General features: G+C 37.4%; 11 protein-coding genes and 1 long non-coding RNA gene across 23 annotated transcripts; 5 read left to right on the top strand and 7 right to left on the bottom strand.

Moving 5' to 3' along the window:
* Positions 1–11941: 11941 nt before the first annotated feature.
* On the bottom strand, positions 11942–59115 carry slit1b (slit homolog 1b). 2 transcript variants are annotated; one of them, XM_084117871.1, is made up of 37 exons: positions 58789–59115; positions 52529–52600; positions 52158–52229; positions 51387–51458; positions 44649–44720; positions 44454–44525; positions 44258–44329; positions 43965–44128; positions 42354–42498; positions 40100–40171; positions 39801–39872; positions 36019–36090; positions 35666–35809; positions 35422–35585; positions 31984–32010; positions 31685–31829; positions 31266–31340; positions 31012–31155; positions 29666–29809; positions 29422–29588; positions 28321–28459; positions 28152–28220; positions 27049–27120; positions 26889–26960; positions 26672–26743; positions 25085–25248; positions 24886–25010; positions 23719–23813; positions 23503–23642; positions 23298–23394; positions 18291–18428; positions 16823–17051; positions 15807–15937; positions 15572–15726; positions 15191–15491; positions 13574–13773; positions 11942–12675 (listed from the first exon to the last, which is right to left on the bottom strand). In XM_084117871.1, exons 1-37 carry the CDS (start codon positions 58992–58994, stop codon positions 12431–12433), a joined length of 4617 nt encoding a protein of 1538 aa, XP_083973997.1. In that variant the 5' UTR covers positions 58995–59115; the 3' UTR covers positions 11942–12430. The 2 variants fall into 2 exon arrangements, with proteins under 2 accessions (XP_083973997.1, XP_083973998.1); XM_084117872.1 differs by having other exon boundaries at positions 31984–32007.
* Positions 59116–65439: 6324 nt separating this feature from the next.
* arhgap19 (Rho GTPase activating protein 19) lies at positions 65440–77746 on the bottom strand. The gene is made up of 11 exons (XM_084117349.1): positions 77651–77746; positions 74927–75201; positions 72975–73055; positions 71105–71314; positions 70801–71027; positions 70637–70723; positions 69536–69601; positions 69220–69396; positions 68179–68277; positions 67890–68001; positions 65440–67259 (listed from the first exon to the last, which is right to left on the bottom strand). Exons 1-10 carry the CDS (start codon positions 77692–77694, stop codon positions 67909–67911), a joined length of 1359 nt encoding a protein of 452 aa, XP_083973475.1. The 5' UTR covers positions 77695–77746; the 3' UTR covers positions 65440–67259; positions 67890–67908.
* Positions 77747–78088: 342 nt separating this feature from the next.
* kcnip2 (Kv channel interacting protein 2) lies at positions 78089–91276 on the bottom strand. Of its 5 annotated transcripts, none has more exons than XM_084118133.1 (9): positions 90855–91276; positions 82248–82346; positions 81989–82113; positions 80352–80421; positions 80149–80219; positions 79825–79932; positions 79616–79720; positions 79331–79393; positions 78089–79089 (listed from the first exon to the last, which is right to left on the bottom strand). In XM_084118133.1, exons 1-9 carry the CDS (start codon positions 90925–90927, stop codon positions 79042–79044), a joined length of 762 nt encoding a protein of 253 aa, XP_083974259.1. In that variant the 5' UTR covers positions 90928–91276; the 3' UTR covers positions 78089–79041. The 5 variants fall into 5 exon arrangements, with proteins under 5 accessions (XP_083974259.1, XP_083974263.1, XP_083974260.1 ...); XM_084118137.1 differs by having other exon boundaries at positions 78138–79089; positions 82248–82331; positions 90855–91248; XM_084118134.1 differs by having other exon boundaries at positions 78138–79089; positions 81989–82109; positions 82244–82346; positions 90855–91170.
* Positions 91277–96814: 5538 nt separating this feature from the next.
* On the bottom strand, positions 96815–117533 carry armh3 (armadillo like helical domain containing 3). Its single transcript, XM_084117507.1, has 26 exons — positions 117433–117533; positions 116851–116966; positions 115861–115917; positions 115631–115777; positions 113471–113578; positions 113299–113391; positions 112054–112128; positions 111876–111962; positions 111704–111760; positions 111578–111621; positions 111397–111457; positions 111180–111226; positions 109061–109136; positions 108839–108932; positions 105652–105753; positions 105015–105073; positions 104845–104910; positions 104423–104492; positions 104261–104321; positions 103815–103903; positions 102829–102911; positions 102587–102713; positions 102420–102495; positions 100608–100686; positions 97908–98024; positions 96815–97234 (listed from the first exon to the last, which is right to left on the bottom strand). The coding sequence occupies exons 2-26, from the start codon at positions 116950–116952 to the stop codon at positions 97142–97144; spliced, it is 2070 nt and encodes a 689-aa protein (XP_083973633.1). The 5' UTR covers positions 116953–116966; positions 117433–117533; the 3' UTR covers positions 96815–97141.
* A 1330-nt stretch (positions 117534–118863) lies between these two features.
* On the top strand, positions 118864–133124 carry LOC311085459 (EGF-containing fibulin-like extracellular matrix protein 1). Of its 2 annotated transcripts, none has more exons than XM_084117963.1 (9): positions 118864–119059; positions 119960–120052; positions 122307–122352; positions 122454–122729; positions 126077–126196; positions 126977–127096; positions 127177–127300; positions 127380–127572; positions 129952–133124. In XM_084117963.1, exons 2-9 carry the CDS (start codon positions 119966–119968, stop codon positions 130111–130113), a joined length of 1128 nt encoding a protein of 375 aa, XP_083974089.1. In that variant the 5' UTR covers positions 118864–119059; positions 119960–119965; the 3' UTR covers positions 130114–133124. The 2 variants fall into 2 exon arrangements, with proteins under 2 accessions (XP_083974089.1, XP_083974088.1); XM_084117962.1 differs by having other exon boundaries at positions 119056–119133.
* On the bottom strand, positions 127034–128032 carry LOC311085460. The gene is made up of 3 exons (XR_014606831.1): positions 127868–128032; positions 127359–127566; positions 127034–127166 (listed from the first exon to the last, which is right to left on the bottom strand). It is a non-coding gene; the product is annotated as an uncharacterized lncRNA (long non-coding RNA).
* Positions 133125–134571: 1447 nt separating the features above from the next.
* On the top strand, positions 134572–153041 carry srfa (serum response factor a). Of its 4 annotated transcripts, none has more exons than XM_084118102.1 (8): positions 134572–135378; positions 137372–137638; positions 142446–142710; positions 145049–145243; positions 147543–147644; positions 147734–147925; positions 149047–149123; positions 150562–153041. In XM_084118102.1, the coding sequence occupies exons 1-8, from the start codon at positions 134929–134931 to the stop codon at positions 150649–150651; spliced, it is 1638 nt and encodes a 545-aa protein (XP_083974228.1). In that variant the 5' UTR covers positions 134572–134928; the 3' UTR covers positions 150652–153041. The 4 variants fall into 4 exon arrangements, with proteins under 4 accessions (XP_083974228.1, XP_083974229.1, XP_083974230.1 ...); XM_084118103.1 differs by having other exon boundaries at positions 134610–135378; positions 149047–149139; XM_084118104.1 differs by lacking the exon at positions 145049–145243 and having other exon boundaries at positions 134610–135378.
* A 5093-nt stretch (positions 153042–158134) lies between these two features.
* On the top strand, positions 158135–188172 carry rnf13 (ring finger protein 13). Its single transcript, XM_084117312.1, has 10 exons — positions 158135–158316; positions 160302–160438; positions 160536–160616; positions 164502–164627; positions 170234–170321; positions 172719–172809; positions 173081–173186; positions 173265–173358; positions 185020–185100; positions 187206–188172. The coding sequence occupies exons 2-10, from the start codon at positions 160325–160327 to the stop codon at positions 187556–187558; spliced, it is 1134 nt and encodes a 377-aa protein (XP_083973438.1). The 5' UTR covers positions 158135–158316; positions 160302–160324; the 3' UTR covers positions 187559–188172.
* A 1144-nt stretch (positions 188173–189316) lies between these two features.
* pfn2b (profilin 2b) lies at positions 189317–198232 on the bottom strand. Of its 2 annotated transcripts, none has more exons than XM_084117311.1 (3): positions 197893–198232; positions 192745–192937; positions 189317–191118 (listed from the first exon to the last, which is right to left on the bottom strand). In XM_084117311.1, exons 1-3 carry the CDS (start codon positions 198022–198024, stop codon positions 191021–191023), a joined length of 423 nt encoding a protein of 140 aa, XP_083973437.1. In that variant the 5' UTR covers positions 198025–198232; the 3' UTR covers positions 189317–191020. The 2 variants fall into 2 exon arrangements, with proteins under 2 accessions (XP_083973437.1, XP_083973436.1); XM_084117310.1 differs by having other exon boundaries at positions 189317–190738.
* Positions 198233–206213: 7981 nt separating this feature from the next.
* tsc22d2 (TSC22 domain family 2) lies at positions 206214–237055 on the top strand. Its single transcript, XM_084117508.1, has 3 exons — positions 206214–208292; positions 235539–235590; positions 236578–237055. The coding sequence occupies exons 1-3, from the start codon at positions 206803–206805 to the stop codon at positions 236848–236850; spliced, it is 1815 nt and encodes a 604-aa protein (XP_083973634.1). The 5' UTR covers positions 206214–206802; the 3' UTR covers positions 236851–237055.
* A 7062-nt stretch (positions 237056–244117) lies between these two features.
* Positions 244118–269144, top strand: rubcn (rubicon autophagy regulator). 2 transcript variants are annotated; one of them, XM_084117966.1, is made up of 21 exons: positions 244118–244286; positions 247338–247491; positions 248260–248343; positions 248437–248596; positions 248680–248786; positions 253091–253268; positions 253485–253868; positions 255682–255777; positions 258186–258298; positions 258388–258586; positions 260946–261050; positions 261659–261733; positions 262868–262925; positions 263027–263159; positions 264643–264788; positions 264868–264932; positions 265013–265251; positions 265377–265438; positions 265516–265669; positions 265790–265883; positions 266918–269144. In XM_084117966.1, exons 1-21 carry the CDS (start codon positions 244249–244251, stop codon positions 267064–267066), a joined length of 2793 nt encoding a protein of 930 aa, XP_083974092.1. In that variant the 5' UTR covers positions 244118–244248; the 3' UTR covers positions 267067–269144. The 2 variants fall into 2 exon arrangements, with proteins under 2 accessions (XP_083974092.1, XP_083974093.1); XM_084117967.1 differs by lacking the exon at positions 261659–261733 and having other exon boundaries at positions 244124–244286.
* Positions 269145–269236: 92 nt separating this feature from the next.
* LOC311085464 (5-hydroxytryptamine receptor 3A-like) lies at positions 269237–282044 on the bottom strand. The gene is made up of 9 exons (XM_084117968.1): positions 281929–282044; positions 281045–281211; positions 280914–280958; positions 280717–280826; positions 280307–280476; positions 279601–279761; positions 271453–271663; positions 270480–270719; positions 269237–269472 (listed from the first exon to the last, which is right to left on the bottom strand). Exons 1-9 carry the CDS (start codon positions 281975–281977, stop codon positions 269246–269248), a joined length of 1380 nt encoding a protein of 459 aa, XP_083974094.1. The 5' UTR covers positions 281978–282044; the 3' UTR covers positions 269237–269245.
* Between the last annotated feature and the right edge of the window lie 6314 nt (positions 282045–288358).

The raw sequence follows: 288358 nt of genomic DNA, 5'->3' as shown, positions 1-288358 counted from the left end.
CATGTCTGTTTCTTAGTCCCAGGAACAAATGAACCGTTCATCATTCATCCGTGTGCTTGACAACGTTAGGCGGCGTTCACACTGACGGGACTCTGCAAGTCACTCGTGTTTTGACGAGAGTTGGCGATTTGAGGCATCATGATCAGACTGTTGATGATGCAACAAAGTTGAGCTATTCAACTTTATACAAATGCGTAGTGATGAGGTGACAACCAATGGGAGTCCGGGCTGTGATTCGTCACCTGATTCAGTTGGATACTGTGGTTGAGTAGAAACGTCTTCTTCTAGCAACCAACAGTACAGCAACCTCGTGACCTCCAGCGTTTTCATCATGACAGTGTGAATGCCATTTTAGGAAGGGTTTTAGGAAGTTTTTACGGCCCATTTCAGAGTAACAGTAATAATCAGACGTTTTTTGGTAAAGTACCATGTTTCTTGCAGATTTTGCTCTACACTGAAAAATAATTAGTTGTTTCAACTTAGAAAAAAAGAAAGGGTTTGTGCTGCCTTTAAATTTTAAGTTTAGTCAACATGAAATGTTAAGTTTGGGACAAAATGGATATTTGAGTTGACTAAACTTAAAATTTTAAGGTAGTGTAGTTCGTATTACGTAAGTTAAGTTTTGACTCCCAAGTGTGGCTAGCCAAAATCAGTCAGACTTTTTAAGTGATAAAGTGGGCTTTGTCTTCTTTTAGGGGTTGTCTGTTGAACATAAGCCATAGTTTACGCATTTGTCGGGCGTAATTTCATCATTCGTTTTCGTTATCAGCTAAACTGAATGTAGGGGGAAAAAATAATACAGAATTGAAACTCTTAACACATTAACTTTTTATGTACCTATACATACTTTAGGACAAGCTATATATTATTATATTAATGTGTTCTTAAATATATATATATATATATATATATACACTCAACAGTCACAGTGCATTGTATATAATGTTCTGTATAGTTATATACTTATCTTCTGGAAAGAGATGTAAATCTCTTCCTCATTTGATTCAGGGAACAAACATTTCAGTGCAGTATATTTAGACTCCAGTATACGGCATTTGTACAGTTCGTTTTCATTTGCTCACACGTTTCTTTTTTCGTAAACATACTGGAATGGTAGTTAGTCTTGAAGTGAGCTAAACAAAACATAAGTTATTGTAAGGCATCTTAACGCTGCAGTGGTGCAAACAGTTGTGTTTTTCCACAATACTGTACAAACAGAATATATATATATATTAAGAGGAAACGCAAACTTTTTAAGGTGGATGTGTATATAGTCTCGAACCAATTTCGCGATTCGATTTTTTTTTTTTTTTTTTCTGGTTGAAAAATTTTGAAGTATTTATTGTTACATCATTTGGTGATGTAAATTGATTTTCCCCGTGAAAAAAAATGGTTATAAGCCAAGTTTTACGGTATTGCTTGTTATTTTTGCTTGCTACGTGTAAATGGAATTTAAGTTTAGAAGTCGGATGGTCAAAATCATTTGTAAACACTGGATCTATCGGACGATGTCCTAAAATCATCCTCATTCGTGGCGATGAGGAAATGCGCCCTGGGTGTGCTTTGCTGCAACTACTTTTTCTTAACGATAACGATGTTTATTACTACTATAATTTCTCGTGCGAAGTGAAACGTCTCCGTGGCTGGTTCTGTATGAGTGTGTGGAATTGCTTGAGGTTTTATTTAATTTTTTTCGCTTTTTACTCACGCATTTTGAGAATAAACCATTTCTTATACACTTAAAATCATGCGATTTCTGAAAAGACAAGCCTGAAAAGACAAAAGTAGTTGTTTTCTTGATCATCTGTGAAAAAGATAGAAAAATACGTTCCTTAAAAGCATTTCTCTATTTATCTTAAATCCTATTATTAAGCCACAACTACGAATCCCTCAGGGACGAACGACACTGATTCAATCTATTCAGGTACTTTCTCTAGATTCTGCGGCCTAGCTGTTAAAATAGGACAAAAAAAAAAAAAAAAACGTACATATTTTTTGACAAATTGAGCAAAAGAAAACGGTCGCTCATGACAAGAGTCATTTTTAACCCGTTGTCACTTAATTTCTTTTTCCTCTGTCCTTTTTAGTTTTTGTATTCTTTGTATCCAGACTTAAGTACAATATACTAAATGAATGTCAAGCTGAAACTTCAGGTGAAGAGCAACACTCAGCCAGACAGTGCTTTTCATTACAATTTCCTCTGCACACACTGTGCCTCAAATGCCTGAAGACAATACAACACTATAGTGACAAACACCACATCAGACCCCTCAATGATAGTGGTTGACCGGTTTCAGCACGCCTATACAGACGTACCTCTAACAACGCCAGGCCTGATCTTTCACATTTGCGGTCAGTAATTGGTAGTTTCGGTCTCTGCTTTTAGCATGTAAGTATTTCAGCGAAGAAACTGCCTCTCAATATGTTTCATTTGAGCTTTTAGGTGCCTACTATTATTGTCAAAAAGGCTCAGATACTTCACGAAGGACGTGCGAACTGGCTGCTTTACTGATTAGAACGATTATTAGAAAGACGAGCACAGGAATCGTGTATGTTAAAGCCAGATCATTTTAGTGTGAAGAATAAGGGCAGCATTTACTCTTTAATTAGTCTCGGTGTTGAGTTTTTGTTGTTGTTCTCCTTCAGATTTGCAGTTCTTGAAAACATTCCTGTTGTTCATGTCGTCGTGTGTTTTAGATCATGATGCCTGATAATTGGCAGTGGTTTTGTTGTTTTCCACACGTGGGCTTCAAATGTTCAGGCCTGATATAAGGCAAAAAAAATGAAATACTTACATGTTAACTCTTTTAATATGAGACGGAACAGGTTTTTAAAACGCGCAGGTTTGCCGGTGTGGGAAAATGTGCTGCTTTTTCCGAATCTTCTCTGTTTTCGATATACCTCAGACCATCTAGATCGAAACGAGTGCTTTTTACGAAATGGCATCTTGTCCTGTAACACGCTGGTTCCTCCGAGTCAGTCCAATTGTTGGAAGACAGGCGCTCCAAAACTAGAATAGACCTCATTTCAATATATACTGTTTACTCTTTGACAAAAACATTGTATAGTTTAATATTTTCTTGTACTGTAGATTTATTTATGTATATTAATTTGTTCTTTTTTTGTACTGTGTGTTTGACTTTTATTCTAGACTATTATCGATGTCCGTGTTAGAGCACTTACGAGGATCACGATTATTTTTGTTTGATTGCACTATTTGTTTGTTTTGTTTTCCGTTTGAATGCAAATTCTTATTTTTGAGCTGGGCTAATGAATAATAAGCTGTCTCCTAATGTATGTGATTTTTAACAAAAAAAAAAAAAATGAAAAGAAAAAAAAATGATTAGATTTTCTGTGGTCTAATTTAAAAACAAACAAAAAAAAGTTTTCTCTTACTTTTAATTTGCATTGACCGTTAAGCAAAATGCTGATTAGATCCGTCTTTGTGCATGTGTGGAGTTTTACTGGTTATATTTTACCCATTAGGAAAAAAACGCCATTTTTCAACACATTTTAATTGTAACATTGTGCAAGTTAGTATTCACTGGATGCTAGAACCTTCTTATGAAAACCACTATTCTTCTAATAAATTTTTGTTGTGAAAACGACGTGTGGAGATGTTTTATTGTGCAGTTGCATGCTTCTACTGTTGTTTTTTTATGAAACATATACATTTTTAATCACATCATTTATAGTTTTATAGTTTAAGAAATCTGTTTTCTTGGGCCCAACCCTCAATTTTAGTTACAAGGGTTTTTCAATGAATGATTCACGAACAAAACATTATTTCAACCCTGTCACAGAAAGTAAGTTTATTTAATTTTTTATAGATTATGTTTCTTGTAATCAATCACAAATTTGATCTATAATTACATTACACTTCTCTTTTTGTACCAACCCTGTAGCATTCATTAAACTTCAGGGTTTAAGGTTGCAGAGTTGAAGATCAGCGCATATTGGTCAATATTTTTATATTATGATCACTGCATTTTTTTACATAACAGAGTTTAATTATACAGCCATATGAGGCAAATATAAGCATACGGTTATACTGTATACAGTCTTTCATTATGTCTGGCATAATACTGCCTACATAGTTCAACTCTGTAACAGGGAAAAAAACGTATTTTTAAGCTCCATAACGGAGTTGAAATATCATCTACTTGAATATCATGGAACGACGCCACATTATTTGCAGTCGTTACTGTAGTACTTACTGTAGTGCCAAAAAAAGTACCCCCCCCCCCCCCCCCCCATAACAGAGTTGACCTACAGTAGAGAGTTTGACAGTGTGAATGTTGTCATTATCTAAATCATTAATCTAAGATAATGTCAGTAAATGATGGAGTGCCACAAGGATCTGCGTTAGGACCTCTGCTATTTTCAATATATATGCTGACACTTGGTAATATTATAAGAAAACATGGAATTAATTTCCACTGTTATGCCGATGATACTCGGTTTTATATTTCATCATGACCAGATGAATTCTCTAAATTATATAAATTGACAGAGTGTGTTAAAGTGTGGTGACCTGTAATTTTCTTCTATTAAATTCAGCCAAGACTGAGGTACTACTTATTGGACCTAAAACCTGTACACAGAATCTCTTAGAATACAATTTGCATCTAGAAGGACGTACTGTAACTTCATCGTCTACAGTTAAAGACCTGGGTGTTATATTAGACAGCAACTTATCTTTCGAAAATCATATTTCATATGTTACCAAAACAGTCTTCTTCCATCTCAGAAACATTGCTAAGCTCCGGAACATGTTTTCTGTTTCTGATGCAGAAAAGTTATTTCATGACCTCTAGACTAGATTCCTGTAATGCATTACTAGCTGGTTGTCCTGCATCCTCAATAAACAAGCTACTATTAGTCCAAAATGCAGCTGATAAAGTTTTTACCATGTCAAGAAAGTATGATCATATAACACCAATTTTATCATCTCTACACTGGTTACCTATTAAGTTCTCTATCAATTGCAAAGTATTGCTACTGAAATATAAGGCCCTAAGTGGTTTAGCTCCTGTGTATTTTAACTAATCTTCTATCGCCTTACAATCCATCACGCTCTTTAAGATCACAAAACTCTGGGTTTCTGGTACCTAGAATATCTAAGTCCACTAAAGGAGGGAGAGCGCTTTCACATTTGGCTCCTAAACTCTGGAATAGCCTTCCTGATAATGTTCGGGGCTCAGACTCGCTCTTCCAGTTTAAATCTAGATTAAAGACGCATCTCTTTAGCCAAGCATTCACATAATGCATCTCCTAACCTAATACTCCAGTTATATCAGATCAAATGCACATGATTATTTTTGCTTAATGTTATGAACAGCAGCTACACTAATTATTTTCTATTTGCTTCTCTGTTTTATCTCGGGATGCCCATCCTGAGGAAACTAGAGAGTTTGTCAGCTCCAGTTTGGATCCAAGATGCCCAACACTGAGACGGTGCCAACCCTCACGAAGACTTCAGATGAAGCAAACTCTGCATCAACATGCACCAATGCTAAATATTTCTAAATGTCATAATCATTTGTTAACAAACAAGTATTCATTACTTAATGAGCTCATTGTTTCTGCCTTAAATTATTACATTGTTTAAATTAATAAATGTTTAGCTAACTGTGATTTTGTATAATGTACATTTCTGAAATGCATACCTTAGACAGTTTCCTCTGATAACAGATCACTCTAAACTGTAATGTGGACTCATGCATTTTCTGTAAAGCTGCTTTGAAATTATGTGTATTGTGAAAAGCGCTATACAAATAAATGTGAATTGAATTGAATTATACTGTCTTAAAGGGGTGGTATAATGCCCTTTTCACAAGATGTAAAATAAATCTCTGATGTCCCCAGAGTGTGTATGTGAAGTTTTAGCTCAAAATATCCAACAGATATTTTTATATAGCATGTTAAAATTGTCAGTTTTTGAGGGTGAGCAAAAACGCTTGTTTTGTGTCTGTCCCTTTAAATGCAAATGAGCTGCTGCTCCCGGCACAGAGGGCGGAGCTTCGATTACCTCACACAGATATGCACTGAAAATTGCAAAAACTTTTAGCCTTTTATGTTCAAAACGGAGTCAGACAATGATGGAGAGACTCAAGAATAAGTGACAACATGTAGAAGCAACAGGACATTTCTGAATGGTTAGTTGATGAATTTATGTAGCTTATGTGTAATTATCTTCTAGTCATTGATTAGCATATTCTGTCTTGATAATCTATAAATCGTGTTCCGGGGGCGGGGTTTATGTAAATTCTAGGGTTTGTGATGTCACTAACCCGGAAGGAAGCACGTGTAGTCCCAACCAGCCGTTTGTTGTAGTCCCAAAAAAGTGATTTCTTTAAAAGCAAATATCTTCCTTTGCTTTGAACTTTGAGCGTTGTAACTTTGCAGATGTTGATTATGCTCAAACAGCAACATTACACACTAACTAAAGTTAGAAAAGTGAAATCATAATCAACCACCCCTTTAATCTATATTATATTATATATGCTTATACTGGCCACATCAATCTCAATAGTTCAACTGTTGCGGAAACAACTCATCACTGTTATTTTTTCCTGAATTACAGTTGAACTACAACTGAAATATCATTGCACTTCAACACATTTATTATTGTACATTGTGCTAAAAAATGCTGTGACTGTTATCGTTATTGTTATCGTCTTAATCACTATTATATATGCTTATCCTGGCCATGTCAATCTCAATAGTTCAACTCTGTTATGCAAAATAAAAATAGTCCTTTGCCCATAACAGAGCTGAACTATTGAGCTTGATGAACTATTAAGTGCATCAAGATGGTGATGGTAAAAGACAGGTAGGTGAATGTGTTCTCCAAATTATTTGCCCTTATTTTCCAAAATCACTTGCATGTGCATGTCACTTTATGTCAGAGATCGAGGGTATATGCCTAATAATAACTTAATTTTGGCTGCTCTCTTTCCTTTTAGATTTCCAATTATGTTAATGTGCCATTTAGGTAATAACCAGTCAGCAACACCAAGATATATTAAATGGCTACACCATTTGAGATTAATCACAGAGTTGTGTACTGTGCACGGTGACCTTAAACACATTACATCAGTGAAATCATTTCACATCACCCATTTTTGATTGGACCATATTTTAACAATCCTACCACACTACACTTAGCCACTAAGGGTCTGCATTGTTTTAAATTGACATGTGTCAGTGAGTGGAAAGGTCAGGTCCATAATAAAAGAGCCTTTCCTACTGTGCACAGTTGCAAGCGCTCAGCAAGTGTCCCCATTACTGAATAACAACCGCAGAAAATGGATTCAATTAAGAAACTAAGGACAATTCACAAAGAATGTCTTTAGTCATAAAGATCATCACACTCTCACAGGCACGTTCAAGAAATAAATCTATTTCTGTCTTATTTAGTTGACCGTTTATATCCAAAATGGCGTTAAAAAGATTGAAAGTAAGATAGATCTGAAAGGTATTTGTTTTTAAATTTGATATATTAAGATGTATAAATACATTGCCAAGCATTGTAATAGTCCATGTTTTTGTTAAAGCACGTACATGAATTGTTTAAAAATTGTGAAAAGTTTCTTTTCCAGATGGATGAACTTATATTTTTAGGATATTAGGATATTTTTTTTTTTTTATCAGACTTTAAAATTGGATAAACCTTAGCGCAGATAGACTTGGAAAGTGATTCTAGCATACTAGTCTCTCGCTAACATGTGTAACTCTTAATTCTCTCATCATTGGAGACAACATTGGAGCTATTTGACTTACATTGTATGGATTTAAAAAAAAAATGACTCTCAAAATATCGTCTTTTGTTCCACAGAAGCAAAAAGCTTCAGTCTTTGAATTTCCAACATACAAAGATGTTCGCCTCCCTCAGTTGTGTAAGTCAAGGTTATTAAACTATGCTCAAAGCAACATAAATTAGACCAACAGGTCTGTAATCATTAAGACAGCTTGGATTAGAGGACTGTAGTGCAGAGGTTAGCGTGGCTAATTTGAAGCATTGTGAGTAGTTGAGGCTTGTTAAAAATAGCAGTGTGGAGTTCATATGGTGCACGGACAGGGATTCAAGCTTCTTGTTGTTTTAATTCATTTATTTATGCACAAATAAATGCTTTTATATTGTGTGAATATTGTAGGTTTTTGTTGTTTATACTGTTCGGAAAGTGTGTGTATAATACACTGGTTTTATTAGTGGTGAGGCAAACATCAGTATTACTATTATATGCTCATAGTCTGGGCTTGTGATTTGAACAAACCCCTAAAAGTATTAAACTTGGGTGTGTGGTTAGGTATATTCAAAGAGACAATTACAACTACAGTAGTTGCCAAAAGTGATTAGGAAAATGTACATCTTCACCCTTTATTTAAGTATTATCACAAATGTGTTTTGTACGCATATTGCATAGTTGCTTGGAGTCAATTGTTTCATTTGTGATAATGCAATAAAACAAGCCAAATTGTACTGACATAATTTTTGGCCAGGCTGTCATTCAAAGAAGTTATGAACACATGCAAAAAAGAAAGAAAGAACCAATGAAATGAATAACTTAGTATGTGTTGTGTGTTTTTCTGTAGTTTGCCCTTTTCATCAAATAATTTTGTCAGATAAATACCTTACCTTATAAATAATGTAGTGATTTGTTCTTCCTTTATATTTAAAATATTAAAAAATCTAAAATATTTCTCTCATATTTTGATAGTTTTATCGAACTTGTAGGCTCATAAAAAACAAAATCACTTTTGGTCACTAAATTGCGGTCACATTAATAACATTTTGCTGGGAAAAAATATTGTCTATTGTCAAAAGCGAAGCGATGTATGAAGCACAGCTCACACAGAATTCACTTTTAAAACAAAGCGACTTTATGTTGGTCAACATGGCAAATACAAGTGACCAACATGAACATGTTGCAAAATCTGTGAGTGAAAATATTACGCTTTTTATTTAAATGACTATTTTGACTGTAAATTTGCAGGACGGTATATGTGACCGCACCTTCACCAGTGTAACTGCTTTGGGAGAGGGAGAAAAGAAAGCAGTCCTCCTGGGAAGTCCATATTTATGAGTTGGGAAGTTGTAATTACGATATTACAGGAGGACTTGAACGCACCAAAAGAAAACCCCAAGTCTTTATTTAAAGCCGGGCTCAGAGTACAGGGGCCTCATGTATAAAACCTTCCGTAGATTTCATCCAAAAGCTAGATTTTGCGTAGGCACAAAAGTTGTCATATATATAAAACAATAAAAAGTGCTGCGCGCTTTCCTCTCAATAACAAAATAAACACACAATAAATCTTTAATAAAGCATTAGAAAAGCATCTGATCATCGATATGTTTGCACAAGCTCTGCAGTTTGGCACTCTGGTAAAGTCCTGATTAAATCACATTTATTTATATAGCACTTTATACAATAGATTGCTTAAAATCAAGCAGCTTTACCGTATTAAACATGAAAAACAGTTTTAGTGTCTCATCTCATCAGAGGTATAAATTCAACTATATAGAAGCTCTCCAGTGTGTTCATGTTTTCACTCGCGGACGTCTGACTTTGACGGACTGAACAGGAGAAATGAACCAGAAAAGATTTCCACGTAAAAGAAGGCGGAGCCTCAGAGCCACACCTAGCTATTATGTAATCGCCATTTTCATAATTTTCTGGTCCGAACATCGTAACCGACCGATGCCCTGGACGCGATTTTATTTCTTTTCTTCTCCGAATGTTGGGAGGGGTAAATCGGGCATAAATCCGCCTGAAACAAATCTTGAACCTCCTGATTTGTTCACAGACACATCGGGGCAGGGTTGGCAGGTTTGCGTAACAAAACCAGCCCAATCGCTATTCAAAACCCACCCAATCACAGCCAAAACTAGCCCAAACACTTCAATTTGGTTCGCGTAAACCCGCGGCAGCAGTGTAAAAAAGTAGCCCAATTCCAGCGGACCTGGCAGCACTTTATATTTAGCCTTAGGATTTTAAATCAGAATGATTATGACTATGATTACGTCAGTACTTTCACAATATCCAATGAGAGATGAATATACAAGGAGACGGCTGTGAATGAGAGAAGTTTTGAAACTTGAAACGGTGACCACGAAACAAGCTGCCGTACGGGTCCGTTGGACAGCGGTTTGAGGAAGTGTGGCAACAACACCAATAACCGTTGTGGTTATAATGTTCAGGAACAGTTTAAATGAACGTTTAACCACTCTAAGTTCATCAGCCTTAGGAAGGTCAAACAAATGAGTTTTGGAAACGGGGTGGAAAAAACAGCATCTCTTTGACATAGCAGCAGCTCAACCAGGCCTCACACCGTTTTTGCATATTCCATGGGCGGGGATTATTTAAATGAGTAACATTATGACTTCACAAAGCCCGGAAAAAACGTGATGTAGTCCAAACGAGTTGTTCATTGTAGTTCTTGGAAAGTGAATTAAAATAAAATATCTCCCTTTGGAGTGGACTTTGAGCTTTGTAACCTTGCAGATATGTTTTGTGCTCAAACAGCAACACTACAGACTAGCTAAAGTTGAAAAAGTGAAGAAAAAAAACATAACAGGACCCTTTTAAGACATTCTGGTGACATTCATGTGCATTCAACTCATAAATATGATCTTTCAACATGGCTTGATTGCAACATTCCACATGGCTAGTGTTGCAATAGTCTTTTCTTCCCTATTGCGCACAGATAAATCATTAATAATAAATACCACAATATTCCATAAATAAAAAAATAATACGAATTGTCCATTTTGATTTCATGGCGACTTTAAATAAATCTTTTATTTTTTTCAGAACTTCACATAACTTAATATTAATTCAAATATTATTGTTAAAACATACCCATAACACAAATCAGTATTCATGACGCAATCCATGCATGGTACAGTTTGTGTGCTGAGCCTGTTAAAGAAATTAAACTTCTTTAGAATGTCATAGTTTTCACGTTTAAGTGTAATTATTGAACAATTATGAAAAAAAAATAAAAAAAATAATGCGAGTGACACATGAAAGTTTAGATTTCAAATGGTTTTCAAAAGTGTATGTAGCTTGCTTGAAGCTACCTTACTCACCTGTCATTTCATTAAACACCTGTGTGTACAGGTCCATTAGGGTTTGGTGACAGATTTCCTGTAGTTCAGTAAAGAGTCGCCCTGTTGAGCCTTCTGTCGTCTTCTCACTTTTATTTTTAAATCGTAATATTTCTCTTCTCTGCCCTAGGAGTGTCCACACTTTGTTCCATTCGACCGTAAGTAGCCTTCAAAGTGGACTTCACAGGATACGCCATTTTAAGCGAGATTCCAATCTGAAGGAAGCGAACATGTTCAGCTCAAAGCGGACTACAAACGACACAGGGAATAAGTGTAGGCTACATCAATACACTTAACGTGACGTGGAGAGGGAAATTTACACACTGATCATTAGGCATCGTCACCACAAATAAGTCTGAATAAAATAAACGCGATGAAAAGGTGTTGACGCACGTTCCGACGTGTGGTTTGAATGCGATTGTTCGCGGGGTAGAAAAGGGCGCGAAATTCGACAGAACACAGTGCAAATGGAACTATCATGATTACGCGGGTTATTTTTATATTAAACATCCCAACATGGGATCCAAACATGAGAAATTATTTTAATTAAACCATATTCTATAAATTACCGTTTTATTAGTGTATTAGTTGTGGCCATTTACTGTAGGCTAGTATGCCATCACACCCCAACTCAGGTTTTGCCTTTGTGATGTTGTAGATTAGATGTATATAATAGACATATAAACTAGCCAATTATTTAAAACATAACCCAGTGCATTATTGCTAATATTAATATTTTTGAATGAAACACTCTAAATAAAAATTCATGCCTAATATTGAGTAATGAAATCACTTCAACAGTCCTAAGAAACAAAAAGGCTTGGTTTTACATGACTGTGTGTTTTAAAGAGGTTCAAAACTCTTTAATGAAATAAATAGAAAAACTTGCACACAAAAACACTGCATTAAATGAAAAGAAAAAGCAGCCTCAACTACTTTGTCAAACAATTGTGGGTAGAAAACAGACTAAAAGGTAAAAAATTGTACATCACCAATGTTGGTGTTCAACATACAAAAATACTATATGAAAATTAAAAACCGTATATATTACAATCAAAATTAATGTTAAACAAATATTTTACAATTATATTAAATACTATAAATCCTGTATAACATGCTGTTTGTTAAACTGTATTCTTAATCCAATTGTTAGATTTTTACTTTCAATAATTCTGACAGCACAAATACCCATAATTCATCATTCACATGCAAGAGTTATATTTTCTTAAACAGATGTTATGCTCCATGGTACACAGAGACAAATGCACGCTATTTTTTTTCCCCCAACGTCTTCCGTCTGTCTCTAATCTTTAATGACTACACACACTTTCCACAGCTGCATTCAACTGTCTTTTCCACATCCTGTGAGAAGGAACTGCCATCGTCGCACTGGAAACTGTAGCGTCTGCGTCGTACCCTGGATCCGCTACAGCAGAAGCCCGTATCCGACCCGCACCCGCCGCTACACTCCACCCAGGACAGCGGCTGCGTGCTCCGGCACTGGACCTCGCCGCGCTCAACCCGGTGGAAGTCCCGCACGGACTCGCCTTGGCAAGGAGCCACTGGAAGCAAAGGGTATATTCAAATAATGTCATTATCAGTGTTGGGGGTAACTCATCATTACAAGTAACTTGAGTTACGTAATCAGATTACTTTTTCAAGTAACTAGTAAAGTAATGCATTACTTTTAAAATTTACAACAAAATATCTGAGTTACTTTTTCAAATACCGGTAAGTAACCAGAGTTACTTTGTTTTCCCATTTATTGACTGACAGCTCTCCTATCCACAAATCGAAGTGCAGAGGTGTTGTGCGTAAACATGATGGGTATTGTAGTTCTAGACTAAATGTGAGCATTTACTCATCTCACTTGCACAAAAAAAAAAGATTCAATATTCCTCAAAATGAATAAAATCAGTGAAATGCATAATCAAAATACTATGCAAACCTCCAATAAAACAAACATTTTAATGCATTTAATCTCACTTTATTGACCAATGCACTTGTTTCTGACCTTCGATGATTCAGTTAAACCATAAGCAAAAATGACTATAGATTTTTTTTTTTTTATTGGTAAACTAAGTGTTAATCTTTCTTCTCCTGCATCCTATTCTTCCGTTATCCAGAACTGCAGCACATCTGGAAGGTTTGCTTGAGTTGCGCCCTCTACTGTAGACGCATGAATTTGCATTTCCTTCAACATGAAGCTTATTATTGCACTTTGTGTGTGAAAGGGTCTTTACATTTGCATCAAAATATAACTTTTTTGTTATAAAAAAACAAGCCCAGCCCAGGTGAAAAGTAGTAACGCAAAAAATTACTTTTCTAAAAAAGTAACTAACGCAATTAGTTACTTTTTAAGGGAGTAGCGCAATATCGTAATGCATTACTTTTCAAAGTAACTTTCCCCAACACTGATTATGATAATGGTTTGTTGTGTAAATGAGCAGCGTAACTTACCCATGTCACACAACTGGCCGCTGTAACCGCTGTCGCAAACGCACTGCGCCTGCCCCGTCTGTGACACCTCGCAGGAGCCGTGTTGGCATGAGAGCGCGGCGCACGCGTGCTGTTGACTGCACAGCGGGCCGAGGAAACCGTCCACACACTCGCAGCGATACGACTGCAGGTCCACCGGGACACAGGTGCCGTGAACACACCTAACAGGAGGGGAGAGAGGGAGTTAGCATGGTTACAAACTGCACACGAGGGAAAGAGGTACTACGGTGATTAATGTCATATTAATGGATTATTTTACCAAAGGTATTTGTTTACATTTCTGTAGCTCAAACTGTTTGAAAACACATATTTTTCTCTCCATTTTGGCCGTCTATCCACACCGAGACAGCGTTTTAAAAGGTCAATGAAAACTAAGCTTTTTGAAAACGCTTTCCGAAGTGGATAGCACACATACATCACGGAGATGTCTATTTGATGCACGCGTTTACATCTGGAAGACGGATTTCTTTTAGAGTGTTTGCTCATCTGCGATACGTCTATAGGACGTGTCCTGTCAGATGTCAAATAGACGTTTAGAAAATGTCTTTTAGGTGTTTATGATTTAGAATGTATGCAAAACTGACGTCTATCAGATGTTAGTAAACGGCAGATGCTTTCCAGATGAAGTGATCTTCAACAGACATCTTGCAGACGTACGTGTTCTATTTAAAGACGCATTTATCGCATTGTAGTGTGGACTGTGAAAATGGAGGTTTTCGAGAGTGTTGCCAAGTCGGCGGTTTTCCCGCAGAATTGGGCTTGATTTGTTGATTTTTACCCCTGTACGTACGATTTCAGTGCTCCAACAACCTCAAAACACCCCCCAGACAAACAAATTCAACGGAAAAGCATAATATTTAAAATAAATATATAACATTTTTATTTTATCTATAAAATATTTTTACCTAAATTTTCATTAAACATGTTTGATACTATATATAATCACTTTAATTATATTATATTATATTATATTATATTATATTATATTATATTATATTATATTATATTATATTATATTATATTATATTATATTATATTTAGTGCTGGGCAACGATTAATCGCATCCAAAATAAAAGTTTGTGTTTACATAATATATATGCGTGTACTGTGTATCATTATTTTGTATATATAAATACACATATATGCATGTATATATTTCAGATTTTTTATTTATTTATATATAAAATATTTATATATAATACAAATTATGTATATATATATATATATATATATATATATATATATATATATACAGTACATACATGTAAATATTTTTTAAATATATACATGCATGTGTGTGTATTTATATATACACAATAATTAATTAGCATATTTAAAGAATATATTTCTAGGCTAATAATATATAATTTATAATTTAATATATAATATTAGGCGAATATATAATTTAGGCTTTAACCTTGACCGCTAATTTGAAATGATTGTATAACATGATTTCCTCTGTTTAATGAAAATATATTTTATTTTAGGCTTTCACATTAAATTACCTTGACCGCTAATTTAAAAGGATTGTATAACATGATTAATGTGAAACGTGCACATGAAGGCACGAGTACTGACTTGTTCTTCTGGCAGGGGTTGGTGGCGGCCGCCAGCAGGGGCTGATCGCAGTGCGGGCCGCCCCATCCCGGCTGACAGTGGCACACGGGCCCGACGCCAGAGTCCGGCTCACACACGCCGTTCCCGCAGCGCAGATCCTGACAGGCCGCGCACCCCGGCACCACTCCGGGCTTCATCTGTGTGTGTGTGAAGTCCTGCAGCTCGTTGTTAATGTACAGGTTACGAATGCAGCCTTGAAAACTGGATCCGTTAAGAGGCGGCCACTGGTTAAAAGACAGAGACTGCGCATTTTCAGGCATACCTGATGGGAAAAAAAACATGCATTTAGAGATGATAGAGGGGAATAGGACCAGCATGCATGGGTATGGGTGAAGATCTTACCCCCTACGTATAGTGGGGCGTCTCTGGTGAGGGGTTGGACGTGTCCCAAGCTGTCCAGAGTAGTAGGAAGCCCTCCATCAACTGAAAGGTTGACCATCCGGTCATAAGTGACCAATTCAACGGTATGAAACTGTCCGTCATTCACTATTTCAGAGCTGTGGAAACAGGTCAGTGAGGCAGTGAGTTACACCAGAGATGTTTTTATATTAAAACATGAGCTTGGTCTTTATTGCACCTGTAAATGGTGCTGCCCGACTGACTTCCAGCATCATAGGTGACTTTGACATGTCCCTCATGTAACTGTACAGCGATGTGGTCATTGACGCCGTTGTAGAGAAGAATCCCATTGTCCTCAGCTGTGGAGACCTGAGAGAGAGAGAGTTTTATGAGTGTCGGCGCAATAAACACCAACGTTTGACACCAAATGCACCATTTTTGTTGCAGATATTCTAAGTACACTACTATTTAAAGGCTTACAGTTTCATATTTTGAAAAAGATGTTTTTAACAGACTGCATTTATTTGAAATGCAGTAAAAACAGTAATATTGTGAAATATTATTACAATTAAAAATAACTGTTTTCTATGTGAATATTTAGTAAAGTGTAATTTTTTTCCTGTGATCAAAGCTGAATTTTCAGCATAATTACTCCAGTCTTCAGTGTCACATGATCCTTCAGAAATCATTCGGATATGATGATTTTCTATTTGCATTGTTTATTTATTAATTTCATCTATTTTAAATATTTATTTATTTACATGTTGTTTATGTATTTGCAATGTTTATTCATTTACATATTGATTTGCATATTTATTTATTTGCATCTATTTTAAATATTTATTTATTTACATGTTTATTTATTGCATATATTAGCAATATTTATTTAGTTACATATTTATTTGCCATATTTATTTGCATATTTTTGCTATATTTATTTATTTACATATATATTATTAAATATAAATTTATTTGCATATATTTACAATATTTATTTATATATATTTGTTTATTTATAGACATGTCATGTCATTTACACAGTATGACAACTGCTGGAAACATATGACACGAGAATTGTTAATTCATGCACAGCCAACAGAATAGATGCTGCTGTCATGACAACAGCTAAGTTTAAGATGCAGGGCAAGAAAGGTGGTCTGAGATATTAATTTAGTCATTAATTCCTGCCACAAGAATAGCACATTCATTTATTTTCACAATGATCTCTGTTATGTAATGAACGGTTAGCTGTACCTGTAGAGTGATGTTGGTCTGAGGCCAGTTTTTGACGTCGCTGAGCAGCAGGTACGAATCTCTGTCGATGAAGTTAACGCTGAGGAGCTTCTCACAGCTCGGGCCCCCGAACCCAGAGAGACACTGACACACTGCAGTACCGTCACTCTCCACACAGGGGGCGCCGTTCTCACAGAGCAACAACTCACAGCCGGAGGGGGGAGAGAGAGACGCCTCGCATAGCCGACCACTGCAACCAAACACTCAGTTTGACCCCAGAGAACACACAGCCCAGAAATCACAGCTCCACTGACATGATGAAGACAGGGGAAAATCTCTCAAAACAAGAGTTTGCAAGTTCTTAGAAATTCACTTTATGTTCATACTGGTTTCATACAGTTTTGAAAACGTTTGTAGCATTTTGAGACAAGGTTTCATTTAAATACTCAAAAAATGTCATATGGTGCAACCGTCGAGTAAAAAATAATAACACATTTTACTGAATGCACGTATTAAAATGTAATAATTTATGTTGGAAAAGTTTTTGTATATATTTTTCAATGTTATGGACCAAATGCATGGGTGTATTTTGCCATTTTTGGAAGATGTTTTGCATGAAAAGCACTATCTTGTTAATATATCATGTTTTTGGTCTGCCCAGTTTTTAATCAGGACAGACTTTGAAGGACTTATTTTGTAAGATTGACCCAATTTTTATCACAAGTACATTTGAAAAATCTTGTATACAATAGAGTTATATATTCATCATTCTCTGTCTTTTTTCAGTTGAATTTGATCAAATGTTTGTATTTATTGTATTGTTTGTTGAATCAGTCTGTGAAGCTGTTATGGCAATTATACAACATGAATTCATCTTATTTGTCATAAAACGTCAAATTATCAGATATTTAATTTTTATTCCCTGCATGTTTCTGAATGTTGGTCATACTACATGACTTTGATTTTGTAGACACATTTTTTTTAATTTTATATATATATAATATTTTAACAAATTAGAAATAATATTAATAGATAACAAACTATTTAAGGTTTTCTTCAAGAATTTTGTTCTTTATTATGATATCAGGACAGTTACACCACCCTGATGTTTTTTGCTGACCAAAAAAAAAAAAATAATTATATATATATATATATATATATATATATATATATATATAAATCTATATAGAATCCTGCAGTAATGTGGATAAAATTGGTAGCATTATTTTATATTATAACTTTTTTATATTATTTTATAAAACACCTATTGAATATTTTTATATGAAATAGAAAAAAAATATATATTATAACATAATATTATATTTACATTTACATTTATATAAAAATATAAAACATTATGTTATCTATTAACGTTTTTATATTATATATTTTGTATTAGTCTTTCATATGAAGTAACCAGGGCAATAAAATTAAACTGGTTATATAAGATAATTTCCATCATTACACAGTATATCAGGTGTTGACTCACCTGTAACCTTGTGGACAGACGCATGTATATCCCGCCACATGATCCACACACCGCGCGCCGTTCTGGCAGTAATGCCCCTCGCATTCGTTAAAATCTATACTGCAGTCATCACCCACAAAACCAGGCGGACAGATGCATCTAAACACACAAACACACACTGTTTTCATTAAAGGTCATAAATGCCATTTATTTCATTATTTGAATGACCTTAAAATGATGCTTTTCAGCTGAAAGGACTATTCACACCAACAGCAAATATTTGCTAAACAGGATTTTGAATAGAAATGACACATTCCTATGGAGCTATTCAAATGGAGGAGGAAAATTAAAATTCATTGGGTGAAAGAAAGGGTTTTTTTCATAAACTGGCTTTTTTTCATCAAAATAATTTTCTCTTCACTATAAAAAGTTGATAAAAAAGCTATTTAGTTTGCTCTCCTAAATACTTGATTATATGTTTATATTCATACACTACCATTCAAAAGCTTGTGGTCAGTAAGTTTTTTTTTTTTTAATAAAAAAAAAATATATTTTTATTCATCAAGGATGCATTAAATGTATCAAAACTAACAGTAAAGACATTAATCATGTTACAAAAGATTTCTATTTCAAATAAATGTTGTTCTTTTAACCCTTAAATGCATAACTCTGGGCTTTAGTGACCCAGGACGTCATTCACTACCCTCCTCCTCAAGTTAGACATCAACCTTCTTAGTATTCCTCAATCAATTAATTATAAACAATATAACAAGAAAAAAATTATAAAAGAATGCCGGTTTTCCAATTCATTTTTTTGTAAAAAAAAAATCGTACAGGGTCACTGACGACCCGAGGTGTGTAACAGTGCAAGTATATTTTTTCTGCACAACAATTTAATCTTTGATGACTAAATTCATCTTTATTCCACAAGGTGGCAATGTGTGATACACAATGATGAATGTCTAGGTTACTAATGTAACCTGTTCCCTGAAGGAGTGAACAGAGACGATCTAAACTGATGAATGGGGATCTCACATTAGAGCCCAATCACCTTAGAGTGTAACAAAACAAGCTAATGGATATTGGCAAGCGAGATTTGCATCGCGAACCCCGCCCAGCAAAGGGAAGCGCAGTGCTCCCGCTCAGTTAAGTTTTGCGCTGAGGAGCCGAGACGGTGTGTCCCGGCCATTCAGCAGTGGCACAGAAACTGTGGCGATGGGAAGTAATGTCCTTCAGGAAATGGAGGTTACATTAGTAACATAGACGCAGAGAGACGCAAGACTTTAACGCAGAGAGATATCAATCACTAACGTTACTTCAGTGAGACCATTTGGATAACACTGGGAAAGCGTGTCTACTCCAAATGGGAAGGTTCGCTACGGAGACCACACCCTGCCCGTAAGGAGGTAACATGTGGGAATTACAAAAATGGTCTGACCATTATGGCAGTGCTATATATGGAAGGTCTCTGTGGTAGATCCAGCCTAGCTAGGGTGAAGTCAATACTGGCTTCAAGTCAAGTCAAGAGACGGCAGGGCAGGCTCTGCTGAGGGAAAGACATGGGCTCGCCAATAGGGAAGTCATAATGTGGAAGAATACACATGTGGGATTGCCCGTAGGGGAGGAACTCCAAGCAGGGTTCGCCAGGTGGGAAACTCACCTGTGGAGCAAATAGCACACCTATCCGATCCTAAGAGGTAAGTTGCACTGCAAGTGAGACACCGAGCAGGTCCTCAGTGTTACTGGTTACTTGTAGCAGGTACACGAGAGGACACAGGCTCTAGACAAAGATTGTTAAACCTTGCAAACGTGTTAGGTGTCGCCCAGCCCACAGCTCTACAAATGTCTGCCAGGGAGGTGCCAAAGCCAAAGCCCAGGAGGAGGCAACGCTCCAAATGGAGTGAGCTCTCACCCCAATGGGGGCATGGGTGGTCCTGATTCGCCAAGACTATGGCATCCACTAACCAGTGGGTTAACCTCTGCTTGGAGACAGCCTTACCCTTCTGCTGGCCAGCGTAACAGACAAAGAGCTGGTCTGAGGTACTGAAGCTCAGCGGGAGGTCCACATACAAGCTCATAGCGAAGATTGAGACAGAGCAGAGCCAGGGCTGGGTCTGCCTCCTCCGGGGGCAGCGCTTGCAGGCTCACCACCTGATCCCTGAAAGGGCTGGTGGGAACCTTGGGCACATATCCGGGCAGGGATCTCAGGATCACATGAGAGTTGGCTGACCTGAATTCCAAGCACGATTTGTTGACTGAAAATGCCTGCAGGTCCATTTCCCTCTTGACAGAAGAAAGCACAGTCAGGAGCGCTGTCTTGAGGGACAGGATCTCTAATGACTGCAGCAACTCGAAGGGCGCACCGCACAAGGCTAACAAGGCCAAGGAGAGGTCACAAGAGGGTACAAGGTGGGGGCGGGGAGGATTCAGCGAACCTGCTGATCAGGTTGTGCTTTCCCACAGACTTGCAATCTACTGCATTGTGATGTGTGGCAACATACCCTTTGAGGGTGGAGGGAGACAGCCTTCGCTCCAACCCTTCTTGCAGGAAGGAAAGCACTGATCTGATTGGGCACTTCTGGGGTCTTCTCGGTGAGAACACGACCACTCAATGAACAGGTTCCACTTCAGAGCGTAAGCGTGCCTTGTAGAGGGCGTTGGAGGTAGGTCACCTAAATTCTCCGAGTCCCGTCCGGAGGCCACACGTGGAGGATCCAGAGATCAGGACACAGGTGCCATAAGGAGGTCCTTCCTCAGAGGAATTCGCCAGGGAGGGGCTGTCCTGAGGAGCATCAGTTCTGGGAACCAGGTCCGGTTGGGCCAGTATGGTGCAACTAACAAGACCTGCTACTTGCCCTCCCTAACCTTGCACAGAGTCTGTGCAAGAAGGCTTACTGGGGGGCCAGCTGTGTGCCAGTGCATTCGTGCCATGGGTCCCCTCAGTCAGGGAGTAGAACAACTGGCAGTGGGACGTGTCCGAAGAGCTACCAAATCAGCTGGACCATCTGGGGGTGGAGTCTCCATTCTCCTGGGAGTGTGGGCTGTTGTGAAAGCTCGTCGGCTGCACGAATGAGCTCATCCGGGATATGAATGACTGTGGCTCTCAGTAAAAAATCTTTCCTGCCTCTGAACGAATTCAGGCAGTTCAGCACCAACTGAGCACATTCGTTTGTGCGACGTGCTGTCATGTTGACTGAATCCAACTCCATACTGAGAAAAAATATCCTCTGCATGGGGGAGAGTTTGCTCTTTTCCCAGTTGACCCGAAGCCCAAGATGGCCGAGGTGCCTTAGCACCAACTGCTGGGCAAAGTTCTTGACTGTGTCACTGAAGAGGCCGATCTAGGAGATAGTGGAGTAGAGAAAACAATATATGTCGGTTTTCCTCATATCTGCCAGGTTCAGCCAGAGATGATGTTCCTGGACCAGAAGAGTGGACACCTGCCCAAGGGATCGCGCAGTGACTTTCGTCGCACATAGGGTGAGGTCCATGGCTGTGCGCAGTTCATGCATCAAGTCAGGGTCAAAACTGCCCTTGTGCAGCTCTTTGAGTGCCTTGGCCCAATAGACTTACAGGAGGGCAATGGTGTGCAGCTCTGTGGCAGCCTGTCGAGCAGCTCTGTAAGCTTTGCCCGTAAGCAGAGACTCAAACTTACAGGCCTTGGATGGGAGACGTGGATTACCCTGCCAGGCGGCAGCGCTTTGTGGACAACTAAAGCGCCGTCACACCAACACTCTCTGGAGAGCTTCTTCCGGGTTTATAGATCACTCATACCAATGATTGCAGAGCAGAAACGATGAAACACTCGGCTCCGAAGCGAAAGCTCAACCCAGCAAGCGCTTATATAACCACTTTGCGATGCAAATCTCGCTTGCCAGTGTCTATTGGCTCGTTTTGTTAAACTCCAAGGTGACTGGGTTCTCAGGCAAGATCTCAGGCAAGATCTCAATTCATCAGTTCATGTCTGACGTAACGTTGAACGTGACTGAATGATAGGGAAGTGACATTTCACTCATAGTTACCGCAGGCAGAAAACAAAAGAAAAAGAATTATCATCAGCAAAACTTGAAATGGCTCAGCGATTTACTGCAGAGCAAGTCCTGAACGCAATAAAAAATTTGTGTCACTGTCACTTGATGGTGAATCAAAATACTGATTTTGAAGATGCTGAAAATGATAGTTTTGACAATATGTTTGAGATCGTGAATATGAGCCAGATGCTGAATGTACTGGGGAAATGAGCTCTGACGAGGACAGTGATGCTGGTATAAAACATCTGCTCAAACATCTGCTGAACCATTCCAAGCTCCAATTGTTCCTCTAATTTCAGGAAAGTTTTATATTATCGCGACAGGTAGAGATCCATCCGTGTTAGATATAGATCCGCGTTGCTGAAGACCTGAATATGTAATGATTGGTAAAACATTCATGCATTTAAGGGTTAAACGTTCTATTCATCAAAGAATCCTGAAAAAAATAAGAAATCACAGTTTCCACAAAAATGTGTAGCAGCACAACTGTTTTCAACATTGATAATAATCAGAAACGTTTCTTGAGCAGCAAATCAGCGTATCAGAATGATTTCTGAAGGATCATGTGACACTGAAGACTGGAGTGATGATGCTGAAAACTCAGCTTTACCATCACAGGAATAAATGACATTTCACAATATATTCACAAAGGAAACAGTAATTTTAAATTGTAAAATTATTTCGCAATATTACTATTTTTATGCAGCCTTGGTGAGCAAAAAATAATACAGATCCGGAAGTGCATGAATTTTTTATTATATAAATTATTAATTTATATATGGTTTTTATCATTTTTTTTTTATAATATGCATTTTTTATTTAGTTTTTCCCAGCTGTCTGCAACCACATCAGAATTGGGTCGCAACCCAGAATTGGGATGCAACCATTTTTGGGTTGCAACCCAAGGTGATAATGTGTAATATTGCACACCATATTTACAATAACAATAAGCTAATAATAACAATAAGCTAAACGCAGCAGCACAACTAGCACTTACTTCGGTCCTGTGACGGTCGGTATACAAGTAGAGCCGCGATGACAGGGATTCTGGCCAGGATAACACAGATCTTCCTCATACTCTTCACACTTTGGCCCTGTAATGCACATTCACACTTTCTTTACCAATCCAATCACATTCTATCTACAAGGACAATCTGTCCACATGAATCACTGGGTCAGTATAAATCAATATCAGTATGTACCTGAGAAGGGGTGCGGACAGACGCAGGTGTAGTTTCCCACTCCGTCCACACAGATGGTGCCATTTTCACACTTGTTATCCACACAATCATCAACATCCACCTCACAGAACTGGCCGTCGTATCCCAGGGGACACATGCAACTAGACAGACGTGCAAAAGTCAACTTCATGTTTCTTGTTTTAATCGTCAATGGAATAACAAGGTGTGTGTTCTCACCTGAAGCCTTTTCTAGCCTCTTCGCTATAACAGGTGCCTCCATTTACACATGGATTGCATTCACAAGCGCTGACAGAGACCTCACAGTTTTTACCCTATAAATACCAACATGCAGCAGACAGACTTTTCAAGGAATGTTCTTTTTAATGCTCTTTAACATCCAATGCAATAAAACACATATAGAATCTGTGGCATGTTGTAAGTTACTGCAGAAAATAATTCCTACTTTAAAAAGAAAATGTTTTTGCAATAATATGCTTTCAATGGAAGTCTATAGGGCACGACATTCATATGGGGCATTTTTGGTGCTTATATTCTATAGAAATGTGTGCTGTTTTAGATGTTTAATTGATTTGAGAAGTCTATGGCGGATGAACTTCTGGATATGTGTTTCAGTATTCCTGTGAGTAGGTTAACCGGCTTTATGTGGTCAAAACTGGATGTGTGTAGTTGTTAACTAAAATTGTAAAAAAAAAAATTAAAAAAAAATTATTTATTGAAATAAGGCTGAAATAAAATATAAATACTAGTTTACTTCTAACTTTTTGGATTTTTTCCCCCCATAAATTTAAATAAAACTGAAATAAAATAAATATAATAAAATATTAGAATTAAAACGTTAGAAAATTGACGCCTCACTATTGGCCGACACTGGTCACATGACACATGCGTGCGATGCTGACACAGCAGCCGACCAATAGTGAGGCGGCATTTCAGAACCAGGAAGTGCTGCACTGTTTACACTATGTCAGCAATGTAGGAGTTTGTTTGTGGCGCTCGGTGACTGGCGTCTGTCTAAAGGTCCGAAAATTGTCGTCCGAAATCTTCGCATGTTAAGAAAAAAATACGACCTCACGTTGTGTCAATCATGTTTACACACTGCCTCCGAAACTTTCGTCCGTCATAAAAAAATTCGGATTGGGTTTGATTTTCTGCGTTTTTTGCATTTGTAGCAAGCATTTTGAGAGGTGTTTTGACAATTCAGAGACACTGACTTCCGAAAACGAAAAAACGAAAACGAAAATTTCGGGACCTTTAAAGTTCGTGTGAATTTTATTTGGGGACCAGTTTAAATGATTGTGTTAATTGATAGTATATCAGGTATATTGTCAATGCATTGAACCTGGAATATTTTAGCAGCACTTCTCAGTAATGTATGATCAGGACCTTGTAACCCTGCGGACAGCTGCACTTGTACTGGTACACGGGGTCATCGTGGCACCGGCCTTGATTCTGGCAGGGGTTTGAAGAACACGGGCTGCATTTCCCAGACACAGACGGATCCACGGGACCTGAGGAAGATCAGACCTCTCAAGCGTCATCCTGAAGGGAAATGTTCTTTCTTTCTCTGATGTTTTTCACCCACCTGTGCATTGGAAGGTATTGCCTGGTGTTGTGAGCAGTAGTTTTCCCTCCATACCCCGCGGCCCGGCACAACGGGCGATGCCGGGTTCCTTGTACCCGCTTTTCACCCAATCAGAAAGCCAACGCAGCCGACAGTCACAGTACAGCGGGTTTGCCCCAATGGCCCTTGAGAAATTGAATCGCAGAAAACACATATGGATGTAAAGTGCAAAACAAATGAAGTGGCGGACATGGTGAGTATTTGTTTGACGGTAAATTCATGCATTTGCATCTTATCCAAAATGCAAATTTCGACATATTGGCAGTTGTAAAATGTCTATTTATTTATACTTTTCCATTTTATTAATTAAAAAACTATTTACATTTTTATTAAAATTTTTATTTTTTATTTAAAAAAAATTCCATTTAAAATTATGTCTAAAATGTCTTAAAATTTTATTTTTATACTTTTTTTTTTTTTTTTTTTTTGCTTTATTAAATTTAGGTAAACACTTAAAATTTCCAAATAAAACAATTACTTATGGAAACATTAAAAATTAAATAATAATATTTGGAAATTGAAAAAATATTAAAATATTAGATAAAAAAAAAAACATTTGCAACTAACTGAAAAGAATTACTAAAAATTACTAAAACTGAAATAAAAATTAATTTGAGCTATATAAAAAGAAGGAAAAAAAACTAATAAAACTGACAAATAATTTTAAACTTAATTTTAATGTGTCTATTTTTATTTTATTTTTACTTTATTACATTTATGTAAAGCACTTAGAATTTTTCGGTAACTGAAATAAAGCTAAAATAAATCAAATAAAAACGTAAACGTAAAAGGCAAAAAAGCATTGGCAACAAACTGAAATAAATTACTAAAAATTACAAGAAAAACTTAAATAAAAATTAATTAAATGACACAAAAAAAATTATTGAGCCATTTACTTCATTCCTGAATGAATCAGCTGTTTGAACGAATCGAACTAATGAATGACTCAATGACTTACTCATTAAGACATATACCGCCACCTACTGGCAGTTTCAGTTTCTTTTTTAGAGTGTCATTTCATTTCAAATTAATTTCAGCTGCAATAAACGGTCTGTTAATATATCTAAATACCAATTCAGATGCAGCTTCTGAAAAAGAATGTGTAATAAATTCTATGTTGAATCAAATAAAATATCTCTTTCTAAAGCTACGTTTTGTAAAGTCTATTTGATGCTTTTCTCATTTAACACAATAATGACTTTAAATGATCTTTTGGGGGTAATTTCTCAGCCACATATACAAATTAATTGGCACATCATGTAATTAATTAGATACAAAATTTGAATCACTTGACAGCCCTAATATGTTCGATGAAAATTTAAACTTAAAAAACTAATAAAAATGATAAGTAGTGCCTTGGCAACTAACTAAAATAAATAACTAAAGATTACTAAAACTGAAAGTTATATAAAAATTAATAGAAATGACAAAAGCACATAATAAATGATTAAACTTTGCCATATACCTTTAAGTGCGGACGAGAAGCACTCGTCTTTGCATGTGCATGTGTGAAAGTATCTGTACAGAGACAAAACAGGTGTGACTCACAGGTGTGATAGAGATGCAGCATCTCTGAAGATTTCTTGGTGTAATTCAGATATATTGTTGCCATGGAGAGATCTGCAAAAAAAATTGACAACAGCGAGGAGAAAATGTGTGGGTTGAGGGGAGGTCAAACGATTATGTCTGTTAAAGCACACTGCTTTCACAATCATAAAAACATGAATTTCTGTAAGACAACAGAAGTGTTTCCAGAGGAACTCACAGCAGTCGAAGAGAGGACAGTCCTTTAAACACAAGAGGAGGGATACAGCGCAGGGCGTTATAACTCAAGATGCTGTAAATCACCACAACACAAGCCAGATGATTATAGAAACAGTGGAAAAGTCAGTGGAAAAGTGTGTGTGTGTGTGTTTCAGGCTCACAGTGTGGTCAGCTGACTCATGTTGGAGAAAGACGAGTTCGACAAGGAACTGATTTTATTGTTGCTCAGGTCACTGAAATAAAGCACAAAGATATTTTACATGTACTGTCATTAACTGAAACATTATAAAAAAAATAATTTCCAGTGTTATTTATTGTTCTTATTATTGTTCTTATTATTAATGTTTTATTATTTATTCAATCCTTTTCTTATATTTGTATCAAGTGAAAAATTACACAATAATAACTACAATAGAATATTATTATTATTATTCATGTATATAATATTACATATTATTGCAATATTATATTATTAATTATATATATTACAATAGCAAGAATAATAATAATAATTACTATTATTTAAGTGTGCAATAATATTTTTATATTCTATTATTATTTATACAACAATATAAAAAAAATTCACTATTATTTTACACTTTATATTATTTTAATTAGAATTCATTTTATAATTTGTCATTATTTATACTATCATCAAGTGAAACATACAATTATAATATAATTATTATTGTTTTAGTTGTTGTTATTATTAATGTATATATATATATATATATATATATATATATATTGTAAAATTATATTATTAATGTATACAATATTATATATATCATTATATAATGTTATATATCACAACGATAACAATAATTATTGTTAGTAGTAGTAATAAATCAATGTATATAATATTATATAATACAGTAAGAGTATATGATAAATTATATAATAATAATAGTGTCCTATTTCAGAATGAATATATCTCAACAAGTGTATTATTATACAATAATAATAATATTGTTATTATCACTCATGATGTATATATTATTATATAATATAATGTTTAAAACTAATAGTTTTATAACAATATTACATTTACATATATACATGTGTGTGCATATATATATGTATATGTATATGTATACATATATGCACCATTTTTTTATTTAAATTACATAACTTTATCATTTGCTTAAATACTAAGTGCACAATGACAGTAAAGCTGAATCTGATCTTGATCTTGAACATAAACGCAGTCTGCCCCCAGTGGCTGAGCATGGCAGTGCAGGAGTGAACCGAGGTCAACACTCACACCAGCTGCAGGTGTTTGAACGCTGAGAGCTCTTTGGGAACCGCAGCAAACAGATTCCCATCCAGGTATCTATGGAGACAGAGAGAGTTCATGAGGCGTCCAAACACAGCCAGACAGGAATCCCGACAGCGTTTGCATAAGCCCTTGCGCCCACCCGAACATGACTCACAGTTCAGTGACATTGTGTGGGACGCCACGGGGTAAACCGAGCAAGTGTTTGTTGCTACAGCGCACCACCGACTCCAGACAAGTGCACTCCTCCGGGCACTGCGGCTTAGGGATGCAGCTCCTGTCGTCTTCAGTCATCGCTGGAAGAGTGTGTGGAACAGATATATTCAGAAATACAGTCATAAATAAAAATGATAGCATGGTATATTAAATTGAATAATTTCAAATGAAAAAAAGCATTCAACCTGCCAAATGATGAAGAGACAATGATAAACTCAAATATAAAAGACACAAAGGGCCCTATCATACACCCGGCGCAATGAGGCGCGACGTAAGTGTTTTTCACTAGTTTCAGCCCGACGCAATTATCATTTTCACGTCCTGCGCCACGTTGTTTAAATAGCAAAAGCATTTGCGCCCATTTGTGCACCCATCGACTGCTGGTCTGAAAACGAGGTGTGTTCAGGCGCATTGCTGGCGCGTTGCTATTTTGAGGCAACAGAAATAGACTGCGCTATCTACCAACTGAAACCTGGTCTAAAGTCAATGGCGCAATATTTTTATTGTTATTTAAAGAGCGCGTTAGTAATGTGCGCCAATAGGCGGGTCCACAACGCGCGTACACTCTGCTTATTACACACAAAGGGACGCACAGCTGCACACAAACATGCCAAATATTAAAAATAAAAGGATTACAATGTAAAAGATTATTATTGTCTACATTAAGATATGATCGAATCCGGCTTGTCCCGTAGATGGTCTGCTTGCACTTTAACCTCGTGCACGAGCAGATCCGTTTCCTCGTTAGAGAAGCGTTCAGTTTTTCCATTTGCAAATTCCACCATAGCGAAATCCGCAACTGGCTTTTAAAGAGAATGGGAGATGAGATTCTGATTGTTTTTTTGCACGTTACGCCCAAAACACACCCATTACTCATTAAGAGAATAGGGACAACCCTTTTAGACCATGCGCCGGGACCGCCGACCATTTTTCCAGTCGTTAAACTAGCAAGGGGATTCGGACATGCGCTAAGTGCGATTGCGCCGTGCGCTTTAGACCATGCTCTTAGATCCTTAAAATAGGGCCCAAAGAGTCGATTTACCCTTGTCACAGAGGAAGTCTGGCTTTGCCACATCCTGCAGTGGGATCTCTCTAAGAAACGCTGGGTTCTGGCAGCGAGGGTTTCCCGTCACGATCTGACGAGATCGTAGCCACTCTCCCAACCAGGACAGACGACAGTCGCAATTAAAAGGGTTTGCCAGCAGGTTTCTGGAAAAGATCATGGAGATTAACATAAAGCACATATTAAGCTCAGATATACATTCATAAAAAGCAGCGTCTTTTACAGGGTGGAGAGGTTTGGCAGCGTGTCAAAGGCTCCAGGCATGATCGTGGCGAGCTGGTTGTCGTAGAGCGAGAGCAGACGTACGTTCTGCAGGCCTGAGAAGCTGCTGTTGTGGATGCAACGGATGCGATTATTCCTGAGCATCCTAACAGAGACAGAAAGAAAAGAAGGATTCAGAGAGTAGCCTCAGGGTGACTGTGAGGAGCAATGAAAATAAATCCAGAACTAAGAACTGTGAAAATAATACTTTTAAATAAAGGACAGCTTAAATACAAACATATCAACATTCTATTACAGCTGAGGTATTCAATTAATTCTCAGTTATGAACAATAAAGAGGACTCATTTGGTTTTCTGTGATATATCTACATTGTTGTTGCTGATTCTGCTGATTTGACATGATATCTAGCTGTGGTTAGCATAGATGGAACATTGAGGTTTTGTTGAAAGTGCAAAATTTTCAATAGTTTTGAAAGTATCAGTAAGAATGTGTTGAAAACTACAAACTAAAAATTAATATTGCATTGTATATAATTGTTTTCCAGCAAAAGTGCATTCCAGCCAACCAACCAACCAACCAATCAATCAATCAACCAACCAACCGACCAACCAACCAACCAATCAATCAGCCATCCTACAAGTCAGTCAGTAAACCAATTAATCAGACAACCAACCAATCTATTGGAGCTGCACGATTCTGGATAAATTGATCGTTATTTTTGTTTTTTTGCGCACAAAAAGTATTCTTGTCGCTTGATAAACTTAAGGTTGAGCCACTGTAGTCACTTGGACTATTGTAACGATGTCTTTACTATCTTTTCTTGGCCGACAGATGCAATTACCTAGCAGCCTATGAAGGAGTGTGCCAGCTCTCAGATTTCATCAAAAATATCTTAATTTGTGTTCCGAAGATGAACAAAAGTCTTACTGGGTTGGAACAACATGAGGGTGAGTAATTACTGACAGAATTTTCATTTTTGGGTGAACTATCCCTTTAAGGAGAAAATACTCAGCAATGGTGTTGACTTATGATTTTGCACCTGGTTTGTCTGACTTAAAGCATATTAAAAACACCACACAGACATATAAACAACATTAAAAGCTTGATTTTGACTTGATGATTAGTCGTGCAGCTCATCAAATCATACTACCAATCGATCAGTCAACCAACCAATCTATTGATCAATCAATCAACCAATCAATCAATCAACCATTCAATCAATCAACCCCTCAACAAATAAATCAGTCAACCAACCAATCAACCAATCAATTCAATAAATTAGGGTTAGGGTTCTTCTCAGAGTGCTAGAAATGCTGTGGCAGAAATTATAGTGAAAAGGACACTTGCAGCATGCGTAATCCCTCCATTCCCCGGAGCATCCCTCCTCGTATGGACACCAGGTGGTTGGCGGTCAGGTGAAGTTCAACCACAGAAGACGCACCGTCAAAAGCTCCATCCTCAATCTCAGTGATTTTATTGTTGCTAAGGTTTCTGTGAGAGAAATGCACAGAAAACTAGTTTACTGTCCAGTTCAGTTAAGTAATTCAGTATATTTTGGCGTTACTTCATCATATTATGTAGTACACAAATGTCAATCTCACATTTTCTTGAGATGTGTGAGGGGCCGAAAGAGTCCTGTCGCCTCCAGGATAGAGAGGTCATTGTTATTGAGACGTCTGACAGAAAGAAAATGAAATAAACGTAGAGTTGGCAAAGCATGTTGCTAAGCTAACAATACGATACAGCCAGACCACTATTTTTTATCAGTCATTTTTGATACTTTAAGAATTATATTTAAAATCAACATTTCTGTTACTTCATCCACAATCTTGGATGGATTTTCTTTTTCACTGAGCTGCTTGTCGCAATGCATTCTGGGATCAACATTTTCACACAGGACAAATGGAGTTATCACAAAGAAGGCAGCACAGTTATACAGTCTACCTTAAACAGTCTTCGTATCAGGAGCAAGTCAAAACCATATTGTAATTGTTGTTTATTTGTTCAGTGTTTCTCTTACAGTTCAGTTGTAGAAAGTGGAAGGTGTTCTGGGAACTTGGTTAGCCGTAAATTTGAGCAGTCCACCACAGTAGCTTCACAGCGGCATTTGGGTGGACAGACAGGCTTGCTGTTGCAGTCCTTATTCAAACGTGTGTCCTCTGAGCCTGAGACAAATATAAAGATGCTTTCAGAGAAACACCATTCATCACAGGAGAGTAGAAATGGGCCATTATTCGGTTTGCTGCACATTTATTACTTTTAGTCACATTCAAAAACAGGGGTTTTTTTTGGTCTAAAGGAGATACAGAAACAACTTACCTGGGATGTGGTACTGTTCCTTGGCTGCTATGGCAACACATGCAAGAAAGCAGAAAATACAGCTGTTATAAAAACACAGAAAAACATGCAGACAGCACAGATCTAGACTTGAGACCTAAAGCTGGACAATTAAATGGATAGTTCACCCAAAAATTTAAATTAGCCCATGATTTACTCACCCCCAAGTCATTCTAGTTGTAAATGACATTCTTCTTTAAGACGAATACAATCGGAGTTATATAAAAAAAAAATCCTGGCTCTTCTAAGCTTTATAATGGCAGTGAATTGCTGTTTCTGTTTTGAAGTCCATAAAAGTGCACCTATCCATCATAAAAGTCCATCTATCCATCATAAAAATCCATCTATCCATCATAAAAATCCATCTATCCATCATAAAAATCCATCTATCCATCATAAAAGTGCATCTATCCATCATAAAAGTGCTCCACACTGCTCCGGGGGGTTAATAAAGGCCTTCTGAAGTGAAGCGATGAGTTAAAATATACATATTTAACACTAACAAAGGAAAATTCTAGCTTCCGGCCAAACGAACATACGCCTAAAGCGCAACTTATGCAACTTATGAAGTCAGAAGTAGCGTAGTGTGTCATGGCATATCGCAAATATCAGCAGTACGTCGCATTACTCGCATAAGTTGCGCTTAGACTTAAGTCGAATCCGTGTGTTCATTTGGCCGGAAGCTAGTTAATTAAGTTTTAAATATGAATATTTTTCTTACACAAACTCATCGCTTCGCTTCAGAAGGCCTTTATTAACCACCCGGAGCTGTGTGGAGCACTTTTATGATGATATAGATGGATGCACTTTTATAGACTTCAAAACAGAAACAGCAATTCACTGCCATTATAAAGCTCAGAAGCGTCAGGGTGTTTATTAAAATTACTCGTCTGATTGTATTCGTCTGAAAGAAGAAAGTCATATACACCTAGGATGACTTGAGGGTGAGTAAATCATGGGCTAATTTTCATTTTTGGACAAACTATCCCTTTAAAGATTGAAACCAAAGATCTTCTCTAATATACTGGCATTTACACTTGAGTCTGTTTGGTTGTGTGATGTTCAGTCACTCTTTCTGCAGTTACATCTTTACGCCAGTAGGTGGCAACAAGTGAATGACTATGACTGAGTCAATGAATCATTTATTCAACTGATTCATTCAAAAACATTCATTCAGGAACAAGTGACTGTCTTTATGAGAAAATCATTGAATCATTCACTCAATCGATTTGTTCAACAATACTAATTCATTCAGGAACGGAAGAGTGACTGTCTATATGTCTAAGTCATTGAATCTCTCATTCAACTGATTTGTTCTTAAACACTGATTAATTCAGAAATTAAATAAGTGACTGACTATATGTGTGATTCATTGAATGATTCATTTAAATTACACTTTACAATAAGGTTTCATTAGTTAACTACTTTAGTTAACATGAACTAAGAATGAACAATACTTCTACAGCCTTTATTAATCTTAGTTAATGTTAATTCAAGCATTTACAAATAGATTATTAAACTTAAAAGTTGTATTTGTTAACATTAGTTAATGCAGTGTGAACTAACATGAACAAACAATGAATGACTGTATTATTAACTAACTTTAACAAACATTAATAAATTCTGTAACAAATATATTGATCATAGTTAGCTCATGTTAGCTAATAATGTTAACAATTTAAACCTTATTGTAAAGTGTTACCAAAACACTGATTCATTCAGAAACAAAACCAGTGACCATCTATAAGAATGTGACATTGAATTATTCATTCAACTGATTTGTTAATAAAACATATTCATTCAGGAATAAAACAAGTGTCTGTCTTTATTAGCGAATTATTAAATCATTTACTCAACTAATCTGTTCAACAATGCTGATTCATTCAAGAACTAATCTGTGGCTGGCTATGACTCAGTCGATGAATCATTCATTCAACTGATTCATTCAAAAACATTTATTCAGGAACAAAACAAATGTCTGTCATTCAAAATCATTGAATTATTTACTCAAAAACACTGATTCATTCAGGAATGAAACCAGTGACTGTTTATATGAGTGAGTCAATGCATCATTCATTTAACTGACTTGTTCAAACACACTGATTAATTCAGAAACAAAACAAGTGACTGTCTATGATTAAGTCAGTGAATGATTTATTCAACTGATTCATTCAAAAACACTGATTCATTCAGGTACTAAACAAGTGACTGTCTACGATTGAGTCAGTGAATGATTTATTCAACTGATTCATTCAAAAACACTGATTCATTCAGGTACTAAACAAGTGACTGTCTACGATTGAGTCAGTGAATGATTTATTCAACTGATTCATTCAAAAACACTGATTCATTCAGGTACTAAACAAGTGACTGTCTATGACTGAGTCAGTGAATGATTTATTCAACTGATTCATTCAAAAACACTGATTCATTCAGGTACTAAACAAGTGACTGTCTATGACTGAGTCAGTGAATGATTTATTCAACTGATTCATTCAAAAACACTGATTCATTCAGGTACTAAACAAGTGACTGTCTATGACTGAGTCAGTGAATGATTTATTCAACTGATTCATTCAAAAACACTGATTCATTCAGGTACTAAACAAGTGACTGTCTATGACTGAGTCAGTGAATGATTTATTCAACTGATTCATTCAAAAACACTGATTCATTCAGGTACTAAACAAGTGACTGTCTATGACTGAGTCAGTGAATGATTTATTCAACTGATTCATTCAAAAACACTGATTCATTCAGGTACTAAACAAGTGACTGTCTATGATTGAGTCAGTGAATGATTTATTCAACTGATTCATTCAAAAACACTGATTCATTCAGGTACTAAACAAGTGACTGTCTATGATTGAGTCAGTGAATGATTTATTCAACTGATTCATTCAAAAACACTGATTCATTCAGGAAAAAATAAGTGACAATCTTTATGAGCAAATCATTCACTCAACCAATTTGTTCAACAACACTGATTCATTCAGGAACTACACAAGTGACTGCCTTTAAGAGCAAATCATTAAATCATTCACTCAACAGTGACTAGTTCAGAAATGAAACAACTGACTGTCTATATGAGTTATGTAAATCTTCAACATTCGCTCTTAAAGAAATCCAACTTTACTGATTAAAAAAACATGTGATGTTTCAGCCATTGTCAAGGCCTTCATCGGACGACCACCTTTTTCAAATTTACATGAATTTTAGATTTTTGGTTGCACTTCTTTTGTTGGTAAAGCATGTATTTTTTTAAAAAAAAAATTAAAAATTCACTCAACCTATTTGTGTGTTGTTTGAAGACACAAGTACTACACAATTACCCGAAAAATTACCCATAAATTGTTATAAATGAATGTAAATGTACAAAATAATTTATAAATAATTGCACAGTGTGTTTGTGTATTCTACCCGAACAGCGAAACTTCTTGCTCTTGATCTGACTGATGCGTTTGTTGGCGAGCCGTCGAGGACTGGAGCATCGCGCGCCGCTGGTCTCAATCGGATTGGACCGCAAAAAGTCCGCCAGCCATTTTAAACCACAGTCACAGACGAACGGGTTCTGAGCTAAGTGACTGAAAAGAAAGCGAACAATAAAACCTCTTAACTACACAGTATTTGCTTATTTCAATGTTCATTATATAATGTCTCTTACAGAGTCTGGATGGCTTTCAGAGGAGCAAATGTGCCTTTGGCTAGAGTCTGGATCTTATTGTCGTACAGGGACAATAGAGATAAGTTCTCAAGGTCCTGGAAAACGTTGACACGAACACAGTGGATTTTATTGGCATTTAACAGTCTGAAAGAAAGAAAGAAAGAAAGAAAGAAAGAAAGAAAGAAAGAGAGACACCTAAAACATTACACTGACTGTCTGGATGAAGGTGTTTCAGTGTGCTGCCTTATTCACGGCCCATTAAGCAGCGCCGTTATGACATTTTTCATGTGGGTGGTAATTTTGCATTGACATAAGCATCAGAGGTGATCTACATCACGCGTTTCAGTACTTACAGTAACTCTAATGCACTCAATCCGTCAAAAACTCCCCGAGGCAGATCTGTAATCTTATTTCCATAAAGAACCCTGAGAATCAAAACAAGAACATGAGATGCAATAGTGCTGATGTTTCATTTGAAAACAGATGCAAGGTTATACATACATTTAAATGCTGCCACAAACACAAAAGGTCTGCACAAAGCCCTATTACTGTAGGTTGAACAAGATTTTTGCATTTTCTGATTTTTATGCCTGTGTGAAATTGATGTTGGTATGACTTCCTCCTTCAATATAAGTAACTTCAGATCCATGACTGAATCATTCGATGTATTGAATCTTTTTAATGAATCAGCTGAACTGGTTCACAAAACCAGTCAGAGCGATCCAATTCGCAAATTAGACTGAATCAGTCCAAACGGTTCTCGAGTCATAAATATGCATGACAACATGTATGGTGTATGACATCAAAGTACTATGAAAGCGTTTCGAAAGCACATGGAGCCATTCGCTCTCACGGTACTTTGATGTCATACACCGATTGGTCTGTGCAGCGCCGCTTTAAGTCGAACACACCTAATGACTCCCAGAATCAAATCTTTTGGACAGGTATGACTTGTAATGTGATGGATTAACAACTCACTGAGTCCTTGGACCAAGAACCGATTTGTGAATGAATCATTCAGACCATTTCTTGTAAACCAGTTCAACTGATTCACTGAAGATACATCTCAAAAGAAAGATTCAATCATGAGTTGGACATTGCTGAATGAATGAATTAATGAATAACTTAAATGTTAACCATCTCTTTGTTTAATTTTAGATATGACTTCTTCCAATATAAGTAATGCCTGATTCATGAATTAATCAAATCTTTCTAATGAATCAGTTGAACTGGTTCACAAAACCAGTCAGAGCGATTAATTTGCAAATTAGACTGAATCGGTCCAAGCGGTTCTCAAGTCAACGACTCCGAGAACCAAATCTTTTGAACAGACTCAATATGAGTTGGATTAACAACACATTAATTCCTTGAACCAAGAACCGATTTGTGAATGAATCATTCAGACCGAGTTTGTAAACTGGGTCAACTGATTCACTGAAAAGATATGACTCAATAGAACAGTTCATTCATGAATTGTACATTGCTGAATGAATGAATGAATGAATGAATGAATGAATGAACGAACGAACAAATAAGATTCACAAAACCAATCTGAATGATTCATTCACAAAGAAAAACAAACAAACAAATCGTTTAGACATCATAATGAGTCAGATTAACAACTCACCAATTCTTTGAACCGAAACGGTTCAATCAGACTGAGTTGTGAACCAGTTCAAATCAGTCAATAGAACGATACATTCATGAGTTGGACAATAAATACTTAAATATGTAAACAAATAAATGTTAACAATCTGATAGCCTTTTTTAATATTTGACTTCCTCCAATATAAATAATATCCGATTCATGAATGAATCATTCTAATGTATCAAATCTTTTTACTGAATGAACTGCTAAATCATTTTTTGAACCGTTCACTGAAACGAACTGTTCGGAAGAGCCGATTAGAAGAAACAAATCAGACTAACTGGATCTAAATGACTAAACGTAAGTCTACGAGATTTTATTGGCCAATTTATTAAAGTTAGTTAAAGTTAAAATGAAGTTGATTGCTTAGAAAAGTCACACAGAACATGGCAGACATGTACAGTACATTAAAATCTGTCTCCAAATGAACTGAATCGCATGCATCCTCATCACTCAGTCGAATCATATAAAGCATATATATGCTGGAGGCTAGACAAACATTAATTTCTTTACAAAAACCACACACTCTCTACATCAGACCCCTGGTGAGATGTTCCCATAACACGCTTACATAGGGCTCTTCGTGCAACATGATGCATAATTCAACAGAACTAATAAGCTCGCACACATTAACATGTTGGCAATATACATAGCAGTCATATGCAGATTAAATGATTATATACATGAGTGCCGTATAATGTACACCCCACGAAGGCAATGTAATTCTCAAAACAATCATGCAAACACAGCTGGGCCAATTAATTTAGCAAATAATAATGAAAATTAGCATTTGGGAGCATGTGTGAAGTGTAGCGTAGCTTACAGTCAGGATAATGAACTATATTACTTTGCAGAACATTTGTTTATTGTAATTTTAATTATTAGTGCATTCAATTATTGAATTCATATTGGTGTCGCTGCCGGTTTATGAAGGCTTTCCACTCTTTAAAAAAATAATGGTTGAAAATGAAATTTCCTGCTTTGGAAAAAAAGAAATATTTGCTCCAAATGCTGTTGCCACTTCAGTGTAAATCTCTTCTATAGGTCAGTGTTGTGTAATCACACATTACCAGTAATGTTCACATCAACATTTTTGTTGCAGAATTTTATTGTACATTATGATGTCTGTGGGCTTTATGAGCCTCTGCAGCAGTGGGTTTATGGGTTTACGATCACAGCTTAGACTTGGTCCTCAGTTTTCTGATTCGTTCTGTTAAAAGCACACCAATTTTCGAGTTTTTGGGTCATTTTCTTGCAATGTCTATTTCTAGCTCTGCTTCTGCTTTGTGACATACAGCTTGTTTGAATAACATGTAGATTTAAATATAGTGAAACCTGGACTGCTAAAACTATTCATTATATTATATTATATTATATTATATTATATTATATTATATTATATTATATTATATTATATTATATTATATTATTGCATATTATTGCATATTATATTATTGCATATTATATCATTGCATATTATATTATTGCATATTATTGCATATTATATTATTGCATATTATTGCATATAATTGCATATTATTGCAACCTTGCCGCACCATTTTGTACCCTCTGAAGACCGACTCAGGTACAAAGCATTGCAGTAATCAAGACGTGAAGAAATAAAAGCATGAATTATTTTCTCCGGCTCACTGAAAGATAAGACAGATTTAAGTTTAGCGAGATTTCGCAGTTGAAAGAAACTATTCTTCACAACTGAAGTCTTTCAAACTTTAAATAAAACCCAGATTCTTGACTATGCAGAATAAATGACAGAGGTCCTAGGCTCATTGCTATATTATTTACACAGCTATAATTTCTGTCTTTTTCTGATTTAACTGGAGAAAGTTATAATTCATCCAGTATTTTAGGTCTTTTAGACATTCAAAAGTGATTTAACAGATATATCATCACCAGACTTTAGAGGCAAATACATCTGGGTATCATCAGCACAAAAAAAAGAAAGATACGAAATACTATATTTAAAAAAAAAAAAAAAAAAAAAACGAGGAAGCACATATAATGAAAATAACACTTGCCCCAAAACAGAGCCTTGAGGGACCCCACAGATAATAGAAGCTACTGATGACGAGAGGATTATATTTTTAACAGAAAAGGTTTTATTTTAAAGACGTATCAACGTAGGGCAGTTTTCTCTGCAGTTTATACAGTAACAACGCTTGGTTCAATAGTATCCATGAGCTTGACAAACACTTTGATGGGGAAGCACGACACTAGACTAGGAAGTGGAAGTGTAATCATATTTACATTTAAAATCATTCAAGTCAGAATAAGTGTTTATCAAATCATAAAATATTAAATATTTTACATATTTGTATTTTTTTTTTTTCATGACATGATGTATGATGTGTTTTGGTTTTCTTTTAAACTGAATTGTTTTAACAGGATTATCATCCCTCTATTGTCAGGCATGTAAACACATAAAACAGACACAATAAAAAAGTGCAGGAATTATAGATGTACACTTACAGTGAGTTGAGTGAGCGCAGGCCTTGAAACGCATCGGGGGCTATTTCAGATATTTGGTTATTACTCAAATCACTGTGGAGTAAAAGACAGAATTATGAAATATACGAAATGTAATGGCTGTTATTAATGGGGGAAACAAACCTCTGTTTCATAAAATCCTAAAGGAATTTATTCCATTATTGAATTACATGTGGTGTAAAAAACTGCACGCACAGTGATTCTTGTAAATGTCTTAGCTTGAAGCTTGTATGTGTTAAAGCTTACACTGTAGTTAATAGTTTCTATGGCTGATCACTCACATTCTGCGCAGTCTCTTGTATGAGGCAAACGCTCCTGGAGGAACAGACTTTATACCGTTCTGCTCTAATCGTCTGAAAGAGAGAAAAGCATTGGACTGGTCAAGTGGATGCAGAGGCTAGATGGTCAGCTTTACAGTTTAGCACGGTTACAACTAGTGTCTCCATGGTTTCCTCATTACCATGGATACTGTTCTGTGAAGGGCACGACCTTTAGCACTGGTCAATGTCAAAGACACACACCATCGATCGCACCCATGCGGGTCAAGAAAGGATAAATCCCACCAGATGTGAAGCTAAAGAGTCAAGATATCTTGACATATTGCATAGTGAAAATGTATGTATGAGTTTGTAATAGTATATATCATCACATATTTTAATTAAAATGTAATTTTATAAAACAAATTGTTCTGGCTCTAAAATCTGATACAGTGTTTTACAAGTAACATGCATTACGTAAGCAGATTACTTTTTTTTTAGTAAAGTAACAGTTACTTTATAAATGTACACATTAGTATTTGAGTTACTTTTCTTTCTTTCTTTTTTTGTTTAAAGTAATGCACATTACTTTTCAGTTTAATTAGTTTGCAAAAACATTTTTTAAAGTACTGAATTCTCTCTTTTCTCCATAATGTAAATAATGCAATTAGTTACTTTTTTAGGGAGTAACGCAATAGTGTGACTTTCCCCAAAACTGGTAGCTTACCCTTTAATTTGCGCGTCCTAATTTCCTATTCACGCAAATTATTTCCTATTCCTATGGCAATTAGTTACTCTTTAGGGAGTAACGTAATATTGCATCGCATTACTTTTAAAAGTAACTATTCCCAAAACTGATAATTTGCGTGTCGTCAGTAGATCACGTGCTGAACTTGCCCTGTTTAGTAAATCTGGCCCGTAGTGATTGCGCTCTTCTTGAGAGCGTCAAAGGTTTCTATTTACAACGTACAATTTTTTTGCAGTGTTGAGCAATGTAGCCAATCACAAACATATCTGTTGAGTGCTTAAATGCAATGGCCAATCAGACATGTGTAAGTTTGAATCCACTCAAGACGTTTCTGTCCAGTGTTGAGTTCTGCACGCAAGTGTAATAAAACTCTTTGCACGCTTTTCAGGCGATATTTAATATAGAAAACTTGTGTTTTGCTGCATTAGGAAAGGCAATGGTTATTTATTATTCAAACTGGCTGCCATGCCAAATCACGCATACAGTATGCTTGATTTTCTGTTCAAATGATAGCGGTTTGTGAACGTTGACACTTTATTAACAAATAATTTATCAAGAGTGTTTATGCTGGGATGTGCAGGTTGTTGATAGGCGACACATTTCATGATATTATATTTAAATGTGTTTTTAAGAAAGAAGCGCATCCATCCTTACCCTGGATTTGGTTCACCGTCCGCCTACGTTCTTAACACACTTAAGTGCACTTTTAAAAAGTGAACTTTGTGATAGTGTCAAATGTTTACTTTAAATTTTAATAATCTTTTGTCGTTCTTTAAAGAAGTACACTTATTTTGAAATATTGACTGTAAAGTACTTGATTAGTAATTTAGTAACTTTATAGCACACTATATTTAAAACCAAGTACTTATTTCATATTACATTTAAAGTTAATACATTTTAAATGTACTAAATTATATACTAAACTTCATCATTACAAATATGTATTTAAATGCATGATATACAAGTATCAATAGAAATTGCATTGAAGTATACTTTAGTTTACCATAAATGACTGTCAGTACTTTTTAACCATAATTCAAAGGCAATATAAGTAATTATGAAATTACATATAAAGATGTACTTAAGTGGGTTAAAAAGGACTCTAAAATGCAGCTAATTGCATTTAATATCAGTTTAAATACATTTTCATTTAATATGCAATTAACATGCAATTAAGTGTCAAAAACATTGGATTACTGCCGTAATAAGTGCTCTTTTTAAAAGTATGTGGAATTTTTTGTAATGATGTAATTATTTAGTGAGCATTGCTTAATAAAAGTAATAAGTCACTTAAGGCATAATGGATTTTACCATTAATTAAGTACATTTTTCTGCACTTCTCTTCACACCTGCCCTTTAACCTTGGGAAAACTGGCACAAGCCTCTCGTGGCTCATAAGTTTATCGCATCTCAATCAATGCATCCTACACATTTGTATCTGCCCCTGACAGAAAAATCATTTAAACCCAACAGGCTTCATCTCTATCCTTAAGAAACGTCTCAAATATTTTTAGTAAATAAATCACTCACATCTCAGTCATACTTTCAGGCATGTTGGCTGGAATCGCCGTGAGACCTTTTCCTCTACAATCCACAATATTGTTACTGCAAGTGCACATTGGGGGACAGGAGCCAGACGCAAGGCCACAGGGCTGAGGACTGGAATCAAAAATACCTCAGGAAAAGAAGGAAACATCATATATATTAGTCTTAAACACACAATATTGATCGGTGTAATGTTTGCTTGAGTTTCTTCAATTTGGGTCACAACTTTTGTTGTTTTTTTAGAGATTAAACTTCCCTTTTCCTCACATTTTTTATGTACCATCATGTTTCTGAACCAAAAAGTGGGTAACACTACAATAAGCGTCCATTAGTTAGCATAATGCATTAACTAACAATCAATGTGCATTATTAATACAATGTAACATTAGTTAATACAAATACACATTTTTATTGTTAGCTCAGATACAACTTTTAATTATGTTAAATGTTGAAATGAACATTAACTAAGACTAATTAATGCTTAAGAAGTATTTTTCATTGTTATTTAACAAACTAATACTAACGTTAACAAATGAAACCTCACTGTAAAGTGTTACCAATTGAGAGTCATTTCCATGGAAATGCTAGTAGTGGAAATTACATGTTTTGTAATAAAATGGTTGAATTATTTGTTTCACTAAGACTAAGTTGTCAACCATTTTGTTAGTATGAAATTGTTAGCATTTTATTTATAAAAAAAATTTATTTATATAAAATGGTCATTTCTTGTACACAATTAAAATAATTAAAAAATAACACTTGAAAATAATTTACTGGATCAAAATTGATGGTTGTTGTGGAAATTACGCCACAAATTTTGGCAAATTTCTTATATAAAATAACAGCTTGATCAGAAATAATGCTCAATAAAAATATTCGAGAGTAAAAAAGTAACACTAACACTTGGAAAAAAATTGCAAAATTGATGGTTGTTGTGGAAATGATGTGACAAATTAGGAACAGTCATAATTTGAGTAAAACAAAACATATAGTTTTCACATAATAAATATTGAAATGGTTTATGATTGTTTCGCACTTTGTTGAGATTATAGTAGTAAAAATGTAATAATATACATAATCTAAGATTGAAAGTCTGAGATTGGAACAACAATTCCTAAAAGTTATTCAGAAAGTAGCACCAAAAAAAAAAAAAAAACACAGTTATGATAAAAAAGTCTCCAATTCTGTAAAAAAATTTGCTGCCTTATATTTAAAAAAACAAAAAAACAATGAACTTGGATGTTTAAGTAATTTCAACTTAAATTGCAATAAACTGACTTAAAAAAAATTGTTGAATCTTGTATAGCATAATTTTTTTTGAAAATGTCTTAACTTATTTTAATGAGTTAAAGCAATGTAAAAACATATGTTGTCATAACTTATTGATCATATACTTTTTTACAGTGAAGACACTGTTAATGTGACCATAATCCTATATAGTCAAAATCAAAAAGTCAAAATCTTGACGAAAAAAAAAAAAGGTTTAACATTTTTAATGTATTTAATTTAAAAAAATTAAAACCGTTTTAATAGAAACAAACCCCTGGAAGGTAAATGTTGCATGAACAGCTGAAAAGAGGCGGCGGCCAGATTTACCAGAGCATGTGAAGTCCTTCTTCTGCAGTTCGGCCAGGTTGAGTCCGTGCAGGTTGGGTGGTGAACTGCACTGAGTGTAAAGTCCCAGCGCTGGTCTCTGTCTGAGCCACTGAGACAACCACGACAGGTGACAGTCACACCGCAGACTGTTCGAGTGCAGGCGGCTGAGGAAACAACAGGGGAAGCGCTTGATATTAGTCCTCATTAACCGAATTATGCAAGCATCACTATTATAACTACCAGTACTTTGGGTAACTGATTTAAACTTGAGAAAATAAAAGGTCTTGACTCACAAGGTGCGTAACTTGGGCATGTGGTTGAAGCTGGAAATGGGGATGGTGCTGATATTGTTGTTGTTCAGTGTGCTATGGAGGAGAACCAAAGAAAAAACAGGTTATATATAATCCATACACACTGTATGTATACTTGACAAGCAATAAACTGCATTAACTCATTTACTTTCTCTACAACACAAAGGTCAGTACATACAGGACCTCCAGGACTCTCATGGCACGAAACGCTCCATCCTCGATGCAGCTGATGTGGTTCTTATCCAGCTGTCTGAGAGCAACACAGAGGCACACAAAACATTTTGATGAGTGAAAGGTTCAAATGAAATAATGATATTGGGAAAATGAAAAGAAGCACGTGTAGATTATTAAAGTTGTGTGCACTTTAACTCACAAGTTCTTGATGTCGGTGGCTCCTCTAAATGCTCTTCTTGGTATCATCTGGATGACATTCTCACTCAAGTCCCTAATTAAAAGAGTTTGTGAAATATACAGGTAAATTAAACCAATATTTATGCATGCAAAATACAACTGAATTGCAAGTTTATGTTAGAAAACATCAATAAAAACCACAACAACAACAAAACAGCATAGCCAAGATTTAACTTTTACTGCTTTTTCACAGACTTGCGACTAAATTCATTTTTTTTTTTTACTTTCAGAAGATTTTCCTTATACAGACCCTAAAAAAAAAAAAAGACAAATATGACATCCAGAAAGTGTATAGCACTACACACTTAAGGGTTTTAGCACTGTTGTACACTATAGTTCATCCACAAATAAAAATTATCATTGTTTAACACTGCATTCACATGCTATCGAAGTTATCATAAATACAAGTTCCTTTAATTTCATTAACTATTCCTTGATAGCATATATCTGGACACATCTGAGCACAGTTTGAGACATTCTTGAGATTTAACAGCTGTTTCGTTGACTTTAAACTATAAAAAATAAAGCCTCTACTAAGCCTCTCTAGCTGAGAAATAAAGTGAGCATGACACAATCCCACTGCTGTGGATTTTAAATGGTTTTGAAAATTATATATATTTCATATCTAGTCATGTTCAGCGCTGTTCTGCAGACTGTCTAAGGAAATTGGCATTTAATAAAAGAACATCTGGATTCCTAAATGTCATTTAATCTGTTTTCTCTCCATGTGAAAGCCATCAGTGACCTTTTCCTAATGCATGTGATTTTTGCTGCAATTGCAAACTGTTGTTAAGTTCCCCGCAATTGGTTCAAGCTACAGTCATCATTTGATGAAAGCCTTTCATGGTCCTTCAGGACGAACAAAGCGTTCTGCACATTAAAGCTCATTTTCTTAGTTTAAAGAGTAAAAAGCAGTAAAAAGCTAAAAGCTAACAGAAGACGATGAGCATTAGCTGTATTATTAGCACTGTTTGGTAAAGCACTATTTCCAGTAGAGGTCAGGCCACTTAACAACAACGAACCAGACACACGATCAGAAATCTGTAATGGAGTGTGAAATTCAGTGTGAAGGAACGAGAAACTGCATATATAAGAGCATATATTTACTTTTTTCCCATGTTTTCACTGTTTTACGATGAGGGGCGCAATTACACAACTTATGAAAGAGTACAGAATCAAAACACTCAATAAAGCATTAAGCATTGCTTATGCACTTAGTAGTCTTTTTGGGGGGGGGGGGGGGGGAGTTATTTTCTCAGCTTTTTGTTTTAAAATGTTGCTTTTTTTAATGAAACTTACCCATATTCAAGTGTTGATAAAAATAAGAAAAGAATGCATGAATGTTTTTTGTGAAAATGATCAAAAATGCTAGCGGTGGCTAGTCAACTTTAAAAAAAAAAACACTGGCGGGGAAAGAGTTAAACTTTAGGGAGATTCTAATCAATATAGCAGAATATTTTAACTTGAATATCATGCAAATAGTACTAAAGAGTCAGGTTTTTCTCGTAATAAAGTATAAAAATAAACCAAAACCTTCAGCTGTTTAACTCTGAAATGAATGTGGATCTAGAAAGGCATATGTCCAATTTCTTGTATTTGTCAGTGCAAATATGGTCAAAGAAATTACAGAAATCGCCCATTTAAGCTGTCTTTGATCATTTTTCTCATCATGTAGTTACTAGTAAGGCAGTTTGTACCATTAATCCTGGAATGTATATATTGGTCAAAATTATTATTATTTAATGCATTACACTTCATTGCACTGGTAATTTAATTTTCTCCATTTTAAATCAATATAATATTCTGTTTGTAATAATGTAATGTACATATCATGATTGTGTTAATATAATATAAATACTGTTATATGTTATTTTACACTTTAAAAATATGTTGTTTATTATAAAATAAATAAAGGTTTATTTAAAAAAAAATACACCAAATTAAATTTGGTCATATTTGACCCACATGTGCACTTTCTGGTACGTCAGTTGTATATGCGTTCCAGAGTTAATTAAACTCATTTGTCATTGTCACTCATGTTAATGTAAGCGATGTTTTCTGCTCCAGAGAGCAACCAATTTCATTGACCTGTGAAGGCTGTCCACTGGTTACAGGTCCACTCAGAGAACTATCTAAGAAAAAGACCCCAGTAATCTCATGTGTCAAAACACCAAAGCAAGAGATATCGGTATAAACTAACACATTCCTCAGGAGATTCAGGGATTAAGCTGCTCCGCATTCTTAATGTATGTCTCAATTGAAACCTATGAGCTTTCAAACCTTCCCCTGAGTTAGATTATTGTTCAGTTGAGTTCAACTTTTTTTTAGTAAAATGCTAATGTTTTCTGAGGGCCCTATCTTACACCCAGAGCAATGCAGCGCCAAGCCAAATAGACTGCGCTACTGACCAACTGAAACCTGGTCTGAAGTCCATGGCGCAATATTTTTTTGGTTATTTAAAGAGCGTGTTAGTAATGTGCGCCTATAGGCGGGTCCACAACGCTCGTACACTCTGCTTATTAAACACACAGGGAAACACAGCAGCACACAAACATGCCAAATATTTAAAATAAAAGGATTACAAGGTAAAATATTATTATTGTGTACATAAAGATATGGTGGATATGAGACTCTGATTGGTTTAACGCACGTTAATCCACAAACACACCCATTACTCATTAATAGAATAGGGACAACCCTACCGGGACCGCCGACCATTTTACCCGTCGTTAAACAAGCAAAAGTGGATTCGGACACTAAGTGAACTTGTGCCCTGCGCTTTAGACCATGCGCTTAGATCGTTAAAATAGCGCCCTAAATGTTGTTTCTATAGTCTCAAGGAACTCATCTGACTTAAAAAAAATATGCTAAATGAGCTAATCTTACTCGAAATCACTTAATATTATGTGGTATAATGTTGATTACCACAAAAATGTTGATTTCCACTACTTTTCTTTTTAAAAGCTAGAATCTGACACTTTGAATGGGAATGAATGACGCCAATCTGTTAACATAAAAAAACTAGCAAAACCAAAAAAGCGCAGATGCGAGTGGAAAGTCCAGTGCGGGATCTAATAATGACACACAAACTTAAGAATGCAGACGCAGCCGGATCATTTCCATAATGACCAACGTAATCTACCAAGATCAGCGCAAATTAGCGTCTGGTTTAAGACGTGCTTTTTGGGGGGCTGTTAATAATGCCGCAAATACCAGTATATAGACTAGAGAAAATCTTAGTAAATCACCTTGCATGATTCATTTAAATACTCTCCTCCCATAAATGTTGCGCCTGACAGGGAAACTCCTACAAATGCATATGCAATAAGGTCAGCCGCAAAAATAACTGTGCCTTTTCAGCACTAATTTTTCAATGCGTGTCTTTAATAAATCCTGACAGCAGTTTTTTAATGCCAAAAGAGGGTTTGCGCTAGAGAAAGCTGTTGTTGTCGTTTGCGCTTAACTTGCATTGAACCCTGAATATACACAGAACCCAAACGTAAGAAGGCAGCAAAAGTATCATGATAATGCAATGCAGCTTTCCATTATTTACATGTAACACGGCCAATTCTGTATCACGTCGGAGTGATTCAAACATATTCTGACTTTGCACACTCATATCCATCTTTGAAAAATGAAGAATAACCAGCAGAAACCTCTGGGAAGAATAAGCTCTCAGTGGGGGCGCAGGGTTTCCTGGTAACCGCCTTTAATCAAAGCTGTTTGCCAAGGATGTTCAGTTTGCGGTTTAAACCTGGCTAACATCCAGAGGTGAAGGCAAACATTACGGATAGTAAGACTGCTCAACCTCTGCAAATATTACACTCCAGATCTTTTATTTGAAAGCCCTTGAAAGAGGGTAAGACGACGAGGACAATAGAGGCCTGAGAGGGGAAGATGAGCAACAAATTGTGGGATCTAAGAGACTGCGACTAGCCACACTGGTTTTCTTTTGTTAGTCCTCGTCTTTCTTACATTTGTCTTTCTGTGTCTGACGCACTGTTTACTGAGGGATATTAAATGTTAGCAAAGGCAAAAACTCATTCATCAGAGCTCAAAGACAGCGAAGAAACAGTAAACAGAGAGAAAATGTCTTAGCATGAGAATGAATTTGTACCCATCATTGCATCTTTTAAATTTCTACATATTTTTCATTTTTTTGTTAACTTGTGTTTCGTAATAGCACACCGTTAAGTGATTTTCAACATACAAGAGCATTTTAGGAACATCGAACTGAACCCTGCTTCACATTACAACCTTGGGTGTGCATTAATTTTCAATAATTCAATAGACCGTCATAAATAATTCCTCACGTCACCATTGCGCTACAACTAGGCAAATGTCTAACTTAAGCACATCTGGTGTGACCGGCCAGTGAACTGCAAGAAGTTGTTCATTGAGCCATTATTGCTTAATTTTTCATGAATTTTTCTGTGAAATGGTCCCATTTATTGGCCATTATGTAACAATGCAGAAAAATCATTCAACGTTAATGACTCCTTCAAGACCAACAAAATTGATAGCAAGCAACACAGATCTTTGTCTGGTGTGATGCGCAAAACGCCTCTGATAATGTCACGCTGATATAACATTCACTGCTAGCACTACAAAACACTACATCCATCACTTAGAGAAACACTATATGAATTTAAATATCACCTAACGAGCTGCTCGCAGATTGTCATTAGCATGTTGCTAAGCTAACAATGAGATACTCTAATAAACAGCATCATTAACACACAGCACACAAAACTCAAACTCATTTATAAACGTGTTTGTGATGCTGATTTTGGCTAAAACAAAATATAAATTCTCTCAATTTCCAAAGAAGTGCACTTAATTGTATTGAGTGCGCACCTGTACTTTACTACAAATCTTAACAGTACATTTAAAAAAACTAAAAAACAAAACGATAATATAATATTAATGAAATAAAAGGCCACTTAAGTGTACTTAAAGAGAGTCCACTTTGGTGACACATTGTTGAAGTGCACTTTTTATGCTTTAAACTTGTAAAGCTACTTATAAAGTTATATGTATGTGAACAAAACAAAGATTATTGGAGTATGCTTTACAAGACAATACTATTACAGAATTTCTACTTCAAAATTTCACATTTAATGCATTTACTTGCCGTTTCTCTGTAATCGTTCGTGAAATTTACTTGCAATTTGAGAGTGAAAATTGTTTCTACACCAAATGTTTTTCAGTGCACTTCTTGTGCCTTAAAATGTGTCTTAAAAAGTGCTCTTGATAGGCAGCTCACTAGGTTTTGAAACGCAGCACTTCACGCCACGGTATCCTGTCAAATTAAGACAATCCCCGAGGTGGAAGAGACAGGAATGACATTTCTTTTCATCGCCATTGGTACGTAACATAAACACTCTTAGATAAGTTCACACCCGGTTAGCACAAATTAAAATAATGTTGCTACCCACAGTGACAGGATTGAGGAAAAATCTACATATTAATTTGAAACTAATCATAATTAGCAATCACCCCTGTTATTTCCTCTCTTAAGTAACTGTGGTAATTAATTGTGCGAGGAGAATGCCAGCATGGTGCCAATTAGTAATGAATCTTTGAGTATTAGGAGAATATTACTTGTTTTAATGAACTAGATCTTGCTTTGTTTAAGTGCACTCCACAAAACGTCCAAACATGGAACGAGAAATGATTTCTATCATGACCCATATTATCATAAACCAATATTCCTGAGGTTTACCATACAGAGTGTCTCGGAAGGAAAAAGACGTTGTGAATTTGATTTATAATAGTAGACATCTTTCCCTAAAGGCATGTGTGGGTGGGTGGGGGTGTTCGCAGGCAGATTGACTGAACGCGCCACATCCATATGGCAACTCTCTAATGAGGCAACGTGTGAAATGGCATGAACAAACAACCAAATAACAAGCAAACACAGCTGTCTCTGACTATTTGTTCACACCCATTACGCCTCTTTCTGGACTCCCACACATTCCTACATATTTCCCTTTTTGACCCACTAGTCCTGACTTTTCCAACTGTATCTGTATTCAACAACGAAAACTCTTCACCCAACCACAGCTAACTAGCCTAAGCTCTTATCGAGAGGTGAAGTCACTAAACAAAGAGGGTTTTTTAACATCTCAAAGGTGTTTTGGTGCAAATTCATTGGCAGAAGCTAGCCGAATTATTGTCAGATTTCAAATACAATAGAATTAAGAAATTACATACAGAGATACATATAAGTTTACAAAAGTGTTTGAACACATCACATTGAAGAGTATTCTTTTAAAGTATATTATTTCTGTAACAAATACTCTTATTAAAAGTAGTTTTTTCACAAGGGTTGATTCCAATTGAGTTTGGCATTAGCATGTTAGCTAAGCTAACAATGGGATACACTAATAAATACAGCATAATAAATACATAGCACATAAAAACATTGGGTAAACCGTCTTTCTGACCCACTGCCCCTGAAAGTGAAGACTTTACCAACTGTATCTGTATTAAAATATAAAAACTCTTCGCCTAAGCACAGCTAACTAACCTAAGCTCTTATTAAGACATGATTGTCCAGGAACATGTGCTTTGTTTAACATGTAAAAGGTGTTTAGGCACACATTGTTTTGGTAGAAGCTAGCCAAATTAGCTATTCCATGCTTGTTCCATCTCAAGCATTTCCTGATGGATTCCTAATAAGGAAATAGTCACTTACAGTCTGGAGAGAGAGGGATTTTTCAGGAACAGGAGCTCTGGGAGTTGCTGGAGACGGTTTCGGTTGAGACGACTGAGGGAAGCACAAAGACATACGGCTCACAATTCAGGAAACCCAGTTGGAAGATTACTTACTAATTGCCCCAACATGATATAGCTTTCCAAGGAAACATTTTTTAGCCAGTTTCTATTTAGTTACACAAATTGTAGTGTTGACTGAATTTGTCAACCCTGTTACCAAAGATATTGTAATGTTATGGTAAACTAAATTAGCCAAAACCAGCTTAGTTTAGATATTTTTAACCTGGTTACACTCTCTCTCTCGCTCTCTCTCTCTCTCTCTCTCTCTCTCTCTCTCTCTCTCTCTCTCTATATATATATATATATATATATATATATATATATATATATATATATATATATATAGGACTGTACAATATATAGAAATTATCGAAATATCGATATTTATTATTTAATTTATTATTTATTTAATTTTTATTTTTTATTTTTTTACCTGGTTACACTCTCTTCTCTCTCTTCTCTCTCTCTCTCTCTCTATATATATATATATATATTTATATATAAAATGAAGGTTAATTTAAAAAAATGACTATGATTAATTTGACACATACACCACTGGGGTTTCTGGGAGCCCAAATATTAGCCAATTTCAACATAACCTGAGGGTTAAACGCTATAATTATAATATCAAAGCCTTTGAAACAGAATACTGTATTACAGAGAGAATGAAAATATGTGCCTTTAAACTCACAGTCTGTCCAATTCCTTCAGATCACTGAAGGCTCCTCTATCAATAGAGACAATCTGGTTGTCCATGAGGTGCCTGTACAGATTGGTAAAGTAATGCATAGTGAAAGATAAAAAGATAAATAATATTCAGTTCATAGTGGAGGATGGGGAAGAGTAAAGAAAGGCCACAGATTCCATCCACTAACAACATACAGACTGTAATTAAAATACAATAAAACTGTTTGCTTGTTAATTGTTGTTTACATGTTAAATGTGCTCTTGTCTGCTTCCTCTTCCTCTTTGTGGTATTTATAAATGTCTATTTAAACGTTTAAACCTCTATAAATTAGAAAAAACATTAGAAATAAGATTGAGTTAAACAATGAAGCTCACAAAATCCGGAGGTGCTTGAGGCCAGCGAAGTCATCCTTGCCGATATGTGTGAGGTTGTTTGTGTTCAAGTCCCTTTAAAAGCAAAAAGAAAGAGAAATTGTTAATCACAAACGAAATAATTAATTGTAACTTGTCCATCGTTTTAAATACCTACGTCAATGAGTTAATGAATCAACTGCAGAAATCTCTTTACAGTGTGCTTAAAAGTCATACAACACTAATAGGGAATGGAAACTTTGTGCACCCTTCATATACAGTATAATTAATTATAATACAGTATAATACAAATTATATGCCTATCCAGCTGACTGACTTATGATCTAAGAAAGTTTTGTAAATTTTATAACATTATTTTTGAAAGTTGTCTAAATGTTCAAAATCTCCAGGTTTTATTAACTTTTTCTCTTCCTTATACAAGCGTTTATAAACACATTTTTAAAATGTTAGTAGAATAACGGTCTTGACCTTTTTTACCGTTTTTCGTACAACGAATGCATTCCTTAATCACTAATCGCCCCAATGAGCTGTAGTTTTAAAAAATAAAAAATAGTTAAAGGAAATAGTTAGGAAATAGTTAGTTTCTAAATGTACAATGTCTATAGTGTTGACTGCATACGTCAACCCTGTTACCAAATTTATTGTAAAGTTATATAAGAAAAATTACCAAAAAAATATTTTCTTAACTCATGGTAAACTACAAGCCAACGTTTGGCCCCAAATTAGCTTAGTTTAGATCAACCCTGTTACACCCTGTGATTATATATAATATGCAACCCCATGTATTAATACTCAATGAGGGTTGAACGGAAAAGAAATATGATATGGTATAGAGGGAAGAAATCATAAATGTAAGTGAAAAGAGGTGGACAATAACTATAGATTTTTCATAATTCAGTTTGCGCATTTCAAAAGGAGATCTTATTAATGCCTCAATAGTTTGTCCCTGACAGTCATGAGATTAATGTAGCTCTACTCTGTCTGGACACCAGCGCACAGGCCTGAATAAATATAAACCTTAAGAAATAGAAATAAAAATCCATAAAAGGCTATAATTTGTGCATGCAAAGGAGGGTTACGCTCATTGTTAAGAGGTGAACGCTGACAGACTGGCCCTTTTGTAGTGGAAATATACATTTGCACACACGAACACTGGTGTCACCTGAGACACGGGCTGTAATGGCACTATTGTGGAAAAGAGCCCAGGTGTGACCAATCAGGGCAGTGAATAAGGTGACTCCTTTAATCCTTTAATTAGTCCAGCATCTGCGGCCAACACTGGGACCATTAATGTGGAAAATTGGACACAAAAGCAGCTTGATCTCTTAATCTGCTATTCATCTCCACACTTTCTTTGAGTGCTTGAAAAAGAAGCTAATAGCTTGTCACAGATGTATACATAACCAGTAGATGTTAATTTCCACCAGCACAGTTCTGTGGTAATAAAGTGTCTACATGCAAGTCATGCATCTACAGAGGTTCATTATGAAGCTTAAGCAATCTTGAGAAAATGTATTAGGAAAATAAGCATTGACCAAAAAAAAAACTTTTATTTTTAGAATTTAATTAACAAGTAACCTTTGAGATGGATTTGACTTTTTTTTCCTCAGGGAAACAGATCTGAAATATTACTGTAAACCTTTAGAACAATTAACAGTTTTACAAGTTTAAAGGCTTAGTAGATTTATTTTTATAATGACTACAATTGGGGTCTTCAAAGTTTAATTTGTTGGTGTGTTAAACCAAAACAGTTTTGATTATTAAAATCCTTCTTAGTAACTTTTATGGTCATTTGTTGCAAATCTTCTTTTTTTATTTTTTTTATTGACAATGGCAGAAAATCTGGTCAGTCTGAATCCTGGTGGAGAACAAAGACATTTAACTATTTAGTAGAAAAATGGAAATTTTTACATCATGGCAAGAAGACAAGTACATGAACTCATTGCATTTTCTCAATTTTTAGACAAATTGTAGTGTTGACTGCATCAAGTTCAAGTTTTCAGACCAATGAATGATGAAAAATAAACAAATATTTTATTGGACTTTGTTTTTGTAGACAACAAAATCCAGCAACAAACTAGTTAAGATCATCAAAACAATATATTAATTAAGGCTAAATCTTCAACCCTGTTACTCGAAACCAACCCTGTTACGCACTTTCAGAGTTCTTTCAGAGTTCTTTCAGAGTTAATTTAATGGACATTGTTTTTGTATAAACCAACATTTAGTACCAAACTAGCTAAGCTCTACTAAGTGACAGAATAATTCAGGTTACATTTTCAACCCTGTTACCCATTCTGGCATTTACATAAACACAGGGACGCTGTAAAAGGAGGAAGTTGGGATGATTCTAAGGGCCCTGGTCAGAAAGGGGGCATAGAGAGGCCCAGAAACCTTAGCGGTGCCCCTACATAAGCGGGGTGGTGTTGGCGCGGTGGATAAGACACATGCCTTTGGTGTGAGAGACCCGGGTTCGAATCCACTGTGAGACACCAATGTGTCCCTGAGCAAGACACTTAACCCCTAGTTGCTCCAGAGGCGTGCGACCTCTGACATATATAGCAATTGTAAGTCGCTTTGGATAAAAGCGTCAGCTAAAATGAATAAATGTAAATGTAAATGTAAGCACTTACACACTTGACTGCATCAAGTCAAGGACTAGTTAACAAACTAGTTAAGATCATCGAAACAATATATTAATTAAGGCTAAATCTTCAACCCTGTTACTTGAAAGCCTGTTACCCACCCTGTCCAGTTCAGTCCCTTAAAATCAGCCATACTTCAGATTCAACTTTATTTTAACTAAGATCTACTAAGTGACAGTTTTATTTAGGTTACATTTTCAACCCTGTTACCCATTCTAGCATATGTAACTACACAAGCTTCAGAGTTCGACCCCTAAAAATTTGCCATATTTCGGGATTCAACATCTTATGAACAGCCAAGTTTACACATACAATGTATTTAATTTATTGGACTTTATTTCTCTAGAAATCAACATTGGTCCCAAACTAGTAACAGATTTATTTAGGTTACATTTTCAACCCTGTTACTCATTCCGGCATATGTAACTACGCACCGTCAGAGTTCGACCCCTAACAATCAGCCATATTTCAGATTCAACCTCTTATTATATATAAGTACTGTATATTTATTTATTTAAGTTGACATTATTTTAACTCAGATCTACTAAGTGACAGTTTAATTTAGGTTACATTTTCAACCCTGTTACCCACTCCGGCATATGTAACTACACAAGCTTCAGAGTTCGGCCCCTAACAATCACTTCTGATTCGATCTGCTATGAACAGCTAGGCTTACACTGATCTCTTTTACATAACATTTGAGATACAAGATCCCATTACCTAGATGATCTAATCAGTCAGTTTACATTTACTTTCAATTCATTTAATTTAAAAGGCAAAAACAGCTTGAACACAGATATCCTGTCCGTTCTGAACTCTATTATTGGCCAGTGATATCATGTTGAGCGCTGCTACCCCTCAGCTAGCTTTTGCCCTCCTTCACGACCCCCCACTCCCTCCAGTCAACTCAAATAACAGCACCATTCTTTACCACTGCAGGGGCAAAGCTCAGGGGACCATGGGGGATATTATTTGGCTAGTGCAGTCTCCTTGATAAATGACTCTCTTTGCTACACATCGCCTAGGGAATGTCCTCCCCACTACAGAGCTGCTGGCTTTTATCAATATTGCTTTCACTGCTAATTGTTCAACAGGATTGAACACATTGAACCTTATCGAAATGCCTTTTCATTGTTCATTGCGGGATGTTTCTGAATTGTTTGTTGGTCTTGAAACATCATTCCAGTTGAGGAAACAGTGCTAGTGTTCAGGTGCAGTCACATTTACTGTGTTTTGCAAATTTTCATGGGTAAAACCCAGTCAAATCCAGTGATCTGGAATTTCCCATCAGGGCGAAAGATTCCCCCATGTGGATTTCACAATGGGTTCAAGTTGCCCGCGCGGATTAGCCCCGTTGACCAACAGAAACCTGCTTGGTTTGCAAGTGACTTCTGTGTGAGCTGTGATTCATATATCATATCTCATTTTTTGCCTGCAAAATATTTAGGAAATTTAGCAAATGTGACCTCACCTTTATGCTTAGAAGTAGCAATGTCCAATGTACGAATTATTCTACTGATTCAGATCTTTTTAATGAATCAGATTCTAATTCACAAAACCAGCCAGGGGTGCGTTTCCCAAAAGCATTGTTAGCCAACTATGTTCGCATAGTTCAACGAATCGCCGTCATTTACGTCTATTAGTTTGTCAAGAGATTTAAAGCACCATTTTTGAATAGTGCGCATGTGCAAACAAGCTCTAGTACGTAAGAACGAGCCTATGATTGAATATGGAACAAAAAAACAGAAAAATGAGAAATAGCCCTCAGATGCCATGTCTGTAATTTATAGCAAAAAATCGAGCATTAATTCGATCTCAAACAGATTCATTAAGAGTAGATTACTCCAACACCTGCATGACATCATTAACTATTGTAGTTGAACGACCACTTTGCAACAATACGGTTTCGGGAAACAATCAGTCACTTGATTTCTTCAACGATGCATCGTACTATTGTAGTTAAGCGGCGAGTTACGTCGTTGTTCGGGAAAGACACCCCAGAATGATTCTTTCGTGAAGAGGATTTGGTTTCTTGGGTTCACCTTAGAGACCAAATTGGTTTCTTGAGACCAAATGTCCAAATGCGGCATTCAACAAAGTTATTTTATGACTTTAGAAGACTTACAGAAGTCATATGCTACTTTTATGATACTTTTAATGAATACCAAAAATACAAAATTCTGTCATCATTTTCTGGAAGTCGGATGATTGTCAGTACCTGTTTGGTTTTCTTGTTTCTGCGGAATGTTTGTTATTTTTGTCTGTGTTATAATTTGGGACCCAAAATTTTGAAGCTCCATAAAGGACATAAAAGGAAGTGTAAAAGTAATCCTGCATGTCACGTGACTTAATGCCATTACCCAAGTACCAATGGGGTTTAATGTCACTAACATGCTGCCATATTTGATTTGGGGCTCTGAATATGTGAGTTCATCAATGTTTTGATTCGATTTGTGAATTAATAACTACTTATGTTTGCTGTATTCATCATACAAAGTGAATCAGAAGACTTGGATGAAAGTTCTACGGTTCACTTTTACGCTACCTTTTTGGAGCGTGACATTTTTGGACCCCATTGACTTCCATTGTGAGATTCTTCAAATATGTTCTTTTATTTTGCGCAGAAGAATGAAAGTCAAACTGGTTTGGAATGACATGACAGAATCTTTTTTGCCTTTAAGTCTAAGATTTGCAATATGAAGCGCTGCTACATAACACAACAATCTCAGCAAGTAAACATTTGATACATCTCAATATGATCCGAAAGCACGATTGAGGAAAGACGATAACCGGAACTACATCCTCTAAATCAATGGACGTTATGTCCTGTAGTATCAGTTACATTTGACATGTTTTGATCCACACAGGGTTAGATGGACACACTCTGACACGAAATACTCTAACCTCTGAGACACACAAACATGCTCATATACAGAGCCGGTGCATAATTTAAGGGCTGATACTGTAAACAAATCCAGAACACAACAACTGTGCTCATTTGTCTGTTGTTACTGACATAATTCCCGTAAATGTATTTTTCTCTATGTAAACAGTGCATTTCTGGACTTCCTAAGCACATCATGCTGAGTTTACGTTTATTACATGGTCATGACAGGAGATTGGATTTAATTTTGCACAGACAAGGTTAGCAGTGATTTTTAGCATTTAACATTTAACACATTTAACATGTATAATCTTCAAGTCTACAACTACATTCATTGGTATTGTTATATTAGCTCAGTTTTTGTTTTCTTTTTAATGCTTACATTTGATGTGCTTCTGTCATTTAAAAAAAAAAAAATTCAATTTAACTTGAATTAATTTTTTATTCCGGTTTACTTTTCGTAAATTTAGTACTTCAACTTCAACTTATTTTATTTAAAAACTTTCCTTGAGTTGTCAGATGTAACTTTTGGAGTATCACAGACCTAAAATAACAATAGATGTGCTTTTCTGATTCAAGTTATAAGTATCAGCACATGAAATGTATCATGTTTAAGCCCCCCCAAAAAAAGATGATCAATGCCAACCTACACTATTCATGAATTCATAAACATGCACATGCATTAGTGACGTACAATGATACAGACACAACTCACACACAGTCACGATACTCACAGTCTTTCTGTGCTCTTTGGTATATTTCGTGGCACGTTTCTGAATGCGAGTCCATGGCAGTCCACAGTGGTGCCCGTGCAGGAACAGTGAGGAGGACACGCTCCTGAGTGACCCGCGAGAAGAAGGGCGCTCAACAAACCCCAAACACACAAACCACAGCCGGGAACCATCAGTTCAGCGCTCAGACTGCCAGTCCTGACCGGCATCTCCAAACCAAAGCCTAAAGACGCGGGTCTGAACCTCTACTGGAGCTGTAAATGCCCAAACATAAACTACAGGACAAGCATCAGCTCTTAAAATACTCACGAGGAAAGAAACATAAGTGGAGATAACAGACCGCAGATCCCTCAGGAACAAGATTACTTGTTATTTTCTTCTCTCCGGGCTGTTTTCTGTCTGGTCTTTGTGCCGCGGTTGTCTTTCTTCAGTGGTTCCCCCTCTCTCTCTCTTTCTTTCCTCCAGGGTAGAGCTCTGGAAAAAAAGACAGACTCATACAATCTCCCACACGCGTCCTCCCTCATTCACATACAGGATTCATCCATCAAAGGACCTACAAATCACAGCTTCTGACTCCTCCCCGTCAATATTACACCCTCCAACGGTTTCTAACGGTCACACACACACTCACTCAGGCGCACACACTCACTCAGGCGCATGCACACACACACACACACACACACAAAGAGAGAGAGAAACACACACAGTCCCAGTAATGGGAGTCCTGCAGTCCAGAGAGGTGATGATCCTCTGGGTAATTACACTCTGCTGGTCTGGATGAGGAAGAGGAGGAAGAAGAGGCTGCAGAAACACAAGAACAAAAAGACTTTGCAGAATTACATCTTAAGGACAAAAATATTGCCTACTATGGCTCATGAACATAATATAAATATATATATATATATGCGGTCAAAAGTTTGGAGTAATTGCGATTTTTCAATGTTCTGAGTCTCTTATGCACTATTGATAGTAATTGAGCATCAAATCATATCAGAATGATTTCTGAAGGATCATGTGACACTGAAAACGAGTAATGATGCTGATCACGGGAATAAATTACATTTAACAATAAATTGAAATAGAAAACAGCAATTTTAAAATGTAATAATATTTCACAATATTACTGTTTTTCCTGTTTTATATTAATTGTTTTATTTGTAATTAACACAATTAAATTGATCGTATATGACCGGTTACATATATGGGCCATTCTACAGAATGAGTGCCATTTGCATGTAACTCTTCAAAATTAAACTTTATTATTTATCTTTTTGTTTTCAACACTGAATCTAATACTACACATATTTAACTATACAAAATGTGTACTGATCAATCTCAGATTACTTTATTTAAGTTTCTAAGCAGAAGATGGATGCATGTTTTCTCAGTCCTGTTACCAAAACTCATGTGCCGTTTAAAAACATGTCAATTAATTCCTTTGTTTTCCCCTTAAGAAAGTGCTTATTTTAAAGAAATGGTTGGTTAAATGTTCAAATAATTTATATTTGTGACTAAAAAAATCACTATATATGAAGGCAAGTTGTATTTCTTTAGATGAACACTGGGTAATCAGAAATGAACACCGTGTAATCAGGAATGAACACAGTGTCATCAGGAATGAACATTGGGTGACAGGAATGAACACAGTGTAATCGGGAATGAACACAGTGTAATCGGGAATGAACACAGTAATCAGGAATGAACATTGGGTGACAGGAATCAACACTGGGTGACAGGAATCAACACTGGGTGACAGGAATGAACACTGGGTGACAGGAATCAACACTGGGTAACAGGAATGAACACTGGGTAATCAGGAATGAACACTGGGTAATCAGGAATGAACACTGGGTGACAGGAATGAACACTGGGTGACAGGAATGAACACTGGGTAATCAGAAATGAACACCGTGTAATCAGGAATGAACACAGTGTCATCAGGAATGAACATTGGGTGACAGGAATGAACACAGTGTAATCGGGAATGAACACAGTGTAATCGGGAATGAACACAGTAATCAGGAATGAACATTGGGTGACAGGAATGAACACGGGGTGACAGGAATGAACACGGGGTAACAGGAATGAACACTGGGTAATCAGGAATGAACACGGGGTAACAGGAATGAACACTGGGTAACAGGAATGAACACAATGCAATCAGGAATGAACACTGGGTGACAGGAATGAACACTGGGTGACAGGAATGAACACAATGCAATCAGGAATGAACACCGTGTAATCAGGAATGAACACTGGGTAACAGGAATGAACACAGTGTAATCAGGAAACACAGTGTAATCAGTAATGAACACAGTGTAATCAGGAATGAACACAGTGTAATCAGGAATGAACAGTGTAATCAGGAATGAACACAGTGTAATCAGGAATGAACACAGTGTAATCAGTAATGAACACAGTGTAATCAGGAATGAATTCCTGTCACCCAGTGTTCATTCCTGATTACACTGTGTTCATTCCTGTTACCCAGTGTTCATTCCTGATGACACTGTGTTCATTCCTGTCACCCAGTGTTCATTCCTGTCACCCAGTGTTCATTCCTGATTACCCAGTGTTCATTCCTGTCACCCAGTGTTCATTCCTGTCACCCAGTGTTCATTCCTGATTACCCAGTGTTCATTCCTGTTACCCAGTGTTGATTCCTGTCACCCAGTGTTGATTCCTGTCACCCAGTGTTGATTCCTGTCACCCAGTGTTGATTCCTGTCACCCAGTGTTCATTCCTGATTACCCAGTGTTCATTCCTGTCACCCAGTGTTCATTCCTGATTACCCAGTGTTCATTCCTGTCACCCAGTGTTCATTTCTGTCACCCAGTGTTCATTCCTGATTACCCAGTGTTCATTCCTGATTACCCAGTGTTCATTCCTGTTACCCAGTGTTGATTCCTGTCACCCAGTGTTCATTCCTGTCACCCAGTGTTGATTCCTGTCACCCAGTGTTCATTCCTGATTACCCAGTGTTCATTCCTGTCACCCAGTGTTCATTCCTGTCACCCAGTGTTCATTCCTGTCACCCAGTGTTCATTCCTGTCACCCAGTGTTCATTCCTGATTACCCAGTGTTCCTTCCTGATTACCCAGTGTTCCTTCCTGTTACCCAGTGTTCATTCCTGATTACCCAGTGTTCCTTCCTGATTACCCAGTGTTCCTTCCTGTTACCCAGTGTTCATTCCTGTCACCCAGTGTTCATTCCTGATTACACTGTGTTCATTCCTGTCACCCAGTGTTCATTCCTGTTACCCAGTGTTCATTCCTGTCACCCAGTGTTCATTCCTGTTACCCAGTGTTCATTCCTGTCACCCAGTGTTCATTCCTGATTACACTGTTCATTCATGTTACCCAGTGTTCATTCCTGATTACACTGTGTTCATTCCTGTCACCCAGTGTTCATTCCTGTCACCCAGTGTTCATTCCTGATTACACTGTGTTCATTCCTGATTACACTGTGTTCATTCCTGTCACCCAGTGTTCATTCCTGTTACCCAGTGTTCATTCCTGATTACCCAGTGTTCATTCCTGTTACCCAGTGTTCATTCCTGTCACCCAGTGTTCATTCCTGATTACACTGTTCATTCATGTTACCCAGTGTTCATTCCTGATTACACTGTGTTCATTCCTGTCACCCAGTGTTCATTCCTGTCACCCAGTGTTCATTCCTGATTACACTGTGTTCATTCCTGATTACACTGTGTTCATTCCTGTCACCCAGTGTTCATTCCTGTTACCCAGTGTTCATTCCTGATTACACTGTGTTCATTCCTGATTACACTGTGTTCATTCCTGTCACCCAGTGTTCATTCCTGTTACCCAGTGTTCATTCCTGATTACCCAGTGTTCATTCCTGTTACCCAGTGTTCATTCCTGATTACACTGTGTTCATTCCTGATTACACTGTGTTCATTCCTGTCACCCAGTGTTCATTCCTGTTACCCAGTGTTCATTCCTGATTACCCAGTGTTCATTCCTGTTACCCAGTGTTCATTCCTGTCACCCAGTGTTCATTCCTGATTACACTGTGTAACAGGAATGAACACAGTGTAATCAGGAATGAACACTGGGAGACAGGAATGAACACTGGGTGACAGGAATGAACACAGTGTAATCAGGAATGAACACTGGGTGACAGAAATGAACAATGTGTGACAGGAATGAAGACAGTGTCATCAGGAATGAACACTGGGTAACAGGAATGAACACAGTGTAATCAGGAATGAACACTGGGTGACAGGAATGAACACAGTGTAATCAGGAATGAACAGTGTAATCAGGAATGAACACAGTGTCATCAGGAATGAACATAGTGTAATCAGGAATGAACACTGGGTAACAGGAATGAACAGTGTAATCAGGAATGAAGACTGGGTAACAGGAATGAACACAGTGTAATCAGGAATGAACATAGTGTAATCAGGAATGAACACAGTGTAATCAGGAATGAACACTGGGTGACAGGAATGAACACAGTGTAATCAGGAATGAACACAGTGTAATCAGTAATGAACACTGGGTAATCAGGAATGATTACCCAGTGTTCATTCCTGTTACTAAATTTGACTTTTTTTCTAAAAAACAACAACAACAAAACAACAACAAAAGTTAAACCACTGTTCTCTTTTCAGTTTTGTTTGGTCCATCATTTATCCAATCGTTTAATAAATTACATTATTAAATAATTGATAAACTTGAGGCTTGGATCTTCTTTAAAATGAAGGGGGAAAAAATGGCTTTGCGTTTTTTTAAAATAAATACTGGGTGACGGGAATGAACAATTGGTAACAGGAATGAATGAGCGTCCATATGTATGTGCATATGTGTGTGTGTGAGAGAGAGAGAGAGTGTACATGACCATGTGTGTTCATGAGATTTCTGTGTTGAAGGGATGTGCAATGTGCTTGTAGTACTTCACAGTAAAGGAGGTGGAAAGAGAAAGAAGGAGAGAGAGGAGAAGAGAGCTCTTTCGCTTGCAGGATGCCATGGGCGGGTGTTTCTGGCAACTGCATAGTATCGGTTCTCTCCATCTTCTACAAAAGATAAGAAAAAGGCACTTAGTGGTGGACTGGCTCCCTTTAAGTATGGTATTCACATTGTAAAACTAATCCTAAATGTCTACAACTTCAGTAATTTCAAATGTAAAATTTAAAAATCAAGTGAATAGTAATATTCACACTATTAAACCAACAAACCAGAGGACTCTACTCACTCCTGTTACTTTTACTCAGTCCTGTTATTTTCATGAGTAACAGGACGGAAAGTAACAGGATTGAGTTTCTACGCAAAAAAATTGCAAATACATGACAAATTGCCACATGTTGTACATGTTAATAGCATAAGGACACTGAGCAAATTCTAGTGACTTGCCTAAAGTTAATATTTTTTAAATAAATAATTAACATTGAAGACATAATTTAGGTAACAGGACAATATGTTTAGATTGACATTCTCAGTCATAGTTTTTCATAAAATATTCACAATTTCATAAAATATACAGAAATTAAAATGAGAGGACTTACTGTTGGTCTTCTCATGGCCTGCATAAGATGATGATGCAACTTCCTGTTGAAAATGTCTAACAGGGTAACAGGACTGAGTGAAAACCTGAGGACACGACTAAAGGTGTATTTTATATGACGTATTATTGATTTCTTATGGAAAAAAATATATTTAAAGCATAGATGGGATATGGAGTAAATTTTGATTTTTAGAAAGATTGAATTATATTTCATAGTAAAGTTTAGGTTTAGATAGTGGAGACATAAATGCAATTTTTTTTTAGTGTTCTTGGTAGTTTTTATTAATGTTTTAAATATTATATTTTAAATTTGCATTTAGATTAATGTTCAGGACACTTTGCTTAATAATAAAGTGTATTTTACACTTTAATACATAAACAATTTCGTTGATGTTTAAAAATTAATCAATCGATAAATATCTAATATTCAAACAAAATTGTTTAAGATATCTCTAAAAACTGCACCTTTTTAAACATTACATAAAGGCTTGTCTTATTTGCATGGTTTGATGAAAATATAAATTAACCATTTAGTAAACTAGACAAGTAAACTAGTAAAATGTACTTTTAACGATATAGATCAAATCAGACATTTTTCTGAAAGCAAATCTGATTTTGTTTACCACATAAAGCCCGTTTACCACAGACCGAGTATAAAATCATTTGACTAATAATAACGAAGACTCCGCCTGAAGAAAATGATTTTCAGATTCTCCTGCAGTAAGGGAAATAACCGATGATGAAAAGAAAAGGTTGAAAATAACTAAAACTGTTCCGATACCTCATCACAAACTGCTTGCCAAAGCGAGTGCATTTATTTAGGACACTCGCCGCTCAGGGAATATGATCATTTATCTCTGACAGCGGAAATCTTTTAGCTGTGTTTTTGAAATTACTTCAAGTATATTTGTGATGATTACCAATAGAAACCAAGCGACAATCGTGATACAATCATATTTCTGTCAGCAGCGCAAGTGCCGGTCATGAGTTGAGCTCCAGTGACCTCTAGTGGAGAGCCCTGGAACTGCTATCTATCTATCTATCTATCTATCTATCTATCTATCTATCTATCTATCTATCTATCTATCCAGAAAAAAAGAAGAAAAAAAAACAAGTTACAATTCAGCTGGTAAAAGTTTTAATAAAAAAAATGATCACGTACAAAAAACAAACGTTTCACAGATCACATAGATTTTTTTTAAAATCCTCCAGTTTTAACTACTGTAACATTAAAAAGTCAAAAAAAGGAAAATATAAACCTTTTAATTTGAAAGCGTAAAAAAAAAAAAAAAAGTGGTTTATGCCAAATCAATGAATTTCCCAGTTTGTTGCATAACATTTTTCAGTAGATGCCAAAACCTGCCCAACTTCCACATCTCCCCACACACACACACAATAATTACACAAATCATCCCATTTAACAATTACACAATGCAAATGATACATTTTTGGCACCTACAACCTATCAAAAACTGAAAATAAAAATAGACAGAGCGCTAAAAACACTTTAAGAACTGCTTCTTACTGTGAAAAGTTGTTCCAGTTTCTACATTTGTAAACGTCCATCATCAGCACCCTATATTAAACTTCACACAGCTTGTACCATGTTAAAAGATGGGCTTGTTTAGTTTATTTACTGGTGTTTTCCAAACATTAAGAGACAGTTCACCCAAAAATGGAAATTCTGTCATCATTTACTCGCCCTAAAGTCGTTCAAAACCTGTATGATATTGAAGAATGTAGGGAATTAAAACAGTTTCTGGCCCTAATTGACTTCCATAATATATCAATTAGTAGTATAGTCAATTAGGGCCAGAAATAGATGGATGACAGAATTTCCATTTTTGGGTGAACTGTCTCTTTTGCAACATTTTAGGCTTAAAATACAGATTTTGGAAAGCCATGTTTGTGTATTAAAATGGCAAATACTAACAAAAATGACAGAGTAATCCAGCAGTAGGAAAATACATCTGTTATGTAGAGCAATCTATATGCAAGGAAGTGACGTCACAGCACTTTGAGGAGTAACACATGACAGGATCAAAGCCAAACCAGCATTAACAGTAATTCCTTCCACAACATCCTTTAATTCCCACAGGTCCCAGCACAAACTTACACACGGCACATTCCCGCTGATCAAATCACAGCCCCAATTACCATCCTTCCCATAATCCCACACTCCTAACTTACACAAACCTTCAAAACACATCACAAAGACCCTTGACACGCAACAAACCCCTAGGAATAAAACGTAACAGCTTTTCATTGAGAAGCATGACTGCTTTGAGCACTTCTCACCATATGAATTATGGAAAATCACTAAATATTGTACAAAAATGCATCAATCTCCTTGACTTAGTGGTCAAATTGCATGGAAAACTGCTGATGATTTACAACAAAAAAGTTTAAAATAAATCACAGTCATCCTGTTCTAGTCACAAAATGTCGTATTTTGAATGTTCACAGTGTTATTAAGACAATTATATATATGTAAACAAATACCAGTTGCTGTAAATAACAGTAATGCAATTTTGTGAGTAAATGTTGTCAATCGTTCTCTTGACGTTTGATTACAGCATGGAGTGTGTGATTAGCGTACGGCACAGATATCAGCACACATTTCCACACACACACACACAAATATATTTACACATATACAGACTGCAAATAAATGAGCTCAAAGAGCAAGTGTTATCACGGGTCAGCTGAAAACTCCCAGTGTAACTGACTAGTGGTTTGCCCATGCACACCTGATGAAACGGCTCAAAACTCTGCAGCGGATTAAAAAAAGAAGAGGAACAAAAGTGTCACATTAAATGAAAATTAGTCCCAACATTTAGTATGTTAAAACAATTCAGAATATAAAAATATAAATAAAATAATTAGGATAAAACTATCTCCTCTGGTGGTTTAGGATGAAGTCTTCTGCTCGGGCTGAATTCACACTACACACAAAAACAACACAGTTACATAGATATTACATTTAGAACCAATTCACACATGTGAAATAAATAATTACAATTAAATTACCATAAATAAATAAATATCACTTGTGAAATAAAACAAAGCAAATAAAAATAAATGACACTTTAAATAAGAAAACTAAAAAAAAATTAATAATTTAAAAAAAAATTAAAACAAAAATGAATATCACTAAAACAAAGCAAAAAAATAATAAAAAAATAAAAATAAATGACACTTTAAATAAAAAATAAATAAAAAAATATTTTGAAAAAAGTAAATAAAATAAGTAAAAAAGTAAAACAAACAAGACGTGAACAAAAAAAATAAATAAATAACAAATAAAGAAAAAATCATAGCAAAAATATATATATGTAACTTTTGAAATAAAACAAAAACAAATAAAATAAAATTAATTTCACACCTTATGTTTTGTTGAAAAACAAAACACAAATTGAAACTTAATAAAAAATAAAACAAAAACAACTAAACAAACAAGTAAGTAAATAAATAAATAAAACATTTTGGGGGAAAGAAAAAAACAAACAAAAAAACAAAAACAAAACCAAATGTCCAAATAAATCGAGAGTCAGTGTCAGTGTTTCGGTGCTCACCTCCTCCTCTTCCTCTTCCTCAGCTCTCTGTCCCACAGCTGAGGTTCTCCTTCCCCGGAGGAGTCACTCGCCCTCTCCTGTCCACCGCAGGCTGGCTCCCCAAAACCTTCCTCTGCGTTTAAACACAGCAGCATTCATCACACACCCGCGTCACACACACTCTTTCAAGCGCTGGATTGGTGGGTTTGCTACAGTGTGACTTTATAGTACAATCCCTTTAAACCAGCAAAGCTTGTATGGCTTTGAGTTAGAGGACACATGATGTGTGTGTGTGAGAGAGTGATCTGACCTTGATGACACTGCCGAAGGAGCGCGAGCGTGTGTGTTTTTTACTGGTCGGAGTGGTATTCTCGCTGGCAGGGGTCACGGGGGTCGACTGCTTGCCGAGCTGAAAGCAGATCACAGCAGAAGCAAAAACACATTTCTCCAAACATGTACAATAACAGAAAAAAACACCTCTGTTGCCATTAGTATCATAATAATAATCAACAACAATAAGCATGATTTGTTTTTAAATAAATCACAAATTATAAATAAATCACTACTAAAAAAAGTATGTCCTATAATAATAGCATGATCTACTTTCATTTTCAAAAAACAAACAAACAAATAATTAATAAATAATAATAATAATATTGATGAATATTGTTTGGTTTTAAAAATAATCTAAAATAATTATTGCAAAAATGTATGCTAACAGAATAAAAAGTGCCATCTCAAGGAATCTGCTGCCATAAGTATAATATTAATACGTATTATTATCTTAATAGTGTTAATGATGATAATAATAATAATAATAATAATAATAAGCACAATTTTTTTCTTTTTTTATAAATCACAAAATGACTAAAACAAAAATGTACACTAACAAAATAAAATTTTATAATATTAATAATTAATATTATTATTATTAGTATAAATAAGTATACAGTAAGTACATAAGTATAAGTGTCCCTCTTCATTTTTGGGTCCCATCTGGTACCTTTGTGGTCAAAAGTGATTTTTTCAGGAAAATCAATGTAATATATATATTATTTTTTTTCAGTAATTATTTTTATTATTTAGAATTATATGATACCATGCAATATTTATAATTATGTTTTGAAATACAAAAACCCTACATTTTTCAATAAATGCAAAATTTCACTTTAAAAATTTCGACTTTAAAACCATTCAACTAATTACAGCAAAAATGTATATATATATATATATATATAATATAATACAACTAATAATAAAAGCAACCTCAATGAATCTACGATCATTAGTATAATAAAACAGATCAACCCTCTCCCAGAAGACATGAAGCCGGAGCCGTGCGCTCTCTCACCTGTCGGATGAGCTTCTTCTTCTTGGCGGAGTGTGGCATGTTGTCGGTGACGTGTTGATAGAGCTCTCGGAGCGCCTCTTCTGTGTGGTTCTCTGAGTCCAGCCCCACTCGTGCTCCGCTCCTCTTACACGCCGTCACCAGAGGAGACACGCTGACCGCCAGCAGCTCCAGATCATCCTACAGCCAGAGAGAGGAGTGATAACTGCAGTCTAGAAGCGAACTCACACCAGTTCATTTATAGGACTGACAGTGTGAACGCAGCCATGGCTCAATCAGGGCTTAGATTGGCTTTAGGAGGAGCATAAACGGCACAAACCTTGGAGTGAATAATTTTGGTGTTGGCGAACTGAAGTCTGGCGTGTTCCCGCAGATACGCTGGTGCCTTGACATGAGAGAAGACAACAGAAGACCGTTTCATTTCACAATCGGGGAGTAAAACACACATACACATCACTTAAACGTCACGGCAGTGGTGTTTTTGTTAACTAAAACTGTTACAAATTGTCTTCAAGAATTAAAATAAAGCTGAATTTCAAAAAAATGAGATTTTTCAACTTCAACTAGCCAAGGCTCGACCGGGCTCTACATTAACGCTTAATGTCGAGCCTTGACTAGTTTAAGTTGAAAAATCTCATTTTTTTGAAATTCAGCTTTATTTTAATTAAGCTTTTGAATCAAAAAAACAAAAAAAAACACAGAAACTCAGTTAACGTACTGCGGTAAAACATTCAAAATGTGGAGTTTTTACATTTAAAACATATGATAAAGTTAAGCAACATCACATGACCAAGAGTGCCGTTTTCCTGAATACCATCACGTGACACTGATTTAATATGACTGTTTTTCATATGACAGTTCTAAAAGCAAGTAGTTAATATTAGTCACTTACATTTTAGACGCAATATTGACAGTTTTTGTTCTATTTCAGCAGCGAAAATAGTTCCAAACAAAGATCACAGCAGAACCTCAGCGCAACACTGACCGCGTTTCCAATGAAGCGCTTATTGCCACGGCAACATTTCTCATGCAAGTTGTTCAACTAATATTTGGATTCTATTTTATTTCAGCTTTATTCAATTTTACAGAAAAGTTTTTAATAGTTTTGGTTTCAGTTAACGATAATAAACCTGACGAACAAAATAACTAAAAAACTGAACTAAATATGTTTAAGCTGAAGTACTAAAATGAATAAACCTGGAATAAAAATAAATTAAAGCTAAATAGAAATATATATATATATATAAAAAAGTGACAAAAGCACATAACAAAATTAATAAAACAAACTAAAATTAAAATAATCTGAAAATATTAAAAGGAAATATTAACAAAAACTATAATAGATATATAAATAGTACTAAAAAAAATACTAATATTGTACCAGATAAAAAGGCTGCATTTGGAAAAGAGGAAAAAGTACCCGAAAGATCTTCTGTGAGTGTTTGATGAGAAAAGCCATGCCGCTGTTCAGCTTCTTCAGGTTCTCCTGAAGGTCACTGGCATTCATCTGCAGAAAGCAACACATGAATCATGACGTATGCTTGGACGTTTAACAACTTTAAATAAAGGAAACCAACGCCATACGTTCTTGGGCCAGATGACGTGTGGGGCGAACATGAGCGCGAGGTTGTGCGCAGACATCTTGTTCTTGTCCTGTTGTTTGGCGGTGTGATAGAGCAGGTCCAGCAGGAGCTTGAGGAGCGTTCGGTTAGCCGTGGGCAGCAGGAGCAGGAGCAGCTGCAGCGCCTCGATCTGACGCTCCTTATCCGGCAGACTCGTCTTATTCCCGCGCTCGTCGAACAGGTTCAGCTCTGCGGAGAAGAGCAGATGGAGCTCCGTCAGGAAGTGTGAAGGGAGCGTGAGTGAGGTGTTGGGGAAGCGGACGGACCTGTGATCTTCAGGTGAGCGTGTAGGTGTCGCTGCGTCAGCAGGGGCTCGGGCAGTTCTCCCAGAAAGCCTTTGAGGAGCGTGGCCACGTCATTGGGATGGAAGTCACCGGAGGCGAAGTCAATGTCGGCCCCCCCGTTGAGCTGCTCCCTCAACATCTGCTGTCTCAGGCTGTTCCCAGGGACCCGGAAAAGACCCTCGACATGCAGATCTGCAGGAAAGCAACAGACCGAACGGCTCAGTTTATTGGGCTGCACGACATTGGGAAAGACGGACACTGCAATATTTAGATTTTCTGCGATGTACAGTATAAGCGATATGAAAACAATTTCACCAGATGACTTATCCCTCTGGTGCTCTTTTATTTCAGTGAAATGAATGTACTATATTTTGGGTCAATAACGTTTTTTTTTTAAGGGGATTTTTATGATACTAAATTATATTTATGCAGTGGTTATAATGCGTGTTTTGAGCATATACCTGAAAATTGTCATAAATTTTGAATGCTTTAGAGCACAGATTAAGTTTGGCCTCTTTTGACATTTGGCAGATTATTGCTGAAGTGAAAAGTTTTAAAAAATGTTAAACAAGTTTAATTTTATAGTTATGGGGAAAAAAAATGGAAAAAAAAATATACTATTTTCAGTTTTAATATGAAATATATATTTTTCAAAACATTTATTACTCTAAAACTGTGAGAAATCCAAAGCCATGAATCTAAACAAGTTGTGTTCCAAATGTGAGGTTGATATCTCAAGAAATTAGCTTTCAGTATGATTTTGTTTGGGTGCAGTACCAGACGTTTCCACTAGATGAAATTCGTCTTGCATTTCTCATTTTTGACTGCGAGGAGCACAAGTGTGACTATTTTTTTCAGGATCATTTAACCTTTTCGAATCATGGCCATTTTTTTTTCACTTAGCAAGTGCCAAAACATTTACCAAGTTTCATATCATTCCGATAAAGCCAAAAATTTAACAAAACGAAAAAATAAATAAATGTAAAAAAATGACAGAAGAGGATCAGACAACTTATATAGCTCTATTCAGAAGAATAAATAATGATTTTGTAGGGCAGTACATCTGCATAGAAAAAAAAAACGCTTAAAAACGAGCGCGAACTAGGGCTGCACGATTATGACACATCAAATTTTTTTGCTTTTCCTTTTGTATCAAGCAGCAAAAAAGTTGAAGCACGGCGTGTTTGAGTTCATTTGTTTTACTCGACATTGCACATGCAGTGATTTAACTATGCACACATTTGTTAGCCTAGAACTCTAGACGCACCCTAGTGGCAGCAAAATTTATTTTGCAGCCAGTGTGGTCTAGCAACTCTCCATTGACTTTCGAGCTGGAAAAACCAAACTCAGGTCAAGCCAATCACATTGTGTATAGAGTAGGCGGGGCGGGCTTAACATAATGGCTTTGGCCGCGACTCTGGAGGACTTGGAGTAAAGCTTTTCTTTGAGAAAAGAGCAAAGAACGGCACTTAAGTCATTCTTAATAAAAAAGGAAGATGTGTTCGGAGTTTTGCCGACTGGATACGGCAAAAGTTTAATATACCAACTAGCCTTCTTTGTTGCTCTGGTTGGTTGCAGCGCTATCCTATTGCGTGCAGAGGGATTTTGAGAGGCAACCGTTTTTCCCGCCCCTCGGATTGAGCCGTGCCAATGGTGAGTTGCCAGACCTAACATCTTGATGTAGGTCTGGCTTGCCAGGCTACACATCTGTTGCCATTCAGTGTAATTCCACAAGCAAATCACTTGAAAAGCAATCAACGCAATCAGGAATTTCAAGTAAGAGCAAGAAATTTGGGCATAGTTTCACTAACGTGACCGGACCATTGTTCTTGATTAAATATCCTGGACTTACTTTTGCTGAGGTACATGATGAGTTGATATATGTGGGCTATTCCTTCCTCCGTGAGGGGCATGCCAAACACAACACCTTTATCTGCGAAACAAAGAAAAGATTTTTTACAATGAATCCTCTCTCCAATAATAAACATCTCCAATCACTGTTTTTTTTAGCTTGCTCACTGGGAATTTGAAGGCAACATTCCCTGCATAAATTATACTTTATTTGTTGTAAAAACGGCTAAATAAATAATAAATTTGACATCAAAATGTTTCTATTCAGCTGTATAAACTAGTCTGAAGTCAGCTTAAATATGCTGTCAGCTTAATACAAAATAAATATGCTCCTGAAAATATTTTAATAATTTGCATTGTCTTCAGTGCAATTACAGAGGGATTTCAATATATAATGAACTTATTAAATGTGTCATGGAATATTGCAATACATAATAAAAGCAAAATGAAATGCATACATAAATAAGGCCTGAAATACTTTCACTTAAAATGTTAAATACTCATTTAATGATAAACCTAATGAATTATGAAATTAAATATACCTTGAAAATAAATGCAATGTATTTATTTATGTAAAATGCCAAATTTATGCATCATGCATATTTCATTTCAAGGGTACACTACGGTTATTGAAAGAAGTCTGTCTCTTCTGCTCACCGAGGCTTTATTTGATAAAAATATACTGTAAAACTGTAATATTCTGAGGGCCTTAGAGGACAAAACTGTGAAGCTTTCGAGCACAGACTTAATATTGGTCTCATTTTAAAGAGGAGCCTTGACAGATTGACAGATAATTGTTGAAGTGAAAGTAGTAAAAGCAAAAGTGAAAAAAGTAAGAGGTTTAAGCTTATGAAAATTATTTATGAACATTATTTTATATAAAATATATATTTAGTAAAACATGCTGAACTCAAAAACTGCTAGAAAATCAAAGCCATAAATCTAAACAAGTATTTATATAAAAAAAAGAAAAAAAGAAGAAGCTTTTAGAAAGATTTTGTGTGGGTGCAGTACCAAACTTTTTTCCATTAGATGCCAGCAGGATTTGTCATTTGCAGTACAGCAGATTTTTTCTCTCTCAAATATTACACACACACACACAATTATTTCAGTACACACATACACCACACTCTAACATCCATACCAACACACCTACACACTTATAGCTGCATAATTTATCCAAGTGTCTCCATTATACACAGAAGCAGAAAACAGGAAAATAGAGAATATTTGTTTTATAAGCCAAAACTGAGAAAATGACGCCATCTTGTAAAAAAAAAAGTAAAAGTTTCCATTTTGAAGCTTTGCCAACAGAATGAGGGCCGAGTGCATCAGTTTCAATGGGGACATTTTTGCGTCCTTAAGGTCCCAACTGGAACTAGTTTGTGTACGTAGTGTAAAATAGATTTATGAAAGGAAATGAGGGTGAAATAGTAAAATTCCAATAAAAATACACACTTGTGCCAAAATGTATGCAGTTGGCTATAACACAGGCACAATTATGAAAAAAATGAAAAAGACAATAAAGTCTTTAAGGGGTTAAGATCGTATTTAGGGTCAAATTTGTTGAATTACTTCTATACTTGAGTCTTCCTTTGATTTGGGAACCAAATACTATTGGTCACACATTGAAACCATTTGTTTCACCCATTACTGTTGGCTAGCCGGTAATGAATCTAGAGCTGGCCGGTCAATAGCAGGAGCCGACGGCAGGAAACTAACTTGAGGAGCGATCAGACAACTTCCCAAAACAGATGATCCAATTCTCACTCTGAAGGTTGCTCAATAGATTCAGTCAATAGAGTCTGAAGTCTTCCCGCAGAAGAATCACCAACATTATGAGCTCAAAGGCATATTGACAATTTGTCCAACGCATGAGGAATAATTTATGCAGGCAGAAATGGAAAAAAGCTAAACAAGGAAACTAGCTACAACTCCCCAAAACCTGCTGACCTTTGCGTTTGAGGAAGTTGAACGAGCGGAAGAAGCCTCCCGCCGCAGTGCCGTTGGGAGTCTTGGGCTCCTCGTCCAGTAACTGTGAGAATTCGGCTCCGGGGAGGTCGAGGAGGCGCGTGATGTTGCTCAGCACCAGCTCGGTGAAGGCCTCGGGTCGCTCGTGACGCAGCTTCTCCACGAAGAAGTCCGGGTTGAAGATGATGGGCGGGCGACCGTCTCCACCGCCGTCCGTTTCTGACTCATGACTGTTCACAACGTTGCACACCGTGCCCCTATGAACACACAAGCATGACTTAATGACATTATGCCCATTTTTATAGTTCACATAGCTATTCATTTATTCAAAAAACATTAAAAATGTCATTTAAACAAACAACTAGGCATGTCATGATTATGAATTTTGTGCTGACGATTAATAGTAATATAAATTAGGGATGCACCGATATGAACATTTTGGCCAATACTGATAACCGATAACTCTTTATATTTGAAAGTCGATAACCGATATATTGGCTGATAACCGATAGCCTAACTCTTTATATTTGAAAGTCGATAACCGATATATTGGCCGATAACCGATAACTCTTTATATTTGAAAGTCGATAACCGATATATTGGCTGATAACCGATAGCCTAACTCTTTATATTTGAAAGTCGATAACCGATATATTGGCCGTTAACCGATAACTCTTTATATTTGAAAGTCGATAACCGATATATTGGCTGATAACCGATAGCCTAACTCTTTATATTTGAAAGTCGATAACCGATATATTGGCCGTTAACCGATAACTCTTTATATTTGAAAGTCGATAACCGATATATTGGCCGTTAACCGATAACTCTTTATATTTGAAAGTCGATAACCGATATATTGGCCGTTAACCGATAACTCTTTATATTTGAAAGTCGATAACCGATATATTGGCTGATAACCGATAGCCTAACTCTTTATATTTGAAAGTCGATAACCGATATATTGGCCGTTAACCGATAACTCTTTATATTTGAAAGTCGATAACCGATATATTGGCCGATAAATCTAAATCTTTTATCTATTTATTTTTTTATTTTTGAGAGCCTGATTACAAAAACGAAAGTCTCACCATTAAAATCCACATCTCAAACACAATTATAACGCTCTCATTATGATTTTATGTAGCCGATATGACAGACTTGCGCAGAACACGTTACACTTTCCTTTTTGAAGCGATTTCTATCATATTTCAAGCAATTCAAAACCATCTGAAGGAAATATTATTTATCGGTTTTAATATATCGGCCAAATGTTCTTATTGTGCCGATAACAATAACATTAAAAATAAACATACATTGATATGTGTTGGCAGATATATCGTGCATCCCTAATACAAATAATTGCGATTAACAATTGTATTCTGTCACTTACAGTGTAAGCCTAATACGTATTTGTTTACCTGGAATTGTATATTATAATATAGTAAAAATTATAATAAAACAGGCCCATATAATTTACATTAAAGTTGTGGAAAATAATTATATTTCTATTTACTTTTTATTAATATTTGAAAACATTTGTCACGTAGAGCTTAAAAAAACGCAGGAATAAAACAGAAAATGTTAGTCGAGATCAATACTATCTGATAATTTAAACAAAACAAGCTGATGTAAAACGTGCAAAGCAGCTATCCAATTTTATGATTTAATAATTAATGATATTTGTGCAAAACTTTTAAAATAGAAACATATATTTAAAAACGTTTTCAAATTAATTTCTTTACACTCATATATATTTAAGATGTAACGTTAAGGAAAATATGTTATTTCTTTTTACTTGATGGTTTACACCACAATGACATCAAGCTGAATTTGAACTTCAAAATGGTAGAAATTGCCATGTGCGTTTCAAACTAGATTTTTTCCTTTTCTTTTGAAGGCCATTAACTGTAAATGAACATATACAGCCTAAATTGTCCTTTTATTCAGCAAAGCTAGTGATGGAAGGAAGCCTTGAATGAAGAATCAAGAGCTTGAACTTTCAAATGACTTCAGAGCAAGTAACGATATGATGGTGATTCTGAGGGTTTTAATACACAAAAGACTCCATAATGACTGGATTTTAGCATAGGATGTCATTTTGTTGTCATTTTAACATAAAATGATCGGTTGTTCTTCTATAATTGGTCTTTTTCTGTAGTTGGCATTTGACTTTACCCAGCATCACAATGGTAAAACGCTTAGAAAACATGTAAGTTAAGAGAGAGTCTGTCTGAATCCTACTGTCAGTGTCACTTGAGTTCATTCTAGTTTCGATGGCAGTGAAAAGTACAGTGATTGTTCATCAGATGGTAATACCATGGTACTATCACACCCAGAAAGATTCACATTCGTTTTGCAAAGGAATTTACATGATTGTACACGGCTCTTCAAAGAATACCATGGTATTTTATGTTTATGCCCATTCAAAATTACGACTATATCGATATATGTATCTCTATAACTCTATATATAACTACAGTAACTCAGGTTATGTGGCAGGAACCGTTGTTACAGTGTTATTTTTAGTGTTATTTGCGTTTCATACTGTAACAGGCACAACTCATTTCGTATAAGAAACTACGTTTCTACCTCAGTGCTCCTACCCAGCAGTTTCTTTGCAGGTATTCAAAAATCTACATATTTTATTGTATTTTCAGACTTTGTACATTAAGCGAAGATTTTTGGTAAATAAATACAGGTTACCTTCTGTCTCGTTTATTTACATCGGTGTCTTTCTCCGCGGCCATCTTTCATCTTCAGTTTGAATCCGCCGCTGCCGAGGCGTTAACTGACGCTTAATCATGATTGGGCAGTGAGGGGAAAGTGGGAGGAGCTCTGGAGCCAGGCGGGTTTTCTGAGCGCTGATTGGTCCGTTCAAATGTCCGCAGTGTGCAGATCAGCCATCTAAAGACAGTCTTCTGTAGCAGCCAGGAGGTTGTTATTTATATATATATATATATATATATATATATATATATATATATATATATATATATATATATTATATATATATATATATATATATATAAAGTGACCCTTTACAATTTTATAATCTTATTTTTATATTTATACATTAATAATTCTTATTTTTTTATTATTGCTAAAATGTTGACACATTCAGGTGTAAAGCAGCTAAGTATTGTAAGTGGGATTTTATGAGCATTTATAGAAATGCAATCAACACTGCTATGCATAGCAATCATACATTTATTTTAAATAATAAATAAATAAAACAAACTTGAAAAGCTGGACCATCACACATTCTGACAGCTTAAACATCTGATTTTGGCAAAAACGTGGAAAAAAAAAATCGCATGAAATATGCATCATCTACTGAAAATTTTACGATAGTCTATAAATTATTGCATGGTCAATAAAAAAAAAAATGTTTAAAACATATATAAATGTAAAATTCCTTAAGTAGTGTAATGCGATTTCTGTGTTCAAATGTCTTATCATCGGAAATAAACTGCATTAATGGAATAAATAAATAAAAATCATATATAAATAAATGAATTTATGAGAATGTAAAACATTTTACCAATGCTCCATTGCGAATCTACCAACAACAGCCCACTTTTGCATAGTTCATATGTCAAATTCCATTGATAATTGAAAATTGCTCTGCATATATTTACAATAATCTTAAGAAATGTATTACAACACAAATGAGTAAATAACATCTGACATTAATCATGTTTGTAGGTTGCGCTTATAGGATTTTCACACATTCTTGAGAGATAATGGTGACATTATATATAGCGTTAGTGCACTTAAACAAATTACAATTGACAGACAAATTAAAAACTGAAAGATTCACATTTTAAGTGCATTTATGTTGAACTGGCTTAAAATATCTAATCACATTATATTTAAAAATATACGTAAAAAATGCAAAGACAGTGGCATATAACAGTTGATCTTTAAAGACATAATTTCATCCTCAGGGTGTGAAATAACATGGCATGCTCATATTGCACCAGGGGTTCACTGTCAGTCTTTTATACAAGATGGAGGAAGTCATCAAGCAGACGCCACAACAGACCGAAAACTGATGTTGTTCAGGAATTTTTGCCAGATATCATCATGCAGAGCTAGACTACATGATCCAACATATGCATGGACTCCATGATGGCCTCGTCCTGAGCAAAAATGAAAACAATTGGTAAAAAGATCAAATACAAAACAAAGAACATGCTAAATATCATTACAGGTCCTGTAGGTATCAGCTTAATTCATTTAAGATGCATTTTGGAATGTTAATTTTGACTTTATAATGAGTAGTCACATTAACAATCAACAAAAAGTCACAGCATTTCTATTTAATACCAAAAGCATAAAAAATATAGAAATCATAATTCGTTTTTGGTGTCGCCCTTGTACCGTTTGACACGATTCCAGGAATTCCTCTATTGTGACGATGCCATCGTTGTTGCGATCCATTTTCTGAGTGCAAACAGAAAAAACAATCAATAATTAGAGACATATATTGTGGCAGATTATTTTTAGAAATAATAATAATTCAAATATAAATTAAATAACAATAATTAGTTTTATTCACGGACTCCCAGCTATCAAAAATACACGTTTTGCTAACGTTCTTATTAAGTTATGAAAAAGTCATTATGGGAACATTACTTTAGAATCAAGTAGTAACATTTAAAATACCTTGAAGAAACTTTCAACATGTTCTGTAGGTGCACTGTCCTTCATATACGGATGCGTATACTTCCCCATCATATCGTAAATGGACTTCATAATATCATTCATCTCCTAAAACAGACAGAATAAATGAATGAAAACAGTAATGGGTTCACAATGGATGGCTAAATGCCCGAAATAAAGGTTAAAATCAATAAAAATAAAACATAAAATACCTCTTTAGTGATGCAGCCATCTTTATTGAGATCATACAAACTAAAGGCCCAGCACAGTCTCTCGGTGACGGTCCCACGCAGGATGTTGGACAGGCCAACCACAAAGTCCTGCAGCCAATGAGAAATACGTAACATATTTATGATAATAACAGCAAATCATCTATTGATTTGGTTACATAATCAGATTTTTATGAAGATAACAATTTAAAATAAAAGCATAAAATCCATGTAATTGACTTGAAGTTACTTTTTACATAACAATTGTATATTACTATATGGTTTCAAATGAATTCAAATAAGTATATGAATAAACAGCGAACTGACCTCAAAACTGACCGCTCCGTTCCTGCGTCGATCAAAAGCCTCAAACAGGAAATGTGCATATGCACTAGAATCTGCAAAAGATTGAGCGTAAAACATTAGACTTAATTTGAGAAACAAAAGAGGGATTTATGAAGGCCAGGTCTAAATTCGATTAATTAAAGTGTTGGAACAAATTAATTCAATTTAATGCTTTATTCACTTACCTCCTTGAGGAAAAAAGTGAGAGAAGATTAACTTAAAAGTCTCTTCATTTACTGCTCCAGTGGGACATTCCTAAGGCACAATAAAATACTCATAAACAAAAATATACTGATAGGATATTTACATATTTACACTATATTTAATAGTCTTAAAGGTATAGTAACTTTTTTTTTGGCCTGTTTAATAGAGTGCATTAGCGCCCACCCACTTTTTCAGTTGCGTTGATTCCCAAAGCATTTCTTCCATTCATTTCTCCCATAGGGATTTCACAAATTACAATGCATGAACCAACCAGCTACAAGGTCAATCACAACATTGCATACTTTGATTGAAAAAGACAAAGGTACAAGACTATGTGCTTAACGGCTTTAGAAAATGGAACTACAAAAAAAACCCTAAAGAACTACAATCCCATGAAGCATTGCGAACAGAATAATCGAATTAAAAACGATGGAGACTCATTTATAAATATTGATTATATAGAGAAAAACAATATATTTTAAGTTTTATTGGAAATTGACTCCCATTCATCCGGCCACCAGAGGGAGCCCTCTCCCAAGTATTGATCATGGACTGTTTCATTGGTGGTTACTCCCTGTTTGCCACATGTATAAATAGCAATTTTCATGCCACTGCACTTTGCAAAGTATTGCCAGTCTCCACTGCCTTGCCAAGTGTTTTCCATTGCCTGCTGTTCTTGTCTATTGTTTTGACCTTCATGCCAGTTTCCTTGGATGTCGTTTGTTGGATTGCCCTTCTGCTTTGTTTGCCTGGTTGGACTGTTTTGAAGTTGAATTTCTGCCTGTAATTTCGAAGATGCAGTATTCATCTCTCAGTCGAACCGCACCAGAGTTTGTTTAGAAATAGACCAAAACCAACCTTTTCAATAGCCTGGAAATCCAGACCCAAATCTAAAAGATTAATGGTCTGGCATCGAGTAATGAAAATCAACCAGCTCGAGGGGCGGCACCAAGCATGCATTTGAAAATTTCATTGGATAACACTACGGCCAATCACAACAAGCCCCATGCGCTTAGCTACCAGCAGAGCTAACTGGTAGATTAGACTCTTGCCGTATCCGGTCGGCAAAACAGCAAAAATGTCCTTCTTGCAAAGGAACGATTCGAGCGCCGTCTTCTGTTCCTGTTTTAGATAAAAAGCCAAGTCTAACTCATTCATTGTAGCGGCCAAAGCCGTTTCAAACAACTGGTGTTCATCCATAGCCTTCTTGCAATGTTTACTAATGACTTCGACATCACAGCGCTGTCGTCATCTCGCCTCTGGCCCGCCTATATCAGATAATCCGATATGATTGGTGCAGCTCGGATACAAGGGCATATTTAATGAGCATCATTACTAGACCCCAGAGTAAACTCGCTGAGCAAATTCAACTTGTGCTCTCGCGAGAACTCTGGATTTCCAGGGTCCCTTTTCAAGGGGCTCGATCCTCTTGTTTGATGCGCAACCAGGGTCTGGAAGGCAGCGTTCACACTTATTCAAATTAACTGCACTTACAGAGCAATCGCACAAGGGTTCGCTTTAATCAAACCAAACATGCCAAGTGTGAACACACCCTAAATATTGGGTCTATTAACAGGCCAAACTGGAGAGGACCTTACAAAGGCATTACGTTTCTTACATTTTTGAAACTTCTGTAGAGGACTTTTAGCTCTGCTCTGGTGAACTTGGTCAGTTCCATCAGTTTATCCACACTATCCGGCCTGTAGCACACGGTAGCAATCTCAAAATCCTCCTCAATGCTGTCTATATAACAGATGAAAACATAAAAGAAACATACAGAAACTGCAGAAACAGTACTGAATTTATGTTAGAGAAATATGTCTAATCAGTCAAGGAGACAGAATGCACAGAAAGGAAAGCATCAGACTGTCACTTGCTTTGCCTGACAGCTGGGTTTGAGTCCACATGACAGCAGGGCAGGAGTTTGAGGAAGCGCTGTTTCATGTTCTTCTTCCTCTGGCCTGAGGGAGGGTTACCTGCAAACACAGGCAACTGCTTAGCTACGCAGAAGTGCTTTGTAAATCAACTGCATTACAAGGACACAAAACTATTCGCAAAATGGCAGTCAGTCACAGTCAGTTGGCACAGTTTGCTGCTCTGGCTTTGATTAAAAAAATGAATCGGATCACTGAAGCTGAAGAATTGAATTTAACACACACTGTTTCTTTGACCCTTTTGAGTGTGCTGGACATGGCATTTTGATATCAGTGTGTAAATTCCATAGAACTGGGACAAATTGAGACTTCGGTGAAATTTCACGGGACAAAGTACAGTAGGTCCATAGTGTAGCGATGCATGAAGCACGGCTTATTCAGAAGCCAAACCAAGCAGTTTTATATATATTGATAAACATGGTGAATTCGAGTAACAGTTCAACAAATTTTAATCAAATGTGAAATCCGCACAGGGAAATTTCTCACAGGGAAATTTCTTTCATTTTTCAAAAAATGAAAGAGGTCATTGTGACTTTTTATCTCACATGTCTAACTTTTCTTCTCACAATTCGGAGAAAAAAAGTCACATTTGCAGGCTATAAACTCGCAGTTTCAAGAAAAAAAAAGTCTGCCTTTTTTCTCATAATTGTGAGATATAAACTTGCAAATTGCGAATTATGAAGTCAGAGTTGGAAGATATAAACTTGCAATTCTGAGAAAAAAGTCAGCTCACAATTCTGACAATATAACTAGCAATTGCGAGTTTATATCTCACAATTCTAAGAAATACCTAACCTTCCATACAATCACATGGATAAAAGCAGTATCACACAAGCAAGAGTGTTGTTGCTCTGATATTCAGACCACAGTGTGGAATTACTATAATACAACCGTTCAATAAAAGTTCATATCAAATAACTTACATTTTGGACATAATATTGAGAATATTTTTTAGCATTTTTTTTTTTCTTCTTCCTTTTTCGTTTTGAAATATGGATTTACCAGCTTTCCAATAGAGCCCGACCGATAAAGGATTTTTAAGGCCGATACCGATACAAATATTTGGTGATTTAAAAATCCGATATTCCGATACAGTGAGGAAAATAAGTATTTGAACACCCTGCTATTTTGCCAGTTCTCCCACTTAGAAATCATGGAGGGGTCTGAAATTGTCATCGTAGGTGCATGTCCACTGTGAGAGACATAATCTAAAAAAAAAAATCCAGAAATCACAATGTATGATTTTTTAACTATTTATTTGTATGATACAGCTGCAAATAAGTATTTGAACACCTGATAAAATCAATGTTAATATTTGGTACAGCAGCCTTTGTTTGCAATTACAGAGGTCAAACGTTTCCTGTAGTTTTTCACCAGGTTTGCACACACTGCAGGAGGGATTTTGGCCCACTCCTCCACACAGATCTTCTCTAGATCAGTCAGGTTTCTGGGCTGTCGCTGAGAAACACGGAGTTTGAGCTCCCTCCAAAGATTCTCTATTGGGTTTAGGTCTGGAGACTGGCTAGGCCACGCCAGAACCTTGATATGCTTCTTACAGAGCCACTCCTTGGTTATCCTGGCTGTGTGCTTCGGGTCATTGTCATGTTGGAAGACCCAGCCTCGACCCATCTTCAATGCTCTGACTGAGGGAAGGAGGTTGTTCCCCAAAATCTCGCAATACATGGCCCCGGTCATCCTCTCCTTAATACAGTGCAGTCGCCCGTCCCATGTGCAGAAAAACACCCCCAAAGCATGATGCTACCACCCCCATGCTTCACAGTAGGGATGGTGTTCTTGGGATGGTACTCATCATTCTTCTTCCTCCAAACACGTTTAGTGGAATTATGACCAAAAAGTTCTATTTTGGTCTCATCTGACCACATGACTTTCTCCCATGACTCCTCTGGATCATCCAAATGGTCATTGGCAAACTTAAGACGGGCCTTGACATGTGCTGGTTTAAGCAGGGGAACCTTCCGTGCCATGCATGATTTCAAACCATGACGTCTTAGTGTATTACCAACAGTAACCTTGGAAACGGTGGTCCCAGCTCTTTTCAGGTCATTGACCAGCTCCTCCCGTGTAGTTCTGGGCTGATTTCTCACCTTTCTTAGGATCATTGAGACCCCACGAGGTGAGATCTTGCATGGAGCCCCAGTCCGAGGGAGATTGACAGTCATGTTTAGCTTCTTCCATTTTCTAATGATTGCTCCAACAGTGGACCTTTTTTCACCAAGCTGCTTGGCAATTTCCCCATAGCCCTTTCCAGCCTTGTGGAGGTGTACAATTTTGTCTCTAGTGTCTTTGGACAGCTCTTTGGTCTTGGCCATGTTAGTAGTTGGATTCTTACTGATTGTATGGGGTGGACAGGTGTCTTTATGCAGCTAACGACCTCAAACAGGTGCATCTAATTTAGGATAATAAATGGAGTGGAGGTGGACATTTTAAAGGCAGACTAACAGGTCTTTGAGGGTCAGAATTCTAGCTGATAGACAGGTGTTCAAATACTTATTTGCAGCTGTATCATACAAATAAATAGTTAAAAAATAATATATTGTGATTTCTGGATTTTTTTTTTTAGATTATGTCTCTCACAGTGGACATGCACCTACGATGACAATTTCAGACCCCTCCATGATTTCCAAGTGGGAGAACTTGCAAAATAGCAGGGTGTTCAAATACTTATTTTCCTCACTGTATATCAGCCGATATATATATATATATTTTTTTTAAATCCAGAAACGTGTAACAAAACATGAACTATTTATTATTATCATCATCATTTGAATTATTATTAAACAAGACAAAGGTCACTCCTAATTCTATCCATTTATTCCATCAAGCTACAACAAACCATTTTCAATCATCATTTGCTGCCTGCCTTCTAAAATCTACTACTTAGTGACGTACTAAATACATTATGTGAGGTAATTAACACATGGTTACCGAGTCGATCGTTCCCTGGGATGCGTTTTCATGAAAATAGAATGTAAAGAGTTTTATCTCTAAAAACAGATTAACGTTAGCTTATAACGCTAGTATATAAGAGTAAGTAAAAGTAAATCGCTAGTTAATACCACTAACAAGGTTCAAAATAGCCTCACACTACTGTCTTTATAAAGTATCTTCTTATTAAACTGTCTGTACACTTACAAAGTTCTCAATGCTTCAGTTTGCATGTAGGGACCCTCATTATGCTACCGTGTTAGTGTGAGGCTATTTTGAGCCTTGTTAGTGGTATTAACTAGCGATTTACTTTTACTTACTCTGTGCCCCATATACTAGCGTTATAAGATCATCTGTTTTTAGAGATATAACTCTTTACATTCGATTTTCATGAAAACGCATCCCAGGGAACGATCGACTCTGTAACCATGTGTTAATTACCCCTACAGTAACGCACACTTGGATTTCACACACGTGTAAAAGAAAAGCTAACTTTTATGCACAGGCTAGCTGCTATGTTTGATACTTTTTCTCTCTGTCTAAATATTCACTCCTCGCGTGCCTAACTTACGTTTAAAAATGCAGGGACTGGAACTACAGATATGCTAGTTATAAATACAGTAATCACTACTTTATTTAGGCAGAATAAGTTCGTTGTGATTTCCAAGCTCATTGATGTTAGCAGTCTTCCTTGTAGAGTGCCCTCTGGTGGACAAACTATGCAGCGCCAACACTCATAACATGGTTGCAGGGTGTTTCGTCCGCTTTTATTTTATTTTTTAAATATTCATTTATCGGCCGTTATAAATGCCGATACCGATAGTTTGGAAAATGCCTAATAGCGGCCGATAATATCGGCCCGCCGATATATCGGTCGGGCTCTACTTTCCAGTAACTCTGCTTGGAGCAGGGGACCGTCCACTGGAGGACAATACCCGGGACTTTATCAATCTGGCGTACTTGAATCGCTATCCGAACCGCTGTCCAAGGCACGCCTTCCAGTGGACGGTTCAAGGGAAGATTTTGTGGAGTTTGTGGAGTGGGTGTGGATATGTAGTGGATCCACCGCAGACGGAGAGCTTGAGCATCCTGCGATGCATGAGCCAGTCATCACCCTAGAGCCCAACATGTGGTTGTGGCTCTTCCTTCCCTCGGCTCCACCAGGCTTCCCTCATCCCTCCAGCTTCGCCTTGGCTCCTCCCTCGACTCCACCAGAGACCATCATCCTCGCGGCTCCACCATGCTCCCTCGTCCCTCCGGCTTTGCATTGGCTCCTCCCTCCCTCGGCTCCACCAGGCTCCCTCATCCCTCCAGCTTCGCCTTGGCTCCTCCCTCCCTCGGCTCCACCAGGCTCCCTCATCCCTCCAGCTTCGCCTTGGCTCCTCCCTCGGCTCCACCAGAGAACATCATCCTCGCGGCTCCACCAGGCTCCCTCGTCCCTCCGGCTTCGCCTTGGCTCCTCCCTCCCTCGGCTCCACCAGAGACCATCTTCCTCGCGGCTCCACCAGGCTCCCTCGTCCCTCCGGCTTCGCCTTGGCTCCTCCCTCCCTCGGCTCCACCAGAGACCATCTTCCTCGCGGCTCCACCAGGCTCCCTCGTCCCTCCGGCTTCGCATTGGCTCCTCCCTCCCTCGGCTCCACCAGATACCTTCATCCTCGCGGCTCCACCAGGCTCCCTCATCCTTCCGTCTACTCCTTTGATGTCCTGCCATTTGCCAGCCTCTCCTCCCCACCCTCCCTCCTCTGTTGGACTTCTTGTTACGGTGCGAGGACGCGTCTTTCCGGAGGTGGCGTACTGTCAGAATTGTGTTGTTCATTGTATTTTGATTTGGTTCTGTTTCTGTTTTCCTGCCATATGTATCCTGACCTATGCCTTGTTCGAAATGCATTATGGGTATTCTCTAGCTGCTGAGCGTACATTGGTTTTACACTTGTTATTGTGGTTCATTGTGGGATTGAAGTTAATGTCCACTATGGTTTCGGACACCACTACAAATGGCTGTCCCCTCAAATAGTGCCCTATTTATGGGTATAGGGGGCGATTTCAGACACAGCCCTAGCTTCCCTGTTTGCCTGTTAGTCTAATTAAGTTCACCAGTTGATCATTAAGTTTCCTCATTTACCTCTGTGTATTTAAGTCCTGAGTTTCCCTTGTTCATTTGTCTGTTCTACGTCTATATTAGTTGGTTGTTCTGTGTGCTAATAATCTCCTGAGTGTTTGGTTTTTTGATTTATTGTTTATTAAAACTTTACTGCTGCAACTAGTTCCTGCATCTACTCATCCTTGCTGCAACCATTTGTGACAGACAGTTGACAGCAAACATTTTTTTCCCAGAATGTCCTAATGTTCTCTGTTGGTTAGCCAGGAAAATAACATAAATAAAACATTCCCTGTAGGTTTGGACAATGTTCCCCTAACATTCCCAGTATGTTCCCAGGACATTCTTATTTGGTTTCCAAAAAATAACCAAATGGGAACCATATGGGAACGTTAGGGGAACGTTCAGTGTTTGTTAGGACTGCTGAGGCGTTCCTGAATGAATTTTAGCAAATCGGTTGAGTGAATTATTTAATCATTACAGAGATAGTTGCTTATCATCCGTATCTCCAGAAAAGAAAAAAATACAATTCTTAAGGGAAATAAAAATTTTGTGACTGACGTATAATTTAAAATTCTAATCATCAGAACATTTTAAAAGAATTTTAACTTCATGGTAATGAAATTACAGACATATGACATTGCAGTTACTTTACATCATAATATTACCAAAGTATTACGAATGTAAGTAGTATGTAACTGGAATGTTCTTGGTTATCTTATAACTTTAAGAGACCGTACTCACCACATTGTGAGTTGGTAAATTGGTGGTAATAAAATTACGAGCATGCAACATCGTAGTTGTGTTCCATTTGTCCTCAAAAGTGGGAAAGTCCTAGTTCCCAGTAGGAACTTTTAACTGAAACCCCCCTCAAGTCAAAGTGGCATCTGGAAAACCAATTTGGCTGCTCAGCGCATTAACAGTAAGTGAAACAGGAGTAATATATTGTTTATCATTAGCACTTATTTTTGTTTGTCTAAATAAACTCAGTGGTGCACACAGTACTATCCAACTGCTATTTGTGACGTGATTGAATGAGTCATGACTCACTTATAAACACACTTATAAAGGCACTTACTGATGTAACCTGCAAAACTTTCCTAACTAGAGCACCAGTAGCCTGTCTGGAATGTGCAAACCCAGACAGTTATTAAAGTATCAAAGTGGACCATTGGATTGAAACAAACCACACTCACTAAAACCAATGCTAATGAGTCATGAATAAAACATCAAACTAAAAGTCAGAGAAAAAAATAATTAAATAACTTATATTCAGATCAGACCTGAAATCAGTTTCATTGAATGTATTTGTTACTGTTGGCACTGAGCTTTATGTGCATATCTATCATCAACCGAGTTCATGTCACTTCATTTTGGTGAATTATTTCAAACACCTGGTTCTCCAGAGCACTGGGATGGAAAAACAAACAAAACCAGCGCTACGCTGAACACACAGCGCATGCGCACAAGCATCACTGCCCCACATTCAGGTTATGAACATCAACACACTGAACAAACCATGCTTCGCCAAATGATTGAGGTCACTTATCCATTGATAAATAGTGTGCCTATTCCCTATTATTATTATTATGCATAACAATAATATCTAAATGGCAGATTAATATGACATATATATATATATATATATATGTATACAATTTAATCTTAACACATGGCCACCCAGAGTATTTTTTCCTATTTTTTTGTAAATTTGAATAGGAAAGTTATTGATTAATCACGACTTTTGTGAATGTGTGATTTCAGTTGCTCCAACATTTTCTCGTAAATTTAGAGTACATTTTAGTACAAAAGTTATGGATGAATCATGATTTTTATGTAGTGATTTCAGTTACTCCCATATTGTCTCCATATTGTAGAGAAATGTTAGATCACAGTGAATTCACACTAATGTAACAGAATGAGAGTTTGACACAGAGAGGTCTCACGCGGTGAGCTCACAGTTTGAGCACAGAGTGAGTGCGCTGTGAGGTTACACTTTTAGCAAACACTGTGACTTCACGTTGAGACCACATCGTGAGTATCCTGGGAGCTCATGGTGAGATCACTGTGAGATCAAATTGTTGACTGGGCCAGCATTAGGGTTTTAGGATCCTATGTTTTGAATAGGAAGCTCCAGTGGAGGAATAGCAGCGGTGTCATGTGGTTGTAGCGGGAAGTTATCTTCAGCTGCCATCTCACAAACACAGTTCCATGTTGGACATTGTTGTATATTTATTTAACGAATGAATGAAATAATGAATCACTTGGCTTAGCCTACAATGCTATGGAGAAAGAGAATGTTCCTTGCGTGCACTTCGTTTATTGACACCTTTCTTGTTACGTGACAACAATCTGTTCGTCCATCTATCTGTCCATGCAGTTTTTATGACCTCAGTTATTGAGACACTGCAGTGAATATTATATTAACATTATAGATTGACTTTAGGCAACGGTACAGCTGTGACACTGACAAAGAGACTAAACTATACTTGACTATACTTTATCAATTATTTAAGCGATATTATAAAGCCTTGTTATGACAAGATATGAGATACGACTAGCATGAAATGGGTCGAGTGATTTATTTCGCCTACTTTGCTGGGGGATTAATATTAGTATAGCCTATAGTTGGTTGACTGGTAAATTAGTTTAATAAGATAGTTGGTAAGTGTGTTAGTTTGGTTGTTAATTTAGCGATTTTACTGCAAATTAACAAATCTAAAACTGAATGTAGATATATTATCAAGTTTGTTACTGTTGCAGATTTCACAGAAAATTAGCTAGTTGTAAAGTATGTTAGCTAGTATACTAATTTGTTTAGTTAGTAAGTTATCTAGCTGGTTAGCAGTTTAGTTAGCAAGGCAGACTTGTTAACTTAAGTTAAATATCACATGCTGTGACTGGTCACCACTAAAGTAGTTTTATTGCACTGCAGTGTTGCAAAAACTGAGGTCATAAAAACGACATACATTAAATATCATATAAAATAATTCATGCTTTTTAATATAGCTTGAGATGGAGTTTAACATGTCACAGACCAGATCGGCTATTGCAGTGTATCTTGAGAAGTCTCTTTCAAATATGAAACACGAAACGTGACTAATTTAACTAATTTAAATAAGTCATTTACAGTTAGAATCGAAAGTGACTAAGTGAAATTATGATAATCTAAATCATATCTGGATAAGCGCAGCATGTATTATGCAAAAACAGCCACAACATTAAAACGGTGAAGCGTAAGTTAATATGATTAAATCTCTCATTAAAATGCGTCATTCGCACAACAACTGTAACATTAACAGGTTTTTTGACGAATTTGACGAATTCGATACATGGGAAATCAGGCGGTGAAAGTATTTTTGAAAAGTGAAAACCTAAACATAACTAAAATGTCAGTCAGTGTTTGTTGGGCATAATGTCAGCAAACTTTATCCGACTGACAAAAATAGAAATAGTTCGTCGTCGTGGTAGTGTTTCGTGTCGTGTGTGATGTTTAGTGCACTCACCAGTCAGCAGGTCGCTGGACCCTTCACATTCTCCAGTAGTGTTCAAACTCTCATCTCTAGATTTCACCTTCATGTCGTCTTCGCACGGAATACACTCAGATAAAATACCTCCAATCCCGCCAGAGAGAGAAACACACTATTGCATTACCTGCCAATAAAGCGAGGTAATGTATATGCAGAGCTTTAGAGTGTGAATAATGTTGTTATATTTCCATTAGAAGTTCCCATCGGTCGTCAGCTGCGTCCAGGGTTGAATTTTCTCCAGTATCCGGTTCGTTCATGCGGAACATGTGTAGACTGTTATGACTGTACTATCAAAGACAGTTCTTCTGTGTTATTATAAAAAGAGTCTCTGCACCGCCTCACTGCCATCTGCTCTGCCCTACTGCAATATGAATGAAGTTGCTCAGTGAATCAGGACTGTGTCTCCAAGTCTGAGTCACACAGCATGTTTGGGCATCATCATCACTGGCACGTTCCAAATCAAATCAGAACCATTTTAGCGCGTTCCAAAACATGCCAGCACCAGCAGTGGCACATTCCAAAGCAAAAGTATGTTTGGCTCTTTGTGAATAATTATTGTGTCTCTTTCTGAATCAATAATTTTTTTGGTTTCAAATCAAAAGCATTTTTATACATTCTGAATAAAAAAATGTTTTTACAGATTCTGAATCAAAAACATTTTTACACATTCCGAATCAAAGGCATGTTTGTTTGTTTTCAACATAATAATTTTGTGCACATTCTGAATCAAAAATTTTGGGGGGGCATTCCAAATCAATTTAAAATCATAAGCCTATTTGGCTTTTTCCAAATAATACTTACTCATTCCAAATCTTTTTTCTAACAATTTTGTGTGCATTCAGAATCAAATATGTTGCATTCTGGAGTAACGTTTTCCAAATCTAAAGCATTTTTTTGTCATTTTGCAAGTAATAATTTAATATACACATTCCAAATCAAAAGCATTAAGCATGAATCTTCTAAATACCTTTTCTTCTCAAACGAGTCTTCCAAATGTCTAAATAATATGAATAAATCATTTTTTTGTGGTTCGAAATTTTGCACATATTTAATATTTCATAGACCAGAGCCTGTAGTGCAAGGATGATTTTTTTGTCGAGAACTATTTTTAAATCGTACTTCTCCAAAAAAAGATTTCTCTTATCTTCTCCCGAAAGCTAAATTAATGACATAATGCTGTTAGGATAACTGTTAGGATGATTATGAATCTGTAAGCACATCTTCTGATATAATATTAGGTTTATATTTATCCATTTAAAGTCTGAAAACATGAGACCAAAGAAAATGACGTGGGCTGACAGCACAGATTCTTGATCATGAGCATTTCAGATGCTCTAATAATAAAATACTGAGTCAATGCTCTTCTGATGCGCACAAAGCATGCACTTTGTAGGCCCTACATGTTGTAATAAAAAGCTTTTTAAGAACTGCAACAATGAGATCTAAGTTAGATGATGGGATAGAGTTATTTTAGATATAATGCTTTATATAATTCATGGACTTAACGTTAAAATGTGTCGATGGCATTATAGAAATCAGCAAATATCCCTCAATATATCGTTTATGTGTTGGCCATTTGTTTTTTCAACTGTTAAAAAATTACTGTAAAATTTACTGTAGCTTACTGGTTGCAATTTTGGTTTCCAGCAAACCTGTAAATGAACAAGAGTGCCGTAAATCATCAACTGCAATTATACTGTAAAAACAGCAAAACAAGATCAGCTGTGAATTTACAGTTATTTACTCTCATTTACTTTACAGTATGTTACTGTAATATTAATACCATGCACTAAAACCTGTGTTAACTCATTTCATTTGTGGAAACTGATTGTCTTAAATTGGTCATAACATCAGTGTTTCTCTGCTCATCCTGGACTGAAGCACGGGTTTTATTCTTCAGCACAATGGTGAAACCCTTTAAATCCCAACAGATCATTAAACACTAACATATCTCCATATATCATAAAATAACACTTCAGTTCAACATTTACTCTCATGATCAATCATTAAGTTCACAGAAATTAATTCACAGATTTTTTTTTAGATGAAATCATCTGAAGATAAAAGACATTAAACTTCTCTAGATCTCAGCAGAGGAGGATTAAACAACTCAACATCAACATGCATCTTCACTTATTACTAACCAGTTTGACTTTATGTCTGTCATACGTCTACAGAAGTTATTGAGAATCGTTTACAGTCACCATTATGGTGATCAGTGTTTGCTTTAGTTTGGCTGTTGACCCTTTAGTTTTTCTCTGTTTGCTGTAATTGTGTGGACAAATTTGCTATGGCAGATGTGATCTGGTGATGTTGGCCGTGTATTGATGATGTCATCATTATTTAATACAGTATGTCATAAATAAGTAGTGACCTGATCTCATCTCTGTAGAGTCTCTGATTATCTGGGTCATTTGCAGGTGTGCTGTGTTTTTACAGTATAATTGTAGTTGATGTTTTACAGTACTCTTGTTAATTTACAGACTTGCCCAAAATTGCCAGTAAGTTACTGTACATTTTACAGCAATTTTTCACAGTTTATATCTCATATGATTCATTTGCCTTCAAGAGACCAGTTGCAAAAGAAATAGCTGAATAGGAAGTTAAAAAGTTTAAGAAAGAATAAATTAAACAAAAGGCAAGAATGAAGATAGAGACAGAAAATAAAGAGATTGAAGAGTGGAAATATGGTTGGGCAAGATAAGCCTAAAGAAAGAAAATCAACACTGATTTTATGCAATTCAGCCTTAGTGAAGCCAATGGATTCGGTCTCTAAGCAGCTTTTCAGGAAATCCGTCCAAACACGGGACTCTTGGGAGAAACTGAACCAGACACCCATCCATCTCCTCAGACATGAGGTAATGAGAGATCAGTCTGTGATCAATGTTCATTGGTTCGTCAAAATTTAGTCTCTCATTTTTTTTGCTTGCGATGACCAAAATGGACCCTTATTTTTTCAACACACCTTTAGTGCCGGTCCACTTTTTCAGTGGTTCCCAAAGTATTTTTTCATAAATTTTTCCCCATAAGAAAAAACAAGTCTTTGTTAAAGCGCTATAAGCCATTACATAAATTAGGTAACTCTATACAAATGTTATTGTTTTTAAAAGAATAGTTCACCCCAAAATGTCATCTTTTTTTTTTTTAACTTCCATACTTTTGACCAATATTCCATTGCTTGGTTTTATGTTTTAAAGGGACTTCGGAGAATTCGTGTGACTCTTTTATACGAGTGAAATCTGCGTGACTTTTCCGCCCTTGTGTGAAACTCCCGATCGCACCACGGACTCCTATAGAAATGGCTGGATTTCACCCACAATACAACAGAGAATGTGAGCACACCTTCTGAGGACAAGTTATGAACAAGCCACAAGTGCACTACCTTTATATAAAAATTTATGTAAAAGTAATATAGCCTAAAAGTTTAATTATATAAAATTGCTTGATTATTTAAAGGGGTGGTATAATGACCTTTTCACAAGATGTAAAATAAGTCTCTGATGTCCCCAGGGTGTGTATGTGAAGTTAAAATTCTGTCCCTTTAAATGCAAATGAGCTGCTGCTCCCGGCACAGGGGGTGGAGTTACAACAGCTTGTGTCCTGAAAATTTCAAAAACTTTTTTGTTTGTTTAAATTTATATAGCTGATAATCTATAAATCGCATTCCCAGGGACGGGGTTTATGTAAATTTTAGGGCTGGTGATGTCACTAACCCGGGAGGAATGTCGTGTAGTTCCTACCAGCCATTTGTTGTAGTCCTTAAATAGCAATTTCTTTAAAAGAAAATATCTCCCTTTGCTTTGAACTTTGAACATTGTCAAACATCAACATTACACACTAACTAAAGTTAGAAAAGTGAAATCATAATCAACCACCCCTTTAACAAATTATTTTTAACTAAAGTGAACCTAATTTGAAGCCAAATTGCACCCAGCTAATGCATGATGTATTCAAATGTCACCATAACTTACATTTAAGCAGATAATGTTATCTTTTTTATAGCATATGCCCTTTGAAGGAAAAAGTAAAAGCTCTTTTATCTCACTGCCACACACAAATGTCTCCAACTCAGCAGTTACGGGGAATAAATCCTTAATGGAAAGGAGTTTAACTTATTAACTGTTTCTTTTAGAGGTAAAATATAGACAATGAATAAAAAGTTTTTTTATTTTTATTATTTATTAGAAGACTACAATGTGCTCACCGAAACTCAAACCAAGACACTGGCCATCATAGTGTATGTTGTACAAAATAAGATTTAATTAGGAAACACCCATAAATAATACTAATGCAAAGGAAGTCAAATACTCATTTAGAAACCAAGCCCAGGAAGAATTTACAAAGAATTCCTTTGAAACGTGTCTGTTTTATGTAGTTATCCTCCATGGTTTGATTTAAATTCTGACTTATTAATAGTAGAACTGGTTTGGATTCTAGAATGTTCTAAGTCCAAAGCGACACCGACAGCGGGTTCTCTAGAACTGGTCTCATACAAACTATCTTTCCAGAAATTATCTTTCCAGTGTGTGAAATTAATACATTTGTTTCTTTTTTTGCTCAGTGTTACAATATAACTCAATATACAGCTGTTTTTAAACTGCAACTTCATATGTTTTCATGATGGCGCACTGAAACTTCTTGCAATACTGGGGAATACTGAGAGAAGAAAATTAAGAGACTGTCAGTCTTTTAAAAAATTAATGCATTCATACTCAAGGGTGGATCTCATTAAAACGGTCACGAGTCACATTTTAAAAAGAATAAGAAAATTATATTTTGCTTAAAAAATGCCCATTTGATTTTTTTCAATATGACAAGTAAATGAGTCTCATTACCATAATAAAGATAAATATGATTTAAATTACAAAAGTACAATTTTAAGTTTGCATTATGGGAGTAAATTTAAAAAGGGCAGGATAATTATCATTACTTTATTATGGTACAATGAGAATAACATTGTCACAATAATAATATATAAAGGTTATAGGAAAGGTGCTTAAATGTCATGAAAATTAAATCTGTTTTAAGAACATTAAGATTTTCTTGCATTGTGAAATTTTTATGACAATTAAGCAAATTTCACACCCAAATTCATAACATAAATTTTTTAATATTTAAATTGCAAGTATGCATTATAGTAGTATGAGTTATACTCTATTTATGATGCTTTAAATTTGTTTTAATTAATTATATTATTTTTTTGTATTGCTGTAATGGGAATTCTTTTCTTTTTGCCGTACAGTAATGTGAATTGTTTTCTTTTTGCATTACGGTAATGGGAATTCTTTTCTTTTTGCATTACGGTAATGACAATTATTTTCTTTTTGCATTACAGAATGAGAATTCTTTTCTTTTTACATTACGGTAATGGGAATTCTTTTCGCATTACAGTAATGGGAATTCTTTTCTTTTTGCATTACGGTAATGGGAATTCTTTTCTTTTTGCCGTACAGTAATGTGAATTCTTTTCTTTTTGCATTATGGTAATGGGAATTCTTTTCTTTTTGCTGTACAGTAATGTGAATTCTTTTCTTTTTGCATTATGGAATGATAATTGTTTTCTTTTTGCATTATGGTAATGAGAATTGTTTTCTTTTTGCATTACGGTAATGGGAAATATTTTCTTTTTGCAATACGGTAATGACAATTCTTTTCTTTTTGCATTACGGTAATGAGAATTCTTTTCTTTTTGCATTACGGTAATGAGAATTTTGAGAAAATTTGTTTAATTGTCATGAAAATATGTCAAGAGTGCAAATCTTAATAAAAATCTTAATGGCATTTTATTAACGCAAATTATAATTTTCTTTCCTTTAAATATATCAGTGATGACCCAGACATTTTTTTCAGGTTCATGCAAGGTTATTTTGTGTGCATTCACTCGACTGGACACAAAAGCGGTATATAGAAAATGAATAAAATAAGTGGCAAGTCTGTGTGAGCACAATGGTTTGATCGGTTTTATACTAAGGCAATGAAGAATATGCAGTTTAATCAACTGAAAAAACACCAGACCACCAATATAAGGAGAAAAGAAAAGAAAATACCACACATTGTGCAAAGATGGGCTGATTGCTTTGTTGAGCCAATACAAGTCTGTTCTGAGTGCGACCAAACACACACAGCATCAATAATACAGTCTGGGGATCAAATCCAGTTCTGTCCGCTGTAAAATCTGGTGTAACATTGAGAAGCCTCAGATGTAAAGGGTGATAGAAATGTCAGTATGAAGGTCCTAAACACAGGTCAAAAGTGCTGTTGATTCAGGATATAGAGGAGAATTCCTTCAGCAGAAGATCCTGACTCATGGTGCTTAGAGACACGTTCTTCCTCACGTTCAGACTGATGGAGCGCACCTAGAAGAAGAGAAAAACAGTATCTGTGCATTAAAACAAATTGATATCCTGCCACCATGAAAAGAAAAGCGTTGAGGCAGGTGTGTGAGTGGTCATAAATTCACTTTACATAAAAATTTAACGCAACAATGTGTTCCTAAGGGCAAAGTGGGCTCAGTTAAGTAGGAAAAGTAGGTTGGATCGACACCAAAATGTTCGGCTTTACAATTCCAGCATTGATAACTTGACACAATGTACACAGTTGAATGTGATATATTTACATATCATGAATTGACATTTATAATTCGATTAACATCACTATTTCATTATATAGTGGTAAAAATAAATAAATTACTGATTCATAATTTCAATCAATACATTAAATCAGCGAAAAGAACCAGGTTTTTGGACAAGAGATCGAATGTTATGTTTTCAATCAGATCATTTAAACCTCCTGGAAAGTTTTCAGTCCAAGGATCCAGTAAGCGAATACTTTCGAACAGTCCGTCTAAAACAGCCCTAATGTAGAAAAAACCGGCTGATTTCATCAGAGATGACGGAGAGAATAGTGTATTAGTCTTCAAAGCATGATCTCTCTCTCCTATTCTGTGATTGTACGGTGTTGTATACTGTACCATACAAGTTATTATAACCAAAGGAAGGAAGTAGCTTGCCAAGCGACTCAAAAGCTTACCAGCTCCTTGAAAAAGCCTGCTTCTCTAGGCTGCTCTGAATAACGCTCGAACTGATCCAGACCGTCCTGCAGCTTCAAGGTTAGCGTGTCGTAGTTTGACCGTACCACCTCCAGCACCTACAGAGCAGAGAACGACAAAAATTACAGATTCAACCCAACTTCATCTCTGCTCAACATCAATTACCATAATTTCAACTGTCCCCTCAGTATGTAAAAAGACAGTAACACTTTACAATAACATTAATTAGTTAACATTAGTTAACTACATTAGTTAGCATGAACTAATAATGAACTGCACTTATACAGCATTTATTAATATTTGTTAATGTTAATTTCAACATTTTCGAATACTTTTTTCAAACCTTGATAACATTAATGCACTGTCAACTAACAATGAACGACTGTATTTTTAACAAACATTAACAAATAATAACACAAACAGTAAGAAAATTATATTGTTAATGGTTAGTTCATGCTAGTCAATACATTAACTAATGTTAACTAATGAACCTTATTATAAAGTGTTACCAAAAAAACAAAAAACAAAAACAATGCATCGACACAAATCCACTTGGAAGACTATGGAATATTATCTATGTTATAACAATGGTCTAAAGACATGTGGTTTATGTCTGATAGGACTACAGGAACACACTGGAATGATCACATGACTTCTGATACACCACAAATGGCACGCGCTTTCCGTCGCACTGTTCTCTAAATATCAGCTGACCAAGCAAGAACTCAATTTGCAAACTTTGCATTCATCTTATAAAATGTAACACAAAACATTTGCTTACTTGTAGCTGGTCAAATACAGGACAAAACAACACAACAAAACTGTATCTAAAGCTCCTTGACTCTGCATTAAAGCTTTTGTGGTTGTATAATTCATTATGAATTAGAGCTTTAATGCAGTCAAACAGCCCTAGATAAAGTTTTTTGTTGTTGTTTTGTCCTGTATTTGACCAGCTACAAGTAAGCATATTTTAGAGTCTCAAAATGTTGAATTTTACTTTTGAAATATATATAATTTTTTTTAAATAAAGCAAATGTTACGTTATGTTGTTATTTTATTCCTGTATTTAAAAAATAAAATTGATGTAACAAAATAATTTAATTAAATGTAATGGTATTTTAATACATTTTAATAAACATTATTAAAACTGTAATTATCTTTTTTGAAATAATACTTAATATTTTCTGACATTTTATCTTGGGGAAAAAAAAAATCTATATTTTGATAGGTTCTGCTACATTTTTTGGAAGATTATTTTGGTAGATATTTAACAAGAGAACCCCAAATTATATTTTTTTATTGAATTTCTCATTATATTCAGAGAGGTTTAGATGCTCCAAGACCCTTTGCAAATAGCACCATGTCCAACAACTGTCTTAGTCAAAATAAGAGACAAATCAAAGCAGTTTTCTGTGGTAATTGTGGCAAGATACTCTAGCTTTCCCAAACTACAGGCAGTTTGAAGTCACATTGTGAACAGTGATTTTAAAGTGGATTGGTCTGGAATTTGACAGGCTGATGGAAAGACACACACCCATGCACTTCAACTAAACGAAGCGAGCCAGAGAGGGTAGATAGAGGTCGTGTGGAAGCATCTGGCACTGCGAGATAAAAGAGACGAGATTTTGGGATTGCGACTGACAGCTGGCATTACCATCTGTAAAACTGACCTCACTTCCAGCACAGGGCATCATTACCCAACAGATCAAAGGGTAATTAAGCCACACCTGAGGCCACAAACACCTGTGACGGCCCCGATGAACAGCTCTTCTATAAGAGGGTTTTCATCCAGACACATATAGAGTTTTTGCCTATTCAGATTCCACACCAATTCTCTCATTTCACAGGATGACTAGATGCCGTGCCACAGTACACAGGTACATAAATAAAGTGTGGATGTATTTAGATACATAAAAAGCTAGTTATTTCATTTCCAACGCCGTCATTTCCAGCACAAATTTAATGAAAACCTAAAAATGTGGTAGAAATTACATTATAATTAACTTGACAATTGGTGTTCCAGATCGTAACGGTGAAATTTCGGTCCATTATTACATTATAACTATTATTACAAGTCGACAATCTATTATTATTTTAATTTATTGTAATATATTTATTTTACTATTTTTCTCTTTTTAAAGAAGACTCTTATGCTCACCAAGGCTGCATTTATTTGATTAAAAATACAAAAAAACTGTAATAACTGTTTTCTATGTGAATATGTTGTAAAGTGTAATTTATTCCTGTGATCAAAGCTGAATTTTCAACATCATTACTCCAGTCTTCAGTGTCACATGGTCCTTCAGAAATCACTCTAATATGATGATTTGATGATTAAGAAACATTTCTTATTATGCAGAATGACATTGCATTCATTTGAAATAGTAAACAATAGTCACTTTTGATTAATTTAATGCATCCTTGCTGAATAAAATAATATATATATATATTTTTTCAAATCTTACTGACCGCAAACTTTCAAACAGTGGTGTATTTATAGATTTCAACATTATAATCAATTATAATAACCATAAAATTATAATAATTACAAGGCTAAAAGTTAATTTTCTTTGCAGAAACCCATTAAAGTCTGTTGTTATGAGTTTATTTCTTTATTTGATCTTTATAAGACACCGAATTTGTTATATGAGCGTCAATCTGATGTGAACGTATTCAGTTACCTGATCTTCTGAGAGCTGCGAGATGTGGTTCACAGCAGCGTACGACTCAATCTTAGGATTGAAATGGTTAATAATTGCTCTGAAAGTACAAAAACAAAGAAAAACAGGCAAAATGAGACATATTTCATATACTTGAGTATGTGACCTGCACTGAAAAACGCCATACTAGCTGTCCTATCACATGTCTGCGTGAGAATAAAAGGTAGCATTATATGGAAGTTCAAAGGTGTGGTTCTTTCAGATGTGGTTCTGCTGTAATGCTTTGCATTATGTATGCTTTAAAAATACAACAACGGTCGAGTTCTTTTGTGCGGCACAAACACATGCTGACGTCTCTGAAAGCCCAGAGAACGCTCCCACATTACCTCAGACTCTAAAATCAATAATTTATTCACTACGCCCCAAACCAAACCAAATAATACAAAAACGCACACAATACCAAAGCTCTCCAATGTTAGTCACAGACTTAAACTAAAGCAGTCCATGATTTCATCCAGCATCTTTATAACATACATGTAACTGGTATGCAAATTAATATATATTATATAAGTATATAAATATTCAATAATATCTTTATCCTAAATTTTTCTTTTATAGTCATGTTTATGGCTTTTATAGAAAGTCCTTCAATGTAAAAAAATTATAATATTTTTGCTAATTACAAAAAGTATTATATTTTAAAAACTATGATAATTTAAATAAAGAGTGAAATAAATCATCGCAATATTTATTATGAAAACTATTTAAAATGAACCCTATACAGCCTACTGTATCATATTTGATATGCAACTTCTATGGCCTCTAAATTATCAAAACAATCTGTCGTCTGATTTATAGTTTATACTTTTTAGCAAGTAAAAGGCCTTTTAGTATAATTGTACAAACGTCCAGGTGGTTCACGTGTCCTTTTGAGGTGAAATCTTTACTGATTTTTATAAAGTAAACATGAGGATAACTTTCATAATGTTATCATAATATTTCACTTACTGGGCTGAAGCAACTTTGCTTCACACAATTAACCGTACATTATTTGTTAGAAACGTTATGTCAAAATGTGACTATCAAATATGATTATCAGGCTTTTTGAGGAATGTTTATTTGTTCATCTCAGTTTAGCAATATCACATAAGCAAGTGTGCCGGTTTTCCCCTGAATATCTGCACGAGCGCAAATATGATATTGATTTTATACAACAGCTCAATAAACAAAAAGTGTATGTGTTACATTTTAGACATGACAGTCTATAATAATTCCAGACAAAGCCAGAGCAGAGTTGTTGTGTGTCTGGATCAACATACATTGGTGTGAATGAATCTGCGGTTTTGAACGAATCGATGAATCAGTGAGTCATTCATAAAGATGCTCTCTTGCTTCATTCCTGAATGAATCAGCCATTTTAATGACTATACCTAAATGTCATATCAAAAAATGTTATGGCCACATTGTAGCCTTAAAAGTTTATGTGTAATAAATTCTGTCGAATCAAAATATTTCTTTCTAAAGCTATTTTTTGTAATGTCTATTCAATGCTTTTCTCATCTAACACAATAATGACTATAAAAAGATCTTTCAGGGGTAATTTTACAATTTCATCATATTGTTTTGGCCATATAAATATCAGCAAATGCACCAAATTGCATATTTTTGCTCAGTTTGGGCCTCTGAATAAAGCTGATGTGTTTTTTTCTCCTCATGTATGAGCTTCAAATTCTCACTATATCATATTATATAAGCTATAAACACCTGATGTATCAAGTATGATAGTTTCAATAAACCTGTCCATTTCAAAAGATGTTAATGTAAGGGTTTTACCTGACGTTGACAAGAGCGTGCGTAACTTTACTAGCGGGCTCCTTCCACTGGCCAGCGTTGGTGGAGACTCTCAGCACTGAGGCGTCATGAAGATCAGGTTAGTGCTTTAGGGATTATGGGAAAAAATGAGCATGTACACACACAGCAGGGCTGAAGTGGTGACTTACCCATACAGTAGAGGTTATCGAACACCTGATGCATGCGTATAATCTCGTAATAGAGCTCGTCGTAACTGCTGGGGGTGGGCAGAAACGTGTCTCCATATGTGATGAACATATTAAAGAGGTTCACCACCTACAAACAAAGAAAGAACGAGGACGTCAGGAAAGGTGAGAGAACGTAAACGTTCCTAGAGTGTGAAATGTGAACCCCAAGTGTATCTGTACTGCTCATAGTGAGTGTGTTTTACCTGAAGAGCCAGCTGGAAGATATTGTGCTTTGCCAGAAGAATGGTCTCATTAGACAGCAGGAACTTCAGAAGGTTAATGAGAGCTGGAAAAACACAAATCAACAGAGCCATCTGAAGCTGTTCGATGACTATTTGACTATTTTGACCTGTGACCCCACACAACTGCCAGCACAGATTTAGATGATCATTAACAGATTCATTATAAGGGGTTGCAGAGAAATATTTAAAGAGTTTTTTCTTTATTATTCTTATTATAAATAAAAACTATGTAGAAATAAACACATGCACAAAGCAAAAAATAAATAAATAAATGAACACAAAAAAACAATAAAAAACACTGTAAAAAACAAAAACGAAACGCAAAACAATAGATAAATAAATAAATGAACACAAAAAAACAATAAAAAACACTGTCAAAAACAAAAACGAAACAAAGCAATAAATAAACAAATAAATAAATGAACAAAAAACACTAAAAAACAAAAACGAAACACAAAGCAAAAAATAAATAAATGAACACAAAAAACACAATAAAAAACACTGTCAAAAACAAAAACGAAACACAAAGCAAAAAATAAATAAATGAACACAAAAAACACAATAAAAAACACTGTCAAAAACAAAAACGAAACACAAAGCAATAAATAAATAAATAAATGAACACAAAAAACAATAAAAAAACACTGTAAAAAAACAAAAACGAAACAAAGCAATAAATAAACAAATAAATAAATGAACAAAAAACCCTAAAAAACATTGTAAAAAAACAAAAACAGAAGCGAAACACAAAACAAAAAATGAAATGAAAAAAATAAAATAAAACAATGTAAAAAAGAACTAAAAATGTAAACAAAACAAAAGGATAGAAAAGGCATAACATAAAAATAAAAGAAGAAAAAGCTAAACAAAAAATAAAGAACAGAAAAAAATACTAATAATAATAATTTCAACACTTCTGCCTTTTGTTCGCATTGTAGCGATCGTACCTGACCAGAAGTCTCTCCATGTGTAGTGCAGTCTAACTCGGCACTTCTTCTGGTAGCAGATCAGTTTGTGAATTATTTGAATGCAGCGCCTAAAATAAATAAAACAATTCATTCTCACCATATCCACATTTATCTAAGCATTGCAGTATTTAAAACTGCCTATCCTACAGGGCTGCTGAATGCTTGATTCTGACTGGCTGACAAACGGTTTAAGGAGTGCAATTATTTTCCAGTAAACGCACGGCTAACGAAATTCCAGGCGGGTCCATATCGCCAAATGTAATTTCAAAGTTATTTCAAAGGTCCTTACAGCCTACGACAGAAAATGAACCAAAACCCACAAAGACAATGAACACTAGCATAAAAATAACAAAAAATGTCCATGTTTTACCAACAAAAATACGTTTCTTTCTTAACGCACACACGTACATATACATATTACTCACACATAGAGATCCATAGGAAATTCCTTCATCATATGAGTAACAATGAACTCGACCATCAGATCTGCAAAGACAAGGAATACTCATATAAACGTTCACAAAATTATACATATAATCATAAAATCATTCACAAAAGAAATCCCTGGTTCTGAACACTCGACTCACCCAGAACCGCACACACTAAAGGTCGGGAGGGGACGTTCTTATCCACGGCTTTCTTCCGGTGTCTCATGGGCTGAAACACATGTGATGTCAGTAAGAGACCGGTATATTTAAGATATGACTTCAACCAGTCCAAACAGCATTGACTTTCAATGTATGGCCTTCATTTATTTTATTTTGTTACATTTTTGACTTGGACAAGGCTGATTTCAGTCAAAAGTACAAGAGTTAGACTGCACAGGTGGGCTGTTTTCACATGGAGAGAGACGGGAGCTTTTTAAGTGGATTTACCGCAGCAGTGAGGCTCCATTTAATAATGGATTGGATGTAACATGGGGTCAGGCAGTCGGCTGTTTTGTATGCCAGAAACATTGTTGCTGCATTTGGATTCTGCTATTTACAGACATGGGAAATGAGACTCTTACCATTCTGTGCAAGTTGACCCTGAAGTTCATGTTATCATCATGGAGAAAGGCATCGGCATACTGGTCCTATTGAACAGACAGCGAGAGGACAAGCGGTCAAAGGAGGGAATCGTTCACACACACACACACACACACACACACACACACACACAAAAAAGAATGAAACATACCTCAGCTATACAGGTCAGAATGATGAGGCACAGTCGGGCACTGTTGAGTCTGTGTTCATCTGAGAATATACAGAGAAAAACTATTGTAAGCTGTGCACAATCATGGTCTAAACATAAGATAAATAAATGGCTCCGTTCCAAAATCTAGTGAGCTCCCTACGTAGGCAGCACTTTAAGGCATTAAGTGCGTTAACTCAGAAGCTGTTCCAAAAAAGTAGATAGTAGGTAGAGTTATGTTGCCTTCTATGACACCTTTCGGCCAAATGCAAGACTGCATGTATCCTTTGCAAAAGAATGCAATCCCATAATGCATTGCAACAAGCTCCAAAATCAAAAAATGGTGGAAGCAGCAGGAAAAATGCTGATAATAAATATAAGGTAATACATATAATTAATCAAACACCAATTAAAAATGTACTATTTTATCAAAAAGTGTGTGTACTTTTTGTTTTTATGCTTATAAGAGTATCATGTCATTAGCTTAGCAACATGCTAACAACAAACTCCACTGAAATCAATAGTTAGCCGAGTCTACTAGTTCCATTTGAGTTCGGACGCTGCCTAGGTAGGCTGTAGGCAGGAAGGAAGCTCACTAGGCTTTTGGAAAACGTTGAGTACAGGAAAAGTGATATCTTGCCTTTGGTGTCCTGCATTATGATGGAGGAATATTTCAGGAACGTTATAAGAAGATTACTTGTCTGCAAGTTCGGGTCCAGAGGAAGCTCAGGATTATTCATCACTGCCAAGAGAGAATGAAAGAATGGTGAATCATTTCTGAGAATGATCATTCGCCCTAATTCGTGTATTTCTACTACACACTAAAAGTATTAATTAGAAAGTCCACATTTTAGAGTATGTAGCAAGACTATAACTATAACAAAAACAAAAAAAGTATATCCGCAAGCAGATATTATCGGGAACAAGCACAAAAGGGACATGCAACCATGGCTGGAAGATTCAGAAAAACACTGCAACAATGATTAAAGACGTTTTTAGATTATTTTAGTCAAAATGGCTGGAAAAAAATAAAAATAAATCACAAATACAAATCACATGCAATATGAATAAATTGCATATCACTTTTGATCAGTTGGTGGCGCTAGAGGAATTGAGTTAGAGACTCCGAAATTGCTGTGGTCAATGTTCTGACTCTCCTCTATCATTGTGCCAAATTTCATAACTTTTTACCATACGGTTCCATGGGCTGCCATAGACTTTCAGAGCGAAATAATAACAACAATAAGAAGAAGAATAACCCTAACGATTACAATAGTAATGATATTAATAACAATATTATATTATAGATTTTATTATAAGTGTGTGCTGCAGTTTTGTTGTCTGACACTTTAAATGCTCTTGTTATTGTCCTTGGCGTGAATGGTCCTTAACTAAGATAAGGTAATTATATAGTGCATTTTTTTGACCAACCAAGTAATCAGTGCCATCATGATTATAGATAATTGAGCTCTGTTGGCCCATTCAGGCATGAGAACACGCCACATGCACCATGGGATTTTCAGTCTGCCAGATCTGAGTGGATTTAATATTTCATACAGCTAATGGAAATCAAGTTTTCAAAAGGATGCATTGCAAAAAGCAGCAGCAAGTGACACGTGACTTAGAGGCAAATGTAAGCGTGGCGTTAGTTTAAGGAAGTGTGGGGCTGCTCTACTATATAACACAGACTGAAGGCACCATTCATAGGGTCAACATTTATTTAAAAAGCTCAAAGCATTTTATTATTCAAACAAGCCTTCCTACTGGTTACTGCTATGACCATTTAATAGTAGTTTGTTTTATTATATAACAGCCACTGAAAGTAATATGAAGCAATGCATGCTTTTTCAGATATGACTATTTATGTAGTGTGTAATGAAACTGTTTGTGAATGTAAAGTTCTGCAAAAGTTTCAAAGATCAAAGTGCAGATAAATGGAGTTATAGACCTTAGTCAGGTTAGACGCCATATTGAAGTTAACACAGATGAAAACGAGGCTGTGAGGGATAGATGTATAAAGGTCCTAGATTATGTCATTTCCTCAACTTTTTAAAACTGTTTTGTGAAGTTTTTGTCTTCTGAAGACGTTTCATCAGCTGAACAATAGGTATGTTTTTAAAAGTATAATCGATTGAACAAAATTAAATATGGCACTACCCTGACTAAGGTCTATTGTCTCCCAAAACAAAGAACCGATTCTGAACTGCCTGAAACGAGTCATCAGTAATTACAGTCTTACTCCTTGATTAACCAGCGTAGCTTTGTAACAGATTTGCAACCAATCACAATAGACCGGGCCGTCTGACCAATCAGAGCAGAGTAGACCAATCACAACAGACTGGGTCATCTGACCAATCAGAGCAGAGTAGACCAATCACAACAGACTGGGCCGTCTGACCAATCAGAGCAGAGTAGACCAATCACAACAGACTGAGCCATCTGACCAATCAGAGCAGAGTAGACCAATCACAACAGACTGGGTCATCTGACCAATCAGAGCAGAGTAGACCAATCACAACAGACTGGGCCATCTGACCAATCAGAGCAGAGTAGACCAATCACAACAGACTGGGTCATCTGACCATCAAGCAGAGTAGACCAATCACAATAGACTGGGTCATCTGACCAATCAGTGCAGAGTAGACCAATCACAACAGACTGGGCCATCTGACCAATCAGAGCAGAGTAGACCAATCACAACAGACTGGGCCATCTGACCAATCAGTGCAGAGTAGACCAATCACAACAGACTGGGCCATCTGACCATCAAGCAGAGTAGACCAATCACAATAGACTGGGTCATCTGACCAATCAGAGCAGAGTAGACCAATCACAACAGACTGGGCCATCTGACCAATCAGAGCAGAGTAGACCAATCACAACAGACTGAGCCATCTGACCAATCAGAGCAGAGTAGACCAATCACAACAGACTGGACCATCTGACCAATCAGAGCAGAGTAGACCAATCACAACAGACTGGGCCGTCTGACCTACAGAGCAGAGTAGACCAATCACAACAGACTGGGTCATCTGACCAATCAGAGCAGAGTAGACCAATCACAACAGACTGAGCCATCTGACCAATCAGAGCAGAGTAGACCAATCACAACAGACTGGGTCATCTGACCAATCAGAGCAGAGTAGACCAATCACAACAGACTGGGCCATCTGACCAATCAGAGCAGAGTAGACCAATCACAACAGACTGGGTCATCTGACCATCAAGCAGAGTAGACCAATCACAATAGACTGGGTCATCTGACCAATCAGTGCAGAGTAGACCAATCACAACAGACTGGGCCATCTGACCAATCAGAGCAGAGTAGACCAATCACAACAGACTGGGCCATCTGACCAATCAGTGCAGAGTAGACCAATCACAACAGACTGGGCCATCTGACCATCAAGCAGAGTAGACCAATCACAATAGACTGGGTCATCTGACCAATCAGAGCAGAGTAGACCAATCACAACAGACTGGGCCATCTGACCAATCAGAGCAGAGTAGACCAATCACAACAGACTGGACCATCTGACCAATCAGAGCAGAGTAGACCAATCACAACAGACTGGACCATCTGACCAATCAGAGCAGAGTAGACCAATCACAACAGACTGGACCATCTGACCTACAGAGCAGAGTAGACCAATCACAACAGACTGGACCATCTGACCTACAGAGCAGAGTAAATCTTAAATCTAATTTGTGTTCATGTTCAATTCAGATATGGTGCATCATGACTTCTACTTTCGAGTTCTGCAGAAGAAAAGAAGGTCGTTTGGCTTTGACATGAGGGTGAGTGAATGAGATCTCACAGAACTCACTGTCCAGAGAGGGCGGTGTCGTGCCCAGCGGGGTCGTGGGAGAGGCTGGGACCGGAGCAGCGGGGGTTGCTGACATGTCAATCTCTGGATGACTCTGTTGAAAATAAACCACGACCTCTTAATGTATAGCATAGGCCTATTCATATATATATGCAAGTGTAAAATAACGCCAATGCATAAAAGACAGTAATGAACAATACACTGTCACTGAGTAGTGCTGACCTGCGCGAGAACAGTGATGAAGTTTCTGTTGAGATGTACGGCCTCATACAGAGCGAGCAGGATGGCTTCATTAGTCCTAAAGGACAATAAAGTCATCAGACACGTGGAGCATTTGATGTAATACAAGAAGGGAAAGATTTTTCATCATAACTGCAGCCTTGCTGTGCATAAGAGATTCTTTCAAACACATTAAAGGGGATGTCTAATGCCATTTCATGCATTCCGATGTATTTACACTGTTAAAGGGTTAGTTCACCCAAAAATGAAAATTCTGTCAGTAATTACTCACCCTCATGTTGTTCCAACCCCGTAAGACCTTCGTTCATCTTCGGAACACAAATTAAGATATTTTTGATGAAATCTGAGAGCTGATCACTTCTCCATAGGCTGCTAGGTGACCGAAACTTGCTGGCCCAGAAAAGTTATAAAAGAGATCGTTAATATAGTCCAAGTGACTCCAGTGGCTCAATCTTAAGTATATCAAGCGACGAGAATACTTTTTGTGCGCAAAAACAAACAAAAATAACGACTTTATTCCACTATTCATTTCCTTCTCTCTGGGCCTCGTAGTGTTTTTGCGCTGCGCGTCTGTGTTACACGTCACCACGTAGGCTCACAATTGGCTGACGCTGGTCATGTGTGTGATGCGTGGTGACGTGTAACACAGACGCGCTGCGCAAAAACACTACGAGGCCCAGAGAGAAGGAAATGAATAGTGGAATAAAGTCGTTATTTTTGTTTGTTTTTGCGCACAAAAAGTATTCTCGTCGCTTTATAAACTTAAGATTGAGCCACTGGAGTCACTTGGACTATATTAACAATCTCTTTTATAACTTTTCTGGGCCAGCAAGTTTCGGTCACATAGCAGCCTATGGAGGAGTGATCAGCTCTCAGATTTCATCAAAAATATCTTAATTTGTGTTCCGAAGATGAACGAAGGTCTTACGGGGTTGGAACAACATGAGGGTGAGTAATTACTGACAGAATTTTCATTTTTGGGTGAACTAACCCTTTAAAGAGTTGGATTCATGTGCTAAACATGGCCAAAAAACTAAAGACTCTTTGGAGATACGAAGGATGCAATACTACTCTATAGGTACTGAAGATTAACATGAGATTGGCAGAAACTGTGTGTGTTATGTCCCATTAAAAAAATCCTACTGACGCCAAACTTTTGAATGGGGGTGTATATGAAAAATAATTGCAATTTAGGTACTATTTTCTTTGTGATCACCAGTTAAAGGGATGGTTCAGAGTAATTTCGAACCTAGGGTCCTTTGCACCATGACCTCGAGCCAAACACCCCCCAGAAGCCTTTTTTCCCTCGGTCGAACATTATTAAAGTTAGAGCTTATTTAGAGATATCAGCCGAATGGCTTAGTGCAGGCGCTAATGGATCCAAGGATGTATCTCGTAAATTACCCCACTAATAATGCCCAGAATGGCACCAAACTTCTACAGTAGTACAAATAGGTTCTGTACTCATAAAACGAGGCATTGGCAAGTTTGTAAATACATCAGGAGTTTATTTAAATAACACTTGCCTGATGGCTAAGGCTACCGCTAACCCGGACATAGACGTCACTTCAGTGATTTGGGAAAAGCCCGGAAAAGTCCTGGCAGAAAGCGATGCATAAGGATGTAGTGTAACGACGCCCAGTTCCAGGAATGCACTAATATTTTGTTGGTAGTACCAGTTTATAACAATTATTAGTTAACACTAAGTTGTCAAAAAAAAATTGGGATATACCAAAAAACTGCCAGGACTTTTACAGGCCAGGACCATCAGGCAACTGTTATTTAAATAAACTCCTGATGTATTTACAAACTTTCCAATGCCTCGTTTTATGAGTACAGAACCTATTTGTACTACTGTAGAAGTTTGGTGCCATTCTGGGCATTATTAGTGGGGTAATTTACGAGATACAGCCTTGGATCCATTAGCGCCTGCACTAAGCAATTCGGCTGATATCTGTAAATAAGCTCTAACTTTAATAATGTTCGACCAAGGGAAAAAAGGCTTCTGGGGGGGTGTTTGGCTCGAGGTCATGGTGCAAAGGACCCTAGGTTCGAAATTACTCCGAACCATCCCTTTAAAGGTGTTTTAGTTTTTACTTACTGCACTGACAGCTTCTCGTCTGCGTCAGCGATGAACATACTGCCCACCTGTAGACCAAAGAAGTGTTATAATAAAACTGTAGCTGCACTTTCATTGAATGGGAAAAAATAGCAGCAAAGACATTCTGCAAAATATCTCCTTTAGTGTTTCCCCAAAAACAAAACAAAAGTCAAATGGGTTTGGAAAGACATGAGTAAATGACAGAAAAGGTTTATACCATGCTGGTTAGTGTCGAGAAAAACCCTCCCTGGTTTTCTTCTTCTTTGTCTTTATACTGCCTGTGGATATTGGATAGAATACATGAAATCGTTCATATAAATGTTTCCTAAAAAGCAATGTAAAAAAAAACACATGCTGCCATAACTTATTGATAATATCATTTTTTACAGTGATGTTACCTATTGTAGTCTGTAAGTGCGTGGTGGATGACCATTCCCATGCCCTGTGAAAAGATTGCATTAGATGTCTACATTACAACGACTCGATAACCATCTTGAATTTAAAGAATCTCCCTAATCACTCACATCAAGTGTCGGCTCGTCATCCACTATTGACAGTTTGACGATGTACGGATTCACAGACTATATATAACAGAGGAAACAATGAGTCTCACAGAAATATTACAATCAGTGCTTCAGATATTTAGTGCTAAAACACTTATTTATTGTGCTATATAAGTGTCCTGTGTGCATTCACCTCATACTTCCTGTAGTTGACCAGTAGAGCTAAAAGCACCACTGCGTCGTAGCCATGCTGAGATCGACTGGAAACGTCAGACAGAATCTGGACACAAAGAGGCGGATGAGATGGAAACCGGTGCACTATTAATACTGAGAAATTACGTCAAACACAACGCAAGCAATCGCAGATTTACCTGCAGAATGGCCTCAAATATACTGTTGATCATCACATACTCCAGTATGGTGTTCTGACTAATATTATCTGTGACCTAAAAGACAAAAAAACACATTATAACTAATGTTGGGGGAAGATACTTCTAAAAGTAAAGAGTTACTCCCTAAAATGTAACTAATTACATTACTTAGTTACATTGGTAACACATTTCGATTGTTTACTTTAGACAATCTACTGACTATAAGTAACTTATTCTACTAACCCGAACCCTAACCTAAGTCTACTAATGATCTAATGAGAGTTAGAGTCACTAGCCGCGTTTCCCATTACCCTTCAAATTGCGCGAATTGAAATTGCGAATTGTAAATACGCCCAATGGAAACACGTCAATTTCGCAAAAACTCGCATTTATCGCAAAACAAGTTTTTATGCTCGCATGAGGGGGTTTTTCAGGCAATTCTAAAAAGAAATATTTTGCAAAACTGCAATGGAAACAGTTTTTGCACATTTATAGGTCACCTGACGTAGATGACGCGGTGTGTTTGGACAATACGAGACAGAGTTCTTTATTAAATTCATAAAAGACAAAATAATTACAGGAATAATGGATTCTAAACCTCAAATAAATGCCACAATCAAGACCTCGAAGCAGATCTGAGTGAGAAACACCCAGAAACTCCTCATATGAGCCACTCTCAAGTATAATAAGGGTCGTTCCTTACCATTAATGCTTGGAAAACACACATACATCTCCTTCGATTAATAATAATGGCCAGTGCAGTGGCTGGGATACAGTACATAAACCTACCAACGTCCGTTGCCATGGTTTTTGGAATGATTTTACTGATCGCGAGAGGAAAAAAATAAGTTTTAGTCGCATAACATCGGTTAATGGAAACGCCGTCATTTCAAAATAGTTTTTTGACGCCATTTAGAAAAAATCGCGAACGTTTTGCGTAATGGAAGCGCGTCTATTGATTATAAAAACCCACACTTACAACTGAAAGCCTTTGGGGAAAGTATAGCAGAGGGGTTCAAAGCAGAAGAAAAAAGGATATTATATCACACTAGTCTCATGTGAACAATGAACATCCTTTTGAAACTTTGTGTAGTTTAACACTTATTTTTGGTCCAATGCCTTTCCCCCATTGACTTCCATTGTAAAAGGACCGTTTTTGCTTGCTTTTCCCAGCTGAGGTGTGCGTATACATGATTTTCTGTAAGTGAGAGATGAAAGCGAGCAGGTTTTGTACAAGGATCTTACAGTGACCAGACACAGCAGCAGTTTTAGACACAGACTCTTCAGACTCTCTGACCCGTCGCCACACAGCAGACTGTCCAGGCTCTCCATTAGCTCCTGTGTGGACAATCACATCACAACTTAAACTTAAACTCAAAGCTGCAGATCACGTGTGTGTGTGGGACAAACGACTGACCTTCATCCTGAGCTCTGCTTTGTCAAAGCCCATCAGCATGTTGATGATGTCGAAGCCTGTGGCTGATTTGTTCTTTTGGTGAACTCCTCTAAAGAGCGCACAGAGGGTCTGAAGAAGCGGAGAGAAATTTGTAGTCGTTTTCATTCAGATCTTTAGGTTAAAAGCAACTGTTACATTGTGTCTCGATGATGTGTTCAGCAAGTAAACGAATACAAAAGCTGATTTCACAACTACACAGTTTTATGTTTCCAACAGGTCAAGTTTAAACCTAAAAATGCAAAGAAAAAAATATGTTTTGAAAGAAGTCTCTTATGTTCACCAAGGCTGCATTTATTTAATAAAAATACAGTAAAAACAGTAATATTGTAAAAAGTTATTACAATTTAAAATAATGTGAATATATTGTAAAATGTAATTTATTCCTGTGATTCCATCATTACTCCAGTCCTCAGTGTCACATGATCCTTCAGAAATCACTCTAATATGATGATCAAGAAACATTTATTATTATTATCAATGTTGAAACAGCTTCAGAGTTTAGATGATTTGATCAATAGAACAGCATTTCTTTGAAATAGAAATTGTATGCAACATTATAAATGTCTTTACTGTCACTTTTGATCCATTTAATGCATGCTTGATGAATAAAAGTATTAATTTCTTTCAGGAAAATAGAAATCTTACTGACCACAAACATTTGAACGATAGTGTATTTTTAGCACCATTAATACTTTTATGATAATTAAGCACACTTAATTATCATTATCATAAATGCAAAATGATGTGTATAGATGTTTATCTTTCGAGTTTGTTTGTTAGTTATTCCTATTATTCTCAATGGTGATCCTTTTTCAATATGAAATTCTCAATACTATAAATAAAAATCATCCTATTCTGTCACACAATGAACAAAGTAAAATCAGTACAACAAACATTGTACTAAAAATAGTCATTTAGAGCATTTATTTGCAGAAAACGAATAATAACCTCGAATAATGGAAAGAAAATAAGTTCATATTCATTTTATGGATGGTCACAAGCCATCAAACAAAGCCGAAAACATGAAAAATTGTGATTGAAAATCAGGGTTATTCCACCAAATATTGATTTCTAAACTCTTCCTAAGTTAAAACATTAGTATTGTGATGTTTAAAAATTAATATGAACTTATTTTCTTTCCATTATTCAAGGTCTGACAACACTGCATCTTATATATATATACAGTGAGGAAAATAAGTATTTGAACACCTGTCTATCAGCTAGAATTCTGACCCTCAAAGACCTGTTAGTCTGCCTTTAAAATGTCCACCTCCACTCCATTTATTATCCTAAATTAGATGCACCTGTTTGAGGTCGTTAGCTGCATAAAGACACCTGTCCACCCCATACAATCAGTAAGAATCCAACTACTACCATGGCCAAGACCAAAGAGCTGTCCAAAGACACTAGAGACAAAATTGTACACCTCCACAAGGCTGGAAAGGGCTATGGGGAAATTGCCAAGCAGCTTGGTGAAAAAAGGTCCACTGCAATCATTAGAAAATGGAAGAAGCTAAACATGACTGTCAATCTCCCTCGGACTGGGGCTCCATGCAAGATCTCACCTCGTGGGGTCTCAATGATCCTAAGAAAGGTGAGAAATCAGCCCAGAACTACACGGGAGGAGCTGGTCAATGACCTGAAAAGAGCTGGGACCACCGTTTCCAAGGTTACTGTTGGTAATACACTAAGACGTCATGGTTTGAAATCATGCATGGCACGGAAGGTTCCCCTGCTTAAACCAGCACATGTCAAGGCCCGTCTTAAGTTTGCCAATGACCATTTGGATGATCCAGAGGAGTCATGGGAGAAAGTCATGTGGTCAGATGAGACCAAAATAGAACTTTTTGGTCATAATTCCACTAAACGTGTTTGGAGGAAGAAGAATGATGAGTACCATCCCAAGAACACCATCCCTACTGTGAAGCATGGGGGTGGTAGCATCATGCTTTGGGGGTGTTTTTCTGCACATGGGACAGGGCGACTGCACTGTATTAAGGAGAGGATGATTTCTAAGTGGTAGAACTTGCAAAATAGCAGGGTGTTCAAATACTTATTTTCCTCACTGTATATATATATATATTTGGGGGATGAATGATTGAATTCCTTCATTGATTTTACCTGGAGTGCATTGACTACTTTGATCTGGTGCTCTTCGCTCAGGGCTTGAACACAGTGATGGAACAAACTGTTGATGTTGTCTTTGACTTTCATGACTTCATCCCCATCCAGAGACTCCAACTTCCCTTCCAGATACTCCAGATTCACCTGGACAAAGCAAATACACATTATTATTCATAAAACGGTGTTCTACATCAGTCTAGAGCAAACACGTCTGTGTGACCAGTGACCTTCATCAGAAAGAGCTCATCCCAGAAGCGAGGGTTGTTCTTGGTAGGGTCTTCTTTCTGATGGGAAAGAGCAAAAACTGTGTTTACAATCTACAATATTACATTTGGCAAGAAATGAAAGCAGAGTTTGAAATGAGGATTTCCACATTGATCATTTGTAATAATTTCACACTGTTTAAAGGATTTGAAAAGCAGATTTTTTTTCTAAAACCTTGTAAGCACATGCAAATGCAAGCACTGAAAATAAAATAAAACGTCTCTTTTTTATAATTTATTGTATTATTTATTTCTATTTCTATTAATTAAAGATTTTATTATAAATATATCAAAAGTTTTCTTAGAAAAGGTTATTGTATTTCATAGATACAATTATTAATTTTATAGATTTGTCCCTCTTCCGTTCATAGACACTCTTTTTAATTTGATTAATTTCAGATTTCATTAAAAATATATTTAAAAAAAGTTTCTTGTGTTCAGAAAATGATAAGGATTAATAATCATAGTATTTAAGATAATAATATAATTCTTGATTAATGGTAAGACTCTCATCTTCCTTTCATAAACAAACTTTTATGTTATTGATAATATTAAAAACAGCATTCTTACAAAAAACACGGTGTTAAGAAAAATAAATAAGTCAACAATCATTTTATTGTACAGGATTAATTATAATTTTTTTTAAAGATAATAATATAATTACTGATTCTTGGTAAGACTTTTCTCTTCCCTTCATAAACAGACTATTTTATTCTTTTAATAATTATATATTATATTAAAAACAGCATTCTTAGAAACAGTTATAGATTAAATTATAGATTTAATTTAATAGATTTTTATGATACTTATAAATAATCATAGTATTTAAGATCATAATATAACTCTTGATTATTGCCAAGACTTTCATCTTCCCTTCATAGACAGTCTTTTGTTTTTTTATTATTTTTAGATTTTATTAAAAACATAATTTGGAATATTAAAATGAAAGCTCACCGCAAATATCTCCTCATACATGAGCACCACTTTCTCCTTCAGCGGCTTCTTGGAAGAGGAGGTTCTCCTCAGAAGTCCTGTTTTCTTCTCAGTCTGAGCCATACTTACAACTGCAACTACACAAACACATGCACATTAATATGACAATCAAGCTGTCACAACAAATATCACATATCAAAGATAACACATATCTTCCCTTGAAGTTTGAAACACGAGGTCGAGGTTCATAAATAACTCATGATGTTCTGATGCTGCCAGTTTGTTTACATGCATGTTTTGACAGTTTAGCTTTAGCATGTAGCTTCCAGGCATTAAATACTGATTAAAGGGACACGTTTGGCAGTTCAAATACAATCACTTGCAAACAGGCATGCAATTATTCAAGATGAATATTATTAAATGATAATTCACTATAGTCTCCATATGGGATGATCATGCTACGAATCAAAGCTAAACTGCTTGACTCCCTTAGCTTGTGTTTATAACACAATAAATAACTAACATTCCAGCGGTTAATTTTAGGTGGGGTTTTTAATTGGAATATATTAGTTTAAATAACTAAATTCAATAAAATGTTCATACCCGAGTAAATGAATTACTGTAGCTGTCCCATCACTCTTGAAGCTAATCAGTGATTTCGCTCGGCTGACTTCCGGTGGGAGCCGAAACCCCGCCCATGTGTTGACGTCACGTCCGGGGCTCGCTTACTGATATGATAGACGCGCTGTAATTTATCATATATACATTATAATTCAAATTAAATGTGTCAGTTGATTATTATTGTCAATTATAGGTATCGTGTAATCTGCTAGTCATGTCAACGGCTCTTTCAGTCGACAGCTCAGACAGACATCGACATGTAAGTGACAACGATGTTGTAACGGTTTAAAACATAAGTACATTTTATGAAAATAAATAAATACCCAAACCAATAAAATAAAGTCTTAGAAATAGGGGGGGGGGGGGGGGGGGGGGGAAATATGAGGGAAAAAAACCCAAATCATTTTTATGAAACGACATCCACAATCTTTTATGGATTTATAGAGATATTTAAAGGGATAGTTCACCAAAAAAATTAAATTTGTCATTAATTACTCTCCCTCATGTCGTTCCAAACCTGTAAGACTTTCGTTCATCTTCGCAACACAAATTAAGATATTTTTGATGAAATCTGAGAGCTTTCTGTCCCTCCATTGACAGTCTACGCAACTACCACTGCAACGCTTTAATAAGTTCATAAAGAGATCGTAAATAAACCATATGAAGCGAGCGGTCCAAAATGTACATCTGTAATACCATCATACTTCAGTATGCTAAAGGATTTGAAAAGCAGATTTTATTTCTAAAACATTGGTAGCATGAAAAATAAAATTATGAAAATTAAATAAAAATGTCTCTTTTTATTAATGTTTTATTTAATTTTAATGTTTAATTAATTATATAGATTTTATTAAAAATATATATGAATACAGCTTTCTTAGAAACAGCTATTTAATTTCTAGATTAAATTATATATTTAATTGAATAGATATTTATTAGCCTATATTTAAGATCATAATATAATTCTTGATTATTGGTAAGACTTTTCTCTTCCCTTCAAAGACAGACTACTTTTATTTTTTATTAATTTTAGATTTTAATAAATAAAAATAATAATAACTTTAAAAATTAAAAAATTAAATCAACAGTTATTTTATAGATTAAATCATATAAATTTAATAGATTTTGATGATACATATAAATGATCATGGTATAATATACATGATCATAATATAATTCTTTATTATTGGTATAGACTTTCCTCTTCATAAACAGATTAATTATAGACGTTCTTAGAGAAAACGGAATTGAATTAATAAATCAAAAGTTGATTATCAATTGATATATTTCGTTCACGTTTATGATCCAGATAAATGATCATAGCATTTAAGATCACATCATAATTCTTCGTCAGCAAGACGTTCCTCTCCCTTCTCTGAGCTGCTGTATCTGCATCTGTAAATGTATTACTGTAGGTCTGAGCGTTTAGCAGTAGGTGGAGCCACATCCACTACCATTATATCCCAACAAGAATGTAGCAGTGAGAAAAAACATAATTTGAAAAGGCTTGTGAGAAAAACCTGCCTCTTATAAGAACATGATCGCAGGCACCTCGTGTGTGAGAGACTCCAGCGCTCCTCAACTCACAGTGGGATAAATCACACACACGGTAAGCATCTCTTCTCACTCCACACACACACACTTAGGACTGCTGGGAAGATGGGGACAATCCTATTGTCTAAGGTATATTGTTTTTGCATTGCATTATAAACTCTATGACTTGACTTTTACATCATTTTGATTGATAACTATAGTAACGGAGTTTTAGTGTTTCACATTGAACAACTGCGCTATAACAAAGTATCTTGTTATATTACACAAATACTTAGTACTTTTGAATGGGAATGAACTTCCGCAGGTCTTCACGGAAACAAAAGAAAGCGTGATTACACGAATAGGAGGTTTTCTTGAACAGAAAACAACAATTTCAACTGGAGGTTGCTTGAGGGCTTTGTCAGATAAATATGGTGTCTAAGTACTAGTTGGTACATGCCTTCAGTTGCACTACTTTTGAAATCGCTGTAATAGCCTTGTACTGTAGATTTACTGTTACTTGTGTTTTATTTGAACTGTTTCTTTCTGACACAGTCTGGGAGGTTCAGAACGAGCTTCGGAGATTCGCATCCTCGGGGAAACCCATTAAATTCAATATTACAAGAGTGAATTTGTCAAGAACATTTCCCACAGTGTTGAAATGAGATCTGATGCCTCAGATATGCCGGATATGGTCGTTTGCACAAGGACAATGCGTTACTTTTAAAAATGTGCCATGGCATAATTACTTTTATGAAGTGGGTGAACGGGCACACTGTTGTTTTGTGGAGGACTCTGCCAAGTTTCTGCAGGACTGAGCCAGCGTCAACAGCAGTTGTATTCAAACGAAACAATGTGACCTTTGCAGCACGGATGAAATGTAATTGGGGTTTCGGTGGAAACGGTGCAGATGCTTTGAAGGCGCATGACGGTGATTTATGAAAATGTGATCATGTTTTTTCCCCCTGTGTTGCAGGTCACAATGCTCGGGATCTGCTTGTGTTTGAGTGTTGCCGTCCGCTTTGCGGTGTCTCAGGAAGCCGAAGCCCAGGAGCCTGTCACATACATGGCAAGTAGTCCAAAACACATAACAGCTGCTTATGGGTATAGCTTATATTTTGTGTTTTGCTTTGTTTTTATGTGTCAAGGTGTGTATGCTATTGTTTCCGTTAGTGTTCTTATCATTATTCTTCCTTCTTCTTCCCATTGGTATCCCATAGAAACGCTTGCGGTAAAGTTATGAAATTTGGCACACAGATAGAGGACAGTCTGAACTGTCTTCATAGCAAATTTGGAGTCTCTAACTCAATCCCTCTAGCGCCACCAACTGTCCAAATATGTTTATGCTTATAACTTTTGAACCACACGGGCAAGAGACAAAAACTCTGATTTATTGGCACAAAATGATTTGGTTTTCCGGCATGAAAATATTTCCATTTTGAATTTTACGGAAAAACCTACTTTTTCGAACTCGTCCTACACTATAAAAAAATTATCGTGATTTTAACGGTAAATGACTGTATAAATACGACTGTAAAAACCTGTTAATTGGTTAACAGTTATACAGTGAATAAATGTAATAGATCTAACCTTACATTTAATGTAATTTTACAGAAAAGTAAATACTGTTCAATTAACAGTTTTTGGAAGTGAAAAAGAACAAGTCATTGTACCACTGAACCATAAAATGGCATTCCCATAATTCCCTGCATGACTCGTTGAAATAGGCTAATAGTATTTTTTGTATCAGTTATGTACATTAGGGTTTTGTTACATCTAATGTTGTCAAAGGACTGTTTATTGCATTACTCGAGTGTCATGTGTGTCACCATGATGGTGTTTAGTATTTCAAATTCGTCAAAAAGCACGTCAAAATGAATGTGAGGCCATATCTCTGTAACACTTAATCGAGATGAGTCTGGGTACATGTATTCACAAGCATGACCAGAGGCTACATGCAGCGTTCTGGCACAGCACTGGGTCAGGAGATATGAAAAATGCCTATTTGTGTTTATAACTTCTGAACGGTTTGCTCAAAAACGTATCTCTTTGGGTTCAGTGCAGCATACCGAGTCGAATGATACCCAATTGTTCCAATATTGATCATTTTGGGTGGTGGCCATTTTTAATTGTATTGCAAAATGCTGTATTTTATGAACACATTAGCGTATCATTACAAACTCAGTGTGGGTCGTCGGCACCATGCCCCGAAGGTACATTTTGGAACATCGCCACCTTCTGGTCAAAATTTATAATGAAATTTAAAACATTTTTTATAGCTTTTGAATAATTTTAGCTTATTTTAATCAAAGTCAAAGTCAAGTTTATTTCTAGAGCACATTTAAAACAACAGAAGTTGACCATATTTTAATGAAACTGGACTTGATAGATTCTTTGAGTCATACCAAGAACAATGATAACAATTATGCCATGTTCGGTCGAACTTGTTGTCCGCCATTTTGAATAGGCTCAGAGCATCTTCAGACCATTAGCTGCATTTACATGGGCCCTAATAACCCGTTTGTAATCGGACTAGTAGCACAGTTGGTATACAAAAGTCACATGTAACCCCGTCAGGTGGAATGAAGTGGCCAAATCCGAAAATGGCCAAATCAAAATTTCATTCGGACTGTAAGGGGTGGTTTAAAACTTTTCTAGTCCATTCGATAGTACATGTAAACACTAAATGCGCACATCAACCCGATCAGTTTATTTAGTGTTTATGTATACACTATGTTCGGATTCATCAACTGGAGTGATTTCGTTTCAATTGAAACAAAAATCGTCCATTTAAACGTAGCTATTGTCACCTCAGCGCCACCTACTGGTCAAAAGCGATAAGCAATTAAATCAAATGATTGCATTTTACAAATAATCTAAAAATGTCTTTAATTACTCATTGTTGCAGTTGATCTGATGCTCCCAGCCATGCGTGGATAATTCATCATGACTTTTTTCGTGCTGGGCCACTTAATTGCTGCTTCCAGCTATATTTTTGTTCTGTTTTGTGTTTTATATGTATTTATTTATTTTCAAAAATGTAGATCAGTGCTGGGTTGTGGCAGGAAGAGCATCTGGCAGGAAGAGCATCTGGCATAAAACGTGCCAAATCAGCTGTGCGGATTATTCCGCTGACAAAAAAGGGAGCAAGAGAGATAGATAGACATAAACATAAATTTCACATCAGTAATCTGTATATGTATATGTAGATGTTGTTTTGTGTTTGGTTTATGGATGGATGTATGGATGGATGGATGGATGGATAGATGGATGATGAACCCATATGATCTCTTGCCTCTTACACATTTTCTTTTCTTTTGCAGTGCACTGAAGGTTATGAATTTGACTTTGATAAACAAATCTGTAAAGGTAACACAACTCTTTTCCCCTCAGTCGGTTGTCTTAATAGTACAAGCATTAATGTTAAACCATGATATCTAATCATGTTAATCGTGTCTTTCTACACATAGATATAGATGAATGCAAGACAGTGCAGGACGCCTGCAAAGGGGGCATGAAATGCGTCAACCATTTTGGTGGATACCTCTGCTTACCCCACAACGCTCAGATAATCGTCAGTAATGGCGAGGATGAGCCCACTACTGCCCCACCAGTGGAAAGAGGAGATGTTCAGCACGGGATAGCCCCCAATTACAGGGGCGAATACTCCAGAGTCATTCAAAGCGCAACACATACAATCCAGTGTGGTGTCGGTTTCATGCCAGACTCTCAGAACTACTGCAGAGGTGAGCAATAGCTGTGTCTACTTGGTTATTTGCAGTATTTGTTGTGATTATGGAGTTTAAAGATCTCTGTGAATGGTGTGTGTAAAATAGTTTGGTGTTAAATTTCAAAATGTTGTCCTGGTGTTCGTGCATCCAATTTTTTTTGGTCTGGACATTGCACTATATCGGGCGAAACGCATATACAAATGCTTTTCATTGGCATCAATGGTTTAATCAAGAACATTTAACTTCCATGGAACCATCCCATTCCACAAAAGGTTCTTTATGTGGAAAAAGGTTCTTTTGATAGTTAGAATGTTCTCCATGCCAAGACAAAAATGGTTCTTCTATGGCATTGCTGTGAAAACCTCTTTTGGAACCTTTATTTTTAAGTGTCTACTGTCTACGCATTTTGGGCAAAAATGAGCAAAAATGTATTACAGTGGCACCCTGTGTCCAATTCTCACAAAATTTGGTACATAGCTTCTTGTGGACACCCTGCACATGTATACCAAATTTCACAATGAACGGATTAAAATTTCACTTTCAATTAAAAGTTAATTTCAAATGGCTGCTTAAATTTGATTGGCTGCTGTTTATTCCTGTTGATTTGTTTGAAACCATGTACTTCCAATACTATATAGAATGGGAGAGGAGTTGTGAATGGCAGGGAAGTGACACAGATGGCAGCATACGTCACATGAAGGTGGCAACATGTTGCAGATGCGTGCCGCACAAGCCCTGAAAAGTGAAGCCAAAGCGTCTCGATCGCCCCCCGGTGACTGGTCCTGGGTCATAAACCCCGCCTCCCATGATTGACAGCTGTGATTGGGAGGTTCTCTGAGCGAAGTAGTCACTTAAGCACCAACAGACTTTTTTTCGGGATCTTCGGAGGACTGAGGAGATTGGAGCTAAATATTTAATATCTAAATTTCTATAATTAATTAAAAAAATCTAAATTAGATCGCTACTGCGCAGACTCCCAGGTCCCGAGATGTCAGCGCCATATCGGGACACTGGTGACTTCACTTCTCACCAGTGGAAGAGAGCGAATGTGCAGTCCATCTTTTTTTACAGTCTATGGTACAGAAAATTGGCTGATACAATGGAAAATTACATTGGAATTTCATTGGAATACAGTGAAAACACTGTATTGGAAAACACAATGGCTGGTTATGAAAATTGCATCACACAATGTCCGCAAAAAGGAGTTGAAAGTGTATAAATGAGATATACTTTGCGTTTTACTCATGCAAAAAATATTTTTGTCTATTAGATGATACACTCCAAATTTTGTGGCATAGGATGTGTTTGAAAAAGTTTTTAAAATGAAGAGAAAATGTATTCTGTACCACACAGCTCCAAAGTTATTAGCGAAATGTAAAGTAGCTTATTAGCCTATAACTAATAAGTTTGCAGCACTTGAAATCTAACCAGACCATGCTAACAAGCCAAACACTGACCCCTTGGGAAGTCATTGTGTCACTCTTTGGGATGTTGTTGTATCTGTTCAGAGGATGCAGTGCCAGAAATCTGCTTCCTCTGGGTCTGTCTTCTTCTATCTGGTGGATAAAACAATTTTTGTGTGTGTGCTAATGATGTTTTTCTTTCCCAACTTGATAGATGGCTCAGTCGTGTTACAGCATGCAGAATCCCTGTGCTAGAAGCAAACAATTTAGGTTGCATAAACCATTCAAGATGAGACTGAAAGACATGAATTGCAAAGACATGCCAACTAACATTTCATCCCAAAAGAGTAATACATTTGTTTCCCAATCTTAAATCATTTTATTAGATAGTATGAGCAGTCATTTGCACGGATTCCATTTGCTGTATTTTTTGATAGCTAATCCCACTCCTGCTGAAGAGTTCAGGAGAAATCAGCATCTGGTCAGAGTTGGTTTATACTGGTTAGCATTGGTTTGGTTATTGGTCTTGCTTGCTGGTGGATCATACTGTTTAAGAGCAAAACACAGCTGGTGCAGCTTTTATACAAGTTTCAAGAAAAGTTTCTATTTAAATGTCTTGTGGTGACATCAAAAAGTAATAATATATTTTCCTTATACTTTGAATTAATTTGAGCATACACATCCTAATCATTATTTTCACACAAGATTTTTTTTAAATACATTTTTAAAGTAAAAAAAAAAAAAGTATTTTTATTTGATTAATTAGTACATTTTAATTATATTTTTGGGGACCAAAACCACATGACATTTTACAACCTGAATTATGTGAAAAAACTATATATATATATATACATATATATAATGACACTAACCTTACAAACTAATCCAGTGAGAAGTTTTTTATCAGAAGTGATCACTGCATCAATCTGGTACCTTTAAACACGACTTAGTCTCCAAGACTAGTGCACCAACCATTGCATTATATCTGGTTCTTTCTGTAATCAAACAGCTAACAGGTTATGTGGAGTTGTTTGAGGAAGTATAGGTCAGGACATGCATCTCTCAGCCCATTAAAATGAGTCAACAATTAGCTTGGGCCTCTTCCCGCAAAGAGAGTCGGCCTTCCTTCGATGTTTACATATTTTCGGCCAGTCTCTTTCAGAAGTGCCTTGGCAGTGATTCCTTTGGAATCTGACACCAGTTTGTTGGAATTAAATCACATCATGTGGGTGATCACAGACTCCAGGTGTGCCTCTCTCAGAAAGGTGGGCGAGAAAACTGCAAGCTTTTTGTCTGAACTCTCGCCTGCGAGGTCTTGCACCTCATTCTTTCCAGTGTGCATCGGCCAGTTTGGCTATCAGCAGTGCTGAACCCCCTGAAAGGGCCCAAACGCTGGTCAGTAAAAGCTTTGGAAACAGTCGACGAGAGGCCCCCCGGGAGGCTTCGGATCTGTGCGTTGACATTATTCTCACATTAATGCTTCAAATAGATCACTAGGAGGAATCTGCCTGAATGTCCTTTCGTTTGAAAAAGGAGGTTATGCACTCACATGTGTTGCACATCCAATAGCCTGTATATGAATCACAGAAAACTGGGCTATTCTTGGGCCTTTGTATATAGTTACTTGACCAAACCTGGCAGATAAGCGCAGACCACCCATGATGGCCCCCACACTGTGAAAGGACACTCTCTGCGCTCCAGAACTAAGCTGGAAATCTCGCCAGACATACCAAAGAATGATTAGGAGTGCAGAAAAGATGTGTGTTTTGGATTATGCTACCTGTTGTTTTAAATAAGTGGTGTTATTAGTGTTATATTTGAGGAACTGAATTAAATGGGCAGTGAATTGCATTAACAGGCCAGCAGTTATTTTGTTTATTACTCACACACTTGCATTTTTGATTTTTATCATTTGTCATTAATGTTCAATTGCTTTCCACTTTTTTTTTCTTTTTACAGATGTGAATGAATGTCTCACTTCAAACCCCTGCCAACATCAGTGCTACAATCTGATTGGCTCTTACCTCTGCCAATGTGAAGTCGGATACGAACTGGCTTCAGACTCCGTCTCCTGCCAAGGTTATTTTTTAAAGTATTTTTTACACTTTATAAACCTATGAAAGAAAGTATAGCCTTTTAATTTTCGTTTTAATTGCATGCTAGTTTGTTCGAATATTCCAGGATATTTTTTAACCTAGTAACAAAGACAACAATTGCGTATGTAAACAAGTGAAGCATTCACAGTAATATGCTTACAAACGTCCGACTGACATTCGATTCATTTAGTTGAGGTGAATCTCTCAGTTTCTTAGCATGAGGGAGTTGCTAACATCGACACTATCCTGTTGTAGCCAATCAGATCAACACATTCACAAACAGTATTTCAATGCCAATAACATTGCACAATGTATATATATCATATATATATCATATAACAACCTACTTGGCACTGAAATATTATATATAAATACATTGATGGAAACAATTAAACCATGTGAACTGCAGTTTTTGTCATCTGCTGCCTTAAATGCTTAAGCTCCTTAAAGTTGTGTGTGGATTCTGATTGGCTGTCAATGATTTTATTCCTCATCAGCTGAAAAAAATTAAAAAATCCTTCTTAAAGTGATTTCATTCTCATTATCATCCCTGGTGAGAATGGGACTTAAAGTTAAAATTATAAAACTATCCATATATTATTTCAAATCAAGACAAAAAGTATGTGGACACTTTCTGGTTGTCATATGTTAGTGTAGTAATTAAAAAAAAATAAAAAATAATTCGAGATGTGGTCCAGAGACATTCAATTGAAAACATCCTGGAATGTTACGCTGTAATTAGCAATATACTTGTGTTTTCCAGACATCGATGAATGTGATTTCTCAAACTACATGTGCCAGTTCCAATGTGTGAATCAACCCGGAGGATACAGTTGTGTGTGTCCTGAGGGATACCAGCTCCAAGGGACACGGATGTGCCATGGTATATTCCCGTTTGTTTAGTTCAGGGCTCCTGAAGTGGCTTCTGAAGTTGCTCATTGACCTTTTCCACCCTGTTAATAGATGTAAATGAGTGTGAAGCAGCACACAACTGCAGAGAAGATGAAATGTGTTGGAATTACTACGGAGGATTCCGTTGCTATCCCAGAAACCCCTGCCGTGAGCCATACGTGAAAACAGGAGAAGGGTGTGTCAAAAGTCCTAATAAAACCATGCTGTGTTGCAATAAAAAATGTTTTTTTAACCTTTTAACTCTCCACCAACAGTCGCTGTCGGTGCCAGTCGCCAAATGTTTGCCGGGGACTGCCGCCTGTCATTGTCTACAAGTACATGAGCATCTTTTCCGATCGCTCAGTGCCTGCGGATATCTTCCAGATTCAAGCTACCAGTGTCTACCCCAATATGGTAAACACTTTCACGATCAAATCCGGCAATGAGGGAGGAGAATTCTACCTGAGGGTAAGACGTGACATCCTAAATCAGTGATTACAGCCTTTCATACATAAAAAAAGGATAGTTTCCTATTAAAATTCATGGCATTTCTCTGCCAAAACAGGTCTTAAGTCAACCCTGTTACATTTGACTTTTTTTGAGGTTGAACACACATGGTTGAAGATCAGTGCAAAATGTCTAATAAATTTTTCTGTAAAAGACTCTCACTATCATTTTTCATAACAGAGTTGAACAATTGAGCTTGACAATATACCTGTAAACATAATAAAAAAAACTTGTAGAGACTGTAAGAGATATTTACCAGTTTGAACCAGAACTCATGACATTCCTTTTCCAAACCAGGTTTAGCACCAAACTTGTAAAAAAATGTTTTTGGTTTGAATGTTAGAGGGTTGAAGATCAGTGCAAAAAGGTCTATTAATGGCCTTTTTTCTGTAAAAGACTAATCATTATTATTTTACATAACAGAGTTGAACAATTGAGCTTGAAAATATTAGTGTAAACAAAACAAAAACATATAAAGACTGTAAGAGATACTTCCCTCTGTTTGAACCCATGACATTAATTTTCCAAAACAGGTTCAGCGCCAACACTGCTACATTGAAAATGCGTTCAGGTTGATTGTTACAGGGTTGAAGATCAGTGCAAAAAGGTCTAATAATGGCTAACAATGCAGAACATTTACAGTCAGTATTCTTGCTCTTTTTGCTGAGAATTTGTTTCTGTAAAAAAAAGAAAGATCACTGTTATTTTTCCATAACAGAGTTGAACAATTGAGGTTGACAACATAACTATAAACAATATAAAAAATGTAAAAAAAACTGATGAAGACTGTTAGAGATACTTACCTCACTTTGATCTCATGACATTTCACTTCCAAAGCCAGTTTAGCGCCAACCCTGTTACATTTAAAATGTTTTGGGGTTGAATGTTACAGGATTGAAGATCAGTGCAAAAAGGTCTAATAAGGACCTATTCTAGCACTGCAAAACTTCAGGGCCCGTATTCATAAAGAATCTTAATGCAAAGAGTAGCTCCTAGTGACAAAATTCTAAGAAAATTCTTAGAAATGTGGGCGTTTACTCTTAAAATTAAAGAAAAAATCCTAGTAAAGAAAAAAGTAATTCAGAAAGCATCTTAACCCTTAAAAGAGGTCTTAAGGTCAAAATTGTTCGGAGCACGGACGAGGACATTTAAGAGGCTTAAGAGTTTCTTTAGCAGAGGAGAAAATGACAGAAAGACGAAGAGGGAGAAGAAATGTGTTGCAGACAATGGATGACAGTGAGTTAATAAGACGCTATAGATTAGATCGTGCAGGGATCATGTTTGTGACAGATCTTTTTAGAGACACGCTAATATCTCTGACACAGCGCAGAAATGCCATAGCGCCAGAAATGAAAGTAATCACTACATTACGATATTTGGCAACTGGGAAAATTCCATGTTTGATACATTAAAACCAACATTCAAACCACCACTTAAATAGACATGCCAGTAATCAGTCTAATTGGAAAGAGTGGAACAATTTTTATCATTCTAAGCCAAGCAAATACCTTATAGGAAATTAACAGCATGGTAAATAAAAAAAAGGATTTATATATATAATGTGTGTGTGTGTGTGTGTGTGTGTGTGTGTGTGAGAACGGTCAAATAGGAAAAATTACGCATGTAATTTCAAAGTGAAGGCTTAGAATAGACCCTCTACTTAAAATCACTTTTTTTTCCCCTTCTTGGACAACCAACCAATCACAGTCTTCAAAAGATTGTGTCATACATAGCAACGGGGTCAACCCCGCCTCCTTACTAAGATAAAAGTTTTTGTCTTTTCCTTACTCAGAGTTGCTCTCAGATCGGTCCCGAATTGCTCTTAAGCTAAGACTCCTACGTAAAAGTTTTTAAGCTAAATTAAGAGTTTTCTGAGAGGATTCTTAGAATCTTTATGAATACGGGCCCAGATTATTTAGTCAGTGTTCTTGTGCTTATTGCCAAGTTTTTTTTTCCTGTAAAAAACAATCATTGTTATTTTCCCATAACAGGGTTGAACAATAATTGGGGTTGATGACATTACATAAAAAATAAAAAAAATTATAGAGACTGTAAGAGATTACTTACCTCACTTTGAACCCATGACACTCCAAAACAGGTTTAGGAGCAACCCTGTTACATTTAAAATGTTGTGTGGTTGAATGTTACAGGGTTGAAGATCAGTGCAAAATCTAGCACTCCACAACATCAGATTACTTATATATATTATATATATATATATATATATATATATATATATATATAAAACAGTTATATTCAAAATAAAATGGGTCACTTTGAGTAATAACATTTGCTTGTGGTGTAGTCTCTCTAGTGATTGTCTTTCTCTTTGTCTTTCAGCGCTCCAGTAATGTAAGTGCCATGTTGGTAATGACCAAACCGTTGACTGGACCTAGAGAACATGTTGTGGATCTGGAGATGGTCACCCAGAGTAATGCCTTGAGCTACCGTTCCAGCTCACTGCTGAGGCTCACTATTGTAGTGGGTCCATACCCTTTCTAAATCATCTAGTTTGACTGAATCAGCACCTTGGTTTTATGTTTGTACTGCAGCTTACTATGTTTAAAATGTTCAACACAGCATGGTCACCTGGCCTTGATCAGTGGTTCTTAACTGGTTGGTTGCAACCCAAAAATGGATCATAGATGGAAACCAATTCTAAATCAATTAATAGATTCATTAATATTGGAATGTTTATCTTTATATGATAAATCTTTTGTATAATACATTTCATGGTACTGTATTGAGTCACCAATTAATGTCCGATGTAAAACGTGGGCCCCCGAAGCAAAACCAGCTGAGAACCACTGGTCTAGATAGTTGCATATTTACTGGGTTTCAAACAGGAATTGATTTACTAATCATAAAAAGTAGGCTGTCTGGTTTATTGAAGCTTTCAAGTAATTTGTACTTTGAAAAATGAAAGACAAGGTCTGAGAGGGTGACATGAAGACCAAGAAATATCTGAAAAACAACACAGCTGGATAACAGAAAAAAAAAAAAACACGGTTGCTCAAGTTTCATTCTGAAAAGCACTTATAGGTTACTCTTTGTCTTGATAGTAAGAGGATTTTCTGCTGCATGGATCCATGTCAGTCTTTTAAAGGAATAGTTCACCCAAAAATGAAAAGTATGTCATCATTTAGGCCTACTCACTTTTTGATTTTCTTTCTTCTACAGAGCATATAAGGTGAAGTTTAGCAGAATGTCCCATGTGCTTGTTTCCATACATTAAACGTCAATGGGGAACAGAAGCTGTGGAGCCCAAAAAAATGATAAAACACACCATAAAAGCTCAGCTATATTGCAAGTCTTCTGAAAAGACCAAAATGTAGGTTATACACTGAAATTGTTCCCTCCACCACAGCTCTCAAATCTCTCCACATTCAAATCGGTGTCACAATTCGTTACGTCAAATGCAGCATCCACCAACCATAACTTTTGGTCTGTTTGGGGCCATTCACACATTGCAAAAATGCAATACGTGGGCAATGGAATGGGAAAAAAACAAAAAACAAGGTTGTTGAACTTATTTTAACTTCAGTTCTGCATTTTTAGAGTGCAGTGTCATGTGTAAAAGACACAAGATGTGAGCTCAATGGCCAAAGACATCAATGTAGGTAGCACATGTTTACATAGAACAATGGAAAAGTAACAGAGGAATACAAAAACACATTCCATGTGAATGGACCCCTTACTGACACAAAACTATCATATGGCGCCAATTTATGTTTCTACCGGTGGGTGTCCACGCTCTGAAACCCCAAGTGCAAATACATTAACAACCATATATAAACACATCTCTATTCACCTCTGTTTCCATGAGCAACACACACATACGCAACAAATGACCCTTAAAAATTTTAACATGCTCGTTGCTTAATACTCAATTATACTTGGTGTTAGTTTTTCAAGAATAGGCCTGCAGCCTTTTTTTCCGTGCGATGGTGCACTTGATGAATTCATTACACAAAAGTAATTTGTGTCTCACGAAGAGAAAATCAATATAACCAACCAAACAAAACCACATATTCTTTCCATGAGTGTTATCACGGGTCGCTCTCTTGCTGATATACCTGATGATTTTGGAGTTGATTACTTAAAATGCAATTTATTATCATGGAAAAAAACAAAGCACAAGCTTTTGTGACAGGTTGTTATGCTGTAATGTTAAACATAACAGTAGAATTGTGTGTATTATGACCTGTCAGGACCCGATGTGAGATCCACCAATCAGAGAGGTTCCCGAATCTCAATCGATTTGGTGATTGGTTACGATGGAGGAGGAATATCTTGTGTTTTCCCGTGGGTGCTCGAGCCCCCAAGCTAAAGACTTACAATATAGTGCACAAGTCATATGTTCTTCTTTTATTGTGCTTTTTTTTTTTTTTGGTGTAATTTCCGTCCCCATTCGCGGTTACTGTATGGAAAAGAGCAGCATGAACATTCTACTAAACTTCTCCTTTTGCGTTCCTCAGAGGAAAGTAAATCATACGAGTCTGGAACGACATGCAGATGAGTAAACGATGACAAGAGTTTTCATTTTTGAGTAAACCAACCTTTTAATCTATCAATAAATCAAAGCTTTACGTTTCTTGTACATGGAATAAGTCAAATCAGAATGTAATTATCAAAAAGTGCTTATAGATTCCTTACTAGATTTGACTTTAGCTGGGGAAAAAAAAGTGTTTTATAGGTGGAACATGCGGATAAGGCAAACAGAACTGCATATAGTTAGGTGGAACAGTTTGTGTCGTAATCTAATGGCATCCTTAGCTAATGGAAATCTGTGAATGTGTCCTCCGCCTTGCAAATACTGCAGAAATGACCTCCTATCCTATGAGAATAAGGCAATAATGTTTTGGAAACAGAAGTGATGTTTTCAGGAAATTGCTGGCAAGGGTTTAGGGTCGCATAAGCAATGGAACTGTTGCCTAACATGTCTGTACGGCTGCCAGAGCAGCGTTTGATCTTCTGCAGTGTTTCGTGTCGATGTTCTGTGACAAACACTTAAACCGTTTACTTAAACCGTTGCGTCACATCCAGCACCCCCAGAGACGTGGTCGTGGGTGAGGCCGGAATGGGTCGCGCACCACCACGGTGTATGAAACTATTTTGGCAAACAATCTTTATGTTGGCTCCATAGTGATCTGACTAAGTATTGTAATGTAATATGGATGCCTGCAAGACCTTATCTGTATTCTTATGATCAAACATGCATTATTTTGATTCACGCATGGTGAATGCTCCCTGTTTTTCTCTTATTGAGATCATTTTTTGCTTTTATCTAAATTGGTGTGGACCTGTTGTTTCTGCTCAGCGAGGACAACAAAGGTCTTTGTAATTGTCTAACTAACTAAAATGAATTGGATTTGCACCTATCGTTTATGTTTCTGTATTTTCAGTATGTTCTCAAGTTGCACTTTTTTTTTTTTTTTTTTTTTACTCATTCTTACCCTTTGTGCCATTTATTCGGCTGCAAAGATTTTGGAAATAAAAATAAATTCAGTAACTATCGTGTCATTTTTATATGCTTATTTATTTGTTTGCTTCATGTTAAAAAAAAAAATCTATACATCTGTGTCAAAACAAACTAGAAAAGAAAATGCTCATGTTGAAAAATCTTTTGCTAGTATTGCATAACATGCATGGGTCAGTTTGGTATATTACTGGAACAGTTTAAGAGGACCACCAAGATTCATCTGCAGTTATTACCTCCTGCGGTTGCAGATGGGAATATATAACTATGTGATGTTGTCATGACAATAGTTGAGCAGTTCCTGTAAGAATATTTACACACTGAAAGCCAACTCATTTACAGAAAGCATGCAAGTCATACATGAACTGCACGTCTTTGCTTAGATTTCAAAGTATAAAAAAGAAAAAGTGGGCTATGAAGTAAATGTTGAGTGTATACAAAAAAATCTGTGGAGAGTTATAAGAAAATTCGAAAAACATTAAAGTAGAATATAAAGTGATTTTCTAACTTTTTATGGCTAACTTATTGTTATTGAATAATGAGAATATATTATTAGGTAGTCATCTTGAAACATAGGGTTTGGTGGGTTAAAGCTTTTACAAAACGTGCCCTGTTCTTTGCACAAGGCTATACTTCTTTAGTAATATTGGTGTAAAATGTTTATATGTACAGGGCCCCAATGCAAAACCTTTAAAATATTGCTTGTAAGGGTGATATTTCAAAAGATTTTCTTAAGTTAAACTATTGTTTGCAACCAGCTGAAGATAGCATGTCTATCATAAAAGCAATAACACTGTAATTGTCAGAGCAAAAAGGTGCTTGTACAAGGTCTAAAATGGAAAACTGATAAATGTGTAAAAAATGTTTTTAGTTGTAAGCAAATTAAATGCGTGAGACGCTAAAAGCCTGAGTTTAGTGTAACTTTAAACCAATAGTTAAGGTAACAGCTTCATCTGCTGGTTATACGGAGTATCGCATCATTTACACAGCTCTAACAGAGCTGAAATCTGACAGGTTAGTCTCACAAAGCAGTTTTTGTTTTAAAAGACAGTAAAGTAATTTTGATTTACCTTATCACAAATTTTCCGCCAGAAATGTCGGTAATATTAATGTTCAGGTTAAGGTCCAAGAACAGCCAGTTCGCCGTGTATTACGTAAGCCATTTCAGTCGGCCAAATCAGATTTGAACCAATCACAAAGTCGGAGCGGTTTGCGTAGCCAATCGCAGCGCAGCACTGTGACTCACCATACATGGACAGCCATCACCATATAAGGAAACATCGACTCGCTTTATATGGAGGAAAGTAGATCTTTGGGTGAACGTCCTCGTGAGGTAAATTCCCTAAATAAGCGCGGAATCATCCTTTACACTCTTCCAAAAAACATTAAAATCGCCATACAACCAAAATATCGTAATTTACGTGTTCGACGTGAAATATCAAGCGTGATATCGACGTTGCTGTTGGTAACTAGTTCTCTTCGCGGAGGTAACAGTTACATTGTGTGGTCGCGATGCGTCGTTTCCAAATGTGGCGTAAGTTCAGTTGAGGTTTGATTGATGGACTGTAGGCGGAAACTATACGTTGTAAACTTTGTACGATGGTCGTAAAGGGCTAGTTTTGAAAGGTTTGTTTTTGTAGTTTACAAGACGACTTCCATACAGGAATTAAACTAAGGATAGCTCTCGTTTAGTCCCGAGTTGTGTGCTTATTTGAGCTAATGTTTCTTAGCCTAGCATATGCAGGGTAAGTTCGGTATCAAGTGAAGAGATCTGCTAACTGTTAACGTACATCTACCGCAGACTGCAGTGGTGCTGCTAGCGGGTCGGGGTTTCGGAGATGTTGGGGGGAAACGGGAAGGCCAGGGGGGCTGGACGCTCAGGTAACGGCACAGGCTTGACCCATCTACAGGTGGGCAGCACATCTGGGGCTTTAGGGGCGGTGAACTCCTCCATAAACCTGCCCGATGGGGGCAGATACGACGACAGGCCGTCGGTCGAGGCAGTGCTGAGCGGCTCTGATGGAGACTCGGACTCCGGGGATGATGAAGAGAGTCCCGTGCTGGACAGGAGAGGAGTGAAGCGGGAGAGGAGCGAGATGGAGGTCGGGGGATCCTCGGGAGCGATCGCTGCACTGCCGGCGGGGTATGGAGGACTTTCCAGCGGGGTGGCGGGTGCAAAACCCGGCAAGAAAACGCGAGGACGGGTTAAAATTAAGATGGAGTTTATTGACAACAAGCTGAGGAGATACACGACCTTCAGCAAGAGAAAGACTGGCATTATGAAGAAGGTACGTTCAACCAGAACATGTACGACACCAATACTAGTGCTAAACCACTATGCTAATGCTGGTACTACAACTACTACTAATATACTAACACAAGTATTAAACACTACTAGTATTAATATTACTATACTGATTATAATACTGTAGAAATACTTGTACTACTAGTGCTATATCAACTTATAATAGCACATTACTGATACTAGTACCATCATACTATTTAATTGTATCCTTGTAATGTATTAATGTGCTGATACTAATTCTGTATCAATACTTGTACTATATGCAATTTACTGACAAGTAACATGCTACTATCAGCATCCACTATAATGACAGTGACTTCTGCTAAACTATTACTCATACTAAAACTGGAACTGTTATTATTGTTTTTTACTTGCCATTTATTGATATTAGTAAAGTTTCCATACATGTCATGTACTAATGTACTATTATGCTGATACTATCTCTATATCACTCACACTAGGTTTGTACCATTGATAGTGTCTTTTGATGGAGCTTTTGAACCGTACTAGTAGTACCATACCATTATTAGTGCTGTAACAACTAAATTCAATTTGCTATTTCTAGTACTCTACCAATTCTAGTACCACCACTCATACTAGTATTACTTTTTTACTAGCTTTGTATCGATATACTGATATACTATACTGTTATTAGTACAATTATACCATTACTTGTGCCTTAAAACTATACGTAAACTAGTACTAGTACTTCACGAATACTAGTACCATACCACTGTGTACATAGTAATACTATACCATTGGTGTTACTAGACTATACTGTAACAAGTACTATACCAATACGACTTAACTTGCTAGTACTATACTACTTTACTTATCGTAGTGCTATAACACCATACACTAGTTATGTACAACTGTTCGGACTTTATCAACATGTTAATGTTGTTATTGCTCCATTATTGTTGCTATATTTACAGATGTTAGTACTGTACCATTACTAGCTATACTGATACTCAAGCTATGCTGATACTAGAACCAGTATACCTTTACTAATCCTATACCACTATATTAGTGTTAGTACTGTACTCATACTACAGTAGTCAACATTTGAAGTGGATCAAAACCTTTCATCAAAGTTATACATGAATTTTGAACATACCCGTTCTTGTCTCAACTTAGATTAACTTTTTTGATCCACTTCAAATGTTGACTACTATAATACTTTATGGCTATTAGTGCCAAACCACTATACTTACACCAGTGCTGTACTGGTGCCATGTTGATGTAGTTCACTAACACTGTGGTGTTAAACTATACTGTTACAAGTACTATGCCAATACTAGTTAACATGCTAGTACCATATTTATAGCCTTCTACTTTACAAGTACTAGTTCTATAGCTCTATACTGATACTAGTTTACCACTGTTTATCTATATCACACTATCATATATCCCTCCTCTGTTACTTTCTGATGTCTTCCGTGTCTCAGTTGAAGGTAGTTTCCTCATCTGTTCTGACTCATTTGTCATTGGCCCCTCAATTGTCATTCATTCCTGTCTCAGCAGAAATAGGCCAGATGACTGATCAGGTTACCACTGCGGTAGACTTTGTTAATGCATTTGCATATCTTGAGGACCGGCCTAGTTTGCAGTGTAACGACAACCTGCAGTAGGTTCTCTAGTGACTGACTTATTAGTTGCAGTTAATCCCTTCTTACCAGTTCTTTTATCTCTTTTGCTTGGGCTGCTGTCATCACCTCTCGTCCTTCTTTTCATTGTTTCTTACCTCAAGAATCACAAATAAAGCTGCATTTTGTCACACAAGCGCATTTGAATTTATTTGGCGCATACACTTCACAGCATTTGTGATGTTTATCATCACTGTTGTCCACTCAATCAGAGTTGAGGTTAAAAAACATGAGTTCACCAGTGCTTATAAGTTAGTGTCCACTGGAGAAGTAAACGTCACTTTAGAATAGAAGATCTTATTGTTATTTTGCTTTCTTCTCAATTTCCAGGCTTACGAACTGTCCACCTTAACGGGGACGCAAGTTTTGCTCTTGGTTGCCAGCGAGACGGGCCACGTCTACACATTTGCCACGCGGAAACTTCAGCCCATGATCACCAGTGAGACGGGTAAAGCCCTCATCCAGACCTGCCTCAACTCCCCTGATTCTCCACCCCGTACCGACCCTTCGACAGACCAGCGGATGAGTGCCACGGGATTCGAGGAGACGGATCTCACCTACCAGGTCTCAGAGGCCGATGGTCTCACAGAGCCAAAGGTACAGAGTTTCTACCACGTATTTTCAATCTACTAGTCAGCGAGTTGTCTAATCGACTAGGTGGTCAAAAGTAGGTTCTGTAAAATTACACTTGTTTAGAATTGTTGTTCACAAGACACAGTCTAGACGTTTATGTAAGCGCTGATATAAAGTCGCAATTGCAAGATATAAAGTCATAATTGCATGATATTAAGTCGCAATTGCGTGTTATAAAGTCAGAATTGTGAGATATAAACTCTTCTGAGGTAAAAAAAAAAAAAAAAGTGTCTTTTTTTCCCTTAGAATTGGACTTTATATCTCACAGTTGTGAGTTTATATCTCACAATTGTGAGAAAAGATGTCAGAATTGCGAGATATAAACTCGCAATTATGTGTTATAAAGTCAGTGCGTGATATAAAGTCGCAATTGCGAGAAAAAAAGTCCGAATTCTGACTTTATAAGACGCAATTGCGACTTTTTCACGCAATTCTGACTTTATATCTCGCAATTCTGACTTTATAACATGCAATTGCGACTTTATTTCACGCAATTCTGACTTTATATCTCGCAATTCTGAGAAATAAAGTCAGAATTGTGAGATAAAAAGTCGCAATTATCTTTTAAAATGTTTTATTTTGTGGCGGAAACAAGCTTCCATACGCAACAGATTTACGTCCAATCTGAAGTTTAAAGAAGAAAATCTAAAACATTCTAGTTGACCTCATTAATCTAGTTTAGTCTAGATTAGTCTCAGACTAGTTGGTTGATGGATTAGTTGACTGAAATCGAATCTAAAGACGAATCATCCTTTATAGTTCCACAGCTTGGTCCATCATTTGAGTTTCACTTTAAGTGGAAACCTTTTCCCATTCCTGTGTCTCTTGACCTTTGAGGGTCTCAGTTTTCCAGACTACAATAGCTCATTTTAATGTTGAAAGAACTTTCACCCAAAACCCCTTTTCTACTATCAGTATTTATCATGCAAATGCCAGTTTTGCCCACATTTAAGAACATTTGCGTCACCCCGAGCACGTCTTTGCATGGCAGCGTCTATTATTCACAATGTCCAACTCTCATTGATAAGGATTAGATGCTGTCTACATGTCCTTATATAGTCTGGTTTTCCCAGTACACTTTCTTGGCTCATGGCTGATCACATTCCATATAAGCTGCAGCTGTTTTCAAATTTGGATGACATATCCCCCCCTTTTCTCTACTGATTTAGGGCAAGTAGTGAGTGAGCATGCAGAATTAGAAAACCAAACCTCTGTTTAAAATATTGCTTAAAGCAGATCCTCAACTTGTTGAGCTGATGACAAGCTCATTTTGAAAAGTCATCATGGGAATGGGATCCTCCTCACACATAAAATCAATGCTTTTAGCAGATAATTTGAGGGGGTTTTGCTCACAAACATGCACAAGATCATTTCCTTTGTCACAGTTTGGGCAGGGTTTTTTGGTTTAGTTGTCTCAAAAAAACTTTTTCCAGTTTGTTGATTTATTTTACAGACTAAAAGACTTATCTCCTGAGCTAGTGCACAAAGGAACAAAAAAAGCACAAAGGAACAAAATGTAACTTGCACAAAAAACAGTGCAAACAGATTTAATAAAGTTCAAATAGCCTAGTTTTAGTGCAAAATGAACAGTTTCAGGTCAGTATGTTCAAGCCCGCTTCTGACTGATAACGTCCCCAGCAGTAGAAAATGTAGATGGTGCTTGAAAACTGATATCTGGGGTTTAAGGCCCTTATCATCTCCCTATAGTTGACATCACCAGAACACAAAACATAAAAATAGCCTTGTTTTATCATTTAAAAACATTATCTATGCTAACTTAAGAGATGACCTAGACACCTGGCCAACAGCCTTAACAGTAAAGTTACAACAACCCCATTTACAGCTTACACACCTCCACCATGGAGCCTCCACTGTAGGAGAAGGCAGCAAACCTGTGGCACTCATCTCGCCTTTCCTCCATCATTTTTCCTTTTTTCTTTGCCAGTGTGAACGGATTGACACTCGATGGTCTCCTCATGCCAGGATCGACAGGGGCAGAGGCTATAACATTAAATCAATAATACACACAACAATACAACAATAAACCATTAATGCAGCCAACCTTAAGAATAAGCACGCTTTAGCAAGATAACTAGTTTAATGTGAATTCAACTTGAGCAGTTACTGTCAAACTTAAAGCATTTTTAGCATCGATTTAGCTAGCTATCAATAGCCATACATCCAAACAATATCTAACGCTAACGTTACAAATTTCCTACTTCCCAAGTCGTAATTACGACTCCGAATGCAACGTAACATGAGGAGAGTAAAGAGCTCCTAAAGCTTGTTTCCATATAAATTCACGGATAGTTTACATGTTAACATGCTTTTCATTGAAATTACAAGCTCATGACATTTCCTCATATGGAGTCAGTTCGTTACGTTGCATTCGGAGATCGACTACTTTTGACTGACAAAATTCCAGCCACCGGAAACACTAACTGATAAAGTGAGTCGTACAAAATCTTTCTTTTTAGTAAACTCTGTGTACACAAACACTGTCCTCAATGCTGGAGTTCATGTGTAGAGCCCCTGGTGATACTTCCAGCAAAGTTTCATGTTGTGTCGGGCCTTCTTAGTGTTTTAAAAATAGCGATTTTGATGCTATCATAGTCGTGCCCCATTCAAAAGACAATTTGATCGAAAACGAAAACGCGGTCAATCTTAAAAGTGGTGTTTTCATTCTAATTATGCTTTTACACGAAAGTTTGACTCGGGTAGATTAACAAAAAGACCCTAGGTTCAATTTTGGCGACAGTTATCCTTTAATAGAATAGGCGTCTTGATATTATTCCTGTACCAATTTGTTTCTATTTGAATGTTTAACAACGCTTACTTCATATTCATTTTTGCTGTTGTATCAAAAATGGTATCAAGAATTGTAAAACGTTCATGGTTTATCGATCGTCTAAATGCAGATCAGATCTGCTCTAGTATCTCAGCTCAGTTTGATGTATTTTCTTGTACCCGCCTTCTTTTGATGGCGAAGAGAAAATGTTTTCCAGCTCACAGGCTGATCCGTCGTCCCCGTTCGGTGGGTTTTGTTGAGAGCCGCCTGAAATAGCAGCGCTCTCTCTCTCGCTGTGTGGACACCTGTTTTCCTGCGAAGGCAGCTGCCGTTCTCAGGATAGCCGTGACACAATTGCCTTTATCACACGACAGGCTCTGCTGCGGTCAATCACTCCTGGTCCACCACAGGAAAACTCTGTGACATGACATTAATGTCGTCTTTCTTCTTCAGACCACAAAAGATTATCTTTTATTTTTAGAAAGTTTTAAATGTTTTCGTTCATATTATCAGGGTTCGTGCTTGAAGTACTTGAATTTGAGTTTTTGACATTCAAGTCATGGAAAACCCTTGAAAACAGCTATATTTATGAAGAGGTACTTAAAAAAGTGCTTTACTTACTTAAAATACAGTATATTTTTTCGAAAAAAAACAAAAAATACAACATTTTCACACAAAATTAACACTGCAGCCTGTCTAATAATACGAAGTACGGCAACATTATAATTTAAAATTTTATTTACTGAACAATAATAGCCATTATAAACTTTGTATTTAATATATATTATTAAATGCGTTGTAAGTTGTATTTTAGATACCTTATATCTGTAATTTGAGTTTTAAAAATCCTTAAAACATACTAAAGATATTGTTTGATAAGTGAGATCTCGGATTGTAGTCCTTGAAAACCAGAAAAGTAGTGCTTGAAAAGTCCTGGAATTTCTTTTTACAGGATCTGTACGAACCCTGTATTATGAAAGTGATCCCAGACTTCTCATTCATTTAGTTATGAATGGTCCTATAATTTGGTTTGTGTCCATCGAGTTTCAAATAAATGCGTTCCAGATAATAACAAAAAGATGAAGTACCTTTCATTTATGAAGTGTTATTTGACAAATAGGCATTATTACATTATGTAATGTATAAATGGTTCTGCTTTTTGTCACAAAACAGTTTGGATAATTACTCAAACATAATTATCCATGAGCAAAGACTTCACTCATAGAATGCTGTTGACATTATATAATATATTTTTGAATATTTTGAGTATATTTATTATATAATGCGTCATGTATAATTAAGTAAAATGCATTCAAATAGTTACAAATGTTAGTTTTATTCATACTTTTTCATACTGTGTGTGTGTATATATATATATATATATATATATATATATACAGATCACACACACACACACACAAATATGTTACCTGTCAAGTTAACTTCAAATATTAAATAACTACAATTTTTTTTAATTTTTATTATTTTTTATTATTATTATTTTTTTATTATTTTTTTTATTATTTATTTTTTATTATATATATATAATTTTATATATATACACACAGTACATATACACAGATTACACACACACACAAATATGTCACCTATCAAGTTAACTTCAAATATTAAATAACTACAATTTTTTTTTATTATTATTATTTTTATTATTATTATTATTATTATTTTTTTTTATAATTTATTTTTTATTTATATATACAGTACATATACACAGATTACACACACACACAAATATGCCACCTATCAAGTTAACTTCAAATATTAAACGTATTAATATTAAATATTAAAAGTTTATCAGTGAAGTTATCTAATGCCCTTTAGCACTAGTGTCTTATTTTTATAAACAAATAAATGCCGATTTGAGCATATCTGTTGTATTGTGAAAAATAAAAAAAGATTATTGATTGTCCCTCTAAATTTGTGCTCCTTAAAATCTTTTAATTTCTGCTTTTGTTGTTGCAGGAAATGATGAAGCCCACGTTCACCTCTGCCACTTTACCTGGAGGCACCAACAGCACGACCACACAGTCCTCGGCGTCTTCCTCTCCCTCCTCCTCCTCAGTGGCCATGCACACACACACACACACTCACAGCAGCATCCCCTCGCTGTCCGGCACCACCGGTTGGCCCATGAGCGCTCAGAGCGTGTCCAGTGCGAACGGCACCGTGCTCAAAAGCTCTCCCGCGGGCGTGATGCAGCTGCCCGGAGGATTCACACTCATGCCAGGTGCGGGCCTGCGTTCAGTCGTGCCTTTGTTTTACTTCTTCCTTTTACAGATTAGTCCAGATTAACTCTTATTTGACTTTACAGATGGGTTGCATGATGCATTGCATCAGCTTGCATGACATTGTCGTGTTTTAATGCACATGAACTTATTGGCTTGCTTGCATGCCTGCTCACTTTGAATTCTGCTTCCAACTGATTTCGTCTGTGTAAAGGCCTGTTCACATCAAGAGCGATGCAACAAACAAATCGAATCATTAAGAAACTCGCAACATATTTAGACAGTTTACATCAGTTTTACATACATTCAAATTCAATTCAGGAAGTTTCTATGTCCAACCCTCTACATTGCGAGTAAATTTCACTCTGGGCGACTAAATAATGTCAATCGCTAGCCACTGGCTGATAAATTCTTAGATTTTACTCGCCGGTGTCTGTGTGTTAGATGCCAAGTATAAGTTTAGCATAGATATACTTTCACTCGCTGAACACTGACTGAGCGCTTGAGAGTTTCGCTCTCCGTCAAGCGATCTGTACTAGTATTTCAAATTCAGCTCAGCGTACCTGTTTCACGCACCGTAAACTCTAGTGTGGAGACGCACGACTCGCCGTCGCGTTTCTCACACGCGCAAAGAGAGAGAGAGCGAGAGAGAGTCTTACATACCACGCAAAATCGACGCGCTACATGTAAACAATATTCTTGTTCATCTGGAGTTCATCTGGAATTATTCAGCTTTTAAGAACAAGGTAGTTTCTCCGAAACAGTGCGCAAACGGCAATCTCATTGGCTGGCGCTCATCCCTGTTTTAATCTCAGCAAATCAATTAGTAGTAGAATTAACTTTTATTAACTACTATTATCAATGACTTTTTTCTTTTTACAGAAACAATGAATGACCAACAATATCTTAAGCACCACCTCCAGTCCTAAATTCAGTTAAAATTACAAATATGCTTGATTATCATAATATTATAATATAATGCTTGATTGACTGATCTTAAGAGTGTACATTTAGATATTTAAAAAGCTGTGCCATATATATATATATATATATATATATATATATATATATATGTGTATATGTGTATATGTATAAAAATAATAGTATATCAGTTTGGCGAGTAACCCAAAATATTTACTAGCCAATGGCGATTTTGTTGCCAAGGTGTGCATAGAGGGTTGATGTTTTTAACGTTATTTTGATCTCTCTGTGTGTGTGTGTGTTTATGCATGCTTTTATTCATTTAAATCAATTATTTAATTAAAATTTAAGTTTTAGATAGATTAAAAATTTCACTAAAATGTTTAAGAAAAATAATCCTCCTTAAGTAGGTTGGCATAATCTTGTTATTTTTTTCTTCGAAAATATTGCTATTTATAAAAACTTTTGTCAGCCAAATCAGTCATGTGGTGCAGACAGCTTGAAAAAGTGTCATGGACATATATCACAGACCCTTACAATATCAGATATAATATCTCCTTTTTATGACGAGGCAAGGGTAGTTCAGGTGGTGCGGCGAAAAATAATGATATTTAAGGATTATTAAATATCATAAGACAAACTTTGAAGTTAACTTGAGAAAGCCTGACCAGAAAGTTTGAAGAAGTTTTAAGGCTTAATGTTTGATGGTTTTGAAGGCAATACAGTGTCATAATATTTAAAAAGAATTCTTTGAAAGCATAATTTTAAAACTTTTTCAAATTAATAATCAATATGTGTGCACTCATACATCCAGTAAAAGTGCAAGGACAAAAATTGTACTTTTACTTGATGGTCACACACCACATTACTTTATATAAAATAATATAAAACCATATGAAACCAACATAAATATAAATATTACATTTTAAACTAAGAATTTAAAACTTGGATCGTAAACATTCTTGTTCGTCACTGACCCACATATCAAACATTTACATCAAAGACTAAGATTATACACCGTATTCAAGATATGAACTGAGGTCGCATCAGGATGTTTATTGAAATATGCTTATTTTAATATCCCCGAGATGATAAACCCAGCACTGTGAATCTGTTCAAACTCATTCACCGTACCAGACGCTTGTTCTCCAATTAGGCCTGTCACGATTATGAAGTTTGGCTGACGATTAATTGACTAAAAAAAATAAATTTTTTGTGTGCTTCATTCATTAAAGAATTATGATGAATTTAATCCTCAGCAAGTTATCATTTTGCAGCGTAACATTCCCGTTAACACCTTTAAATATTAAAGAAATGTATTGAGTTTGTAAGTGAATTGGAGCCCATGCTTGCTGTGACTAGGCCTTGAACATGCGAGTTCTGCGTGGCTTGCTGAGGGTGTCGCTGTGTGTCCCGCAGGCGCCTCTCTCCCGCCTGGCACACACACTATTCCTCTCAGTCAGCTGCAGACACACTCTCTGGCCATACAGTGTCCACAGACGCAAAACAGCCACGCCATGACTAGCACCAGCACCTCCTCCGCTGTCCCCGCACACACACAACCCGCTGCTCAGGCCACGCTCTTCCGCCTGCCGGCCGCTGTCTCGCTTACAGGTCAGTGTGTCTCAGACTCTCTCTGTGTGTGTGTGTGTGTGTGTGTGTGTGTGTGGCCGTCTGGAGGGAAACTCGACTCACTGTGGGCGCTGCAGATGTGCGTTGGATTTGCATGCTACAGCTTTCTTAAATTATTTTCTTATAGTGGTGGCATTGCAAGTAACACAACTAATGCAAAAAATAAGGGATTCTTCAAAACATTAAGTTAAATGTAACGAGTTTGACGTATGTGACATTTGTTTTATTTAATTTTACTTGTATATATGAAGAGTTCAGATGCAAAAGCCTCTAAGTGCCATCTGAAATTTTCTTCTAGAATGATCATTTTTATAAAGCTTGTATATTTAAGTTCAGTAATTTCATTTAAATGACAATTAATAGGTAATTTGCATTGCCATTTAAGTGGAATTACTGAACTTAAATATACGAGCTTGATAAAAATGATCATTCTAGAAGAAAATTTCAGATGGCACTTAGAGGCTTTTGCATCTGAACTCTTCATATATATACAGTACCAGTCAAAAGTTTGGAAACACTACTATTTTTAATGCTTTTGAAAGAAGTCTCTTATGCTCATCAAGCCTGCAGTTAAAAACAAAAAAAAACAAAAAAAACAGTAATATTATGAAATATTATTACAATTTAAAATAATGGTTCTCTTTTTTAATATACTTTAAAATGTAATTTATTTTTGTGATGCAAAGCTGAATTTTCATCAGCAAGTACTCCAGTCTTTGGTGTCTTATGATCCTTCAGAAATCATTCTAATATGATTATTTATGATCAATGTTGGAAACAGTTGTGCTGCTTAATATTTTTTTCTTTTTTCAGGATTATTTGATGAATAAAAAGTTAAAAAGAACTGTATTTATTTAGAATAAAAATCTTTTGTAACAATATACACTACCGTTCAAAAGTTTGGGAACAATAACTTTTTTTTTTTTAAAGAAATTAGTACTTTAATTCAACAAGAATGCGTTAAATTGATAAAAGGTGATGGTAACGGTTTATATTGTTAGAAATGTTTTTATTTTGAATAAATGCTGTTTTTATGAATAAATGCTGTTAACGTTTTACTCATCAATGAATCCTGAAAAGAGTATTCCAAAAAAATATATTAAACAGCACAACTGTTTCCATCATTGATAATAACTGAGTATCAAATCATCATATTAGAATGATTTCTGAAGGATCATAAGACACCAAAGACTGGAGTACTTGCTGATGAAAATTCAGCTTTGCATCACAAAAATAAATTACATTTTAAAGTATATTAAAAAAGAGAACCATTATTTTAAATTGTAATAATATTTCATAATATTACTGTTTTTTTTGTTTTTTGTTTTGTTTTTAACTGCAGGCTTGATGAGCATAAGAGACTTCTTTCAAAAACATTAAAAATAGTAGTGTTTCCAAACTTTTGACTGGTACTGTATATAAACCATTATTGGTGATGTACTGTTTGTGAGTAAAATTAAATAAAACAAATAATTTATTAATTCATATTAATTCATATAATTTTGCAATAAACCATCGAAATACTGCATTTTAAAGCAACATGTAATCAACACTTGTGAGACTGTGTGTGTCAGTGTTATTTTAGTATTTATTTAGTTTTAGGTTTTTATGTGCTTGTCATTTTTTATTTATTTTTTAAATATTTCTATTTAGCTTTAATTTATTCTTGAAGTTACATATAGGTTATATTATAACTTGTTACCCAGCAAGCAATAGCCGTAGAGTCTTGGTTAACTATAGACCCGATATAGTCCGGCTATGAGTAACACACTTCTAGCCAAAATAACCTTGAGTTTGAATGTCGTTTTTGCCATAATAACTTGCGAGATGTATGATATTCCATCATGTAAGCAAAGTAAACAGTGATTACAAGGTGTTTGTGTTAATTTCTTCACTCATTGCATTTCGTTATCTAATTGATGACTAGTCTATTCTTGGGCTTTGGTTTAGACGTCTATGACGGCCCAAATTTTGCCTTGTTTTAGCCTAGACGTCTGGGCTGTGTATGGACGGCTATTAGACGTCTTTTAAACACAGAATTGCTTGCTGGGTAGTTTATAAGTTTGTAGTTTGAATTATTTTAGAATGATTGATTGATTTTTATATATATATAATCATTTTAGATTACATTTTTTTTTCATGTAATTTTTGCTTTAAAAGTTTAACTTGTATAAACTATTTTAAATAGTTTTAGTTGTCGGGTGTGCAGTTCATTCATGTATATAACTATGGCTGGTATTTAAAATGCACTGTGTGTGTGTTTTCTGCTGTTGTGTGTCAGGTGGTGCGATGCCTCAACAGCTACAGGCCATCCAGGTTCACCCCAGTCCTCAAAGCAGCGACAGCAGTCCCGAGATCAGCCAGACCTCCAGCAGCTCCGCCGGTACTCACTGCAACAACCTCCTCTCTCCTCTCTGACTCCATACTGTCGATCAGTCACACATCATCTGTCTCTCTTCTGCACTCCCACAGTGAGCCACACTGCTACTATAGTCACGTCCTCAGTGCCTTCTTCAGTGGCGGGTCACATGATGTACCCTGGAGCGCACGTCATGTATGCTACATCCACCTCTGGCCTAGCCGACGGGGGCCTGACTGTGCTCAATACCTTCCCACAGTCGCACGCTGCGATGCACGTGTCCCACACTCAAGCCCAAGATTCAGGTCAGTCGGACAAAGATGGAAACTTTCCATGGGAATTAATGGGAATTTAAGGGAAGTAACAGGAATTTATGGGAATAAACGGGAATAAACTGGGAATTTTCAAAGTTGAAGGTTGGCTCTTCATAGGGAACTTAAATATAGTTGAGGAAAGTATATTTTAGCATAATCTTGACTAAAACAAACAGATGCCATTCAAATATCCATGCCATTCCTCAATCACATGCACATAGCACACTGCTTACTGCATGGCTATTGAGACCACACCCCCTACTGGCACTGTGCATGCCTCCATCACATGTACAGAAGCCCAAAGCACAAGACTATTGAAGGCACACATTTGAGCCTGTGGACTAAACAAAGTGAAGTAAGTTTTGATGATATTATGGGGAAATATATTTATTAAATGTTTAAATTGCAAATATCACATACAAATGTATTAATCAGTAGATAGCAAGCTGATAAGTTAGATGCTAAATAAGCTAGCATAACTTTATTTACCACATAAGTAGGGCTGGGCGGGATGACGGTATATATCGTTACCGCGGAAGAAAATGTCAACCGTAACAGATTTTTTTATTCCGTGTATACCACAACATGTAAATAAGTAGGCGTGGTTAACTCGCGTGCAGCGTGCGTGAGACTGAGACACTGATATTTGTCAAAGAAACATGAAGAAAGACCAAGAGGATCCACAAAAGGAATTACGTTTTCAAAATTAACGTGATATTTTCAGGGGGGAAGGCGCAGAAGTCAACAAGAGCAGTGCAGCACACTGAAAGTTTAGAGAGCTCGCAACGGGGCTTACTTGACAACAAGTTCATATATCAATATTCTAACGAATAGAAATAACCTTAAATAATGTATGTATCCGTCTCTTATGTGTACAGTTACTTTCAGAGTGGACGCGCAAGCGGTTGCCGTGGTAATGAATATTTCCAAAATTCCCCAGCTTAACTTCCCATGGAAATTTACCGGAAATTTTCCGCCCCTTTGCAACCCTAGTTGGAATTGGCTTAATGAAAAGATATCGATTTGGAAATATTCTAAGTATGGGAATTCCATTAACTGTTGTTAAGAAGTGGTTTTATTGTGTTTTTGTGTTGTTTGCTGGTCGTGTTTAGGTGCAGTTCCTCAGATGTTTCTCACAGGACCTCCAGGAACTGTACAGATCCCAGTTTCAGCCGTTCCGCTTCATTCGGTAATATATTAAAACCGTGAGCATTTCTTTACATGAAACTTCTTATCACTGTATAATTTTACTCGTACAGCTTTCTCTGTAAGTTTAACTGCATTGTATCTAAAAGGTTATTGGGTTTTGTATGTCAAAGGAGCTTCTGAAACATTCTAGCTAATACAAAAGAAGAATTTTTTTTTTCTTGAATCACGTAATATTGTAGTTTTTTTTTCTTGCGATGTTTATACTTCACAATATTAAGCCTTTATTCACTGTGTTACAAGAAAACAAAACATTACATTCCAAGAGTAAAGGCATAATGTTATGACAATGTTACGTTTTTATTCTTGTAACTCAATGCCTTTTTGCTCATAATAATGCCTTTATTCTTGTATTGTGGATTTTTTGTCTTGTAACATTATGCCTTTGTTCTCGTAGAATTTAATGACTTTTTTCTTGTAATGTTATGATTTTTTATCTCATAATATTATGATTTTTTTCTTGTAATGTTATGATTTTTTATCTCATAATATTATGATTTTTTCTGTAATGTTATGATTTTATCTCATAATATTATGATTTTTTTCTTGTCATTTATGATTTTTTATCTCATAATATTATGATTTTTTCTTGTAATGTTGTTTTTTTTATCTCATAATATTATGATTTTTTTCTTGTAATATGATTTTTTATCTCATAATATTATGATTTTTTTCTTGTAATATGATTTTTTTATCTCATAATATTATGATTTTTTTTTCTTGTAATGTTTTTGTAACATGCCTTTATTGTAATGTTACAATTTTATATTTTTGTAACATTATGCCTTTATTCTTGCAGTGTTACGGGTTTTTTTTTTTACACAATGCCATTTTTTCTTCTTGTAATGTTACATTTTTTCTTGTAACATTATGCCTTTGTTCTCGTAGCATTTATGACTTTGTTCTTGTAATGTTATGATTCTTTATCTTATAATATTATGCCTTTTTTCTTGTCATGTTACATTTTTGTTCTCGTAACATTATGCCTTTATTCTTGTAACGTTACGCTTTTATTCTTGTAACACAATGCCATTATTATTGTGTATATTGTGCTTTTATTCCCATAACAAGCCTTTATTTGTGTAATGTTGCGTCTTTATTCTCGTAACATAATGCCTTTGTTCCTGTAATGTTACAAGATTGTTCTCAAATCACTTGTTATTGCACACTTTTGTTATTCTTGTAACAAAATGTCTTTATTTCCCAAACATTGCACCTTTATTCTTGTAATGTTTTGGCATTCTCATAACATGAAACATTTTGTTTTGACTTTTCTCAAAACACTGTAACGGCTGTAAACACTGAAACACAGTTGTATGATTGACAGCCAGGAAAGTGTTATTCACTTTCTCCTATGTTGCAGATGCATAAGAACATGCAGTCATCGGGCTCCTCTCACAGTTGTGTCTCTGCCGTTCCAGATGTTGATAAACCAGCAGCCCACGGGTAGCAGCGGCGCCACGCTCACGGAGCTGCGGGTGGTGAACATGGACAATCCCAAAGGAGACTGAGGCCAGTGTGACTGTTCACTCACTGATATTCCAGGGATCACTCATGCCATGCAATCAGACTGCCATTGTATTTATTACTGCCTTGCTGCGTGCCGTGGGGTTCACAAACCCATACATACAGGAATACTGAGGCGTAACGGGACGTTTGAAGGAGGATTGCGTCTCCTCATGGACTCATTTTGGTAGGTAGTGAGATGACAGATCATTTTTGGTTCACATTTATACAACTTCACGTCAGTATTTCATAGAGACGTCTGCACTATCACTGCTGGGTGTTCACCTTTATGCCGAAAGACTGTCGGACAGTGGAATACGATCATGTTCACTCTCAGTAAACATTCAAGCCTGTTCGCGGTACCACAGTTGAAGTATCTTCAGTTGAATCTTTCTTTCTTTTGGGAACGCCTCATCTGATCCGATTTATCATTCATTTTTGAGATCGCTTTTAAGATCTCAATGTTTTGAGGTAAAAAAAAAAGAGAGTTTTGTTGTGAAGTTCGTTCGGTGTGGGTTTAATGGCTGTTCGTGCGTCATTAAGAAATCTTTTTCCAAACTTCATGTCATTTCAAACCTTTTTAACACTTATTTTGCCGTGCCAGACTTTCTCTCCATTTAATTAAATGGTGACTGGCAATTTTCTTCGTCAAATTTTTTTCATTTTTAGAGCTAAACAGCCTAAATGATTATTAGCATCATGAATCGGCAGGTTTGGAAAGACATGAGGGTGAAATGAGGCCTTCAAAACAATGCTGGACACTCTTGCACTGCCATCGACACTCACTGGGGGTTTCGTCTACAGTTTGAATACCATCATGTCTAAAATATAATTTTTCGCCCTCATTACATCCTGAATGCCTTTGTTACTCAATTAGCAGTTTTACGATATCTCAGAACGATCCGATTATTTGAATATGCTGCTATAATTTGGATCTACACATGAGTAGTAAAGATGGCTTGTGATGCTGTGCCAAACGATACTGTACCTGTGGATATCTGGACGAGAAGTCCACTTCTCTGCTTCAAGGCTTCAGGCAAACACAAGCGTAAGCCACTTGTTGATGATGCTGTAACAGAAAAACACTGACTCACGTTTGCTCTGCATGACAACGTACCGTAAACGCTGGTGCTGCAGAATCACAGGGGACTCGCTCTGCTTCACGGCTCATTTAGTTCACCAGAATAATAAAGTATGTGATGGATCTGCTATTAGGTACAAGAATGGCAAGTTTTGTTGTTATTTTCACTGAATTTGCTTAAATTAAATGCAATGTAGTTTAACTGTTTATACGTGCACCCACATATTAATATTGTATGTGATTTCTTTTTTTATCACCATACTCTTAATTGTTTTTTTTTTCTTCTTCCAAATATTTGATTTGGTTTCTTGAAACGTCCAAAGGGCTGTATATCTCGACGATGTCTGCTTGTATTTGCGTCTGGTCTCTCTCTGCAGATTTTTAAAGCGGCATTGGCATTGGCGGGCGTCCACGGGTCTCTTCCTCCACACACACACTGCGAGCGTGGAGCGTAAAGCCTTGTTTTCTCGCACTGCTTAACGGATTTAAGTGGACCACAGCAATACCGAGAGTTTCAGGAATGGCGGTTTCTCTTCTCTTCGGGGATTTTCGGTTTGTGGACCCGAGCACATGTTGACTGTTGTTTTTTTTGTGTGTGTGTGTGTGATTTTTGTTTTTTTGACCAGTGTAAACTGAAGAAAGAATGGGGGGGGGGGAGCGTGTGGGATTTATAAAGCGGCCAGAACAAAAGTGTTTGATTGTTTTATTCAGTATTAACGCGTTTTAAATCCAGGGGGAACATTTCTTGAGTTGTTGATTTCCATTATGATGTTTTTGAGTGAATCTCTTCACGAACTTGCCAGGTCATATTTCACTCCACAACCAGAAGGGAGAAAAAAACATTTTTTGACATTTCCATGACAATTAACCACATTTTTTGACATTTCCATGACAATTAACCACATTTTTGCTCATTTCTGATGCAACAACATGATAAATCAGTGAGATATTAAATTATAAGGTGTTTAGGCATTGTCTAAGTATTTGTTGAACAGCTTTTAATTATTTTTTTTTAAATTTTTTCTATATTGCACTTAGTAATAATCACATTTTGGAAAAGTACACTTATCATGACATATTTTCACAATGATATTTTTCTTTTACTTTATGCGAAGTACTATTATTTAATTTATTTTTTGAGTGAAATATGACCTGGGTGTTTTTATCGGCTGTTATCTTGTGAAATTGTGTGAACACTAGAGGAAAGTGTTGAATGTACCACCTGTATATGGCCCTCATTGTACATAATCTGATTTCCTACGTTAAGCAGCTCATATGGCTGCATATGAAATTAAAATGTTTCTGCACCCTGGATATATTCAGTGGACTGTATATATTAGTTTAAATGTGAAGCACGGGCATCTTGTTTTTCTTTTTCCCCTTTCCTTTAGCGAAACGTAACCAGTTGTGGATGAAACGTTTGCTTTATTCTGTTCATTATCTTCTACAGTGCCATTTTCTGAAGAATTAGGTTGGTTTTATTAGGTTGTTTGTTGGTTTGTTTTTGTATTACATGAGTAAAATTTATTAATTTGATTAAAATTTAAGTTGACAGTACAAAAGGTGAAAGTGAACTCTATTTTAACCACTAAAGCATACTTGTTGTAAAAGAAATGCTGTAATTATGTATAGCGCTTTCTTTTGTAATAAAAGAAAGATTTGAGAATAATTTTACACAAGCTTGACACTGAATCATGGATTTTAAAATAGTGTTGTTTTCATCAACTTCTTTCAAGTCTGTCTGATGCAGCCATATTATAATATATATATATATATCAGGGTGTCCGCGCGGTAGTAAAAAGAATCTACCAAAATTAAGGCCCTTGAAAGGTAGTAAAAAGGTAACAAACGCAATTTGACTTGGTAGTAAATTTTTCATCACCACCTCAATATATGAGTTTCCATTTTTTTGCATAATATTTGTGTCTCCATATTTTAACTTAATCTAGCATAATTTAAAAATATATACGGTGCTAACAACAGGAGCTGACGGGCTCGACACTAACGCTTGTCCGGGACAAGTGGATTTTTTGAAGGGACAAGTAAGAGAATTGTACTTGCCCGACCGGACAAGTAGCCTGATTAAACGTCAATAACAAAAAAATAACTAGGGAATCACTAAAATGAGAGAATGATTCTGATTGTATTATATTTATTGTAAGTTGCGATCGATAGTGGATAAGTGTATTACGGTAAGGTTGCGCTGTTGAGGCTCGCGCAGCCTCTCGAGGAGAAGTCCAAACAAATGTAAACTCAGTTAACAACAGACTGCCAGTGCCACAATTCAAAATGTGTTTTAATATTTTTAACATATGATACAGTTTAGCAACCTCACACGACGAGTGCCGTTTTCCTTAATACCATCACGACTGAAAATGTGACATTGCTTTCATACAACAGTTCAATAAACAGTTCGAATTAAGTCACTTACATTTTAGACACAATATTGACTGTTTTTGTTCTGTTTCAGCCGCGAAAATAGTTCCAAACAAAGATCACAGCAGAACCATAACGCATCTCACAGCAACACTTCACCGTGTTTCATTACTGATGATTCAGCGTTTTGAAGCCCTTTAAAGGTGCAGATATGATAATATGCAGATTTAAATATATCAGAGCTGATTGAACACAGATGAGGATATTTCTTCAGAATAAATTATATTTACAGCACACACACACACACACACACACACACCAAAAAAATTCCGGACAAGCAACTTTTTTACTCGGACAAGTGAATGACAGATTTACTTGTCAAAAGGACAAGCACATGAAAAGGCTTAATGTCAAGCCTGAGTCGGAGTTGATAGCAATGACAAAGTGCCAAGGTTATTATTCACCTTATTAGGGCTAAGGGCTATGGTTAGGATAACTCAAGGGCTAGGGTTAAGATGAGGACAACTGAAACTCAACTCGGCACTACAAAAAAACATAATTGACAATGACAATACTTAATGATCACAATTAAACATTAGTGTACCTAATATGTATGATGGGTGTGGTGCTTTGCATACCCCTCCCACCCCCCTACACCCCCACACCCCCCAAAAAAGGGCTGCTGCTTGATGTCGTGTTGGTAGTAAAAAATATTGTGGAGGTGGTAAAAAAGGTAGTAAATTCATCTCTATGATTCCTGCATACCCATATATATATATATATAATTGCAGAAAATGGGAACATACAGAAAAATAAGCATAATATTAAAGCACATAATATCAACCACAACAATAACACTTGTAAAGGAAACCACAGCACAATAAAATGATAAAAAAAAGCCATAAAATATATTTAAACCTTGGCGACGCAGCGAATAGCATCTTGTTATTTCTGCAGTAAGTACACTGTAAGGAGTATGCGACTTTAACGCTAACTATATTTAGCAGAATTTGAATTCTGTATCCCAAAATGCACTTGACTACGGTTAGCATTTGCACATTTTACACTAAAGTGGATTAGAAATGTAAAATTAAGCATATTTCCATCATAAGTTATTAATATACTCACAGAGGTGAATATGCAGAACTTTGTAATTGTGGCTTTCATTCACGTCACAGTTTCATGTTGGTTTCAAAAAAACGTATTTATAGGTTTCAGGTCCTTATTTACTCAAGGTCCTCTGAGGCTGAAGGATTCATTAAAGTCACCATGAAATCAAAATGGACAATTTTTTTTTCTCAGATATTTTTATGGAATATTGCAGTATATTATAATATAAATTATTTATCTGTGCAGCTCTTATTTTTTTTTATTTATGTGCTTCTTAATCTTGAATCAAAACAACTTCCTCTGCATCTCTTCGCTGATGATGCGTTCACTGGCGTGAGGGCGGGGCAACCTGTCAATCACACGAGATCCACCAATAGCAAACCAGAACCATCAAATCAATTCCCCATGGAAAAAAAAATCAAGCCCCGCCCTTCATTTATTCTTGTTCCAGAAGCCGTGGGAAAAATTCAGAGTAAAACTGTAAAAAGTAAATTGTTTAATCTAAACAAAAATTATTAAAATAAATTAATACATTAAAATACATTTCTAACAGTACAGGAAAAAAAATGTAAAAGTGTAGTGTAATAGAATAAAAAAATTCAGGGCACTGTGTGTCGTTCAGTCAATCGTTCGCTATCAAAGCCACTTGAAGGCAAGCCTGCAACCTTAGCCTGCAACAGCTAGAGAATACCCATAATGCACTGTGAGGGTCGTGCCGAATAAATTCCCGCGTGTGACCAGAAGATGGCGCTCACAGCCCAATCATCCATTTTAAAAACCGCTGGTCCAATGTGGGTACAGCGTAATACCATACAGGTATAAATTCCTTTTTAATTGATTATTAACCGGTTTTATTGAGTTTTATACATAGTTTCAATGACAGAGTTCAAGATAAATCTTTTCATCTTACTACTGGAGCTGCCAGTTTGCTAAGTTTCAAATAATTATTAAAAAGCACAAACTATGCACTTAGTGTCCGACTTTTTTTGTTGTTGTTACTTTTTATGAAAAGTAATGCGTTACATACTTCTGTGTTACTTTTTCTCACCTGGGCTGGGCTTCATTGATTGTTTTTTTAATAACAAAAAAAAAAAATTATATTTTGGGCAAATGTAAAGGCCCTTTCAATCAAAAGTGAAATGAACAAGCCTCAGGCTGAAGGAAATGCATATTTACGCCTGTACAGTAGAGGGCGCCACTCAAACAAACCTTTCAGCTGCTGATATTCTGGACTATAGAAGAATAGGATACAGGAGAAGAAAGTTCAACCAGAGCCCGTCTATGGAGAGCCTGCCCACTCCCTATTAAGTCCTATTGTACCGAGTTTTGGTTGTAGTTCCACCAGAGTTCCACTGGGGGCGATCGCCCATGAGTGCAGAATGAATGGGAGTCTATGGGGCTAGACGGCTAAATGTGTCTCTTTCACCCGATTGCCGTTGAGAAATCTCAGATTTGATTGTATGTTTTGCAAGTTCAACATGGGTTATAGGTCGAAAGTTGAATGAACGAGTACTTATGTCCTTTCGATTTCTTACAGGTTGAGTTGTTGTTGCCCATAACACGCTAGCATTCTGCTAATGAACGCTGATTGGTCAGTGAAGGACTGATTACGACCAGAGATACAGCTTGATGGCATCGTGGCATCCGAAGCGGGACCAGAAACAAACAAAACAAAAACTCTTCTAGCACGTGTGTTTACCTGTGTCAGCTGTGTTGTCGATGCCTCGAGAGAAAAGAAAGTGCAGAGCGCGAAAGCACCAAAGTGACTGAAGGATTGCCGTAAAGCAGTATCTCTGGTCGTACGATATGTATGACGTCATTGACATTTTAAAAGACTTTTTAAAGCAAATAAGTGACTCTAAAAAATCTAACACCCAGCAATGTGTAATTTCTTTGCATCTCCTTTCGAATACAACATTCAAATTACTAGACAAAAAATTATATCCTGAGAAAAGTGGATTTTGAGGGGTATAGCTCCATAGACCTCCATTCATCCTGCACTCGTCCTGTGAGCGCCCTCATATGGAGCCAGAGTGGAACTGCAACCAGTTCAGAAGCCGGAAGTGTACTGAGAGTGGAAGTTCTCCCCTTATTAGACATTCTCTGGTTCAACACTCTTATTTCTAAATCTTATTTCTAAAATAATTGTTGCTTATTAGTATGATTGAATTAGATCTTGAAGGTCAGCAGCAAAGACACTGGTTAATAAAGTGAGATTAAATACATAAAGTATGTTTGTGTAATTTAATATAGTTAATTATAAAAGTTTTGCATAAAATTCTGAGATTGCATTTTACTGTTTTTATTCATTTTGAGGACTACTGAATGTTTTCGTGCAAGTGAGATGAGTAAATGCATGTTCACATTTAGTCTAGAACTAAAATAACATCATGTTTACACAGCGAACACACACACACACACACACACACACACAGCAAACACAACACCTCCTCGCTTTATTTCTCTCAACATGGGGACAGGAGAGTCAGTCAATAAATGTGAAAAAGTAACTAGTGTTACTTATTTGAACAACTTTATTTAGCTGTAAATTGAAAAAGTAATGCGTTACTTTACTAGTTACTTGAAAAAGTAATCTGATTACGTAACTTACTTGTAACGAGTAACCCCAACACTGTCTCCCAGTAATAACAAAAGACCATCTCGGGTTGGTCAGGACGGAAACATAAATGGGTAGCAATATTCAATTTGAGATGTAATATGCAAAATGACAATGCAATATGTAAAATGGCAATGCATTTCTGTATTTAAATGTACATTTTCCGTTACATTTGTGAAACGTTTGGTGCAAAATGAAAATTAAATTTGATCATTTACATTTGCCATTTCATACACTAGCTTTAATATGTAAATTGAATACACACATCCGTGCGCTAGAGGACGCTATGTGTCGTTCAGCAGGAGTGTGTGTGTGTGTGTGTGAGTGTGTGAGTGTGTGTGTTTTTGGATCACTGTTGACATTCAGTCTGGCCTGCCGACCATATGAGCTCGTCCGAAGCAGTTTAAAGCCTATCATTTCTCTCAGCTGTAATGTCATTGGGGTTTTATTATATACCAGGACCAAAGCGCACAATCTAATGTAATGGTGAGTCGCTGCTTTATCCTGTAGTTTTATTTATTTTCTCTTTCTCTTTCTCTTTGCTGATAGAGTCACAGTCACGTCGTTTGGGTTATTTGCGGGTCTCTTGGATCATTTTCTCCTTTTGCGTGTCAGTGTGAACATCGAAATGTTTAGTAATGGCATCTTGACGTGCAGACTTTGGTAATGTGGTGTAACGTTAGATTTAAAGTAGATCGTTAAGCTAAAGTGTGTTAGCCAGCGTGCTAATGCAATCACAGACCAATGTGGTTTGCGACATTACAAGTCAGTTCGAGCCAGTTTGATTAAACATTTATTTTTTGCAGCCCGATGTTTGTACAATATGCTGTTTAGAGAATAAAAAGGGAGTTTTTGCATGATCAGATAAGTAAAGTAGATCATTTAAAACTATACAAGAGATAAACATTTAAATGGACGTCATAAAATGGTTTATTTAAGGTTAAACAAACTTGTTTTTTCTTCAAAAGTCTGTTTATATGTAGTCTAAAAATTGTACAATGAACTGTATTTTTGTATGCAGTAAATACTAAAAATGAAAGGTACTAAAGTACAATTATAGATGACATAAGCTGTTTTGCCCTTTGATGGTCAGCTCATTTTAATATCCGTATTATTGTATTGTATTACAATTTTAATCGTAGTATTAGTTTATCATTTAGTTTTAACACAGTTTAGTACATTACATATTTGCTAGTATTGCTGTTTTCAGCGATAAATAGGAGTGTGTGGTCTGCTAAATATAGGCGTTGATTACCTGTGATTACGACAACAATGGCATTGCAAAAAATATAGTTTTTTTGGTAGTTCAGCCTTAAATTCACACCATTGTTGAGCAAGAAATCGACAAGGGTCGAGGTTTGGCTGTTTATCATTAGCCCTGTAACTGCAAATGCGGCCAAAAGAAACTTTCTCAAAAAATATATACATTTAAAATCAGGGCTTGACATTATTTTTTTTAGCTCTCTGTGGCTAGTGGTTTTCCAAAGTTATTAGCCAGCCAGCATTTTAACTGGCCACGATTTTGACATCGATAACATGGGGAAAAACTCTCATATAGATATTTTTAATATTATCTCATAATTTTGCAGAAGGAATATTAGGCTGCTGTCACTTTAAGACGTGACGCACGGATCCATTATACTGTCACACATGCGCTTTCTTTCTCAACTCTTTATGTTCATCGAAAACACAACTCACTGTGTTTACGTGAATACTCGCCAAGGCCGGCATTTTGACATTATTTTGTGTGTATTTCACTGCTTAAGCGCAATAAGCAGCGAAAAAGAGCTAAATGTAGTGCTGAGAGGCGGCTTTATGCGTGCGCACTTTGGGTGTGTGAGCACAAAATCTGCAGAAAGTGTAAAAATTATGCACAATCCCTCGCCGAAAATTAAAGCCCTGTAACACCAGCAATATTCATCCGGAGTAAATGAAACGAGTGAGAGAGGGGAGGCGGGTTTATGTGTAACTTGCTGTCGGAGAGATTCATGAGAGAGCAGCTGGTATCGTGTATCTATTCAACAGAAAATGAGTATTGGAAGCGTTTCAAATATTTCAGTATTGATATCGGAAAAATTTATAATTTTGACAATACTTCATGGCACTTTGTTTATTATTTCAGGAGCCTTTTTAAAAGACTACAATTGAAAAATGTATATATTATTCAACGCGCCAAAGTGGCTATTAGGAGCGACTGGATACACCCACATTTGGCGGGTGTTATTAATGTCAAGCCTTGTTTATAATATATATATTTGCAAGCAAATTGCTAATAGTTCATTATATTATAAGGAATATTTCACCAGTGCCCAGTTTTTGTGAAGGCTCTTAAAAATGTCCAGTATACTGGATTTTTTCCATCCGTTTCCTGTGAACGGACAAACAGGGTGGAATTGGCCCCCAGAAACAGGAAATGGTTTTGAAGGGGACTTCCTGTTGCCGTGTGTTGTATCAGTTCTGTGTGTTTGCAGGTGTAACTGAAGCGGATCTGAAGATGCTGCTCTCTTTGGGGATGCTGATGCTCTCTGCCACACAGATCTACACCATCTTCACGGTTCAGATATTCGCCTTCCTCAATCTCCTGCCTGTGGAGGCTGATATATCAGCTGTACGTTTCTAACACTTCTCCTGCAACAGTTCATTGACATGCGACATTCAAACACACGGTTGTCGGACAGTAATTAATGGTTGCGGTTGTTTTTCAGTATTCATTCGACAATAAAACGGAGAGCTTTGATGACCTGCCGGCCCGGTTTGGCTACAGGCTGCCCAGTGAAGGACTGAAGGTGAGTTTGCTGAATCATACACCCGGTTATCATGATCATACATTTATGATCTGCTGTTATGTGAATGCAGCTTGATTACATTTTTCACTGTTGAAGTCTATGAAGTGTATGTTATTAAAAATGCTGTGGTTACACATGACTGATGTAGGCATACATAATTGCCTGCTTTTGTAAATATTTTATCAACTGCAGTTAAATTTGTTAGTGTTGTCATCCACATGAGGAAGTTTTAATTACATATAGAAATTCCCCCTTTATTTTAATATTTGCATACTATTCAGAAATATGGCCATCATTGGTCAATCACCTTAAACACAATTATAAATATTGTTTTATGTAATTAAAATATTTAAAAAAATTCACGTGCAAATACTAATCCATTCTTTATATATATATATATATATATGTGTGTGTGTATATGTACACTGTAAAAAAAAAAAAAAAAAAAAAAAAAAAGTTGCTGCCTCACATTTTTAAGTACAATCAACTTGAATGTTCAAGTCATTTCAACTTATTACATTAAAATTAGTTAAATTGAGTTCAATCTTGTATAAATTAAGTTGAAAATTGCTTAACTTATTTTGATGCGTTAAAGCAATGTAAAAACATATGTTGTCATAACTTATTGATCATTCAATTTTTTACAGTGTATGTATGTATGTGTGTGTGTGTGTGTGTGTGTGATTCAAAAGTTTAGGGTAAATACATTTTTACTCCACAAGGATGCATAAAATTGATCAAAAGTAACGGTAACGACAATTATAATGTAACTTTATTCATCAAAGAAAGTGTATTTGTGCAATATTTGTTTACAACAACAAAAAAAACAGTCCAATGAGTGTTTGATCAGATGAATATTAAGTTCACGCTGTAAGTGATCATGACAGCCCGAGCCAGATGTGCATGAGAGCGGAGTGTCTGAGATGTGGAGAAGGGGGCTAGCCTTTAAAGATAGATGACCTGACCCCCCCCAGACCTCAGAGTTGGTGATGCAGTGAGTCTGGTGTCAGCACTGACCCTGTCCCATGAGAGGAGTGGAGATGATTGACCCAGAACCGCTGCGCTCACACTCTCATCTGCAGAGCTGACGACCTCAAAGCAGAAACGCCATCGGAGAACACGTGCATACCTTCTCATTTCCAAAACCGGCTGCCCGAATGTCTAGTTGACTCGCCGATCTTAAGGAAACACTGTAATAAGACACCAGACATCGATGAGACGTGTTTTAAAGCACCCCTGTTATGCTTTTTCGGGTATTACCTTTCATGTAGTGTGTGATATAGCTCTGTTGCTAGGTTACGAATCTCCGCTCCGCCACGTGTCGGTATTTACATGTCAAAGTTCGTCACATTTGAACCCAGTGCAAAATTTGCATTGGGAAATTCTTCATTGCGCCATTTCCCATTGAAATAACTGGTTTTTGCTCACAAGAGTTTGCAGAGCAACAGTAAATGTGATTTAAGTATGATATCAGAATTAATAAACCGGCTTTGATGTTGTCATTGAGCTACTAATCTGCTCACATGTGCAGTCGTTTTCTGTTCCTGATTCGCTGATGCGAGCGACACCAAACCCCATGACACCAAAACCGTCAGAAATCACGTTACTTCACATCTGTGCCACTTCCCCATTCCAGTGTGATTTCCCCATCAAACCAGTGATTTTGTTTTTCTAGAGGTCAACAACCACCTTTTTTAACATTAGTTTCTACGCAACAGAGTTCACCTTTGACCTGTTCAGGTGGACACGGCGTAATACACTTATCGTCATCTGTTTTGTCTAAATATTGAGTTGGGAGTTAATCCTGTTGGGAAAATCCTGTTTTGGGAACATGCTAATCTAGTCATGAGCTGGTCAATCACGCCGGAGCCGCCACACACCCAGAGAGCCGCCCGTGCCGAGAGCCACCGCTGGAACAGGAAGTGGTGTTCGACCACTTCCTGAAACCCCGTTCTGTGGCCGTTACTGTTGCTGTCGTGTGTTTGGAGAAGTGGCTCGGCTCTGAATGGTGGAACATGTGCTGGTTATTGTTTACTAAAACTAAAATGATGAAAAATTGTCTTCAATATTTGAAAAATACCTGAATTTAAGTAAAAAGTAAATATGATAAATATTTATAAAACTTAGACCCAAAACTGAAATTGATTAAAGCTACATGTGTGTGTATATATATATATATATATATATAATGACTAAAACATAACAAAATGTTGATGATTATTGAACATAATTTAATTAGTATTTTAAAATAGTTATTTAATTATGGCATAATTATCCTTTGGTTGATAACAATAAATGGCTGATATTAAAATTATATTTTGTCTGAATACATTTACAGTGAAGCCTAAAATTACTACAATTTATTATAATTCATAAAGTATTTCATGTAATTATTTAATATAAACAATTACATTATGGCTAATTAAAAAAAAAATCCATATTATAGTGTATATATAAACACAAACATTTACCGTAAATCAAATCGTCATTTGAAGGTGGAAAATCTAAAAATGTAAACATTATAATTTTAAAGTTAAAAGCATGAACAATTTATATTCATCTTTCATTACTTAATATAATGTTTTAATTAATATGCAGTTAATATAATTATTTATTAATAACAATTATATTAATTGAAGATTATTCAAACTTCTACGATTTTGAAAACGTTTTAAACGAGGGAATTTTGGCATCACAACATTAAAATGTAAAGTATGAAAAATGTATATACTTTTTAAAATTTAATATAATTAATTTAATTAATACGTATTTAATTATAAAAATTGTTAGTGATCGTTTAAATGCCATACTATTTTGTCTAATTAAGTTAAAAATAAAATATTAACATCAAATGTTTTAAACAAGTTTAGGCATCACAACAATAAAATTAAAGCATGAAAAATAGAAATTAATTTTTAATAATTTAATATAATTAATTTTATTAATACATATTTAATATAATTACAATTATGTTATGGCTAATTATTAAAATTGTTTAAACAAGCAACATTTTAAGTGATTTTAAAAGTTATAACAATAAAAATGTAACTTGTGAAAAATAAACATTACTTTTTTCTTTTAAAATAATCATTTAATAATAACAATTATGTTATGGCTGATTATTAAAATCCATATTTGTCTAAATAAACTTAAAAAAAAACTAAAATGAGTTGTTTTAAGTGAATTAAGGCATCATTATAATGTACAATCTGAAAAATTTATATTTTAAATTAGAAATTGCCTAAAGATTTAACATTTAACAGTGTTATTAAATTATTGTCTGCACTTTATTTTACAGTACGTGAACTCGGTGTACTAGCCTGAGAAGGCACTGGTAATATAAGGTTACGTTTAGGGGTAGATTCAGGGTTAATAACATAGTTATTACCCAGTTATTGTAATTACTGTAATAATTGCATGGCATGCGGAGCAGGACTGTACTTTTCTCTTTCTTTTTTCTTTTTTTCTGTTAGATAACAGCAGTTCATGAACGAATGAAGGAAGTGACGTCATTAAATCAGCTGATAGCCTGTGATGTGTAGTGAGAGCGTAATGCGTGAATGGTGTCTTTCATGCGTTGAGACGTCTTGTGTTCTGGAGTGTTTTCGTGGCCTACTTCTCCTGGTCCTCGGTCATGTGCCTCACGCCTGGCTGTGCTCATGGCCCAATAACCCGCTCCTCAGAAACAGGAGGTGTCCCGCTTGTGGCGACGCGGGCCGGAGCATAATGCGGACAAGAACTGAGTCATGTAACATGTTTGTGTGAAGATAAGAGTGTGATGTTGCAGAGCTGCTGCTGTGGTGTGTGTGTGTGTCAGCAGAGGGTGCTGTTGGGATCCGGTGGTCGTTCTTGAGCTGACACAGTTTGGTTTGATGTGGTCCGCAGGGTTTCCTGATTGGTGCGCGTCCCGAGAACGGCTGCGTGCCGATCGAGCCTCCTCCCCTGAGGGACAACCTCTCCAGCGCCTTCATCGTGCTCATCAGGCGCTTCGACTGCAACTTCGACATCAAGGTGCGTCTCACCGCAGGAGCGCCGTCATTACACACATGTAGAGCTGTGGAAACACATAATAACACACAATTCCCCCTGAAAACCTGGGAAACGTTGACAGATTCATTGTACTGTAACTTCCTTCACAATACTTGAGTCATCATCCACTTCATTTCATGCTTTTCTTTATCCTACTTGCACTTTATTTTACAGTGTAATTATGCATTTAAGGACTGAGTGATGATAATTAACTACATGTACTTATTATAGGCTTTGGTTTAGGGTTTGCTGCATGTAATTATGCAACTGTAATATTAGGTGCAACTGTAATATTAACTGACATGCACTTGTAAAAAAAAATATACAGTATATATATATATATTGTTTTTCAAAATAATTTCTTAATAAATTTTATAAATTATATCTTCTTGAATTACATTTTTTAAATGTTGTGTTTGTTATAATTATATTTCTTTACTAAATTATATATAAAAAAAATTTTCTTTTCATTTTTAAATACATTATAAACTATTATAAATTATAAAATGTTTAAGTGTATTTAAAAAAAAAAGAAGCTTTATCAAATCTAGATTTTTTTAAAATAAATTCTGAAATACGTTTTTTGTTTTGTACAACTTGTACTAAAAATGTCCTACTACTGCTACTAAAAATACAAACGAGGGTAATAAAGAAACATTCCAAGTATGCAAATGCGCTCCTAAATGCAAAATTCCCCCGCTCTTCAAGACGTGCCTCAGTGCGCACTCGTTTCATGCTGTTGGCGAATAATATGCAAAGACTTCAAGAGGGTCTGCTGACAGTTTCTGTTCACCTGCAGGAATTTGGACGACTTCCAAACGTAACGCCTGTTGCATATAGCTCAAACTATTTCTCCAATACCACAATAAACCGTTGGACAGGTTAATCATATACAGCGCTGTGGAATTTGTTTAATGTTTTAATGTTTAATGTTAATGTTTTTAATGTAGAGAGAGAGAGAGAGAGAATGGTGGTAAAATAAAAGTAATATTTTTCTAATTGAATCCATTAAAATAGTTTGTCCACTCGATGCTCCTGATATTATATCTGAGATCTTCACGTGACATGAGTGTGATAGATTTTCATAGATTTTCATTTCCGAGGAATGTCTTGAATGCTCTTATCTCTGTCTGCGCAAACATTCACTAATCACTGATCCAGCGCTGCCAGAATCTGACTCTAGACCACACTGCGAAGAGCACTTTATAAAACACAATTATACTACACTGGAATATTTTGCAGAGATTTTAGGTTGTAATATTGGTTGTTTTGCATTTGAAAGTGACAATCTAGTCGTGCAGTTCTTGGTTCTGCCATGAGTGGCCGCTGTCGTGCAGTTAAAGGGATAGTTCAAATCAGAATGATCCCATAATTTACTCACCCTCAATCCTAGGTGTATATGACTTTCTTCTTTCAGCCAAACACAGTCGGAGGTATATTAAAGGGATAGTTCACCCAAAAATGAACCCACTCGTCAAGCGTCGGGTCAGAGGTCACTCGTCATGCGTCGGGTCAGAGGTCACTCGTCATGTTTCGGGTAAGAGGTCACTCGTCATGTGTCGGGTCAGAGGTCACTCGTCAAGCGTCGAGTCAGAGGTCACTCGTCAAGCGTCAGGTCAGAGGTCACTCGTCATGTTTCGGAGGTCACTCGTCAGGTCAGAGGTCACTCGTCATGTGTCGGGTCAGAGGTCACTCGTCAAGCGTCGAGTCAGAGGTCACTCGTCAAGCGTCAGGTCAGAGGTCACTCGTCATGTTTCGGAGGTCACTCGTCAGGTCAGAGGTCACTCGTCATGTGTCGGGTCAGAGGTCACTCGTCAAGCGTCGGGTAAGAGGTCACACGTCAAGCGTCAGGTCAGAGGTCACTCGTCATGTGTCGGGTCAGAGGTCACTCGTCATGTTTCGGAGGTCACTCGTCGGGTCAGAGGTCACTCGTCATGTGTCGGGTCAGAGGTCACTCGTCAAGCGTCGGGTCAGAGGTCACTCGTCATGTTTCGGAGGTCACTCGTCGGGTCAGAGGTCACTCGTCATGTGTCGGGTCAGAGGTCACTCGTCAAGCGTCGGGTCAGAGGTCACTCGTCAAGCGTCGGGTCAGAGGTCACTCGTCATGTGTCGGGTCAGAGGTCACTCGTCAAGCGTCGGGTCAGAGGTCACTCGTCAAGCGTCGGGTCAGAGGTCACTCGTCATGTGTCGGGTCTAGGGATGCTCATTTCGATTAATTTTCCCGACCGACAACCGCCGCTCGTTAATCGATTATTAACCGTTAACTGATAAGATTATAATATTGAATTGACAGCCGATCTCACTAATCATAATCCGCCATTTTGTCCGACAAAGCAGTCAGGAGAGATAACGTTAGCTAGCAGATTAACATGGGAGGATTTGAACTTGAAAAACGGAATGTACTGACCCCTTTCCGCGGTTTAAAACAACATTCCTTCTTATGTTCATTCATAACTTATTTGATGCTATAGAAGGAAGAGATGATCGGTTCACGAGAAGCTTTAACGGATGCTCAACAGCAGGGGTCGGCATGTAACTTTGGCCGCGGGCCAAAAATTTTTTTGTTTCCATAATCTCACATTCAAATGTCTCTAACGAAAAGAAGGAGATTAAGTAGCCTATAATAATTATAAATGCTATACAAAAAATTGTGTTCGTGTCAGTATAAATATTAGGCTATTTTAACATTGTAGCCTACTGTCAGCAGAGAAAAAAAATGCCACAGAAAAAAATTATGAAACAAATAACATAAATTAAATAGGACAAAGCCTATCACTCAAATTTCTAAGCAACATAAACGAAGATCATATTGCCCTACTGACAAATGAAGGCTATTTTCTGCCGAACTATTTCAAACATCCTTGCAAAAAAAGAATGTTGTTGACTGACAATGGTTTCAGTACCAAACAGCTCCTCAAAGCTAGGTGTACAGGTGGTCAGAATTAATTGCGGATACGCTGTCAAAAGATGTCGGGAGTGGGCTATTGTCAGTCAGACCGCACGCTCCGTCCAAAGTACACCAGAGTTCCGACCGCAACCGTCTTTTGACGCGCGAATGGATACAAAGTGGTCAAGCGTATAACTAGACGCGGCAGGCGCGAATTTGACGCGCTATTCGCGTTCGGTGTTAACGCACCGTTATACTTTAAAATTTAATCCCGCGCCGCATGATTCCCTACGGGCGTTTCACACAGTGAGTATGCGGCGGTGAAATCGCCGCGCGACTACGGCTTTTCTCAAGTAGTGGAAGAGTTTTGTGCAGCATTTAGGACTTCCAAAATAATCCGGCGGGCCAGAAAATATTGCTGGCGGGCCAGTTTTGGCCAGCGGGCCGCCAGTTGTCGTTCCCTGCTCTACAGCGATCTGTCAGACTCATTTAAGAGCCACAAAACGGTATGTAGCCTATTGTATCGTTTAAATTTATTTTAAAAAATGACCAAATTTGAAAGGTGAGACTTTGTTTAATATGTTTAATATCAGAAGTAACCGAAAAGTAACCTGGTCTGTCCTGTCTGTCAGCATGTTGTCAGTCTCCTCTCTGCTCCGCGATGTATTTTTCACTGCGTGAGAACATGGTGTACGTGAGAGCAGTGTAGCTTGTCGGACATAGCGACAGTAACTAAGGGGGGCGGGTCTTTGCGAAGGGTCAATTGCATTAAATACAAATAAAATGGAAGCGTATCTGTGACCCTTTAAAAAAAAAGTTTTTATCAAAGGGTTTATTTTAACGTGCAAATTGCAAACAGCAGCATACAGAACAGATCAACAACAGAACCTGGATTCAGTTTAAATTTTCACGCACCTGCAGCATTTCTGACAGTGAGAGAAAAACAGAATAAAATAATAAAAATAAAAAACAAAATAGGCCTACACTAAATATATTTTTTAAACTTAAATAATTAAAATTAAGATGACAAAAAGAAAACACTGAATCCGTTTGTACAAAGCTTTAGAAAAAAACGCCAATTTTTTGTTCCGTTTTTTTATTTAAAAAAAGCAACATCAACGTGATGTGAGGTCAGTCTGGAGCGCAGCCTGTTGACAGTTAGACCCGCGGCAGAAAACACCCTCTCCGATGGGATGGATGTCCCATCGGACGGGAATACACAGGTAACGTCTCGAGACGTGTGTGGTTGCGCGTGTCGACCATAGACTGTAAAAAAGGTGTCGACGCGCTCCGTGAGTTAATAAATATATAAGATATAAAGTATTTTATTTTTAAAACATGCAGCAAACTAAAAAAAAAAAAGAAGATAAAAAAAAACTTTTAAACCGTTTAACTGATAGTATTAATCGGTCAAAATTTTTACATTCGGTTAACGGTTAAACGGTCAATATGAGCATCCCTAGTCGGGTCAGAGGTCACTCGTCAAGCGTCGGGTCAGAGGTCACTCATCATGCGTCGGGTCAGAGGTCACTTGTCATGCGTGGGGTCAGAGGTCACTCTTCCGCCGGAACTAGACTTGCGTACGGCCGTTACCGGAAGCCAGTTATTATAGTTCATGAAGTTATAAATATGGATATTTTTCTTGCAAAAACGCTTGTCTGTGCTTCAGAAGGCCTTTATTAAACCCCTGGAGGCGTATGCATTTACTTTTATGACGGATGTGCTTTTTCGGGCTTCAAAATCTCAGGTACCATTCACTCCCATTATAAAGCTGGGAAGAGGATGAGTAAATTATGGGATAATTTTTCACTTTTGGGTGAACTAACCCATTAACTGGTTAGGCTCGCAAAACCTAGATGGAAAAGCAGTAGGGCTAAACGATTAATCGCAACAAAACCGCACGCGATTTGCGATTATCCTATGCGCAGCTTGTCAGTGGAGTGCGGCTGATCGGTAGTAAACACTGCCCCATCTGAACACCAGGGGGCGCTCTCACGCAAACACGATAAATATGCCCCGCCACAGAAGTACAATAATGCACATCATTCCAGGAAATCCCTATCGCTGTAGCTGAATAAACAGAAGATTGAAACGCTTTGATTAAACATGACTTATAAACACACGACTGCCTTATTCTGTGTCAGAAGCACATCATCTCACAGAAGGAGGAGCTCAACTGTCGTTATGAAGTGAGTTTGGAGTAAATGCATGTTATTAAATGTTGTCTGTTGTTGGATAAGAGGTTCATAAATGTTTCTCATGTTTTGGAAAGATGTTTGACGCGTGTTGCTTTTTCAAAAACACGTTATAAGTGACTCAAACTCACAGTGCTTTCAGATGGAGCAGCGTTTACAGAGCCGTACATCAATGACAAACTGCACATAAAAAATAATTGCAGCCTTTGCGATTTTAAAATCGCGATAAGCCATCTCGATTTAAGCGCGATTACATGGAAAGTGCGATTTATCGTTCAGCCCTAAAAAGCAGGCTGTTAAAATTCATCATACAAGATGAGAAAATCAGGCAGAGCTGAAATGTCTCTGACAAAAGCAAGTTTGTTAATCTCTCCTGCACCAATCTTGTCTGATCGTCAAGCTCACTGAACCAAGCCATACATGTGTCATGCAAGAGCAGAGTGTGCGTATGAGGCCTGTGCTTGTCTGAACACAATGCTTCTGTCTTCATCCTCGTCCTCCTTCAGGTCCTCCATGCGCAGAAGGCCGGCTACAAGGCGGCGATTGTCCACAATGTGGACTCTGATGACTTAATCAGCATGGGATCCAATGATCGTAAGTTCCTGCACACGAATGCATAAAACATGTAGCGGAGACACAGCTCGTGTGTTCTGCTGTGGGACAATGATGTGATTCACAAACCCCAGCCTCTGTGCTGATAATAACCGCTGCTGTATTTATGAATTCTGACCGAGTCGTGATGCCGTTCAGGACGAAGCCATGAAGGCCAAGCTGGAGGAACCGACCTTCAGCGTTCTTGGAGGAATAGTTCACATTCATCATTAACTCGCCGTAATGTTGTATCAAAACAACTTTGGACCCCATTGACTTTCATTATATCAACTAAGACAGCTGCAAAATATCTCATTTTAATATATGTAAATTAAGTGATGTCAAAAAATATTGATATTTCGATACATAGACTGATACAAGCTGTGCGTTCTCGTTCTCTCTTCTCAGAATCCACTGTTGCACATAATGTTAGCCATTCCCGTTGGTTTTGCGCTCACACCAAAAGTGCGTGCACCACTGATATAAATATACATGTAGCGCTCACAAACAGCCTCTCAAACAGCTCGCGAGTACCAAATTGAGTTAATTTCCATGGCTTAAACGATCAAATAGACACAAAATGATGTTAAAATGCCCATCTTGACGAGTATTCAGGTAAACACAGTCAGTTTTGGAAAGGAAATAGTTGATAAAGAAAACGCATGTTGTGTAACAGTATATTGGATCCGTGTATAAGCTCTTAAAGTGACGGCAGCCTAATAAACTTGCTGCTGTCTGTCATTAATGTTAATCAAAGAACAAAACAAAGAGAGAATCACTCGCTGCTCTAAATTTTTGTAACTTTAATTGTAAGCATTACCAGAGAATGTCTAATAAGGCGAGAAGTTTCACTCTTAGTAAACTTCCGGCTTCTGAACTGGTTGCAGTTCCACTCTGGCTCCATATGAGGGCGCTCACAGGACGAGTGCAGAATGAATGGAGGTCTATGGCGCTATACCCCTTTTCTCAGGATATCATTTTTTGTCTAGTAATTTGAATGTTGTATTCGAAAGGAGATGCAAAGAAATTACACATTGCTGGGTGTTAGATTTTTTAGAGTCACTTATTTAAAGTCTTTTAAAATGTCAATGACGTCATACACATCGTACGACCAGAGATACTGCTTTACGGCAATCCTTCAGTCACTTTGGTGCGTTCGCGCTCTGCACTTTCTTTTCTCTCAAGGCATCGACAACACAGCTGACACAGGTAAACACACGTGCTAGAAGAGTTTTTGTTTTGTTTGTTTCTGGTCCCGCTTCGGATGCCACGATGCCATCAAGCTGTATCTCTGGTCGTAATCAGTCCTTCACTGACCAATCAGCGTTCATTAGCAGAATGTTAGCGTGTTATGGGCAACAACAACTCAACCTGTAAGAAATCGAAAGGACATAAGTACTCGTTCATTCAACTTTCGACCTATAACCCATGTTGAACTTGCAAAACATACAATCAAATCTGAGATTTCTCAACGGCAATCGGGTGAAAGAGACACATTTAGCCGTCTAGCCCCATAGACTCCCATTCATTCTGCACTCATGGGCGATCGCCCCCAGTGGAACTCTGGTGGAACTACAACCAAAATTCGGTACAATAGGACTTAATAGGGAGTGGGCAGGCTCTCCGTAGACGGGCTCTGGTATTACGCTGTATTTAATTTTTACAATGAAGACTATCCAGTGTTTTGCATTTGATTACGTTATGTTGTATTTCTAACCTGAATACTACTGTTAGACCCACCTGAAAAACCTAAAGCCATGTTCATTTAATTTGTGTCTTTATTCTATTGTATTTATTTGTGTTATCATTTGCTATTTGTTTTGTGTTTTTATTATTGACTGTTTACTTGGCTTTTTTTGTAAATGTTAAGTTACATATAAAGCCTCCATGTGCTGTGTGTAAGCTATTGCAACAAAATGACCCAAATTACCAAAATATTATGAGATAATAATAAAAATATCTATATGGCAGTTTTCGCCATGGTATCGAAAATTGACATTTTTCAAGTTATCCAGTTAGAACTAGTTAGAAAATCCAGTATCAAGTTAGAAATTCCAGTATCTTGACAACACTAATGTATATAATGTTACTGAATTATTACCATATTTCAATCATGGCAACTGTCCATATAGATTGAACAGTGTTTTATTGATAAGAATGGAGTGTAGGATTGATCTTGAGCAGATCTAGACAGGTGGTGCTGGGGAGGAGGAAGGCCGAAGAAAATTCTCATTTGTTCATTTATTTATTTGAAGTGATCTATCCCTTTAAAGTGGAGATAAAATCAAAATTGACTTTGAAGTTTACAAGGGTTTGTTTAAAGAATCAGACTGAATCAGAATAAGATCTGGTGGAGTTTACTGTCTTAATGGACATCTGTATGTTTATGTTTTTTTGCAGTGGATATTCTGAAGCAGATCGACATTCCATCAGTGTTTATTGGTGAAGAAGCGGCCAACTCTCTCAAAGAGGATTACATCTATGAGAAAGGGTGAGGGCTGAGATTTCACTACTGAATACTTCACTGTTCTGATGCTTACTTAACAGAAACATCTGCTGCGGTGGCACTCCACTAGTCATATGACACGAGGAAATATTCCCAAAACAGTTTTTCCAAACTAGCATTACTAACATCAAATTTTTAGGCTATTTTCTCTGAAAAAAAATTCAAAGGTTGACATATATAAATATATATATCTACAGGATCAACTTCTTGTTTAAAAGCAATGTCTCACACACACAGTCTTGCTTTGTGTTTTCAGTGGTCATGTGATTCTCATGCCGGACTTCAGTTTGCCTCTGGAGTACTACCTGATCCCCTTCCTCATCATCGTTGGAATCTGCCTCATCCTCATTGTAGTTTTCATGGTGAGTCGCAATTGTGTGTAATAAAAACAACTGAATGTATTAGTTTTGACTGACATATTTACGTCCTTTTAATCTCAGATCACAAAGTTCGTACAGGACAGACATAGAGCCAGGAGAAGTCGCTTACGCAAGGACCAGCTGAAGAAACTCCCCATTCACAAGTTTAAGAAAGGTAAGACATGTATTAAATAGGATCATGCACTGAGAATGCACTGCGGTTCAGAGGTCAAATACATAAAATGTCTCGTACAAAAATACAGGACTGACAACCGTTTTCTGCTGCTGTGTGAACCATGTGACACTGAAGACTGGAGTAATGATGCTGACAATTCACAGGAATAAATTACACTTTACTATATATTCACATGGGAAACTATGGAAGCTTGTTTCCGCCACAGAATAAAACATTTTAAAAGATAATTGCGACTTTTTATCTCACAATTGCGAGTTTACATCTCGCAATTCTGACTTTATTTCTCAGAATTGCGAGATATAAAGTCAGAATTGCGTGAAATAATTTCGCAATTGCGTGTTATAAAGTCAGAATTGCGTGATATAAAGTAAGAATTGCGTGATATAAAGTAAGAATTGCGTGATATAAAGTCAGAATTGCGTGATATAAAGTAAGAATTGCGAGATATAAAGTCAGAATTGCGTGATATAAAGTCAGAATTGCGAGATATAAAGTCAGAATTGCGAGATATAAAGTCAGAATTGCGTGATATAAAGTCAGAATTGCGTGATATAAAGTCAGAATTGCGTGATATAAAGTAAGAATTGCGAGATATAAAGTCAGAATTGCGTGATATAAAGTCAGAATTGCGAGATATAAAGTCAGAATTGCGAGATATAAAGTCAGAATTGCGTGATATAAAGTCAGAATTGCGTGATATAAAGTCAGAATTGCGAGATATAAAGTCAGAATTGCGTGATATAAAGTCAGAATTGCGAGATATAAAGTCAGAATTGCGTGATATAAAGTCAGAATTGCGTGATATAAAGTCAGAATTGCGTGATATAAAGTCAGAATTGCGTGATATAAAGTCAGAATTGCGTGAAATAGTCGCAATTGCGTCTATATCACGCAATTCTGACTATATCACGCAATTGCAAAATTATTTTACGCAATTCTGACTTTATATCTCACAATTGCGTCTTTATATCACGCAATTCTGACTTTATAACACATAATTGCGAGTTTATATCTCGCAATTCTGACATCTTTTCTCAGAATTGTGAGATATAAACTCACAATTGTGAGATATAAAGTCCAATTCTAAGAAAAAAAAAGATGGGCTTTTTTTTTTAACCTCAGAATAGTTTATATCTCACAATTCTGACTTTATAACACGCAATTGCGACTTTATATCATGCAATTCTGACTTTATATCTCACAATTGTGTATTATAAAGTCAGAATTGCAAGATATAAACATGCAATTCTGAGAAAAAAAGTCTGAATTTCAAGTATATTTCTCGCAATTGCGAGTTTATATCTCATAATTCTGACTTTATAACCTGCAATTGCGACTTTATATCACGTAATTCTGAGATAAAAAGTCAGAATTGTGAGATTAAAAAGTCGCAATTACCTTTTTTATTTCTCACTCTGTGGCGGAAATATAGAAAAATTCCCTTCCAAAGCCATTTCAAAGCAAAGACATACATTCCAAAATAAAAATTATATAAAAAAATAATACATTTTTCTTTTCTTTTTTGTAAACGGTTAACATTTCCTGATCTTAAATGTCAAAGACCCCAATCAAGTTGATTTAAAATGGCTGTCTTGTTGGAAAATGCAGTGTTTTTATGTTCTTCTACTTATTGCGTATATTAAAGGGTTAGTTCACCCAAAAATTAAAATTCTGCCATTAATTACTGTCCCTCATGTCGTTCCAAACCCATAAGACCTTCGTTCATCTTCGAAACACAAAGATGTTTTAATTCTGTCCCTCCATTGACAGTCTACGCAACTACCACTTTCAAACCCTAGAAAGGTAGTAAGACATCATTAAAGTAATCCATGTGACTCCAGTGGTTAACCTCAATTTTATAAAGGGACATGAGTGATTTGTTAGTGCAAAAAAAAACACAATTTACCACTTTATTTACAAAATATTAATCTCTGATGTGTGTTTTACAACTTAAATTGTTTCTTTGCGCAAACAAAGCACTCGTGTCCCTTTATAAAACTGAGGTTAACCACTGGAGTCACATGGATTACTTTAATGATGTCTTTACTGTCAAAATATAACTTTTAGCCTCTGTGTTTTGATGTTGCTGGGCCGTCAGCATTTTCCGTGCGGGTCGGACAGCCTGGCATTGGTGGCACGTGACGAATGTGGGTGAAGTGTGGCATTCCCCTCCCACCTCCGTGAATCATCAATCCTTTTTACAACCACATCAACACCGTGACCATTGACTGTGTGTCTGCATGAATGAGCACTGTTCAGCTCGCTCATAATGCGTTCAGTATCATTCTGTAGACGTTCCTCCTGAAGAAGGTGTCAGGCGTCACTTTCACTGATTGCTGTTGAGTATAGGGGATCTAGGTTACAGGATCCTCCTTTAGATGAAAGGTGTGTGTGAGATTTCGTGAAGCCAGTGTTTTACGCTTCAGATACCAAATGAGAGTCATACGAGTTTGAAGGTCACTTGAAATTGTTTCCATTTCATCTGTTTACCAGATGTCATGTGGATCATTTATCTACCACATTATGAGTAAATGCCAACTGGACGCATATTTAAAGTTAGTTAGGCATTGTTTTCTTTATATGCAAAATATATGGATATGAGGGAGGCAGCTTGTCTAAAGCAGGGTTCACCAATCTCGGTCCTGGAGGGCCGCTGTCCCTGCAGAGTTTAGCTCCAACCAGCTCCAACACACCTGTTTGAAAGTTTCTAGTATGCCTAGTGAGACCTTGATTAGCTGGTTCAGGTGTGTTTAATTGGGGTTGGAGCTAAACTCTGCAGGACAGCGGCCCTCCAGGACCGAGATTGGTGAACCCTGGTCTAAAGCAAAGATGTTTAAGCTACTCTCTTTTTTGGCCAATGAATCACATTACGAGTGTAAGGTGGCGGAGAGAGAGTTTGTAACCAAAGCTGTTCAAAAGCTTGCAAAATAACTTTTAACTTTTCTGCAGACCCGTTCACACCAAGAACGATAACTATGCAGATAATTATAACGATTAGAGTCCACACCAATAAAAGATATCATTCTGTTTATTATAAGCACGTGCCAGAGTTTTGTCGTCTGTCGCTTTAAATGCTCAAGCTCTATAAACTCTGGATGGATTCTTATTGGTTCTCAATGTTTTCATAATTAATCAGATGGAAAAAATCGTTCTGAAAAAAGTAATGTTTGCCAGTGACATGGGGACCTATCTTGCACCCAGCGCAATTGACTTTGTACACTGACGCATGTATCACTCCTATTTTGCACCCGATGCACAGCAGACTCCTTCCCTCCACAGACGCACGTTGGTAAATTAGGGAATGAACTTGCGCTCCTGGGGGCGGTTCAGCGAAAAGAGGAGGCGTGTTCCGGCACAAACGTTCCCTGGTGCTATTTTGCAGTTTCAGAAAACACTTCCGCCACAGACCAGGAAAAACCTAGTCTAAAGTCAGTGGCGTGTCATTCAGATGCTATTTTGAGGGCGCATGCAAGGAAAAAAATTAACACACGGGGGAAATCATTGTTGTGTCCATGAAGATGTGAAAAAATAGGCATAAATCCAGCTTACACATTTACCCAAATTATTAAACGCCTGTTTAACCGAAGCTAATTTGGGTGGGTTTCTCCATCCCCAATGTCACTTCTCTGTGTTTTACGGCCCTGACGAGAACGCCGGTCTCCTCGGCTGTGAACCGCTCCTGGCAAATCCGCCGTTATAATAGCAATTCGCCATAGAACAAGCGCGCCTGCTCTTAAAGGGAATGTGAGATGTCGCTCTGATTGGTTTATTTCACGTTACGCCCAAACCACACCTATGAATAATGAAGCTACAGTGAGGAAAATAAGTATTTGAACACCCTGCTATTTTGCAAGTTCTCCCATTTAGAAATTATGGAGGGGTCTGAAATTGTCATCGTAGGTGCATGTCCACTGTGAGAGACATAATCTAAAAAAAAAAATCCAGAAATCACAATGTATGATTTTTTAACTATTTATTTGTATGATACAGCTGCAAATAAGTATTTGAACACCTTAGAAAATCAATGTTAATATTTGGTACAGTAGCCTTTGTTTGCAATTACAGAGGTCAAACGTTTCCTGTAGTTTTTCACCAGGTTTGCACACACTGCAGGAGGGATTTTGGCCCACTCCTCCACACAGATCTTCTCTAGATCAGTCAGGTTTCTGGGCTGTCGCTGAGAAACACAGAGTTTGAGCTCCCTCCAAAGATTCTCTATTGGGTTTAGGTCTGGAGACTGGCTAGGCCACGCCAGAACCTTGATATGCTTCTTACAGAGCCACTCCTTGGTTATCCTGGCTGTGTGCTTCGGGTCATTGTCATGTTGGAAGACCCAGCCTCGACCCATCTTCAATGCTCTGACTGAGGGAAGGAGGTTGTTCCCCAAAATCTCGCAATACATGGCCCCGGTCATCCTCTCCTTAATACAGTGCAGTCGCCCTGTCCCATGTGCAGAAAAACACCCCCAAAGCATGATGCTACCACCCCCATGCTTCACAGTAGGGATGGTGTTCTTGGGATGGTACTCATCATTCTTCTTCCTCCAAACACGTTTAGTGGAATTATGACCAAAAAGTTCTATTTTGGTCTCATCTGACCACATGACTTTCTCCCATGACTCCTCTGGATCATCCAAATGGTCATTGGCAAACTTAAGACGGGCCTTGACATGTGCTGGTTTAAGCAGGGGAACCTTCCGTGCCATGCATGATTTCAAACCATGACGTCTTAGTGTATTACCAACAGTAACCTTGGAAACGGTGGTCCCAGCTCTTTTCAGGTCATTGACCAGCTCCTCCCGTGTAGTTCTGGGCTGATTTCTCACCTTTCTTAGGATCATTGAGACCCCACGAGGTGAGATCTTGCATGGAGCCCCAGTCCGAGGGAGATTGACAGTCATGTTTAGCTTCTTCTATTTTCTAATGATTGCTCCAACAGTGGACCTTTTTTCACCAAGCTGGTTGGCAATTTCCCCGTAGCCTTTCCAGCCTTGTGGAGGTGTACAATTTTGTCTCTAGTGTCTTTGGACAGCTCTTTGGTCTTGGCCATGTTAGTAGTTGGATTCTTACTGATTGTATGGGGTGGACAGGTGTCTTTATGCAGCTAACGACCTCAAACAGGTGCATCTAATTTAGGATAATAAATGGAGGTGGACATTTTAAAGGCAGACTAACAGGTCTTTGAGGGTCAGAATTCTAGCTAATAGACAGGTGTTCAAATACTTATTTGCAGCTGTATCATACAAATAAATAGTTAAAAAATCATATATTGTGATTTCTGGATTTTTTTTTTTTTAGATTATGTCTCTCACAGTGGACATGCACCTACGATGACAATTTCAGACCCTTCCATGATTTCCAAGTGGGAGAACTTGCAAAATAGCAGGGTGTTCAAATACTTATTTTCCTCACTGTAATTCAGACCAAACCATTTTAGATTTGCGAGATCCGCCCACTAAGTTACTTGCGTTTCGCGTTTGATACTTGCATTTCAGATCGTTAAAATAGGGCCCATGGACTTTGCTGTTCTTCTAACTTTATAGTTAATTTTGATTTAATTACTATAATTTAATTACTATAATTTTAGTTTATAGCTATTTTTTCGGATACAGGTAGTCTCATCTCTTCTGACATGATGTTTTGTGGCAGTAATAGCTACACACGCTGTTGGTGTTTTTTCAATGTTTTTGATTGTTGTCTACCAGCGTTAAGGCACAATAGCGCCACCTACAATGTTGGAGTGTATTAACATGATATTTTTAAATATCCTAATTATCGCCAATAACCGTATATTACAACACCCCCTTAATTGAGACCTTTGATGTTAAAAGCATTTAGTTATATTTTAACATATTTTATTAGCATAGTATATAACGTATTCATTGTGGCGCTAGTTGGAGACCTAAGGAAAGCTGAACCAATTACTCAATATTTACAGGTTGCTACATGGAAAGTGATATTATCCCCAAATCATATTAGATTTTAAATTGAATAATAACTTCCTACTTACTGAATACTGTGCAGTGTACACTACATATGGCCTACTATTACTATGAGTATGCATTTCACAACCATAAATATTTCAAGCAGTAGTTGTCACATGACCTCACCATTGAAGTGCATTGTGGGATAGTTTCCATCCAGTAGGCTGTTGTTTACTGCGTGTTTTCGCAAACTGAGTAGGTACTACTATTCAATAAGTGGCGACCGTTGAAAAAGCATAGGTGAGTCCCAAATCACATACTTATGCACTACTCTCTGCCGTTTTGTTGTATTAATAATGCGAGTAGTGCGTTCACACTGAAAATATCAAAAAGAAAAAGTACAATTTACCCAGATGATGCGCTTAATTAACTGAAAAAAATAAGTGTTATGTGTAATGTTGGACCGGGGGAGGGGCTTCAGACTCGAGTTCATAGTGTATAAGTGCATAAGTGTGTCATTTGGGACACAACTAAAGTTCTAGAGTATGAATGAAAGCCGTGATGTTCTTGTTGTCATGTGACCCACCAGCATCAGTTACGCATTCATAAATCCTCCCCCCATGGCCTGATGGGATAGTAAAGTGTCCATTGAATGCGCACTTCAGAATCTCGCCGGAAGTAGATGGTCATCCGGGTACTTTTCTCCTTCTGTTTTATCAATACTGTGAATTTGGACGCACTGTTCTCTTGTCTTTTACCTACTATATAGTAGGGAATTATACGTATTCTAATGTGTAGGTGTTTTCTGCAGAAAGAAAATAATGTTCACAGTATACTAAATGAGCACATTGTTTACATTTTCATAAACCAGCCAGGAGAATATGTAATATTCAAAACATGAACAATTTCAGCATTTAGATGAAAAGCTGTTTGTTGATCCACTGGCGCAACTTACCCCAAAAGCATGTATATGATGAGTTCTCTCTAAATATATGGGTACATCCCTTCAGTCGGCTAGATTAACCCACTGACACATCTTACCCCCATCACACAGATAAACGCACGTTTTACCCTCATTTCCTCCTCCTCCTCCTCCTCTGCTGACGCGCTGGTTTTATTCATCCGCTGCAGTGCTGATTCATCAGTCTCCGCCTCACTGACCCAGTGTGTGTGTCCTGTCGTGTGACCGTGCAGCTGGACCACAGACTCCACCAACAGGCACCGGAAAACACACTCCACCAGCAGAGCGTGCAGATCAAGACGGCTCGGGGATTTCAGACCTTGAGAATCTGTAGCTGTCTCACCATTTCAGTGTAACAAAGGCCCTGTTTACACCTGGTATCAAAATGTGTTTTGGTTGATCGGATCACAAGAGGACAGTACTAAATACAGGTGTAAACAGGGTCTAAAACGTTTTGAGCTTTTCCACTTTCAACCACTTCCAGAGGTAGTTGGAAACGCATTTACCGGATTGCTTTCACAGTGTAAACGTTTTTGTATGAAAAATATCCATATTTATAACTTAAATAGCTATAATAGCTAGCAGCCGGCAGATGGCCGTAAGAATACCGTGCAAGTCGACTTGCACTACAAGAGTGACCTCTGACCCGACGCATGACGAGTGACCTCTGGCCCAACGCATGACCTCTGACCCGACGCATGATGTAGGGTGTAGGAGTAGCGTAAGCTTAGGTGAGAGTTGACGCCACTAGCGGTTCAAACAAACAGGGCTGGGCAACAAACTCAAGCTCCTCTTCTATTATATCACAATCCTCAGACAAAATTCTAGTTTTAGACTTCTAATTCCTGACCTGTGTTTTGTTTTACACTATCCTCTGCGCTTCCGCGTTCGTCAATACGTCATGTGTCAGGTCAGAGGTCACTCGTCATGCGTCGGGTCAAAGGTCACTCGTCATGCGTCGGGTCAGAGGGCACTCGTCATGCGTCGGGTCAGAGGTCATGCATCGGGGTCTGAGGGCACTCGTCATGCGTCGGGTCAGAGGTCATGCGTCGGGTCTGAGAGCACTCGTCATGCGTCGGGTCAGAGGTCATGTGTCAGGTCAGAGGTCACTCGTCATGCGTCGGGTCAGAGGTCATGCATCGGGGTCTGAGGTCACTCGTCATGCGTTGGGTCAGAGGTCATGCGTCGGGTCAGAGCACTCGTCATGCGTCGGGTCAGAGGGCACTCGTCATGCGTCGGGTCAGAGGGCACTCGTCATGCGTCGGGTCAGAGGTCATGCGTCGGGGTCTGAGGTCACTCGTCATGTGTCGGGTCTGAGGTCACTCGTCATGCGTTGGGTCAGAGGTCATGCGTCGGGTCTGAGGGCACTCGTCATGCGTCGGGTCAGAGGTCATGCGTCGGGGTCTGAGGTCACTCGTCATGCGTCGGGTCAGAGGTCATGCGTCGGGTCTGAGGTCACTCGTCATGCGTTGGGTCAGAGGTCATGCGTCGGGTCTGAGGGCACTCGTCATGCGTCGGGTCAGAGGTCATGCGTCGGGTCTGAGGTCACTCGTCATGCGTCGGGTCAGAGGCCACTCGCCATGCGTCGGGTCAGAGGCCACTCATGCGTCGGGTCAGAGGTCACTCGTCATGCGTCGGGTCTGAGGCCACTCGTCATGCGTCAGGTCAGAGGTCACTCGTTGGGTCAGAGGTCATGCGTTGGGTCTGAGGTCACTCGTCATGCGTCGGGTCTGAGGCCACTCGTCATGCGTCGGGTCAGAGGTCATGCGTTGGGTCTGAGGTCACTCGTCATGCGTCGGGTCAGAGGCCACTCGCCATGCGTCGAGTCAGAGGTCATGCGTTGGGTCTGAGGTCACTCGTCATACGTCGGGTCAGAGGCCACTCGCCATGCGTCGGGTCAGAGGCCACTCGCCATGCGTCGAGTCAGAGGCCACTCATGCGTCGGGTCAGAGGTCACTCGTCATGCGTCGGGTCTGAGGCCACTCGTCATGCGTCAGGTCAGAGGTCACTCGTTGGGTCAGAGGTCATGCGTTGGGTCTGAGGTCACTCGTCATGCGTCGGGTCTGAGGCCACTCGTCATGCGTCGGGTCAGAGGTCATGCGTTGGGTCTGAGGTCACTCGTCATGCGTCGGGTCTGAGGCCACTCGTCATGCGTCGGGTCAGAGGTCATGCGTTGGGTCTGAGGTCACTCGTCATGCGTCGGGTCAGAGGCCACTCGTCATGCATCAGGTCAGAGGTCATGCGTCGGGTCAGGTCACTCGTCATGCGTCGGGTCTGAGGTCACTCGTCATGCGTCCGGGTCTGAGGTCACTCGTCATGCGTCGGGTCAGAGGTCACTCGTCATGCGTCGGGTCAGAGGTCACTCGTCATGCGTCGGGTCTGAGGTCACTCGCCAAGCGTCGGGTCAGAGGTCACTCGTCATGCGTCGGGTCTGAGGTCACTCGCCAAGCGTCGGGTCAGAGGTCACTCGCCAAGCGTCGGGTCAGAGGCCACTCGTCATGCGTCGGGTCAGAGGTCACTCGTCGGGTCAGAGGTCACTCGTCATGCGTCGGGTCAGAGGTCACTCGTCATGCGTCGGGTCAGAGGCCACTCGCCAAGCGTCGGGTCTGAGGTCACTCGTCATGCGTCGGGTCTGAGGTCACTCGCCAAGCGTCGGGTCTGAGGCCACTCGTCATGCGTCGGGTCAGAGGTCACTCGTCGGGTCAGAGGTCACTCGTCATGCGTCGGGTCAGAGGTCACTCGCCAAGCGTCGGGTCAGAGGTCACTCGTCGGGTCAGAGGTCACTCGTCAAGCGTCGGGTCAGAGGTCACTCGCCAAGCGTCGGGTCAGAGGCCACTCGCCAAGCGTCGGGTCAGAGGCCACTCGTCATGCGTCGGGTCAGAGGTCACTCGTCGGGTCAGAGGTCACTCGTCAAGCGTCGGGTCAGAGGTCACTCGCCAAGCGTCGGGTCAGAGGCCACTCGCCAAGCGTCGGGTCAGAGGCCACTCGTCATGCGTCGGGTCAGAGGTCACTCGTCGGGTCAGAGGTCACTCGTCATGCGTCGGGTCAGAGGTCACTCGTCATGCGTCGGGTCAGAGGCCACTCGCCAAGCGTCGGGTCTGAGGTCACTCGTCATGCGTCGGGTCTGAGGTCACTCGTCATGCGTCGGGTCAGAGGTCACTCTTCCACCGGAACTAGACTTGTGTTCGGCCATCTACCGGAAGCCAGTTATTTTAGCTAATGAAGTTATAAATATGGATATTTTTCATACAACAACGCATGTCTGTGCTTCAGAAGGCCTTTATTAACCCTCTGGAGGCGTATGGATTTACTGTTATGATTGATGCACTTTTTTGAGCTTCAAAATCTCAGGCTCTATTCACTCCCATTATAAAGCTGGGAAGAGCCAGGACATTACTTAATAATACCAGTTGCATGAGCTTATTTCGTTCATTAGATCGAAAGATCTGAAAAAAACACATACATTTACCCGCCCATAGACCCTCCCATCAAAGAAACCAGGACAGAAGAGGTTGAAAGTGGACTAGAGACAGATTAGTGCAAATATATATCACAAATATTGAATATATCTTATGAATTCGCAAATTCAAATCAATGTTGGTTCATTTTCTCTGGCCATAAAGTCAGTGCCAGTATATCATGAATATTGGATATGTTGCCCAGCAGTCAACTATTATGAAATGGCTTTCGAACACTGTTCTGGGTAACCCGAGGTTTTATCCTAAATCATAAACCTCAGTTGTGAACGAATGAAGAATGTGCTCTGCAAGGTCATTCGCCTCACAAAGTGTTTAGATGTTTCAGTTTTAAACTGTGAATATCTGTAGCATCCAAACCTGTTCCTACAGACCAGCTTTCACTGTAAACTCTTCAACAAACCCCAAAGCAGTGAGCGCAAATAAAGCCTGCAGTGACGGATATAAGCTTACCCATATACGGTCACACACAGACATGCTGGTTAGAGAGACCGCGAGAAAATGTGTTCGTTTACTGCTTCTATAAACACCGGCCATCGGCAGAGCGGCTCCTTCATTGGTGGAAAGAAAAGAGAAAAAAGGCAGAGGAATTCACAGGGAGGGCAGGACAAATTCCTGGACTTATTGAGACTGGAATGTTTTCCTTGATCCAGGACACACAGGATCTGAAAGGAAACGCCGCGATCACAAGTGTGCAGATCAGAAACACATTTAGTCAAGATATTAATGTGAAATGAGGTAAAACGTCATTGCAATTTATTCATTACGGCTGTCAAAAATAAGCCGATAACTTTGATCCCGTCAGTGACGTGTTTGTCCCGCACGCCGGTGTAAGTGCGGGGAAAAGTGTAAATACTTGCGACTGACAGCTCTCATTCATCACTATATTACTATATACAACACAAAAATGATATATACTATATAACTATGTATATAAATGTGGCACTTGTTATATGAGTTTGTGATTTTTATTTTTAGTTAACTTAAATTAAAAAGCCTATAAAATGATGGCTTTCAAATTGAATGGCTATAATTACTCATTTCATCACTAGAAACTGAGAAAATAAAGATATCAGTAGCAGTTCTCTAAACTTCACTCGTAGAATGAAATATCAAATATATTAAAGCATACCGTCTTTGTTGTTTCTACATTAATATGGAGATTCGGTGTGAAAATGTGCATTACAGTATAAAATATTACACATTTTTATGTTGTGTTTTATTATAGAAAAATGTAAAAGATTAATATCTACAGTTAGCTGTCTCTTAATGTCTTCTAGGTGACTCCTATGATGTTTGTGCCATTTGTTTGGATGAGTATGAAGAGGGCGAGAAGCTTCGGGTCCTGCCCTGCTCACATGGTGAGTTTCTGCCGCTTGATCAGCTAATAATGCAGTTTGGGAAGGAGTTCACAGCCTAATATCAGCTAAAGGAATGTTCTGGATTCAATGCAAGTTCAGCTCGATCAACAGTGTCTGCTTTTTGTTTGTTTCTATGAATTATTAGTTAACTAAATCGATGAGTTGCCACAGAGCATTCGCTGAAAATGTGACTCAGGACATTCAAGTTCAGAATAATAATTCGAAAAACTCGTATATGAAATTTAATCAAAGTTATATATATACACACTACTTACGGTACACTGTAGGCTATATTCAGTTTTAAAGGGATTTTTCACCCTAAAATGAAGATTAAGTCATAATTTACTCACCCTGGTGTTGTTCTACTCTAATGCATTGGGCCGTTCTTTCTTTTACGGACCATAAAAGGAGAACTTTTAAATAATGTCCCATATAATGGCAGTGAATAGCGACCGGCGTCAAGTATTTTAATAAAGACGCAAAAGTACCACAGAATGATGCCATGCGACACTTATATTCCAAGTGTTCAGGGGGTTTATGATAGGGTTTGGTGAAAAACAAACCGAAATTTAATGTATTATTCAATGAAATTACTGATCTTGGCCGTTGGGCTTCTCTGCGGGACGTGCGCGTTCGTTGTTTCGATGAATATAGGGTAAGTTTTGTGAAATTAAGAATGCAAGCGTAAATTTAATTTGCATGCGCAAGAGAAGATTTTTAAAGGTGTAAATCACTTTTCAAGTGTAAGAAAACAATATTTGCAGCATTTGACTGTTATTCGTAAGTGTAATTCATGTATTGTGAAACTGCAGCTTCATGCTAACGCAAAATAAATAGGATCTGTATTCTTCTGACTTCCATTTTTCCGCGCTTACACTTTTGGCACGGTTTTTGCGCACAATTACGGCCAGAAGCACTGCAGGCCTGTGGACAGCAATCTGCAACCGAAAGCAACAGGGTCAGGAACTGCGAAACAACAGATTAATTGCGTAATTAATTGCGTTTGTGTAAAAAAATAAACTGTTGCAAATGTCTAAATGGCTTGCTGTGTGCATGGGGCAAAAGAGTTCACGAAATAACCCGATTTGTACAGTTGCGTCTTTCTTTTACCTGCGCTTCCAGTTTTGGCACGATTCTCTCACTCATTGAGTTTTGCAAGCGCGAAGAGGAGGGCGGGTCCACCTTCTTCATGTAGCCAATCACATGACTCTCAATTTACTCTTATCTGATTGGTTCAATAAACACGCCAGTCACCAGAACACATCTTTATCTTCATTTGGCTCAGAAACATTCTCGTTGCCGAAATGGTACTGGTCCAGAAAAACACACAAGTTGTAAGAAATCAAGACTAACAAATATGTGACATGAAATACAATGCCTAGAAATCCCCAAAAAGTATCCGTGTAGTTTCTTCATTGAGTCACATATCACCGGACAGGAACGTTTGTCTGATGACAGTTGACGGATGCGAACGCGATAACTTCTTGTCACAATGGATATATTCACCTCAGAAAAGATGATACATTGATTTCTCATAACGTGTGTTTTTCTGGGCGAGTCGGAGTGAACTCGAGCGCTAATAGAGTCTCAGTCGAGCACAGAAGACCAAGGTCAGGATTTTCATTAAATAATAATTACATTTTAATTTGTTTGAGGTATAATGGCATACTTATCATAAACCCCCAGAACACTTGTAATATACGTCTTGAGTTGCATGGGATCATTCGGTGATACTAATGCGTCAATGCTGGTCACTATTCACTGCCATTGAGTGCGAGCGGGACATTTTTAATAAAAATCTCCTTTTGTGGTCCGAAAAAGAAAGAAGGACGTTATTATACGGCATTAGAACAACACCAGGGTGAGTAAATTATGACTTAATTTTCATTTTAGGGAGAACTATCATTTAATTCAAATTACAGTAGTCAACATTTGAAGCGGATCAGAAAAGATCATCAAAGTTGTCCTGAGACGAGAACGGGTATTGTTCAAAACTCATGTACAACTTTGTTGAAAGGTTTTGATCCAGACTACTGTAGATATACATAATGTAGATCACGTTTGTCAGGATCTCTCGCACTAATTCTCTCTGCACCAATTATCAGCCTATCACTGCAAGTGTGTTGACCCGTGGCTGACCAAAACCAAGAAGACGTGTCCGGTGTGCAAGCAGAAAGTGGTGCCGTCTGACGGCGACTCCGAGTCCGAGTCCGACTCCGGGGACAGCGGAGGCGAGGAGAACGAAGCTTCGGAAAACACGCCCCTGCTGCGATCCTTGGCCTCCACCAGCGCCCATTCCTTCGGCACCATGTCCGGCTCGCCATCCCAGCGCGAAGTGGAGTCGTCGGACTACGACGAGCACAGCGACACCACCGACAGCGACGAGGAGGTCACCGTGGAAACGGTCGTCGTACAGCTGCAACAGGGGCGTCCCGACAACATGGAGGCCGACGCTTAAACGTTAGCCAATCACGACTCGGACTCTTAAGAGATTCCAATACGTTTCATCATCACTTACAATTTATCGTTCGGAGTTTAACATACAGCGATACTATACAGCGAAATTTTCTACAAATCACGATTCCCCCCCCTCCCCCACACACACACACCACCACCACCTTCAAAAGATCCTGCGAAATTTATCACGCACATTTTTGCCAACCTCCGCAGATGAGCGTCACCTCTGGGAATGTGATTTGTGCTTGCTGACAAAAACGCCAAACTCATCTCAGACGTGTATCCGATCGCGAACAACTGCATGTTTTATACGACACAATGAGACTTTATTATTGAACTTGTACTGACACTGATGTCACACTTTTAGTTTGATCATTAACAGTGGAGCCGTTCTAAATATCAGTCACTCGAAGTGTAGTCTAACATCATTCATGTACTGTACGTAGGAAGTAAGTTGGGTAAGTAGGAGTTGGAGGTTTTTGATTACCGTTTTGAACCGTTACCAATGTCTGTTTGCCTTTTAATGTTGCTTTACTGTAAATATATCTTTCTGCTCACCCTTGTTTATAAGTAGTCTATATTCATTTCTCTTCATGAATAAAATACTACACCTTTTGCTGTTTTCGTCTCAGTTTCTCATCCATCATTTTGTAAAGTGCCACATGGTTTTAAGATAATAATAATTTTAAAAAAGCTATATAAACATAAGTGGACCTATAAGGGGGAAATAGTTTAGTTTTTTTATAACGGTTTTACATTTTTGTGTGCAAAAAAAAAAAAAAGGTCCTCAGAGAAATGTTTCGTGCAATAAAACTTCTCATGAATAATTTCCATTTGTGTGCAATAAACCCTAATCGCATTTTAGCTTATGATCTCTTTTGTGTGTGTGTGAAAAATCTGATTTTAGTTTGGTAATTTACACTTTTCTGAATTCAGCTCCGCAGCTTATCCATATACACACACACAAAATGTCCAAAAGGCCATCTTGGTGAGTATTCACAAACACAGTCAGTTGTCAAGTGGACTAAACAGCTGAAAGAGAAAGCACACGTGTAACAATTGGATTTGTGCCGAATGTAAAGTGACAGCAGCCTAATAAACCTGACTCCGTATGTGTGCTTAATGTTAATCAAACAACAAAATACAAAGAGAAAAATCACTCACTGCTCTTGACTGGATAACTTTGTAGCTTTAATAAGAATCAGTGTATATTTAATTCATACTGTGAAGACTAAGCAGTGTTTTGTTTTTACATTTGATTATTACATTTTCTGTTGTTAAATAAAGCTAATGTAGGCCTACCTGAAACCCTAGACGTTAAAATGACACTATGTAATGCTACAGTAAAACTCTTCACTTTTAGAGGTTATAGGGATGCTTTCTTCTCACAAAAAGAATATTTTCAGTTTTTAATTATATTTGAATGTAATATAAATTTACTTTACACACTCAAAGCATCGTGCTGCCCTAATAGAAAGTTTCCAATTCTGTTTTAATGCAACAATCAACAGAAATGGGGGAAATGTGAAAATGATCAACCCTGACAAAAAAGCCCAACTTTTCCATTTTTGTGTGCAATATAGGACTTTTTTTGGTTTGTGCAATAAAACAACAAATTTGTTTTCCATTAACATTTTCCAATTTTTGTACAAAGCAAGCATATTTTAGTTTATTATCTACTTTAACTTTGAGAAAAACAGATTCCACATGAAAAGACCCCTTTAAAAATAACATGCAAGCAAAAGAAACAGACAAGTAATTTGGTTGGAATAGATTTATTTAATTTGTCTGTAAACAAGGTGGTGAGATTAATTTATGGCATTTCTTGGTTTATGCATATGAAATCAGACATGTCAGACTGTATCCAAGATGTATGAAAAAAAGTACAGGGAAACAAGAAATGAACTATAGTCAAGAGGTTTTGAACCTGTACAAATATCCCACAAGGCCAGAACTTCTGTAGATACTAAAAACCCCTGAACCAAGAACTGATAGAATCATTTGGGAAGCTGTCTGAATCAATAGCAACAGATTCGCTCTACATTATGGCACAGAATACACATTATGATTGGAGTGTTATACATTTGGACAGACATGACTCGAAGGCAATTTATCCCACAGTCATGACAATTCATTCATGGGTTAAATTCAATTCAAGTGTTGAAAGCTGGCAAAACAAGACCGAAGTCTTATCTGTGACCAGACGCTAGTGTTTTGTTGGTCAACGTAGTGTGTAAATAACCCAAGCAATGACGAAAATTGGTCCAAATGAAAGAATTCAAACTGTATACTCCAAGCGCTTACACCGGGATACCCACTGTCTCAAATGGCAGTCGTCTTGAAAATAAAAAATATATATATTACATAAGCTAGCAAAACAAGTGCAATGACGGAATGTCCATGAACATTCAATATGGGGTTGATGGGAGAAAATGCTACCTAAGCCCAAAAATTACTGCACTCGACAGACCGCCAACTATTTAAGAGCTTGACCTCCCACTTCATGCATGTTGGTGCGACAAAGGGAAAGAATATGAATCTGTCATTCAGGAAGTGTCGCATCTACAGGTTGAGTTGAGGCGTCAATGACGACAAACTTTGGGTTGAGGAAAACTTAAAGAAGTGGACATTTGTTAGCGCAGACGGCATATTTAATTTGGCGCTAATAAAAAATTGGTGTCAAATTAAAAACGCCGCCCATCCTGACTAAGGTCCATTCAAAGATATGCATACAGTCGACCTTTCCCAGATTTGATCTAGGAAAGGGAATTTGAGTTTAGCTCAAGCCCTTGGTAACAAACTAAACACCCAAAATGTTTTTGTTTCATGAATAAGCAGAAATGAGACGCTTACATTTTGTCTTAAATGCATCATGTTTAGCAATGGAACGTAGTTCCAAAATGGGAACGAACACAATAAATGGAAATATATGGGACGGGGTTATAACGTAATTGGGGAAAGGGTGGGTTTGGGTAGAACGAAAAGAAATTAGAGTTGAAAACAAATAAATGATTAAGCAAATCTCTCCTAGAAAAGAAAGGTTAGTGTTGGTAGGAATGAGCAGCTATAGGTGGGCAGGTGTCTTAATATCCAGATTTCCTCAGGTATTCAGCCATTTGAAACGCTTTCTTGTTGAGCAGCCCTCCATGGGTACCTTCCTTGCCCATGACTATAACCAATGCTGGAGTACACAGGAAAAAAAACAAGAACAAAAATCAACAAACTTGAGGGGCGGGGGAAAAAAAAGAAACAAATTTCCCAACTCAAAAAAGGGATGCAATTGTTGACACAAGATTCATTACCCTTCCTTGCCATTATGATGTCCAAAAACTTTAAATGCGTTTCAATGATGGGTGGGGGTGGGGGGGGGATAATCTTCACAGCTTATTTTGGGAATGTGGGTGACTTGGTTTTTTTCCCTCCCTAAATTTCACTACTTGATCAAGAAAAAAAAAGAAAGAAGCTAAAACCCTGAATCTCTCAAGTATTTTGCCATTGAATATGCCTTCTTATTCAAGCCGCCTCCGTGGACCCCTTCTTTGCCCATTACAAGAACCAAGACTGAAAGAGAAAGACAGAGAAAGGAAGTTAAGAGGACAGGGAAATCCCAGCCCCGGAGAAAAAAGCCAAACCAAGATCAACAAGCTGAGATAGGACAGAATAAAAAGCAGGGATCAAGATAACAGGCATGCAGAGTGAAAGATTGCAGGCTAGAGGAAATACCTGTATTTAGCTACAACTGGTAACACCTTTTAATTACTTTCATTAACATCTCCCAAATTCTGCGAGGTTTGTGGCACTGATCGTTTGAAAAATAAAGCTTTGTTCGAGGCACTTGAGGACCATCGGGAGTGAGAGAGAGTGAGAGTAAGAGTGAGAGAGAGAGAGAAAGAGTGAGAGAGAAAGAGTGAGAGAGAGAGAGAAAGAGTGAGGGAAAGAGTGAGAGAGAGAGAAAGAGTGAGGGAAAGAGTGAGAGAGAGAGAAAGAGTGAGGGAAAGAGTGAGAGAGAGAGAAAGAGTGAGAGAGAGAAAGAAAGAGTGAGAGAGAGAGAGAAAGAAAGAGTGAGAGAGAGAGAGAGAGAGAGAGAGAGAGAGAGAGAGAGAGAGAGAGAGAGAGAGAGAGAGAAAGAGAGAAAGAGTGAGAGAGAAAGAGTGAGAGAGAATAACTGAAGTAATGATTGATGACGGGCCGCTAAGTTATTCTTCAATTATTTTATTAATTTGATCAATTATTAAAAATCAATGTACTTCCGAGGTGGTAATATGGCATTACTTTATTATCAATTATCCCGCTTAGGCTATACCACGATCACCACATCTTAAGATTTACATGTTTTTATCTCTAAGTTTTTCATCCTTACAACACTTAAATGAAACTACTTCAATAAGTACTTTCTTGCACATCTTGGCCATTTTTATACTATCCTTTGGTGGTGAAGAAACTTCAACACCTTATTAATGTGAATCAAGAATTTCACAGCACTGTGATATAATGAAAGTTATTATAGTGTTACCATTTCGATTAGGTCTGATGGTCCAGTAATGACCAAACATTTATCTTATTATTCATTTGAACATTTAAATGCAAGCATGTGAAATCAAAATGCTTCAATCCAATGCAGGAAAGCAGGTTTAGTTCCCGTCCTCAATGCATGCCATGAGGTATATGAAAGATTGATTCATGAAGGAACATTTTATTTTCAGGAAACAGGAAATCCTTTCACATTTTAAAGTGCAAAAGACCCAAGAGGTGTGTGAGATTAACAGAAACGCATGCAAACGAGAGGGAATGTACCTCAACAGGTCTCAGACACTTCCTCAACACTTGAGCTCAAGTCTCGTGATCAACCGTGTGAAATGACTAGCTAGTCAATGAAATGCTACTTTTAGATTTGCTTTATTCCCCCAAACTCCTGCCGTTACTTTGCAACACCAAATTCTGAAGGCTTTAAATGGCATTTGTCTATTTTTAGCTCTTAAAACTATTTCAAAACTTTATTTTCACTTATTAAAAGAGCCCCACATATGAAATATAGTATTTGCAACAGTTAAAATGCATGATTTCATATTGAGGAAAGGTTGACATCTACATTGCTATATTATCCATCTACACTTGAAAAAAACAAACATACATAGAGGTTTTATGAATAAAAGGTAATTGTGAAAGAATATAAGGACGGACTACTACCTGTGGCAGCTTTACCGACAGTAATGTTGTATGTTGGCTCTCCTCCTTGACTCTTCGTCCTGATGTCCATCGTCCAGTCGCTGTCGACATGGAGACTGTCTCGGATGACCGAGCACTTCTTTGAACCTAAGGTCAGGCCGTGGGTGAAGAAACTTTCTCGGTCTTTCCCTACGAGGACGTCGATTTCTGTTGGCTGATATTAGAAAGAAAACAACACTATATTAATTGTGGAACTGCATCTTCTTGTCTAGTCTTTTACATTTTATAGTGGATTAATGATCAGCCAAATGCAAATCAACAAATGTAGGAAGGCAGGTAGATAAATATTGGAAAGATCCATGTAGATAATCAACTTTGCACTTGACATCAATGAATCATGAAGACTGTGTCAAAAGTTCATTATGCAGTTTTATACTAAAGCCTCTGTAAGTCAGTATGGTGGGCTGGTCAGCTAATGACACTCGCTGTTATTGTGCAACAGGCCAGGACACAATTGTTGACATCTGCCGGACAACTCAATTTAGATTTTATGAGGCGTCACATGTGTGAAATGCATGAAGCACAAAGTCATTTTTAAAACAAGCCGTTTTCTGTTGGTCAATGTGGTGAATTTGCGAAACCAATTCGAACTATGAACGAAATATGTGAGGGGAACCTTTTATCGCCCTCACACGAAACACTGAAGTTACTAGATTTTGCCCACAAAATTAGGGCTGAACAATTAACCGCAATAAAACCGCACGCGATTTGGCAAAGACTGCGATTATTTTATGCCAGTGGAGTGCGGCTGATCGGTAGTAAACACTGCTCCATCTGAACACCAGGGGGCGCTCTCACGCAAACACGATAAATATGCCGTGCCACGTTATAAAGTGAATTTGGAGTAAATGCATGTTATTAAATGTTGTCTGTTTTTGGATAAGAGGTTCATAAATGTTTGTCATGTTTTGGAAAGATGTTTGACGCGTGTTGCTTTTTCAAATGCACGTTATAAGTGACTCAAACTCACAGTGCTTTCAGATGGAGCAGCGTTTACAGAGCCGTACATCAATGACAAGTTGCGCAAAAAAATAAAATAAAAAATAATCGCAACCTTTGCGATTTTAAAATCGCGATAAGCCATCTCGATTTAAGTGCGATTACATGTAAAGTGCGATTAATCGTTCAGCCCTACACAAAATTGTACAGATTTGCGCAAAACTTTTGCGATATTTTCTAAATGTCGCTAAAAAATGATTGCGAAATGACAGACTTTCCATTAACCGATGTTTTTTCCTCTCGCGAAAAGTCACTCCAAAAATCAAGCCAGCGGATGCTAGTAGGTTTACGTATATCGCAGCCACCGCACTATCCATTATCTTTAATGGAAGGAGACGTAGGCGTGTGTACAAAGCATTATTGGCAAGTAAAGCCCCTTATACTTGTGTTGTGAGCGGCTCATATGAGGTGTTTATCTGCTTCAAGGTCTTGATAAACTGTGGCATTTCTTTGTTTTGAATCCAGTATTCCCATGGTACTTTTGTCTTTTATGAGTTCAATGAAGAACTCGGTCTCGTCTTCTGTCCAAACACACCGCGTCGTCTTTAAAGAATGATCAACTGTTACGTACGTCCGGTGACCTGTAAATGCTAAAAAACTGTTTCCATTGCAGTTTTGCGAAATATTTCTTTTTCGAATTGCCTGAAAAACCACCTCATGCGAGCGCAAAAACTCTTTTGTGATATATGGGAGTTTTTGCGAAATTGAGACACAGCTAATATGTACCTCATATTAACTCTTTCCCCGCCATTGATGGAATTTTCCGGGCAATCCGTGTTTTCACTGTTATACTGTAGGCGGCGCTATTACGCATCTTCTGAAAGAGCACTGAATCTCCTGATCAAAATGTTGCTTTTTTATGAAACTTACCAACATTCAAGTGTTGATTAAAAGAAAAGAATGCATGAAGCTAGAATAAAACAGGTTTTTTGTTTAAAAGCAGAGGCTTTGTTCTTTCTTTTGATATCGCATGTTCAGATATTCATACAACAAAATATTCTGGGGGCCATGAAATTGTGAAAAGCTTAAATGCTGGCACTGACTGGCAACCTTCCTCAAAAACGCTGACGGGGAAAGAGTTACGGTGCGTTCACATTAGCAAGATTATGCGGATTCCCAATCACGTGGATTCCTTTTAAAATGACTTGATTTTGACCTTGAAAACTTTCTGAACACCCGTTTATGTGACCGCACCTTCGCTTAACTAGTCATGCAGACAAACCCAACAGCTAGTCAATTTTGACTATTGGTCGTCCAACAAATGACAAACTATGACTAAATATGCTCTATTTTGATCTTTAATTTTGGATAGACGTTTATTTCTAGAGTTCTCTGAACATTTAAAAGGATATTTCTGGAGTGTGATGAAAGCGCAGCTGAACGGAGGTTATTTGTTCCTTAAAAGGAACTTCTACTCGACAAATCTGGGAAAAATTCTGCCTAACCCTCAAACTGGAATGCATTAATCACATTAAACATTGGTTTTATGTGTCAAATGCTGACAGATCAAGTCTGAACGTGCAGTTCTCTTATTGGTTTCATTGTCGTTCGCTCATCACACATCAAAGCAGCTTTGTTTTTGTTCTGGCTCACTACGAATCTACCGAGCCTTTTTCCCCGAGGCCAAACCACTAAAAGCAGCTACTCTTCGGTGAGAATCAGCCAGCTGATGTTATTTCCAGTAGGTTCGGAAGCGCTGGTATGGCAGTAGACACAGTCTCGACTAACTTTAACTTTAAGAAGCCTTTTTAAACTCATATTTGGCCAGCAACACAGGAAACTAAGAGGCAAAACCCACTCCGAATGCCATTCCCAACCCGCGTGACTGCCTGAGGCCGTCAAGCTCTAACGGAAGAAGTCGTACAGGTTTGGAGCAACATGAGGTGACTCAATTTCGGGATGGAGACGCCTTACAATCACAACTTGATTCATTTGAGCCTCAGAAACTTTCACCTTACTGAATTATTATGAAGGAAGAAAGATAAAATTAGGCATACAACTTTTCCAATCTCATTCCATAGTGAAAACCCATTAAATACTGTCAGTTAAGGATTCCTTCACCTTATAACCATTGAATTCCCATGACTTTTCCAGTCTTTGAAGTTTTTTTTTTTTTTCTTCATCTTGACAGTTCTTGTTAGAATTACTCTCACCAAGAGCAATTTCTAGCGGAAGAAATGTTAAAATTCACTAACATTTCCAGGTATTCAATGACCACAGGAACCCTGCAAAAGTCTTTACGCCAAACATCACATGAACAAATGGGAAAACAGGTCTGGTCACATCCGCTTGTCAGAGAAAGTGTTAACAGCTACTTAGGAAATGGCGGCGATATAAATGGACTTTTAAGGTAATCAGCCAGCCTAGCTCGTTCTTTTTATTATTGCCATTTCATTCCATACCCAGATAGCACAGGTACATCAGTAAGATGTCTGATAAAGATCTGTTAATCTGGAAAGCATATGCTGTGTAAAAACACCTGTTAAACATCTTAGAAAAAACTGTGTTTTACAAATGTTAAACATCTTAAAGACATCTTCTAAATGTCTATGATATGACATCTTACAATAGGAAATGTCCTATTGCAGATGAGCAAACACTCATAGGCCTACATCTTGCAGATGTAAATGCAGACATCAAATAGACATCTCCGAGATGTACTTGTGCTATCAGGGTATTAATATCCGAATATTAATGATAAGAAGAAAAATAAAACTTTTAGATATCAATATGCATACGCGACAGACATCGGTTATGATCATCTTTGGTAGCTCATTTGACGGCATCTGGAGTAAAACAGCTCTATTAAAATTTAATGAAGCCCGCAAAAGACCTGAATCTGAAACGATGTAACCTGTTTCACAGAATACACAATAAATGTCAAGAATGTGTGTGTATATATGTATGTATGTATGTATATGTTATTGCATAGTATAGTTCACCCAAAATGAAAATTAGCCCATGTTATCAATCATTCAATCACCACATGTTGTTCCAAACCTGTATGACTGGCTTTCTTCTGTGGAAGATAAAAGATGTTATTCTGATAAATTTGTGTAGTATCCATTCAATGAAAGTCAATGTCCACCTAAACTATTTGGTTACCAACATTCTACAAACTATATTATAATGAATTGTGCAGAAGAAAGCAAGCCTTACATGTCTGGAACGGCATGAGAGTAAGACATTGATTTAAAAGATTTATTTTTTATTTTTGGGCGATCCCTTTAACCTGTTAACCAATGTAAAACGAATGTTTTACATATTTTAACCTTATAAGCAGCCACTGAATGCGGTCCATTAAGCTGGGGAAAGCACAAGACGGTGTGTAAATAAGCCTGTTATTAGATGAATTAACACCCGTTTATTGGGCGCCATCTTGGACTGGCAGGTACTGCGAGGATCCCGGATTCACGAAGGACTTTACGCACATTCCGCGGCTGAATGACCCGTGTGTTCCCGTACACAAGTGCATGAACGCAGTCTGGTGATCTTAGGAGCTGATCGGCCTGTTTGCACTAACAACACCTCCCTCTTTATGACTGAAAAACGTATTTCTTTAACTTTAAACCGCCTCAACCTGAACTTCTAACGCGCGACACTCGGTTTTTACCGTCACGACGTCCAATATTTCGCGTTTTTTCGACGAATACATCCATTTAACCTCGATGATATAGTGACCGGATTTAGCCTAAATAAAAAAAAAAAAAAAACATACACAAAAAACCCTCATACTTAGTGAAAAATTATCTCCAAATTAAACATCTGGTGTTCAATTTGCTTTTGTCCAGCCAGTGTTAGCTTTCATCCCCACTCAAGCTGATCAGGCCCTGGATTTCTAACAAACGGTTTATTTCGGCGCGTTTTTAAACAATCTCGTTTAAATCGCACGTTATTCCACGCGATGTAACGTAAAATAAACCGCGTCTGATGCGTAACGTTATTAAATTAAGCGGTATTTCTGCGCTTTAGCTCCAGCTAAGCAGTTTAGAGGCACGTTGCGAGTCCTGTCTGGGGAGGCAGACTGAAACACAGCCACAGTTCTCAGTCAATGACTAACGTTACATATGCAGCAGAAAGAGAGCTGTTGTGTTAATAACACTTATTTACCGTGATGTTTATGAACGTCCCCCCCTGCTGCGCTGCCCACACGTATTTTGAGTCTGAGTTGCACCCAACAATGGCGGAGTCCTGGCAGCTGCCATCCGCCATCAGGTTTTCCACGTAGCTCTGCCACGACATGTTCGCCTTCTGGTTTCAAACGCTCCCACACGAAACTTGCTCTGAAAAGACGGGACTGACAGTCTTTTGCGGTTACCGTATATTTGTGAGAGAGAGAGAGAGTCCCGTCCTGTCCTGCACGCCCCCTTCTCTAATGTGAGTTTGAGCAGTGAAGAGTCCCGGCTGTACGGCACTCTGGGTGTAGTCCCTCACATATCCCTCCGCGTAGGCTCGCTTAGACTGCGGTCCAGTAGGACAAAGCCATGTGCGCGGATTGATACACTTTCTGATTGGACGAATGTGTGTTCAGAAGGCACGTTGTGTATGAGAAAGTTAGTTAATGTGTGTGTAATATATTATTTAAATACAGTAACATGATGCTTGGACTAGGCTACTACTTATAAAGTCACCATGAAATCAAAACTGTAGATTCTTATTTATTTATATATATATATATATATATATATATATATATATATATATATATATATATATATATATATATATATAAATATTGCAGTATTTATTATAAATGTTTCATCCGTGCACATCGTTATTTTTATTTTTTAATTCATGTGTCCCTGTAGTCTTTAATCAAAATAGACCCGTTTTCACATTTTCAGGGTTCTCAGAAGCGGAAGTCGTCATAGTTGTGTTAAACTTCTATGAGAGACTACATAAAAAAAAAATATATATATATATATGTGTGTGTGTGTGTGTGTGTGTTCCCATTTGCTTAATTAGCCAAATAAAACTCCACAATAGTGTTTTCACAACTTAAAAAAATAAATAATAATAATAACATACAGAGATTATGATTGATAATGGCAGCCGGAAGAGAAAAATATGTACATTTTACCGTCACTCCCACAGCCGCTAACCGCTAACACTCACAGCAGCGTTAACTAGTTTTTTTAATTAGATAAAAATGTAAAATAATACAAACTATAGTGTTATAAAGGTACAAACAATTTTAATTTTTTTAAAAAAAATATAGGAAACTTCGCAGGATTTACATGCTGATGACCGTTAAAACGCGTCATCACAGTCTGTGAAAATGCCCCATAACTTTCCCTCCCTCATGATAATTGTTGTTAATGTATTTTATTATTATTATAATTATTATTATTATTTTTAAAGTATTTTTAAAAAAAAATATCCTCTTGCAACTACTGGCACGAGAGCGGGACAACTCACACGAGATCGATCAGTGGTCCCTCCCTACATTTATACTTGTTCGCGAAGAATTTTCACTCGTATGTACACGTCACAATAGGGAAGAAAATACTATCAACTTATGTTTCATGCCTAATTTAATTTTATTACAGTTGACAGTAAACCTAGCTTGCCTTTTTATTACCTTTTCGGGTCTTTTCCTTCAAACAGTTTTGTTTACAGAGCTCCTCAGCCAGCGCCCTGTCCTCGTGACCGCGGTGATTCAGCAGAGGCACGCCTCGCCGAGTCACTACTGATATTTAGCGTGAAATCAAGACATATGAGCTTCAATCTGAGTTGCAACAGAGCTGGGGAATAAATCTGGTTATGATGGATGGAACACATATGTATAGTGGAAGAGATTTTATTAACAGTCGAGTTCATTAACATCATTTCTCACTGGCTCTACATCTTTGTAATATCAAAGACTGACAAGTAAAGCTTATGAAACGTGAAAAAACAGAATTCGCCTGAAATGTTGTCACAAATATAATGGCCTCTTACGACCTCTTGCGAACGAATCCTGTAACGACACAATTAGTCAGAGTCCGTTTTATGGACCTACATTTTATTTTAATTATATTTTTAGTACGCCCTATAGTAGATGGAGCTGCTTATGTTTATTATTATTTTTTTAATTGTCTTAATTTCATATTTGCATCGGTCTGTTATTGCCTGGGACAAAGTAGAGATTATTAAAGCAGCGATTCAAATGCAGTATAATTTCCCAGAGGCTTGAACACATGCATAAGCAAATATTTATATACAAAGTAGCTGATATTTTCCATAAAGGGCTATGTGTGTCATTCTTTTTAACAAAGCCTCTTCTGAAAAAAGCTAAACGTTGGTGCACTGCTGGTAGATTATTTACACATTGTAGTCGTTTACTGATTACAAATTACACAAAAAATTGTAGTTAGTAATGGGATCTAGATCACTCATTTCTGTATACTTTTAGATTACTTTTGACCTAACTCATTTATCCAATTGATTTGAATAGATAAACTTGTGCCATATAAAATACAAAGAGAAAATATATATAGGCCTATATATATTCCATTCTTTGTTATCAACAATATTAAACATTACCGTACTATCATTACAGACTGGGGTTCGTGATGGAACTGCAGAGGGTTTGTGAGTTTAATGAAAATCTATTAAGTAATTAAATCATAAACATTAAAATAAATAATTTTAAAATAAAAAACAATCAAAATAAAACATTTACTAAAAAAAAATATATATATTTGTTTACCTGCATGTCACGTGACCATTAACCGCCATCAGAGAACCGCGAACTTCGTTTTTATTAGTATTTATTATTATTATTGACCTAACTTATTAGCTTGAAATCTCTGGGGTTTCTTCAAGTAAATATATTGTTGCTGACAGAAAAGTTGGGGAATCCCTTGCGTTGCATGTTAATATAAAATTATGTTTTGAAGATTTTAATGTGTTTGAAAGACAATCTCCTCCCAAAGACATGTAGGCCTAATATATGGTTAAATGACTCACTGAGAGATAATTCAAATAATAATTAAATATCTAAATATCTGAATATCTAGTATAGCTGACTAGATATTCAATGTTGAGAAAACACTTGTTAAAAGTGAAATGATTTCTGTAAATCCAGTGATCAAATGCTGTGGGTCTCAGTTTTCAGTGATAGTCACATGAACAGTGTCTGATGGTGTGTGTGTGTGTGTGTGTGTGTGTGTGATTCCACAAACCTGTAAAACCTTCTGAACGGATATAAGCAGTGAAGAAAGGAACATTTAAAATATAAAATAGAAGTAGTTTTGAATTATGAATAATTGACTGCCATTGTGAAAATAACATGTAGCCTAATCAATAAAAAATTAACTGTAGTCTGATTAGGAGTATTTTAAAATGTAATATAATTTAATTACAAGTTAGTTAGTTGACATGTAGTTGCAAAGTTACTCACAGTCAACAGAATGCTCTAAAGGGACCATAAAATACAGTGTATCCACGATTTCTCAAACACAAAGTGATGCTCAGTTGTATCTGCGCTAGCGACCTCTTGTGAATGAAGCTGGCATAACTACATGAAATGTGCAGATTAGCAACAGTAAAATCATATATGATCTATGTTGAGAGATTTCAGAGTTATTGCCAAGACATGTTATAACAGGTGTTTCACTGATTTACATTTTGTGACAACAGTCACCATTAAACCAGTGTTATGGGTTTCAGCTCATTAATAGAGCAACAATATAATATCAAATATAAAAAAGTTTTCAAAAAAAAAAAAAACATTATTTTGAACAACAATTTGTACATTTTAATAATTAATAAGTAACATAATAACATTCAAAACATTCAAATTCCCTTGTATTGAAACTGTAGTTCAAGTGTTCCTTCAATATTATCTTGTTGAGTTTATTTGTCAGTGGGATTGGATTTAACAGCGACAACAAAAATATGATGATCTTGTAATTTTAGTTTGGAAAATATAATTCACAAATACAATCTATTTCAAAACAGCTTTGAATTAGACTAAGTGTTTTAAACTATTAACTAAATTTAAGGTTAACTGGAAATTGTATAGTTACTGAGAGTTTTAGTTTAAACATTGTTACAGTGCTAAAAGTTTGTGAACCCCTTGCAGAATCTGTGAAAATGTGAATAATTTGAACAAAATAAAAGGGATCATACAAAATGCATGTTATTTTTTATTTAGTACTGTTCTGAATAAGATATTTTAAATGTATATAGTTTTTACATATAGTCCACAAGACAAAACATTTATAAAAATGTATTATAATTTTGAAATGAATTATAAAAATCTTCAGTTTTCCAGCATCTTTTGCATATTTGAACCCTTTCCAGCCGTGACTGTGTGATTTTGAGATCCATCTTCAGTCACTGATGCTCCAGGTGGGAACAAGATGCATTAAGAGCCGGGGGTGAAAACTTTTGAACAGGACGAAGATGTCCGAATTTTTCTTACTTTGTTTAAATATATATTTTTTCATTTAGTATACGGCCCTTTGGAAGCAACAGAAGATACTTGATATCCCGGAAGACATCCCGGAAGACATCCCGGAAGACAAATTGAGTACAATTTACATTGATCTTCAAATGCAAAAAGTTTTCACCCCTCGGCTTTTGGCTACTGGAAAGGGTTCATATATGCAAAAGATGCTGGAAAACTGAAGAATTTCCAGGTAACGACACACAGTATTGAGAATCAAGGGTTCATAAACGTATAAACGGGGTAATTTTTATATAAATTCAGCTATCTTTTTGTCTTGTGGACTATTTGTAAACATCTTTTATGTAAAATATCTTATTCAGGACAGTACTAAATGAAAAATAACATGCATTTTGTATGATCCCTTTTATTTTGTTAAAACTATACACATTTTCACAGACTCTGCAAGGGGTTCACAAACTTTCAAGCAGCACTGTATATATATATATATATATTGTGTTTTACTGCTGATCCTGTTTTCCGTGCATTTGAAAGTCCAGACTTGGAATCGAGTTGTGACTTTACAGGAAAGGAAAACCCCCTTATAAAAATCCTGTTATTTTTGTAGATTTGTAAAACTAACCTGCAAGCGAAACACTATCATCAAAAGAGATTTGAGACTTGGCCTTGAAAGCTGTGAAATTTGACTTGGACTCCTCAAAAACCACGTCTGGTTTCAGTAGATGTACAGGATGTTCACTTTCCATGTACAACCACAGAACTTTGGCCTAAAACTAACCAAACACTCTCATCACCTTTGAAAAAAAAACTCCCTGACACAAGTCAAAAACCCCGACACTGTCATCCAGATTTAACTCAGTTGAACTCAGAGCGCCAGAATGAACAAGCCTGTTGTCACACTGAAGAAATTATCAATAAGTTATGACAAGTGATCAATTCATCAAAATTTGATCAAAATTGAATTTTGTTTTGACAACTTTTTTTGTTATACAAGATTCAACTCATTTTTTAAAGTCATGTAATTTAAGTTGAAATGACTCAAACATCTAAGTTGAGTAAGGGCGAGGCGGTTGTTATAGCGAATAACAACCCTGACAGGCTGAACTGGACCCTGACACGAAGCGTAGGGGCCTATTCACTATAACAACCGCCTCGCTATACATTATCCCGCTTATTACATGGCTACCTACAAAATAAATCAATAATTTGACACAAAATATTGATTTAAAAAGGAGTTTATTGATTTAAAAACGATTGTATTGCTTCCGCTAAAGAAAATAGTCCGTTCCGCGTCCATAGCAACGCTCTGTTTTTCATGGCAACGGTGTGTTATACTTCGCAGCGGTATGATCTGTTATCAAGAAATAACAGACCGCCTTCTACATTGGAATTCAACCAAGCCATAATAATGGTAGGCTACTTAAAAATTTAAGACAGCAACTTTTTTTTTTTTTTTTTCACAGTGAATAAAACAACTTCCCATTAAGATTTTAAATATATTGAGAAAAATTCCCTTGCTTCAAACCTTTTTTTTTTTTTTTTTTTTTTTTCATATCTCGGAAAAGCTGTATGAACCGGACGAGACCGCAGTGCAGACAAAGACAGTCTGTATGTCTGGACGTGACAAATAGCACCTGCTTCAGACGCTCGACTCAAAGCCCTCGTGTGGCAAAATGCAAACTGGTTTGAGAACTTGGTCAGCCAGCTAAAACAACAAGCGTGTCCCGTTCACCGCGGGACGGAGGCAGAGACAATAAACAGTCACATGTTGTGTAACTTCTGAGTGACACCAAATTCCCAAGCAACTTTTGTTGATATTTTGTAACTTTTATAAACATGAGGATTCACCGTTAAATCAACTATTTACTCTAGAAAGGAGTTTTTAGAAAGCTATACATCTGTGTCTTCTCATGTAAAAAAAGCTTGTCAAGTGTTTCTTTCAGTGTGTCGCTCACTTTTCACTGGTGTTTGCATCGGGGAGCGGAGAGGATGGTCAAACTCAAAGGCAAAACAAACACAGCCTCCTCTGCTTATTGGAATAGACTCATGCCTAAAATAATGAGCTGAACTAATAAACAAACTCCAGCAAATATGTTTCTGTCTGCACTCTGCATTCCTTCTCGCCCCCTGCGTGAACTTTTCCCCAAAGGCGAAACAAAGAAGAAGTTGTATTTCGTAACATGATTTAAATGCTTGAAGAATGACTGGGCAAAAATAAATAAATCTGTAGTTACGCATTAATTAAAACAAGATGGAATAACATCAGTTAATAGCCTACATTTGCATTCTTTTTTTTTTTGGAAATCATGTCCTCAGGTCTGCAATGGCTACTTCAATGTCTATTAAAAGTGAAGTAATAAAACAATTATTTATGTTTTCAGCAGAACTAACGGAAAACCTATTTTGGTGGTGTCCTGTCTGGCTTTCCAAATTTACATAAACCACCTAAATCCCCCTGTGCATGACTCAGAATTTATACAACAAAAATAAATGACCCTGTTTACAGAAAAAAGGCAGAAATGTAAGATATGTAAATAGCAAAACAACCAAAATATTGAAATATAATATAATTTTAAATATACATTTAAAATACGTAACGTAATATAATATAAATTATATTATGTTACATTACATTACACTATATTATATTATATTAGGCATATTATATTTGCAGTGCAGATTTTAAACACTGTACACAGAACGATAATTATTATATTGTATTGCATTGTATTATATTATATTTGTGCAGATTTTAAAAACTGCTAATTATTATATTATATTGTATATTATAATATTTGCAGTGCATATTTGAAACAACACTAATTATTATATTATATTATATTATATTATATTATATTATATTATATTATATTATATTATATTATATTATATTATATTTTCAGTACAGATTTTAAACGTTCACAGAACAATAATTGTTATATTATATTATATTGTATTATTGTATTGTATTGTATTATATTATATTATATTGTATTATATTATTATATTTGTGCAGATTTTAACAAACTGCTAATTATTATATTATATTATATTATATTATATTATATTATAATATTTGCTGTGCATATTTGAAACACTGTTCACAGAACACTAATTATTATATTATATTATATTATATTATATTATATTATATTATATTATATTATATTATATTCACAGGTCAGTAGTGTAAATGCACGCAGATGAAGGAGATTAAGTATAATAGTGTTTAATGCCAAAACTCAGGAGATCAGACACAACGCAACATTGATGAGAACGGACAGAATGAGGGAGAACACAGGGTATAAATAGAGGAAACAAAGGGAACTAATAAGCTAATTAATGAGACAACAGGTGAATATAATGACTAATCAACAACACAGAGAAACTAGGTAACAGGGAAACAATAAAACAGCATACGTTACAAATATATTTTATTATGTTTTGTATTATATTATATTATATTATTATATGTGCAGTGCAGATTTTAAACACTGTTCACAGAACACTAATTATTATATTATATCATAACATATTGTATTATATTATATTTTATTATATTATACATTTGCAGTGCAGATTTTAAACACTCTGTTCACAGAACAATAATTATATTATATTGTATTTTTATATTATATTTATTATATTATATTTGCAGTGCAGATTTGAATCACTGTACACAGGCGAACATAATTTATTATATTAATTATATTATATTATATTATATTATATTATATTATATTATATTATATTATATTATATTATATTGCAGTGCTGGTTTAAATCACTGTACAAAGGAGAAAAAGCAATTAAATGAATTAGTTGTTAAAATAATAAGATTATCAGACACTTTATCAAAGAAAAAGTGTAATAAAAGGTTTTGGGATGTGTGGAAAAATGATTTATGCCGGCTGATTCCCCCTGACATTTATTTTGACAAGAAAACAAGAATAATGCGTAGCGATCGGTATTCCCGACGCACTTACGTACGCCTGTGCGCAGTCCGTCCACCCATAGTCCCGCGCGTGCGCTACGTAGCGTTAGCCATCTTGTGTACAGCAGCAGAGAGAGAGCAGCCGTTAGCTCGACAGACACCCAAACACACCCAGTCTACCCTCTACAGACTGTATCAACGCCAGAAGCGGATGGTAAACATGTGTTATCATGTGTCAAGATGTATATTCAGTGTGTTTCGTGGAGGATATGTGCTTTTGAAGACGGGGGAGTGTTGATAACTGAAGGCGCCTCAGAGTCGAGTGTGTCCAGCGACTGGAGTTTCATTCGCGCGAGCGGCCTGAGGGAAACTCTCACACCCGGACATGGCCTTCATTTAGGCCTCGGATAACACGGAGGCGGGCTTGGAGGGATCAAACACACCTGGAATTAAGCTGTCATTGTGTTTGGAGCTTCGTGAGTTTCATTTTAACGGATTAAAAGTACTAAAAATGCCGCGATGAGGACGCACGCGCGCTGACGGGAGCTCGGAGGGAAGCTTGAGTTAGCGCGTGACGCTAACTGAAAATTACATGACATTTTCATATAAGAGGAGTTACTACGTTTAACTTGGAGCTGTACGCTTTAGTCTGACGTGTCAAAGTCTAAGTGACACACTTTACGCGCTCAAAATGTCTAAAATGCCGTCGAAAAAGAAGAGCTGTTTCCAGATCACGAGCGTAACGCAGGCGCAGGTGGCGGCGAACAGCATCACGGACGACACCGAGAGTTTGGACGACCCGGACGAGTCCAGAACTGAGGACATGTCCTCCTCTGAGATGTACGACATGTCCAAAGGTGGCGATTTCGAGCCGGAGGCGTGTGACGTCAGTTTGACGGACGAACCGCTACATAATGACGCTGAAACCGTGAGCGCGCATGATGGTGCCGTAACGACAGTAACGTTACCTGGCTCTCGTAACACAAGTGCGGTTCATGTAAACCCAAATGTCCGTGCAGTTAGTGGGACAGCAGGCCAAATGAGCCCATCCCAGACTTCATCTTCAGTTGCATCTACCAGCATGTCCCAGGCATCATCAACATCAGTTAGCAGTTCTGCTACAGTAAGTGGTTGCAGTTCCCGTTTCAGGGTCATCAAATTGGATCATGGTACAGGTGAACCCTTTAAACGAGGTAGGTGGACTTGCACTGAGTTTTATGAGCGGGATACGGATGCTTCCTCGTCTGCTCGGACTGCGGATAACGCTAAACAACACGCCGGCACCGCGGACCACAGCGCGGACCGAGACGGCCTAGGAGGTTCGGTGGCGGCGTATAATGCGCTTACAGAACCGCATACGGACAGTGGTTACGTATCTTCACTATCAAACCCTCCTGTGGAGCTTCAAAAGCAAACTTTTGGGATTTTGCAGCAGGGATTAGGGCTTGTAGCCCAGAACATTTTCAGTGATGCCCATGCTAAATCTCCCAGCATGCCTTCTACAGCTCAACCACAGCCATTTTACCCTGGTAAACAGGCACAGAAACCTGGCCAGATGCTTCAGACTGTTATCCCGTCTAATCAGGCTGACTATAGGTTACAGAATCAGCCTCTTGGCTCTTCAGTGACCCAGGGCCCGTCAACGGTCCTGACTCCCGCAGCGGGAAGCACTCATGTGCTGGGATTAGTCCCTCAGCCCGTGGATGTTCAGGGGCTTTTACCCCAGTCCAACATCAACGCGGCTCTAGGGGCCGTATCAGCCACATCTGCGGGTTCACAGGCACCAGTGCCGCTCGTTCAGCCGGCAGTAACTCATACTGTGGTCCCTGGTGTGCAAAATGTGCCTGTTGTTCTGCCCAGTGCCTCTAATACCCCCCAGAGCATGCCAAAACAGCCCCCGGTCCCTGTTGTACCGCCCCAGCAGAACCAGCCTCAGGGAGTCCCGAGCGGTTCGGCAGCGGGACTGGGGGCTCAGACGAACCCCTCTATCTTTAGCCAGCTTCCCGGTGGTGTCGGCCCGGCCGGTGAGAACCAGAGGAGGACTGAGCTGCTGCTCCAGAGCTCGGTTCTCCTGGGAAGAGATGCCATCAGACCCCTGAATCCCGAGGGATTGCAGCTTCCCACGCCTGCTGTCAACAGCCTGTTTGGAATAGCGATTCACATTGATGGGGATGAGGACAGGTAAACCTTTATGCTTCATGTTGCTCAAGTTTTATTGACAATAGTTGCAAAAGAAAATTTTAAATTGTCAAGTAAGCCACTCTTGCAGGTGTTACATTAAATTATATTAGTTTAATATTTACTTTGGAATAACTTTTGAAAGCATGTTACCTTGAAAACATGTCCTGTTGTAGGAGTTAATTTTGTCCTAGGTGGAGTTTTTTTTTGTGTGTGTGTGTGTGTGTGTGTTTTGGTAACACTTTACAATAAGGTTCAGTAGTTAACATTAGTTAACTACCTTAGTTAACATGCACTAAGAATGAACAATACTTATACAACATTTATTAATATTAGTTAATAATATTAATTGTAGCATTTACTAATACATTATTCAAATCAAAGGTTGTATTTGTTAGTTAATGCACTGTGAACTAACTTGAACAAACAATGACAGCTCTATTCTTATTAACTAATATTAACAAAGATTAATAAATACTGTAACATATGTATTGCTCAGTGTTAGTTCATGTTAGTTAATACATTAACTAATGAACCTTATTGTAAAGTAATTTTTTAATATATATGTGGGTAGTTTTCCCCCAAACCTGTCCCGGAGGCCCCAGAGTTGCACATTTTGGATGTCGCTTAACTTTACTCAACTGACCCAATTAAAATCAGCAGCTCATTTACATTGCATTGACATCCAAAAAGGCTTCCAGGACAGATTTGGGAAGCGCTGCTCGTATTTATTTATTTATTTATTTACAAACTCAAATCATGTTACACCAGACGTTTTGAGCTAAATACCATAAGCCTGTTTTACATGACTACTTTAGCTAGATATAGTAGTGAAGTAATCCTGATCACCCTGTTTCAGGTGTGTTTGTCTTTCTTCTGCATAACACAAAAGAAAATATTATAGGAACTATTTTGTCTGTACAATGAAAGTCAGTTAAGTTCAAAACAATGGTGGTTTCTATGGCTTTTAATCTTCATTTGTTTCACAGAATAGAAATGAAGAAAACACTAAGAGACTTTGAAGGGGAATTGAAAATTCAACTTGACTAGCTGGTTTAAACGTTCTTTGCATGAATAGCTCAGAGGAAACACCTAGCATCAACTGTTTGCACTTAGTTTTCCATCCAGCAAACCACTTTACACTTGCTTATACAGGGCTGCCTGTGGTTACACTCTCCTTTTCAGTGGTAAAACATTTGGAAAGTTATATTAGTATTAGTTTCTGACTCAAGTGACCTTGTGAAAGGAAAAAAAATTCACATAAATTTTACCCAATACCCAATTGTTGTGTTGATGCCCTGCTATTAAAAACGGTACTAACCGGTCTAAATAATAAGAGCCGCATGAGAAAATAAAGAGCGGTACGTGTTTGATGTTTAAAACGGTTATTGTGCTCAAGCCTTGAAAAAGAGCTCAAAGCGCTACTCACGCTGCCGGGCTCAGGCCTGGAGCGCACGCAGAAAGCTGCCTTTCAGACAGCATGTGATCGTGAATTCGGTTCTCTTTCAATTATTATTGCGCTGGAATGGTCAAAAATATGTTAAAATGTGTGTCCTGGCGAGTATCCACGCAAACACAGTCGGGTTTGTCCATAAACATAAATGGTTAAGAAAGAAATCAGGTGTGTTCTAATGTATTGGATCCTTGCGTCAGGTCTTAAAGCAACACTAAGGAAAATTTTTTACTTTAAAATAATGTTTCCAAAATCGTATCAGTGGTTCATCAAGTCGTAACAGGGTGAAAGGCACTTCTGGATTCGCTTTGCAGCCCTATATCTGCTATAACCACACTATGTAAGTTTGCCAAACCGGGTCGCGTTTCTGTAGTTCAAATGAGACATAAGAAAACTACAAATTTGACTGGCTTTACGTCAAGCGTTACAATAGTCATTATTTAGTTTTTCTTCGTTTCTGATCTCGCAATACATCATACTTTCATGAAATCATGCAACATGTCTGTGGACATCGTTCATTCCAAAGCCAGTGCTGGATAAACGGCGAGTGTGCGACGGTAGGCGAAATGATTTACGACAGCGGTAATGGACAATTCCGCTTCCAACCTGTAGGGCGACCGAAGAGGAAAAGTTCCTTAGTGTTGCTTTAAAGAGACGGCAGCCTAATAAACCTGCTGCTGTCTGTCATTTAGGCTAAGCCCCTTTCACACAGTGCGTTGATCCCGGGAAATTGCTGCAAAATTGCTAGAGTGCTTTCTGTGTTGTTTTTTTTTACATTTTAATTTCTTAATGCTACTGTTAAATAGATCTACATCAGCCACCTGAAAAATTTAAAGCACTGTTTATTTAATTTGTATTTTTCTTGTATTGTGTTAGTCATATTGATTGGAATTTGCGTCTTTGCTTATTTTAAAGATAAAAGATATATAATTTTAAATATATTTTAAGATAAAAATAACTATTGTGATATAAAATTGTGTAATTTTCGTCATATCACCTAACCTGTGCAGAATTGTGAAAGGTTTGCGAATGTGATTGATAGTGTTTTTTTTAGTCAACTTAAAAAACAATGAAATTTAAGTTGTCGTATTATTCAATTACTTGTACTGTAGTATTGGTAATCGCGCTATTTTTGTCGGGTATCTTATCGAAGCCGTAATTTTGATATCGTGGCAACAATACTGTCCAGTTCCTAAAGATTTGTTTTCAGTGCCACTGTTTCCTCCTCATACGCTTGCCAGCAGAAGTTGAGCTGTTTTTTCAGTCTGATTGGGTGATGTTAGCATGTGTTTCCTATCTTGTGATGTGCAGAAGCTGCGACCCAGTCTATGCACAAGCACTGATAAGGCCTTCAAATGTGTAACATCTGCATGATGTTATGCTACTAATGGATGTTGTTTACTGTCAGCGGTTGGTAGGAATCCAGGAGAAATCTGTACATTCTGTGCTGATGCTGCGCAACATGCCGTCCCCGTTTCTGACAGGCTTTTGAGGACTATTCAGAGGTCGATAACATGTAACATACTCCGGTTTAGGTCAAATTGTACACATTTTCTTTGCATAAGGCCATTTAATATTTCCATTATCATTTGATTTTAATGACAATTAAAGGAGTAGTTCACTTCAGAATGAAAATTTCCTGATAATTTACTCACCCCAACGTCATACAATATATTCATGTCTTTCTTTCTTCAGTCAAAAAGAAATTAAGGTTTTTGATGAAAACGTTTCAGGATTTTTCTCCATATAGTGGACTTCAATGGCAACCAATGTGTTGAAGGTCAAAAATGTAGCTTCAAAGGGCTCCACACAATCCCAGCCGAGGAATAAGGGTTTTATCTAGACAAACCATCGTTCATTTTCTAAAAAATTAAACATTTATATACTTTAACCACAAATGTTCGCCTTGCACTTGCTGTGATGCGCCACACATTACGTAAACACATTGAAAGGTCAAGCGTGACCTAGTGTTTACAAAGCGAACATGCAAAAGCATTTGTGGTTAAAAAGTATATAAATGTTTGTTTGTTTTTAGAAAATGACTGATGGTTTGGCTAGATAAGTCTCTTATTCCTCGGCTGGGATCGTGTAGAGCCTTCGAAGCTGCACTAAAACTGCAGTTTGGACCTTCAACCTGTTGATAACCGTTGAAGTCCACTATATGGAGAAAAATCCTGGAATGTTTTCCTCAACAACTTTAATTTCTTTTCGACTGAAGAAAGAAAGACATGAACATCTTGGATGACGTTGGAGTGAGTCAATTATCAGAATTTTAATTTTGAAGTGAACTACTCCTTTAATTTAAACCATTTATCTAAATTTTAAAGTAGATTTCTTAAGGGCTATTCTCATTTTAATGTTGTACTTTGTTGATTTTAATCAAACTAAATGAATACTACTACTATAATGCAGTACTATTGGCTTTTATTTTGGATTGCATTGACTTTAACTTTTGTGCAGCTCAGATTAGGGAACAAAGATGCAGAAAGAGCTGCAGGAACTGTGTGTTATTTTGAGAATGCTCGGAAATATTGCAAAGTGGGCGGCAAATAAATTCGAGGTTTAAGGAAAGACAGTAAAGGTTGAGGAAGTGTAAGTTTTCAAAATGCCTGTGTACCATCATTGATGGAAGTTCATATGCTTTTCCTCTTTATTTGGCTTAAATGCGCACACACACACACACACACACACACACACACACACACACACACACACACACACACACACACACTCATAAATGGCCAGTGATATTCACCAGGATTTCTGGAAACAACCTTTTTACTTGGTATTTTGGAGGATGTGTGTAAAGCTTAATTTTAGGTCTGCTATTAAAAGGGGAATTTGCTCCAAATAATCTGTTCTCTTGCCTTTTAGACCGAGAGACACCAGCGTTTCACTAGTTCATCTTTTTTTTAAGGATACTGAAGATCATTGCATTAACTGATGATGATGCGAGATGTCACGGTTTTCTTGCATATCCTCCTCGACTAAATACCCAGGAAATGGCCCTTGATAATTTTGACTTTCACTCATCACTTTCTGTTCCCCTATTAACAGCATCAGAAAAAGGAAGTAACCTTTTAACAGATATGAAGATATGAATCAGTTTATTGACTTGTTAAAATGGTTGAAGCAACGATGAACGCCTCAGGATTTGGTACAGGGTTCAGAAAAGCTTAACTTTGAATAAGTTTGAACAGCTAGTACAGACTTTTGTCTCTCTCACTTAAAGTTTATTCTTTTAATCCTGTGTGGTTGTAGATTTTATCTTCCAAAGGTTGTGCAACTACACTTACCTGACTCATGCCGTCATTATCTATGAGTTTGTTGATTTTGAAGAATGAGTGTGGTTTGGCGTATATCCATGCTGTTGTGCTTTTGCACCTGTTTGAGAAATGGCAGTAGCCATTATTAGTTACTAGTTACTAGTTTATTTGAAACGCAGGTGTGGTGCTGATGTCTTATTCCTCACAGTAATGTCGAGGTGAGTCAGCCCCGTCGCCGGCTCTCTGACAGTCATGGGTTTGTTGGTATATACTATGCCATTATGCCTCCGTGTTTTGGAAGGTGTGCTCTTGCACATTGACCTCACAGCTGAGACTGTAACTGGCTCATAAAGGCTTCCAAAGATTCGCTGCCTTATGCGAAACATTTTGAAATGTAAATTTACACACATTTAGACTGTGTGCCCACTTTTTTTAAGTGGACTTGCGACATTTCTGCCATTAGGATCTCCGGACCCCAAACTCTAGAAGGCTGTAGATTAAACGCCAGAGATTAAAAACTGATTTATGTTTTGTGTGAAATTTCTTCTTGCCTGATAAACATCCAAATGTGTGATTAAGTCTCAATTTAAGGCCCTGTGTCCACCAAAGCGTTTTTTTCTGGCGGCTGGCGTATTCTTCCAGTTGTTTTCAATGGGAGCGTCGCGTTTTTAAAACGCCAGGAGCACAGCGAGGCTCTGAGCGCTCTGTGTTTTTTACCGGTTGCTGAGAGTTGAAGATTGTTCAACTTTAGGTAAAAGAGTGGAGGAGGGGCGGGACTAATACCACACCGACCAATCGCCACATTCTGCTTGTACAACGTCCACAGAGGACAACAACAAGCATGATAACGGAACAAAATCATTTAAAACAAGAGCCAGAGCAAATACTTTTGTATCAACAGTTTTGTATAGAAACGACACAGAAACAAATTATAGATTGAAATGAGATACTAGTAACACTTCTGTGGATATTCTGTATCATAGCAAGCAAAGCGTCTCAACTAAAGAAAATGCTGCGCTGTCAAAGCGCTCTCAAGCGCCCACAGCTAGGCCTTTTCAGCTGGCTAAACACGCTTTGGTGGACTTATACTTATACTTTGGTGGAAAAATACTGAATTGCGTTGCATATATAAATTAGATTTACACTGTAAAAATATTATTTTTGAGAAAATGTAATTGAAGGCAACATGACACATTAGCCGTGTTTCCACTGTCGGGCCAAAAGCGGGCGCGCTAGTGCGTGCCAGGGCCTGACGCGTTTCCACTGTCACTTCCGGGGCTTCATCTGGGCTTCCTCTGGGTCAACGGCCTGGTCCCGCCGAATACTTTGGTCCAAAGCGGGCCAACTGGGGCTTGAGGAGAGGTCATGAACAGAGGCGGCGTTTACCTGAGTCAGGAGAGGGTCAACACCGCTGCTCATTTCCCATGCCATCGTACCAGGCTACCAGCTAACTTCAACATTTAAGACGACATGAACAATTTTCAGCTCAACTCACTCAGAAATGTGATCAAGTAATTTATCAATTAAAAAAAAAATGTGTTAGCCTTTGGATTACCAACCTTAATGGAGTTGTTTTGTGCATTCCTGTGATCGCAAATAAATGGAAGCAAGGTGCAACTGACTAGGTATTTTCTCTTTTTATGTGAAATGGCAAATACCAGTTTGATTCAGCCTGATTGATGTGCACTCCTGATACAAATCACTGTCACTGTCACTTTGTTATTGTAAAACATTGGTCAAATATCAATGCTGGAGTCTCAAGTATTTAAGTAAAGACCAAGCGTTCACTTCTGTCATGCTCGTTTTGTGATCTAGCTTTAGGGCTGGGGCGATTCACCTATCTCCCGATTCGATACTATACCGAGACTTGGGTGCCGATACGATATGTATTGCAATATATATATTTTTTTTAAGAATTGCGATTCTACAAGTATTGCGATTCGATATTGCAATTTTTTAACACTAGACCATCGGGAAAAGTTAAATCATACACTTATACAGACTGTATATGATGTATAAGATGAGTCATATTTACAAAAACAAATCATCACATCTTTCTGACTTGTTTCAGAAGCATCATACAATACTGCATTCTCTTGAATAAATAATTTAATAACAAATAAACATTTAACAGTCACTTATCGCCACTTAGTGGCGAAACAATCTTATCGATAAATGCGTTATTTTAAGCACCAAGTTTCTATCAAAAGCTGATTCTGATCGCTATCGTAGACATCAGTGTTCATATTTGAACTTTAAACTTTTATCCCAGTACTTCTATGATAATTTGAACTATTGCATCACAGAAATAATGATACTATGAGGTTGAAAAGACTGTTTGTGAAGCTGTTTCATGACGACTCTCTCCGGGTCAGCGCTAACACAGCTTTGAATGTTGCGATATGATTTTGTCAAAGTTTAATAGACCGACGAATTGAAAGATCACGTGAGTGTTTGAATCGAGATCACAGTCTTTTAAAGATGAATCATGCAGCTCTATTGTCTTATCTCTCTCAGTATATGAGCAGCGCGAGGGCTTTTCAGTGCTCTCAGTCTCTTCCACGCGTCCACTTGGGATATTACGACACTCAACACCCATAGATAATGACACATTTCATCCTCTGTTGGACCGAAAGTGGCTAACTTCTGTCAACCTCATCTACAAGCAAGGACAAAAAAGAAGAATTTAGGGTGATTTTAGGGTGGCGCTGTGGGCCGACAGTGGGGAAACGGCTTGATTTTGGGCTCGGTGCTCAAGATCCGAGGACATTGACCCGTCCAGCATGTTGTTAGCCCTGGCTCGCACTGGCCCAACATAGGAAAATTATTGGGATTTGCAAGTTCTCTCAATGAACTGGAATATATTTAGTTTCTTATGACATTTACAGTTCTAGAAATTGAAAAAAACTTGAATATCCGGACGTTACGCTGTGATTTTCCAAGTATGATGAAGTGTTGTTACTGATAAAATTAAATTTATCATTAACAACACTTCCTCTGTTTGTACCTTCGTCGCTTTATTTGTTTCAAGCAAATTTATGTTGTGAGGGGTTATATTTCTATGGCTCCCTGTTATGGACACTTTTATTTTAATATCAGTTGATTAGCTGACATCCTGAAAAATAAATCAGAGTATTTGTTTTAACCCACTTCCTTGAATTAACTTCCATTCATTGTCTTTAGCGCTATAGAGTTATTACTCCTCTGTGTGCAGAAACCTGTTTCTCTGTAATCCTCTGTCAGCTTCAATTTCCTCAGGCCAATTCCACACGTCACTCGTCATCTTTTGATGGAAACATCAAAGAATATTTCCATGAGCGTTTTTGTGCACCATTTGAGCGAATTTCACTAATAATCGATTTAGGGTTTATAGTTTCCTGGTGTTACTGCATTCTTTTCTGTTTTGGGGCTAATTTACGCAACTCTTTCCAGCACACATGGAAACTTTGCCGATTTCAACAGAATTTGAGCACAAATCCATGAAGTTTTTTTTTTTTTTTGTGCTTTTCTTCTAGAATTTTTTTAAGTGCCTCAATTTACAAGCTGTAGCCTATAACTTTTCGATTTGGTTTGATATTGGTTATTGATAACGATTTGCATGCTAATCATTTGCAAAATGCCTCCCCCCTCCATTTGCACGTTCATATATTATTAATCATTACATTTATTCATTTAGCCTAAATTGCTCTAAATTGGCAAAATCACTTTCATGTATCAATTAGAGTGTAGCATTCTCAGCTCATTTAACATAATTTCATAATTAATTAAATCCACAGGTTCTTCCTCAAAATTAGCTCCACAATGTGAAGTTTGGCTAAGTTTTGCCTGTCTTGGCCTATCAGTGATGTGCAAGTTTTTATTTATTTATTAAAAGGTAATGTATTAATTATGAGGTATGTTGTTGTTCACCCTTATTTCTTAACCCAGTTTAGTTAACCATGCAAAACAAACTTTTCTGAACCTTTTTTGTTCCCAAAAACAAATTATAGTTTCTATCTAGACTTTATTGACTTAGTGGCCGCTATACGACAGCTTTTTTTGTAACTATAAATGTTAAATTATTAAGTATTGTATTCTAGACCAAATGTTTGGTCCTAGCCCGTATTTAAACAGATTTGTTTTATGGATGCTTTAGATTTTGTAATTTTCCATAGGTCTTGGACTTTTATATCAGTGAAGCCTGATTTAAAAGAAAATCAATAAAGGATTCAAGACATTGCCGGTCACAGGATAATGGTCACTTTGTAACATTCAGTGTGTTGCGTGATCGACCAAAGTAAATCGAATTAATCTCCTTTTAGTTAGGCTGTATAAACTTGGCCGTTAATCAATGCGATCATTTGTTTTCGGGGTCCATGTCTCACTCGAAGGCTGTTCTGGCTTTTTCTGTTTGGCATATTCATGCTGAACTGAATCCTTCAGGGCTTTTTCTGGTGGCACCGACGCCAGTGCTGTTTTTCACTCTAAGATATGAATGGCCATTCACTTCAACTTTGTCTCGAAAGCCCCTGAGGCATCCAAGCACTTTAAAAAAGCAAATTTGTTTTGATCTTTCCCCTCCAAACCTTTGACATTTCTATTTTGCCTTATTCATATTTCTCTCTCTTTCTTTTTCTTTTTTTTATCTGCAAGGAACCCCTCCACAGCTTTCTATCAAGCCTTTCCAATCGGCAGGTCAAAGGCCATCAGTGATGGGTATGATCGCTGTGTGTGTATCACATTGCACTCTTGGCAGCCGTGAGTGTGCATGGAGTGAGCATGGCATTTCTTGAAGTGGTTTCAGGCTCAAGTGTCAAAGGGCCATGACGCACCAAGTGTGGTCAGCCGTTGATGAGCATCTGTTGGGCTAGTTTTTGTGGTGTGTTCCACACGTCGACTCTAGTCAGGCTCATGTCAGCCGGAGTTCGCCGGGTTCAGCATGTTGAATCACCGTTGGTGAGAGAGATCGCTCTGATTGGCTGTTCAGTTTAGCAAATTAGTCAGTGCGCTAGTGTTGTAAAAAGAACTGACTTCGGGACCAAGTCGGTACCAACATTTTAAAAACGCTCAACATATGTCTCTGATTGGCCATTGTGTTCACATGCTCAACATATGTCTATGATTGGCCGTTGTGTTCACCCGCTCAACATATGTCTCTGATTGGCCGTTGTGTTCACCCGCTCAACATATGTCTCTGATTGGCCGTTGTGTTCACATGCTCAACACATATGTCTGTGATTGGCCGTTGTGTTCACCCGCTCAACATATGTCTCTGATTGGCCGTTGTGTTCACATGCTCAACACATATGTCTGTGATTGGCCGTTGTGTTCACCCGCTCAACATATGTCTCTGATTGGCCGTTGTGTTCACATGCTCAACACATATGTCTGTGATTGGCCGTTGTGTTCACCCGCTCAACATATGTCTCTGATTGGCCGTTGTGTTCACCCGCTCAACATATGTCTCTGATTGGCCGTTGTGTTCACATGCTCAACACATATATCTCTGATTGGCCGTTGTGTTCACCCGCTCAACATATGTCTCTGATTGGCCGTTGTGTTCACCCGCTCAACATATATGTCTGTGAATGGCCGTTGTGTTCACATGCTCAAGACATATGTCTGTGATTGGCCGTTGTGTTCACCCGCTCAACATATGTCTATGATTGGCCGTTGTGTTCACCCGCTCAACACATATGTCTCTGATTGGCCGTTGTGTTCACCCGCTCAACATATATGTCTGTGAATGGCCGTTGTGTTCACATGCTCAAGACATATGTCTGTGATTGGCCGTTGTGTTCACCCGCTCAACATATGTCTATGATTGGCCGTTGTGTTCACCCGCTCAACATATGTCTCTGATTGGCCGTTGTGTTCACCCGCTCAACATATATGTCTGTGAATGGCCGTTGTGTTCACATGCTCAACACATATGTCTGTGATTGGCCGTTGTGTTCACCCGCTCAACATATGTCTGTGATTGGCCATTGTGTTCACCCGCTCAACACATGTCTCTGATTGGCCGTTGTGTTCACATGCTCAACATATGTCTGTGATTGGCCATTGTGTTCACATGCTCAACATGTCTCTGATTGGCCGTTGTGTTCACATGCTCAACACATATGTCGGTGATTGGCCATTGCGTTCACCCGCTCAACACATATGTCTGTGATTGGCCATTGCGTTCACCCGCTCAACATATATGTCTGTGATTGGCCGTTGTGTTCACATGCTCAACATATACGTCTCTGATTGGCCATTGCTTTCACCCGCTCAACATACGTCTCTGTTTGGCCGTTGTGTTCACATGCTCAACACGTATGTCTGTGATTGGCCATTGCGTTCACCCGCTCAACATATGTCTCTGATTGGCTACAATGATCAATGCTTCAAAAACGTTGTCTTTGATGCTCTTCACCGAGGGCTTACACAGATACACACGGGAGCGTTTGAAAGCGGCGTCTATCAGTGGATCCGTCCATCAGTGGATATATTAGGGATCCGCTTATAGACGCCTGCTTTGAAAATGTTAACCATTGTAGCCAATCACAGACATGTATGTTGAGCGCATGAACACAATGGCCAACCAGGTGTTTAAGAATCCGTTCAACAGCGCTCAAAATGCTTGAGGGAAATGCTGGTATCATCTCATTTTCTTAATTTTGGTAAAAGTCGGTACTTTTGACAACACTACAGTGCACGGGAATAAAAAGCGAAATTGAGCAAAGACAAGACAGTACGTACAGAAGGAGGTTTTAATTTGACATCATCTTACCTGAGCATTCCAGGGCCTGAATATTTTCATGACTGAATACCTCATGAGTTGTTTGTATTGTGATCAGCATGATTGTTATTCAAAATGCTAAGCTAGCGCTGCTTTGTTTGCTGTTTGTATATCTGCATCCTAGTTTCGGTTTCCCTATTTGAATGACGAATATAGACTATTGAATCCTGCTGATATAGACGTTATTTCCTTAACCACACACATGCGAGTTAACCGCAGTAGCGAACCATGACTCCTAAACCTTGGCCCTCTTATCCTCTTCCATCAACGAGGAAAAAATAAACTTAGCCTTAACTAAACTAAGTTACCCTTGACAAGAAATGCAACAAGCAAACAGCACAGTTAGTGTCAAGTCATCTTCATTTATATAGTGCTTTTAAAACAATGTAGATTGCTCCAAAGCGGCTTTACAGAGATACGAGTGTGAGAGTTATCACCAAACTAAAGCAAAATGTGATAAAATGCAAATCCTAATTACACATAAATGCGTCTATTTCAGTGGAATATGGTGATAACTGGCAGGGTTGCAAAATGTATGACACACAAAACCAACAAAATGAAATATAAGCCATCATATCATGACAAATTAGGGAGAGTCACTTCCAAATTATAACTGCGATCGTGGCATGTTTTAACCCAGCAAGCAATGTTGAGAATCAATCATATCAATGGACTGGAACAGCAGCCGATTAAATGTAACAGATGTAATAAGACCGTTTGGGGAAAATGTAGCTATTATGCAGAATTACAGCAATTGTGTGTAACGAGTCGGTAAATTTACAGATTGACCTGTAATTCTGCAAAATGACTGTTTTCTCAAATAAAGCGTAACATAAAACGGCCAACAATTCCAGCAGTAAAGCTTTAGCCTCTTGGTTGATGCTGTCATCCGGGTGGATCGCTTGTAAACTCTGCGGATGAAATGCTTTAAAAAGCTTTGGCTTTCTTCACCAAATTAAGCTCTTCATTATAAGTTGATCTTGAAAGCAGTGTGGATAATAAATTGGCAACAATGTCCAATAATGTTACTTGCGTTTTCCATAGTGAAGCCCTTTAAAGGTGCAGATATGACAATATGCAGATTTAAATATATCAGAGCTGATTGAACACAGATGAGGATATTTCTTCAGAATAAATTATATTTACAGCACACACACACACACACACACCAAAAAAATTCCGGACAAGCAACTTTTTTACTCGGACAAGTGAATGACAGATTTACTTGTCAAAAGGACAAGCACATGAAAAGGCTTAATGTCAAGCCTGAGTCGGAGTTGATAGCAATGACAAAGTGCCAAGGTTATTATTCACCTTATTAGGGCTAAGGGCTATGGTTAGGATAACTCAAGGGCTAGGGTTAAGATGAGGACAACTGAAACTCAACTCGGCACTACAAAAAAACATAATTGACAATGACAATACTTAATGATCACAATTAAACATTAGTGTACCTAATATGTATGATGGGTGTGACAGTGTCACACTTATACCTTATAGTAAGTAGTAAGTGGTGCTTTGCATCTCTGTCAGGGTTCCTCATTTATGGTCCCTTCATGGTTCAGTTTCCGGCAGAACTAGTTTGATAAGCTTTTAAATATAATATAACCTGTATGACAAATAATGCCTATGTGAGATATATATGAAGTGTAACCTCAGTAAAGGCCGGAATACACAACTTTTGCCCACATTTTAGCCCTGATTTAGTCTGGATGAGTCTACGCTAGTTGCCAAATGTCAGAGCTAGCATATTTGACTTGACTGATTTAATTGAAAATCACGATTTGTATGTTGGACAGATTGATTTCAATCTCCATCCAATTGGAGAATTTTTCAACACCATTTTTCATGCATCTACCAACTATTTTGCATGAGTTTGTTGCATTCGGAACGACCCGAAAGTCTGGTAGTGTGTGTGATCCTTGCTCGTTTTTCCTCTGCAACATTAAGTTTTGCAAGTGTATGATGCATAGTGTTTTAAAATCTGTTCAGACTTAAAGTCAAGTAGTCTTTCCCATCCTTAAGCTCCTGGACAGATTTTTAATTGGCTCTAATAGTCCTTGTTAAATGTCTGATTAAAATGTCATTTGTTGATCTATTTCTCTTTCTTTTTGATATATTAGTTTTTTTGTGTGGTTTTAAAGTACATTGAGTACTGGGCTTTCCTAAACCTCAAAGGCACAAATTGACATTTGATTATGATTAAGTCGTTGGTTCTTGAATAAAGGGAGGGTTGTGCTGACAGCGAACCAGAGAGATTGAACGTTAGCGTGACTCATAACTCTGGTGGGAAGGATGGTATTCATGTCAGATTTCTGATATTTGCTACATGTTCCCTCCTGTCCCCACAGAAGCACAGTGTTCAACCGTTTACACAAGCCATTGCCCTGAAAGAAAATCTGAGGCCTTTTGTTTTGTGATCCATATGCATTTGTAAGCAGGTCTAAATGACAGATTTATTGTGCTGTGACTCACCTGAATTTCTGCAGTTTTTCATAATTAGATGAACCGAATTTACATCTTGTATTCAAAACTATAAAACAATTTAACAGCTTTGTTGGTGATTGCAGCACTTTTAAGAAAAGCATGAGAATAATTGTTATAAATCATTAGGACAGTTTTTTTTTTATGTTTGATGCTTATCATTAGTTTGAGTCTCTCTGACAGCATTTATGGTACAAGCAAAGCGTGCGATATGTGTTATTTGGCTATTTATCCTGCTCTTTTATCTTCATCCAAACACTCCAGGGCTTTTAGTTACAGGCAGTTTCCATGAAAATACTTTTGTTTGAGAAATATTTGCATTTTTACTCGTGTGTTTGCATCAAGTGCCAATACATTTTTTTGTGTGTAGAATTAGTGATACTGATCCCACCAGTTATATCTGTGAGTCATCGCTGTTCCAGAATTACAATATATTTGTAAATTAATGTAGAATATTGGTAACACTTTAGTTTAGGGTCCAAGTCTCATTATTATGTAGTTGCTTGTTAGCATGCTTATTACTAGGATATTAGCTTTTTATTAGTACTCATAAAGCACATATTAATGCCTAATTCTGCATGACCATATTCTACTTCACTTAATCCACTCAATACCTAAACTTAACCTTACTAACTAATAAAAAGCAGTAATTAGGAGTTTGAGGCAAAAGTCATAGTTAATAGAGAGAATTGGACCCTAATCTGAAGTGTGACCTGAATAGTTATCTTGAGGGAATTGTTCACCCAAATAAATAAAATCTAATCTTTGATTGCCGCACATAGAGATATTTTGCAGAAAGTTCAAGCTGCCCTTCTCCATGCAATGAATCTAGTCAGTTATTTACTGAAAATCTTCCATAACTCAACTTCTTATGATGCTGTTACTTTACGTTCGAAAATCGATTGCACAATCAATCGGACCAACCAACGCAAGTTTCGAAAACGAAAATGGGGAATCGATTTTAACGGTCTTTTCTCGGAGCGCGTCCAGCTCGACACGATACGCCCGCAGCGAACGCGCGTCACACAGCGACTGCAGGCTCTGACCAACACACAACAGCAAATTATACTTCTGCATAATGTCTCTTTTTACAACAAAACTGTGAATTCTGCCGGTATGCAGACAGTCTCAGGCATAAAGATACAGATTCGGGCTACGGTCTACAATCGCCTATGTAGGCGAAATTTGTTTGACATTTCTAATGGTAAACACAGCCATGTTGAAGACTGCAGTAATGTTTTTCACCGATGTTATGGCAGTCCACTCTGCTTATTGATTTTCGAGAATGTTGCACTCCTGTTTGTCATTGTGCACGAAACTTCACGCCAATAAATCATCAGGAATATTTGCTGACTTGTGCGCGTCTCAAGCGCCCTCTTTACGTTCGTCCTAATGCCTGTTAGTTGTCCTTGGATTTGCCTATATTTGGCGATTAAAATGGAAACGTCTTTAGACATGGAAAATCGATTTTACAATCGATTCAATGAACACTTGTGTCTCAAAAATCGAACAGGATTTTTTCACAAAAGTGACAGCCCTAATGCAAAACTATAAAACAATTTAACAGCTTTGTTGGTGGTTGCAGCACTTTTAGGAAGAGTATGAGAATAATTGTTCTAAATCATTAGGACAGTTTTTTATTTTATTTTATTTTTTTAATGCTTATCATTAGTTTGAGTCTCTCTGACAGTATTTAAGCAAAGCGTGCGATATGTCTTATTTGGCTATTTATCCTGCTCTTTTATCTTCATCCAAACACTCCAGGGCTTTTAGTTACAGGCAATTTACATGAAAATACTTTTGTTTGAGAATATTTGCATTTTTACTCATTTGTTTGCATCAAGTGCCAATACAATTTTTTTTTTTTTGTGCGTAGAATTAGTTATTAGTGATACTGATTCCACCAGTTATATCTGTGAGTCATCGCTGTTCCAGAATTACAATATACAGTGAGGAAAATAAGTATTTGAACACCCTGCTATTTTGCAAGTTCTCCCACTTGGAAATCATGGAGGGGTCTGAAATTGTCATCGTAGGTGCATGTCCACTGTGAGAGACATAATCTAAAAAAACAAATCCAGAAATCACAATATATGATTTTTTAACTATTTATTTGTATGATACAGCTGCAAATAAGTATTTGAACACCTGTCTATCAGCTAGAATTCTGACCCTCAAAGACCTGTTAGTCTGCCTTTAAAATGTCCACCTCCACTCCATTTATTATCCTAAATTAGATGCACCTGTTTGAGGTTGTTAGCTGCATAAAGACACCTGTCCACCCCATACAATCAGTAAGAATCCAACTACTAACATGGCCAAGACCAAAGAGCTGTCCAAAGACACTAGAGACAAAATTGTACACCTCCACAAGGCTGGAAAGGACTACGGGGAAATTGCCAAGCAGCTTGGTGAAAAAAGGTCCACTGTTGGAGCAATCATTAGAAAATGGAAGAAGCTAAACATGACTGTCAATCTCCCTCGGACTGGGGCTCCATGCAAGATCTCACCTCGTGGGGTCTCAATGATCCTAAGAAAGGTGAGAAATCAGCCCAGAACTACACGGGAGGAGCTGGTCAATGACCTGAAAAGAGCTGGGACCACCGTTTCCAAGGTTACTGTTGGTAATACACTAAGACGTCATGGTTTGAAATCATGCATGGCACGGAAGGTTCCCCTGCTTAAACCAGCACATGTCAAGGCCCGTCTTAAGTTTGCCAATGACCATTTGGATGATCCAGAGGAGTCATGGGAGAAAGTCATGTGGTCAGATGAGACCAAAATAGAACTTTTTGGTCATAATTCCACTAAACATGTTTGGAGGAAGAAGAATGATGAGTACCATCCCAAGAACACCATCCCTACTGTGAAGCATGGGGGTGGTAGCATCATGCTTTGGGGGTGTTTTTCTGCACATGGGACAGGGCGACTGCACTGTATTAAGGAGAGGATGACCGGGGCCATGTATTGCGAGATTTTGGGGAACAACCTCCTTCCCTCCTTCCAGCATTGAAGATGGGTCGAGGCTGGATCTTCCAACATGACAATGACCCGAAGCACACAGCCAGGATAACCAAGGAGTGGCTCTGTAAGAAGCATATCAAGGTTCTGGCGTGGCCTAGCCAGTCTCCAGACCTAAACCCAATAGAGAATCTTTGGAGGGAGCTCAAACTCCGTGTTTCTCAGCGACAGCCCAGAAACCTGACTGATCTAGAGAAGATCTGTGTGGAGGAGTGGGCCAAAATCCCTCCTGCAGTGTGTGCAAACCTGGTGAAAAACTACAGGAAACGTTTGACCTCTGTAATTGCAAACAAAGGCTACTGTACCAAATATTAACATTGATTTTCTCAGGTGTTCAAATACTTATTTGCAGCTGTATCATACAAATAAATAGTTAAAAAATCATACATTGTGATTTCTTGAATTTTTTTTTTTAGATTATGTCTCTCACAGTGGACATGCACCTACGATGACAATTTCAGACCCCTCCATGATTTCTAAATGGGAGAACTTGCAAAATAGCAGGGTGTTCAAATACTTATTTTCCTCACTGTATTTGTAATTTCACCCAAATAAATAAAATCTAATCTTTGATTGCCACACATAGAGATATTTTGCAGAAAGTTCAAGCTGCCCTTCTCCATGCAATGAATCTAGTCGGTTATTTACTGAAAATCTTCCATAACTCAACTTCTTATGATGCTGTTACTTTACGTTCGAAAATCGATTGCACAATCAATCGGACCAACCAACGCATGTTTCGAAAACGAAAATGGGGAATCGATTTTAACGGTCTTTTCTCGGAGCGCGTCCAGCTCGACACGATACGCCCGCAGCGAACGCGCGTCACACAGCGACTGCAGGCTCTGACCAACACACAACAGCAAATTATACTTCTGCATAATGTCTCTTTTTACAACAAAACTGTGAATTCTGCCGGTATGCAGACAGTCTCATGCATACAGATACAGATTCGGGCTACGGTCTACAATCGCCTATGTAGGCGAAATTTGTTTGACATTTCTAATGGTAAACACAGCCATGTTGAAGACTGCAGTGATGTTTTTCACTGATGTTATGGCAGTCCACTCTGCTTATTGATTTTCGAGAATGTTGCACTCCTGTTTGTCATTGTGCACGAAACTTCACGCCAATAAATCATCAGGAATATTTGCTGACTTGTGCGCGTCTCAAGCGCCCTCTTTACGTTCGTCCTAATGCCTGTTAGTTGTCCTTGGATTTGCCTATATTTGGCGATTAAAATGGAAACGTCTTTAGACATGGAAAATCGATTTTACAATCGATTCAATGAACACTTGTGTCTCAAAAATCGAACTGGATTTTTTCACAAAAGTGACAGCCCTAATGCAAAACTATAAAACAATTTAACAACTTTGTTGGTGGTTGCAGCACTTTTAGGAAAAGTATGAGAATAATTGTTCTAAATCAATTATCAATTAATAAGTTTTTTTTTTTTTTTTTGATGCTTATCATTAGTTTGAGTCTCTCTGACAGTATTTAAGCAAAGCGTGCGATATGTCTTATTTGGCTATTTATCCTGCTCTTTTATCTTCATCCAGACACTCCAGGGCTTTTAGTTACAGGCAATTTCCATGAAAATACTTTTGTTTGAGAATATTTGCATTTTTACTCATTTGTTTGCATCAAGTGCCAATACAATTATTTCTTTTTTTGTGTGTAGAATTAGTTATTAGTGATACTGATTCCACCAGTTATATCTGTGAGTCATCGCTGTTCCAGAATTACAATATATTTGTAATTTCACCCAAATAAATAAAATCTAATCTTTGATTGCCACACATAGAGATATTTTGCAGAAAGTTCAAGCTGCCCTTCTCCATGCAATGAATCTAGTCAGTTATTTACTGAAAATCTTCCATAACTCAACTTCTTATGATGCTTTATTTTACCCTGACATGTTATCAGTCTACTTATTTTGAAGTGAAAAGAGCCATTTGTGCAGTTTGCCAAATGTCGCTCTTTTGGTTCAACAGAAGCTACTTTTTTTTTTTGGTGAACCTGAATGTTTACCCTCCATTTCTCTTTTTGTAAAGATTTCCTTACTAATTCAGATTATGCAATCAATTGGACCTGATGAATAATTGAATTGGTTTGACCTTTTTTCTCTCGGATGTTCTAGGAAACTGCATTGACTGGCTAATTGAAGCACATTGTTGACCGCTTAAAAGTCAGCGTTCAAATAAGAGATTGTTTAATTTGGGTAATTTAAGTATTTCAGCCTTACATCTTGTTTTATATTTAAGAATGAAGAAAGAAACCAACAGAGCAAAGATATGAACTAGTTTTTATAGCTTGTCAGAAGTAGATCAAGATGCTGCTTATCCAACAGGTAAAGTTCAATTGTGCCTTTACTTCTAAAAATAGCCAGACTTGGTTAATGACAGAACTTTGAACTGTGTAATCAAAGTAAAAAAGATATCCTGCAAATAGCCATTTTCTCAACTGGGATATATGCTGTTGGGAGACCTCGACAGAAACAAGCTGTATACTTCACAGCAAATCAGTCTAAATTCAATTCATTAAAGATTTTTCTTAAAGAAAAAAGGATTTTACTTAAGATTGATTTTCGCTTCAATAAAATCAGTGTATTCTTAGAAGTTGGGTTGACTGTAAAAAAAATAACGATAAAATGGCGTCTTTTCAGTTTCGAGTCGACTAGTAGCCTAGTTGTATCATTTCTCCCGATACGGCCCTCTGTAACCGGTAGGTGTGCCGTGGGAGTGTCCTCATAGGGCAGCGAAGCAAGTGCATTCTGGGAGTTGTTGACTTTCATCCACATGAGCCACAAAAATACATTTTCTGGCTTTTCTCAGTCTAGAAGGCTCCAACTTCTAAAATAATTTCACATTTCTACTACATAAATGACCCAATTTAAATACACATTCATCTTTCCAGCGGTGAAATATCCCTTTAAGAGCTCCTCTTTTGGACACCATGTGCTTGGCATGAGTATGAGCACTTGACTTTGTGAATGGCTGCCCACTGCTCTGGGTGTGTGTGTTCATGGGTTGTAGTGTGTGTGTGTGTGTGTGTGTGTGTGTGTTCACTACTCACTGCTCCTGATGTGTGTGTGCACTTGTATGGGTTAAATGCAGAATGGAAATTCCAAGTATGTACAAATTCCATACTTGGCCTTTACGTCACTACACTTGACTTTTGTCTTTTGCACTGTTGACAGCTGACTTAAGTGTATGGGTTGTTGGACAGTTTGACAAGCAAAATGATTCAATGTTAGATTGATTCATTAAAGAAATATTTCACTTCAAAATGAAAAATGTGTCATTTACTCACCCTTAAGTTGTTTCAAATCTATATGAATTTCTTTCTTCTATTGAAGACAAAAGGAAGATATTTTGAAAAATATCGGTAACCAAACAGTTGATGGTATAGTTTTTTTAGTTTTTCCTACTATGGAAGTTGGGTTATAAGTTCCTACTTATTACAGTGGGGGGTTCATCAACTGTCTGGTTACTGACATTCTTCAGAATCTCTTCCTTTTGTCTTCAGTAGAAGAAAGAAATTCATACAGATTTGAAACTACTTAAGGATGAGTAAATGACAGATTTTTCATTTCACTATTCAATTGAAAAAGTGTTTTCATAGTGTAGAGACTCATCAGCATATCTATCCTAATTGTTCCCATTAAACAATGAATGCTTGCAGATTTAAATAAGCTTTAACTAAGCTACTATATGCACATTGGCGAACTGCAGGAGGTGCCTGTTGTAGAGCGTGCGGATGGAGGCGTAACAGGACCATTGGCTGATCCACATGAGTCCACCAGCGGTAGGAGGTCACTGATTCTAGGCCAGCTGTGTCCTGTCCCAAAACATTATGCAACAGCTCAACGAGTTAATTAGCGGCGTCTCTCGAGACTCTGGACTTGTTTACAGCAAATGGGTGTTGAGGATGAATCTCTCATGGCTTTGATTTGGAGCTGAAGGAATTACATAAACTTCACATGCCTTACAGGGAAGAGACCCTCTGAACTCTCTGTATGGCCGACTGCTGCTTTTCCATTGTATTTTTATGTAAACATATGCTTATACGCTTTTATATACCTATATAGGCCTAACACTCATATGTTTATGCTTGACTGTTGCACTTGCATCTTTCTTTGCTGCACCACAGGCCATTCTGAAATGCCAAGTGCTCAAGTTAAAAGTTTAACGTTTCTCGTAGCGATTTTGGCAACAAAAATATTTTTGGAGGGCTAAAATAACTGGCTGAAACGGTGATGTTTAAAAGCCTGATATACTCACAGCGGAGGTCTTTTTCGGTCTTCGTTTAGGGATAAAAAGATGTTGGAAATACCTTTGCAGCGATAAACTGTTAAAACAAAAAAAGATAGCTTTAACTTTTAACGGTATGAGTGTTTCACGGTATACGGTATTAAACAAGCATTTTATAATAATCATCAGCTACAGTGACCCTTAAATGAATGAAAACAGATAGGGTTTTTTGGTTGAAAATATGGTTTATTAAAACAAACTTTTTTAATAAAAAATAAAATGAAAAATTTGGAAGTATGAGTACTTTTTGAAAAAATAAGAAAAATAAAAGCTGCACATCTCCCATGTGAACAAACATGTCTAATCAGTTGAATTCATAAAACCTTAACTTATTTTTATTCTTTCTTTATTATTGTTTAAGATAATTATAAGATAATAGAGTCTTAAATGAAATTTATTTTATTTCCTCAGATCTTCCTCAATTCTGGGTTGTCTAATCTCATTCTGGGGGTTTCAATTGCTGGGGTCAAATTGAGTCCAGTGGGTAAAAAATGTTGGTAGATTTGAGGGTAACAGGAGGGTTAAGTTCTCTTAAAATATTAATTTTTAGCAGATATTATTTAGCAAACACTCTGAAGGAACAACGTCAACCCTGAATCCATTATAGTCCAAATCAAACTTTTAATACCTTACATACATTTTTAAATTGCTCTTCTATAGTATTTCAACTTGTTAATCTCCATGAAAATTGGCAATAAAGTTGGAGTGGCATTAAAATACCAACCAAGTTCATCATGAGGAAACATTTTAAAAAAAACAAGTTTGGACTTGAGATGGAAATTTATATATTATATATTTTTATATGAATTCCCTTTGAGTTCAGAAAAATTGTTTGTACGTGTTCCTCTCCACGTATATCCATGTTTGCTTTTATTACTAATTTCAGAGACTTTTCTCCAGAACTGAATTTCCCCAGTGTAGTCATTTTTACTGGAGGAAGTTAGCTGGAACAGACTGGAGTTCAGGTTTACTTTGTTAGTCACGATGCAACATGTAGATATAATCTACTAATCACACTCATAAACCATACGGTGTAAAACAGGATGCTGAGAATGAGATGAGATGTTGTCATGTCTATTGATTTTGCAATAACCACATGATCTCACGACTTACAGGTGTGTTATGCTCATTCATACTAGTGGTGGACCGATATTGTTTTTTTGATTGCCGATGCCGATATCTTAGAGAGCAGGGTGGCCGATATAAAGCCGATATGTTACCCTGGACCACAGAACCAGTCACATGGGTCAATTTTTTTAAATTGAGATTTAATGTGGAAACTGATTAAATAAGCTTTTCTTTGATGTATGGTTTGTTAGGATAGGACAATATTTGGTTATGGTACAACTACTTAAAAATCTGCAAAAAAATCGAAACATTGAGAAAATCGCCTTTAAAGTTGTCCATTTGTGTTCGCGATTGTGCTGCATTCACTCACAAAAATAAATGTTTTACATATTTACGGTTGGAAATGTATTAAATATCGTCATGGAACAGGATCTTTACTTAATATCCTAATGATTTTTGGCATAAAATAAAAATCGATAATTCTGACCCATACAATGTATACCCACCCGTCAAAATAAAAGTATGGAGCGCCGTCAAAATAAAAGTCCCACTTCCAACACATCGGCCAATCAGAAAAACGTATCTGCCGATATTTAAAAAATGTTAAAATATAGGACTTGCCGATATATCGATCGACCACTAATTCATACTAACGAACTCAGCAAAAAAAGTGTACAAATAATTCTTAAAAACTTGCGTCTCTTAATCAAGTGCCAGAGGTGGTGAATCCATATAATCAATATTTTAACATGTGCATTTTTTATTAAATTCATGACTTTTTTTCTTGATATACACTTAGTTTTTGAAAGATTAGGATCTGACTTCCAAGTTAAGCCACTGCATTTTCTGGCAACAACTAGCGCAAATTCAGTGAGATTGAATTCATCATGATTGTTTTATTTGATTGGTTTCCTAGAAAGTAGACCTCTGGATCATGTGGAAACTTGTGGAACTGTGTACAATCCGGACAGTCTTTCCTAAAGGTCGTATTTGGGTAAACAACTCCAAATTTAGAAAGGTTTATATAGTCAGTTGGTGTATAGACACATGCAGTATTCATACGCAGCCAGTCTTCTTGGCAACAAAGACCCAGTGGCCACCGGAGACGACTTGGGCTTAATTGCAGCTTTCACACCTTTTTGACTTCAGAGCAGAAGTGATGTCCCTGCTTTTTAATGCTAATGCGTTCATGAAATTAGGATTTACACATGAATGGTTCTAATCACCATCGGCCATTTAATGGAGGATTCTTGTAGACTGAGATATGCTTGACAGCAGTTTACTGCCTGAAGGAACGTGTTGGCTTTAGTTGCACAGGATTGTGAAAGTTAAAGGCACTTGATGCACTTTGGGAAACGCCTTTATTGTGTGCATGTTTGGGTTTGCATGCACATGTGTGTTTGACGTGCCTGTGGTCCAGTTCCCTGATCAGTTGACACCAGGATGAGTCCTAGAAAGCATGTCGTGTACCAGAAAAGTCTTCAGCTTGTTTGTAGGAGCACTGAGTGCACACAATTAAATTGGAGACTGGTGACTTCTCATGGTCCTTGTCCTTGAATGCGCTATACAGATACATTTTATTGAAAAACATTTGTTATATTCCATGTTTTTTTGGGTCATTCCTGTTGTTCGTTGCCTTTTGGCCATCGTAAAGAAATTTTTTAGTCATGATAGGGTGATGTAAAGCATTTGAAAAAATATTCTAGTCAAGCTCAAATAAAATGTAACCATTTATTAAACAAAAATGTCCACCCTGTTAGAAAAATAACAAATATAAAGCATTAAATGCTTTTTTTGTTTACTTTTTAATGTAATACAAATATTGACACTCTTGTTTGTGCTGATTTTATCAAATTATTGTGTGTATATATATATATATATATATATATATATATATATGTATATATATATATATATATATATATATATATATATATATATATATATATATATATATATATATATATATATTAAAAAAAACGGCTTAACAGGGTGGACAAGTGGTATAAAGAATGGATGGATGATTCTTATGGACAACCAGTTACAATTGTACTTTATTTTTAACTGGACTTAGATGGGAAACAATATGTAAAACATTGACATATAACTTTAAATGCACTACTTCAACTTTAAACATAAGTTTACTCTCTCTGTCTCTCTGTTGAGTCTTAAACAGGGTGGACATTCTGACCTAAAATCAGCCAATGAGCAAAAACAAGCTAACATAGGTTTATTAAATATGATTCAAAATTTCTGTATTAAAATAGATTTTTCTACTAACTTTTTTCATATTTCCCTTAACAGGGTGGACGTACTAAGGTTGACCACATCAAATTTGAAAGATAAAATTGGTAGAAATAGACCGTTAAAATTATCGAGGATCTCACTCACTCGCCCAAGTTGATTTCCCTCCAAAAGAAGTCATGTCAGCTTTATGATATAATATCATTACATTTTTTTATACTTTAATTTTTAGAGAAAGTATTCAAAAATAACAGGGTGGACAGAGGAAAATGCTGAGATGTGGTGGTTCAAAATGCTGTTAAATTATGTTTTTAATCAACTTCATTATGCTTGGAGTTCAAATGGTGTTATTTAAGACCAAGACAGCTTTAACATTAATATTGGTCAACATTTGAAGGCAGTAAGATCATGATCTTCACTGGGGACACAAAAGGCACCGAATCCCAGGAAAATGACCCTTTTGTGTCTGTTTATATTCTGTTATGAGTGTAAGATTCAAGGAATGCTGTTTAACCAAATTGAAATGTATTTCAGGTTTGTGCATGCTAACCATCTGTATAAACAGGAACTACAGATCTACTTTTCCTTTGTAAACATAAGCATATGTACTGAAAATAAAAGTTTTTTTCCCCTTAAATCTTCATGTTTCTACTGTAAGATGTGTTTTCTTAAACTGCATTGAAAAGTCATCTGAATGGTTTGTGTGTGCAATATACATCTTGTTTAATAAAACAATCGCGATGAAGAAAGCAGGATAGAGAAGAGCGAGTTCAGGCATAAACTCAAGCGGCGCTGCTGCGCATGCGCGACAGCGTTCCAAAAACACCGAAACGCGTGGAACGTGCTGAAGACGTGTGACTCCGCCCCTCTCCGAAGCCACGCCCCCCTCGAGACCACAGATCCCTTAAATCTTGAGGAGCGCCTTCACTACTAACACACTCTTCTGCATCTGAGACTAACTGATCACCAACATGCGCTGCAAAATGAGCTATTGTCTGCCGTACTCTCCCGGATCCTCTCCTACTTACTCCGCCAGACTAATGTCATACAGGGCACGATGCAGGTAAATGTTATGATTTCATAACAGAATTAAATCGCGCAATGTTTTCTATAGGTAGACTCTGAGTTATTGCGGAGATGTGCTTGTGCTTCGGGTGGCTTTTCCCGAAGATACACTTATTTTTTTATACTTATTTGAGTTGCGTGTCTATGTAAAAGAGCATAATTGTGAGAAAGCTGTATCTATTTAATATGATTATTATATTAGACTCGCACATTGTGGAATGAGGGGGATGTCACGTACGCCGCGCGAACTAGTTGCATTCATGAACACATCTAAGTTATTAAAAGCTTGTATTGAAAGTTGTACGCTTATACTAAAACACGTGTGCTCGTGCTGCTGAAGACTAGTATATTTATTTAGCACTTAATATTAAATTTATATATGTATATTAAAGCCTTGATGGTTTTGAATGAACACTAGATCTCACTCAAGACTTAAGACCATCGCAAAAAATAAAAACAACTCGAAGTTAAAGTGTAAAAGTTGGACAGTTTTAACTTGTTTTAACGCAATGGTCATGACTCATGACACAAAATGATGTTGATGTGCCGCGCGTCTTCAATGATGAAGTTAGTGTAGATTGTAAGCAAGAACACGTGTCTGTGAAAGGCTAACAACAACATTGAAGCGTTTTTTTAATTTTTATTTTTTTAATTCGGTCACTCTTGTATTGGTTAAAGTTTTTGCCAACATAAACGTGATTTTGCATGTATTTATAAAAATGGTAAATATGGTGCCAGGTATGGTAAATTAGACAACCGCAGTTAAATTAAAGTCCCTCTAGTCAATAATTTAATATTTGATAACCAAAATGACACATTTAAATGTAAAAAATAAATTATTCATGCCTTGCTTCATTCAGTATAGGTGTAATCATGAATATGCAAATTAAACGCCTCCACTCACTCACACCAGCTCAGCATACCTGATCCACTTTACTGTAGTGAACGCTGCACAGTGGCAAGTGGGAATGCTGGTTTCATTCAGATTTATACAGTGTATGTTTGAACCAGAAACTGATTCAGAAGAAGTGGAAGAGTGAATTATACAGTCAGAAACACCAGCGATTTCAAACTGTGTTTTTCACTGCAGTTTTAAGGAGAAACTTATGAATTTGCACATGGTTTGTCTTAAAGCATATTTAAAAACACCACATTTTAAAAATGATTTTCAGCACAGGGGGACTTAAATGTGCTTAAACATCAGGAACAATGAGAATTTTGCTGGATATCAGCAGTCTGCTGGTATATATATATATATATAGGTGCAATAGTAGCACACCTTCATAACTCCATTATCTATGCACAAATTCTGAATATGTTTCTTAATGGGTAATGGATGTGTGTGCATTCCTGATTTTTATCTTGTTCCACTGAATGTATTTATAGGATATGTGCTGATAAGCACAACAAGGAAATGTCATCTGGTTTTACAATTCTGAGTTATTGCACATGAATAGTTGGCAGTTCGTTAGAAGTGTGATTAAACTGATAGGATGTAACGTGCCTGACGGGACTTGAGATTATGAGATCACCAATTTTTCTAAAGCATTGTCTTTTGTGTTTGTCCTGCAGTGCCTCTGGTGCCAGTGTTGTGGCCATTGATAACAAAATAGAGCAAGCTATGGTGAGTATTTCAGTTCTTTCTTTAAAAATATGTATTTTTGTTATTTTACTTGAGGCATAAAGGAAAGAAATGTTCATACAACTGTCAACTGATTTCATAGAAGTACTTTAGAGTAATCTAATCACTATGTATTTAACGAGTACTTGAACGTAAATGCTTCACTGCTTATTGATATAAAAAATATAAAAAATGTTGTAAGCAAAAGCAAAGTTATGTGGTGTGACCAACATACAGAAAATACTTGTCAGGAAATGATAATTTATGACCCCCTGAAGACCTTCATGACTGCGTCAAGTTCAACAAATCTCAGATAATTTGACGTTTTCATGACAAGGCAAGGTTAGTTCAGGTTGTAAGGTCATGTGATGCAACTCCCCAAAATGTAATGATATATATATATATATATTTAAACTTGATTGTTGCACCACATGACATTTTTGAAGCATTTAAAGGGTTAGTTGATCCAAAAATGCAAATGATCTCATTTAATACTCGCACTCAAGCCATTTCTTCTTTAAGCCGAACATAATCAGAGTTATATCAAAAAATATCCTGGCTCTTCCAAGCTTTATAATGGGAGTGAATAGTACCTGAGATTTAGAAGCCCAAAAAAGTGCATCCATCCATCATAAAAGTAATCCATAATCCGGTTAATAAAGGCCTTCTGAAGCACAGCCATGCGTTTGTCTAAGAAAAATATCCATATTTACAACTTTATAACATATTTAAGCCCTTTTTTGGGCTTCAAAATCCCATTCACTCCCATTATAAAGCTTGGAAGAGCCAGGATGTCTTTTAATATAACTCATATTGAGTTTGGCTGAAAGATGAAAGTCATATACACCTAGAATGAGGCTTGAGGGAGAGTAAATCATGGGATTAATTTTTGGCTGAATGGCATAAAAGCTTATCAAATCCATAAGAAACCATTGTGAATACAAAAAGTACGAAACGTGCACCTAATCACGGTCCTGCTCTTCTCTCCAGGACCTGGTGAAAAGCCATCTAATGTACGCGGTGCGCGAGGAGGTGGAGGTCTTGAAGGAGCAGATCAAGGAGCTCTACGAGAGGAACTCGGTCCTGGAGAGGGAGAACGCAGTATTAAAATCCCTGGCCAACACGGAGCAGTTGACTCAGCTCACCTCCCAGAACAACATCCCCGGAAGCTCGTCTCCCCAACAGACGCCAGCCAACGCAATCCTGCAGGAAGGAGGCGAACTCGTGGCCTTGCCCCCGCAACCCAACGTGTCCACGGCGTGAAGAGGGGCTCTGGAGACTTGCATAAATACAAAACAAAAACCTGCAAAGGAGATTTTTTTTTCGTTTGCCACTTGCGGAGAGCCATGCTTCGACTATCCTTGCTGCTTGGCTTTCCCAGTATTAGACAATCATTTTGGGAGAAGCAAATTTGGTTTGGCTCTTAAGATTGCCGTTTGGTGCAGGCGATTGGGAAAGAGTTCGGTAGAAAAGAGAAAAGTGGAGAGTTAGCTGGAAGCTAACACTGGAAATGATGGAGGGTAACTAGCATGGAAAAGCTTGGGAGATTGGTGTGTTTTCCAGAGCCGGCGTGCATGATTAAGTCCTTTCGTCTGTTTAGTTTTACTGTTTGCATATATTTATTAGAGGGCTGCTATTTTCATAATGTAAATTGAACAATGTAACAGAGGTCTATTATATATAAATATATATATATATATATATCTATATATAGAAACTTTCTTTGGGTTTCTGAAATGTAAGATAAGTTTTAGGCAATAATGTCCCCATGGCACAGTTCCAACACTAAAGGTGATTTCAACAACGTCGCTGATGCACACAAGTCCTGTACAGGTGAATTGGTTTGGGGGTTTGAATGTACATGTGTATAGATTGTAAAGTATTATAAGTATAGCCAGTTGTACAGGTGAGCATCAGTTATCAAGTATTTTTTTCTGTTGGATTTTATTATATACTTTCCCTGAGTACTTAAATTCCGGTTTTCAATTCTGAAACGTTCTTTATTTTCAAATCTGGGATTGGGATTGGGATTGGGATTGGGGGGGGGGAAGAAGCTGTGAATTTGATCATATTTGTAACCAAAGAAGAAAAGCTGTGTACATTCGTTTTGCTTCGCACATTTTCTCGCTCGCGTTTTTATTTTTTACTTCGTCACGTCAAACGATCCTTTGTTGCTGATTAGCATGTTCTGCACACGATCTATCAGACCATTTTCTTACCTCATGCTTTTTTTTTCCTCTTTCCTTTATTAAAATAACTTAAGCAGTCTGTGAACGATGTTTGGTCTCTTGGAAAGTGAAAAGTCCCTGCAACGCGCAAACAAAAAATTTGAGCCATCTGTTTTCATTTGCATGGTGTTGTTGTACAACTTGATATACAGACAAATGTTTATTACATTGCAGAAAATGTACAAAATAAATTACGATTTATATTCCCAGGTGTAGTTTACACTGATTACTGTTCTTTCAAAAGAATAAGTCGTCATCATAAATAAAAGCCGCAAAAGTGTTTGCAGTTCACAGATATCATTTAAAGTCATGTACCTATAAGGCATATGTCCTTTGTTTATAATGTCTTTTGTGCCTCTTGCACTATTGATGCAGCGATCTGGTTTATGTTTTATTTTATTTTTGTTGCCCAGTTTGAGCCAAACAGAAATATTGTACAATCAATGTACATTGGTCTGACTTTTTTATTTTATTTTTAGGTTTGCTTGGTTTTCTTTTTTTGTTGAAGGAAATGTAGTATACAAGCAAAATGTATTGTACTTGATCACTGAGCCTTTGAGAATATCTTAAGAATACCCTTGTAATGTGCTGTTTGAAACGTTTAGTTTTCTGTCAGAAATAAATTACTGTTCCATTGAGAACTAGACTATTTTAAATGTTTTCTAATGTTCTTGTGCAACACACACACACACACACACACACACACACACACACACACACACACCTATCTACCTACCTACCTTTAGAAGCCAACCATTCACTAAAGGATTTACTTGAATGTTTGTCCTGCATGATGTTAGACTTTGGTTTTAATATGTATATTAACTGACATGAATTGCTAACTTTTTAAAGATGAGTTTCACACACACACACACACACACACACACACACACACACACACACACAAATAATTATATTGTTTTAAATGATAAATGAAAAGTACAGAAAAAGAAGAGGCCGTTCACACAACGCATCTCGTTGCGCATCAACGCATAGTTTTGGAGTTCTAAAACCGCGGCAAATGAATTTTAGGGTTTAACACTACAAATGATGTACTAAAAACGAAAAAGTTTTTTCTTTGTACAGATGACAACATTGTCAAAACGATCCCCGCGTGAAAACGACTTAAAAGCGCCGTATTATTCATTCCATGTAAGTAGTTGGCGAAGTCACTTTGTAAAGAAACACTATGCAACTATAGGGATCTCCCAGTCACGTGACCCCTAGCCGCGTGTCAGCCATTTTGACGGAATACTTCAGCGCACCTACATACAGTGAGGAAAGTAAGTATTTGAACACCCTGCTATTTTGCAAGTTCTCCCACTTGGAAATCATGGAGGGGTCTGAAATTGTCATCGTAGGTGCATGTCCACTGTGAGAGACATAATCTAAAAAAAAATAATCCAGAAATCACAATATATGATTTTTTAACTATTTATTTGTATGATACAGCTGCAAATAAGTATTTGAACACCTGTCTATCAGCTAGAATTCTGACCCTCAAAGACCTGTTAGTCTGCCTTTAAAATGTCCACCTCCACTCCATTTATTATCCTAAATTAGATGCACCTGTTTGAGGTTGTTAGCTGCATAAAGACACCTGTCCACCTCATACAATCAGTAAGAATCCAACTACTAACATGGCCAAGACCAAAGAGCTGTCCAAAGACACTAGAGACAAAATTGTACACCTCCACAAGGCTGGAAAGGGCTACGGGGAAATTGCCAAGCAGCTTGGTGAAAAAAGGTCCACTGTTGGAGCAATCATTAGAAAATGGAAGAAGCTAAACATGACTGTCAATCTCCCTCGGACTGGGGCTCCATGCAAGATCTCACCTCGTGGGGTCTCAATGATCCTAAGAAAGGTGAGAAATCAGCCCAGAACTACACGGGAGGAGCTGGTCAATGACCTGAAAAGAGCTGGGACCACCGTTTCCAAGGTTACTGTTGGTAATACACTAAGACGTCATGGTTTGAAATCATGCATGGCACGGAAGGTTCCCCTGCTTAAACCAGCACATGTCAAGGCCAGTCTTAAGTTTGCCAATGACCATTTGGATGATCCAGAGGAGTCATGGGAGAAAGTCATGTGGTCAGATGAGACCAAAATAGAACTTTTTGGTCATAATTCCACTAAACGTGTTTGGAGGAAGAAGAATGATGAGTACCATCCCAAGAACACCATCCCTACTGTGAAGCATGGGGGTGGTAGCATCATGCTTTGGGGGTGTTTTTCTGCACATGGGACAGGGTGACTGCACTGTATTAAGGAGAGGATGACCGGGGCCATGTATTGCGAGATTTTGGGGAACAACCTCCTTCCCTCAGTTAGAGCATTGAAGATGGGTCGAGGCTGGGTCTTCCAACATGACAATGACCCGAAGCACACAGCCAGGATAACCAAGGAGTGGCTCTGTAAGAAGCATATCAAGGTTCTGGCGTGGCCTAGCCAGTCTCCAGACCTAAACCCAATAGAGAATCTTTGGAGGGAGCTCAAACTCTGTGTTTCTCAGCGACAGCCCAGAAACCTGACTGATCTAGAGAAGATCTGTGTGGAGGAGTGGGCCAAAATCCCTCCTGCAGTGTGTGCAAACCTGGTGAAAAACTACAGGAAACGTTTGACCTCTGTAATTGCAAACAAAGGCTACTGTACCAAATATTAACATTAATTTTCTCAGGTGTTCAAATACTTATTTGCAGCTGTATCATACAAATAAATAGTTAAAAAATCATACATTGTGATTTCTGAATTTCTTTTTTTTAGATTATGTCTCTCACAGTGGACATGCACCTACGATGACAATTTCAGACCCCTCCATGATTTCTAAGTGGGAGAACTTGCAAAATAGCAGGGTGTTCAAATACTTATTTCTCACTGTACATGAGAATGCGGATTATCACGTTTTATGGCTGCGAATTGATTAAAATAATGAATAATGGTCACTGTATTAATTATCTTGAGCCTGCTGAAATGTTCCTATAAATATATTTTCTTTCCAACTGTGCAATCTGAATAAAAATAGGCTAAATATATTTATCCACTAAGCTGCAGCTCGTCTTCCCATTAACAGTTTTTTTTTTTCTCTTTCTGACATTTCATACCTGTTGGGTTTACATTTTTTAATTAAATTGACTATAAAAAAAGATTGCTTGTGTGTGCTGGTGTTTATTCCAGTCTTTTAAAATAGTTGAATAAATGAATGCTCGCGAGGTGCCTGTAACGATGTTAAATAAGCTAGGCTTATAATGTACACAGGGTAGAGGAGAATTACAGTCAACTACTTTGAATAGTAGGCTATAGCATTTTGGGCATAAACATGTAAACAGTGAAAAGATTGACATTGAAAAATGACACAGTATGATAAATTTAATATTTAAATATTTAATCCAAATAAATAAATGTTCGTGGTTAGCACTGATGTTATTCATTTGTTCTCACACACTTCAGCGTCGCGGTCACTGGTTTAGACGAACACTGCCACTATCTATTATTAGCGCACCGTCAGCTAACTCTTCACGTCATGTCATCACAAAAAGAAATATACAAGAGGAAGATAAAGGAATTAGGAATCATAGATCCATATGAAGCACCACAAGTTCTTTTTACAGGCATTTAATGTGTAGAAAAACTTCCTGATTGAGTTCGGTGACATTTACAGCTACCTTATTCACTTCTCATCACGTTACACCGGAGCTTCATTAAAAGCATACAAAAGCTTAGCAGGCTATCGGTATCACAGCATCGCTCGGGCATGATAGAGATGAATATTTCGCGACGAGCTGTATTATCACCTGCGGTTTAGCATTTTCAATTCCGTCAAGATGGCTGCTCCAAATGGCGTGACGTCACGCGGGACGTCCCTTATAATACACATCACCGTTTTTGCAAATTCATGTTTTTGTGGTTTACATGGAGACACAAACGGTATCGTTTTCAAAAACTTGCACTTTGAAACCCGTTTTCAAAAGTTTGCTTTTTCAGGCCGCCAAAACGCTGTTGTCGTGTAAATGAACAGCCAAAACGCATAAAATGTTCTCAGTTTTTACTTTAAAAAAGTGTTGTGTAAACAGCCCCTCAGGGTACTTTTACTGCCAACTGTTTTAATAAAACAGTGCAGAGACAACGTTGTTAAAGGTATAGTGGAGGATCTTTCCGAATTTTAGATAAGACCCGCCCTCTCCACTTTTTGAATAAGTTTGATTGATTCACCAGAATGATTGACAATTAGGAGGACCAATAGTATAGGTGATCCACCCGGAAGTAAAAAATCCTCCGATATACCTTTAAATCGATCCCGTTCACGATTCTGCAAAAACAACTAGAAACACTGTATTAGTTCATGCCAGGCCAGTGAATGGTGGATGCCAGGCTGTACAGAAACACTACGGGAATTAGTCCTACTCACAAGAGCGTTTAAACGACAAAACCTGACATGTCTTGAAATACAACCAATGTTTTGAGGTGTGGTAACCGTAGTATAAGCGGAATAGTTGACTGCGGTTCGTTGAATTATTAGAAAATAATGCACACCCGAAGTGTAACTCTGCTTCATGTCGTGGCATTACCACCCCAGGTGTGCATTATTCTCTAATAATTCAACTGACTGGAGTCCATTATTATACAGTAGTCAACATTTGAAGTGGATCAAAAAAGTTCATCAAAATTTGTCCTAAAACAAGCGGGTATTGTTCAAAATTAATGTATAACTTTGATGAAAGGTTTTGATCCACTTCAAATTTACATTTATTCATTTTAGCTGACGCTTTTATCCAAAGCGACTTACAATTGCTATACATGTCAGAGGTCGCACGCCTCTGGAGCAACTAGGGGTTAAGTGTCTTGCTCAGGGACACATTGGTGTCTCACAGTGGATTCGAACCCGGGTCTCTCACACCAAAGGCATGTGTCTTATCCACTGCGCCATCACCACCCCACTCAAATGTTGACTACTGTATTATATTATATTATATTATATTATATTATATTATATTATATTATATTATATTATATTATATTATATTATATTATATTATATTATATTATATTATATTATATGGCTTGGTTGAATTCCAATGTAGAATGCGGTCTGTTATTTCTTGATAACAGACCGCTGCTAAGTATAACACACCGTTGCCATGAAAAACAGAGCGTTGCTATGGACGCGGAATGGACTATTTTCTTAGCGGAAGCAATACAATCGTTTTTAAATCAATAAACTCCTTTTTAAATCAATATTTTGTGTCAAATTATTTATTTATTTTGTAGGTAGCCATGTAATAAGCGGGATAATGTATAGCGAGGCGGTTGTTATAGCAAATAACAACCCCTTCAGGCTGATTCAAGACCGTTCAAGACGCGTTCAGCCTGTCAGGGTTGTTATTCGCTATAACAACCGCCTCGCTATACATTATCCCTTACATATTATATTATATTATATTATATTATATTATATTATATTATTATTATATTATATTATATTATATTATATTATATTATATTATATTATATTATATTATAGTTTGATGTAGTGACTGGTTGCAGCTTGCACAATCCTAACATAAATTGTACCTTCAGAAGCGAAATGGAAATATCCTGCCCTTGGCTCTAACTGTCAATGCAAAGAGCCTTAAAATGTCTTGATTTTCATGTGTCAGCTTGACATGACTCGTGGAATATCTCCTGTTGTAGTTCAGTGTTCGTGTACTTAAGTTACTGACATAAACACGCCTAAGACCATTTAGAAAATATTGTTGAACAGCGCCACCGTGTGGTCATTATGAGGCAATTTCAAATATTTGTTTGAACAACCAGTTTGAAAAAATTAACAATTAATTAACAAGCTGAAAAACTGTTTCAATTTCTTTTTTAAAGTTTTTTTTCTTTCTTGGTTTCTCTTTGCTGGAGATAAAATATGGCTTCCACATAGAATAATATTGTATTAGCTTAGATGGAAATTTCACTGGTTCCGTTTATTTATTTCACGTCATATTCAGAATTTTAGTTGTTTAGTTATTTTCAATTGTTAGTAAATATTTTTTCTGGTGTTTACATTAATGAGGTTACACATAATATATGGGTCATTTCTCAAATAGCCATTATTTGTCATATTTATAAGGTTATATTCAAAAGCTTATCAAACTAGTTCTGCAGGAAGCTGAACCACGAAGGGTTCATAAATGAGGAACCCTGACATAGACATTCAAATGTACCAAAATAGTGTATTATGCTTTTAATCCATAAAATCCTCCATTTCACTTTTATTTTGAAAAGATGATCTGCTTCCGCTATTTCAAGAATTCTCATCTCTGTCGTCACATCCGCCTATCTTGTTATGGTGCAGGACGCCCAGTGGAAACACCTACTACCTGTCCGGAGACTTTCTGCGCTTAAATCGGACCTAAACTCCAAATCGAGCCGTTTCCTGGGGTGGAGATGGACATATCCGTGGAGGCGGAAGATGGAGAGCGCAGGTAAATAAAAACGCTTGACATTTACAGTAGTCTTGAGTTTGACAGCTAGACCCACAGCTTTTGTTTTGGAGATTATTGTGCTTAACTAAGCAGTTTTACCACCTCTTACTCCTGTTTATACATATATTTAAGAACATTTAACTGATATATGTGAAATAACAATCTTGTTTGCTGAGAAAGCTATCGATTGCAGCTTTCATATGAGCTAGCCGGCTAGTGAAGTTGTAAATCCTACTATGGTATAGACGACCATTTTGAATATTAATTACGTCGCGAGACGCTATTCATCAATGCTATCATCTGATTGGCTGAACTGTGGATATTAGTAAGTGGCGGCAGTCAGTTCTGCAGAATCAACCAATGGGAGACGCTCCCGCAAGTGTTGGAGCGTGACCTAATTAATATTAATGAGGCAGACCCTCTTCATAGTGCGATTCAGCATCGTATGTTCTAGCAGTTTTCAGCAGACCGACTTAAAAACAACATATGACAACAACAGTCCTGTGACTCGCTCACAATTAGCTGTTAAATAGCAGACGTAACCGCGAAATTAATTTGCACGACGTGCCTCCAAGCCTCGAGCCTCCAAAAACTCACACTCATAAAATGACAACAGAAACTCTTGTTATTATGGCTCATAATAACCTTATGAAACATTTAAAAAAAAAACAAGTACACTTCAAGAGTACTTATTATGGATATAATGTATTTTAAAAAGAATATACTTAAGTGCGAACTGAATGCAATGTTTTTGGACACTTAATTGCAGGTTTATTGCAATAAAATGAAAATATGTTATAGTTAAAATTATATTTTAGATTTTGCCAATTTTATCTTTTAAATTTGATGTGGTCAACCTTAGTACGTCCATCCTGTTAAGGGAAATATGAAAAAAGTTAGTAGAAGAATCATATTTGTAATATAATATTATTTAATCATATTTAATAAACCTTCTGTGTTAGCTTGTTTTTGCTCATTGGCTGATTTTATGTCAGAATATCCACCCTGTTTTATTAGAAGAGCCAACAGAGAGAGACAGAGTTAACATAGTGATTGTGAAAGTAATTTATGTTTAAAGTTGAAGAAGTGCATTTAAATTTCTTTGGCAATGTTTTACATATTGTTTCCCATGGAAGTAAAATAATGCCAAATGTTTTTGAAACAAAAAAGCTTTTGTTGAATTGCACTACTTGAAAAACATGCTTTGCATTAACCGTGCTTGCATGAACATGGTTGTGTATTTAAGCTGTGAATATTTCAATTCCAAACATTTCACACACATTTTCATTATTAAAAATTAAATAATCCATATTCAGATTTCACTTCCAAAATATTCCTTCTAATTTTCAACTAGGCAATTTTCAGTCCATTTTATTTCGCTTCCACAAATTCATTGGTTCAAATTCGACAGAAAATTCAACATTTCACATCAGTTTGTAACTTTAGAGACAGTCCCTTCATTTTTAATAATGAAAATGTGTACGAAATGTTTGGAATTGAAATATTCACAGCTTAAATATACAACCATGTTGAATTTCAGCCCATAAAAATGCAAGTCCTAAAAATACAATGCAAACACGGTTAATGCAAATTCGATGCATCGTGAATCTCTGTTATAATTGTTTTCACCCTGTTATCATTTTCCCCACCCTTTTGCCATTTTGTCCACTCTGTTATATGGCTGGGACAATAAATCGATGCATCGCAAATCTCTGTCATCATTTTTTCCACCCTAATATTATTTTTTTCCATCCTGTTATAATTTTTTCCACCCTAGTATAATTTTTTTCACCCTGTTATCATTTTGTCCACCCTTTTATCATTTTGTCCACTCTGTTATAGGGCTGGGACAATAAATCGATGCATCGTGAATCTCTGTTATCATTTTTCTCCACCCTGTTATCATTTTTCTTCACCCTGTTATCATTTTTCTTCACCCTGTTATCATTTTTCTTCACCCTGTTATAATTTTTTTCACCCTATTATAATTTTTCTCCACCCTATTATCATTTTTCTCCACCCTATTATCATTTTGTCCACCCTAGTATATTTTTTTCACCCTGTTATCATTTTGTCCACCCTTATATCATTTTGTCCACTCTGTTATAGGGCTGGGACAATAAATCGATGCATCGTGAATCTCTGTTATCATTTTTCTCCACCCTGTTATCATTTTTCTCCACCCTGTTATCATTTTTCTTCACCCTGTTATCATTTTTTTCCACCCTATTATCATTTTTCTCCACCCTATTATCATTTTTCTCCACTCTATTATCATTTTGTCCACCCTAGTATAATGTTGTCCACCCTGTTATCAATTTGTCCACCCTAGTATAATTTTGTCCACCCTGTTATCATTTTGTCCACCCTAGTATAATTTTGTCCACCCTGTTATCAATTTGTCCACCCTGTTATCAATTTGTCCACCCTGTTATCATTTTGTCCACCCTAGTATAATTTTGTCCACCCTAGTATAATTTTGTCCACTCTATCATTTTGTCCACCCTAGTATATTTTTGTCCACCCTAGTATATTTTTGTCCACCCTGTTATCAATTTGTCCACCCTAGTATAATTTTGTCCACCCTGTTATCATTTTGTCCACCCTAGTATATTTTTGTCCACCCTGTTATCATTTTGTCCACCCTAGTATATTTTTGTCCACCCTGTTATCATTTTGTCCACCCTATTATCATTTTGTCCACCCTAGTATAATTTTGTCCACTCTATCATTTTGTCCACCCTAGTATAATTTTGTCCACTCTATCATTTTGTCCACCCTGTTATCAGCTTGTCCACTCTGTTAAGGTTTTTTTTTTACAATAATTTCATAAAATCAGCACACACCAAAAAAAATTATCAAGAGTATCAATTATGTTGTACTTTAAAAAGTTAACAAAAATGCCTTTTACGCATTTGTATCTGTTCAATACAGTTCAATACATTAAGGGCACTTCTTTTTCACAACACTCTTGTGACAATAGTATTGCAGTGTGAGGCATGCTATGTGTTTATAAATATGTAGTGGCAATTTGCATATGTGTCGTTTCAGATGGGAACACTGGAAACTTCTGTCGAATCTAAAGACGACTGTTGAAGGGCTGCTGTCGACCAACAACCCTAATGTGTGGTCCCGCTATGGGGGTCTTCAGCGCCTGCATAAGGACATGAACAACATCCTGGGCCATGGCCTCAAACAAGAACAGGTGTGGTAAAAACAAGATAGAAATGTCTCTGTATTTCATGAAAGTCCTTCGGAAACCCCAGGAATGTGCCCTAAAATCACAGCCTCATTTACCTCGAACTATTAGACACTGAAAACCTCTGTGGCGGATCAAACAAGGAAGAATGTTTCTTACATTTTTGTCATTAGATTAGAAATGGCCTCTGTGACCTTTCCAACCAGGAAGAAGATTGTATTAGTTTATAGATTAACAACATGAAACCGAAACATCATTATAGCTTTGACAATCTATAATAGTTTTTATTTACTTAAAGTTGGCATGAAATTGGAATTCACTGTCTCCTTTTTTCTAAATGCATGTTATGGAACATATTGTGAATGATTCATCCATGAATATATATATATTTTTTTGGAAGTTAACATGAAATGGATGTTGCAATAGTCTTTTCTTCTATATATATATATATATATACACATTCTTTTTTTTCTTTTCTTTTTTTTCTTTATTTTTTTACTTCTGTCTTTGGTTGTTTATAAATAAAAATAAATTTAAATAAATTAAAATTAAATTAAAATAAAATAAATTAACTAAAAAAAAAACATTGTTCTGTATTACTTAGTTCTTATACCTAGTTTTCATTGCTTTTTATTTATTTATTACATTGTTTTTTATTTTAATGTCAGTTTTTCATCTTTATAACAGCTTTGACTTAAATTAACAGAAATTCCCAAATACGTATGAATCATTACACTGTGGTGCAAGATCTAACTTGATTATTTTGTTTTGCAGCTTTACTATAAACAGAAAGACTACTGGCGTTTTGTGTGGTGTGTGCGGTATCTTTGCCCTCATCTCGCCCGTCACGTAGAACAGGTATTCGTCAGTCCAAAGGATATTTCCCACTTGATAGAGCTCTTAAAGGTAGTTCTGACATCTTCAATGACGCCTGACTCTCTTCCTGTGCAGTTCAGTCAGTTGGAGCCGGTGCTGAGCAGTGGCGTTCAGAGCGTCGGTGAGGGTTATAAAGCTGAGCGTTGGCTTTTGCACAGTCTCCAAGGTCACATCTTATCTGCCCAGCTCAAACCACTGCTGCAACACAAGGCAAACACACAGAAATTCTACAATGGTATCTCAGCATCTACCAAACATCATTATCACTTGTGTGGTTTGGTTCTGATGATAGCATTGATGATTGATGATCTTCTGTAGATGTGGCCTTCCTGTTGAGTGAACCGCACGTGTCTGCCATGTTCCAGTGCCTGGAGGCGGTGGAGCAGAATAACCCTCGGCTGCTGGCTCTCATAGACACCGTCAGGGTCAGACATTTTACATTTAGTTTTCATATTCTTCTGTTCAAAGGCATGTGCATTTAGAGCAGTGGTTCCCAAACTTTTTACAGTGGCATTTAACACCCTTCTGCGTCCCCCGTCTCGTCCACTTAGACTGCAGTCACACCTTTTCCATTAAAGTCCCCCTGTGATGAAAATCAAGCTTTTAATGTTGTTTATATGTCTGTGTAGTGTTTTTAATATGCTTTCAGACAAATAATGTGCAAATTCATAAGTCGACACCATTGCGCAGAGTATTTTCTCTTTAAAACTGCAGTGAACCAAAGACAGTCTCAAAAACACGGTTTGAAATCGCTGGTGTTTCTGACGTCACAAACTAGTGATCGTCAATGAGTGGATCTCTGAGCTGCTGTGAGTGGAGGCGGGGCTCATTTACATATTCATAGAACTGCGCATACTAAATGAGGCACGGGCGTAGAGCTATTTTAAGGCATGAAGATTTTTGTTTTCAAAGAAAAACTTGTAAATATGTAATATTTAGTGATCGAAGATGAGTTTTAATGGATACAATGATTAAATTGCCCCCTTAAATTGATTTTCAGGTGCATTTTAGTTACACTTTATTTTATAATTATTTGAATAAGTAATGACTGAGTGATATTAATTAACTACATGTACTTACTATAGTGTTAGAGTTAGGGTTTGGTTTAGGGTTAGTTGTAATTATGCATAATTTACTGTTATTACTATAGTAAGTATATGTAGTAATTTGCCTGTTAGAAATACATGCTCATGTTATTTTAAGACAGGGTAGAATTAAATGAACGGCAAAACTCAGCATCTTGTACGCGTACCTCAGTTTGGGAACCACTGGATCTAGATGATGTAATTAAGCATAACAGAGAAGATAAATATTTGTTCTTCTCTTTATTGAACACATTTTCCTACCAGGGATGGAAACTCGTGTCTGGGAATATAACTCGAGTTGCCCTTAAGTCACAAATCAATACTGACTCAACTTGTAAACAGTTGACTTCAGACTTGAAGAAAAACAGTGTGATTAAATGTTTAATTAGATGTTAAACGTATGTTGGCTGTAATACAGCAACGATTGAGAGTTCAGGACACCTTTTTTGCACTGACAAACCTGAGACTCTGCAGTGTAATATACAGTGAGGAAAATAAGTATTTGAACACCCTGCTATTTTGCAAGTTCTCCCACTTAGAAATCATGGAGGGGTCTGAAATTGTCATCGTAGGTGCATGTCCACTGTGAGAGACATAATCTAAAAAAAAAATCCAGAAATCACAATGTATGATTTTTTACCTATTTATTTGTATGATACAGCTGCAAATAAGTATTTGAACACCTGAGAAAATCAATGTTAATATTTGGTACAGTAGCCTTTGTTTGCAATTACAGAGGTCAAACGTTTCCTGTAGTTTTTCACCAGGTTTGCACACACTGCAGGAGGGATTTTGGCCCACTCCTCCACACAGATCTTCTCTAGATCAGTCAGGTTTCTGGGCTGTTGCTGAGAAACACGGAGTTTGAGCTCCCTCCAAAGATTCTCTATTGGGTTTAGGTCTGGAGACTGGCTAGGCCACGCCAGAACCTTGATATGCTTCTTACAGAGCCACTCCTTGGTTATCCTGGCTGTGTGCTTCGGGTCATTGTCATGTTGGAAGACCCAGCCTCGACCCATCTTCAATGCTCTAACTGAGGGAAGGAGGTTGTTCCCCCAATCTCGCAATACATGGCCCCGGTCATCCTCTCCTTAATACAGTGCAGTCGCCCTGTCCCATGTGCAGAAAAACACCCCCAAAGCATGATGCTACCACCCCCATGCTTCACAGTAGGGATGGTGTTCTTGGGATGGTACTCATCATTCTTCTTCCTCCAAACACGTTTAGTGGAATTATGACCAAAAAGTTCTATTTTGGTCTCATCTGACCACATGACTTTCTCCCATGACTCCTCTGGATCATCCAAATGGTCATTGGCAAACTTAAGACGGGCCTTGACATGTGCTGGTTTAAGCAGGGGAACCTTCCGTGCCATGCATGATTTCAAACCATGACGTCTTAGTGTATTACCAACAGTAACCTTGGAAACGGTGGTCCCAGCTCTTTTCAGGTCATTGACCAGCTCCTCCCGTGTAGTTCTGGGCTGATTTCTCACCTTTCTTAGGATCATTGAGACCCCACGAGGTGAGATCTTGCATGGAGCCCCAGTCCGAGGGAGATTGACAGTCATGTTTAGCTTCTTCCATTTTCTAATGATTGCTCCAACAGTGGACCTTTTTTCACCAAGCTGCTTGGCAATTTCCCCGTAGCCCTTTCCAGCCTTGTGGAGGTGTACAATTTTGTCTCTAGTGTCTTTGGACAGCTCTTTGGTCTTGGCCATGTTAGTAGTTGGATTCTTACTGATTGTATGGGGTGGACAGGTGTCTTTATGCAGCTAACGACCTCAAACAGGTGCATCTAATTTAGGATAATAAATGGAGTGGAGGTGGACATTTTAAAGGCAGACTAACAGGTCTTTGAGGGTCAGAATTCTAGCTGATAGACAGGTGTTCAAATACTTATTTGCAGCTGTATCATACAAATAAATAGTTAAAAAATCATATATTGTGATTTCTGGATTTTTTTTTTTAGATTATGTCTCTCACAGTGGACATGCACCTACGATGACAATTTCAGACCCCTCCATGATTTCCAAGTGGGAGAACTGGCAAAATAGCAGGGTGTTCAAATACTTATTTTCCTCACTGTATATAACTTTGCTTGAGCAAACAAACAATGGTTTTGGATTTCATCCACTAGTTGGAATTAATTTGTTTGGATTCATGGAGGCCAAAGTTCATATAAAGCTTTTGTAATAAGCTGAGAAAGGTTTTCATATTATATCATAATATTTGTGCATTTGTAGGATTAGCAACAGTCAGTGTTTGTGTTTGTTTTATAGGAAAAGGTCCATAATCTCACAAACCTGGTTGTAATCTCACTGCCGTTCAGAGAAAGTTGATGTAAGATCAATGTGTCCAATAAGAAATTAAGTCATTTGGAGAAAAAGAAAATTCTTCAGACAGAAATCTTTTGGTATATCAACGTGTGTTTATTGCATTTCATGTTTATTGAGAACAATTATTCAGGTCATATTTTGAACATATTATTTGGTCTAATGCGGCATATAAAGATAGTTATACATCTATATGTTATAGATCTTATTGTGAGTGTTTCAACAATGTATGTTTAATTTTTGTAAAAAAAAAAAAAAAAGACCTTTCAAGGTTTAATCAAAATGTAAAAACTGGACCTTTTACAGTATGTGGCCAGTAGTTGGCAATGTCACTTTGTAAATAAACGCTAAAATTGCACTTTGAAACTCGTTTTCAAAGGTTTGCATTTTCAGGCCATCAATCGTCGCTGGTGTGTAAATGAATGGCCAAAACGCATAAAAAGTTGTCCATTTTTAGTTGAAAATGTTGCTGCGTAAACGGCCCCTTAGTCTGATAAGCCACGCCCCTTTAAGCTCACGTTCATCTGCCTTCAGTTTTGATAGCCCACATGTCAACAACAGTGGATAGAGTCAAGCACCCGCCCTACATTTTCCTGTTTTGATAATCCATTTCACTAGGAATGTGCGTCACAAAACTGAAGAAGAGCAATTTGTTAGCATGAGCGCAATCTTTCTTCATCTTTTACATCTTAGACTCCTCTTTAGGTTATTTTAAACGAAACCTGAAATTACATTTGCTAGAATTAGCGTTTGGTTCAGTAGGTTAATTGTCAAGAGACTCTTAACAGATGTAATTTGTGTTTATGTAATTTTTTTGTGTGACTGTAGAGCACATTGGTCAACATTACGTTGTTTTAAGTGTGCTTTATAAATAAAATAAATTAAATTAAATTAAATCTACAGTCATTTTTCTCTTTCAGCTAAACAACTATAATGTGGGCGCATCAGTTTGAAGAGAGTTATGTTAGTCCAGTTAGTCCAAGTTAGTTAAACCATCAATCAACATACTGTATGCCTGATTGGCCTTTTTATTGTGGCCAGCCTAAGGCACACCTGTGCAATAATCATGCTGTCTAATCAGCATCTTGATATGCCACACCTGTGAGGTGGATGGATTATCTCGGCAAAGGAGAAGTGCTCACTAACAGATTTGTGAACAATATTTGAGAGAAATAGGCCTTTTGTGTACATAGAAAAAGTCTTAGATCTTTGAGTTCAGCTCATTAAAAAATGTGGCAAAAACAAAAGTGTTGCGTTTATAATTTTGTTCAGTGTATGTTAATGTTTTCTGTCTCTTGTGTTTTTCAAGCTTTCACATTTGAAAGAGTCTCCTCCGTTGTGTTTGCTGAAGAGCCAGAGTCTGTGTTTGCTGCCCGGGACCGTAGGAAGCTGGAGGCCAGCGGACGTCTCCCAACCCCAAAGACTCGCCTCATCCCAGAGCTGCCTCTCAGAGATTCCCAGCACCCCCCTCTCCAAGACCAGCTCAGGTCAGCAGATTCACAGCCAGAACAACAGGCCGCTCTGTGCCTCCATTACCACACTAAATGCTTGCCTTGTTTACACTCAAAAATGTCCTGGACAGAAAACAGTCCGTTGTTTGGCGAGGAAAACTGGGAATGGAAGGTGGGCTGTTAGCAATGCTTGCGGTGAACGAATTTAACCGTTCCTCAAAGTCACAGTGAATCTCTTTGTTTGTGTTGAAGATGTTGCTCCGTCCAGCAGTGCTCCGGGCGCCCCATGGGTGTGCGGGACAGGACATCAGGACGCAGGAACCCCCCAGATCTCCCTCACCGAACCCGCCTCGCCCGCTCCGCCCGAGATCCTCCGGGATTGTGTGGAAGCGGATCTGGACGACGGGCCTGAATATCTGGCTATTGGTAATCTGGGGAAGCACAAACGCCGCGACTCGTCGAGCTCCACGCAGAGCAGCGAACACATGGGCACTCAGGCCGACGCCCACACTCCTGTGGCTCCGCCCCCTCCACGCCGCAGCTCTTTCTCAGAGGCTCCGCGAGCCACAGGGCGGAGCTCGAGGGGACACATGCGCTCGCTGTCCGACACCGGCCTCAACCAGAAACTGAAAAATGGTGCGTACAAACAGTTGCATTAATTGGGTTCTCGAGAACACAGGCCTTTTCCAAAACTAACTATAAGTCGCATCTACTAATAAAACAACATTTATTAGCATAAAAACTCCGTTCACATCAAGTACGACAACTATGGCAATAACAATAACTATAAAGTTTTAATAATCATTCAAATTCTATGAGAATAGCGATGTCTAAACTGATACAAAGGCACAATGTCGTTGGAATTGCTTCCAGAACGATTTTTTCCAGCTGGTGAATGGTAAATACATTGACAGCCAATCAGAATCCACCTGTACTTTAAAGAGGTTTAGCATGAAACTGATGAAGAAAACGGTAGCATGCGCTTATAATAAACAAAGCTTAATCGTCCGTTGGTGTGGACGCCAATATAGTTATCGATATAGTTATCGATATAGGCATCATAATTGATGAGGTTTTTTACATTTTCAAATTCTTGTTTTATGCTTGAGCGAGACAACAGTTATTAAACGCATTAAAACTTCGTCTTCCTAGTACCGTTTGGAAGGTTCATTCAGATAATTAATTTCAATTAATTAGTAAATAATTACTAACTTGTGTTATTATCACTATGCTTGACGTTTAATGTCTTATTTTGTTGAATTATAGCAATAGAAATATTTTGTTTCTTCTGATTTTGTGTGTATTTAATTATCTTATTTGAATTAGTATGTTGTCTCTACTTTATTTGCTGTATATTATCAGTTTATGGTTTAATGCTGCCAATTTTTTAAGAATGCCATTGTTTTTTGTCAGATAAATTCTGATTTTGCAGCCAAAGAGAGAGTTTTATTATAACCTAAAGCCAATGTCAAAATTTCTCATATTCACTTTCTTAATATAAAAAAATTAGAAATAAAATAAATTTTTGCAACATTTCATTCAAATGTAAAGAAGTGCAGAAATGTAAAAATCTCTGTAATTCCTCTGACGACGGATTATGCTTAAACTCCTAGTCTCTAACCATTTTTTCATGAATAATTTAGTTCCTGATGTATAAAAATCAAATCCCACTCTAAGTTTCGTCAGTTTTGTGTTTATACTGTACGTGACGCTATGAAAGTTAAAAGGGTTGTGATTTCTTGTTCACTCAGTTTAAACGATCTATTTGAAATGATGATTAGCTTGATTTAAATTTCAAAATGGCTTCCCCAACACTGCATGCAAAGACAAACGCAAAAATAAACACATTAATGGATCTCCAAGCCTTGCTCCGATCTGTTGTGTAGCTCTTGTGCTCTTTCGTCTTGCTGTGGATGAGGGTGAAATATTCTCTGCTTCAACTCTATTCTCTCTCTTTTTCTCCTCTGTGTGTAAAGGAGGGGGTCACAGGAAAATCACCATTATTATCGAGGACCCTGCCGCAGGTTCGCAGTGCTGTGGTGCTGCATCTTGTCCACCCCTTCATTTCTGCCACCTTTGCATGATTCACTTTTGCCGCTTTTTATTTTGATTCTCTTTATTTCAGCCTTCAGCATCGATTTTTAGCTGTGACACAGCATTCCTGTCCTGTGCCGTTCCCTTTTGTTCTTATTTCTATGTAGTGAAAATACACCGTTGTGCCTGGGACAAATTGTCTCTGTTTTTTTTAAAGTCTTTGCATTTTTTCCATTCTGTTATTAATTAGAAACATTCAAGCACTATTTGTTGTGTAGATCTACATTATCATTGGTGTTTGTTTATCACATCATGAATCAGATCCTGCACCCAGGAAGAAGCATTTGTTAGCTTCCTTATCCTATATAACATATTTGTTCATAATTGGTGTCATGTTTTTCTGCTTTTTTCCCAGAATCTGTTGCGGCTGCACCATGTTCGAAGAGCTGCGGTCCTTTCTCGCCCCAGAGCAGCGACAGCAGCTCCCACAGTTCACTTTATATGGAGTCCAGTGAGTGAACGCAGCTTTCTTGGGTCAATGACGTGATGCTCTCTATCTTTTAATCTATTCAGAAATACATAAAACATGTAGTTCTGTCTGAATACACCAGTGATGAGCATTCTTTTTCAGTTTGTAAATTAAAATTCATTTTGTTATTTTTTGGGAGCAAAAAGTACAAAATGTCAGGGTGGTACAACTGTCCTGATATAATGAAGAAAGAGTCAAATTTTAAATTATATTTTTTATTAAAATTTGCAATTAATATTTAAAAACTTTTGTCCATCTAATCAAAGTCATGTTGTGTGACCAAAAAAGTAATGCGGTACAACCAACATGCTGAAAAACTCTGGTGGAATTTTTGACCAAAACATTTTACATTTAGTTTTTATTTTTATATTTTTATTTACTTTTTTACTTTTTCTTTTAGAATTTTTTCATCGGAATGCTACAAAACTTGGTAAAGGTTTTGGCACTTGCTGTGTGAACACACACACAAAAAAAAAATCATGGACATGATTAGAAAATTTAAAATGGTCCTGCATTGGAAATGAATGGGAGGCGAAAATTAATCTAGTGGAAACATTTGGTCCTGCGGCTAAACAAAATCTTTCTGAAAGCTAATTTTTTGAGCTATCAACCTCATATTTGTAACACAGCTTGTTTAGATTTATGGCTTTGATTTTCTCACAGTTTTACAGTAAAAAGTATTTTGAAAAATATATATTTCATATAATAATAGAAAATGGTATGTTTGTACATTTTCATAACAATAAATGTAAAATTTTATAACTTATTCAAGTTCACTTTTTAAACTCTTTTTCACTTCACACTAATCTGCTAAGTGTCATCTTTTAAAAAGAGACCAAACGTCAGTCTGTGCTCCAAAGCATTCAAGATTTATGGCAGTTTAAGTTGGAAATTTCATTTTCAGGTCTATGCTCTAAAGTGAATAAATGGATTATAATGCATAAATGGATTATACTGCATAAATATAATTTAGTACCATAAAATCCCCTAAAAATACAAAATATTAAGTAAATAATATTATTGAATTAAAATATAGTACATTCATTTAATTTAAATAAAAGAAAGAATTGGCATATTTGAGTGTCACGCGAACAGTACCAGAGGGTTAATGAATATCTCATAATTTGACCTTTTTATGACCTTTAATCTTAGCAAGATTAGTTTGGGTTGTAAAATGTCATGTGTTACAACTGTCCTGATATTTTAATGAAGAATGAAAAAAAAAAATGAAAAAAAATGTCAAAGTCATGTGGTGCAAAAATCAAGTGGTACAATCAACATGCTGAAACATGCAGATAAAAAATCTGATAATCTGACTTTTTTTTCTGATAGCAAGATTAGTCCAGGTTGTACAACGTCATGTGGTACAACTGTCCTGATATCATAATGAAGAAAGAATGAAATGATGAAAAAAGTAGTTTGAAAAATGTAGGCATGAACTTTTATTATTTTTATTTATAAATGTTTTATTAACTGCTTTTCTGCTTATTAATATCTAAAAATATTTTCTCCATCTAATCAAAGTCATGTGGTGTTACCAAAAAAAAGTCATGTGGTACAACCAAAAAATGTGATAAAAACATGCAGAAAAACAACCTTAAAATATCAGATAATTTGACCTTTTAGTTTTGGTTGTAAAATGTCATGTGGTGCGACTCCCAAAACTTTTTACTTAAAGTACATTTTAAAAGAAATGTTCAAATAATCAGCAAAATATGAACACGCATGTATTCAAGGTGTAATACTTTTTTTATTACTTTTTACTTGATGGATGGACACCACATGATGTTTTTAGTCATTAAATTGAGACTTTTCTTGAAATTAGTATAAGATTTTCTAAACCATATGAAACCAGCATGAATACAAAGAGTACATTTTAGCATGTTTTTTTTTTGTTTTTTTTGCCTTTTTTGCCTTTTTTCCATATCACATTTTTTAGTGATCATAAATTAGGTATCATTCGAAAGCTTAAACACTCAAAATTCATCCTGTGACAAGTGGACATTGAAATTGGACATTGCGTGGTCATGGATACTGTACTTTAAAACCTTTTTACAAATTTTAAGATACTTCAACTTCAAATTTGGAGCACAACTTGGTTAGACATATGGGTTTGATTTTCTAGCAATTTTCGAGTCTTAATTATTTTGTAATATATAATTGTAATAAATATATAAATATATAATTGTTTTTTAGTTCAGAATATTTAGGTCTGTATTTCAAAGCATTCATGAACCTACAATCATTTAAGTACAGATCTATGTTGAAAAAGGGTGACAGTTAGAGATTAGAGGTTAAACTAGATGTTTCCTTTTTTTTTTATCATGGACAATCTTATATAATATTTAAAATAAGCATGTTGTTGAGCATTGCTTTATGCGTACTTGCAGACGGCCAGTACAACAGCGTCCCGGACGGGTTGTACCGCAGACCGTCCGAGGGTCAGAGTCTGATCAGCTACCTCTCCGAGCAGGACTTCGGCAGCTGTGCTGACCTGGAAAAGGTGAGCACAAACTCCTCACTGCGCTCAGCATTCCTCTTTCTTATCTAATGCGTGTTTTCGTAACTCTCATTCTTATCCCCTCACTGCAGGAAAACGCCCACTTCAGCATCTCCGAGTCCCTGATAGCGGCCATTGAGCTGATGAAGTGCAACATGCGCAGGCGGGCAGAGGAGGCTGAGGAAGAGGGCGACAGCGACTCGGAAATCCAGCAGCTCAAGCAGAAAATCCGCCTGCGCAGAATGCAGATACGCCGAACGCGGCTGAAGCCAACGCTTTCCTCTAATAATCGTAAGATGAGATGTTTAAGGCCTTTTAACATAAACATACTTTTTTGTTATTCGCTCAGGGTTCAAATGAAGTTGGAAATACCTTTGCAGAGATATACTGTTAGTGAACATCCCGACGCCGAGAGCGACGTTTAGATGAATATGTAAATATGTGCTGCAGGCTTTTCTCTCATTAACAAAATAAACGCACAACAAAAATGACAGCGGTGAGAAAACAGCAGTTAAGAAAGCACCTGATCATAGAGATGTGGATGTTTGCACCAGCTCTGCAATTCTGCACTCCAGTCAAGTCACGTCACGTTTATTTATATAGCACTTTATACAACAGATTTCTTTAAAGCAACAGTATTAAACGTGAAAAAAGTCTCTTTCAATTAGAGTTACAACTACAATTTCTACTATAAGTTAGTGTTGCACGATGTACCGATACTTCAAAAGTATCGCGATACTCGAAAATTAAAAATGTCACGATACCTAAATTTATCAGTATCGATACTTAAAAAAAAAAAAAAAACGCCTCCCTATGGACGTCTGTGTTTTTTTCCTAACGCACGCAGCAAAGAACCCGCCGCTGTCAGACAAAACACTACAGCGAGATGGCTGCATGTGCAAGCACAAGTGGTCCACGACTCGTAGAAAAAGATGACGCGAGGAGTGACATATGGAAGTACGTTGCCTACCTTGCTCTGTTGCACGGTGCACCGAAACTTCAAAAGTAAACCGGAAATTAAAAACGCCACTATTCCTTAATTTATTAGTATAGATACTTCTAAGAATGACCGCGTTCCATATTTGTAAGGCCGGCGACACACTGGCTGCGTGTCTTGTCCGTTTTTATTTCGGCTCCCATGTTAACTGCCTGCGTGACACACACACGCGTCTGGGCGCAGCTCGAGACGCGCGGAAAACGCGTGCATGCTAGAAATAGAACCGACGCCTATTTTTCACGCGACACGCACGCGGTGTTGGAAGTGTTTCCAGGCAAAATAGAATAGGAAAAGATGTTTCTATGTCATTTTGACACGAATACATATTAATAAATGACATTTTGATGTTTGAAAGTTTTGACAAATACAATATAAAATGTAATTTAAAAAAATATTATTGATTTTCAAATATTGCACCTCTCAATACAGAACGAATTATTCTGTAGCCTATTTTGCCGTCAACACTGCCGACGTTGTCTTTGCTGCTATATATTTAACATGAAGTATAGGCCTTCCACAACTCTCTCCCCACGTCAAATAGCCTATATCACCAATGAGGCTTATCATACCAATATTAAACATTGTTTAATATAATCGCTGTTCATATTTTTATTCAAAGTTCAGAATCAAGATAAAGCTCTTATGTTTCTTATGATAAATGAGATAATGCTGCCAAATTTATATTTTTTTTACCTTGAATGTCATTGCTCTAATTTATTTTTTATATTTTTATATTTCATATTTTGTTCAAATGTTTAATATATCTGCTGTTCATATGTTCATTTATTAGTGTGTTATATGATTAGAATGTTGTCCCGGTTTTAAAATAAAGCACAGCAATGATATTTGAGAGTGTTTCTCCCTTTTCAGGAAAAGTATCGAAAAAGTATCGAAATCGCAATACTTGACTTGGTATCGGTATCGAAACAATAATTTTGGTATCGTGACAACACTACTATAAGTACAGGTGAAACTCGAAAAATTAGAATATCGTGCAAAAGTTCATTTATTTCAGTAATTCAGCTTAAAAGGTGAAACTAATATATTATATAGAAAATTACATGCAAAGTGAGATATTTCAAGCCTTTATTTGTTATAATTTTGATGATTATGGCTTACAGCTTATGAACATTTTCAAAATTTCTGAGATTTTGCATTTGGGGTTTCAAACATGCGTTTTCTTTCTCAACTCTTTACGTTCATCTAAATCACTGTGTCGCCAAGACTGGCATTTTGACATTATTTTGTGTGTTTTTCACTGCTTAAGCGCAATAAGCAGTGAAAAAGAACTCAATTTAGTGCTGAGAGGCGGCTTTATGCATGCGCACTTTGGGTGTGAGCACAAAATCTGCTGAAATTAGTACAATTTGTACAATACGCACAATCCCTCGCCGAAATTCAAGCCTTGTAACAGCAACAATATTCATCCTGAGCAAATGAAACGAGTGAGTGAGGGGAGGCGGGTTTATGTGTAACTCGCTGTCGGAGAGATGACAGAGAGAGAGAGCTGCTGGTAACGTGTATCTATTCTGCAGAAAACGAGTTTTCGAAGCATTTCAGATATTTCAGTAATGATATCAAACCACGGCTCCGTTAGAATGATGATGACCCGGTGTGAAAAGCCCTAATGTACTCAGCTTTTATCCCCCACAGAGGTCCCATCTGTTGACAGTGGGGGCTCACAGAGGAGCTCCCAGGACTCCTTTCACCCCTCTGACTCCGGCTCGGATAGAGAAGTGGAGGACATTGAGCTCAAAGGTAGGAGCTCTAGATCTCTGAATGCGACGCCTTCATTCCCGCTTGTGATCATATAATTATCCTCACGATTGCCTTCATTGCCCATAATGTCATGTGATGAGAAGTGTGTTGTGTGTCCCAATCTCATTACCGATTTCACACTGATTATGCTCATTTTTAATTCCTAATTTGTAGCTTTGAATCAAGTTTTTCTTTATTTGGTTTGTGTGTTTTTGCAGGAAAGAGCAGAATAGCAATTGCAGGTGTTATTATACTTAATACATCATACTTCAGTGCACAAGTCAACGTGAAATCAGAGTGATTTCTGAAGGATCATGTGACACTGACAGACTGGTATAATGATGCTGAAAATTCAGCTTTGATCACAGGAATAAATTATATTTTACAACCTATTCACATACACAACATGTCTTTTAATATTATGAAATATTATTACAATTTAATGTTTTTTTCTGTATTTTTAAGAGCCTTGGTGAGCAAAAGGCAGTGTATAAATATATTTTGACACTGCCTTTAGCAGTTTCTGCACTGATGAGCCGTGACCAGGACGTTTATTAAGACCGTAAATGTGTCTAGTTTAGATGTTGTCTCTGGTCTGTGTCTCTCAGATGGCAGTGATGGTCAGTCCCTGCTGGCGGTGTCTCAGAGCGGCCTGTCCCTGTCACTCGCGTCCCTCTTCTCAGGTACCAGAGGCAGACGGGGCCGAAGGGAAGCCATGTGTTCAGTCTCAGCTTTTGCTGCTTGATAAATGATAGACTACGGGCTCAGAGGAGTTTAGACCTCTACAGCAGTAGCTGTTTCTGCTTTTTCCTTGGCTTTGCTTGTTCATCTCCCCTCATCCCATCCTGTGTGTCTTCATGCATGACGTATCAGCCTTTTGTTTGCCATGTCGCCGCTTGCTGTCTGATATTTATGGCACTAACAAATAAACCTGCAACCTTTAGCACTGCTAGCAGCAGAATGATAAGATGATAAGAATGGATGTAATAATGTGGCCGAATCACTTTTTGTTAATATTAATCATTAAGTCTGTAGTTTTCTTATCTTAAAGCTTTTATTCTTAGCCAATGCCATGAATCAGCTTTCTGTCTTTATGGTTATTGGGATTGATACCACTTTGTTATGTAATTTTAGGACGCGGGACATTTGGGAAATTAAAACTGATCAATCCTTTGCAATTAGTTATATATATTTTTTATATAATATACATTATATATATATATATATAACGTGTTTTAAAATGTAACTACTATTATTATTATATTATTATTATTATTATATAATTATACTATGTATTTTGCTTATAAAACTTTACATTTAATTATAATTATAACTATATAACTATAACTATAACTATATATATATATATATATATATATATATATATATATATATATATATAGTCTGTTATATAATATGATACGTGTATATATACATAGACATTTTATGTTTATAAAACTCAATATCTATATAACTTAACATTATTTATATACATATAGTTATTCACACACACATATATAAAACAGTATAATAATAAGTATAATGAAATGTTGCATTTTAATAACAAATATTAAATATTAATATAATGCATTATACTTATAATTATTATTATATACAGTACATGTATATACATATACTTACATATATTGTATATACATATACTCAGAATTTATATATATATATATATATATATATATATATATATATAATATATATATATATATATAGATATAGTCTGGTGTACACATTATGACTGGTGTATTGGCGCACAGCTCTCATTGGAGGAAGCATTGAGTGTTTCTTCTCGTTGTTCTCAGACGCAGACATCAAACGCTGTGTGTCCAGCAGCAGATCCTTCCTCAGCTCAGACTCCATGTAAGCGCTTCTGAAACCTCTCAGTGACTCTGCATTTGAAGAGACTCCATTTGCATTGTCTTTTTGTTTGGGCATCATTGAATTCTGTGTGTTTGTCACAGCTCTCCGTCCATGCTGCAGTCCAACTCTGCCGAGTCTGTGGCGATGGGTCTCCTCAGGCAGTTCGAGGGCATGCAGCTGCCCGCCGCCTCCGAGCTCGACTGGCTGGTTCCTGAGCACGACGCCCCTCAAAAAGTACCTGTATTTACATCCTTAGGCCTGAAACAGACTCTATGCAAATATACAAATTTACGCTTCCTTGTGTGAAGTGTTTTCTGTACTAGTGGTCAACTGAGAAGGGCTTGATGGAGTTTTCCGTGTTTTCAGTGTTATACGGTAGGGGGCGCTATTACACATCTTCTTGACTTAATGGCCAGTGCTGATAATATTGGAAAATAATGGTTTATTTAATCATTTATCATGCTATCAAGGCAAGACTATGGATGCTTGTTTCCGCTACTTAAAAAAAGAAAGAAAGGTAATTGCAACTTTTTATCTCACAATTCAGACTTTTTTTTCCCTTGCAATCACAATTGGGGCTTTATAACTTGCAACTCTGAATTTATATCTCACAAGAATTGAGATATAAAGAATTGTGATATAAACTCACAACTGCAAGTTATAAAGTCATTGCGAGTTATGAGAATTGCAGTTCTGAGAGAAAAAAGCCAGCTCACAATTTTGACTTTAAAACTTGCAATTGCTGGAAAAAAGACTTTCTCAATTTCTCAAAACTGCGCTATTGTATCTCCCAATTCAGACTTTTTTTCTTCAGTATTGTGAGATAAACTCGGAATTGCTAGTTATAAAGCCCGAATTGCGATATTTAAACTTGCTACTGTGAGAAAAAAGTCAGAATTATGAGATAAAAAGTCGCAATAACTTTTTTTGTTGTTTATTCCATGGTGGAAACAAGCGTGACACGGGTGAATACGGTAAAAATATGAAAAAATAATAGATATCACACAATTCCCCAATTGATTCATCGCAGAACATTAAAGGGTTAGTTCACCCAAAAATGAAAATTCTGTCAGTAATTACTCACCCTCATGTTGTTCCAACCCCGTAAGACTTTCGTTCATCTTCAGAACAGATATTTCTGATGAAATCTGAGAGCTGGCTCACTCCTTCATAGGCTTCTATAGGATCGAAACTTGCCGGCCCAGAAAAGTTAGTAAAGACATCGTTAAAATAGTCCAAGTGACTACAGTGGCTCAACCTTAAGTTTATCAAGCGACAAGAATACTTTGTCGCTTGATGCACGCAAAAACAGCAAAAATAACGACTTTATTCAAGTATTAATTTTCGTTTAAACTTTTTCGTCAATGATATTGCATGTTGATATAGTCACAGTTCTCATTTAATGACGTTGATGTCACGGTCTAGTCTTAGTCGTTAGTCTTTGACGTACATTTTTCGTCATCGATTTCATGAACAAAATGAACACTAGAAATGATTTCTGTCTCAGTTCAGGAGAAAAAAACTCATTACGAGAAAACTGCCTTTAATATATGTATTATAATTGAAATCTACAGATGCATATATATAAAATTTAATCGAACAAACACTTTAGTGTGCATTTCGGATGTTTTCTTTCCATTAGACTGAAAGAAGACATGTTATGGAAGCAAAATAGCTTAAAATCTTGCCTTAAAATTTGGATTTTTCTGTTTTACAGCTTCTTCCAATGCCAGATTCTCTTCCCATCTCACCGGACGATGGCGAACACGCAGACATTTACAAGTTACGCATCCGAGTCCGAGGAAACTTGGAGTGGGCTCCTCCTAGACCACAGATCATCTTCAACATTCACCCTCCTCCAAAGTAAGACCATCACCATTCAGCCTCATTCTCTTTAGTACATGACTCTGTATCTGTTATATCTCTCCATTGATCCTATCAGGAGGAAAGTGGTGGTGGCGAAGCAGAACTACCACTGCGCTGGCTGTGGCATTCGCATCGATCCAGGTACAGAACGCAGATGCCCAACACAAATAACCTGCTTTACTTGAACACGTGTTGACTTGAGCGCTTTTTCTTTGCGATAGACTATATAAAGAGGCTGAGGTACTGTGAGTATCTGGGCCGGTACTTTTGCCAGTGCTGTCACGAGAACGCACAGGCCGTGGTGCCAGGAAAGGTCCTCAGGAAGTGGGACTTCAGTAAAAGCTACGTCAGCAACTTTTCCCGAGACTTGCTGGCCAAGATCTCAGGAGACCCGCTCTTCAACCCGAACGACATCAACAGCGGCCTTTACAAGAAGGTCAAAGCCCTGGAGACAGTGCGCGTACGTCACATGAACATGATTGTATCTTATCAAAGCGTCCTTATTACAGTGTAATTACATGTAATATTTAATGTTTTGTAGGGACTTTTTATTTGTGATTTGTATTTGTACTCGTTCTATTACAGGCGTTGAGGGAACAGTTAAACCACATGAAGAACCTCTTAAAAACTTGCCGTTTGGCTAAAGAGTAAGTGTTTTCACTGCATTTTTTAAAAGTTTGAAACCCCATGAACACTGCATTAGAAGTCTCCTCTCTGTTGACAGTGTGCTGGATCAGTTTGACACACTTCCCGGACATCTGACCGAAGACTTTCACCTGTTTTCTCTCAACGACCTCAGCGCTGTACGTAGCGGCTGCCTGGCCCCAAAGCTGCGGGATCTGCTCCGCCTCGGCTCCTGCCACGTCACAGACTGTGTGGTGAGAAAACACTTTCGATAGGAGTTACATAACTTTTAATTTCTCTAGGCGTCTGAAGCAGGTTTGAATTGATATTTCATCGTCTAGATTCGTTATTCGTCTCTTGTGGTTTTCCCACAGCTCTGCCAGGCCAAGGGCTTCATCTGCGAGTTCTGCGGAAATGACAAGGACATTATCTTCCCCTACGAGCTCAACAAGTGCCTGCGTTGTGATGGTGAGCATTTATAGATGCATTTTTATATATTTAAAAAAAAAAGATTTATTCGTTTTATTTATTTTTATGCATTAATATATGCATTTATTTATATCATGTTATTTATATTTATTCGTTTTAGTCGAATATTAATATTTACGAATATTTACGTAAATATACGAATATTTACGAATACGAATAATATAAATGTTATTTATATTTATTCGTTTCATGCAATTTTAGTTATGCATTATGTATTTAAATATGCATTTATTTATTAAATTTTATTTATATATATTAATTTATGCATGTTTTATTTATACTTTTATTATTGTTTTTATATGAGTTTATTTGTATTTACAGTTATATTTATTTATGCATGTGTACATATTTATATTTATGCATTTATAAATGTATATAAAAAATATTTATTAATTTATGCATGTCATTTATTTATGCATTATGCATTTATTTGTTCAATTGTATTTATATTTATTAATTGATGCATGTTTTTATTTACACATTTATATATGCATTTATTTACATTTTATTTATATTTATTACTTTTTTATTTATGCATTTATTTATACATTTTTACATTTATTTATGCATGTACACACAATCTTATTTGTGCATTTATTTATTTATACATTTCCATTTATGCATGCATTTATTTATACAAATTTATTTATATTTATTAATGTATGCATTTAATTATTTGCATTTGCATGTGCATGTTTTTATTTATATATATATATATATATGCATTTAATTATTTATACATTTTTATTTATGCTTTCATAAATGCATTTATATATTCAGTTTTATTTATTTATTTATGCATGCATGCGTCTATTTCTTTATGCTTTTCTATGCATGTATTTATGCATTTATTTATGTATCTATACATTTTATGTATTTATGCATTTATTAAACTAGGCTAAAATGTTTTCTTTGGGTTGTCTGTTCATCTTTCTATCTTGCACTCTACAGGTATGTGTTTTCTTTCCTTTGCCATGGTTGGTTGTAATGGTTGGTGTGTGTTTGCTTTGCAGATTGTCGTGCATGCTATCATAAGACCTGCTTTAAGGCTGGGAAGGAGTGTCCTCGCTGTCTGAGACTTGCCGAGAGGAGAGAGCGGATGGCCCGCAAGAACATGGAGGAGCAGGAGGACGGAGATGAGTGCGAGGCGAGCGGGACTTAGCACATGATAACACCAGTAGGATCTCACGAGAGCACAACGGAACAGTGAATGTAGAGACTGATATTCAGAGAAACTTTTCTTGATTCCAGTCCCAAATAAGCTGCTCTAAAAGTCCTGCTGACCGCAGCATTATTGATAATTAAAGCTACAAAGAGTTTATGTGCAAATAATACGTTTCAGCTTTTAAGCATTGCTGCCTTCGTACAGAAAACTACTGCTTTTTACGATTTGCCATGTTTTTGTTTGCTTCTGTTGCCTCCCGTCCTTTAAAATCACATTCGTTTTAATCAACAGGGTGTCGAGTCCTGGGTCGTAAACTTTTATGTGTTTTGTTTTTTTATGTGTCCGCGTTTTGTTGGTTATATTTATTCATGTATCCTGTCGCGTGCCTCATTGATGGCCGTTGGTTTGTAACGATGAGAGACGGAGAAGGGCAGCTGAACTCCAGCGAGTCTTGCACAACCTTTGTTTCCCGAGAGGTTTCTAGAAGTGTCAGGTTCAAACTTACTGTGTTGAAGATCAAAGCTACTAAGACAATAGGCCTCATGCGTGAAATGCCAGCAGAATGAGTTTGTGTGTTATCGTAAACATTCATTTGAATACAACAATGCACCAAATAAAAGTGAAACCAATTTTTGTGTAAACATCTGTAATTTAACGATTGAAGCGCAAATTGTTGTATTGAACTGAAGACAACTATTTATACAAGAGTGATTTTTTTGCAGAATTTTGCACAAGAACTCCATTTACTTTGTTTTGCGAGCAATTTAGACAGAAAATGTTCTGTTTGTTCGTAAAACCATTTCTGCATAAATTAGAATTTTGCGAACGTTTTAGCCAGAAACCATTTTTGCGGAAGTTGTTTTGGTTTGGCAAATTATTTTAGCCACTTTTCCACTTTTCTTGCTTACATTTTTATTTTTTGGTTCTGTAAATTCCTTGTTTTGCTCTTTTGTTTTAATCCCTTGCTAAATTCTTTTGGTTTTATGAAAGATTTACACAAGTACAATTTGCTCGCGCATAAAATCATTTCTCCATTGACCGTTTTAGTTTTGCGAGCGATTTAGACAGGATTTTTTTTTCCTGCTCATTCACAAATCCATTCCTGTGGAAGTTGTTTTTGGTTTTCCCCAAAATATTTTCGCCGAAATTTCTTCTGCTCGTACATGTCAAGTCTGTCTTGCGTAATCTTTTGCTCTGTAACTAGGAACCCATTCTTCCACAATTCTTTTGGTTTTATGAGCGATTTACTCAGAAGCTTCTTGTTCTCTTGTAAAACTGAATGCGTCAAATTGCGTGAATGCTTTTACAAACCGTATAAACTGAAATTTATTCAGCTCATTTCACAAATGAGGTCTAATACTGGTCTTTATTTGTTAATTCAAAGGCCTTTTTGCTTTAACACTTTGCACCTACCAAAAATGGCACTTTGTTTGTATTGATTTCCTGTTCTGTGTTAAACAAATCTTGTCTTGTTGGATCTTTAATTTGCACTAGTTTGATTGATGTTTGTTTGAACAAGAACAGTATTAACGTTTGAACTGGAACATCATTCCAACATCTCACATTCAGTCCAAAATCTCAAATGGTCTTAAACCGTGGTTGTCCAGTGAAGCTGCTCATGCAAAAAGACAGTTGTACCAAAGTGTTATTTGATTGAAAGAGTTTATTGCATTGGTAAGTCGTATTATAATTCATTGCATCATAGTTCGACCAGTTAATAAGTATCTAATAAAATATATTCCTTAAAGACCCTATTTGAGTATATCTGAAGCAATAACAACCATGTGCTACTTTGCCACAAGCATTAAATGACTTGAATTGCACTGACCTTACGTCTATGAGATTGAACGAGTGAACAAACTTGCTTTTGTATGGTTGCTTATGAGCTATAATATTAAGTTTATAACTTTTTCATTTGATCCTGCTGATGATGTCTCCACTTGAGCTTACTCTTGTAAAATTACTGAATTGCCTTTTTTATTCAGGGGGTTTTGATGCACTATTTGAAAAATGTACATAAATAATTTCTTATTGTTATAAATATGTTACTGACAATTAAAGATGTTTAGACTGTTTTTGAGTCATTATTGTGTTGTTGTCTCTACGTGATCACATGCTCTAAAGGAAAACAAAGAAAAATGATTTAAACATTATTTTCCTTTAGTCTGTACTTTTTCTATTGCTTCATCCAAATGCACCACATGCATATGATTACAAGTGCATAACCTGTGATTATCAGCAGGTAAATGCGGAAGAGAAGGAAGTCCAGGATGTATCCCACGTGGCACCACTGGTTCTGTAGATGGTCTTCCTTTCGTAGAATGGTCAAATAAGAGTTCATCTCACTAAGATCCTTACTGATCTGTCTGAGTTCAGGCACATCCAGTGTCATGGTTCCAGACGCTAGGGGACAAAAAAAGCAAACATTTAACATCTGAAAGTTAGTATGCTATAAATTAGCTGTTTCCATCCACCTCTTTTTATGCAACTTTTGGGATATCACATGTAAAAACGCTGGATGGAGACGCAAAGATAATTTTTTTTTTTATCTGATAAGAAGACATGCGCATAAACTACAATGGAAACACATTTAACGAATAAATCCCTCGATGCTCTTCAAAGAAAGTAATGTGACTTTGCCTCAACAGAGCATCTGATTGGATTTACTGGACTAACCAGTGGACTGATTTCATCACACAGCATCTCAAATGTTGGTTTGGTCGTTCTGAAATGCTGATGATCTCATGATGATGATGACCTCTCAGAACCGTATCACACGATTGTGTTTCCAAACACCAACATCCGCCTCCGAACGCAGACGTGACAGTTTTTATTGCGACTTGGCATGGTTGGATTAAAACAAACTCTGGTGTGATTGCTCTGTTAGTGCGGTTCATTTGAATAAGTGTGAACTGTTTTGACTCCTTTACGCATTTTATAAGCTCTTCAGCTGGTCAAAATACCATCATATAATGTAGCTACACACATGCAATGAGCGCATTTAGCCCTGAACACAGCATTGTTTTGGGTGTTCGGTAAGTTCCGTCGCGATATATACGTAATAAAAGCCGACCAATCAGGTTGTGAGCGTATCCTTATGCCTTTAGGTTCGATATCTTTAGGTTCAGTGTTAAAATGCCAATGTGAACGCTAAGAAGACCAGGACTAAATTTAATTTAATTTTATTGTTTTGATCCAGACCAAACGAACCAAACTATAACCGTATAGAATTTTTATTTAACATATTTTGTGCCAATTTCCCAGGAAGTGATGATTTTGTTCTCTTGAACACATGGAATAGAAACGATGCTTTATTGCTAAAATGTTTTATGCCATATTAAAATTTTGCGCACAAGTTAAATTCTCAACTTTGGATGGAAACATAGTGAACTTTTGCTGGGGCGTCTTACCATTAGTGGCTGTCTGTCGACTGAGCGTTGGGTTGGTGGCTTGTTTCTCTTCTAGTTTGGCTAAAGGGTCTTCAGGGAATCTGTAGCAAATAAGCCGAGCAATGAAGTGCATCACCAGCACCTGTACCCAGTGCGGCACCTCCCTGTACCTCATTGAATTATGGTGGAGAACGCAGGTAATAAGGACCGTCTCCAGTAGACTTATGACCATGAATGCCAAACACACGGAGAAATAGATACCTAAAGAGGTGAAACCAAATTTTAGAGATTGATGAGTGTTCATATTATACCACATAAGTAAGTTCTTGATTCTAATTGATTAACACTCATTTCAAGCGCTCTGGAATACTTGTTGGTCCATCATGGTCTAGTACGTTTGCATAATGACTGTTAAACGGTACAGTTCACCATTGTCCATGGCAAAATACTGGTGATACATTCATGTCTCTCCTATGTGTTTTGTTTAGCTAATGGCATTGGAGGACTTCAGTATAAAGCTGAAAGTATACAACATTTGATAGATGGTTAAAAGCTAAAGATTCTCCAATTGAAGCAAGAGAACAAACTGTTGCTCAGAATAATAACCACTAAAAGATAACTAGTCCATAAAAAAGTTCATAAAACAATAATGCAATTTTACTGAATGTTTAATACTAACATTGCTAATGCTAATGGGTTCACTTTGAAAATGGACGTGAAGTCTGACGAACTTTCTACACTCAATGATGCTGGGATTATGTTTGCTGTTAAACTCCTTGAGATTTAAATATACCTATGGCTACGAAGTAATCCAGATTTATTGAATTACCAGCATGAGGGTGAGTAAATAACCAATTGTAATTTTTAGATGAACTGCTCCTTTAAGTAGAGCCTTAATAAAGCAGCCTACTTTACTCTCCAGGGTGTAATCGACCAATGTTCATCATTTGACATTCACACATTGCCTCATACAGGTGTGTTTTGGCTAATTGACCTATTAAAGGTGTTCCATTAGCAGTGCTGGGAAGCAGGTCGTTCATAATGAGAAGAAACACTGTATAGCCCAGAATGAGGGTCATTTTGAAGGAGGATCGATCCACGCTGTGCGGCGGCAAGTAGAAGGACAGGATGTCAATGATCATGAGGAAGGAGCTGGGGATGATCAGGTTCACCACATACAGAATCGGTCGTCGCTTTATCACCACCTGCAGGATAGAGACAGTAAAGGTCCGTTCACACCATGAATGATAACGTAACCTTGGCTCCCTGAGATGAGGGAACGAGTATTGCGTAAGGCTATCTTACACTATGGGAAAACTCCTTTTCTCGAGAATTTTGAAGCCAAATCTTTAAAATGCAGTGCAGCTGCACAGCATACACAGATGAGCGGCGAGCGCGGTCATTGGCTGTGCTGCGGCAACAGCACGAACCTATGGTGAGGCGGCTTAGATGCACAAACCAATCAGGGCACTTCGTGCCCTGGCACGTCAGAGCCCGCCAGAATGGGCGTAGCTTATAAGCACCCATTCCTCGCCTAGGAACTCCAGTGCTGCGTTCCAGTCCACTTTTAGACACGCACTTGCGAACTTCCCTAAACACTTCCCCTCGGGGGAATCCCCGCCGCCATTTTGAAGTGCGTTCCACTTCATGAAGTGGACGAGGGAAGTTTATATGGACAGACCCTCGCTCCTTCGATTTTGACCGAGGGAGCGAGTCTACTTCATATGTACACTTCAGGCACCTATATGTCCCACAATGCAGTACGATTGTGACGTCACCACATATCTCATCTAATCACCACCACAACATGATATATTAATTCTATTTTTTTTTATTGAAAACAACCCAAACACCATATATACATTTGGATGCTGCATTAAACAAATTCTTAAAGGGAAAACAAATGTAAATAATAAATCAACTACACAGCTGATTCCAAGTGATCAAGGGCTTAGGACGTTCCAATTCAGCCCATTGCAGTTTCCGCCAGTAGTGGGCACTCGCAATGACGTACATCCGAGTGAACGAGACGGAGGGAAGTTAGCTAGTGAAGGGCATGACAATTTTGGACTGGAACGCAGCACAGGTTTAATCGACTGAAGCGATCCCCTGATCACAGCACAGTAGCACGGCGGGTTACGCAATACTCGTTCCCTCATCTCAGGGAACCGAGGTTACGTCAGTAACCGAGACGGTCTCTTTTGGGAGGTCTCTCGTATTGCGTAAGACTAGCTTACGCTATGGGAACCCCCTTCAAAACGCAGCACGTGCTTAACTTCACTCCATACAGTAGTCCGAGGCAAGATGCCTGAGGCTAAGAAAGAGTAAAGTATGAACATTGGGTTGGCCAGTCCGTGACGGGCTTTGTATAGGGAAAAAACAAATGAATGGGCCTAATAAGGGCCAGACTCTTATAATGTATATATAATGTATATATATTGAAACCGTAGTTCGAGTTTAACCAGGACCGGATATATATATCGGGCCCAAGGTTTAGGGGGTTTGTGCTTACACATTTTGTATTGAAAGAACCCTTGCTTGCAAAGCGGGAACTTCCAGGTTATAAAACCTCATAAATGTGGATGGTGAGGCCCAGCCGGCCACCACACAGATATCTTCAAGTGGGCATTCCACTTGACCAAGCCCAAGACGAGGCCATGCCTCTTGTGGAATGAGCTCTGACACCTAAGGGGCAATGAAGGCCCTTAGACTCATAAGCCAGCACGATAGCATCAACTATCCAGTGCGATAATCTCTGCTTTGAGACGCCGAACCCCTTGGTGCGGCCGCCAAAGCATACAAAAAGCTGTTCCGACTGTCTGAATGAGGCAGAACACCCCAGATAAACTCTGAGTAAATTTGCGTCTCTTTCATCCTCTGGTGAGGGAAGAGCTGCTAGTGAAATAAACTGTGCTCTGAACTGAGTCGAGAGCACTTTAGGAATATAACCATGCCTTGGCTTGAGGACGGCTCTGGAGTCGTTAGGCCCAAACTCAAGGCAGGACGCGCTCACTGATAGCGCGTGTAAATCGCCCACTCTCTTGACTGAAGCGAGCGCCAGTAAAAGAGCGGTTTTGAGCGAGAGGTGCTTCAGGTCCGCAGACCGAAGCGGCTCAAACGGGGCACCCTTCAATGCTTCCAGGGCCGCGGAGAGGTCCCAGATAGGCACAGAGGGGGGTCGCGGATGGTTTAGCCTCCTTGCCACTTTAAGGAAGTGCACGATGAGGTCGTTCCTTCCTAGTGATTGTCCGGCCACAAGAGGGTGAGATGCTGTTATGGCCACCACATATACTTTGAGCCTGGAAGGGGTGCGACCCGCGTCCAAGAGCTCTTGCAAAAAAGCGAATACACTTGGTATTCCGCATGAGTAGGGGTCCAGGCTCTGTGCTGTGCACCAGCCAGAGGACGCCACCCATTTCTGAGCGTAGAGGCGCCTAGTTGAGGGCGCTCTTGCTTCAGTGATGGTTTTTAGCACCCTATCCGGGAGACACCCGGGTACCCGTTGAGGGGCCATACATGAAGGGCCCACAAGTCGGGACAGGGATGCCAGATTTTCCCATTCGCCTGCGTTCGCTCTCCTCAGCAGAATTGGCCATGAGGTTGTTTCCAGCAGTTGTGTCAACTCGGAGAACCAAAACTGGGTCTTCCAGAGAGGGGCTATTAGTAGCACTGCACACTTCCTTTCCCTGATCCGTTCGATGACCTGTGGTAGCATCGTGACCGGAGGAAATGCATATAGCGGACTGCTCGGCCAGTCGTGGGCAAGCGTGTCCTTGCTCTTTGAGAAAAATGTTCGGCAACGAGCGTTGTCTTCTGAGGCGAAGAGGTCGACCCCTGCCTCGCCGAAGATGCTCCATACCAGCTGAACCATCTGAGGGTGAAGAAACCATTCTCTGGATAGCATATCTGCTCCCTGGTTCAGAATGCCTGGCACATGCGCCGCCCTCAGCGAGCAGCGCAGTCTTTGGAACAGTCTTCCTAACATTGTCATTGGTTAGAAAATCTGAGCCCATAGAATGAGACTCTTGGCCATGGCATGCAGATTGTTTGACCTGAGAACGCCCTAGCGATTTATGCAAGACACCACTGCCATGTTGTCCGTTCGGACCAGGATGTGGTGGCCTTATAGATATGGGAGAAAAGCTTTCAGTGATAGAGCGACCGCTCTCTTCTCTAGACAGTTCATATGTAGGTGCTTCTCCAGGCTTGACCATAGGCCAGAGATGGGCCTGCCCTCGTAAAGGGCCCCCCAACCCCCTCATCTGTTGAGATCACTTTTCTCTTTGAAACTACACCCATACTCACGCCAGACTGATACCAGTCGGCCGCTTTCCAAGGAGTCAGGGCTTTGATGCAGCCGTGGCTCGCTCTGATTAGTAAGTGGCCAGATCGCCACCTCCCTCCGAAATATGTTGGAATTAGTGGAATTGCATTAGCATGGTTTAAATCATACTTATCTGACTGTTATCAGTTTGCAGCAGTAAATGAAGAAATGTCTTCTCGATCAAAAGTTCAGTATGGCGTATCACAAGGCTCAGTACTAGGACCGATGCTTTTCAATCTGTACATGCTACTCTTGGGAGATATCATTAGGAAGCATGGAATTAGTTTTCACTGTTATGCTGATGATACTTAGCTCTATATTTCTTCACGCCCTGACGAAACTTACCAATTCACAAAATTAATGGAATGCATAGCTGATATAAAAAATTGGATGACTAGTTATTTCCTACTGCTTAATTAAAAAAAAACAGAGATTCTAATTATTGGACAAAAAACTTCCTCACATAATAACCTAGAATAGGCTGCTCTGTCAAGTCTTCCTCATTGGTTAGGAACCTGGGGGTGCTCTTTGATACCAATCTTTCATTTTAAAGCCACGTTTCTAGGATCTGTAAAACCGCATTTTTCCATCTTAAAAATATATCTAAATTACGTCAAATGCTCTCACTGACAAATGCGGAACAATTAGTCCATGCGTTCATGACATCAAGGCTAGATTATTGTAATGCTATTATGGGTGGTTGCCCTGCACGCTTAATAAACAAATTATAGCTGGTCCAAAACGCAGCAGCTCGAGTTCTTTCCAGAACCAGGAAGTATGACCATATTAGCCCTGTTCAACATTGCATTGGCTCCCTATTAAACATTGTATAAATTTTAAAATATTGCTGATTTCTTAAAAAGCACTAAATGGTTTAGCTCCCCAGTACTTGAGCAAGCTCTTAACGCATTATAGTCCTTCACGTCTATTGCGATCTCAAAATTCCGGCCAGTTGATAATACCTAGTATATCAAAATCGACTGCTGACGGTAGATCCTTTTCCCCTCTAGCACCAAAACTTTGGAACAGTCTTCCTAACATTGTCCGGGAAGCAGACACACTCTGTCAGTTCAAAGCTAGACTAAAAACACATCTCTTTGACCTAGCATACACATAACACATTATAGACTTCTATAATTCAATGTTAGGCTGCATAGATTAGGTCAGCCGGAACCGGGAACACTTCCCATAAATCCTGATGTACTCGTTACATCATAAGAAGAATGGCGTCTACTCTAATATTAGTCTCTCTGTTTATCCCGAGGTTTACCGCTGTCTGCTGGATCCAGGGCGTATCCAGATCTGATGAAGGACCTGCGCCTGGACACGACGACAACGCAGTCCTGAAGTGTCAACTAGTCTCTCCCCTGTGAAGACTACATTCATTACACTTCCAGCGTGAGCTGGGGGGAAGCTTGATACTGTGGGAACAGTGCTTATGTGCAGGGGTGTGTACTTTATACTGGGCACACAACCTACATTTATTACACCTCCAGCGCCGTGGCTAGGAAGGTTTTCGAGGCTCGGGGTCCAACACAATCTTGGGTCGGGGTACCCGTTTCATATGCAGGGGTGCACACTTGTAGTGGGCACACCGCCTATATTTAGAACACCTCCAGCGTGGGCTGAATGAAATCTGGGGCCGGACCGCTTCATGATAGGGACCCGGCTGCCCAGCTGCTTTTATGCTCGTATGCTATTGGCACAATGCTTGAGTGCAGGGGTGCATACTTTATAGTGGGCACAGAGCCTACATTTACAACACCTCCAGCGTGAGCCAGAGGGGGAAAATGGTAGAAAGCGCTCTTTCTTCATTAGAGTCGCTGTTGGAACAGCGTATGTTTGCAGGGGAGCGTACATTACAGTGGACTCAAAACCTGCATTTTAAATACCTCCAGCTTGAGCTAAAGAGGATTGTGTTCACTACCCCTTTTGTAGGAAGCCAGAGATGGCTCTTTAACATTACTAAGCTGGCCATGCTTCGTCCAATCGCACTTATGCTGAGCTTAGATGGGGGGGCGGGGTCAAAGGTTGAGCCCGACCAACCCCCGTCTTCGGACGCTGCCAAAGAGAGTGAGTCACACGGGGGCGGCGTGGGCTGTGTGGGCTCACCTGTTTTTGAACGCTCATTAATACTTGAACCGTTGTGAACGGGAGGGTGCGAGGGGCGGGGTCGCTTTCTGTACATAAGAAAGCTGGCCGCGAGCACAGTGAAGAGAGTAGCATCATTTTCATCTGCTGCCAGAGCCGGGATTCAAACACAGGTCTCTGGCGTGAAAGTCTTAGATTTCACCACTGAGCCACAGGGGGGAATGACATAAGACATTTAGAGTGAGCAGAGAAGAGAGCGGCATGTTTTGTGTTGCCTGTAAAACAGCATTTGTTTGCAGGTGTGCATGTTTTATAACAGGCTTGTTTGCTGCAATATTGACATTTCCAGCCGCCCGAACTAAAGAGGGGACTGGGAAATGTGTGAGAAATGGAGGTTGGTCCGGCCTCGGCGGGACTCAAACATTCTCTTTCTTCCTTTCGCCTATGTGAGTGACGCAGTTTTGAAAACTCACAGTGTCCGTCTGGGTCATGCAGAGAGCTTGAGAGGGGGTGCGAGGGCGGGGTAGCTCTCTTGAACATAAAGAGAGCAAGCCGCGGGCGCGATGCGCGAACATCGCTCGTGTCCGTCCGCTCTGACATCCTTTGTGCGTGGGCGCTTCTTTTGCGCGGCTCAAGCAAAGGGGAGGAAGAGCGGGAAACGCGGGGTTGTCATCGGCGAAACCAGCCAGTCGAGCCCGCAGGGTGGGGAGATCCATCTCGTGGCACTCAGGGCAGCCGCCCTTACCGAGTGCAGCTACCGTGTGGTCACAACCCAGACAGGAAGCGCAGAGGATGTGACGGTCTCCGCCGAAGAGATGGCCTCTGCACGAGGCGCAGGTGGTTTGAGGCATTTGCAACAACGCCTCAAATTTGCTCTGTTAGAAAAAGTGTGACGCAATGGCGAACAACGGGCTGAAGGTGGTGTCCAGTTGAAAAAGCAGGAAAGCCGACGCCCTCAGAACTGCAAGGCAGGTGGCTTGTTCCGCTGAAGGCTTTTCAACGGCGGTGAGAAGACTTCTTATCCAGAGATCGGCGAAGTGGTGAGTTCACTGAAGGAGATCAAATCTGGAGTTCCTAGGCAAGGAATGAGTTCCTCGGGCTACTGTATGGAGCGAAGTTAAGCACGTGCGGCGTTTTGAAGGGGGTTCCCATAGCGTAAGCTAGTCTTACGCAATACTAGAGACCTCCCGAAAGGGACCATCTCGGTTACTGACGTAACCTCGGTTCCCTGAGATGAGGGAATGAGTATTGTGTAACCCGCCGTGCTACTGTGCTGTGATCAGGGGATCGCTTCAGTCGATTAAACCTGGAGTTCCTAGGCGAGGAATGGGTGCTTATAGCCATAAGCCACACCCATTCTGGCGGGCTCGCCATAGGTTCGTGCAATTGCCGCAGCACAGCCAATGACCGCGCTCGCCGCTCATCTGTGTATGCTGTGCAGCTGCACTGCGTTTTAAAGATTTGGCTTCAATATTCTCGAGAAAAGGAGTTTTCCCATAGCGTAAGCTAGACCTCTCGAAAGGGAACTATATTAGCGTCCACACCAATGCACATTTATTACAAACACGTGCTGCAGTTTTGTCATCTGCTGCTTAAGCAGGATGGATTCTGATTTTTTATTGGATTAAATGTTTTTAATTTTTCATCATCTGGCAAAAAGCGTTATTGGAGCGAGTAACCCCATTTTATTGTCTGTAAAACTCAGTTTGACATGCCCGGGATGGCTTCCCAAGCCTGACTTCGGGCGGCGAGGGGTTGGAGAGTCGCAGATGGCAGCCCGTCGCACTGTGGTGGGGGGCTGACGCTTGCAGCCGCATGAAACGGAGGAGAAATGCTCTTTTTGTGAAGGAGTTCGTTTTTTATTTGATTTGCCATAACAGCAGGAGATGGGGGTCCAGTACTAACTGTTTTAGGAAAGAAATTTGGCTTTCCGCGTGAAATTTGCTTTTTTGTGTTTGCCGGAAAGCGCTGAGTCAGCTGCGAGTCTGGAGCTGGATCGGCCGCAGAGGCTGTTCTTTACGGTGAGCAAAGGCTGCTTCTTCTTCGGAGTTAGCGAGGAGATTAATCTTCGCGGTGAAGGAGAGTAAATCTGACTAGATAGCTGTTCAGTGCGATTTTGGCAGTCGGCCCCGGCCATCTTGGTGGGCTGAAAGGGCATTTGTCTGAAATTCACAGACATGAACCAATCAGGCTTCAGTATTCGGAGAAAACTGAGTTTCCCCATAGTGATCAGAGAAGATTCTCTGACGCAATGTGAAGTGAACCGTATCGAAAAGGAACATATTGTGGCTATTTACAACACACTCAAATTATTTTATATGCTATGTAATCCTCCTTAATTTTAATGTGAGCGGACATGACCATTTGTAAATTGAATGTGTTTGGCTTCCAGTGTCAAATCTGCTTTCACAAAACAGCTTTTTATGCTGCTTGATATTGCAAACTGGTATTTCATATTATTTTAATGTATTGTCATAATTATAAACAGTGGTTTGTAGCACAAATAGTGTTACCATTTACTACACTTTGTTATTCTAGTTATTTACCTATAGAAGATAATGAATCGAAAGTCCCACACATTCACAGAAAATAATTTACTTCCATGCTGCAAAATAAGATGGATAATTTGGCAAATATCATTTGGTTGTGAAAATGTACTGGAGAAATAAAGTACCATGCTGTTCTAAACATAGCCATTTATACCCGCTGCTTTTGTCCCTTTCTTACCCAGAAAGTGATGATGTCCCATTCGTCTATTCCAAACTTCAAAATGTTTGCGTCACCCAGTATAACCACCAGCTCCCATTCTCCACTAGCTTGCAGGTATCGCTGTGAGTTTTCGGTCATCTCCGCAAAGGACAGGGCAGGACTGACACGCACATCCTTTACTGAAGGGGTTACAAGTATTACAGGTATTAGAATTACAGTTAAAGACACATTCAGGAACCTGCTTTGCCTAATCAGCTAAATTAATTGTTGAATTGTAATCATTTGTTTTCATGTCAACATGAAATCACTTTATATATTTTTTTGTTTATTAATTTATTCCAAAATGCATTAAAACTTCCATGCTATTCCCGCATACAATGACTTGAATACACAGCTCACAATTTGCAGATATAAACTCACAACTGTGAGTAATATAGTACGAATTGGGATATAAGCTCACAGTTGTGAGTTATAAAGTCCAAATCGTAAGATATAAACTCAAAATTGTGAGTTAAAGTCTGAATTGTGAGATATAAACAATTGCGAGTTCAAAACATTTTCTTATTGCCATATGCCATATTACATTACTACATGTGAAAGTCCACAGAAACTAAGAAACGTGGACCTTCACAGGCCTCAGAAACACACAAAGGGAAACGCCTCTATGGCAAATATGCACTGAGATGGCAGGAAATGTGGAGAGCAGTGAAAGCGGTGATGTTACTGGTATGCATGTAGGAGCCGAAGGTGAAAGAGCAGTTCTGTATGTCGAAAGGGAAGCTGAAGATCTCAAGGTTACAGGCGCTAACAAGCCTCAACATCCTGTCATAGCGGATGTGGCCCGTGTGGTTCACATACACATAAGGACAGGCCTGAGATACATCATCATCCACACTAAGAACCACAAGAGAGAGAGGACAAATATTCATTTGAGTTGAAATTATTTTATATTTCACTTGTAGCCTATATTATTAACTTCTGCTAATACATCCATTACAATTTACAGAACTGGCCTAAATACAAGATGAGCACTGCAAAAATATTACATAGCTGATATTCATTCTATAAATCTATAAATATTTTTTTGAGCAAAAAAAAAAAAAGTCCCGATCCTTCCCACTAGATGGCACTTACAACTCATAAACGATAATGTCAGGAGTCCAGAGATCTTTGACTGGAAGGGAGATCTTCGTAATGCCATCACAGGGTTCTGGATCCCAAATGAGGAACTCATGGAACCAGTACTAAAACCAAACATGATTAAATTACAGGACTGTGTAATATTCAGGCGATTATTCAAACATCTCTTAGTGTTTATGCACCAAACTTACCAGCCTGAGCCAGAGGAATGTGGTAAGAATTTGTGCTTTTTCATTCTGCAAAACAGAACAGGCATCAAATGTTCAGATGCGAGGATAATTTACACAACCAGACACATATAGCCAGTCCCGTATTGACTCACAACTCCCAAGATAGCGTAGAGAGTGAAGGAGATGTTGGTGATAGTGGGGGTGCTGAGGTTGACTGAAGGTCTGAAGGACTTCTTGTCAATGACTTGCTGTAGAGATTCATACGTGGGTCCACTTTGTCCGTCTTCACACTGAAGCATATTCACCAGACACTGCAACACTTAATAACACAATAAACCAGGGAAACTAACTTAGTCTAACTTCATCTGATGGCCATTTTCACATTTATTAGCACTTTTTAATTGAAGTTAGATGCAAATACTGTTGTACACTGAAAAATATGGTGTAGAAGCAATTTTCACTCAGAACTTAATTTCACAATGAATTGAATTAAACATGAAATTTTAAGAGAGAAAGACTGAAATAGTATTTTCCTGTAAAACATACTCTTATAATCTTTGTTTTATTTACAACTTGGAAAAATCTTTTTTTACTGTGTATAAAGAATTCTGACACTTTTAAGGCAATCACTTTCCAACATTTCCAAGTGTATATTTTATCTTGTTTGATCATCCCTAATGGATATTTGTTTAACTTTCAACCGTTAATTAAAGTATTTTCATTTTAGTCCATGTTATCTAATCTCATCTTGTATAGAAAGCAAAATAAATTCACAATGACAGCAGAATTAAGACGCTGTATAGAAATAAGTAATTACTGTAATTTCACACATCTTTTAGAAGCAAAACTAACTTTTAAACTTGCTTTTAAAATAATTGTTCATTTTAATTTTTTTTTTTTTTAAAGACAATTGATTCTGAATAAAATGTAATGCTGATTCATTATCACGATATTTCATTATTGTTTTTAAGTTTACAAAGACAAAACTGACCAAAAGTATTAAGTCCGTGCTCCACATATAAGTTCAGTTCATTACCTGTGAGTAGAATGAAACATGCCAAAAGAAAACGCAAAAGATGTCCCATAATGCTGTGTGTAGATGAGATTTCCTATTGTTTAAAACTGCTCAAGTTTAAATCACACCGCTTACTTCCACAGGTGAAGTGTGCTGACTCTTTACTGGCAACATCATGTGCGGTTACATGTTGTTTAACACCTTCGGTAACCACTGACCTAGCTTGTTTTAATAGCTTTAGATCCATTTGGTTGAACTCATTAGTGATCTATCTTGTGTTTCCATTAGATGAAAAAAACATGTTCAGTGTCACACATTTAATTAGAAGAAAGAACACCGGATTCACACAAGAGCTGTTATGGCTCTTCAAGATGTTGCCACTCTTTCTTTATTAAATCTACTTTTGCAGTTTTTTTTTTAAATGCCATGACTAGTTTTATATGTTCACGATCTCACCTTGAAATCCACAGACTGGCCTTGTTTGTATGGCACCTAACATATAACATTATTATTAATATATTTTTTTTAATTAACATGCTGCATTATTATTGCATTTACGTCATTTACCATAATTAATAATTAAAAAAAATATTAAAATATATTTATTTCAACTCAACTCAACAAACACTTTGAAAAAACAACCAGAAAACCAGGAGCAAAGTTTTTGATATTTTTATTATAATATATATATATGTATATAATAAAAAATTCTAGAGCAAAAAAAGTCACATAATTCTACGTAATTATAAGTATTGGGACACTTAAAGCTCCTATAAAGAGTATAAAGTATGGAGCTACCAGTTCATACTGTACCCAAGGGTGATGTGGCCTCTGAAGATGAGCGAAGTCCCCTCCTTGGTGGCAGACAAGATGGATGGGCTAGCAAACTCTGCGATCCATTGGCCTGGGATACAAGCAGGAGAAGGCTCGGATGGTGCTGGAGCTGAGGGAATCCACTGCCCAACTGGTGAGAGCAGCTGGCCCTAAGATACAAACAGGGAGGAAGTGGAAAGCCCAGGAAGAGGTCGACATGGCAATTAGCAGGCTGAAACATCGTGAAATAGTCGGCAGAGTCCCCCTCTTCTGGTCAAAGGCCTCCAAGGAAGAGCGGTGAGCCATGGTGGTGGCAGAAGTGACAAGGACCGAGCAGGAGTGCCTTAACATGAAGGCGGTGTCTCAGAGCCGGCAGGGAGGCTGGATGTCATGGGAAGGTGTCACAGACAGGCATTTGTCATGGTCTGATCTGTGGAAGATCCCCCAAGCCAGGCTTAGCTTCCTGATTAGATCCACCTATGACAACCTACCTTGTCCCAGAAACCTCCACCAGTGGTTTGGCACTGAAGAACTCTGCCCCCTTTGCAGTACCAGCAATGCAAGCCTCCAGCACATCCTGTCGGGCTGCAAGACAGCATTGTCCCAAGGCCGCTATAGGTGCCGACACAATCTGGTGTTGAGGAAGCTAGCAGAGGTGGCAGAGTCATGTAGACAGGAGGCTAATAGTAGACCTTCCGCGCCAACGAGAAGTCCCATCCTGTTTGCAAGGGCCGGAGAAAAAATCAACCACCCTCACCAGAGAGCAACATCTAGAGTCCTCTCATCTGGCAGTGAGTGGAACATGAGGGTCGACCTGTGGAGGCAGCTCCAATTCCCCAGGGAGAAACTTTGCTCCGGCCAGACCTGATCATGTGGTCAGAGCCATGCAAGACCATCTTGTTGGTGGAGCTCACTGTCCCATGGGAGGAGAGAATGGAGGCTGCCAACGAGCGGATGCATGCCAAGTATGCAGACCTGGTAGAAGACTGCAGAGAGGCTGGCTGGAAAGCCACCACGTGTCCCATTGAAATGGGATGCAGGGGCTTCGTTGGGTCCTCAACGGTTCGCCTGCTCCGCGAAATGGGATGTACAGGAGCAGGGTGTCGAAAAGCCATTAAAGAACTGGCAGAGGAGGCAGAGAAGGGCAGCTTTTGGCTGTGGCTAAGGAGGAAGCATAGGGGGTGAGGGCCAAATAACACCTAGGGCATCAGCAGGGGGTGGCAGGGAGTGATCCCTGCCATCGCTCCACCACCAGGAGATGTACTGGGGTTAAAGGGGTTAAACAAAGCAAGCAGTTCTATCGAACAGTATTTTTCGAATTTAACACTGCTGTTCAGTATGTGTAGTGTGCAGGGCGTGTTTGAACGCAAAATTGTCAGATGTAGGCTAGACGATATTGCGTGCCAGATATAGTGTTGTAGCCGCGTCTGTTAGGCTACTCAGTTTTGTGGTAGTGCTAACGTTATGTTCTTCATGTAAGTTACCAGCCTTTTGACAGCTTCGGCTGAAGTTGTCCTTGTGTTAATTCTTGTCGTTATAACTTCTGTATGACCTGGCAATAAACATTTTTGTAATTGTGTCTATAATGTGATTGGCTAAACTGATTTTATTTCGGATGCGGGTCGTGTGTCGGTTCTATTTTAATCGGGTCGGGTCGGGTGCGGATTTGAATTAGTGCTGTTGACGGATAACGGGTCGGATGCGGTTTGAAGCACTGCGGGTACGGGCGGTGCGGATTTACAAAATCAGACCCATGCAGGACTCTGATCCCTTGCATTAAATCAGGAATAAATCTGGGCTTCATTGACCTCATCAAACGTTTGGTGTCTTCAGTTCACAGAGCAGGCAATAATATACTACGCCTTTTTGTCTAGACTGTACGAGTGCAACCACAGACCCATAATTGTGCTTAAACTCACAACGATAAAGAGAGTATACAGTATAAAGAGCACACGGTCAATGACCTGACCAAACATGATCCATTCATTGGTGCTGTTGTCATTACTGAAGTGTTCTTCAACTTGGTGGCGGATGGCCAATAAATCTTTACTCATCTTCTTCATTTCCTCTAGACATTGTTCCCAGACACTCACTGGACTTGCATTAACTTGTCCTTTTTTTGGAATACCAGTCATGGTGTTTTTGTAGAAAGTGCTCTTAGATCTGTTTGCTGTAGACAAGAAACAAGAGCACTGTTGGAAAACATATTTTACACCAATGATATGAACTCTGACATAAAGTTTGCATAAATAACTCTAGTGCAGGGGTTTTCAAAGTCAAAGAAAGTGCCCTTACGAAAAAGAAGTTTATTCAAGTGTGCTATTAGTATACTTCTTTTAAACTAAAATAAGAAAGTATACTTTCAGTGTACTTTTTATGTACTTCTCAGAAATATACTTTATGTACTTCTCAGAAATATACTTCAAATTCCACTTAAGTATACTTGACTTATACTGACAGAAAAGTCTAAGTATATTTGGCTTATACTTGTTGATCGAGATATACTTAAAAGTGTAATTAAGTATTCTTGGCTTGTACTTGTGTTTACTATTTTGATTGAGTAGCTTATTAAATACTTTTTTTTTAAACAAAATATTACACACTGTCTTATAAACTAACATGTTCAAGTTTATATAGTAACAAGCTTTCGGGTGGAATAGCTTATAGAGTCATGGAACTGAACCTGATCTTGTACACAGCGATAATAATTACCTTACGAAAAATAAGTTTATTCAAGTGTTCTAGTAGTATACTTCTTTTCAACTAAAAAGAAGAAAGCATACTTTCAGTCTACATTTTATATACTTCTCAAAAATATACTTTATGTACTTCTCAGAAATATACTTAATTACACTTAAGTGTACTTGACTTATAATGAGAGAAAAGTCTAAGTATATTTGGCTTATTCTTGTACTCAATCTTTTGATCGAGATATACTTAAAAGTTTAATTATTCAAAGTATACTTGGCTTGCAGTTGTGTTAACTCTTTTGATCGAGTAGCCAGATACTTTTTTAAGTATATAAAAATATACTTTTTTTTAACATAGTTTTTCATATACAGTCTTATGAAACATACATTGTTTGAAAATATTGATTAAAATATTGATATTGAATATTGAAAACAGATATGTTTCTAATTCTGCATATCTGAATTTTTGGGTAGGCTAGTCCACTAGTAGTGCACATAGGAATTTACTTTAATACTACTTTACTCTGTACTCCATTGACTGAATTTTCCAGCTATCCATGTTTTCCCTGTTATACGGTAGGGGGCGCTATGACACATCTTCTAGTACAGAATCTCCGGATCAAAACACAGGAGAAGAAGAAACTGAAACAAGTGATAGAAGATTGCTCACTCAAATGTAAAATAATGTGATCATTAAACATTAAACAGCTTGTAAATCAAAACTGCTTAATGTTTCCAAATGAAATAAAGCGTAACCCATGAAGAGAAAACGACTGTGAAGCTTTGGGGGTGTTGGACTCGATCTACTTTCTCATCTTTTTTGTTTAAAATGTTGCCTTTATTTATGAAACTTACCAACATTCAAGGGTTGATAAAAAAGGATGCATGAAGCTAATAAAATGTTTTTAAAATTAAAGTACAGTTAAAGGTATTTTTCAAGTATAAAAAAATAACATTTGAACATAGTAGTATACGCCTACTGCAAGTGTAAAAATTATATATAAATAGTAAACTATAAGTATAATGATAAGTTCACTTAAAGAAAAATTGTAGTATAAAACTACTAAACTAGTAGTTTATTGAGAGTACACTAAAAGAAAACTACTAGTATACCCATAAGTTCACTTGCAGTACAAATGAGAAACGTAATTATGAACTAGTTGTGCACTTAAAGTTTACTACTGTTACACTTAAACATACTTTTATATACTAAAAGTGGGCCAATTTAGTCCCAAGCGGTATTAAAATAGTACACTTACAAGTTTACTACTAGTACATATTGACATTTGTATACTTACTACATAATGTATATTTAAAAATATACTTGAACATTACTTAAGTATACTTCATAAAATTAACTTTAAGTATACTTCTTTTTCATAAGGGTGGGCCTACCTTTTGACACAACATACACATTGGCGCCTCCCCACCCCCCAATTTTGACTAATTTTATAGTCAAAATAATAGCGATCAGTGCACCGAGAGCACCGCACACACATGGTTTGTTTTGCGCATCAATAATATAACGGACTCACGTCTCGTGTGCCTAATGCATGACTCCTGTATGTCACTGTAATCGTCTTTACCTTGGTTACAATCGTCATCCATCAAAACTTTACTAGTGCAACACTGGTTTGCTTTATCCAACCGAGAGCTGTAGTTTGAGTATCATTATGCTCATGCAGCGGTTGAGTGTTTTGAACAACCGTTCAGTCTAAATTTTACAGCACCATGAGAAACAGCTTGGGCTGCTCTTTAACAATTACAGAATAGGAGAGAGATCATGCTTTGAAGCCAAATACACTATTCTCTCCACTATCACTGATGAAATCGGCCGGGTTTTCTCTGCATTGGGGCTGTTTTGGACTGACTGTTTGAATGCATTCGGCTTACTGAACGGCTTACATCCCTTGTCTTGGACTGAAAACTTTCCAAAACATGTCAGGGGAGTCGCGCCCCACACTTCGAAAACTTCTGCTCTAGTAAGAGCATCCGGGAAGACGAAAGTATCTGCTTACCATCACAGTTTTCTTCACAAGATTTCTTCATACAAGCAAGCTGAGCCAGATATTTCAGGACCAGAATCCTGAGCCACTTAGGTAAGGGAGGAAAGTCACGGGAACTACACAAGATATTGGTGATGATGACAGTTTCAAGTAGACTTGCTACCATCAAGGCCATGCAGAGAGAGAAAAACACATCTAGATCGAGAGAGAAAGATTAGATCAGATAAGGCTGGAGGTGGAGAAGGATTTCCTGCTTCTGAAAGAGTCCTGGGCTGTTTTTTAAATATCTCATAAGCATAAATATAGATCGTAGAGACCATTAGTACCATTGATGGTCTACAATGCTTTTGAGAAACGCAACCTATGTTGTTTTATGCCAGAACCTAGACCTGAAAAACTTAAGCACAAAGTATTCTTCAAACTTATCCCATTGGTGTTGTGGAAAACTTTCCCCCATCGGTTGGTAGAGGAGGAACAAAATGTATACAGTGACTGCAAACATGCTAAAGTAATTTCCAACTTCTGGGCTGCTTGCCTCTATGGTGTTGACTCCAACTAAATTCAGGGAGTGAGCTGCGCAGGGTACATAATGCATTAAAGGATTTCTCTTCTTTAGATGTGCTTGAAGTCCATCATACTTTCCAGACATATTACTGGCGTTGTCATATGACTGGCCTCTGCAATTTGACAGCTCCAAGCCTAAGCTGACAAATTTTCACTTGTGTGGCTTTCAATTGGCTCAAAAGCGAGAAAACGCCAAACAACTCTGAAAATAAAAGTAAGTTGATCAACGTGGGACCGGTCTGGGGTTGAGTCGACAATTACAGAAAAGTATTTGGCTTCCCTAATTTCATCCGCAACAGTCTGCCTAGTTTTTTCTCCCATCACATCAATAAATTCCTCACAAGTTGACAAATAAGAAACATTCCCGTTGCCTTTCTT

Source organism: Abramis brama (genome assembly GCF_963993115.1).
Source record: "Abramis brama genome assembly, chromosome: 6".
NCBI classification, from domain to species: domain Eukaryota; kingdom Metazoa; phylum Chordata; class Actinopteri; order Cypriniformes; family Leuciscidae; genus Abramis; species Abramis brama.
The sequence above is the reverse complement of the archived record's forward strand: the minus strand, read 5'-3'. Positions and strand labels throughout refer to the sequence as shown.

Bases quoted from the DNA above. Each gene is read 5' to 3' on its own strand.
- slit1b (XM_084117871.1), bottom strand. From the start codon at position 58,994: ATGCCGGTCAGGACTGGCAGTCTGAGCGCTGAACTGATGGTTCCCGGC. The intron at 29,810-31,011 runs GCAAGTGTCCTT...TGTCTCTGTTAG, and splicing joins ATGGAGGGATTACGCATGCT to GATGCTCAGGAATAATCGCA. The intron at 29,589-29,665 runs GTAAAAGACGCT...GATCTTTTCCAG, and splicing joins CTGCCAAACCTCTCCACCCT to AAACCTGCTGGCAAACCCTT.
- arhgap19 (XM_084117349.1), bottom strand. From the start codon at position 77,694: ATGGCCGCGGAGAAAGACACCGATGTAAATAAACGAGACAGAAG. The intron at 71,315-72,974 runs GTAAGTCCAGGA...GCTTTCCTGCAG, and splicing joins CATCATGTACCTCAGCAAAA to ATCTGCATGTCGAGGGTCTT. The intron at 69,397-69,535 runs GTTTGTGCCGTT...CTCTGGCTGTAG, and splicing joins CCAAAATTATTCACTCCAAG to GATGATCTGGAGCTGCTGGC.
- kcnip2 (XM_084118133.1), bottom strand. From the start codon at position 90,927: ATGAAGGTGAAATCTAGAGATGAGAGTTTGAACACTACTGGAGAATGT. The intron at 80,422-81,988 runs GTAAGAAACGTA...ATTGTGCCTTAG, and splicing joins TCTACAGAAGTTTCAAAAAT to GAATGTCCCACTGGAGCAGT. The intron at 79,394-79,615 runs GTATTTTAAATG...GTTTGCACTCAG, and splicing joins ATGTTGAAAGTTTCTTCAAG to AAAATGGATCGCAACAACGA.
- armh3 (XM_084117507.1), bottom strand. From the start codon at position 116,952: ATGGCTCAGACTGAGAAGAAAACAGGACTTCTGAGGAGAACCTCCTCT. The intron at 109,137-111,179 runs GTAAGTAAAAAC...ATTGTCCTTTAG, and splicing joins GACGAGAAGCTGTCAGTGCA to GACTAATGAAGCCATCCTGC. The intron at 102,912-103,814 runs GTACGATCGCTA...GTGTTTTTCCAG, and splicing joins ATGGAGAGACTTCTGGTCAG to CTCTCATTAACCTTCTGAAG.
- LOC311085459 (XM_084117962.1), top strand. From the start codon at position 119,110: ATGGGGACAATCCTATTGTCTAAG. The intron at 126,197-126,976 runs GTTATTTTTTAA...TGTGTTTTCCAG, and splicing joins AGACTCCGTCTCCTGCCAAG to ACATCGATGAATGTGATTTC. The intron at 127,097-127,176 runs GTATATTCCCGT...CCCTGTTAATAG, and splicing joins AGGGACACGGATGTGCCATG to ATGTAAATGAGTGTGAAGCA.
- srfa (XM_084118102.1), top strand. From the start codon at position 134,929: ATGTTGGGGGGAAACGGGAAGGCCAGGGGGGCTGGACGCTCAGGTAAC. The intron at 147,645-147,733 runs GTACTCACTGCA...GCACTCCCACAG, and splicing joins GACCTCCAGCAGCTCCGCCG to TGAGCCACACTGCTACTATA. The intron at 149,124-150,561 runs GTAATATATTAA...CTGCCGTTCCAG, and splicing joins CAGCCGTTCCGCTTCATTCG to ATGTTGATAAACCAGCAGCC.
- rnf13 (XM_084117312.1), top strand. From the start codon at position 160,325: ATGCTGCTCTCTTTGGGGATGCTGATGCTCTCTGCCACACAGATCTAC. The intron at 160,617-164,501 runs GTGAGTTTGCTG...TGTGGTCCGCAG, and splicing joins TGCCCAGTGAAGGACTGAAG to GGTTTCCTGATTGGTGCGCG. The intron at 170,322-172,718 runs GTAAGTTCCTGC...GTTTTTTTGCAG, and splicing joins CAGCATGGGATCCAATGATC to TGGATATTCTGAAGCAGATC.
- pfn2b (XM_084117311.1), bottom strand. From the start codon at position 198,024: ATGTCGTGGCAGAGCTACGTGGAAAACCTGATGGCGGATGGCAGCTGC. The intron at 192,938-197,892 runs GTAAATAAGTGT...TTCTAATATCAG, and splicing joins GGACGTTCATAAACATCACG to CCAACAGAAATCGACGTCCT. The intron at 191,119-192,744 runs GTAGTAGTCCGT...TTTCTCTTTCAG, and splicing joins TGTCGGTAAAGCTGCCACAG to TCTTGGTTCTTGTAATGGGC.
- tsc22d2 (XM_084117508.1), top strand. From the start codon at position 206,803: ATGTCTAAAATGCCGTCGAAAAAGAAGAGCTGTTTCCAGATCACGAGC. The intron at 208,293-235,538 runs GTAAACCTTTAT...TTTGTCCTGCAG, and splicing joins ATTGATGGGGATGAGGACAG to TGCCTCTGGTGCCAGTGTTG. The intron at 235,591-236,577 runs GTGAGTATTTCA...TCTTCTCTCCAG, and splicing joins ACAAAATAGAGCAAGCTATG to GACCTGGTGAAAAGCCATCT.
- rubcn (XM_084117966.1), top strand. From the start codon at position 244,249: ATGGACATATCCGTGGAGGCGGAAGATGGAGAGCGCAG. The intron at 248,344-248,436 runs GTATTCGTCAGT...CTTCCTGTGCAG, and splicing joins TCGCCCGTCACGTAGAACAG to TTCAGTCAGTTGGAGCCGGT. The intron at 248,787-253,090 runs GTCAGACATTTT...GTGTTTTTCAAG, and splicing joins CTCTCATAGACACCGTCAGG to CTTTCACATTTGAAAGAGTC.
- LOC311085464 (XM_084117968.1), bottom strand. From the start codon at position 281,977: ATGGGACATCTTTTGCGTTTTCTTTTGGCATGTTTCATTCTACTCACA. The intron at 280,827-280,913 runs GTAAGTTTGGTG...GTTTGGTTTTAG, and splicing joins CATTCCTCTGGCTCAGGCTG to TACTGGTTCCATGAGTTCCT. The intron at 269,473-270,479 runs GTAAGACGCCCC...TTTGTCCCCTAG, and splicing joins TCGACAGACAGCCACTAATG to CGTCTGGAACCATGACACTG.